Below are 243793 nucleotides of genomic sequence, written 5' to 3'. Positions count from 1 at the left end.
GAAGGCTGACGTTTGGAGACTGATGACGAAAGGGAGACAGGAAGATTCGGACGTGCACTCATTTGATTGACGGAGACGTAAGGACTCCTCGCATTACACTACTACGATTCGACACAGACTGCCACTGCGTATAGTAGGAACACACTGCACGCAGCAGTACGAAGGGGACAGATAGGCACGATAACTTGTTAATTTTAATGGAAGTGGCAAAACCTCTATTCGTCGCTCTGTACCAATAACGCTTGTCTTTGCTTGCTGTAGCTGCGTAATATAGTAATATAGTAAGAATGATAGTGAACTGGCATAACCAAATTGCTACTCTCATCTGTCTCAAAACTTTTGCAACCATTTGTTACAGATTCGAAACTGTTTGTAATGAAGTAGCTTAGCACCTGCTGCTTCACTTGCGTACACTTTAGGTCTTCACAGTTTTTTTTAATCTTTTTTCTTTAATCAAATTTTTATGACATTCACAAATTCCAACATCATATGAACTTTTCATACTAATGAACACTACAAAAGCATAATCTTTTCTGAATTTACTTCTGACCAAATAAGGTTCTGCAAGCTGGAGTTGGAGGTCTTTATTAACCCTGCCTTTTGAAATCTTGTGATGTTTTCTGAAATAACTTCCATTATCTAACACATATTTTATTAGAAGTCAAAATATTTTCATAAAAATTTTCATCCTCTGGTTCGCCCTCTTATGGGTTGAATTTTCAAAAACAATATATATGTACCAACGCTTTCGTTTGGTAAGTTACAGCATCTTTGTTTTTTGATATATTTTTCCCGCATGGAATGTTTCCCTCTATTATATTCATATCATTAATTTGAACCCAACAATTACGTTTGTTATTGTCACTGTTGCATTTCGAAATCTTTTCTGTCATCTTACTTTCTCTTTTTGTCTGTGCAAGTAGTTTCACTTTGTATTCACCTTCTCCTTTTTACCATAATCTACCATACAATTTTATACTGCATATATATACTCAATAATACGTAACTTACTTCCAAACCATAACAAAAAAAAAAAAAAAAAAAAAAAAAAAAATAAAAAAAAAAAAAAAAAAAAAAATAAAAAAAAATAAAAAATAAAAAAAAAATAAAAAAAAAATTCCGCTTTCAACACTACTGCTGCTATAAAATCCACCATTCCCAGTTCACAAACAGTTCCTTTCACCTATTAAACAACCACTGGCTAGTTCTAACAACTTTCGCTACATTTCCATTTCCGTTTTTCCCACAACACCGATCATTTTTCAGCCGCTTCCCACAGGTTTTAACATTATTATTTCTTTGTCAGACAATTGTTAGCCTCATTTTCATAATCTGCCACCACAAAACCACTCCTTTTAATACATTTACACGCAGTTTTTTCGAAATTATCCCGAATTTCTCCACCCTTTAACGTGTTTTGGAGGCAACACAACCACCTAACCTTTGTGCACATCGTTGTTTACCAACCTAAGTTCACCACAGGATCAACATAGCTCAGTTTTAACCAACACTTTTTCGACTTTTTCACACCAGATCTCCAGTTGCTTTCTAGTTCACCTTTATCTCTACCCATATATTTTTATTTTTATTTCCTTTGAGCCTCATGTTACACTTTCCACATTCCAATACCATGTCACCCTCACAACATCCCCACAACGACCCCATTAAGATTTATTTACATTCCCTCCGCAAACATGCCTTCGCCCTAGCCAGATTACGCTCCCATATTTTATTTACTCAGTCTTGTCTGACATTTGGCATTACCCCCAAAGGCCTCACACTTACAAGTTCCCATCTCTGGCTGTAACCATTCTTTCCATCAGTCCCTATATCAGTTCCAAACTGAACAATCCATAGCCCTCACCCGCCTAATCCTTCACCTACACATCAACTCAGCCAATGAACACACCTGTCAACTCCTATCCCAAATCAAAGTCCTCAATCTTTCCTCTCCCACATCCACACCGGCTGTTCAGAGCATTCTCCTACAGACCAACTGCAAATTAGAACAGCATCCCACCCTCCACCTCAAAAAACTATCCCATCTCCTGGTTTCCCACCTCCAGAAAGGCAACTCACTCACCCTCCATGACCTTTCCAAGAAACCTCAACCTCCTCTCGTTGCACACAGACACAGTCTCTCCCGTCTACTCAATCTCCCACTTCCAGCTGCACTCCCCCCAAAACCTCAAAATTCTAGTCAACACAATCTGGAACCACAACACCCCAATTCAGCAGTTAACCTTTCCTCCAAACCTCTCTCCCAATCCGAAACCTCTGTCCTATTCAGAGGCCTCACCTTCAGCCCCACTCCCAGATTCAACCAAACAGCCCCTGTCAAAGATTTACTGTCCTACACTCGTAGTCTCTGCTGGAGATATCACTTTGCCATGAAGAAAAATAATCCTAATCCTATTCCTAATGATCCAACTCCCCAAGACACTATCCAAATTGAACCCTGCCTGGAACAGTTCCGTTCTCCATCACAGCTGGACCCACCTCCTCTTTCTCAAAATCTCCCTCTCCAAACCTTCCAGGAATTTCTCACTTCCAGCCTTGCCTCGCAATCTTTCTTGAAAAACCTTAATCCTACTCCCAACATCACCACAGCTGAAGCCCAGGCTATCCGTGATCTGAAAGCTGACCAATCCATCGTCATTCTTCTAGCCGACAAGGATTCCACGACCGTGGTACTTGATCGTCGGGAGTATGTGGCTGAGGGACTGCGTCAGCTTTCAGACAACAGTACATACAAAGTTTGCCTAGGTAATCCTATTCCTGATGTCTAGGCAGAGCTTCAAGGAATCCTCATAACCTTCGGCCCTCTACAAAACCTTTCACCTGACTCCAGACCCCACCGACACCCCGCACCCCTACCCTCTACCTTCTTCCTAAAATTCACAAACCCAAACATCCCGGCCGCCCCATTGTAGCTGGTTACCAAGCCCCCACAGAATGTATCTCTGCCTACGTAGATCAACACCTTCAGCCCATTACATGCAGTCTCCCATCCTTCATCAAAGACACCAACCACTTTCTTGAATGCCTGGAATCCTTACCCAATGTCACCCCTGGAAACCATCCTTGTAACCATTGATGCCACTTCCCTATACACAAATATCCCACACGTCCAGGGCCTCGCTGCGATGGAGCACTTCCTTTCATGCTGATCACCTGCCACCCTACCTAAAACCCCTTTCCTCATTACCTTAGCCACCTTCATCCTGACTCACAACTTCTTCACTTTCGAAGGCCACACATACCAACAATTAAAGGGAACAGCCATGGGTACCAGGATGGCCCACTTGTATGCCAACCTATTTATGTGTCGCTTAGAGGAAGCCTTCTTGGTTACCCAGGCCTGCCAACCCAAAGTTTGGTACAGGTTTATTGATGATATCTTCATGATCTGGACTCACAGTGAAGAACAAATCCAGAATTTCCTCTCCAACCTCAACTCCTTTGGTTCCATCAGATTCAACGGGTCCTACTCCAGATCCCATGCCACTTTTCTTGACGCTGACCTCCATTTGTCCAGATTTGGCCAGATTCACACATCCGTCCACATCAAACCCACCAACAAGCAACAGTACCTCCATTATGACAGCTGCCACCCATTCCATATCAAACGGTCCCTTGCCTACAGCTTAGGTCTTCGTGGCAAACGAACCTGCTCCAGTCCGGAATCTCTGAACAATTACACCAACAACCTGAAAACAGCTTTCGCATCCCGCAACTACCCTCCTAACCTGGTACAGAAGCAAATAATCAGAGCCACTTCCGCATCCCCTCAAACCCAGAACTTCCCACAGAAGAACCCCAAAAGTGCCCCACTTGTGACAGGATACTTACCGGGACTGGATCAGACTCTGAATTTGGCTCTCCAGCAGGGATACGACTTCCTCAAATCCTGCCCTGAAATGAGATCCACCCTTCATGAAATCCTCCCCACTCCACCAAGAGTGTCTTTCTGCCGTCCACCTAACCTTTGTAACCTCTTGGTTCATCCCTATGAAATCCCCAAACCACCTTCCCTAATCTCTGGCTCCTACCCTTGTAACCGCCCCCGGTGTGAAACCTGTACCATGCACCCTCCCACCACCACCTACTCCAGTCCTGTAACCCGGAAGGTGTACACAATCAAAGGCTGAGCCATGTGTGAAAGCACCCACGTGATTTACCAACTGACCTGCCTACACTGTGAAGCCTTCTATGTGGAAATGACCAGCAACAAACTGTCCATTCGCATGAACGGACACAGGCAGGCAGTGTTTGTTGGTAATGAGGATCTCTTCCAGTTACCCACCAGGCCTCAACCTCCACTAATTTCAAATTGCCACCCCTCGTACATCACTTGTCTCTGAACAACATCTTTGTTTCTGTACTTCCGCCTCGACTGACATCTGTGCACCACCTCTTTGCCTTTACATATGTCTGCCTGTGTCTGTATATGTGCGGATGGATATGTGTGTATGTGTGTGTGTGTGTGGGTGTGTGTGTGTGTGTGTGTGTGTGTGTGTGTGTGTGTGTGGGCGCGCACGAGTGTATACCTGTCCCTTTTTCCCCCTAAGATAAGTCTTTCCACTACCGGGATTGGAATGACTCCTTATCCTCTCCCTTAAAACCTACATCCTTTCGTCTTTCCCTCTCCTTCCCTCTTTCCTGTGAAGCAACCGTAGGTTGCAAAAGCTTGAAATTTGTGATTGTGTGTTTTTTATCGTGTATCTATCAGCGCTTTCTCGTTTGGTAAGTCACAGCATCTTTGTTTTTTTAATATATTTTTCCCCATGTGGAATGTTTCTTTCAATTTTATTTATAAAACTGGGAAGTCAAATATCAGTCTTCATAGATCTAGCTTTATAAATGCTCTAGTCGAACTTTAATAATGATTAATTTCAAAATAAACTAAACTTATACCCCCTATTTTACCCCCCTTAGTGGTCGTATTTCCAAAAATGATGGAGCATATATTTTTTTTATTTCTGACCGAGAAACCAAACACCAATTTTCGTAGTCTTAATAGTGACATATTTTCAAAAAATATTTCATCTGCTACTTCGACTCTTTAGGGATGAAATTTTAAAAAATCACTTACTGAAAGATGCCTACAGTATACCTGGAAGATCAATATCATCTCCAAATATCAAGTTTCTATCCTGTTTGGTCTGTGTGATGGTGAGACAGTGGATCATCCAGGCCTTATCCCCCCCTTTAGAGGTCAAATTCCCAAAAACACTGAAACCTGTAATTTTTTATCTCTCACTGAAAAGCCAAACTCAAATTTTCATTAAACATTTCATCCTCTATTTAACCCCTTAGGGTTTGAATTTCCAAAAACACTAAAACAAATATTTTTTTATTTGTAACTGTCAAATACTAGTTTTGTAGATGTAATTTAAAAATGCTTTGGCAATTCCTTTTTCAAAAAATCTGCCATGAACTCGTTCATCCCCACAGGGAGGAAATTTCCAAAAATTCTGAAATGAGAAGCCAAATATCAATTTTTGTAGTTATAGCTTCATAATTGTTTTAACAGGTAAACATTTTCAAAAAGTCTTTCATCCCCTAATTAACACACTTATGGATGGAACTTTGAAAAATCCCTTCTTAAACAATGCCTACAGTATAAGAGCAACATCCCCAAATTTTAAATTTCTAAGCTCCATGCGCAATTTAATTGATCGACACTGGCTCCTGAGGAAGGCCTGTATCGGTCAGATCAGTCAGGTGGGAAACCGGGCGACATCTTGAACCATTCTGACACATCAAAGGTGGCCACATGGTTGCAATGTCTTTTAAACTGTGTCCCAAATAATTAATCTGTAGGTAGTGAACTGTGGTTTATTTGTCTCATAACGTCCACAATCTAAATCAGGAGACATGTTAAATCATGGTAAAATTTCATCATCTAACACTTAATTACCCCTTGCTCGAATGATCATTTCGTATGGTTAAAATGATTCTCCTCTGACGAATATAATTTCATAAATGTATACGGAGCAAACAGAATTTGCAGTTTCCAAAATAATGGGTAACAAGACTCTGTTCGCTGTGCAGTACACGTGTATTGCAAAAGAAAATTTTGCAGTTTCAGTATTTGAGATTCACTACTTTAACTTCCTCAGAAAATTATCTCTTATGTCATGACAGATTCAAAGTAACTATGATAAGCAATTTTTTGTGTTCTCAAGTCAGTGGAATTTGCTAGTATTTGCATCGCAAATGCAAAACTGCTTAGTTTATTTGACAGGAAGTCAATATGTGTATTCCACCTTAACTTCTTGTCCACATTTAGTCCCAGGAATTTGCCAGTGTCAACTTCTTTGATAACTTGATCGTTATGTTGTATTTTAAATTCCACACATTTTGAAATGTACTGTATGGGATTTTGCAACACACTAAACTGGAACCAGTTTTCTAAGGTATCCAGTGTGCTTATGATGGAGCTCTTTAATTTTTTCTGCATCTTCAATAAAACAAAAGTATCATCTGCAAACAGAACTGATGCTGAATTTATATTTATGGGTAACTCATTTTCACAGAACAGGAAGAGGACTGGCCTCAAAATGGAGCCTTATGATACTGTACTCCATTTGGAATAATCGTTCACTGCACCTGACGTGATAGTTATCCTCTGTTTTCTGTTGTGTAAGTATGATGTTAGCCAATTTAGAGCACTGTCCTTAATCCAGTATTTGTCTAATTTGTAGATAAGCAAGTCACATTTCATAGAGTCAAATGCTTTTGTGCGATCACAGAAGATACCTTGCAACTTTACTCCTTTGATCCAATGTTTTGCCTATCTTTTCAATAAAGTTATCAGTGCATCCAGAGTGTTTATTCCTGGTTGAAATACAAACCGGTTACTTATAATAATATAATTTTTTACAATAAATTTTTTATCTGGTTTGCAGTTAGTTTCTCTAACACTTTTGACAGGACTGGAAGAATAGAAATAGGCCAATAGTATCCCATGTCTTCCCGCGACCCTTTCTCGAACAGAGGTCTGACTTTGATATACTTCAAAACATTGGGAAAGCATCCCTGTTCAAAAGGCTGGTTGAATATTTTAGTTAGGGGAGGTGCTATTATGCCACACACCATTTTAATCACTTCAGTGGGTATCCCATCCCACCCAGCAATTTTTTTTAATTTTTTAATGATAATATAACATTTTCCACATTCTTTATTGTGACTTTTTTTAAATCTGTATGATATTCAGCTTCTTGATGGATTCCAAAGGTATTTACTTTACTCTGGTACTCTGCTACATCAATATCTGACTTTGCTTAAATGAATTCTTCATAAATGTGCCATTCTGATATTTGAGCTGGATTTACAATAAAGCTACCATCTACTTTAATCCTAGATATTCCATTACTACTAACTCTAACACCTAACTCTGATTTGACAACAGACCATATTGCTTTTGTTTTACTTTTATGTTGTACAATGAACTTCCTGTCTGCAAATTGTTTGGCTGCCTTCACAACTTTTATAAATATAGCTTTATAATGACGGACATACTCGGTAAGATGTCTGTTTTTATTATATTTCAGTTCACTGTGGAATTTCCTCTTCCTGGCACTAGAAATTTTTATACCCTGGGTTATAAATTAAAAGTTTATTGGTTGTTTTGTTGCATGTAGTGCTAAGTGGAAAAGTTTAAATAAATATTTCAAGAAACTACTTATAAATTATTTAAGTTACTGTTACTTAAAATACAGCTGTAGTAATGGCATTCAATCTCTCTTAACTTATTTCTAAATGTAAATGATTTTTTTTTCCAGTGAAGTTCCTTTTCATATGGCTTTTGTAACAGGAAATTTCTTTCTTGGTAGTTAAATGAAAATTCAGAGTGGTCAGAGATTCCTAAATCCAAGCAAAATTCATAAACATCTCCAAATACATAATTTGTTAGAATATTATGAATACAGGTACCTGACTGTGCATTTACTCTTGTAGGTTGCATGAGGTTTATTTTGAAGCCAAAGTTTTTTTTATCAAGTCAGTGAATCAGGACATGTCATTGCTTTCAGTTATGACATTAATATCAAAGTCAGCAGCTATTACTATCATTTTCCTTTTTCTTTACTGAGTTTTTCAAGCAGACAATGAAATTTCATCAGAAAAGCTTCAGCTGTAGCTTTCTCTGGTACTCTATAAATAGAAACCACTACGACATTTAGGTCCCTCAACTCGATACAGCAGCTTTCAAATACGCACTCTTCATTCAGATGGTTAAAATCATTTCTTATTTCATATTTTATATCAGAATGAGTAAGTATGAAAGAGCATCCATGTGATTTCTCTCATCTACAATAGCTGTTGGCTAGTTTGAAATTTTCAATTTTATTAAGAATTTTAATGTTATCAGATGTAAGCCGATGTTCACTGAGGAAAATAACTGATATGTCTACATTCAGAATAATAATTTGTAATTCACCCATTCGTTTCAAAAGTCAGCACTTTAGACCATTTATGTTCAAGTGCATTATATAGGGGCATTCTTTTATATTTATGGACTCAAGCATACTCATTCTTTCATACCATTTCAGTCTCACTGCTTTTGTTACCAAACACTGTTTCTCATCCCCATCACTTCTTATAAGTTCCCCTATTTTGCAGAATTTTACACACATCAGTGAATATTTTGCTAAAAATATTTGAACCTAACCTATTTAAATGCAGACTGTCTTTACCTAAACATTTATTACTTAAGAATTTATTCAGATTTTCCCCCATGAGCGAACATGTTACACTATTTTTCCAGCAGGTCATTTTCAGTGATGCACTTGGGTGTAGGGTGTAGTTCCAGAATGCACCATTGACTTGTCACTACGATCCAGACTACAATTTTTGTACAATGCCTAAGGTGTGACAATAACAAACATTTAATGTGACATATTTCCAAAATGAAACGATTGTATCGATCTGCAAGATGTGAAACAGTAAATGGCAATATCCCAGTTCTGCATATAAATTTGAGATTTTATGCAGTAAATGTTCACTATGAAAAAGTTTATTTTGAATCAAACAAACTAACTAACAAATATTATTGGCTTTCATGCCAGAAATCTACGCACTGACATCTCATACAGTAAATACTGGAGTATCCACAAAATGTGCATTAATAAGGCAATCTGCTGCTTTTAGAACTTCTGTAGGCACCTTTGTTAGGTGAAAGGAAAAATAATGGAACTGGCATACAGGCACACAAGTTGCTTTTGACTGGGAAACAGATTTTTTTGCTTCAGTGTTTTCAGGGTGTGGGTGACCAACAGTTCGCAGCCCAAAGCTAGAAAGATACAAATTACCAACAAGACTCTAAAATGGTAACACACTGCCCCAACTCGCATCTGACCACTTCTCTTCAACCACTCAACCCCTCTTAAGTATAGCTGCACTGCAGCAGTAGGCTGCTACAACGTGTGTGTGTGTGTGTGTGTGTGTGTGTGTGTGTGTGTAGGGGGGGGGGGGGGTAGAGGCGGGCAAGCGCGCCCGCTCATGCACTTGTCCAAGACACGGTCCAAAGTTTTTCTAGTAGTGCCTGTTTATCAAACACATTCACAATTTGACAGTAATACAGAACAGAAAGGAGACCTCCGTACCTATTGACGACACCTCCCCACCCCCGCGCTGCAGTTGCTGCTGCTGAGGGTGGTGGTTTGACGGCATCGGTCCTAGCCGGAGGCGCGGCTCCACCCTCTGTACAATGGTCGCCCTGCCAGTGGATGGTGTGCCCACAGAACGTCCCACACCACTGCTGCCAGAGTCCACTTTCGAGACGTCTCGGTCGACAGGACACCCTGGATCTGCCGGCCCCTCGTCATCGTCCGTACCGGCATTCGGAAACATGGAAACGTCCAATCCATCCAATGTAACAACAAACTGCGGATTTGGACGTGCAACAGGCTCCCTGTATGAAAGAAAAACGTAATGTTTCACTTATTTTAGGAACAAGAACTCTAAAGGAGCAATGTATGCAACAGGTCCTGTAAGTTGAGTATTACAAAGAAACTGGAGTGTATTCCTGTGACAGGATGTCAGAAAGGACATAAAAATTATAATATCTAAATAATGTCATTACAGTACAGTCCCAATATAATTACCCTCCCACACAGATGACTGAAAGAAACATTGGCCTCCCATCAGAAATGTCACCTAGTGTAACAATTCAACTCTGGTTGGACCAAACTCTTTCTGCAAAGGTAATGTAACTCTAGCACATACCTTTTTCTTAAAGCCTCAGTTACACTGAAGAGAATGAAAGTAAGTACAAGAGAATGAGCATTCTGAGAACTAATTGCCCAAGAACGAGTACTTAAGTGCGCACTCCCTGAATATGAAGGCCCTTCTCGGCCTTGACCTTGGCATGATTACACACTAATTTACAGACTTTATGTCTTCAACTGATAAATATGAAGTTACTTTAATTCTTCTCGAGAAAGAAAAATAATGAAAAACTACAAGTATGGAATTCAGGGAATTTAATTGTAAATGAATGGTGGTCTCTTACTAAATAACTATGAACTTTTTGTTCTACTGTGGAATGATTAACCTGGGAATAGTCTCCTATTTTCTTCATTGAATTGTCTTAAGAATCAGCTATCAACTACAGAAATTATTTAAAATGAAACGAAAGCTAATATTACTTCTGTTTATTTTACATATGAAGGGATCTGGAAAGGAATGAATGAGCTGAACACAGTTTTGAAATTTAACAGAACATTAACATTTGTATTTAAATCTTTTCCCAGTCTTACAGTTCTGTAACATTTACACTTATTTTGGAAATTGCAAATCTTAAATAATATTACTGCATATTTTTTCAAACTTTTGATGCTACATATTAAGACATTAAGTAAAACTTATTCAATGAAAGCAGTGGCCAAGTCCATGAGAAGTAGCGTAAACATTGCTTTTTCCATCATTATCCGAAATAAGAATCGAACCATATTTAAAAAGCATTACAAGATTGTCTATTCTGAGAACTTCACGCATTAGTAAGACAATCTAATTTTCTTGTGCTTCTAATCCACAAATTTTTTTCAAAACCTAGAGATCCTGGTATTTCTTATGAGAGATGGGTAATATGTCTGAAAATATAAAGTAGATCCCGTCTGAATTTGGAACTATATCAAAGTAACAAATTGATCAAGTTTCGAGATTATTGTACAGTCTTATTGGTATAAGAAAACTCAGGAAATTCAAACCCTAGTCCACGGGATTTGCACCTGGATGAGCTGATTTCAAAGCAGCTGTCTCCAATGCCCCATTGTAAGTTAGTTTGAATTTCACCAGTCTCTAGGGAGTCATGTCTAAGTTGATTTCTCTAACAGGACATATAGGACAAGGACACTTTTGCTTGTAGAAGGGCATCAGGAGTGCTATCCACTGGTAGAAAGTTTCAGGTGTAGCTTCAACAAAATTAAATGGTGAAGGCTTTGGTCGAGCTGATATGAACACCTCCAGCCAATCATAATCAGTGATTTCTGTATGAACTCTCTGGTTCATAAGCCCATGTTTTTATCACATTCCAAATAATATTGCCCTCATTTTGAAAATTTTACCTTCACAGAGTCAAACCTTCTCTCTACCATAACCGAACTCAGCAAAAATTGAATAAATCTTATTTTAACCAGAAAATGAATCACACAATACATCAACATTTTTAACAACCTTGGAATCATAACAAAATGTAAAAACAGACATCAAGACATCACAGCTACTTTATTTGGTAGAACACTCACGATAAAGGAAAACTGAAACTTCTGCATTGGACAAACAGTGGATGTTGAAAGTGTATATATGTAACTGCATTTATATTGTACAGCTTTGTAATGTCAGGCAGAGGCAGTTCTTTGTGCATTCTTTCTTAGCTTTGTTCTTCCTCTCATAAAATGTGTTGACTTGCAATTTGTGAAAATCTTTTAATTTTTTTATATATTTCAAATGGGATGTAATATCTCTTATTTCTGCTAGTTCAGTGCACTTTTCTCTTTTCCATTTCTGTTATTTCACTTTGGCTGCATATCCTCGACAGGTACTACATCAATCTGTGCAGGGATACCTAAAGGAAATACTGAAGTAAACGTTAAATATGTCTCCACATGTCCTACTATTATGAAAATGAAAGTTGCTACTCACCAGATGCTGTGGAGATGCTGAGTCGCAGGTAGGCACAACAAAAGACTGTCACAAATAAAGCTTTCAGCCAGTAAAGCCTTCGTCAAAAATAGACGACACACACACACACACACACTATTTTTGGCAAAGGCCTTACTGCCCGAAAACTTTATTTGTGACAGTCTTTTTGTTATGCCTATCTGCAACTCAGCATCTTCACTATATGGTGAGTCACAACTTCTCATTCGCAATCACTCGGTAAATTGTTACAGTCTCTTGTACCCAAATAAAATGTTTGTCTGGGTTCTGAATCAAGTGTTTTCTGAAGGAAAACATTTTGGTTTTTGAATATTAGCTTTAATTGAAAAGAGGCATTAATTTTTGTATGCAATATCCTACATGTATGAGAATGTTGCAAAACTGTTCAAATAAAACAAAAGTTTGTAAGATGCAGTGGCTAGTTCACAGTTTCTCGTGTATCCCTCTCACTAGCAAGTCACTGTCGCATGACTGTTTGAGCGACGTCAATGTATCGCATGCTTCGGCATATTGGGAAATCTCGGGCCTGGTGGAAAGCGAGTATTGTTTGGGGAGCCCTGGCCTTTTGAATTCTTCAAAATAAATGTGACCTTGACTTTCAAAGCTTCATCTCTAAATGTAGGATGACCTGTATAAATGTAAGACTACCCCCAAATACTCTACCAATACTGTACTTCTTCTTCTTCATGTGCCGTCTCCTCTAAGAAGGTTGGCTGTCATCATGGCAATTTCTGATCTTGATTTGGCTGATCTAAGGAGTTCTGACGTTGAACAGTTGTACCAATTTTTTAAATTGTCAATCCAGGATGTCCGTCTTCTACCCCTCGTTCTCTTCCCACAAATTTTCCCTTCTAGTATTATTTGCAATATTTTGTAATTTACTCCCCTAATAACATGGCCTAAATATTGTAGCTTCCTTACTTTAATAGTTTTAATTAATTCTTTTTCCTTTCCCATTCTTCTTAGGACATCTTGATTAGTAATCCTCGACACCCAACTAATTCTAAGTATTCTTCTAAATGCCCACATTTCAAAAGCTTCTAAACTGTTCATGTCCTTCTTTTTCAATGTCCACACTTCCATTCCGTATAATAATTTTGAGAATACATAGCATCTTAGCAACCTCATTTTTGTGTTTAAACAAATGTCTCTGGAACAGAATGCATTTTTCATCTTATTAAAGATACTTCTGGCCTGTCCTATTCTCGATTTAATTTCTTCTGAGCTTTCAATCTCCTCATTTACAATTGTTCCGAGATATTTAAATTTACGTACTTGATCGACTCTTTCCCTATTGATTGTAAGATTTTCTTGTTGGTGTGTTTTAGTTATCACCATGAACTTAGTCTTGCTTACGTTAAGAGTCAAGCCAAATTCTTCACTTTTTTCTGCGACTTTGTCAAGAAGTAATTGTAGATCTTTGAGGTTTCCAGCTAGTAGTGCACTGTCATCAGCAAACCTAACATTGTTAATGTTTAGCCCATTCACTTTAATGCCAGCTATTTCATCTGATAGAGCTGCCTGGATTATGTCTTCTGAATACATATTAAACAATAAGGGTGAGAGAATGCAACCTTGTCTCACACCCCTCTTTATTTCTATATCATTCGATAACTCATTTTCTACCTTCACAGTTGCGGTTTGATTGTAGTAGAGGTTATATATAATGCGGATGTCTTTCTTATCAAGTGTTTTCTTTTCTAACAATTCTATGAGATGATCATGACGAACTTTGTCAAATGCTTTATTATAATCCAGGAAGCACACATATAGTGGCTGGTTAACCTCCATACATCGTTGTGCTAATATGTTAAAAGCAAACAATGCTTCTCTTGTACCGAGGGAACTTCTAAAACCGAATTGTGTTTCACTTATACCTTCTTCTACTTTTTTGTATATTCGTTGGTGTATAACTTTTAGAAATATCTTTAAGGTGTGACTCATTAAGCTTATTGTACGGTGATCATTACAAGTTTTGGCATTAGCCTTTTTGGGTAATGTAACAAAGGTAGATGTCAACCAATCCCTAGGAATAATTCCCGAATTATAAATATCATTAAACAATTGTACAAATATATCTATATGGTCTATTCCTATGAGTTTCAGGATGTCATTTGGTATCTTATCCGGTCCAGGGGCTTTTCCTGTCTTTGATTTGTTGATAACATGTAATATTTCTTCTTTTGATATGCTTGGTCCTCGTTCTCCGATCATGTTATCATAAAATTTTTGATCTTTTCTTGAATCTTCAAATAGTTCTTTGACATATTCTGTCCACCTGTCCAGTTTACCTTTAACATCAGGAATTATTTTGTCATTTTTATCTAACAATAAACTTGTACTTTTCTTTTTATTAAGTCCAGCTAAATCTTTAACTTTTTTGTGTAAGTTGAAACTATCATGTCTTGTTTCATAACTCTCAATTTCAGAGCATTGTTCCTTGTACCATTCTTCTTTTGCTCGCCGTGTTTCTTTTCGTATTTCTACATGTAATCTTTTATACTCACTTTCATCTCTATTTTTAAGTATTCTTCTTTGTTCCATCAATTGTAATATCTTCTCTGTCATCCACTTCTTTTTCATGTTGTCGTGTTTGGTCACCATTGTGTTTTTACATGCATTATTTAATGTGTCTTTTATAAGTTCCCATTTGCCATCAATGTCTTCTGTTTGATTATTCTTTATCCTAACTAATTCCTTATTAATCTCTTCAGAAGTCTTTTGTTTAGTCAAGGGGTCTCTTAGAATAGTTGTATTTATATAGTCCTCCTTTTGTTTCTTTTGTATGGCTTTCAGTTTCACATGGAACTTTGCTACTAAAAGGTTCTGATCAGAAAATATATCAGCTCCTGGATATGTTTTCACACCATGAATAGAATTTTTGTACCTCTTGTTTATAAGTATGAAATCAATTTGATTTCTGCAAACTTCTTCATTACAGTCTCTTGGTGATTTCCAAGTATAAAGTCTTCGTTTAGGGAGTTTAAAAAATGTGTTTGTAATAGACAGATTGTTTTCCTGGCAAAATTGTGACAGCAAATCTCCTCTTTCATTTCTTGTTCCTAAACCAAAAGGTCCAATAAGATCACCTTCACTTCCTTCACCTATTTTGGCATTAAAATCTCCCATGATGATAATAATGTCTCTGCTTTTTGAGGTTCCTATTGCTTGTGTTAATTCTTCATAAAATTTTCCTATTTCTTCTTGGTCTTTGTCGGCTGTTGGAGCATAGATTTGGATTAAATTAATATTTGTGTGTTTCGTTTGTAAATGTAGACTGATTACTCTATCTGAGATTGGTAAAATGCTTTTGACAGATTTACTAGCATACTCATCTAAAATTATTCCTACCCTATTCCTGTGCTGGCTATCAGAATTTCCCGAGTAATATACTTTCATGTTGTCAATGGTCATTTCTCCTGAGTCAGGCCATCTTGTTTCACTTACACCCAAAATGTTAATTTTTAGGCGTTTCATTTCTTGTATAACATTATTTACTTTGCCTGGTTGGTATAATGATCTTACATTCCAAGTTGCTATTGTTGCATTATTTTTGTATTTACTTGTGGCATTGTTCAAGGCTCTCCCCCCCGGAGATCCGAGTGGGGGAGTTGAAACTCCGGATAATTTGACATTGAACCCTGCCATGATGAGTTTTCCTGGGGATATCCATTGGATCTTTAATGCTGTGGTTTCCCGTTGCCTTCAGCTTCCTATGCCGTTGACCACCAATACTGTACTAAACAATGTAAAAACGTAGACCTCAAAAGTGATATTATAATTTGTGAATATAAGATGAAGCCGAATTTTTTAAATGACAAATTTGGGAAAACACCTCATCTTACAATTAGGTAAATACATTACTAAACCTGTTTTCATTGTTTATATCAGTGTATAGACTATTACAACTTTGATTCATTGTTTAGGGTGTTGTTCTTCCTATCCGTTTCTCAGTCATACAAACGACCTGTACCTTTCTGAGAACAGTAGTGAGGTCCATTCTAGTCAAGTGATTTATCCATTTTTTTCCAGTCCTTTAAGTCAGCTTTTAGGTTTTGTAACTGTTGTTGTACAACAACAACAACAACAACAACAACTATATATTTCTTTTCCTGTTTTCTAGTGTATCTGACTCCTGTTCTCAAAAACATTTCTGCTACCTGTAAGCTCTGTTCTCCTTTTTCCGTCTTTTTACTTACAAATATGAACTGTTTTTATGATTTACCTGTAGTTTTCACACCTTATAGTAGGACTACCGATTTTGTTAACAAAGATCTTCTGTTGTAGCACAGTCCACTGAATACCGTGCATTCTGGCTGTTATATGCACTACATTAACAAAGTCGGAAGTTTCATTATCAAACCAGACATTTGATACAATGCAACAAATAATTTGGCATTTCAATTGTCAGTGAGTTTCTTGTTCGAATGAACAGAACTTAAACCTCGAGTACAGAGTAAATTTCCATTCCACCAGTGCCAAACAAATGCTATACCTAACACACTGGAGACCAAATACGCTCCTTCCCACACGGTGCTGGGGCATCGCGTATTTTATTGAGAATAAGAAAATATGGGAAGCCGGCAGTCGTAAAGCTGGTGACCAGCCGGCACGGCAGAGCTAGCCTCACTGCACTGAAACCGAGAGGCTGCCACCTCAAAATTCTCCAAAGCTGGCTACCTCCAAGTGATGTCCCCCTTTATTCTGTGGGTTTCTGGTCTCTCTATTTTGTTAAGAAAAGGACAGGAAAAGCAATTTATTATAGTCCATGCAAAACAAATTTTATTACTCCAATTTGAAGCAGCCATCTGTTATAAATATTAGCTGTGTTCATGTTTAATTCAAACCCTGCAGTTGTCATAACATGGAGTTCGTATTTTGATAATCTGTTTCCAAAATTAATAACACTAGTAGAAAGAAAAAAAACTCATTTATATTTGTCGTGTCCCAAGTAACATTAATTGGTCAAAGAAGTGGCAAAATACAGAATTTCTGACCACTATATTGGTATATTTCAATTAAAATACAGAATTTCTGACCACTATATTGGTATATTTCAATTTCTCTGTTTCTCTGGAATCTGAAATTCATTCTTTCAATAAAACATAGTTGACACAGAGAATTATCTTATCAATAAAACTGAAGAATTACAATCAGAAGACCATTTACAATAGGAACTGCCGACATTTCTGAGAATTTTTAATTTTTCCATTACGTCTGCACGGGGAAGAATAAATAGTCGCAATGTGATTCGGAAGCACTCTACCCGGAGAAGGAGAGGAGAAGAGGGGAACACATTTGCCAAGAACAACTCGAATTCTCTGACCTCACGTCTTTTGCTCCCCCACTCAATGGCAACTTTCGAAAGCTTCCCTCACTTCACTTCAGCACAGGAACTAGTGCTCCGATACGGACAGATCGAGGGCCGGCACGTCTCGCTTCGAGATGACACACGACAACTCTGAGCTCTGCCATAAGTATTGGCGCCGCTCGCGTGCCTCAGGTCCGCACGTGTGTGGGACGGTGTCAGACACAGTGTGATCAGTAGATGGCAGGAACGTACTGCGTGGTGTCTCTCACTCTTTCCTCAAATTGCAAACATTTCCTTAATGATGGAAGGCGAGTGGTAGACAGCTCAAATATTGGGTGCATTACAGAGCCCCTTCCCAATATAGCATTCGGAGCAGGACAGAAAACCAATACAAACCAGTATGTCTGACAGGGGGCCTCATTCCAGATGTGGAGGCGGCCTCGCTTGCAGGGTGCAATTGGCTGCAAGTTGCTTTCACATCAGCAATGACGATGCTTGCAGCACGAGTTCGGAGACTGTCCTCAGTTCGTATAGGCAGGTGGCAGAAGTGTTAAAGGCTGCTGGCCGCACGCATGGGGTGTGAGCAGAGCTCTTAATTTACAGCATTATTCCCAGAGTCGATCGGGGTCCTTCGATTTTGGAGCCGACTGGTCGGTCTCTACCAAAGGATTTGTCAACTCTGTTACAGTCTCGGCTGCAGATTACTTACATTATTGGTTGGGGATTTGTAGGACTCCCCTTGATAGGTCAGGTGTGCACTAGAAGCAGCTGTTCGGATAGCAGAGTACTTATGTTGTGCACATGAGAGTTTTTTTTTTTTTTTTTAGGCTAGGCGTTAGCTAGAGGTACTCGGAGGAGCATTCGCCAGTCAAAATACAGCAAGGTAAGTCGGACTGTGTTCAGAGTAAAGACACTGACTGTCATAATTTTATCAGCAAATTGTCTCCATATTCATAACAGAGTTCACAAATTTACTGCCCCGGGGAAAGTTCTCATGCTCAAATCAATCCCGGGACCGAGAGCTGGCTGAAACCCAAAGTGGAAAGCTGTGAGATATTGAGCGAGTCACAGAACGTAAATCGGAAAGATGGATTAGAAGTCATTGGATGGGGTGTTCAGTGCGGTTGGAAAAAAAAAAAAAAAAAAAAATTTCCTACTGAGGTTGAAGTTGAGTCTGACAGTGAAGTTATATGGTCATGCATAATAGGCGTAGATGGAAACAAGTTAATAGTTTGATGTTTTTGCTGGCCATCTGATTCTACTTTGACAGTTCTAGAATACCCATTTCATGGATTATTAGTTGGAGGCAACTGTAAGCTAATGATTGTAGACTGACGTGTCTATGGATACATTTCAAGGCATACAGACAGTCATGTGAAGTAGTTTTAAATACATTTTCTGAAAACTGTCTCAAGCAGCTAGTTCGACAGCCCATGTACACTGGAAATATTGTCATGTAGAGGAAGGTGTAAGTAGATGAATGACAAATACTTAACGAAGGTTTACTCAGCACTCGCACATACAAGAGCACAGAGTAACCTGCCTCTGGCCAGAACACACATGGTATATATACAGCTACAGAATATTCCAGTACAATGAGTCCTGCCGTTTGTGTATTCTTTTAGAATGTACTCGAACTGAATATAGAAATTAAAATGTTTTAGTTCTGGTGAGTTTTGAATTCACGACCCTCCATGCAAAAATCTAGTATCATAACCACTACACTACGGTGACTGCGCTACTCGGCTTCTTCTGCGACATTGTTCACTCCTTAAGAGAGGCTCGTCCAAACTGTGCCCCTGGGGCGCTAGCGCCCGCGGCCAGCGCCCCGGGCGAATTCGTATGTTGTCGCATTGGCCGAGCCATGTCGCTCAGCTGGCCGTGCAGACCGCCCGACGAGCCTCGCCATGCCACTGTACGCAAATATTGCAATAGAAAAAAATTTATTTTGCGACCACACATCGCTGTCCTTCTCAGCGGAACTGGGGGAAAACGCATCTAAAACCAATATTTTTTGTTAGTTTTTTATTTGAGTTTCAATGAATGAAACAATTAATTGTTAAAGTGATAAAAGTGTTTTAAAAACAGGATTGTGTATGTTCTTTTTTGGCGTGCTACGAGCAGGAAACAGGTGGGCAAAGTTTGTGCGCACGTTACAAATGATCGCTGAGAACTGGGAAAGCAGGGAAACCCTTTGCTGCTGGGAATCTCATCAAGGATTGCCTGGTCGACTCGGCGGCTTTTATTTGTCCACCAGACCTCATGGGAAAATTTGAAAAAATAGTCCTTTTGCCTCAATCTGTTGCTCACAGAGTCAAAGATATGGTTTCAGATATGGAGCAGCAATTAATGGAGAGTGCGGCAAACTTAATTTCACTTTCTATCGCTCTTGACGAGTCCGCGGACGTTGCGGACAGATCTCATCTCGTCATATTCATTCGAGGTGTCGACGACAATCTGCGTGTCACCTAAGAATTTCTCGATCTTATACCATTAAAAGACACAACCACGGGTTTGGATATTTTTCTAGCGGTGGAAAATGTGTTAGAGTCAATAGGTTTAAAATGGGAACGCCTGACCAGTGTAACAAGGGATGGAGCCCCTGCGCTACGAGGGATACGCACTGGATTCCTGAGTTACGTGAGGTCAAAAATGGCTGAAGTTGGCTGTTCCTTATTCGCAACAGTCCATTATCTGATACACCAGGAGGCACTTTATCCGAAGATTGCCAACATAAAAAAATGTTATGGACAAAGTTCTGTGAACGGTTAATTATCTTCGCTCAAATGGACTCACACATCGCCAATTTAAAGAATTTCTGGCTGAGATGGAAGCGGAATACCCGGATATCCCCTACCACACCGAAGTAAGATGTCTGAGCAGAGGAAAGGTGCTTCATCGGTTTTTCTCATTGAGGGGCGAAATAAATACCTTTTTGGAAATGAAAGGACGTCCACAAGAATTACTTTGTGATCCTAAGTGGGTGGCGAATTTGGTTTTTTGAGTGACCTTACTGGTCATTTAAATACTTTGAACATTTCACTCCAACGTGAAAATCACTATACTAGACAGCGTTAAAGAAGATGTGGATTTTTCAGATTATGTTGCAATCATTTGCGAATTACACGAACGGTTTGAAAAAAGATTTTTGGAAATAAGTGAGCTTCAATCGGCCTTAGATATACTTTTTCACCCGTTTTCCCTTCGGCATAGGACATCTCACGAGTGCTTCAACTAGAGCTGATTGACCCGCAGTGCGATATCCGTCTGAAGGACTGCTTTCTCATGTGTAAAACTTTGGATGACTTTTACAGCTGTCTTCCATGAGAGAAATATCCTCTTTTGCACAAGCACGCGACCTAAGTTCTCTCAATGTTTGGTTCCTCGTATATCTGTGAGTGCTTTTTCTCTCTTTTAAGGCTTGCCGAAACTAACAACCGTTCATTACTCGGCGATAAAAATTTGACTAATTCTTTGAGGTTATCAGTCTCAGGGAATATTGTACCAAACGTTGACAAAACTGTTTCCTCGAAAAAGAAGAAAGTGTAAAATATTAATTGTCTTCTTTAACAATGTTGACTGTAAGAATTAAAGAACTTTATAACCTTAATTCTATTTTAATAAGTTTTCAAACTTGGTCGGTTAAAATTATTACGTACAAAACAGCAAACTAAGGATCTGATTTCTAAACTCTGAAAAGGGATACAAAGAGATGTAGCCCGAAGTACAACAAAAAATATTTACTTGTAACTGCTAACAGTAAGAATGAGTCTCTATATCCCTTACATAAAGTTATTTCTAAAATAGAATATTTATGACTCTAGTTTATTAAAGAAACTGATATAATTTTCAGAAGACGCCTATTGTACATACGACGAGTGTGCACATGCAGTGCTAATAGAATGAACCTGTGGGTCAGAAAACAACTAAGATGTTTTTTGATTCTTGTTTTGGATATTGTTGTCTAAAGCTTTGCGTAGTAATTCTGCCACACGAACACTAGTTGTTACCTAAACGGTAAACGGTTTGCTTGTTTTACCGCTCATCAGCGTCTTTTATGGAGGTGCGCTTCCTCTGTTATTTTGTTTGTGTTGGATCTGACTGCAGGACAGTCCACCGCAGAGCAGTGGTGCACGGTCTCTCTCACGAAGCTTCGCAGCTCTCTCTCTCTCTCTCTCTCTCTCTCTCTCTCTCTCTCTCTCTCTCTCTCTCTCTCTCTCTCGCTCCTATGTCGACACTAGCGACACACGGTCGTGGACGGGTCGCTGAACTACACTGCTGGGCACGGGCGCAATTCTTGGATGAGCCTGCCTTAAGAGAACAGCGTCTCGGTGTTACGTCCTCCTAGTATGGGAATGAGTCGTCGGTTCTGCATACTCCGACTCCCGATGACTAATGTTCGCCCTGGCGTTCTTCGTTACCTTTCTGCTTGTTGCCTGTCACTGGAGCTTCGAATTTACCCTGGGTTGCAGGATCCTTACACGGCTTCATACGAAGGACGTGGACCATATCTTTGATCTTTCGTCGTCTTGTGTCGGGGTCGAAATCTTCAACTTCGTAAGTAACATCAGACAACTATCTTACAACCTTATAAGGTCCAAAGTAGTGCCCGAGGAGCTTCTCTCAGAGAGACCGACCTTCCAAACGGGAGTGAAGATCCAGACGAGGTCACCAGGCTGGTAGACAACAGGGCAGTGGCTCACATCATACGTACGGTGATCGTTTTCTTGAGCCTGCAGGGTGCAGAGTCAAACTAACTACCAAGCTTCCTCCGCTCTGGTTAAAACCTGGCCGATGAGGCCGTCATCCGTGTCATCGTCGCCTCACGCCCATCCACCAGGAAAAATGGCGTAAATCCTGTGGTGTCTTGTTTGGCGGTGTTGTAGGCAAACGTCACGAAAGGTAGCACCTCATCCCAGTTGCTCTTCTCAACATTGACAAACATTGATAGCATGTCAGCCAAGGTCTTATTAAGGCATTCAGTAAGCCCATTAGTTTGCGGGTGGTAGGCAGTCATTATGTGATGAGTAATGATGCACCGACGGTTTATCTCTGTCACAAGATTCAATTGAAAAACTTTCCCTCAACCCTTAATTAATGACCTTGGGGCACTGTGTTTTCATACAATGTCTTCTACGATGAATTTGGCTATCTCGAATGTTTCGGCTCTTTTCACGGCTTTTGTAATGGCATAGCGTGTCAGATAATCAGTGCAAACAATAATCCATCTATTGCCACTAGCAGACATCGGAAATCATCCGAGGAGGTCAATCCCAACACGCTGGAAAGGCGTTTCGACTGGTGGAATTGGTGCGAGTCAGCCAGGTGGTTTCTGAGGAATTACCTTCCTCCTCTGGCACTCCTGACAGTGTGACACATAGTGACGGACGCTCCTAAATAAATCTGGCCAGAAAAATCTCTTGCAGATCCTATCGTATGTCTCAATAAATCCTAAACGTCTGGCCTGAGGTGTGTTATGGAATTTCTGTAGAACATTGAAGCACATGTTTTTAGGAATCACTGGTAACCACCTCTTTCCAAACGGATCAAAGTTTTTCTTGCATTGTAATCCATTAACTACCTTAAATTGTCCTTTCACATCCTCTGACCGATTTAAGGCAAGCATAATTTTAGAAATCTTCGCGTCCTTCTTCTGTTCAGCAGAGAGTTCCTGGAGTGCAGCGAGACAGTCACTATCTTCATCAAAGTGTTGATGGTCTTGCACAGGGTCTTTTGGGAAACAGTCGGCATCTTGGTGTTTTCTTCCACTTTTGTGCACTATGGTAATGTCATATTCTTGAAGACATAGTGTTCATCCAGCGAGTTGTCCCCTTGGATCCTTAAGACCTGTCAACCAACAAAGTGAATGATGGTCGATAACAACTGTGAATGGCCATCCATAGAGATACTGTCTAAATTTGCACATGGCCCAGTTCACAACAAGACATTCTCTTTCTGTAGTTGAGTAGTTTCTCTCGGCTGCACCTGAACAGCACTGATCCCATACCCACTGGCATCCGTGTGTAGTTCTGTAGGTGCTCTCTCATCATACAGACCAAGTACAGGGTCAGTCGTCAGAGCTTTTCGCAGCACACTGAAAGAATCTTGTTGAGTAACACCCCAGATAAATTTAGCATAGGCTTAAACAACTCTTGGAGTGGCCTGGCTTTGATACAAAAGTCTTTGATAAAACGACGGTATTAAGAACACAATCCGAGGAAGCTTCTCACATCTCTAATACTTTCAGGAATAGGAAATTCTGTTATACCTCTCACCTTTTCTGGGTCTGGACGCACACCTTTGTTTGACACAAGGTGGCCAAGTATTTTGATTTCTTTTGCTCCAAAGAGACACTTTCTTGGATTAAGTTTCAGTCCAGCTTGTTAGAGACACTTAAGAATGGCCCTCAGTCTTTTTATATGTTCATCAAATGTCTCTGAGAACACTACAATGTCATCTAAATAACAAAGACACATCGTCCACTTCAAGTGTCTTAGAAGATTATCCATCACTCTTTCAAAAGTTATTGGTGCATTACACAAACAAAACAACATTACCTTAAACTCATACAGGCCCTCGGGTGTGATGAATGTAGTTTTCTCACAATCAGCCTCATCTACTTCGATTTGCCACTATCCCGAGTACAAGTCCATGGTTGAGAAAAACTAAGCCTCCTTTAGACAATCTAGTGTATAATCAATTCGTGGAAGAGGGTAAACGTCCTTTTTAGTTATCTTATTAAGCTTCCTGTAATCAACACAAAAGTACCAACTGCCAGCCTTCTTCCTGATGAGAACCACTGGTGATGACCATGGGCTCTGAGAAGGCTGAATGATGTCATTCTTCATCATTTTCTCTACCTCGTCGTGAATTATTTGATGTTCCTTTGCTGACACACAGTATGCTCTCTGGCTTATTGGTAGATGGCTTCCAGTGCTAATTCAGTGCTTCACCGTCTATTTGTCTAATTTGCTCTTCACCTGTGGATTAAAGCATTCAGAGAAGTCTCGAAGAATGGCAAGTAGCTTCTTCTGTTGTTCCTTAGTGAGATCTGGTGATAGTCAAGCTAGAAGATCTTGTCTCTTAGTGGGAGTGCTCATTTCGCTCACACACTCTGCATGGGAGGTTTCTATGATGCTCAGCTGTTCTGCAATTAACAGCTCAGTGTTTGCTACACACATGCTTCTTGGAAGGATCTGCGGTTTCTGGCAACAGATCCATTCTTAAATGAGATGACAGAGGCTGGGAAGACCAAGTTATTCTTCTGTGGTATGCTTCTTTTACATTCCACTACAAGATCCATGGGTTGATGCATGGAATAACACGACAGTTACCTTCTAGCACTGACCGCAGGAATGATCACTTCATCCAGCACACATAGTTCCCACACACTTTGATGTGCATCTTCCTGTCCACAGTATCTCATCTCGTATAGCATAATCTTCGAGCGACCACAGTCTATAATTGCTTGAGAAGCTTTCAAAAAGTCCCATCCGAGAATGGCGTCATGACTACACTCTTGTAAGACGATGAATTCTAAGGGCTGTGTATGGCCACTTATACCCATATGAATCTTCCTGTGGGTTTTACATATTTCCCAATAGCCACCTTCAGCAGAGATGTTTTGTTGTCGACGAATACAGTTTTCTGCAACTGGCAACGATACTTCTCCGAAATGACTGAATATGATGCTCCAGAGTCCACAAGAGCTTGGGTTGGTCAGCCATCCAGGAGGATATCGATGTAGTTTCCTATCATTTTTGTAGTGATCGATGATGGAGGATTTTTCTCTTCGGCGGCTTCACCTCCAAGGAAGGTCGCACCCTTTAGTTTTCCAGGTTGCGGTGGCTAGGTGACCGGATGGAGCTCCTAAACAGTGATGGAGACCTTGATCGACATGTTGGGGAGCGCCCTCTCCAGTGGCTGGCTTGCGGCAATGGTGACCTACGTCATCCTGCACCCACATCTTCTCGTCCATCTTCATCGTCCCAGATTTGGCGTCGGCTAAGATCGGTCTGCTGTCTTCTGGTGCGGGCTTCATCATCAAATATCCGCCACCTTTCTCGACAATAGTGCACCACATGTCCTGGTCATCCACAGTGGAAACATACTGGTTGGTTATCCTGGGTCCTCCAGACATCAGTCTTCTTTTGTGCCCAAACAGGTTCCTCATGCAGCATTGTAGGAACGTAACATCGCCTGGGACTCGACTTTTTTACCGTTTTAAAGAGAAATGTAGGACGAGAGATTGGGTTCAATGTCTGTTCCACTTCCTCCCTTATGACCTCTTGAAGCGCCTTGGGTTTTTGCTTGCCGTGCAATCCGAGTGCCTTCTGAACTTCCTCTCTCACTATCTGATGAAGAACACCTGTGAAATCAGTTTCGTCCTCCATCACAGACATCGATACAATGTTTGGAAGCTGTCCAATCTTCTTGCGTGTAATTGTTTTTTTGATGCATCGTCTCGATATACTGGCCCATTTTATGAAGTCGTCTGCTGTCGAAACCTCCTTCAGGAGTAGGGCTTGATACATGTCCTCAGCAACACCCTTCATGAGATGTGCAACCTTATCTTCCTCCTCCTTTCGAGGATCCACTGTTTTACGCAGCTCCAAGACGTCTCGAATGTAGGATGCTGTCGTTTCTCTTAGAGGCTGTGTCCTGCACTTTAATTTTTATCTTCAGCCTTGCACTTCTATCGTCATGTGTCACCGAAATACTTGCACAGTTCTGCCTGGAATACTTCCCAGCTTGTGAATTTCTCCTTGTTGTTCTCAAACCATTGCTTGGCAAGTGCCCTCCAAGTAAAAAAATATGTTAGCCAAACACACAGTATCATCTCATTTGTTAAATTTGGCTATGAGCTCACATACCTTCAGCCACTTGTTTGGATCTTAGCTATCGTCACCAGAGAACACGGAAGGATGTCTCATGTGGTGGTACACAGTTGCCGTCATCGTGACGTCTTCTCCTGTCTTGGATAGATTGCGATCTGTTGAATATGGTGCGAACTCGGGTTTCTCGCAATGTAAACGGCGGCTCTGTCATGGCCTGATGGGAAGCCACTGTGTCATCGATAATGTGCGGTGTCACAAGTTCCAAAACCCAGCGCCTCCACCAGCAGAATGTCACGTAGAGGAAGGTGTAAGTAGATGAATGACAAACACTAACTTCACTTAACTAAGGTTTATTCAGCACTTGCACATCCAAGAGCGTGGAGCGAGCTACCTCCGGCCAGAACACATACGGTATATATACATCTACAGAACATTCCAGTACAGTGATTCTTGCTATTTGTGTATACTTCTAGAATGTACTTGAACCAAATGTTGTTGTTGTGGTCTTCAGTCCTGAGACTGGTTTGATGCAGCTCTCCATGCTACTCTATCCCGTGCAAAGCCTCTTAATCCCCCAGTACCCACTGCAGCTTACATCCTTCTGAATCTGCTTAGTGTATTCATCTCTTGATCTCCTCCTACAATTTTTACCCTCCACGCCCCCCTCCAATACTAAATTGGTGATCCCTCAATGTCTCAGAACATGTCCTACCAACTGAGCCCTTCTTCTAGTCAAATTGAGCCACAAGCCCCTCTTCTCCCCAATTCTACTCTAATAACTCCTCATTAGTTATGTGATCCACCCATCTAATCTTCAGCATTCTTCTGTAGCACCACACTTCTGTTCCTGTCTAAACTATTTATCGTCCACGTTTCACTTCCATATATGGCTACACTCCATACAAATACTTTCAGAAACGACTTCCTGACACTTAAATCTATACTCAATGTTAACAAATTTTTCTTCTTCAGAAACGCTTTCCTTGCCATTGCCAGTCTACATTTTATATCCTCTCTACCATCATCAGTTAGTTTGCTCCCCAAATAGTAAAACTCCTTTACTACTTTAAGTGTCTCATTTCCTAATCTAATACCCACAGCATCACCCAATTTAATTCGACTACATTCCATTATCCTCGTTTTGCTTTTGTTGATGTTCATTTTATACCCTCCTTTCAGGACACTGTCCATTCCGTTCAACTGCTCTTCCAAGTCCTTTGCTGTCTCTGACAGAATTACAATGTCATCGGCGAGCCTCAAAGTTTTTATTTCTTCTCCATGGATTTTAATACCTACTCCCAACTTTTCTTTTGTTTCCTTTATTGCTTGCTCAATATAAAGATTGAATAACATCAGGAATAGGCTACAACCTTGTATCACTCCCATCACAACCACTGCTTCCCTTTCATACCCCTCGACTCATATGACTGCCATCTGGTTTCTGTACAAATTGTAAATAGCCTTTTGCTCCCTGTATTTTACCCCTGCCACCTTTAGAATTTGAAAGAGAATATTCCAGTTAACATTGTCAAAAGCTTTCTCTAAGTATACAAATGCTAGAAATGTAGGTTTGCCTTTTCTTAATGTATTTTCTAAGATAAGTCGTAGGGTCAGTATTGCCTCACGTGTTCCAACACTTCTACGGAATCCAAACTGATCTTCCCCAAGGTCGGCTTCTATCACTTTTCCCATTCGTCTGTAAAGAATTCACGTTAGAATTTTGCAGCTGTGACTTATTAAACTGATAGTTCGGTAATTTTCACATCTGTCAATATCTCCTTTCTTTGGGATTGGAATAATTATATTCTTCCTGAAGTCTGAGGGTATTTCGCCTGTCTCATACATCTTGCTCACCAGATGGTAGAGTTTCGTCAGGACTGGCTCTCCAAAGGCTGTCAGTAGCTCTAATGGAATGTTGTCAACTCCGGGGGCCTTGTTTTGACTCAGGTCTTTCAGTGCTCTGTCAAACTCTTCACGCAGTATCATTTCTCCGATTTCATCTTCATCTACATCCTCTTCCATTTCCATAATATTGTCCTTAAGTACAGCGCCCTTGTATAGACCCTCTATATACTCCTTCCACCTTTCTGCTTTCCCTGCTTTGCTTAGAACTGAGTTTCCATCAAAGCTCTTGATATTCATGCAAGTGGTTCTCCTTTCTCCAAAGGACTCTTTAATTTTCCTGTAGGCAGTATCTATCTTACCCCTAGTGAGATAAGCCTCTACATCCTTACATTTGTGCTCTAGCCATCCCTGCTTAGCCATTGTGCAATTCCAGTCGATCTCATTTTTGAGACGTTTGTATTCCTTTTTGCCTGCTTCATTTACCGCATTTTTATATTTTCTCCTTTCATCAATTAAATTCAATCTTTCTTCTGTTACCCAAGGGTTTCTACTAGCCCTCGTCTTTTTGCCTATTTGATCCTCTGCTGCCTTCACTATTTGATCCTCTGCTGCCTTCACTATTTCATCCCTCAAAGCTACCCATTCTTCTTCTACTGTATTTCTTTCCCCCATTCCTGTCAATTGTTCCCTTATGGTCTCCCTGAAACTCTCTACAGCCTCTGTTTCTTTAAGTTTATCCAGGTCCCATCTCCTTAAATTCCCACCTTTTTGCAGTTTCTTCGAACCAAATATAGAAATTAAGGTGTTATAGTTCAGGTGAGTTTTGAACATACAACCCTCCATGCAACAATCTTGTATCATAACCACTACACTACGGCGACTGCGCTGCTCGGCTTCTTCTGCGACAATATCTTAGACCTCATAGCTACAAATAGGCCAGACTCTATCGACAACGCCTGCACTGAAAAGGTGATTGGTGATCGTGATCTCATTATAGCAACTACGGCTACAAAAGTTAATACATCAGTTCAGAAGGTTAGGAGAGTAATTCTGCTAGAAACAGCATATAAGCAGTTGTTAGCATCTTACTTACACAGTGAAGGGCCATCACTTAGTTCCAGTGAGGTGGATGTAGAGGAATTATGCGCAAAGTTTATGCAGATTGTAATTTGTGGTCTGGAGAATTATGTTCCGAGTAAGAGGATTAAGGGTGGGAAAGAGCCACCATGTTCCAATAACGAGATTCAGAAAATACTGAGAAAGCAGAGGGTGTCGCACACTCGACTTAAAAGAGAACGGGCAAACGGTAACAAGCAGAGGTTAGAAGATATTTGTTCGTCTGTCAAAAGACCTATGAGCAAAGCATACAACTATCACCACCACCACACCTTAGCAAAAAATCTGGCAGAGAACCTGAGAAAATGCTGGTCCTACGTAAAATCAGTAAGTGGTTCTAAGGCTTCCATGACGTCACTTGTTGAGTAGTCTGGTGTGGCAGTTGAGGACAGCAAAACTAAAGCCAAAGTTTTTAATTTCACATTCAAGAAATTGTTTACACAGGAGAATTGTACAAACATACTACCATTTGATCATCAAACAGATGCCTGTATGGACGACATAGTAATAAGCATCCCTGGCAAGAGAAACAACTGAAGAAGTTGAAAACACATGTCACCAGGTCCAGATGAAATTCCAATTTGGTTTTCCAAAGAGTACTCTACAGCACTGTCACATACTTGGCTTGCATTTATCATCAATCTCTTACCCAGTGCAAAGTCACAGGTGACTGGAAAAAAGTGTAGAGGACTCCTGTGTTTATGAAGGGCAAAAGAACGAACCCACATTATTACAGACTAATATCTGTAACATCGGTGTGCATGGAATTCTTTAACACATTCTCAGTTTGAGTACAATAAATTTTCTTTGAGACCAAGAAGCTTACATCCATGATCAGCATGGCTTTATAAAACATCACTCGTGCAGAACTCAACTTGCCCTTTCCTCACACAATTAGCTGTGAATTACGGATGAAAGGCAACAGGCAGGTATCATATTTCTAGATTTCCAGAAAGTGTGATACGGTGCCCCATTGAAGGCTTTTAAAGAAGGTAAGAACATATGGAATAGGTTCGAAGATATGTGAGTGGCTCAAAGACATCTAACGTTATAAAACCCAGTTTCTTTTCCTCAAAGGCGAGTGTTAATCAGAGACTTGGGTATCATCAAGAGTGCCCCAGAGAAGTGTGATAGGACTACTATTATTCTCTATATACACAAATGATTTGGCACAGTGTGAGCGGCAGTCTGTGGTTGTTTGCTGACGAGGTGTCAAAATTGAGTGACTGTAGGAGGATACAAGATGACTTTGACAAAATTTCTAGTTGGTGTGATGAATGGCAGCTAGCTCTAAATGTGCAAAAATGTAACTTAATGTGGATGACTAGGAAAAACAAACCCGTAATATTCAGATACAGCATTAGTAGTGTCCTGCTTGACACAGTCACATCATTTAAATACTTGGGCATAATGTTGCAAAGTGACATGAAATGGAACAAGCATGTAAGATCTGTGGTAGGAAAAGTGAATTGTCAACTTCGGTTTGTTGGGAGAATTCTGGGAAACTGTGGTTCCTCTGAAAAAAGGAGACTGTATATAGGATGCTAGTGTGACTTATTTTTGAGTACTGCCCCAGTCTTTGGGATCTGTAACAGGTCAGATTACAGGAAGACATTGAATCAATTCAAAGGCGGACTGCTAGATTATTACTGGCAAGTTTGAAAAACACTCAAGTGTTACGGAGACGATTCAGGAACTCAAATGGGAATCCCCAGAGGGAAGGCGACATTCTTCTTGAGAAACTGAGAAAATTTAGAGAACCGGCATTTGAAGCTGACTGCAGAATGATCCTGTTGCTACCAACATACACTGTGCGTAAGTACCACAAAGATAAGAGTAGGGAGATTAGGGCTCATATTGAGGAATATACACAGTTGTTTTTCCCTCGTTCTATTTGCGAGTGGAACAGGAAAGGAAATGACTTAACAGTATGGGGTACCATCTGCCATGTGCCGTAAGGTGTATCATTGCGCAGTATCAATGTAGATATAGTTGGGGGAAATTATATATATATATATATAAAAAAAACAAAGATGAGGTGACTTACCGAACAAAAGCGCTGGCAGGTCGATAGACACACAAACAAACACAAACATACACACAAAATTCAAGCTTTCACAACAAACTGTTGCCTCATCAGGAAAGAGGGAAGGAGAGGGAAGACGAAAGGAAGTGGGTTTTAAGGGAGAGGGTAAGGAGTCATTCCAATCCCGGGAGCGGAAAGACTTACCTTAGGGGGAAAAAAGGACAGGTATACACTCGCACACACGCACATATCCATCCACACATACAGACACAAGCAGACATATTTAAAGACAAAGAGTTTGGGCAGAGATGTCAGTCGAGGCAGAAGTGTAGAGGCAAAGAAGTTGTTGAAAGACAGGTGAGGTATGAGTGGCGGCAACTTGAAATTAGCGGAGATTGAGGCCTGGCGGATGACGAGAAGAGAGGATATACTGAAGGGCAAGTTCCCATCTCCGGAGTTCGGACAGGTTGGTGTTGGTGGGAAGTATCCAGATAACCCGGACGGTGTAACACTGTGCCAAGATGTGCTGGCTGTGCACCAAGGCATGTTTAGCCACAGGGTGATCCTCATTACCAACAAACACTGTCTGCCTGTGTCCATTCATGCGAATGGACAGTTTGTTGCTGGTCATTCCCACATAGAATGCATCACAGTGTAGGCAGGTCACAAAGGCCTCACACTCAAAGTTCCCATCTCTGGCTGCAACCCTTCCTTCCATCAGTCCCTATACCAGTTCCAAACTGAACAATCCATTGCCCTCACCCACCTAATCCTTCACCTACACATCAACTCAGCCAATGAACACACCCATCAACTCCTATCCTTAATAAAAGTCCTTAATCTTTCCTCTCCCACATCCACACCGGCTGTTCAGAGCATCCTCCTACAGGCCAACCGTAAATTAGAACAGCATGCCACCCTCCACCTCAAAAAACTATCCAATCTCCTGGTTTCCCACCTCCGGAAAGGCAACTCACTCACCCTTCACAACCTTTCCAGCAAACCTCAACCTCCTCTCATTGCACACAAACCCAGTCTCTCCCATCTACTCAATCTCCCACTTCCAGCTCCACTCCCTCCAAAACCTCAAAATTCCGATCAACACAATCTGGAACCACAACACCCTAATTCAGTAGTTAACCTTTCCTCCAAACCTCTCTCCCAATCCGAAACCTCTGTCCTATCCAAAGGCCTCACCTTCAGCCCCACTCCCAGATTCAACCAAACAGCCCTCGTCAAAGATTTACTGTCCTACACTCGTACTCTCTGCTGGAAGTATCACTTTGCCACGAAGAAAAATGATCCTAATCCTACTCCTAACGATCCGACTCCTCAAGACACCATCCAAATTGAACCCTGCCTGGAACAGTTCCGTCCTCCGTCACAGCGGGACCCACCTCCTCTTCCTCAAAATCACCCTCTCCAAACTTTCCAGGAATTTCTGACTTCCAGCCTTGCGTCTCAATCCTTCTTAAAAAACCTTAATCCTACACCCAACATCACCACTGCTGAAGCCCAGGCTATCCGTGATCTGAAGGCTGACCAATCCATCGTCATTCTTCCGGCGGACAAGGGTTCCACGACCGTGGTACTTGATCGTCGGGAGTATGTGGCTGAGGGACTGCGTCAGCTTTCAGACAACACCACATACAAAGTTTGCCAAGGTAACCCCATTCCCGATGTCCAGGCGGAGCTTCAAGGAATCCTCAGAAACTTAGGCCCCCTGCAAAACCTTTCACCTGACTCCATCAACCTCCTGACCCCACCGACTCCCCGCACCCCTACCTTCTACCTTCTTCCTAAAATCCACAAACCCAATCATCCCGGCCGCCCCATTGTAGCTGGTTACCAAGCCCCCACTGAACGTATCTCTGCCTACGTAGATCAACACCTTCAACCCATTACATGCAGTCTCCCATCCTTCATCAAGGACACCAACCACTTCCTTGAACGCCTGGAATCCTTACCCAATCTGTTACCCCCGGAAACCATCCTTGTAACCATTGATGCCACGTCCTTATACACAAATATTCCGCACGTCCAGGGCCTCGCTGCGATGGAGCATTTCCTTTCACGCCGATCACCTGCCACCCTACCTAAAACCTCTTTCCTCATCACCTTAGCCAGCTTCATCCTGACCCACAACTTCTTCACTTTTGAGGGCCAGACATACCAACAATTAAAGGGAACAGCCATGGGCACCAGGATGGCCCCCTCGTACGCCAACCTATTCATGGGTCGCTTAGAGGAAGCCTTCTTGGTTACCCAAGTCTGCCAACCCAAAGTTTGGTACAGATTTATTGATGACATCTTCATGATCTGGACTCACAGTGAAGAAGAACTCCAGAATTTCCTCTCCAACCTCAACTCCTTTGGTTCCATCAGTTTCACCTGGTCCTACTCCAAATCCCATGCCACTTTCCTTGACGTTGACCTCCACCTGTCCAATGGCCAACTTCACACGTCCGTCCACATCAAACCCACCAACAAGCAACAGTACCTCCATTATGACAGCTGCCACCCATTCCACATCAAACGGTCCCTTCCCTACAGCCTAGGTCTTCGTGGCAAACGAATCTGCTCCAGTCCGGAATCCCTGAATCATTACACCAACAACCTGAAAACAGCTTTCGCATCCCGCAACTACCCTCCCGACCTGGTACAGAAGCAAATAACCAGAGCCACTTCCTCGTCCCCTCAAACCCAGAATCCCCCACAGAAGAACCACAAAAGTGCCCCACTTGTGACAGGATACTTTCCGGGACTGGACCAGACTCTGAATGTGGCTCTCCAGCAGGGATACGACTTCCTCAAATCCTGCCCTGAAATGAGATCCATCCTTCATGAAATCCTCCCCACTCCGCCAAGAGTGTCTTTCCGCCGTCCACCTAACCTTCGTAACCTGTTAGTTCATCCCTATGAAATCCCCAAACCACCTTCCCTACCCTCTGGCTCCTATCCTTGTAACCGCCCCCAATGCAAAACCTGTCCCATGCACCCTCCGACCACCACCTACTCCAGTCCTGTAACCCGGAAGGTGTACACGATCAGAGGCAGAGCCACGTGTGAAAGCACCCACGTGATTTACCAACTGACCTGCCTACACTGTGATGCATTCTATGTGGGAATGACCAGCAACAAACTGTCCATTCGCATGAATGGACACAGGCAGACAGTGTTTGTTGGTAATGAGGATCACCCTGTGGCTAAACATGCCTTGGTGCACAGCCAGCACATCTTGGCTCAGTGTTACACCGTCCGGGTTATCTGGATACTTCCCACCAACACCAACCTATCCGAACTCCGGAGATGGGAACCTTCCCTTCAGTATATCCTCTCTTCTCGTCATCCGCCAGGCCTCAATCTCCGCTAATTTCAAGTTGCCGCCACTCATACCTCACCTGTCTTTCAACAACTTCTTTGCCTCTACACTTCTGCCTCGACTGACATCTCTGCCCAAACTCTTTGTCTTTAAATATGTCTGCTTGTGTCTGTATGTGTGGATGGATATGTGCGTGTGGGCGAGTGTATACCTGTCCTTTTTTCCCCCTAAGGTAAGTCTTTCCGCTCCCGGGATTGGAATGACTCCTTACCCTCTCCCTTAAAACCCACTTCCTTTCGTCTTCCCTCTCCTTCCCTCTTTCCTGATGAGGCAACAGTTTGTTGCGAAAGCTTGAATTTTGTGTGTATGTTTGTGTATGTTTGTGTGTTTATCGACCTGCCAGCGCTTTTGTTCGGTAAGTCACCTCATCTTTGTTTTTATATATAATTTTTCCCACGTGGAATGTTTCCTTCCATTATATATATATATATATATATATATATATATATATATATATATATATATATATAAACAAAGATGAGGTGACTTACTGAACAAAAGCGCTGGCAGGTCGATAGACACACAAACAAACACAAACACACACACAAAATTCAAGCTTTCGCAACAAACTGTTGCCTCATCAGGAAAGAGGGAAGGAGAGGGGAAGACGAAAGGAAGTGGGTTTTAAGGGAGAGGGTAAGGAGTCATTCCAATCCCGGGAGCGGAAAGACTTACCTTAGGGGGGAAAAAGGACAGGTATACACTCGCACACACGCACATATCCATCCACACATACAGACACAAGCAGACATATTTAAAGACAAAGAGTTTGGGCAGAGATGTCAGTCGAGGCAGAAGTGTAGAGGCAAAGAAGTTGTTGAAAGACAGGTGAGGTATGAGTGGCGGCAACTTGAAATTAGCGGAGATTGAGGCCTGGCGGATGACGAGAAGAGAGGATATACTGAAGGGCAAGTTCCCATCTCCGGAGTTCGGACAGGTTGGTGTTGGTGGGAAGTATCCAGATAACCCGGACGGTGTAACACTGTGCCAAGATGTGCTGGCTGTGCACCAAGGCATGTTTAGCCACAGGGTGATCCTCATTACCAACAAACACTGTCTGCCTGTGTCCATTCATGCGAATGGACAGTTTGTTGCTGGTCATTCCCACATAGAATGCATCACAGTGTAGGCAGGTCAGTTGGTAAATCACGTGGGTGCTTTCACACGTGGCTCTGCCTCTGATCGTGTACACCTTCCGGGTTACAGGACTGGAGTAGGTGGTGGTGGGAGGGTGCATGGGACAGGTTTTGCATCGGGGGCGGTTACAAGGATAGGAGCCAGAGGGTAGGGAAGGTGGTTTGGGGATTTCATAGGGATGAACTAACAGGTTACGAAGGTTAGGTGGACGGCGGAAAGACACTCTTGGCGGAGTGGGGAGGATTTCATGAAGGATGGATCTCATTTCAGGGCAGGATTTGAGGAAGTCGTATCCCTGCTGGAGAGCCACATTCAGAGTCTGGTCCAGTCCCGGAAAGTATCCTGTCACAAGTGGGGCACTTTTGTGGTTCTTCTGTGGGGGATTCTGGGTTTGAGGGGACGAGGAAGTGGCTCTGGTTATTTGCTTCTGTACCAGGTCGGGAGGGTAGTTGCGGGATGCGAAAGCTGTTTTCAGGTTGTTGGTGTAATGATTCAGGGATTCGAGGCAGAGCCACGTGTGAAAGCACCCACGTGATTTACCCACTGAGCTGCCTACACTGTGATGCATTCTATGTGGGAATGACCAGCAACAAACTGTCCATTCGCATGAATGGACACAGGCAGACAGTGTTTGTTGGTAATGAGGATCACCCTGTGGCTAAACATGCCTTGGTGCACAGCCAGCACATCTTGGCACAGTGTTACACCGTCCGGGTTATCTGGATACTTCCCACCAACACCAACCTATCCGAACTCCGGAGATGGGAACTTTCCCTTCAGTATATCCTCTCTTCTCGTCATCCGCCAGGCCTCAATCTCCGCTAATTTCAAGTTGCCGCCACTCATACCTCACCTGTCTTTCAACAACTTCTTTGCCTCTACACTTCTGCCTCGACTGACATCTCTGCCCAAACTCTTTGTCTTTAAATATGTCTGCTTGTGTCTGTATGTGTGGATGGATATGTGCGTGTGTGCGAGTGTATACCTGTCCTTTTTTCCCCCCTAAGGTAAGTCTTTCCGCTCCCGGGATTGGAATGACTCCTTACCCTCTCCCTTAAAACCCACTTCCTTTCATCTTCCCCTCTCCTTCCCTCTTTCCTGATGAGGCAACAGTTTGTTGCGAAAGCTTGAATTTTGTGTGTGTGTTTGTGTTTGTTTGTGTGTCTATCGACCTGCCAGCGCTTTTGTTCGGTAAGTCACCTCATCTTTGTTTTTATATATAATTTTTCCCACATGGAATGTTTCCTTCCATTTTTTATATATATATATATATATATATATATATATATATATATATATATATATATATATATATATATATATATAAAAATCATTTTATGAAAACCTACTTCCTATTCTTGTCAACTGGGAGCATCTGGACTGCCACCCAGCTTCACACTCCGGGGAAAGAACTGCTCAGGCAAAACGTATGAAAGCAGCAGAGGCTCGGAACAATCCCCCCCTGACAGCATGGGGTCCACAACTCGCAGATACCATGACCAAAATGGGGAAACTGATACGGAATACATCAGTCAGTATTTACTCTATGTTCATACCTGACTTATATTTTTCAAATTTTACCACCGTGCCCGGTCTACAACAGTTAATACTTACTGATTCCTTTTAAAACACAGGTGAGTACTGTGTTGTGCAGCGATTGCATTTTTTTTTATTTTTTTTTATTTTTTTTTTATTTTTTTTATTTTTTTTTTTTTTTTTATTTTTTTTTTTTTTTTTTTTTTTTTTTTTTTTTTTTTTTGCGAATATATGATACCTGTTCTCAGTAGTTTGTCGTTTTCTTTATGACCAAGATGGAAGTTAAAGAGAGATTAACTTGTTATCAACTGGGTGCACTGTGCAGTTTTTCAGTAACTGTTGCACGAAGCTGAAAACAGCATTTATACCTAGTCTGAAGAGGGAGTACTCTTCGGAACTGAGTCACACACTTTGCTATTTGTTACACTGTACCATTCGTATTCTAGGTTCCCAGTCACGCATTTTAGGCTGGTAACTAACATTTACAAGGGGCTTTTACATAAAGCCCCTAATAGTGACGGCTCATTCGAGAAACTCTAATCCTTATTATACGCTCAGGAACTGAAGGTCAAAGTAATTCCAAAATAACTATTACTCCTCATAACAAATGATCCCCACACACTGCAGCAAACTTGGCAAAGGCCAAACTGCTCCACAATCCTGACAGCTAGCTGTTCTGTCAGAACTCAATAACGTATAAAAACAACAGGCCTGCCTCAGTTGTGCTCATACTGAAGTTCTCTGGCAATTAAAGACTGTAATCCTGTGTCATCTGCAACCCGCCCCCCCCCCCCCCCCCCCTTAATAACTGCAATGTGCATCCACCTGCAGCTGCTTACTGTAGTTTAGTCCCGGTTTTCCTATACCATTACACTCTTATCTGTTAACAAATTAAGGATGCCTCAATGCCCGAGTAGATGTCCCACCGTAAGACACCTACTGTTAGTCACTTCCCAATTTGACTCAGAATATCTTCATTAGTTTCTTGATCTACCCATCTAAGCTTCAGCAGCAGCATCACATTTCAAAGATCTTCCATTCTCTTCATGTCTATATGTCCATAATACTTAATTTTCACATAAGGCTACACTCCAGACAAATACATACAGAAAAGAATTCCCCACACTAAGCATCACCACAACAATTTGCCTAGTACTGATAGTTACCTCTACCTCTACAAAATGTGAGAATAGAGAAGCACACATCTCAAGATTAATATGAAGCCACAGGCACAATGACAGGAACTCACATGTCCATGTGGGGCACTGTCGTGACGACTGTCGGTCTGACGGCAGCGACTGTCGCCACGCCCCCCCCCCTCTTCCTCCTCGTCCTCATCCTCGAACACCGGCTGCCCGTCGTAGCTTCTCGTGTCGTCCTTCCCTGCTGACGAGTGTGGCGGTATTTCGGCCACCTCTTCATCTTCGCGCTCCGAAGAGGAGTCACCTGTAGGAGTGGGAAACACTGAACCGCACGTAAATGAACGAGAGACGAGAGCTCTTACACGAAAGTGGCTCCAAACTAGAAACTGTAATTCCGCCACAGTACATCTTTCGAAAGTAAAGGTTGAAGACAGAAATGAGGAGTCGTGGCAGGCACCCCTCGATGCCTCGTAAATGCACACTTTACGTTCCATTTTTCTGTTTACACCCACAATTCTTGAAGTCTGTCAGTAATTCAAAGCACTCTTTATTAAGTCCCCTGCACACAATTTTACCACTCGGCAGTTTCAGTCGGTCTGGAATTCTCGTACTGAGAAGTGAGCCAGTTGTTTATGTACTGAAAGATGGGGTATCCATTGCAGCAGAATGAAGCTGTAAGCTCTTAGTGCAAGATTTCATGTACTACTAAATGTTATATTGACATTATTTTAACTTCCTGAATTACATTGTAGTCTAAAATCACAATTTTTCAGAACAGTCACCAGAAACCATTTCAGCATGCACCACACATAACCATACATAGCAAACTTTGCAAAAGTACTTAGTTTTGCTGTCCTTGCATTTGTAGCACCTTCCACTTTTCGCTGTTGGGGGATCTTCATCTATTCTTTGTTTTTTGGTGCTGGAGAGGTTAGTGGTAAGCCTGGGAATTTTGAGCGGGAGGTTTGGCTGTGTTGCACGCACTGTCAGATATGGTGTTAAGAGAGACTTTAATAGGGTTCTGGGGTATTCTCTTCTAACTGAAACGTTTCTGTTTGCTTTGAATGTAATGTAGCCATTGATAGCTGCAACGTTCAACAACTGAAAAAAGAGAGAGAGGTCACTGTCTTGTCCCTCTAGCAACATGCATCATGACGCATTGACAAAACAAGCAGTATTGATTTGTTTTGTTTTGTTACATATGAGAGTAGTGTGACATCTTCCTGAGATCGAAACACACTTGAGAACTCTTTTAGATTTTTTGGGTAAAAACTCAACTGGAATTTCAGGCTTATTTTTTTTAATGTACCAACAAAAGTAATAGTCTTTTCTTGTAGCACTTTTCTAATGATTCGGTAAGAAGTAAACCAATTATCTATTGTCAGATTTCTTCCAGACCAGTTTACTGAGTCTACGAGACACAAAAAACAGACTGCCTAATTACTGACTTTGAATGCTCCTTGTGGTTGTGCACCTGCATAGATTTCCAAATGTTTTACGTAGGATGTTTTGGAAAATGCCAGGATCAAAATCTTTATCCCATACTCAGTATGTTTATTTGGTATACACATTCTGAACCTGCTCCTGCCTCTGTACGGAATGAGCATTTTGTCCAAAGCAATGTTTTCTGATGGAGCAAAATATGCACTGCAGTTGGAGACAAACATATTGAGAATGGATCTTATGGCAGCAAGATTATCGTGCGCTTTTCTTTCTTGCATCATACTGATGTTGACAAACCTGATACAAAGAGTCAAAAATCTGAATCTTTTCAATAACACTTGCTCGAAAGATTTCTATTCCAGTCCCACCTGTATTCCAAAAATCCTCGATATTCATTTTACTGCCGTGCAATGTTCCACAGCTAAGTAAACTAGGCCAAAATATGCCTTCAGTTCATCAAAACTTACTTTTACGCCTAGCCATATTTGGGTCACTCGTACATTTGTTTCAAACTCAATCAATTCAGATACTGGTCAATTCAAAAACTAAATCAATCAATGCATTGCTAAAAAAATAACTGCCACGATTCTAACGGTGAATGTACATCCATCGCAGCTTGAATGCTTTCGGGCAAATGCACCGTAACTATGTTGTGACATGTTTTTCGAACACTCTGTGGGAAACAAGTTTTTCTCCACTTAGTTGCTCCATTCCTTCCTTTATATAATCGCATAGGTGACATACATGAGTCAGTTATGGGAGATAAACTTGAATTGACAACAGTAGGTGCATCAGTGATGGCAGAAAGCTGAACATCTTCCTCTTCATCACCACTTATTTCACTATTACTGTCACAATCATTGTTTATTTCGAAGTCACGATCACCGTTTATTTCGAAATCTGGGTCCACATCAGAATCATCTACTTCACTCTCTTTGTCATAAATTCTGTTAATTTCACTGTATGAAAGATTCTCTCTTGCCATTTTAAATTTTAAACTACTGACAATCATAATTCAATTTTAGGACATCATAAATAGTTCGCAAAGTAACTCAATGACAGATCTACACCAAAATAAAAATGGGATCGCATTGGCAGAAATTAGTAACAGTCGTGCTGGGTCTAACAGACCCGCGCGCTTTTTGGAAGACTGCCAAACAGTGACTAAACAAAGCAAAACCTCATTCACGATATGAACGCTTTCTCTCTGATGTTACAGGAAGCTAGCAGAGTGCTCGAATCAAATCGGCAACTATAAGAATATAAATTCAGTGAAACAAAAACTAGTGGGTCTCGTACTCCCAGCCCGACCGTTCTAGGGTTTACGATCGTGGAACTTTACCAAAGTTCATTGGGAACATGTCGACTGTTCATACAAAATTCCATCAAAATCAATGACAGTTGTGCAGTAATCTCCAGATCACTTGGCATGGAATGACTCCACTACCAAAATTTGTGTTGAGACAAATGTAAAAAACCAGTACCTTCTTGCTTCTCATATTAAGATAAGTACAGAGCACATTAACTGAAATAAACCTAAGAAGTGTGGATAGGTAATGGTTGTATAGCTACGAAATCATGTGTTTGGCCAAAAGGGAGGATGAGGGTGTGGGGGGCGGGGGGGAGGATGAGGGGGGGGAGGTTGACATGCCTGGAACAGACATTGGAGACTGGACAAGTGAGTGATGGTAGGGCTGACAGCTAAGGCTTAGCAAGTTGTACACAAAACAAGGAGGGAAGGAGGGAGGGAGGGAGGGAGGGAGTAAGGGGGAAGAGAGGGAGGGAGTGGGGAGTAAAGGAGGAAGAGAGGAAGGGGGGGCAAGGGGGAGGGTTGAGTGAGGGAGATGGCCGGGGGTGGGGGTGGGGGGGTTGAGAGAGAGAGAGAGAGAGAGAGAGAGAGAGAGAGAGAGAGAGAGAGAGAGAGAGAGAGAGCACTGTGAGGCCAGAGTACTGAATGACAGTAGCCAGATTTGTTGTAATAATGGTGATGACGAAAGGGTAGATGAAAACAATATATAAGAGAAATTAATGGATGGGCATTAGAGAACACTACAGAGAAATGCAGATTACAGTTTGGGACAGTGACACTGCAATCCCTTCAGAGGTGTCAAAGGTCTCAGAAGATCAGCTGAACGAAAGGACAGTGTCTCAAAAAGGGGTTTTAAGACAAACATTGGCAAAAGTAAAACAATGGAATGCAGCTGAATGACATTAGATGATGTAAGAGAATTACATTAGGAAATGAGATACGGTCTGAGAGATTGCTATTTGGCAACAAAATAATTAATGATGACAGAAATAAAGAGCATGTAAAAGATGCTTTTCTAAAAAAGGGAAATATGTTAACATCTCCAGTACATTTAGGGGTTCGAAATTTTTTTCTGAAGGTATCTGTACAGAGGGTAGCCTCGTACAGAAGTGAAACGTAAAAGATACACAGTTTGCATGAGAAGACAACAGAATCTTTCAAAATGTGGTGTCACAGAAGGATATCGAAGATGAGATATGTAGACCGGACAGTTAATGCTGAGATATAGACAAAAGAAGCGAATGGCAAGACTCCGTACTGCCTGAGGCATCAAAGAATAAAGAGTGTGGTAGGGAGCAAGAGTGGAGGAGAGGGGCAGGGCATTAAAATTGTAGAGAGGGACAGATTTGACTACAGTAAGGAGGTTCAAATGGGTGTACAGTGGAGCAGTTACGTAGAGGCGAAGAGCCTTGCACATGATCGATCATTCTTGAGAGTTGCATTTAAACGGCCTTCAGACTGAAATCTGAAACCAAACAGATAAAAGCAATGCAAATTCAATAGGAAAAGGTGAGCAACACGATTCGTGTAGGTTCAGTAAATAGCCGGGAAATTTGAGCACAGTTGAGGAATGGAGACAGATACAAACTGAGAAGGGCAAAGGCAATAACAGATGGAAAGTCGAGTTGCACAGATTCACAGAAGTGGTGACAGGGTGGGGAAACAGGGTCGGGGGTGGGACAGAAGGTTACAGAGTGTCGGCAAGTACGGGGTGACAAGGGGGGGGGGGGGGGGGGGGGGAGTGGGAGGTTGGAGTGGGGTGCCGAGGCATCACGCGGCGCAGCCGCCCTTCGACCCACTGACCGTCGCGACTGCCCTCGGGAGACAGCTGGATGGTTATTTGCTGTGGTGTGTCAGCGGGCATGAAGGCCTTCGCGGATTTGCCGGCAGTGGTCACTACCGGCCTCTGCCTCGCGGCTCCGCGTAGCTCGCGCAGCGTGCAGTCGCGCCGTCGCCCGTCGTCGAACTGCTCGTCCTCCTCTGAGTCTCCCACGGCTCCTGGACAGTCACAGCAAATCTGTCATCACATGACGCAGTGTGGTGGCCCCCGATCTTAGGCTCCAGATTCCGTACTGCACCTACATGAAACCTCAAGCTAATATGATGCCAAAACTGGTAACTGGTGCAGTATAGGGAAGGGTGAACCCAACGTCCGTGAGCCTCAAGCACTTGCAGTTATATATGAACGATGTGAAATCGTCAATACTTTCAATTTAGGAATGGAGAGGAAAAAGAAAGGTGTGAAATGTGGAATAACTGAAAAATGTGTTTTGTAAGATCAGAGGTAGCACAACTGCTCATCCTGCCTTCACTAGTAAGTGTTTATCACAAAATCCTTTCGAACTCTACTGTGAAGAACCTCCGAAATTCTTTTCTTATCGGTCGACTTACTGCTTACTTTATAGCGTCCTACTGTAACACCACTCTCACACACTTTGCTGCTCCTCTTTTCTGGCATTCCTACAGTCCACAATATTCACTTACGCAACATGCTACAGACGTTCGTTCTCAGAAATTTCTTTCTGAAATTAAGGCACAGGCTTCATACCAGTACACCGATTTTGGTGAAGAATTCTCTTCCTTGTGACAGTTTTGCTTCACCTGTCAAGCACTGTTCTGCTTCCAAGGTAGAATAAATCCTGAACTTCATCTACTACGTACACCTTAATTTTGACATTTACTTTGATACCACTCTGATTTCTGCTGCTTCTCAGGATTTTCATCTTTCTTTAGCTTACTTTCATTCCATATTCTATGATCGGTAGGCTATTTATTCCATTTAACAGATTCTGTAGTTCTTACTCGCTTTCAGAGATAGTAGCAATATTATCAAAAAATCTCATCATCGACATCTGACCGCCCCAAGTGTTATTCCGCTTGTCCACTTAAGGACTCAACTTCATTTTCTTCATTCCTTCTTCAATGTATGTGTAGAATGGTAGATGAAAAGGACTGCACATCCACAATGTTGTCAGCTTTTAATCCCAAAATATTTCTCTTAGTAACCCATTCTTATGGTTTCATCTTGGTGGTGGTTCTGTATGCACCCTGACTCCTCCCACAATTTGATTCAGTACCTCTTCAGCAGTTAATAACATATCTACCCATGCATCTTCAGTCCCTCCTCCAATACTACATTTAAACACTTCTATTCTCATTTTGGCTGTACTGCTTATTGTCCATGTCTCACTTCCACACAAGTGTTATAATGTATTACTGTGTTTAGACCGATACCAAATAATTTCGTTCTTCAAAATATGTTCACAATATAAAAGTCAAATTCAGATGCAATGAAATTCTCCTGTAGTCCAAAGCAGAATATTTGAAAAGCAGGCACAGCCAAGACTGAGCACATTATTTTCACCTGGGTAGAATGCTCAAGGTTTCTGTATGGAAAGCAGTAAATGTTTATTTGGACTAAAAGGAGGTCACACAACTTGCTCACTGGTTTGTGAACAAATTCTAAAAAGTAGTATTTTGATATCCAGAGAAAAGTAAGCTCAGTTTTGTTTTCTATGTAACGATGACTAGAACCACTAAATATTATGACTACAAAATACTCAAATTAGTTCAAATAATTGAAACTGGAAAAAAAATAACTGCTAAAATTCTTGCTACCGACCTGATTCATTTGATACCGTTACAGCAAAGTTCTCCCTGTTTAGGAAGCATCGAGTGAATATGCCTTCTGGATTCTGTAACAAAAAAATTAAAAAGTAAATTCCGAGAACACTTTGTGCAAGTAACAACTTCAAATAATCTGTTATTCTGATAACAGTATCTGGAAATAAAATGTGAAACACACAACATACGAACAATTCCACAGAATGCTAAGTAACGAAAAAAAAATATCTGTTTGGACTGTAAAATGAAACAACACACACAGACTGTCTTTTTTACCATTCTATGTCCCAAGTGGAAAGGCAGTTCTTAGTTATGGATGAAATAGAGGCTGTGTATTGGACGGACAGATGGATGGAGACACACACACACACACACACACACACACACACACACACACACACACACACAATGTGAAAATAAAGGGTAGTTTTTTCTTGATTAGCATCAACAATATCACTCTTTAATATTACCATTAATATACAAAATTACAGAAATACTAAGGAGTGCTTTTCGTTAAACATTTACAGCCACAACAGAACATTTCACCAATTAAATTTTGTTTGATCATTTTATTTTGCATATTTCCTTCACAAAAAATTACCAATTTTTTGTTGACAGCACACATAAAGGAAGAAATTAAAATTGTTAAGAACTGCTGGCATGTTATTGACTAAATAGAATGTTCATTATTTGTCTCAGAGCTTAAGCAAATATTTTCAAACTAACCAACAAATGTTCTCTAAGAGGTGGTTAATCCTACAAGGGGGCACACAATGAATGTGTGTCTCGTGCAGTAGCTTGCAATGCTTATCATTTATATCATACACAAAAATATTCAGTTTAAGCAACTGCTGAAGACCTTTACAAGCATACTATGCTAAAACATTGCTCACATGCTCATGAACATAAAATAGAAACCACAATACCATAATAAATGACTGGTTAACACATTTTATGATTTTGTTAATCACAGTGGGTGCGCTAGTACAGTGGTGTGTGTGTGTGTGTGTGTGTGTGTGTTTTAAGAATTAGAAGATTTTCACATTTTTCACACATAATTAAGAAACAAACTTTTTTCCATATGACAATCCTAAGTTTCATGTACTGAACATTTCTTTAGAAATGACTCCACCTTGGACTGAATGCTGAGAGGACAAATAAGTGTAAGATGACAGTCTTATCAGCTGCTACTGTTCTGTCAGTATGTAACTGTTGATCATACAGAGCAGTGTCAGGTGGAACTTCTGTGGCTGTACCACTTACTGGAGTGGTCCGGTACTCCTACAGCTCCACTTATTTGCAAGTGAAGGTACGAGCAAGACATTATCGTGCCTCCCGAGGTATTGGCCTTCACTGGGGCAGGACAGACAAATATTATGTGACCCGCACTCTCTACCGTTTGAGACACTTGCACTCTCTACCGTTTGAGGCACTTTACCTGTCAGTTACTATCAGATCTTCGGACTATGTTTTCATTCTTCCTCTTTTAAGACAAAGATGCCCCCATACTCTGTCAATATTACAGTCTTCTAGGTGTTTTATGTATTATTATTATTATAATTATATTACATTTGTAATGGAGTGCTTACAAAGTTCACTGTCGATATACAGGGGAACGCCACTTCGGTCTGTCGGGACAGTGTAACCGTCTTCCACTCGAGCACTTCGGATTCGATAGGCATATGAGGGAGACGGGAGTCTGCCAGAGCTGATGACAGGTGCTGAAAAATGGACGGGGTTTGAGAAGCTCTCTATTACCCATCAAACTACAGGAAATGCAAGTGTGCACCCTCATCTGGTAGGTGGAGACTGACACCGACCTGCAGCACCTCTGTACCAGCGCGACGGCGGCGGCTACTTCCGAGGGCCACGCGCATCAGCGGGAGGTAGGTCCCCGACACGGTGCCCACCAGAGCTGCCGGTGCAGCCGGCCGTAGGTAGAGCGGCATTCTCACAGGTGAGAGTGACTGCGGTTACTATCCCGGCCGTAGGCTTGTCGGATTCTGCAGGCGGCCCAGTGGCACGGAACCACAGACCACGAGGAGTGCAGCAGAGGCCGCACAGTGGAGGACGTCCGATCGGACACACGAGCCTTCGGCACTCTGTCGCAGAACTCTCCTCCGGCTCCTCTGCTGCTAAGCCGTAGGGCCTGCCTATTTTTAGGGTTCTTACATCGAATCATTTTGTCATCCGAAGACGGTGGCACGCACAGCCAAATGAAAGAGAGGTGCGTAGCCAGTTTGTTACAGCAGTGTTGCCACACATTGATGTAATGTGTGGGGCCGTATCCACATCAGCTACATCGTTAACTGTGTTATTCTGAGACAGTGTCCCGAAATTTCTCAGTCTCGCAGTACTCCGCACTCGGTATTCTGTGTGCACCGTGAGCACCGGTGTCGTCATCATCATCGTGACCATTATTATTACTACTGCTGTTATCTATGTGAATGCAGAAAAAGAAGTACTGTACAATCAAAACACAACCAGAGGTGGTCAACCAGACACATAAGGACACAAAATAAACGATGCCCACCTGGAGTGCCTCGTCCCTGTAGTTATCCTCTGCCTCCTGTTCTCGCTCATCTTCCTCCTCTTCCCGGTGAGATCCCACTCTGTGCCGGACTGCAACTCGCCGCCCCTCTACCCTGTGCCGTGCAGCCACTGTCGAGACGGCGGACGGGACGGTGCCGGAGGCAGACGCGACGACCGGAGCTGCTGCTGCCGCAGCGACACTGCGCTGGGCCTCTGCGACTGCCTTCAGCAGGAGGTTCTTGTTGGCCTGCATGGAGGCGGGCAGCCGCGGCCGCGGTGTGACGCGAACCACTGACGGCAGTGCTACCGCGGGCACCACCTCGCCCTCCACGTCGCGGTTCTCCGCCGCCGATTCGCGAGCTCCCGTCGGGACCACTTGCGAGTTTACTGACGGCCTGCAGTCCTGCGACAAAAACCGAGAATGTGGTACGACACTAATATTAAAGTTTCAAAATTAAAGTAAATGTAGGTGTCAGACAAACTGCGACGATTCTGGAGAGACCCTCAGTGTCCACACTCTGAGGTGAAACTGTGGCTCCTGCTTAGGTTTCAATATTAGTCAGTGTGAAGAAGAGTCACTCGTCAAACTTTCATCCGCACAGTCTCTCGAACGATCGGAGCAGTGCGGAGGCAGGTCGTACGCATTTGGGTGACGAGTGGTCTGGCTGCAACGGCCCTCTGCTGCCCACGACAGGGGGTCTACATTGGCAGATAACTGGAGGTCGTCGACGAGGGACACAGGTTCGGTGGATCGAGTCGAAGTTTTGCACTCGTCCGTGTAGTCTTAAGGATGGCACGTGCTTATGTCTCATTTTTAGTGGATAGATAGTGCTCCTCATTATTTTCTCTAGGTGAGAGTATTTATTCTGTCATATGAGAATTATTTCGTTATCTGATAATATCTTTATCGGATTTCATTCAATTTGATTCTGTGGAGGTACGGCAGTGGCACTGGCCGAGACTTTCGTGCTGTCGAGAACGGTGTCAGGGGCTCTGTTAAACATAAAATATATCTGTGCCACAGATTGCCTAATTTGTAAACATCTACATTTATGTGACTACAATTCAGACTCAAGTACTCAGCAAATGGTTCACAGAAGCACTTCCAAACTCTTCCGCAACTGTTTCCCTGTCAAATACCATGTGGAAAAAATAAACACCTAAATCTTTTCAGAAGGTTTCTCATTTCTCTTATTTTGCCACAACTGTCCTTCCTCCCAACAAAGGCAGGAACTGACACAATATTTTCGCATTCAAAGGACTTTATTCATTTACTGTCTAATTTTGCAAGTACACAAAAGTATCTGCGACAAATGGAATTATCAAAATATGACAACCAGTCCAGAGCACTCAGAGCTACTCGATGTAGAATCCTGTTACTTTAAAATAGTCGAAGCTGGTACTCCTTAACACTATATTCTATGTTTCGTTCCTACACTCGTAGTCAGCAGATGAACGGAGACCACAGTTCTTCGAGATGTAACCACACCTCCCTCGACCATTCTTAATGTGGTTCAGCCTCTACCAGATTTAGTGTCTCAATTGGCATCCCTGGACCACCTTTGTCGGATCTCAAACCGGGTGAGAGTTATCGAATTGACATTCGTTCTGGCGTTGTCACCAGCCGGAGGTCATTTCAAAAGAGCTGATAGTTTCTGAATTGACCCTGGGTGATTTTTGTGATTTCAGAGTTGTCGGTGGAACTCTTAGGTCATCAAACGAGGAAGATTTCTTACGAGAAGTGATCTTGTCGAGGGAGTTTAGCTTAGCTGCTTTCCTGTTAAGATCTTACGGAGCAGTATCAGTTAGGACAGATAACCACTGAAAGGGAGTAGACCTAACAGTACCAGTAATAATTCTCACAGCTTCATTAAGTTGTACATCAATCACTGTTGTATGGACACTGTTACCACACACGAACACAATATCCACCAGCAGAATACACTAGATTGCAGAAGAGAAAATCGGCGATTGAAATTTTGAGAAAAGATCTTGCCACAACAAAAAAAGCCTATGTTACAATGATTAACCAGACATGACATAGAACAGTGACTGGTTTAATCTACATACTACGCGCTACAAAGGCAAGACAGTTTGACAACTGTGTTCAGTTTATCAGAAGTCTTTATTGCTGTCCCATATTACAACAGAACAATCTACAAATGACTCATCCCAGTTATTCTCAATAACAAGAGGAAAGTGTATGGAGGTCTCGGTATCCACACCACCAAAAACACCAGAGTCAGAAAGAAAAACAGCCGATGATGTACCACTGTCACATCTGCCCTGACAGATTCGTAGAAACAAATGGAGATCACAGTCAACGGATGGACTGAGTTCTGTAGCCCCCTCCTGAAAAAATTGGGTCACGTACTTTAATCTGTTACGGACAAAATTTATATCTTCAGAAATTACTAAGTGACATCTACATCCTTTGTAAACCACTGAAGTTCATAGCAGAGAGCCCTTAGCAGGGTTCCACACATTAGACTTTCTTCCCACTGTAATCACACAGGAGTGCAGAAATAACGACTGTCGAATGTCTCTTCAACTGCCATCTCGAAACTAATCTCGTCTCCACAGTCCCTACAGGAGCAACACGTGAGGGTGCCGTAGAATATCTCTACGTCTTTTACTTAATACCAATTCTCGAAATTTTTTAAGTAGGCTTTCCATACCCAAGTAGCTGTGTATATGCCGATATACTATAACTTATTTCAGTGGATTCTGGGCATCACATTTCTAATGAGATTGGAAGCTGTACAGTGCAACTCTGACAGATATACACAGAGGGTAGCACTGCTGTGTACACCTTACTGCCGGAGCCGACAGTTCGAGCTGCTGGTTTCCTAGAATGGCACCGAGTCTACCACGGAGCCTAACACTTGTGGCTGAAGTGCACTCTCCACCTCTGCACGGCTAACGAGGGATATTTGTAATGTTTTTGTAATTATAGTACTTTAAGTTCAAAACTCGAATATCAGATGCAATGTGCAAAAATCCTTGAGAAAATCGAGTTTTTAAATTTCTCGAGCAGATTTAATAACCTAACATAAGGTCAATTTTTAGACAGGCAGCATACATCTGTGGCACAGTGGTCACCTGATGAAGAGGGGTTAGAAAAAAGGTAGCGTTCGAGAGTAGAAATTGCTGTTTTGAGTCAATACTGCACCGTCACCATTTAAACACAAAATTTATGAGATCTATGCTAATTAACACACATCTCAATGTCTTTTTTATGAAAACTGCACATCTGCTTATGTCTAATTGCATATCATTCAGAGATTGTTGACATTATAAAATAATAATAATAATAATTTTTCCTTCATCTTTATGTACTTTACTCTTCACAGAAATGCTTGCATAATTGATACCTCTGTTTAAATTTTTAAGGACAGGTAGGAATCCAATGTGAACCACCTACATATTAGGCAAGCGTTCTATCGTAGAGCCACACGGGCTGTCGAAAAAACAAACTCTTGTTATGGTATTAAAGATGGTCAAAATACATCGAAGTAGATTTTTTTGAGAATTTTTGAAAGTTGCATAAAATCTCTTTGGCCAACTGATATTCGAGTTCTAACTTCACATTTCATAAATATACAAAATCTGTTTGCCATATGGTCTCTCTGTAAATGTCATAAATATCACATTTTAGACTTTGCATTTTTTTCTCCCTACATCTATATGTAAATTTTGCAGTTAATGCAAGGAACCATTAACACATTAGAAAATAATTTAAACAGCAGATTACGATGTTACATAATGTCCATTTCTAAAGTGTAAAAGTGGTTTCGGATTTAATCTACGGAACAGCACAGCTGCCTCACGAGGGTGTGGGAGCTATCTTGACTACAGAAGCAGACCCGCCTTGTATTTCTGCGAAAGAAATATTCAGAATGTCAGCACTCTGTGGAACCTTTTTGTTCCTTTTGAAGTTTTATTTTAAGATATTCTGTGAGTCTACTGAAAACTCGAGGAGTTTAGGAATATCCTAAGATGACAGGGAAACAAGTTCCAGCTGGGTTGATTGGTTTTGGGGTTTGATGGGGGCTAAACATAGAGGTCATCAATCCCCAGTTAAAAACAGATATACTTGAAAAGGCCTATACAGTAAAAGCGTAACCTCTGCACCCAGAAGGAGGGAACACCAAGGGGTACAGAGCTAAAATGAACACAGCAGTAACACAAAACAGAGGACACTTAAAAGGAGCAGAGCAAATAGTTGCCTAGAGTAAAACAGACTACAGTGGTTGATGGATCAGGTAAAAGGTCAACCACTCAACTACAAACGAAGAACCACCAGCTGGAAAGCGTTGATAGAGGTACCAACACAACTTGAATGTCTAATTCAGAACGGCAGGGAACAACTGAGTCCATACGCGTGCCCCTCAAGGACGAGTTCCATACGGCCGTAGACGACTTGACCATATGGAGCTTATTTGGCGTGTTCAAGATAGACCATTCAGAGCTCCAGACATCGCGAACTTGCGATGAAGGGCTGACCTGAGGTCTCTTTCCACGAGACCAAGCTCCAGGGGTGGCGAAGTGGTGGCCTGCTTAGCCAACCGATCGACACGTTTGTTTCCTGCCTGGAATGCCGATGTGGCCCGGGGACCGCACAAACGTCACTGAACAACCACAATCGATGTGCCTTACGGATAGCTCCCTGCAGCCATCGTTCAGCGACCCTGATGCTTGGGGAACTGTAATAAAGACAAAAGTCATCGGTATGTAGAGAGGAACAGACCGATGAGCCCACCGCAGCCGCAAGATTATTAATCACCACCAAAAAGAGGGGAAGACTGAGAACCGAGCCCTGCGGGACACTGTTCTCCTGAATATGAGCACAGCTAAAATAAGAGCCAACTCTAACCCGAAAGGAGCGATTGGAGAGAAAATTCCATAGAAAAATCGGAAGTGGACCCCGTAAGCCCCATTCGTGCAGCATAGCAAGGATATGATGGTGCCAGGTGGTATCGTACGCCTTCCGAAGATCAAAGAAAACAGCAACAAGATGTTCTCGCCCAGTAAAAGCTGTACGAATAGCCGACTCTAGTGAGACCAAATTGTCAATCGCTGAGCGGCCCTGACGGAAGCCCCCCTGTTGCTGGCTAGGAGGCACCGAGCTTCGAGGATCTGCCGACTCACCATCCGTTCCAGGAGTTTGCACATAACGTTGGTAAGGCTGATAGGGCGATAGCTATCAACCACTGGCGGATCTGCACCAGGTTTCAGCACCGGGATGGAACGCTATTCTGCCAACGAGTTGGGAAAACGCCCTCCATCCAAATGAGGTTAAACGGGGCTAGTAATTCACACTGACAGTGCACCAAGAGATGGCAAAGAAACTGGTTGTGAATTCGGTCTGGACCTGGAGAGGTATCGGGGCAAGCTTTAAGGGCACTTTGGAACTCCCATTCACTAAACGGGGCGTTGTATCATTCCCAACAGTGCATGCGAAATTGACAACTGTGTACGCTCTGCCTGCACTTTAATGGTGTGGAATTCTGCACTGTAGCCTGCTGTCGTGGAAATACGAGTGAAGTACTCTGCCAGATGTTCGGCGATGGCGATTGGGTCAGTACAAAGTGTACCCCAAAGAGAAAGGCACGAGGGCAAAAGGCAAAAATGCGCCAAACCCACAACCACACCTGAGATGGGGAGAACTTATGGTGGCAACATATCGTTCCCAGCAGTCCTGTTTACTCCGCCAGATGAACCGCCGAGCCCAGGCCCGCAGCCGTTTAAAGGCAACCAAATTCTCTAGGGAAGGACGATGCCGGTGTCATTGCAGGGCTCGCCGGCGGTCCCGGATAGCTTCTGCAATCTCTGGTGTCCACCGAGGGACTGACTTACGCCTTAGGGTACTTGAAGAGCAGGGGGCAGTTGCCTCGGCAGCAGAAACGATGGCCATAGTGACCTCGTCCACTGCCAAATCAATGTCACCAGGAAGCGGAGCAAAGGCCATAGTAGCTGAGGTGTAGGCTGCCCAATCAGTTCCACGAACAGACCATCGTGGCAGCTGGTCTCGGCGTTGGGACTGAAGAAGAGAAACCAGGATAGGAAAGTGGTCGCTACCACAGAGGTCGTCATGGACCCTCCAACTGAGGTATGGAAGAAGACCTGGGCTTGTGACAGCCAGAGCGAGAGCACCAGCAGCAGCGAGTACTGTTTGTATAAAGCGTTTATTTTGCATTTTGTTTACGACCTTCCACTAAGGAAGGGATTCTATTTGTGTTTATCTGCTCTGCATAGTAACTAACAGTTCTTGATAAAACTTTACGTAGTTTTCGTGTTAGATTTCTTAGTGTTTTCTTGATCGTTTAGAACAGAAAGCGCCCTAAAACCGTCTTTTGTTTGTTTCGCGGCCGTTAGCCACTAGTCACTTGAATCAGCAGTTGTCTTGTGACAGCCAGAGCGAGAGCACCAGCAGCAGCGAGTACTGTTTGTATAAAGCGTTTTTGTACTTATTTGCTGCGCTTAGCTTTTAAATAGTTTTTCTGGGAAAACCTAGAGTAGTTTTCGCGTCTCGTATTTCAGTGAGTGTTTCTTGATTATCAGAGTAGCTCATCAGAAGATTATCTTGGGAATTTGTCACCGTATAGAGTAGGGTAAACATAGTCATGTGTAGGGACTGTGGTTGTTGTGAGCGGACGCAAGGAGAATTGGCCACTCTTCGGGGGCAGGTGGAGGCTTTGTCTATTAGGCTCATCGAGCTCGAGGCGCAGGCGTCGGCTCGTAGTGGCGTTGGGGCAACTGTGGTGAGACCTATGCCTACTTCGGTGGCCTTGGAATCACATGGAACCCCTGATGTCGCTGCGTCTTCCGGCAGTGAGCATCTTACCGGTCAGCCATCACTCCAGGGTGAATGGCGGACAGTGGTGGGCTTGCGCGTGCCTGGCCGAAAGGCGAAGGTGGGATCTGGCCGCGTGGCAGCTGCCTTACCCCTTTCCAACAGGTACGGGGTGCTTCCTAGTGGTGATGACATCGTTTCCGAGCCACCACAGGATGCCTCGCCTGTTGGGCCAGTGGCCGATTCTCCGGCAAGGTCCCGACAGTCACAGAGGGCGAGCCTATTAGTTATAGGGAGCTCCAACGTTAGGCGGGTTATGGAGCCCCTCAGGAAAATAGCGGGTAGGTCGGGGAAGAATGCCAGTGTGCACTCGGTGTGCTTGCCGGGGGGTCTCGTCCGTAATGTGGAGGAGGCCCTTCCGGCAGCTATTGAACGCACTGGGTGTGACCGGCTGCAGATAGTAGCACATGTCGGAACGAATGACGCCTGCCGCTTGGGTTCTGAGGCCATCCTTGGTTCCTTCCGGCGGCTGGCTGATTTGGTGAAGACAACCAGCATCGCACGCGGAGTGCAAGCTGAGCTTAATATCTGCAGCATAGTGCCCAGAGTCGATCGCGGTCCTCTGGTTTGGAGCCGTGTGGAGGGTCTAAGCCAGAGGCTCAGACGACTCTGCGACTATAATGGTTGCAAATTCATCGACCTCCGTTATTGGGTGGAGAACTGTAGGGCCCCCCTAGACAGGTCAGGCGTGCACTACACACCGGAAGCAGCTACTAGGGTAGCAGAGTACGTGTGGCGTGCACACGGGGGTTTTTTAGGTTAGAGGGACCCCCCCTTGGGCGAAACGATAAAATACCTGACGGCTTACCAGAGAGGACATTATCATCGTTGATAAAGAACGCCCTTCCTCAGAGACCAAAAACAGGAAAAGTTAACGTAATATTGGTAAACTGCAGGAGTATCCAGGGCAAGGTTCCTGAATTAGTATCTCTTATTGAAGGAAATAGTGCGCATATAGTATTAGGAACGGAAAGTTGGTTAAAACCGGAAGTGAACAGTAACGAAATCCTAGACACAGAATGGAATATATACCGCAAGGATAGGATAAACGCCAATGGTGGAGGAGTATTTATAGCAGTAAAGAATTCAATAATATCCAGTGAAGTTATTAGCGAATGCGAATGTGAAATAATCTGGGTTAAGTTAAGTATCAAAGGTGGGTCAGATATGATAGTCGGATGCTTCTATAGACCACCTGCATCAGCAACCGTAGTAGTTGAGTGCCTCAGAGAGAACCTGCAGAACGTCGTGAAGAAGTTTCGTGATCATACTATTGTAATAGGGGGAGACTTCAATCTACCAGGTATAGAATGGGATAGTCACACAATCAGAACTGGAGCCAGGGACAGAGACTCTTGTGACATTATCCTGACTGCCTTGTCCGAGAATTACTTCGAGCAGATAGTTAGAGAACCAACTCATGAAGCTAACGTTTTAGACCTCATAGCAACAAATAGACCGGACCTTTTCGACTCCGTGAATGTAGAAGAGGGTGTCAGTGATCATAAGTCAGTGGTTGCATCAATGACTACAAGTGTAATAAGAAATGCCAAGAAAGGAAGGAAAATATATTTGCTTAACAAGAGTGATAGGGCACAAATCGCAGAATATCTGAGTGACCACCATCAAACGTTCATTTCTGAGGAAGAGGATGTGGAACAAAAATGGAAAAAATTCAGAAACATCGTCCAGTACGCCTTAGATAAGTTCGTACCGACTAAGGTCCAAAGCGAGGGGAAAGATCCACCGTGGTATAACAATCATGTACGAAAGGTACTACGGAAACAAAGAAAGCTTCATCATAGGTTTAAGAGTAGTCGAATCATAGCTGATAAGGAAAAGCTGAACGAAGCGAAAAAGAGCGTAAAGAGAGCAATGAGAGAAGCATTCAACGAATTCGAACATAAAACATTGGCAAACAATCTAAACAAGAACCCTAAAAAGTTTTGGTCATATGTAAAATCGGTAAGCGGATCTAAATCCCCTATTCAGTCACTCGTTGACCACGATGGCACCGAAACAGAGGACGACCGAAGAAAGGCAGAAATACTGAATTCAGTGTTCCGAAACTGTTTCACTGCGGAAAATCGTAACACGGTCCCTGACTTCAGCCGTCGCACGGACGCCAAAATGGAAAATATTGAAATAAACGATATCGGAATTGAAAAACAACTGCTATCACTTAGTAGCGGAAAAGCATCCGGACCAGACGAGATACCCTTAAGATTCTACAGTGATTATGCTAAAGAACTTGCCCCCTTTCTATCAACAATTTATCGCAGATCGCTGGAAGAACGTAAAGTACCTAGCGACTGGAAGAAAGCGCAGGTCGTTCCCATTTTCAAGAAGGGTCATAAATCAGATGCGAATAATTATAGGCCTATTTCGCTTACGTCAATCTGTTGTAGAATAATGGAACATGTTTTGTGTTCTCGTATTATGACGTTCTTAGATAATACAAATCTCCTTCATCATAACCAACATGGATTCCGCAAACAGAGATCATGTGAAACTCAGCTCGCCCTATTTGCCCAAGAAATTCACAGTGCCGTAGACACTGGCGAGCAGATTGATGCCGTATTCCTGGACTTCAGGAAGGCATTTGATACGGTTCCGCACTTACGTTTAGTGAAAAAAATACGAGCTTACGGAATATCGGACCAGGTTTGTGATTGGATTCAGGATTTCCTAGAAGAAAGAACACAACATGTCATTCTTAACGGTTCAAAATCTGCAGATGTAGAGGTAATTTCGGGAGTACCGCAGGGAAGCGTGATAGGACCTTTATTGTTTACAATATACATAAATGACTTAGTTGACAACATCGGTAGCTCCGTGAGGCTATTTGCAGATGACACGGTTGTCTACAAGAAAGTAGCAACATCAGAAGACTCGGACGTACTCCAGGAGGACCTGCAGAGGATTAATGCATGGTGCGACAGCTGGCAGCTTTCCCTAAACGTAGATAAATGTAATATAATGCGCATACATAGGGGCAGAAATCCATTCCAGTACGATTATGCCATAGGTGGTAAATCACTGGAAGCGGTAACGACCGTAAAATACTTAGGAGTTACTATCCGGAGCGATCTGAAGTGGAATGATCACATAAAACAAATAGTGGGAAAAGCAGGCGCCAGGTTGAGATTCATAGGAAGAATTCTAAGAAAATGTGACTCATCGACGAAAGAAGTAGCTTACAAAACGCTTGTTCGTCCGATTCTTGAGTATTGCTCATCAGTATGGGACCCTTACCAGGTTGGATTAATAGAAGAGATAGACATGATCCAGCGAAAAGCAGCGCGATTCGTCATGGGGACATTTAGTCAGCGCGAGAGCGTTACGGAGATGCTGAACAAGCTCCAGTGGCGGACACTTCAAGAAAGGCGTTACGCAATACGGAGAGGTTTATTATCGAAATTACGAGAGAGCACATTCCGGGAAGAGATGGGCAACATATTACTACCGCCCACATATATCTCGCGTAATGATCACAACGAAAAGATCCGAGAAATTAGAGCAAATACGGAGACTTACAAGCAGTCGTTCTTCCCACGCACAATTCGTGAATGGAACAGGGAAGGGGGGGTCAGATAGTGGTACAATAAGTACCCTCCGCCACACACCGTAAGGTGGCTCGCGGAGTATAGATGTAGATGTAGATGTACTAAGAGAGAGGTCAATGGCCGAGTATGTGCCATGAGCCAAGCTAAAATATGTGGGAGCACCAGTGTTAAGGAGGCAAATGTCCTGCTGTGCCAAGAGAGCCTCAACGTTCCTACCCTGGCCCGAGATCTGGGCCCCACACCATAAAGGGTGGTGGGCATTATAGTCGCCCAAAAGGAGGAATGGTGGGGGGAATTGGGCGAACAAGACAGCTAGGTCAGCAAGAGGGACAACCTCATCCGGAGAAAGGTAGAGGGAACAGATGGTAAGCTCCATTCCAGAAGTCACCCGCTAGTAACTGTTCTACCTCAACAGCCACATGTCTCCTTGGCGCGCAGCACACCTTGAGATTGTTTTTTTTATTTTTTTTTACAGAGGTTTATACCATCCTCGCAACCCAGGCAGTTAAGCCAAGATCCCCGGGCTCTGTACTGTCCAATGTTCCACCATCACGCCTTACGGTGGTCGTTGAAGATGCTCAGAGCTTACGGTATTTAGGACTGGTGGCACTTCCCAGTCCCCAGCTCAGGGACCCCGGGGTCGCCGTACCCAGCAACTAAATGCTGAGCCCCCTGAGGGGGTTCCAGCTGGGATCAGTTGTAATACGAGAGATTAAAAAGATGGAGAAGGTCCTTCTGCTAGGAAGCAGTCGAGAGAGGGGAATGTCTGAAAAGTGAAGGTTATTCCAAAAATTAAGTAAACACTGTAAAACTGTGGTTAAAAAAAAAAAAATTAACTACACAAAGCAGAGCAAGCCTTCAGGTAATCTCCATTCTTCTCAATAGTAGCAGGCAAGTGTTTTGTCAAGTGAAAAAAGTTTTCCTCATAGTGGTTTCTCAAGTTTTGGAAACAAACTGAATCTGGTGGGCTCACACCACTGCCATAAGGTTTATGAGAAAGATTTCCCGCCCTTTAATGGAGAGGCAAGTATTCTGTATGCAAGTTTTGAAGTGGCCTTCAGATTACAGAACTCCCTGGCTAGTGAATGCTGGGTGATTAAGCTCAATGATGCCACCTGCACCTGCAATTCAGGCTCTCTGTGGAAAGATCCTGATTCACAGCTGAAAGCAATGGACACACTGGATGAGGCTCTGTGTGCAAAGTACCTGGGAGTCCACTGAGATGGCACCTGCACATAGACAAGTTAACGGAAAATCCCAGTCCTACCCACTTTGCACTTGGGAAGCTCTCTCACAGTGTTGACCTGCAAGCAAGATTTCTAGCATACTTCCACTCAGTTCCGACCTACGGCACAGTTTTGTGGGTCGCTGCCCCTAAGGTGGAAAGAACATTAATGCTACAAAAGTGTACAGTAAGGATATTATCTAAATGGATAAGATAACATTTTGCAAAAGACTCTTCAGGCATCTTAAGATTAAACGGTAATACGAGGAGTGAGCCAGCAGCTACATAAAACATTAATCTGACAAGAAAAACACTTCACTACTCCATTCCGTAACACCATCAGAGCCCAAACTGACAGCCAGTACGTAGGTAAGTTATTCGGCGGCCTAAATTCGTGAGGAGGTGATGTGAATTTATTGCACTGCCGAACAAAAGTGAGCAGCCTGAGGGCCCCGAGTGTGGTGTGACCGAGCCGACTGGAGCAAACATTGCCATTTGGCCAGAGTCTGGGAGTGTCTGGTAGGTAGCCAGAAATGCACAGGAAATGGCAGTGTGTGAAACAGTCTGGAATATGGCTTCTGATAGCCAACAGAAAATCTATAATAAATCACTGCTATGCAATGAAGCAAATCTGAACGCATTAGCAATCTCAGAAAAAAATGAGGCATCCAATACAACCATAATATTTTCATCAATGTCTTAAAAACTATGGAAATCAATACTTTACACTGACTACACATTTTCACCACAAACCTCAGATTTAACCATTTTTAAACACTTCACGCGATTTCAACGAGCGAGATCTCAGATGGCAGCATCGCGCTACACCCCTATCCTCCCTGCAAGCTACTCATCTGTATCTAATTTATTAAGTATTGTATGTTTTTCATTAAGTAAAAGTCTATCAGAAAACTGTATCCCTAACAACAAACAGCAACTGAATGCAGCATAATTACCTTGTCATACTTGGGTATTTATTTAAAGAATATGCTGCTATTTTGCCAATTATTTAAACATAATTGTAATTGATGATACAAAACTGTGCTAATTTAAAAGTGGTCTATCACACGTGTTAGCTGACACTACTATCAAAAAGAATATTTAACGACAATTAGTCGTCACTGAACACGAGCACACTGGCGCAACAATGCTGGCTTATTTATTTATGAACAAACCTTTACCTATGACAACATTATGAAAAGTAGTGAGTGCTACTCACCATATAGTGAAGAAGTTGAGTTGCAGCCAGGCACAACAAAGATACTGCTAAACAAGTAGGTTTTTGGCCAAAATGCTTAATTCTGAAGTAGACATCACACGCACGCAAGCACGCACGCACGCACTCACTCACTACTCGTGCACACGACCACTGTCTCTGGTTGCCAAGGCCGGACTGCGAGCAACTGCACACGAGTTGTTGTCGGTAGAAAGGATCCAGGTGGTGCAGGCTGTGAAGCAGTGTACTCAGCAACTGGGTGATTCAGGTGTTTTTGGTCACCGTCTGCCAACGGCCATTCGTACGGACAGACACCTTGTCGACTGTCATGCACGTGTACAGTGCGGCACAATGGTGGCAGCTCAGCTTGTAGATCACGTGACTGTTTTCACAGGTAGCCCTGCCTTTGACTGCTTGTGACTGGACTGAAGTAGGTGGTGGTGGTGGTGGTGGTGGTGGTGGTGGTGGGAGGATGTATGGGAAAAGTCTTCATCTATGTCTATTGCAGGGATACGAGGCACGAAGCGAGGGGTCGGGAGCAGGGGTGGAGTACGGATGAACGAGGATGTTGTGTAGGTTCAGTGGGTGATGGAATACCTCTGTGAGAGGGGTGTGAAGGACAGTGGGTAGGACATTCCTCGTTTCAGGGCATGACGAGAAAATGTGATTCAGTTGCTCCATTCTCGGGCAGTACTGTGTCACGAGGGGAATTGCTGCTCTGTTGCCGCACGGTGGGGCTTTAGGAGATGACGGGTGACTGGAAAGGTAAGACACGGGAGGTCTATTTCTGTAGGAGGTTGGGGTAATTTCGGTCTGCAATGCCCTCAGTGAGACCCTCGGTATATTTATGGAGGGTTGTTTGTTACGAGAGATGTGATGGGCACGGGTGGCTAGGTTGTAAGGAAAGAAAGTTAAAATCTTCTGGGTTGTTAGGCCACATCCTATTTCCTCTAAAATAATCAACACTTTGACTCCTCTGCTGGGATCTTCTTCAGGATCTTCTGTTGTCCAATACTAGCAGTACTGGACCTGGAAGATTCTAAAGAAGATCCCAGCAGGGAGGTCGAACGTTGATTATTTTAGAGGAAATATGAAACAGCCTAACAACTCAGAAGATTTTAACTTTAGTGACAATGACCACGAAAGCCAGCAGACTTACATGTATTGAAAGGACTTCTTGGTCTGGGATAGGTACTATCTGTCAAAATGGAAGGATTGCTGGTGGTTGTTAAGTTTGATGTGGGTGGAGTTACTGATGTAGCTATCTCCGAGGTGGAGATTAACGTCAAGGAACACAGCTTCTCGGCTTGAGGAGGATCAGATGAAACGAATGGGAGAGAATGTGTCGAGGTTCTGGAAGAATACGGATAGGATGTCCTCATCCTCGATCCAGATCACAGAGGTGTCATCAGTGAATCTGAACTAGGTGAGGGTTTTGGGATTGTAGGTGCTTAGCAAGGATTCCACTAGACAGACAATGAATAGCACAGTATGGTGGCCTGGGAAGTGAAGTAATTGTGGGTGAGGATACAATTGGTCATGGCGACCAGGCCCACAGAATCTCCCCAAATAGCCTTACCATCAAATTACCCTTACCTGGCTGCAACCCCTACTTCCACAATGACATCCATCTGTTCAGATTCACCAGTCCTTAGCTCTCGTCAGCCTAGTCCTGCAAAACCAAGTAAATCGTGCCCAAGCCTCCTTGCTATACCTTCTCTCCATCCCTAAAATTCTCCTGCTCGCAGTCCCAAATTCCTCTGTCCCTTCTATCACAATGAAACTCTTGCCTTCCAGGAACTATAGCTGGATGTGCAATGCCACCAGAAAAAACTCTACAACTTGTTCACCATCTACTCCTGACCTGGACTACTACCAGTATCCACCACCTCTGGAACAGCCTCTAAGCCTCTCGCACATCCCCTCATAGCTTGCAAACCCTGCCTCACAGACCTATTACATTTACCTAAAACTAAACTAAACTCCACCCGAACAGGTCACGAAGGCCAACGGTACTGACTGGCCGACATGTCATCCTCAGCGCACAGGTGTCACTGGATGCGCATATGGAGGGCCATGTGGTCAGCACACCGCTCTCCTGGCCATATGTCAGTTCACATCTACATGGATACTCTGCAAATCACATTTAAGTGCCTTCATTGAAACACCTTCACAATTCTCTATTGTTCCACTCTCGTATAGCGCGCAGAAAGAATGAACACCTATATCTTTCTGTACGAGCACTGATTTCCCTTATTTTATTGTGGTAATTATTCCTCCCTATGTAAGTTGGTGTCAACAAACTATTTTCGCATTCGGAGGAGGAAGTTGGTGATTGGAATTTCGTGAGAAGATTCTGTCGCAATGAAAAACACCTTTCTTTTAATGATGTCCAGAGCAAATCCTGTATCATTTCTGTGGCACACTCTCCCGAATTTCGCGATAATACAAAACGTGCTGCCCTTCTTTGCACTTTTTTGATGTACTCCATCAGTCCTATCTGGTAAGGATCCCACACCGCACAGCAGTATTCTAAAAGAGGACGGACAAGCATAGTGTAGGCAGTCTCCTTAGCAGATCTGTTACATTTTCTAAGTGTCCTGCCAATAAAACTTAGTCTTTGGCTAGCCTTCCCCTCAACATTTTCTGTGTGTTCCTTCCAATTTAAGTTGTTCACAATTGTAATACCTAGGTATTTGTTTGAATTTAAGGCTTTTAGATTAGACTGATTTATCATGTAACGAGTTCCTTTTAGCACTCATGTGGATGACCTCACACTTTTCGTTATTTAGGGTTAACTGCCACTTCTCGCGTTGATTAGTCGATAAATGACAGCATCATCTGCAAACAACCTAAGACGGCTGCTCAGATTGTCTCCCAAATCTTTTATATAGATGAGGAACAGCAAAGGGCCTTCAACATTACCTTGCGGAATGCCAGAAATCACTTCTGTTTTACTCGATGACTTTCCGTCAATTATTACAAACTGTGAGCTCTGACAGGAAATCACAAATCCAGTCACATAACTGAGACGATATTCCATAAGCAGGCAATTTCACTATGAGCCGCTTGTGTCGTATAGTGTCAAAAACCTTTCGGAAATCCAGAAATATGGAATCAATCTGAAATCCCTTGTCAATAGCACTCAACACTTCATGCGAATAAAGAACTAGTTGTGTTTCACAGGAACGATGTTCATGTTGACTGTGTGAATAGACCATTTTCTTCGAGGTAATTCATAATGTTTGAACACGATATATGTTCTAAAATCCTGCTGCATATCGACGTTAATGATATGTGCCTGTAATTTAGTGGATTACTGCTACTACCTTTTCTTGACTATTGGTATGACCTGTGCAACTTTCCAATCTTTAGGTACGGATCTTTCATCGAGTGAACAGTTGTGCATGATTGTTAAGTATGGAGCTAATGCATCAGCATACTCCGAGAGGAACCTAATTGGTATACAAGTCTGGACCAGATGACTTGCTTTTATTAAGTGATTTAAGTTGCTTCACTACTCGGAGGATATTTACTTCTACGTTACTGATGTTGGCAGCATTTCTCGATTCGAATTCTGCAATATTTACTTCATCTTTTTCTGAGAAGGCATTTCAGAAGGCTGTGTTTAGGAACTCTGCTCTGGCAGCACTGTCTTCGATAGTACCTCCATTGCTGTCGCGCAGAGAAGGCACTGATTGTTCCTAGCCACTAACATACTTCACATACGACCAGAATCTCTCTGGATTTTCTGCCAGGTTTCGAGACAAAGTTTCGTTGTGGAAACTGTTATAAGCATCTCACATTGAAGTCCGTGTTAAATTTCGAGCTTCTGTAAAAGATTGCCAATCTTGGGGATTTTGCGCCTCTTTAAATTTGGCATGTTTGTTTTGTTGTTTCTGCAACAGTGTTCTAACCCATTCTGTGTACCAAACAGAATCAGCTCCGTCGTTTGTTAATTTATTTGGTAAAAAACTCTCAACTGCTGCCGATACTATTTCTCTGAATTTAAGCCACATCTGGTCTACACTTGTATTATTAATTTGGAATGAGTGGAGGTTGTCTCTCAGGAAGGTGTCAAGTGAAGTTTTATCTGCTTTTTTGAATAGTACATTTTTTGCTTATTTTTTGAGGATTTGTGGATACAATATTTAATCTCTCTATGACAACACTGTGTTCACTAATCCCTGAATCGGTTTTGATGCTCGTTATTAACTCATGATTATCTGTTGCTAAGAGGCCAGAGCTGCTACTTCTCTACCAAGTAGCTCCTCAGTTTGCCTCACAAGGGCTGAGTGCACCCCACTTGCCAACAGCGTTAGGCAGACTGAATAATCACCCAACCAAGTGCTAGCCCAGCCCAAGAGTGCTTAACTTCGGTGATCCGACGCAAACAGGTGTTACCACTATGGCTACTACTTTTACCACACCCTCAAAAATGCCCTCGGACTCCCATACAGAATCCGGAACCTAGGCAGGTCTGAAACACAGTCATTAACCTTTTCTCCAAAAGCCTTAGTCCCACAGAAGTATCAGTCCTTTTCAAAGGGCTTCTTTTTGCCCCAAACCCAAATTCAGTTATGTTGGACCCGTTAAAGACCTTCTCCCCATTTCCCGCTCCCTACAGTAGAAACACTTTTTTGGCACCAACTACCAATCAGAACCAACCTACCTCTCTGGGGGACACCACCATCGCAAAGCACGGCACATGGGTCTATCTAGATCGCAATGCCCTCATTTTTGTCTGTGAGGCGGTGCATACGGTGGAATAGCTCAAGGACACGGTGCCCATAATATCCCTGTGGGAGGATGCAAAGCTGCTGGTCAAGACAGCAGCTGAGCTTCTTAAGACCACAAAGGTACCAATGTGGGTACCAAAGATCCTTAAGGATGTCTCTACAAAGACTGTTCGAGAAAATATGGTCTAGAACCCAAAAGTCTCAACAGAGGATTGGAGAGTAATCAACCAGAAGGCTGTAAGGGAAGGACGAAACCTGGTGGCGGAGGTCGGAGAGAAGTCCCTGCAGGCGAGGTGAGAGCAAGAACTGAAATTGTTTTCAGAGTTCTTGCAGGTCGCCGTCAGGGTAATCGAAGACCTCAAAAGCAATGATGGCAGCAAGATGGAGGCTTGAGGTGCTGGAGATAAGCTGATTTATGCTAGAAATCTAAGAAACTCTAGAACATTCATTTATGTGAGAAATGGAATTTCTTTCATGCCAATGATGGATTTCTGTTCCACGATGCACCAACATGAGGAAGGTATGACGAGGGAAATTGTATTGGCCTCAACATACCTTCCTCACAAAGACAGTTCTCCTCCTCCTTTGGAGGTGAGGAGACTGACAGAAGCTTGCCATCGGCAAGGTGTTGTATGTGATGCCAACGCCCACAACCTAGTCTGGGGCTGCAAGGACAGCAACAGTAGAGGTACCTTCTTGAATTTCTCTTGTCTAACAACTTGGAGGTCCTGAATAGGGGTGACGAACCTACATTCAGAAACAGCAGAAGAGAAGAAGTAATTGACATAATCTTCGGTTCCACGATGATGGGCAGCTACATCAAACAATGGCATGTGGTGTTAAAGCCATCCTTAACGGACCACATTTATATTAAATTAAAGGTTGAAATGGGAATCAGACAGACCACTGCCTATAGGAATCCCAGGAAAACAAACTGGGAGGTATATAGGAGGGCCCTTGACTTAAGCTTATCAGAAATTAAAACCTTGATAAGGAATCCAGTAGAGTTTGAGGAAGTAGCAGAGGCTGTAACCTCTGCCATAGTGACCTCATACCAGGACACTATCTCAAGCACCAGAAATGCACAAATAGGAGTTGCTTTTGTGGAACAACAACTTGGAAATGCAAAGACCACAAGTACGAAAACAGTTTAACCTTGCGAGCTGTAAAGAACAATGGGCAAAATATTGTGAGGCCCCTGGCAAATAAAACTTTGCAACTAGACAAGCAAAGGAGGCATCCTGGAATGCATTCTTTGAGGAACTGGATGGCACGGCTGCTCAAGACAGACTTCACAAAATCCTCACTAGATTACTAACTAATCCCGGAGTTACATTAAGGAAGGAGGACGGAGAATATACAAAGATGCTGGAATTGCTCCTCAAAATTCACTTCTCTCAATATGCTCTGACACATAACATAGATCAGAATGCAATCCCTGAGAGACAATGGTTCTCAGGCATTCAAAGAGAGGACTAGGAATTGGTCAAGGAGTGTGCTGATTTCGGTAAAATCAAATGGGCGGTGGGAACATACCAACCGTTCAAGTCACCTGGCCCAGATGGAATCTTTCCAGCTCTCCTGCAACAAGCAGGAGAGAATTTTGTACGAGCCCTATGCAGGTTACTCAGCGTTAGCCTAGCATCATGAATCATTCCCAATTCCTGGAGGGCAGTGAATGTTGTCTTTATTCCAAAGCGAGGAAGAATTGATCATATCAAGGCCAAGGCTATGAGGCCAGTCAGTCTGCCCTCATCCATTCTTGAAATATTGGAAAAACTGGTTATGTACATTTTGGGGAGAGGAGGATAACTAGGGCTTCTCTACATTCAAACCAATATGCATATCAACCAGGTAAATCATGTGAAACAGCTCTCCACCAACTTGTTGGGAAGGTAGAGAAAGCACTTCACTTCCAGGAAACAGCACTTTGCATCTTCCTGGACATTGAGGGGATTTTTAGTTACACAACCTTCAATTCCACGGTTAGGCTAGCAGAGGTGCATGGCCTATGGACCATTATATGTAGGGCCATGCTTAGTGGGAGGAAGGTAGAGGCCACCATGATGCACGAAAGGTGGTAATTAATATGACTAGAAGTTTCTCACAAGGAGGAGTTTTGTCCCCTTTATTGTGGAATCTAGTGGGGAACGAACTCATTGAGGAAATAAATTCCAGACAATGCTTTTGCTAAGGATACGCAGATGACATCATAGTAATACATGGCAAATTTACTGACACAGTCAGGAATATGGCACAAGGTGCACTGGACATTGTGCAAGATTGGTGCAGGATACAGGATCTAAGGATTAATCCTAAGGATTAATCCTAAGAAGACAATTTGGGTACAATTCACGAAGAAGCATATCCAATCCAACACTCAAGTTGGAATCTAAAGCTCTTCAATGAAACTCTACCTGTGAAGGGGACAGTGAAATATCTCGGGGTAACCTTAGGTGTGAAACTAACATGGACCCCTCGCATTAAGAGCATCTGCTCCAAGGTGAAAGGTACTCTAGTGGGTACCAGAAGAGCTTGTGGCAAAATCTGGGGCCTAAGCCCCAGAGGTATGCACTGGATGTACACCACAGTGGTTCAACCTAGGATCGCATATAGGGACATAGTGTAGTGGAAGAAGGTAGAAGAGCAGGTTGCAGCTAAGGGGCTTGTTAAGCTGCAGAGACTGGCCTGCTTTGCCGTAAAAGGCGGAATTAGCAACACACCAACCACTGGGATGGAAACCATGCTGGACATGCCTCCACTACACCTTTGGGTAAGATGAAGGCAGCAGCTGGTACATACAGACTCAAAAGTGGTAAAAACTGTATCTCATTGGGATAAAATAGTGAGTGGGGTAGATATAGGAATGGTTGGGAAAATGCCGGACGACAATATAACAACTCCCAACTGTTTCAACAAGCCTTACAATATAATAACTGGAAGCAGGGAGCAGTGGGGAAAAAACAGTTCGACATCATACAGGACACATTGTCTGGCTCACTGATGGGTCGAAATCAGACCATGGCACTGGGGCCAGGGCATACGGGGTCCAGCCAAGACGGTGGGTGGTTGGGTGGGTGGGTGGGGGGGGGGGGGGGGGGGGGGGCATCATCTCTCTAGGAAAACTGGCCTCAGTATTCCAAGCCAAAATCACTGCAATCAGGACATGTGGAGGAGAATATGCGTAAGTGCTACATGGACTGTAGCATCTATACCTATTCAGACAGTCCTGAAATCATTGGCAGCTCCTGCAAGAGGGATCTAAGATTGTTGCAGAATGTCACAGGGTTCTGGTGGAGCTAGGGGGAAGAAATAGGGTAAACCTAGTGTGGGTCCCTGGCCACTCAGGGATTGGTAGCAATTAACAAGCTGACAGATTGGCCAGGATGGGGGCAAAGACTCCATTCCCATTCACTGGACCGGACCCTGTCGTGACAATCACCACGGCTATGATCAAACTAGAACTATGGAACTGGCTCATAAGACAGCAAATAGAATACTGGACCAACGTCTATAAACAAAAACATGGTAAGGTAATGATGCCAAAGCCATGTTTTAAAAGAAGCTCTGCAATCCTGGGCTTGAACAGGAAAGAGATTAAATTCATGGTTGGACTGATGACTACCCATGGGAATTTCAAGAAAACACCTACATACAATGGGTATAACGGAAGAAGACCCCAAATGTAGGATCTGTGATGAGAGTGAAGAAACTGCATCACACCTAATCTTCGAATGCACGGCACTGGAGAGCAAGTGACACAGAATTTTCGGGACAACTAGACCTGAAGAAAGCATTTTTTAAGAAGAACTGGTAGAGAGACTCCTTGCACTATTTTAGAGCATTGGTTGGCTTTACTAGATATACAGGGAGCGATACCGCACAAGAAACTCTGTTTCGGCGCGGGCAGTGGCGGGTTAGCTTCTCTGCTAAAATCAAATCAAATCAACCTAAAGCCACTGTTGAGCCCTGCCTGACCCAGTTCACTCCTCCATCCAACTGTGATCTACCACATTGCTCCCACATCACTCCCAGTTAACTTTCCACAGTTTCTTAGTCTTGTACCTTGTCTCACCATCATCACCAAATCCCTCAACATGGTAGCTAACATTTCATCTGCAGAAAAAAACTGCAGTCCACCACCTAAATAAGCATACTGAACTTATAATCCCACCTGCTGACAAAGGCTACACCACTGTGGTTTTGAACTGTAATAATTACCTTTCTAACTCCACCAGCAGTCAGATCCATCCACCTACAAGCCCCGCCACAGTGACCCCATTCCAGAATCTCTCCACGGAGTCCCCCCCCCCCCCCCCCCCCCCTCTCTCTCTCTCTCTCTCTCTCTCTCTCTCTCTCTCTCTCTCTCTCTCTCTCTCTCTCTCTCTGCCCCCCCTCTCACTCTGCCCCCCCCCCCCATTCTCTCCCTCCCTCCCTACTACTATTCCCTGCACTCCTAACTTCTACATGATTCCTGAAGTCCATAAATCCAACCACCCAGGACACCCTATAGCAGACAGTTACTATGCCCCACCGAAAGAATCAATGCTCTAGTAGACCAACACCTTTAGTCTATTACCCACAACCTATGCACCTATATAAAAGACATCAATTGTTTCCTCCACTGACCCTCCACAGTTCATGTCGCTTTACTACACGATGCCCTGCTCGTCACTATTGATGTCACCACCCTATACAACAACACCCCCAAATGCCCGTGGTCTTGCTACTATCGAACACTACCTTCCGCAACACCCAATGGATTCCAAACCTACCACCTCCTTCCTGGTCACAGTCGCCAACTACATCCTCACCCACAATTACTTCACCTCTGAAGGCATCACCTATGAACAAATCCATGGTACAGCAGTGGGCACCCCCATGGTACCATCCAATGCCAACGTATTCATGGGTAATCTAGAGGAATCCTGTCTAACCACCCTTAATCCCAAACTCTCAGTTCAGAGTCACTGATGACATCTTCGTGGTCTGGATAGAGGGTGAGGAAACCAGGACACCCTATCCACATTCCTCCTGAACCTCAACACCTTCTCCTTCATTCACTTCATCTGGTTCTCCTCGATCCAAAAAGCCTTTCCCTCTATGTTGACCTCTATCTCAAAGATGCCTACATCAGTAACTCTGTCCATACCAAACTTACCAACCACCAGCAATACCTCCACTTCAACAGTACTACCCACTCCACAAAAGAAGTATCTTCCACACAGCCTAGCCATCTGTGGCTGTCACACCTATAGTGACAAACAGGGCCTCTCAAAATATGCTTAGAGTCATATTGAGATCCTCACCGACCAAAATTACCCTACCAATCTTGTACAGAAACAGATCTCCCTTGCCTTATCTTTCCAGTCACCTATGACATACTGAAGCTCCGCAATCTGGCCACAAAGACACATTCTCCTCATGACTCTGTATCACCCAATAATGGAACAACTGAATCACATTCTCCACCAGGGTTTGGACTACCTATTGTAGTTCCCTAAAATGAGGAATGTCCGACTCACCATCCTTCTGACCCCTCCCAAAGTGGAAATAATCATCTACTGAACCTACAAAAATCCTCATTCATCTGTACTCTACCCCTACACCCAACCCCTGGATCCATGGCTCATATCCCTGTAATAAACCTAGATGCAAGACCTGTCCCACACACCCTCCATCACCACCTAATCCAGTTCAGTCACAAGCATCATCTATCCCATCAAAGGCAGGGCTACCTGTGAAAGCAGCCATGTGATGTGCAAGCTAATCTGCAACCACTGTGCTGCATTCTACACAGGCACGACAACTGTCAAGGTGTTTGTCCACACGAATGGCCACGGACAAGCTGTAGCCGAGAAACAGTTTGAACACCCAGTTACCGAGTATGCTGCCTAGCGCAATGCTCTTTACTTCAATGACCATTCACAGCCTGCACCATCTGAATCTTGCCACCAACATCAGTTTATCTGAATTGCTCTCCCTGCAATACACTCTACATTCCCCTAGAACCCCTGGCCTCAGCCTTCATTAGTCACTGTCTTTCACTAACCTACCCCATTTCCTTTTCCCAATCCAGCACTATACAGCCTTCTATTCCACCAATGCTCCCACAGTCTTCTTTACTTCTCCTCTTTCTCACTCCCTTCCCACCTCCCTCCATCCTCTGTCTAACCTCCTGACTGCTCATAGCTGCCTACCCTCTTCCCTGCATGCTCCCACAAGCACTTTACTGCCCCCCCCCCCCCCCCCCCGACAGTCTCCTCCTCAACCCCCCCCCCCCCCCCACTCAGATTGCTTCTCCCATGATGTACAGTGACCAATGACCTCGCTGTCTGGTCTCCTTCCCCAAACCAACCAACAATGATGTACAGTTTGCCCATTTAGGATCAAAGAAACTTAACTCCAAAAAACAGTGTTTTGAGATAATTCAATTTAAAGGTTTCGTCCAAAAAACTGAGTACTTTCTAATAGTTTTTCAGAAACCTTTCTATTGTAAATAAAAAATATACTTAAATGACTGTTGTTTTCTTTTAGATGTTACATATTCTAGTCACTCAGTGGACACTACTGAAATATTTTATGAAATTATGCAAGTATTTATGTTTGTCCGATTCTTAACTTAATGGCTGCTGCTGCATAACATATGAATGTCAAACAACTAATATGCAGCTTTAAGCAAGGTTATCATATTAAAGGTTACTCCAGCTGTGTTAATAATGTCTTCATAAATACAGATTACACGGAACAAGCTATGGGAATGTGTGTCAGTGCTATTCAATGAGTACTATAAGCAAGATAACTGTTTCTCAGGAAGTTTATCATCAGTCATGATGGAGAATACATAAAAGCCATTATTATTTTCACTTTGCATTATTTGTCTACAGTAATATTGAACTTACAATAAATAATTTATAGTAACAGAAATAATATTCTTGTTTTTTAATCTTCATATAACAAACACAGGAAAAAATATTTTAATGAAACACAATGCTCCCTCACACCTGTTTTTCTATTTTTGGATTTCTGTTTCAAAAATAATACAACTCAGATATTTAAACAAGCCAAATTAGTGGTTTACAGGAAACAGCTAAGGTGATGAACTAGCAACAGTAATACAGGAGACAAAAAACAGAAAATAAATATGAAGACTATTCCAGTGACTCTCCCAAGTTTTCCTCATTTTCTAAATCGTTAGCAGTATTGAGTCCTTGATATAATGCACTGAGTCTACTTCCGTTTGTGAATGTCCAGGCTCAAAAAAAGCATTGGTTGATAGTTAAAATGTCCAGTGTATTCACTGCATGCAAACTCTTAGTGCTCATGTTGGTATTCCTGTTCTGGCCCTAACATGTATCAGAAAACAATATTATCGGTTTTCCTTGTGCATGATTTTTCAAAAATCCCACAGACAAGAAGCCACCTCTATGGACCGCCTTTTTGCTGTTATCTCATCCCACATGCAGCAATTGGTTTTGTTTTCTCCTATATTAAGAACTGAGAGATTGTATACAGAGAGCCTTCTTTTATAGAATACTGCCTTCGCATTCACTTTTGGGCAATAAAGCACAGCTTTTAAGTAAAATTCAGCTAGCAAAGAATCACCTTTTCTTGAACTTTCTTTCTTAATGTTCTTAAATTCCCTTGCCATTTCTTTCCTTTTCAAATTCTCTTCCTGTTCCCTTTTAAAATATTTGTCTTCCTTTCCCTCAGCAGAAAAGTGTGAAAAATTTAAACATTTGTCAAGCATATCTTTTTGTGGCCTGTGGAATTTGAGATTAAATTCCTTTGTGAATATCTCCCTATACAGCCACAATTTCTCGACTGTCTTTCCTTCCTCATAGCATTGTTCCCAGTACAATTCATACATTATCTTAATACTCATACCAGCAGGTGAATAATCTGCTGTACATTCTTTCCTCTTGTAATGAGAAGGAAGGCTAGGAAAACAATGTGTTTCCGCCATCTGTTTTTAATAGTATTTCTTACAAAGGTTTCAAAAATGTCAAATGTCTTGAGAAAAAAATGCACACACACTTTAATCTTATCAGATCGCTTTATTAGATAGAATTTCTCGGTTCTCTTCCTTCGTGAGTTATCCAATTTTGTCCCCACACTTTGTTTCCCTTCTTCTTCCACTAACATATTTAGGTACTGTCCTTGTAGCTCAACCGATCCAAGATCCCAGTAGGCTCTATGGATATTTTGTCTGTCTTGCTCAGCAAACTTACTGCTGCACTGTCGTGGACGTTTAGAGCAATCTTTTGGCTTCACAATTCTTCGTAGAAATATATGCCCTACCTTGGTGACGATTGATTTTTCTTTGATTTCTTTTCCATTCCTTTTTAACTGCTAACCTTTTCCATTTTCTTGTTTTGTTACTATTCTCAATACCAGCATTGTCATCTGTAATTTCCCCATCCTGATTGTGATGATTTACTTGTGCACTAGTTGCATCCTCAGAAGTTTTTGTAACATTCTTTACAAGGGACGTTCCATGTTCAACACTGCTGCCTGTAACAATAACGTAGCAGGTATTTGGAGGAAGGGAAAAGAAAATCAACTGGAACAGCTGTAGTGTCAAGTAATTGTTTTGCTACTCTTCAGAATCTGTAGTGTTGTCCGGTTCATAGGAAGGATCATCTGTATCTGAACCAATGAATGTCCTGAGCATCTCCACATAACGTTCTTCATCAGCTATGAATATATACAATAATAATAATTATTATTATTATTACAATAGCAGTAATAGCAACAATAATAATAACTTATTATTATTTCTCTTTCCTGTCTCAGACATCATGTCTGGTTAAAAATGGAAAGTGACGCGGACCTTGATCAAGCGTGACTTCCTTTTAACTGCACGGTATATGTTACATTGCATTTAGGAACTTTCGGGTAACTGAACATGTATCAATAATTACGGATTTCTGTAGTTGTATATATAAGTTTGGATGTAGCTGTATTGCGTTGATGTACTGGTGGATATTGTGTGGTATGACTCCTGTAGTTGATAGTATAATTGGTATAATGTCAACTTTATCCTGATGCCACATGTCCTTGACTTCCTCAGCCAGTTGGATGTATTTTTCAATTTTTTCTCCCGTTCTCTTCTGTATATTTGTTGTATTGGGTATGGATATTTCGATTAGTTGTGTTAATTTCTTCTTTTTATTGGTGAGTATGACGTCAGGTTTGTTATGTGGTGGTGTTTTATCTGTTATAATGGTTCTGTTCCAGTATAATTTGTATTCATCATTCTCCAGTACATTTTGTGGTGCGTACTTGTATGTGGGAACGTGTTGCTTTATTAGTTTATATTGTATGGCAAGTTGTTGATGTATTATTTTTGCTACATTGTAATGTCTTCTGGGGTATTCCGTATTTGCTAGTATTGTACATCCGCTTGTGATGTGATCTGCTGTTTCTATTTGTTGTTTGCAAAGTCTGCATTTATCTGTTGTGGTATTGGGATCTTTAATAATATGCTTGCTGTAATATCTGGGTTTTTTGTTTGATCCTGTATTGCAATCATGAATCCTTCCGTCTCACTGTACATATTGCCTTTTCTTAGACATGTGTTGGATGCGTCTTGATCGATGTATGGCTGTGTTATATGATACGGGTGCTTGCCATTTAGTGTTTTCTTTTTCCAATTTACTTTCTTCGTATCTGTTGATGTTATGTGATCTAAAGGGGTGTAGAAGTGGTTATGAAATTGCAGTGGTGTAGCCGATGTATTTATATGAGTGATTGCTTTGTGTATTTTGCTAGTTTCTGCTCGTTCTAGAAAGAATTTTCTTAAATTGTCTATCTGTCCATAATGTAGGTTTTTTATGTCGATAAATCCCCTTCCTCCTTTCTTTCTGCTTAATGTGAATCTTTCTGTTGCTGAATGTATGTGACGTATTATATATTTGTGGCATTGTAATCATGTAAATGTATTGAGTGCTTCTAGGTCTGTGTTACTCCATTTCACTACTCCAAATGAGTAGGTTAATATTGGTATAGCATAGGTATTTATAGCTTTTGTTTTGTTTCTTGCTGTCAATTATGTTTTCAGTATTTTTGTTAGTCTTTGTCTATATTTTTCTTTTAGTTGTTCTTTAATATTTGTATTATCTATACCTATTTTTTGTCTGTATCCTAGATATTTATAGGCATCTGTTTTTTCCATCGCTTCTATGCAGTCGCTGTGGTTATCCACTATGTAATCATCTTGTTTAGTGTGTGTTCCCTTGACTATCCTATTTTTCTTATATTTGTCTGTTCCAAAAGCCATATTTATATCATTGCTGAATACTTCTGTTATCTTTAGTAATTAGTTGAGTTGCTGATCTGTTGCTGCCAGTAGTTTTAGAACATCCATGTATAGCAAATGTGTGATGGTATGTTCCAGTAATATTGTATCCATAATTTGTATTATTTAGCATGTTGGATAGTGGGTTCAGAGCAAGGCAGAACCAGAAAGGACTTAATGAGTCTCCTTGGTATATTCCACGCTTAATCTGTATTGGCTGTGATGTGATATTATTTGAATTTGTTTGGATATTAAGTGTGGGTTTCCAGTTTTTCATTACTATGTTTAGGAACTGTATCAATTTAGGATCTACTTTGTATATTTCCAATATTTGTAGTAACCATGAGTGGGGTACACTATCAAAAGCTTTTCGATAATCAATGTATGCGTAGTGTAGTGACCTTTGTTTCGTTTTAGCTTGATATGTCACCTCTGCATCATTTTCAGTTGCTCTTTACATCCTCGTGCTCCTTTGCAGCAGCCTTTTTGTTCTTCATTTATAATTTTGTTCTGTGTTGTACGTGTCATTAATTTCTGTGTAATGACTGAAGTTAATATTTTGTATATTGTTGGTAGGCACGTTATGGGGCAATATTTTGCTGGGTTTGCTGTGTCTGCTTGATCTTTAGGTTTCAGATAATTTATTCCATGTGTAATTGTATCAGGGAATGTGTATGGGTCTGCAAAGTAACTGTTAAATAATTTAGTTAGATGTGAATGTGTTGAGTTGAACTTCTTTAGCCAGAAATTTGCTATTTTATCTTTTCCAGGGGCTTTCCAATTATGCTTAGAATTAATTGCTCGGGTGACGTCATGTTGCAAAATTATCACTTCGGGCATTTGTGGTATCATCTTGTATGTGTCTGTTTCTGCTTGTATCCACCGTGCATGTCAGTTACGTTGTACCGGGTTTGACCATATGTTGCTCCAGAAGTGTTCCATGTCTGTTATGTTTGGTGGGTTGTCTATTTTAATGTGTGTGTGTTATCTATTGTCTGATAAAATTTCTTTTGGTTTGTGTTGAATGTTTGGTTTTGTTTCCTTCTATTTTCACTTTTTTTGTATCTTCTAAGTCGTTTGGCCAATGCTTGTAATTTCTGCTTCTTTTCATCTAATTGCTTTATCACTTCTTCTTGTGAGATTGTACCTAACCTTTTTCGTTTTTTGTCTGATATTTCATTTCTTATAAATTGTGTTAGCTGTCTGATGTCTTTTCTCAGTTTTTCTATTCTGATCTGTACCCTGTGTTGCCATGCTGGTTTTATGGGTTTCTTCTGTATGTTGGTTTGTTCTGATCTCTGCCTAGTGTGTATATTTAGTGTAGGGAGTGTTCCTATATAAACCAGTAGTTTTAACTCTTCCATAGTTGTATTTTCATTTATTTTGTTGTGTGTGATTGCGTTGATAGTTGTTATTGTTGGTTTGACTTGTGGGTTATTTGGTGGTCTATGCAAGAATGGTCTAATGTCTGTATTTGTGTCTTTGTATTCTATATATGTTAGCTGAAATTTTTCTTCTATATCTAACATGTGTGTAACTTCATGTTCTATTTGTGCTTGTTCTGGTGACCGTCTTAAGATTTCGTTTTCCTCCGATTGTTTAATTGATCCATGGTGTTCTTTGTTTGTTTGCTCTGGGATGTTTGAGTCCATTACTGTATTTTCTTCTTCTTCTTCTTCTTCTTCTGATTGCACATTATTTTGTTCTAGTATTTGTTGTACTTGTTCTTTGATGTTTTCTAATTCTGACTGGGGTATCCTGTTATTTTTTATTATTACACGGATCTGATCAGCTAGTCATTGTTCTGTTAAAAATTTTAATTCTGGGTATCTGGTAATAAATTTTGTGTATACTTGTGATCTGTATCCAGTTGTGTTGGTTCCTAAGTTTGTTGCTTGGTAATAGCAGAACATGAGGTGTCGGTTAACTTCATCTGACCATCTCATCCTCTGTCTTTGTTTTCCTTCTAGGGTGGTTGCAGGAAGCATATCCTGCAAAACACCTCTATTTGGATTTAAATCAATTTCCAGTTGGCTAGCAGTGTCGTTACCATTGTGGGCGGGCATAGGGTTCAAGCAAAGGTAATCCAACCATTACCTATAGTACTTGATTCAAATGATTTTGTAATAGAGAAATTCAATTTAAGTCCTAAAAAGTAATTAGGACCTGACAATACAGGTAAAGAGGCAATCTTCTTGAGATTTGTTATCTTCTTGCTCGTACCTGGTGCTGGAACAGTACCATAGGTGCCAGTAATATTGACCAATTGTTTATAGACCAGCATTCGTCTGCGACGGCGATATCCAAAACGTCTAGTCCTACAATTAAGTGACAATGGACCATAAGGTACTAGATACGAACCTTCACTTAATATAATAATTTCGGCAAAATGTACAGTACGAAATGCTAAAACTTCACGTGATGTAAAACTTTCCAGACCAGTCCTAGATGCGTCATGACAAACAACAACAGCAAAGGTAATCCAACCATCACCTATAGTACTTGATTCAGATGATTTTGCAATAGAGAAATTCAATTTAAGTCCTAAAAAGTAATTAGGACCTGACAATACAGGTAAAGAGGCAATCTTCTTGAGATTTGTTATCTTCTTGCTCGTACCTGGTGCTGGAACAGTACCATAGGTGCCAGTAATATTGACCAATTGTTTATAGACCAGAATTCGTCTGCGACGGCGATATCCAAAACGGCGACCCATTACCTATAGTACTCGATTCAGATGATTTTGCAATAGAGAAATTCAATTTAAGTCCTAAAAAGTAATTAGGACCTGACAATACAGGTAAAGAGGCAATCTTCTTGAGATTTGTTATCTTCTTGCTCGTACCTGGTGCTGGAACAGTACCATAGGTGCCAGTAATATTGACCAATTGTTTATAGACCAGCATTCGTCTGCGACGGCGATATCCAAAACGGCGACCCATTGTTGAACACTGCTATTCATATAATGAATGCGCGAAGCTGCATCAGCAGCTATTTATAGCTCAAGATACAAGCGCACGCTGCACAGACTGGATAACATGCTGTGGCGGAGTCTGCAGGCCTGTGTGTAAGGCGTTATCTCTATAAACAATTGGTCAATATTACTGGCACCTATGGTACTGTTCCAGCACCAGGTACGAGCAAGAAGATAACAAATCTCAAGAAGATTGCCTCTTTACCTGTATTGTCAGGTCCTAATTACTTTTTAGGACTTAAATTGAATTTCTCTATTGCAAAATCATCTGAATCAAGTACTATAGGTAATGGTTGGATTACCTTTGCTGTTGTTGTTTGTCATGACGCATCTAGGACTGGTCTGGAAAGTTTTACATCACGTGAAGTTTTAGCATTTCGTACTGTACATTTGGCCGAAATTATTATATTAAGTGAAGGTACCTATGGACCATGACAGCGCTTGTTCGAGGCTTCATTAGTTCTGTCCTGAACCAACTAACCACACTAAAAGGGGGGTTAGCCCTATTAGTGGTTTGTTCTTTTCGTCGCCTTTTACGACTGGCAGAACATACCGGAGGCCTATTCTTTTCCCGGGCCTCCATGGGGTTTATTATTATTATTATTATTATTATTATTATTATTATTATTCTTTCTTTCTTTCCTCAGACGTTATGTCTGGTCAAAAATGGAAAGTGACGCGGACCTTGATCAATCGTGACTTCCTTTTAACTGTACAGTATATGTTATATTGCATTTAGGAACTTTCGGGTGATTGAACATGTATCAATAATTACGGATTTCTGTAGTTGTATATATAAGTTTGGATGTAGCTGTATTGCATTGATGTACTGGTGGATATTGTGTGGTATGACTCCTGTAGTTGATAGTATAATTGGTATAATGTCAACTTTATCCTGATGCCACATGTCCTTGACTTCCTCAGCCAGTTGGATGTATTTTTCAATTTTTTCTCCTGTTTTCTTCTGTATATTTGTTGTATTGGGTATGGATATTTCGATTAGTTGTGTTAATTTCTTCTTTTTATTGGTGAGTATGATGTCAGGTTTGTTATGTGGTTGTGTTTTATCTGTTATAATGGTTCTGTTCCAGTATAATTTGTATTCATCATTCTCCAGTACATTTTGTGGTGCATACTTGTATGTGGGAACGTGTTGTTTTATAAGTTTATGTTGTAAGGGAAGTTGTTGATGTATTATTTTTGCTACATTGTAATGTCTTCTGGGGTATTCTGTATTTGCTAGTATTGTACATCCGCTTGTGATGTGATCTACTGATTTTGTGGTATTAGGATCTTTAATAATATGCTTGCTGTAATATCTGGTGTTTATTGTTTGATCCCGTATTGCAATCATGAATCCTTCCGTCTCCCTGTACATATTGCCTTTTCTTAGCCATGTGTTGGATGCGTCTTGATCGATGTGTGGCTGTGTTAGATGATACGGGTGCTTGCCATGTAGTGTTTTCTTTTTCCAATTTACTTTCTTCGTATCTGTTGATGTTATGTGATCTAGAGGGTTGTACAAGTGGTTATGAAATTGCAGTGGTGTAGCCGATGTATTTATATGAGTGATTGCTTTGTGTATTTTGCTAGTTTCTGCTCGGTCTAGAAAGAATTTTCTTAAATTGTCTACCTGTCCATAATGTAGGTTTTTTATGTCGATAAATCCCCTTCCTCTTTCCTTTCTGCTTAATGTGAATCTTATTATTATTATTATTATTATTATTATTATTATTATTATTATTACTACAATACTTACTACCGAAATATATACAGTAACAAACAGGTTCTAATACTTACAAGATACCATTAAATTCTGTTCCTTCTACAGGCACATTTTCACCATCCTCCTTCCTCTGGACTCCATAGCACTCCTACTTGCTTGTAAACCCACTGACAACTTGAACAATACTTATATTCCTTGCCAGGATGTCTCATTTCATTGTTGTCACAGAGCGACGATGATAATGCGTCTAAAGAGAAGTAGCGGGAAAAGCAACTTCTAACAATTCTGTTAGGATCATAAAATGTTAAGAGCTATTCTGTTTCAAAAATTAACACTGGGTCCTGTGGTCTAAAAACCGATCAGCTCTTCCATCTGACTGATCCTTACCAATTTTCGTAAAATGTAGGTAAATTGACAACTAAAATGGAAACCACATAAGACAGTTATGCCTGTTTGATTGTAATGTTGGTCTGGATTCTGTGTATCTTATGTTACTAACAACTCAAAAGTAGCAAAAATGTAGTTATGCCAGTCTGATCCTAAATGGGCGAGTTGTTCTCCATCTGGCCCCTGTGACAAGAGACAGTGGTCTCGTGTGTGTGTGTGTGTGTGTGTGTGTGTGTGTGTGTGTGTGTGTGTTTTGTCCACTACTTCAGAAGAAGGCCGTCTGGCCAAAAGCTTAATTGCTGAGCAGTTTTTGTTGTGCCTGTCTGTGACTAAACGTCTCCACTAAATGTCTACCCTTTTTGTAATATTGTCATTATTTCATCCTGGATTTTCTACTATTCTAACCTAAATTTATACTTATTGTAAGTGGTCTGAATGTGATTGAATATTTGTAACGTTCCCTTATTTAAATATTGTTACAACACATTAGTTTACTGTGGTAAGTTGTCAAGTTGAGCCTAACTCACGCCTTTAGAATGATGTATTTTTGGTGAGGACAGCCCTCAGCCAATGAGAGTTTGACAGTGGCGGAACCCTGCTGGAGCCAAGTGGAGACAGACACGCAAGGGCGCAATTTGGGACACTTATATGTGAGTTCTGGAAGAACCGAGTTAAACTGAGTTACAGTGGAAACTCACATGATGTTGTTGTTGTGGTCTTCAGTCCTGAGACTGGTTTGATGTAGCTCTTCATGCTACTCTATCCTGTGCAAGCTTCTTCATCTCCCAGTACCTACCGCAGCCTACATCCTTCTGAATCTGCTTAGTGTATTCATCTCTTGGTCTCCCTCTATGATTTTTACCCTCCACGCTTCCCTCCAATACTAAAATGGTGATCCCTCGATGTCTCAGAACATGTCCTACCAACCGATCCCTTCTTCTAGTCAAGTTGTGCCCAAGCTCCTCTTCTCCCCAATTCTATTCAATACCTCCTCATTAGTTATGTGATCTACCCATCTAATCTTCAGCATTCTTCTGTAGCACCACATTTCGAAAGATTCTATTCTCTTCTTGTCTAAACTATTTATCGTCCACGTTTCACTTCCATACATGGCTACACTCCATACAAATACTTTCAGAAACGACTTCCTGACACTTAAATCTATACTCAATGTTAACAAATTTCTATTCTTCAGAAACGCTTTCCCTGCCATTGCCATTCTACATTTTATATCCTCTCTACTTTGACCATCATCAGTTATTTTGCTTCCCAAATAGCAAAACTCCTTTACTACTTTAAGTGTCTCATTTACTAATCTAATTCCCTCAGCATCACCCGACTTAATTCGACTACAGTCCATTATCCTCGCTTTGCTTTTGTTTATGTTCATCTTATACCCTCCTTTCAAGACACTGTCCATTCCGTTCAGCTGCTCTTCCAAGTCCTTTCCTGTCTCTGCCAGAATTACAATGTCATCGGCAAACCTCAAAGTTTTTATTTCTTCTCCATGAATTTTAATACCTACTCTGAACTTTTCTTTTGTTTCCTTTATTGCTTGCTCAATATACAGATTGAATAACATCGGGGATAGGCTACAACCTTGTTTCACTCATTTCCCAACCACCACTTGCCTTTCATACCCCTCGACTCTTATAACTGCCATCTGGTTTCTGTACAAATTGTAAATAGCCTTTCGCTCCCTGTATTTTACCCCTGCCACCTTCAGAATTTGGAAGAGAGTATTCCAATCAACATTGTCAAAAGCTTTCTCTACGTCTACAAATGCTAGGAACATAGGTTTGCCTTTCCTTAATCTTTCTTCTAAGGTAAGTCGTAGGGTCAGTATTGCCTCACGTGTTCCAACATTTCTACGGAATCCAAACTGATCTTGCCCGAGGTCGGCTTCTATCAGTTTTTCCATTCGTCTGTAAAGAATTCGCGTTAGTATTTTGCAGCTGTGACTTATTAAACTGATTGTTCGGTAATTTTCAAATCTGTCAACACCCACCTTCTTTGGGATTTGAATAATTATATTCTTCCTGAAGTCTGAGGGTATTTCGCCTGTCTCATACATTTTGCTCACCAGATGGCAGAGTTTTGTCAGGACTGGCTCTCCAAAGGCTATCAGTAGTTCTAATGGAATGTCGTCAACTCCGGGGGCCTTGTTTCGACTCGGGTCTTTCAGTGCTCTGTCAAACTCTTCACGCAGTTTCTTATCTCCCATTTCATCTTCATCTACATCCTTTCATCTTCCATTTCCATAATATTGTCCTCAAGTACATCGCCCTTGTATAGACCCTCTATATACTCCTTCCACCTTTCTGCTTTCCCTTCTTTGCTTAGAACTGGGTTTCCATCAAAGCTCTTGATATTCATGCAAGTGGTTCTCCTTTCTCCAAAGGTCTCTCTAATTTTCCTGTAGGCAGAGTCTATCTTACTCCTAGTGAGATAAGCCTCTACATCCTTACATTTGTCCTCTAGCCATCCCTGCTTAGCCATTTTGCACTTCCTGTCAATCTCATTTTTAAGATGTTTGTATTCCTTTTTGCCTGCTTCATTTACTGCATTTTTATATTTTTCCTTTCATCAATTAAATTCAATATTTCTTCTGTTACCCAAGGTTTTCTACTAGCCCTTGTCTTTTTAACTATTTGATACTCTGCTGCCTTCACTATTTCATCCCTGAAAGCTACCCACTCTTATTCTACTGTATTTCTTTCCCCCATTCCTGTCAATTGTTCCCTTATGCTCTCCCTGAAACTCTGTACAACCTCTGGTTCTTTCAGTTTATCCAGGTCCCATCTGCTTAAATTCCCACCTTTTTGCATTTTCTTCAGTTTTAATATTTCAGTTTTAATCTCACATAGTGAACATAATTCGTTCCAGAATCTTAATCGAAGTGCGAAACACTCATTAAGTGGAACAAATTGTCGCATATAATTTAATGTAAAACATGATAATGCATTCCGTGCAGAGAAAGCACTAAAAAATTATCTTATTCATGCCATTTATTCAAAGAGAATTATACATACAATATTATGTACTTTATTGTTCACAATACACAACTAATCCTTTTTTACTAGGAAGCTGTCTATAGTCATTTGTTTCTGCTGACACTTCAACACTTGGCGAAAATGCGACACAGCATTGTTGTCAAATAAATTTGTAGCGCGCACAGCCACTGCTTTATTGGTGTGATGATTTTCAATGTTCGATGCAACCGATTCCCATGCTTTCAGCATTCCTCTTATTGCACCAGACGATTGCTGCTTTGCCGTTACTGCCTCAGTCTCCTCCTCCGAACTCCTTTCTTGGCTGTGATCTTCTACGAGCTCACGTATATCATTGTTATCTACTCCCATGCTCTCGGCCACAGACACAATCTCGTTAACTACAGGCTCTGCTGGTACTGACTCAAATGCCTTAGAGTCACATCTGACAACGCACTCTGGCCAAAGCTTCTCCCGAGAAGAAGTGAGAGTTCTCTTTGTAGCCCCTTCCCATTTCTTTTGAATCATCTTGACACAGGCAATGATGTTGAAGTGATATTTGCAAAACTCACAGAGAGAGTGGTAGATTCAATCAACACAGAGCAATGCCCAATGAGTGCTTCAGTGAAGAGCTTCTTAAAGTTAGAAATAATCTGCTGGTCACAGGTTGGAGTAAAGGAGTGGTGTCGGAAGGCAGAAACTGGATCCTGATGAACTGAAATTGGTCTCGTAGGCCTGAAGAATGGGCAAGAACGTTGTCCACAACGAGCAAGACATGGAATGGCAGATTCCTCTCAAGCAAATATTTTTTCATCAAAGGACCACACACTTCATTGATCCAATCACAAAAAAAAGATCACACTTCACTCAAACCTTGTTGTTGGACCTCCACACCACATTTAGCCTGCTCTTCTGGACTTGCACTTCTTGAAGGCTAGTAGAGTTTCTGAATGGCAAACAAGCAGCAGTTTTAATTTTCAAATCACCAGTTGCATTGGCACAGAACATCAGTGTGACGGTCTTGTGACCAGGCAATGCCTTCTCTGCCGTTATAAAGGTACGTTTCGGCACCTTTCTCCAGAATAGATCCATCTCATCACAATTAAAAACCCATTGTGGCACACAACCCTCAGAGTCTACAAGCATCTCTAAGTTGCTGATAAAGCTCTCTGCAACCTTCGTGTTGGAGCTGGCTGCTTCACCGTGCCTCACAACGTTGGGGATGCCTGTTGTTCTCTTAAGCTTCTCGAACCACCTGTGGCTTCCCTTAAATACTCCTTCAGCTGCTGCTGATCCTCCTGTCCCTTAAGTAGGTTGACAAAAATCATTCCTGCCTTCTCACAGATGAGTTCTCGTTAATAGTGTTGCCTTGCAATTGCTTTTCGTTTATCTGTGTAAGGAGCAAACTTTTAACATCGTCCATAATACGAAAGCTTTGTTTGGATACTCTTGTCTCTCCCTTTGAAGCACCTATTTCCATAATCTTGTCCCTGTTCTTGAGGATAGTGCAAATAGTTTATATAGACCAATTGGATGTGTGTGCTAAATTAGCAACACTTGTGCCACGTTCAATGATTTTACGCTTCATTTCTAAGGTCATTTTGTTCCTCTTATGGTTGTCTTCTTGCGGCTTTATCTTTGGGGTCATTTCTACGAAGATTATTAAAATTTGAAAAAAAAAAAAAGTGTGTACACAAGTTTACAAAAATGCGATTGTAGCAGAAAGAGCACTTAACCCAGACTGCAGTACATACTAAAGACATTGTTCATATACTGCTGCCGACAACGAAAGGTGTTCATATTGTAGAACATTTCCCCCACTGTGCGCGAACCGTTGGTGAATTCACAGTAAATCGTCATCGCTCGTTATGCGAAACATCACTCGTCAAGAGAGCCATTTTTTAAAAATTTGTTTCATTCGTTATACGGATTGCACATAATGCGACATGCTCATTATGCGAGGTTCCACTGTATTTCATTGTGGGAGTGATACATTCTGGGCACTGAACAGCTGCTAAAATACCTTAACTTTCAATAGGATTTTAACTATTGTGAGGTCTGCACGTGCCCCAGTCAGAACTTTTAACTTTTCCTTTTGCATTAAGAAATTGAGACAGACAGAGTACGAGTTTCCATTCTTTATCTCTTGGGCGTCAGTGTGCAATTTGTCATACTGAACTCTCAAATTACTTTGAGCAGGCAAATATTTCGTAGATTGTGATCACGAAATGGACTCAATTTTGAGGTGTCTTTGACGACTATTTCGGGAATTCTGCTACCATTCTCGTAATGGTCTCGACACAACTTTACTGCATTTAATAAGGTTATTTTTTGTCTGTATTATAATCGGTTACCATAAGACCACTTTCAATATACCTGAGATTTACTTTCTCGAATATCGTTCGACAGGGTTCTCCGATGACATCTACATCAATTACTGACGTCAGAATTGTACCCTTATCATTAGTTATTCATTTGCTTTTTATTTTATATTTCTGTTTATTTTGTTAATTCACCATTCTAGCCAAGGCATAGACTATTTGACTGCAGGATCACAGCTACGGGTTATTATTTGCAACAAATTAGCTACCAGGCACAGGAGCAGACGTGTGCAGCCCGAGCCTCGTGTAGCCCAATTACCTCAATTGCGGGTAACTGCACGTTAAGTCTCAGTCAGATCGCTCACGTGGGATGCCAGAGTGAGAAGCTACTAGTCGGCAGTATACCTGGCAGATGACGTCACTGCTGTCGAGAGACGCCACCCTCCCCTGTCGGTACTCACCGCGTGGCCGGTGCCAGAGCCGGTGCCGGTGCCACCCTGCCGGATGTTGTTGGGAGGCACGTGGGCCACCCTCGCACTGCCGCCGCCGGGGCCCTCGGCCAACTCGCGCAGCCGCCGTGCCAGCCGGCTGCCCGGACCCTCCGCCGCCGGTCTTTTTGCCGCTACCTGGAAGAGGGGAGAGCAGAGGAGGGGGGTGAGGCGCGGCACAGGGCCGGGCTCTTCCAGATGGAAACGGGCCTAGTGTCCGATAGTCCAATTTGTGTATTGCCGGAGACAAGATTTTTTTTTTCCCTTCCGTAACCTCGTCTTTTGTGAATCTGGCATTTTGACGTGTATTTAATCAGATATGTTTGGACAGTATTGAGAGGTTTGGCCTCGCTTCGAAATTTTTTTCTGTATACACACGAGTTAATGACATCAGTTAGAAAGTATGGGGTACTTCAATATTTGTATAACACGAAAGAACAAAAATTAATTAAAGTTTGGCACCATATAAATTCACAAATTTTTCAGCAAATTTTGTGCAAAATTTATTCATAACTTTTACACTAAGTTTGGCTTATTTATAAAACTAAAATTGGTTATGGCTTTTGCTATATGAAAACTATGGTAAAAACGAGGGGTAGTCTTAAAAATTGTGAAACTTAACAGTAATTGCAGGTAAGGACAAAGAAGAGAAAACCGTATTTATATTAGTGACGAAATTCCATAAAATATTATAATGTTACTAATGCAAGGGGGGGGGGGGGGGGGGGGGGGGGGGGGGGGGGGGGGAAAAAACAACCAAAAAACTGATAGTCGGTTGGGAGACGACTGTTACGAAATTACCTGTTTATGATCAAATGAATTTTACGTGAATTTATAGCAAAGTAAAATCAATACAGTCGTTCTTTAAAATATGTAAATGCCATTGCAGCTGTGACGATACGTCTCACTACTGTCAGTCTCGTCTGGTTCACATACAGTTTTGAACTTTGGTTTTGTACTATTTGACAGATGTAATCAAATGGACCACCACCATGGAAAAAGTGTACAATTTTCAAAAGTTAAAAATTCTGTGTGCTATTGGATGTGATTTTATTTTAAAAGATAAGTAACAGTATTTTTGCCAAAGACAGTATAATACTGAAATGTTTGCTCCCATCTATGCAAGTGGGGTAACTAATTTTTCACAATTGAAGTAAAAGATAAGCACCCATCAAAACTGAGGATGAGTTTTGTTTGAATTTGCATTATTTATTAATGGCGGGTAATAAGGACAAACATTTCAATTGGTAGTATCTCGGGGTAGACATCACGTGCCCTTACGTATTTCATACAACACTGGGACATGTAAGACTGGCAACAAAAGACATGTTGTAATTTATTTAATGTGTTCCATTCTTATATCTCACATTTCTATCTGTTTGATATATACTCACAACTAATTTGATGTGTCAATTGCCACAGATTGTTCTACCCACATACTGGAATGTTTCCCTTATCTTTATTTCCCTAATGGAAGTTTTAGGAATAGGCTGTCAACACAGCCCAGTAGCCTATCCGTAACTTCCGTATCTTGCTAGGTTTCGGGCTTCTCTTACTTTTTTTCACGGTCATCACACAATATTAAGTTATGAGGGCCTACTATTCAGTACCCTCGAACCGTGACGCAACTTCTTCTTGCGCACTTCGATCAGTTGCATTGAAGATGCTAAGACACACCAATAAAAGTAAAATGACTGTAATGGTATGTAGATAAGTTTAAGTCAGGTGACACAGTGGAGTTGGGGAGGGGGGGGGGGGGGGGGGGAGTAGAGACGGGGTGGGAGGGAGATAGAAGTGGAACACAGAAAGTAATGCACAAGTTTTGCTACTTGGGGAGTAAAATAAATGATGATTGTTAAAGCAGAGAGGATGCCAAATGTGGACTGGCAATAGAAGAAAAAGCTTTCTGAGGAAGAGAGGTATGTCAAGATATAAAACAAATTTAAATATTAAGAACTCTTTTTCTGAAAGTGTTTGGATTGTAGTAGTAAGGAACTTAAATGTGGATGATAAATAGTACAGCCAATGACAGTCTAGAACTGTCTGAAATAAAGTGGTAAGAGGGTGCAGGGTGCAGACCAGTGCGGAGAGATGCATCGCACCGGTATTTGGTCCGACGACTGGACACCGTAACGTGAGAGGGAAAATTCGACTGGGAGAACTGTTAAACTATAATGAGACAGATGAAACAGAAAGCTGAGCCACTTCTCTCTGGGAGACAAAGTCGCAGCCACTAACGGAGGCAGGCGAGTTTAGGCTGCTCCTGTGCACGTGACGTCACATATTTTCCGACGAGAACGTCGCAGACAGTGTAAGTGCCAAATGTGATTGTAGTGAGGTGTTTAGTGGATTTTTATTCCGTCTGTTTCAAGTTATTGTGGCTGACAATGACAGTAAGGGACAAATTCTACGTAAACTAGTGACAGACAATTTATGGGGGACACCTTTCTTCCCATGCGGAGCAGAAAATGCTGGAACTGACAACAGTGCAGTTCCCTGGCACGCTTCTAGCTGCACGCACTGCTTCTGTAACTACCTCTCCAGTTCCTTCCCGAGGGAAGAGAGGATACAAAGTGGGCACCTAGAAAGGAGGGGCAGATGTAATTAGGACGATGGAGGGAGAGGAGGGAGGGGGAATGGGGGAGGGCAGAAATTCTCTTCATATGGGGTGTGAACAACCTGTTTCTCCTTTCAAACTGACCCTGTCCCCTCTCTCAGGAAGGAAGTAGCTGTGGAGAAACCTAGGAATATTGTTCCCCAGTTTCACTTCTTTCCACAAGTAGTGCTCGAGATTTTGTCTCCCGACCCGAAGGTAATGCTTAAAAAAACTGGTACGTCACGTGCAGTCTGCAGCTGAAGGAACAAAATACAGTTATAGTCACCCTATAAAATATGAGACAATACTTGCCACTGTGATGCAAAAACTGCAGTATTGCCGATAAGACAGTAAACGTGACAGACTATACGGCTTTTGAACTACAGGTCCTCCGCCTGGGAGGAGAGAGTGACAGGTTGCGGAAGGGTGGATACGTCATATCCCGAAGTGAGTGACCCACCTGCAGTGAGTACGAGGACAGACAGAGACCGAGAGGGAGGTGTCCGGAGGAGTAGACTGGAGGCAGTACATCGAAGGGTACCGCCCGGAGGTGTTGGGAACGGAGTGCAAGGTTGGGATAGACTAAAGGGTAAAAAATGAACAGTGCAACTGAGAAAAAGAGGAAACGGAGGGAAACAAAGATGAAAAAATAAAAGCAATACAGAAAATAAATGAGATGTAATAAATAACAAGATGTAATAAAAAATACAGCAAAAAAATTGTTTCAAGATTTCAGGTCAATGCGGTGTATCATACAGGTACTGATGAGTGAGTTTTTGAGTATTAAAGTATGTGTGATAAATGGCCGTATCTTTTGATTGTACTGACTGAGAAGCTTCAATAGTTTACATACCAAGGGGCCATTAGTTTCAACTTGACACATCTACCCATTCCTGGGGAAAATGGGTTTATAACAGTCTGACAGACAACAATGTGATCCTATAAGGGTTCTGTTTTTATCAACTGAGGTATAGAATCCTAGAAAGAGAGAGCGGGTGTAAGGTAAGCCCAGGAGGATGTCAGGATGGGAGGATGAATTGGAGCTCAGGTAAACCAGCAACGTACGGTAGTCTCCGGATAGCTGGGACTCAGTCAGGTACCAGTGGAGCATACTCAGCAACCAGCTACTGCCTACTCACTGTCGGTTGATGGCTACAGGCCACTGGCTACAGTGCACTGGGTACTGACTAGTCTATCAGCTGTCAGGTGTCGGGTACTCTCGAGATAAGCGAGGCACGATCGAAGGAAGGTGTGTTCCTAGGTCTATTTCCGGTAGGTTCGATCGATGCTGGATTATTACGGGTACACTGAGACCTTCGACAGGAATCCCTGACGGTGACAAAAAAGTCCTTTTCGTGTAGCACTATCTAGGAAGTTTACAGAACCGGCATATACGACAGGCTGCAGAACAGTCCTGTTGCCAGTCTCACGTGGCGCCACAAAGACGGGATAAGAGCAACTGTGGTACATATGGGAGCACAGTCAGTCATTTTTCCTTCACTTCATTTGTGAGTGGAATTTGAAAGCGAATTACTGGCAGTGACACGAGGAACCCCTATGCTGTGCATCTCACGATGGCTCGCTGTGTACCTAAATGGAAGTAGACGTAGTTACTGGCCACCAAACGCGCCTCAAACTGGAATGTGCGAAAAAAATCTATCTCCATCAACCTCGTGTGAGGTGACTGTCCTGTGATAGAACCCATAAACAATTTTCAATTTTAATATTAACACTGAAAAGGATAGGTAACCCAGCTCGGTGAGCACATTACGGAACAGTTATCGGTGCGGACGTTCTCCGCCAGCCATTTTCTCTCTCTCGTGGAAGGGGACTGTCCACTCAATCGGCTAATTTCCCGTCTGCCAATGACGCGACAGGATGCGATATACAATATACACCTACTTGTCCCGTGCTTGGAAATGTCACAATGAAACGCGTTTAATAGGAGAGAAGGTAAGCCAGATTGTGCACGTCACTTTACTACTTGTTAATCACTTTTTATTAAACTGCATATTTTATCTCACGATGAATAATTCTGAAGTCTCCTCTCATAAAAATTTAAATAAAAGTGTTCTGAGAAGAAGCCCGAAGCAGTCAATCTACGAAGGCTACACAAGTGAGAATTTGTCACTAAAAATGATCTGTTACATGCCCGTGTGGAAAATGCGGAATTTCGTGCACGGGATTTCGTATCGTAAACACACAGACCGTAGTTACCGTACCGAGTACCAATCGTCTCTTTAAGTACAATTAGCCACCACAGATTAAGTCGCAGTTGCCCCCGTGGTAAGAATGACGGGAGGACGAGATTCCGACACGACAGTTTGACGGCAGCGGGCAGACTCACCTCAGGCAGAGAGTCTCTGCCTCCCTCTGCTGCTCTCTTCCTGGACGTACCGGCCTCCCTTGCCGCGTCACCCCTCCTCGTGCCCAGCCTGTCTGCGACCCTCAGTCTGGTCGGCAGTCCGCCGCTCTCCGCAGTGGCGGTGGACTTCGTGACTGACCCTTCTGGGGCAATGGCAGTCCCACTGCCGGTGGGCCTCGGCCCCAACCTGTCCGTCACCTTGCCACCGCCGGGACGGGGCTCTCTGGCTGCAGCTGTGGGATTCCTCGCGCCCGGCCTGCTCACCGGCTCGTCAGACGCCGATGCGGCAGCAGCGACGGCTACGGCACCTCTCGTACCCAGCCTGTCCTTTATACTCGGGCCTCCACTCGGCCGCACTCCTAGCCTGTAATTGTAAAACGAAAGTAGCGTATGTAATTTGGTACTCGAATCTAAACACTTTCTGTGTACTGCAGAGTAACGAGGAGGCAGTAAGACAGGCCAATACGTACCTGTGGATGACCGAATTCCATTTAGAGCCGACAGACACACCGTAATGCAGCAGAATGGGAACACGTATTTCGAATATGTCAATACCACGTCGATGTGAGATTACAGTGCCCACATCGTGTTCTGCTTCCGTTCTTTACAGATAACTTACAGTTTCATATATCGATACATATTAACATTTATGTTAGTAATAACTGTTATACGATCAAAATTCAATTGGAAAATATGTTAGAGTAATTACTCCGTCCTAAAATTTGTGACCATTGTATGTATGTAAATTACAGCATCTAAATTTCATGATCTTTCTGTACAAAAAGCTTTACCTCTATAAAGTACTGTATTTAATACAGACAGTTATCATTACATCTTTTGAATTAAAGTCATGTAGAAATACATATTTTAATACACAACACGAATAACATAATAAACTTTATGTAACTGTGCATCATAATGATTATCGATTTGTAACATCATTGTTAACATTGGCAAATCCAATGTTTATGTCTTCACTAAATTCATTAAATGAATGAGACTTTGATTGTTACTTCATAAAGAACATAAAACCAACAGTTTAAAAAAAAATTCTACACATTACTGAAAAATTATTTAAAATGCGATATTTAAGTCACTCTGTTGAGTTCAAATTTGACACTTTTTTTAATGAGTGTAAAGTAAGTGTGTGTGAACTGTTTGTCAGTTTCGACCATGCTTTTGTGATGCACAAGTTTTAATGGATACATGGACAAGTTTTATGTAAATCACTTAGTCACATACATTGTTTAGTTAGAGTGTCAATTCACCATTCCAATATTGCCCGTGTACCCAAATTTTGAACTTCGGCTGTGGTTTTTACACTAGCCAACTGAATTAAATTTCAAATTATGTAAATGTACAACACTGGTACATTTCAACATTTAAAAGTAGGTTTTCGAACAGGACTATGTGATAAATCTTCCCACTGAGGTACTTCTTACAAAATAACTTTTTTTGTAATTGTACATTTGTTATTGTGTTCTTTTCTACGGCATATGTTACTCACTGTTGAACATCTGAAAAAATTTATGCCATACAGCAGGAAAGCTCAACATCCTCTTTCTTATGAAAGGCTGCAGCTCTGTTCGAGCTGAAACTTTGTTTATTTGTACTTCCATTCAGTCACTACGTAACATTAAGTCTGCTAAGACAACAATTTACTCATAAAACATAGATTTTGTAAAAAATATGTGAATTCTTAGAAATGGAATATGTGTCAAGATCAGTGATGGTAAGTAATTGAGCCCCGTGTGGAGTTTGCTGGTCTCCCATTGGGCGCCTCCCCAGGTGGCGGATAGGGGAATGCTCACCAGATATGGTGGGTACCGGGGAAATAAAATACCCGGGGTGGACCAAAACTAGCAACTGCTGCCTTGTAGTATGATATTGGCTTATCAAAGGCTAAAGGAAGAAAACCTTGAGTAAAAATTACCTGGTCCTCCAGGTTGGGGGTTGTGCAGTGGGCCAGCTCCTCACTCACATAAAAACATAAAAATGCTAAAAAACCTAATAATATGCCTCGGAAAAATTGGAACTTTGGACGACGAACTGGCAATGAGAAACGGAAAATTATGTTTGGATGCTGGAATGTGCAAGGTATTTCCACTAAAATAAATTTACTCCCCACAGAACTTGACATGTTCAACATGGATGTTGTCGTACTCTCTGAAACAAAGAAGAAAGGCCAAGGAGAAGAAGAACTGGATAATTATGTACATATCTGGAGTGGGGTATCAAAAGCAGTAAGAGCCAAAGCAGGAGTCTCCATTATGATAAAAAAATCATGGAAAGAAAGAATCACAAATTGGACATTCATCAATCAACGTATAATAACTGTTGAAATGACATTATTTGCTAGGGAAGTTGTGATTATTGGCGTATATGCACCCACGAACGACACAAAAGATAAGGAGAAAGATACATTTTGGGACACCCTCAGGGAGACTATTGAAAAAATCCCAAGAAGAAAGGAACTGATTATCATGGGAGATCTGAATGGAAGGGTAGGAATAAGAGAATATTGTAGAATAGTAGGAAAACATGGAGAGGACGAATATAATGACAATGGAGAACGATTGATTGAAATTTGTGAACAATTTGATCTAAAAATTACCAACACATTTTTCAAACATAAGGACATTCATAAATATTCTTGGCAACAGAACACCAAAGAACTTCGTTCTATAATAGATTATATTATCATTAGGCAAACAAGTAGTTTCAAGGCAGTAGACGTCAGATCTTATAGAGGAGCCCAGTGTGGATCAGACCACTATCTAGTTAAAATGAAGTCTTTCTGGCCATGGAAGAATGCAAGGAGTGATACAAGTAACATAAATAAAACGAACCAGACTGAGAAAGATGAAAATTTACCTTTTAATATTGACAGCCTACAAGACGAAAGTATCAGAACACTCTTTGCGGCCAGGATGGAAAGGAAACTGGTTGAATCATTTGAAGGAAGTACAGAGGAAATATATGACTATATAAAAGCTAATGTGAAAATCATAGCAACAGAGGTGTTGGGTAAAAAAGACAGCAACCACAACCGTGCAGCAGAGTGGTGGTCAGAGGAACTAGAGGTCCTCATTAGAGAAAAACGAAATGCGTTCCTTCAGTGGTTGAATGATAAATCAGAAGAAACAAGGTCAATATACAAGGAAAAGAAGAATGAAGTGACGAAAAAAATAAGGATGGCAAAAAATGAAGCATGGGAAAGAACATGTGCCAAGATGAATAGCAAATTAGGATTTGGGAGAGCAAAAGAAGCATGGTCAGTATTGAAAGGGCTTCGACAGGATACAAAAAGCAAAACTAATCTCCAACTGATAACACAAAAGGAATGGGAAGAGTATTTCCAAAAATTATTAAATGAGGACAGAGAAGAATATCTAGAAGAAGGAACAGGGGAAGATGAAGGACATGAAGATGATGAGATCCATATTTTAGAAAGTGAAGTACTTCAGGCATTGAGAACAGGAAAGAATGGTAAATCACCGGGACCAGGCAATATCAATCTGGAGTGTCTGAAATATGGTGGTGACAAAATTGTGAAACTGATAACACAGCTCTTCAACAAAATGATACATGGAGATTCAATACCCAACGAAATGAAGCTAGGTTACATTAATACAATATTTAAGAAAGGGGATCGCAAAATTTGTTCAAACTATCGAGGAATTTGTGTTACAAACACATTAATGAGAATTTTTGCGAAAGTAATTAAAAACAAACTGGAAAAAAATTTTAGAACCCAAGAAGAACATTGTGGATTCACGGCTGGGAGATCATGTGTAGACCATATTTTCACATTACGATAGATTTTGGAGAAACATAGGGAAAAATCAAAAAGTATAGGATTAATTTTCATAGATCTAGAAAAAGCGTATGATACTGTTCCAAGAAAATTACTTTGGAGAGCACTACATATGGCAAACATAAACCCTTCCTTGATTAAAATAATACAACAGATGTATAAAGATAACATTTGCCAAGTGAAAGTTGGTAATAAACTTTCACAGAAATTTAGAACAAGCAAAGGCCTTTTACAGGGCTGTCCCATGTCACCATCATTATTTAAAATCTATATAGATATTAGCCTTAGAACATGGTCTCGTAAATGTAATAGTATGGGATTAGAAATAAGAGATGGAGTTTACCTACATCATTTATTATTTGCTGATGATCAAGTAGTCGTAGCACAAGATGGGGAGGATGCTAACTATATGTGCAATCAACTAGCAGTAGCATACAAAACTTGGGGTTTGAAGATTAATTACCAAAAAACAGAATACTTGACTAATGATTCAGATGAGCTATACATTGAAGGAAAGAAAATCAAAAAGATAAACACTTTCTGTTATTTGGGATCCATTTTAGAAATCGAGGGAAAATCAGAGTCAGAAATCAATAAAAGAATTAGTAGCGGACGGAGGGTCATTGGGATGCTTAACTCAGTCTTATGGAGCAGGAATGTAATGAGCAGAACAAAAAAATTAATATACAAATCCATATTAGAGAGTGTGGTTCTGTATGGAACGGAGACCTGGACAATTAACATGAAGCACATTAAAAAATTACAAGCTCTAGAGATGGACTTTTGGAGAAGATCAGCAAGAATCTCCAGGAAAGAAAAGATAAGGAACACCGAAGTAATAAGGAGAATGGAAATAAAAGAAAGAATATATGACGTAATGGATAGGAAGAAATTACAGTGGTACGGGCATGTACGACGAATGGAGGAAGCCAGAATACCAAAATTGATACTGGAGTGGGAACCGGAGGGGAGAAGAAGAAGAGGACGACCTGTGACCACCTGGCTCCAAAATGTACAGCACACAATGAGGAGAATGGGCGCAGAGGAAGAGGACACGCAAGATCGAAACACATGGAGAAATATTTTGAGAGTATAGTTTAAGAACGTTTATTGTTTGTATTGTCATTTCCAGGTAAATTATTATGTTGGAGATAAGCCTCTGTAATGAGGAAAAGCTCAAAATAATAATAATAATAAGTAATTGAGCAAAAGGAATTGGATTACATGTAACAATTACTTTTCATGTAATTTTTTTTTTTTTGGTGGTTCATGGTGTGGGTTCCTGTAGTCATGTCCTAGTTCATGAACCACGGGCAACGTATGAGTGGCCAAGTAAGTGTTCCCGACAGTCGGGATACCAGTTACTTTGGAATAAGGCTGGGCATCTCGGACATATTCTGAGTCGTGGTCACCTTTGTGCTCATACGGCAAAGACTACCAAATCCACCGGTTAGTCCCTCAGCCGTTAGGGGTAAAACCCAATGGGACTCGGGGCAAGTAAGGCTAGCAACCTGCTTCCCTGGTACTTTAAATATGATGCTGGCAACAATCAGAGCAAAATGCTTCGGACCTTTGGAGGTGACGGAGTCCCACCTCTAACTGACAAACCAGGGACTCCTAAGATACGACTTGGCAAACAAATGGTAATGAGATGGGGAGCTATTAATATCAATGGGGGCTACTCTGGGAAGAAGGTAGAGCTGGCAGAGGCTGCAAGTAAGATGGGGCTGGAAGTTTTAGCTGTTAGTGACATTCGGGTAAGGGGTGAGAAAGAAGAGGAAGTGTGAGAATACAAGGTCTACCTGTCAGGAGTCAAAGCAGGAATAGCACAATGGGGTGTAGGGCTTTACATCAGGAAAGAAATGGAACCCAGCGTAGTTGCAATAAGGTATGTAAACGAACGACTGATGTGGATAGATTTGACAGTGTCTAGCAAGAAAATTAGGATTGTGTCAGTATATTCGCATTGTGAAGGGACAGATCAAGATAAGATGGATAGTTTTTATGAGGCACTCAGTGATGTAGTTGTTAGAGTAAAGGACAAGGACAGTGTTCTGCTCATGGGTGATTTTAACGCCAGGATTGGAAATCGAACAGAAGGGTATGAAAAGGTTATGGGTAAATTTGGAGAGGATACGGAGGCCAACATGAACGGGAAACAACTCTTGGATTTCTGTGCCAGAATGGGCTTAGTAATCACAAACTCCTTTTTTAAACATAAGAACATTCACCGGTATACTTGGGAAGGCAGGGGAACCAGATCTGTCATTGACTATATAATAACAGATCAGGAATTCAGGAAGTCTGTGAGGGACACACGTGTATTCAGGGGATTCTTTGATGACACTGATCATTATTTAATCTGCAGTGAAATTGGGATTGTGAGGCCGAAAGTGCAAGAGGTCAGGGCCATATGTAGGAGGATAAGAGTGGAGAAACTTCAGGGTAAGGAAATCAGGCACAAGTACATAACAGCGATCTCAGAAAGGTACCAGTTAGTTGAATGTAGTCAATTACAGTCATTGGAAAAGGAATGGACAAGGTACAGGGACACAGTACTAGAAGTGGCTAAAGAATGTCTTGGAACAGTAGTGTGTAAAAGTAGGATGAAGCAAACAGCTTGGTGGAATGATACAGTCAAGGCAGCCTGTAAAAGGAAAAAGAAGGCGTATCAAAAATGGCTACATACCTGAACCCAGGTAGACAGAGAAAGTTATGTTGAAGAAAGAAACAAAGCCAAACAGATAATTGCAGCATCCAAGAAGAAATCGTGGGAAGACTTTGGAAACAGGTTGGAGACTATGGGTCAAGCTGCTGGAAAACCATTCTGGAGTGTAATTAGCAGTCTTTGAAAGGGAGGCAAGAAGGAAATGACAAGTATTTGGACGGGTCAGGAAAACTGCTGGTGAATCCTGTGGATGCCTTGGGCAGATGGAGGGAATATTTTGAAGAGTTGCTCAATGTAGGTGAAAATGCTATCAGTAATGTTTCAGATTTCGAGGTAGAATGGGATAGGAATGATGATGGGAATAGGATCACATTTGAGGATGTGGAAAAAATGGTCAATAGATTGCAGTGCAATAAAGCGGCTGGGGTGGATGAAATTAAGTCGGAACTCATCAAATACAGTGGAATGTCAGGTCTTAAATGGCTACACAGGATAATTGAAATGGCCTGGGAGTCGAGACAGGTTCCATCAGACTGGACAAAAGCAGTAATCACACCAATCTTTAAACATGGAAACAGAAAAGATTGTAACAGCTACAGAGGTATCTCTTTAATCAGCGTTGTGGGTAAAATCTTCTCAGGTATTGTTGAAAGGAAAGTGCAAGTATTAGTTGAGGACCAATTGGATGAAAATCAGTGTGGGTTTAGGCCTCTTAGAGGTTGTCAGGACCAGATCTTTAGCTTACGGCAAATAATGGAGAAGTGTTATGAGTGGAACAGGGAATTGTATCTATGCTTTATTGATCTAGAAAAGGCATATGACCGGGTTCCTAGGAGGAAGTTATTGTCTGTTCTACAAGATTATGGCACAGGAGGCAAACTTTTGCAAGCAATTAAAGGTCTTTACATGGATAGTCAGGCAGCAGTTAGAGTTGACGGTAAATTGAGTTCATGGTTCAGAGTAGTTTCAGGGGTAAGACATGGCTGCAACCTGTCTCCACTGTCGTTCATATTATTTATGGATCATATGTTGAAAACAATAGACTGGCTGGGTGAGATTAAGATATGTGAACACAAAATAAGCAGTCTTGCATATGTGGATGACTTAGTTGTGATGGCAGATTCGATTGAAAGTTTGCAAAGTAATATTTCAGAGCTAGATCAGAAATGTAAGGACTATGGTATGAAGATTAGCATCTCCAAAACGAAAGTAAAGTGGGAAAGAAATATAAACGGATTGAGTGCCAAATAGGAGGAACAAAGTTAGAACAGGTGGACGGTTTCAAGTACTTAAGATGCATATTCTCACAGGATGGCAACATAGTGAAAGAACTGGAAGCGAGGTGTAGCAAAGCTAATGCAGTGAGCGCTCAGCTACGATCTACTCTCTTCTGCAAAAAGGAAGTCAGTACCAAGACTAAGTTATCTGTGCACCGTTCAATCTTTCGACCAACTTTGTTGTACGGGAGCGAAAGCTGGGTGGATTCAGGTTACCTTATCAACAAGGTTGAGGTTACGGATATGAAAGTAGCTAGGATGATTGCAGGTACTAGTAGATGGGAACAATGGCAGGAGGGTGTCCACAATGAGGAAATCAAAGAAAAACTGGGAATGAACTCTATAGATGTAGCAGTCAGGGCGAACAGGCTTAGATGGTGGGGTCATGTTACACGCATGGGAGAAGCAAGGTTACCCATGGACTCATGGATTCAGCAGTAGAGGGTAGGAGTAGTCAGGGCAGACCGAGGAGAAGGTACCTGGATTCGGTTAAGAATGATTTTGAAGTAATAGATTTAACATCAGAAGAGGCACCAATGTTAGCACTTAATAGGGGATCATGGAGGAACTGTATAAGGGGGGCTATGCTCCAGACTGAATGCTGAAGGGCATAATCAGTCTTAAATGATGATGATGATGTAATTTTTCCTTGTAAACAATACATTTTAGAAAATGTAATTTGTACCTGTAATTTACATATTCCAATAGAACAGCAGTTGTTACAACATTGGAATCATTACTTTGTAACAGTCATAAGTCACCCTCTTTTGAACATGTCTAGCAGCTGGCGAAAGACATGTCACCTCTATATTCTTGGTGCGATCTTCATTCGTTCATTGTAAAAGCTGTGTGACAGGAGGGAAGTCGAGATATGTTTCTTGCTCTGATATACAGCATGTCCAGTGACGTAGAAAACAGTGAGTGTGAGGTGAGAGTATTGCTGTTTCCTTACGTAAGGAATTATGTTGGGTCAAATGGTGCACAAAGCAAAGAAAATATGACTATAAAATGTAAGCTTTGTCCAAGAAATAAATTTTTGAAGTATGCCTGGATTATGGTGTCAAACTTAAGGAAGCATATACAGGTGAGCAATTACGATCTGAAAATGTATTGTGTAATATTAAAGTTACACATTGAAACACATGTACATTCCATTGCTAAGTGGCACCACAGTTTTCCACAAATACTTCACTAACCTAAGAAAACAATGTAACTGTAAATGGTGCAAATACAACAAATTGCAAAATACAACTATTTTACAAAAAATCGCACAATCTTTGTTTCCATTGCTGAGGATTCATCCAACAAAGTTAACTGAAATGGAAAACTCCTTGCAGCAAGCGAAGAGAAGAGAGCGTGATCTTTGAACTGAAAGTACGGGTGCAAAGGAAAAACAATCTACACTTTCCTTCACAAACAACACTACCAGCCAAAGCACTGTCGAAAAATTTATTTTAGATTTTGTCTGCTATTCTGTTCAGCTCTTTTCAGTGGTAAAAGAAGAGTCGTTCATAATTTTAATAAAAGGTTTGGCAGCAAATAGGACAGTGATGTGTAGAAAGATTGTTTCTGCACAACTGAAGGAAAGGTACAATAACCAAAAAAATGTAACTAATAGAAGGGTTATCAAGAGCTGACAGAGTTACAACCACAGCAGATTGCCAGACACAGTTTAGGACGACTTTTCTCGGGGGTTACCATGCACTTGCTCGACAATCAGACACCAGGTAGACATCTGCTATGCTTGCTATAGAGAGGCTTGTGGGATGCCATTCACACGATGTTCTGGTTGCTGGGATCTAGGGTATATATCACGATTTTAATATTCATAAGAAAGTGGTGCCTTGTGTAACACAAAATGGCAGCAATTTCAACAAAGCTTTCACCTAAGGTAATGTAATGTATTTTTTGTTCGAGTTTTCCAACGTATCAGTTCTGTGTTACTTTTTCAAATATCATCTTTCCAATTATCTCTTTTAAGGTTATATGGAATGAAATTATATGGAATGAAACCTGGTGAAGGTGAAGTTCAGGCATCTGATAAGCCAAACGAGATGGAGCTCATTCAAGTAGCACCATTCTTGATGAAGGTGTGAATGAATTCCAGTATAACTTGCCGTCACATCAGCGGTGTGCTGCGCATACCCTTAACCTATTAGCACTAAAGGTAAACAGGAATTCTCTTCATCATAAATTGTTTCTTTCTTTTTTTGCCAACAGTCTTGTTATGTTTTACATGCTTACATTCATAGTCATTGCAGGATAGCCAAAAAGCAGAGGACAATCCTCATTTTAAGAATGTAGCAAGAGCACACTGCCATGCTTTATGGAATAAACAAAGAATTGTCTATTCCATCCACACAATGATCCATAAGTTGCTTATGACTCCTACTGCTACAAGACGTAACAGCACATAAGACATTTAACACTGTCTGGTGTCTGCAACAGACAAGTGCGGCCTAGATGCACTATATAGATGTCCTCGTGGACAGCATCGGGCTAGTACGCCTTCGACCGGAAGATGTAACATTTCTGAATGAATATATTGCAGTAAGTTTTAAATGTATTACAGTTGTAACATGGAGTAATGTTAGTTTAATAGGATCATTCTTTACATTTTAATTTTTTTGCATTTTTTTTCCCTGACAAGTAAATGTTTATCACGTCACTGATCTGGCTACTGTGTAAGGAACATTTCAAAAATATATTAAGAGCCTAATTTAAATATTAACAAAAACAGAGACCAAAACATAACATAGATGCAAGTGATCCACTTAACCCCATGCAAGAGATTAATGATCATCATCATTAACTGTTACACATTCAGAAACAAGATCACATCAAAGCAGCCAATAGCTGCACCCTACGTAATACAGTATCATGAGATACAAACAATAATTTATACGAGAATCGTAGAAACCCAACAGCCTCTAAATGGTTCATAAATAGCTAAGACTACATCACACTATTTTACAAAACTTCCCTTTACGTGTTTGGTTAAATTTCACTGTTCCAGTCACATATCGAATGTCACTTCTAAGAGGTGTAAGGCAAATTTTCTCTGGTCTTTCAGCATATATTTGCAATTTCATTTTTTGCAATGTGTAGCTGGAGTCAGCCCAAACAAAACAAATGTGGCCCACCAAGTCTTTTACACGATGACCAGTGTCGATGGAAAGTGTCGGATCGATCCCAGTTACAAATAAAATAATTTTTGAAGTTTTCATACGATCGTGTAGTCCCAGATTAGTCTAGTGCCATATTTGTTTTATTGCTACGAATTAATGGGGACAGTAAAACACAAAAGAACAACCAGTAGTCCAGGAGCCACTGAACAGCAGTGCTGTTGCACGGTGCTAGCAGTCAGCATGGGACAATTGATGCCGTTGCTGTTAGAGTACTGGTTATACTTAGTGTTTTACTGTCCCCCCTTAATTTGTATTGATAAAATAAATTTCGCACTAGGCTAATTCGGGACTATTCTATCAAATAAGCACGTGAAATTTCGGCTTAAAAATCATTTTGTTTGTAAGCAGAAATAGACACTTTCGTACAACACTAGGTGATGAAAGGAGGATGTCATGAGCAGTATTTGTTTGGTCTGGCTCCAGCTACACATTACACAAATGAGACTGCAAGTATCTGCTGAACGACCAGAGAAAGGTACCTGATGACTCTTAGGCAAGAGTAAAATAACACATACACCGCATCTTTTAGGATCTGAAAAAAATTTTGCAACATCATGTCAGAAAGTTGGTACATTTTTTGCCACTGACAGTCACAAAATTTCCAGGAGAATACACTACGCTATCTTCATTTGAAGAAAGACTCACTGCTGCAAATAAGATGTCTTAGGTAACAGATCAGACCCTTTAACCTCTTAGGATTCTTCAAAGTCGGATACTTTTCTCTCTAAATTTTTGTTACTTTCACTGTTAGACTATTTTCCTATAAGCCTATTACATGTTATCAGCTTCTTTTTGTTCTGTTAATCTAGCTTCTTCATTAAAACTGCTTTTTATGGGAGTGTATGTCAGAATCAATAATTTAATTTTCATTATTCCTACTATTCCTGGAAGAGAGGCTTTGCGATAAGAACAACTACTTCTGGAGATATTGCCTTACTTCTTTTGCCATTGGCCTTGACATCTTCAAAGGCTGAGGAATGTTCACATCTGCAGTTATGATCTTGTCAAAATCAACAGTGGAAGTAGGCGGCAAATACATTCTTTGCGTAAACAAGTTGGCAAATGTCAATTAGTCAAATGAACTGGCTGATAATCTTCATGTACAACAATATCTGTGTTCAGTTGTTGACTACCACAAGCCTTAAACTGACACATATATTTCTGTTAGTGATGGCAAGGGGTAATGCTCAACCCCGGAAGTCCATCGACATCACAGGCTGTGACAGGTAACTCTGTGCTTGCTATAAGAAAAAGGTGCTGCATTATATAATTTCTTGAAAGAAACAATCTCTAGATCAATATGATGCAGTTTGGCCTGTTTGTAGTATCAGAGTAAGTAAAATAATACCATTGTCTTTTGTGTACGATACTGCTGGTACACTTCTACAGCTTTTGTAATTTTCAGAATTGAGACTTTAGGGTGTCTTTTGTGGTCTTTTGATGTTTGAGTTATGCAGGACTGTCAAAAACAGTTCACTATTCATCCAAAGTGAGACTGTGGCTCCACCTACACACTGGGGGACACTGTGCGAATGTCATCATTAAAGTGTACCTTAGGAAACACTAACAATGTCGGTAGTTATTCCAACCATTGTCACAAGTGAACAACTTCCAGTAGACGTAGATTGTTCAACTATTCTGTAGCCAGACTGATACAACACTTTCAGTAGCCACTGCACAGTAGTTGCTGCTGTCTCATCCAGATGGCACATGTTTTGCAATTAAAACTTGTATTTTTCTTGAAGGAAAACCTTGTTATCTAACACTTTCACATCTGCATCTGTACAGTTAGTAGCCATTCATACACTTCTCTGTTATGAAAGTCTTGTTTAGTTTAATGAATGCCTCGAGCCACCCCAGTAAAGCTACGTTCTCTCTTTCCCAGTTCTTTGGTACAGATTTTCCATTCTCCTTAGCAAATCCAGATTGTAGTGTTATCTTTATCCTCGGGGCTCTGCTGTGAAAAATATAAAATAGAAAATCTGATCGATGTCTTGAATTTTGGTGGTTTCAGTTACGGATAAGGCGGACTTCGTATTATTGATTGAGATCGTGCTGTAATTTGACTGTGCATGGCAGACCGGGTCGGCAACAGTACAAAAAGCGACTGTACGGAAATAGCATCAGAAAACTAATCGAAATTTACCTTATAATCTTGTTAGATACGCAGTATTAATTACAATATAGTCTTCATGGCTGTCCTCCTAATTTCTCTTGTAGGGTGACCCGTCTTTCACTTTTCTCCGTCTGTTGAAAACTTCTTCACTGTCATGATCAATTTACAAATTTGGGGATAACCACCTCGAATCACTATTGAAACAACCTCGCTTTGTAATGTAATTTTAATTTCCACCCAAAAAGCACATTCAACACATCGCCGAAAAATACACGTCTTTCGTATGAAGACAAGAGAGAGTGTCTCATCAATTAGTTGTTAAAAACAAAAAAACCTATGCAAAAGTAAAAAGACGAACAAAATTATTTATAAAAATCGGTCGCTGGCGCAGCGCTCTTCTGCGTGCGCGATCGTAAATTATATCTTTGTATTGGCAGAGGCGCAGAAGTCAAAGTACCTTTACAAGATGCGAGAATTCTTCCAGTTTTTCGGCCATAATGAAAATCATGTGCAGAGGTATTATGGTCAGACACTGTTTTTCCACTTTTCTGAACAATTCTGAATGTTGATTTGACAGCCTAGAATTGTTGTTGCCAACTTCTACAATAAAGGCCTGTTCTGTGTATCACTTAAGCACTGACCTAGGAATGGTCAGCCTTCTTTCTAATTCCCATAAACAAATTTTTGGTGGGTATTGGACTAGCCATGTCTTTCAGTAACTCGATGATTGTCTACCTTAAATTCACAGTATGCCTAATTCTAATGCTTAATAATGCTTCTATTGGTGTGTGTCAGTGAGTATAGGAGTAGAACAATCCATGTTTTTAGTGGCCTTAACAAACACTGACTAGTAAACCCTGAAACATATGGTTCACTTATCATACACATTAATGAAATATGTTTTGCATTATAAAAAGCATAAGAATGTTTGAAAATGAGGTACGCAATGAAACCGGTAAAACATGTTTTTAAAGACCACCATCGTAAACATAACTGATAGTCCCCAAAAAATTAATTTCGAATCTTAGTAACTCTTCAAAGGTTAACAATACAGCAGCTACCTATTTTATCCACAGAAACATGATTTGAAATAATGAAGGTTTGTGAACTTAAGATAACTAAATTTTCTAATACCTAAAACTACTCTGTCAGTTCATTTTTAATAGAGTGATTCAGTTAACTTCCACAGCCAGTTAGTCTCACTTTAATCATAACACATACACAATTTAAACATTGATATGCTAGGATATTAATGAAAATTAATTTAATAATTTTTGTTTCAGGTCACAAAGCCTACTGCAGTGGCACCGATGATTTTGCAAGCTGAAAAGAATATGTACATAGGGTACTTACATCTTACTATCAAATGTTTGCTGCAGGAACACCCAAAAATAAGTAATGACAGGTTAAGGAGGGAGAAGGGCAAAGAGAGGTGGGAAGTGGCAACAGGTAGCAGAAGGAACAGGCCTAGAACTAAGTCTGACAGTTTTGTGGTGAATGTCAAAAATAAGTTTGACCTGTTGCTTCAGTTAGAAACTGATGAGCCTCAAGCAGAGGTAGGTGTAGACAGGACACAACAAACTTTCAATAGGAAATTGAAAAAGAATGTAGGAAAGTCATCGAAAAGGAAGAAAGTTTTGTTGTTAGGCAGTTCTCATGCCAGAGGTGTAGGCCAACTTCTGCAGGAGGAATTAGGACCAGAATACCAGGTCACAAATTTTTTCAAACCAAGTGCTAGTCTGGATCAGGTGACAGAGGATTTAGGTTCACTCTGTAAAGGATTTACCAGGGAAGACACCGTGGTTATTGTGGGAGGGCCAGGGAACAGCATCGACAGAGATCCTGGGTACAGTATAGAGTGTGACCTGGTAAAGATTGCGTCGGCATCGAGACACACCAATGTTGAATTTGTATCTGTCCTGAGACGCCATGACCGGCCTCATTTGAACTCTTCTGTTGGGAGAGTTAATTTGGAGTTGGAACGGCTGCTTGGGTCGGGTGCGGGGGCTCATATTGGTGTGGTTCCTGTTGATTGTCTCAGTAGGTGGGACTATACCAGGCACGGCCTACATCTCAACAGGAAAGGGAAGGGGAAACTGGCTGGGGTAATAGCAGGAAATTTAAGGGGGGGAGGCACTGCCATGAATGGTAAAATACCAGTGGTTACAGGTGTTGGAGCAGCACCTTTTTTAGGATAGGTAAGACAGAAAGATGTCAAGTTCTACGAGAGGTCAGGATTGAAACAAATCTTCAATTTAGGAAAGAAATTAAACAGCACAATTCTAGCACATTGGATCACCAATCACAGCTATCAATTATAAATTTTCACCAATCACCAGAAATTTTATCTCCACCAAGTTTATCTCAGTCCTAGGTAATTGCATTGATGAATTAAAGTCACCCAACCCAATTGACATAATCTGCCTCTCTGAACACCATGTGACCACTGGTATAGGAACTAGGCCTAAGCACAATGAGAAACTCAGACAGGAGAGTACTGCAAATGTTAGAATAAGGAAAGGTTCTCATAAAAGTATAATTAAAAATAATGTAAGTATATTTCATCAAAATATTGGGAGTTTAAAGAATAAAGCAGACGAGCTTCTGGTTTGTTTAGAAGATTTAGAAGCTGAGAATGAAATAGATATACTATGCCTGTCTGAGCATCACATTGTTACTGATATGGATAAGGTAAATGTAAGTGGTTATAAGCTCTCTGCACATGTAATGAGAGAAAATGTGGAGAAAGGAGGAGTTGCCATATATGTCAAAAGTTATCATTGTGCAAAAAGTATAGAAACAAAAAAGTTTTGTGTAGAGAAACATATAGAAGCATGTGCCTGTGAGCTTAAATTAAATAAAGGCACATTTATAATTGTAACTGTATATAGGTCCCCATCAGGAAATTTTCATCTATTTCTGAAAAATTTGGACTCCTTGTTGTGCTATCTGTCAGACAGGGGGAAGCAAATTATTATTTGTGGGGACTTCAATGTAGATTCTCTGAAAGGGGGTAATAGGAAAAATGACCTTGAAGTATTACTCGGTTCTTTCAATTTGACACCCGTTATTGATTTTCCTACTCGGGTGGTAAAGGATAGCAGCTCACTGATAGATAACTTCTTTATAGACCAAGATAAGTTTAACCAGATAAATGCTCAGCCTGTTGAGAATGGTCTTTCTGATCATGGTGCACAGCTAGTTACAATATATGACATAGCTCCATTCAGCAATACTAAACAGTCCTCCAAAGTAGTACGTTCAATCAATGATTTAACAATTGCAAATTTCAGGGAAAGCCTACAGCAGTTAGACTGGGATGAGGTGTACCGTGAACCTGATGCCAATTTAAAATATAATTTATTTCACGACATTTTTGTAAATGCATTTGAAAACTGCTTCCCCAAGAAAATAGTTAAATATACTCGTAAGAAACCTTGTAACAAACCATGGCTTACTAAGGGTATAAAAATATCTTGTAACCGGAAAAGGGAAATGTATCTGACAGCAAGAAAGAGTAGTGACCCAGAAACTATCAAAAATTATAAAAACTACTGTGTTATATTAAGAAAAGTTATTAAAAAATCCAGGAGTATGTGTATCATGTCTGAAATCAGTAACTCTGATAGTAAATTAAAACAATTTGGAATATTATTAAAAGAGAAACAGGTCAATCAAGAGCAGAGGAAGACAATATTACCATCAAATTGAATGAAAACTTTATGAACAAAAAGTCAGAAGTTGAAAATATTTTTAACAATCATTTTCTAAATGTTGTGGATATAGTAGGATCCAGGTGTTCATTAGAAGATGCTAGGCTGTTAATGGAAGAGGCCATACCTATGCAATTTGATACAATTGAAATCTCACCCACTTCTCCCTCTGAAATTAGGAAAATAATAAACTTGCTTAAAAGCAAAAACTCACATGGAATTGATGGCATTTCCAGCAAAATACTAAAAGCTTGTTCTCAACAGATAAGTAAGATTCTCAGCCACCTGTGTAATAGCTCTCTGGAACAGGGCATTTTCCCTCATAGACTGAAATATGCTATTGTTATACCTTTGCATAAAAAGGGGGATAGATCTGATGTCAACAATTACCGTCCAATCTCCCTTCTAACAGCTTTATCCAAAATTTTTGAGAAAGTAATGTATTCAAGAGTAGCTTCACATATCTGTAAAAATGAAGTACTAACAAAATGTCAGTTTGGTTTCCAGAAAGGTTTTTCAACAGAAAATGCCATATATGCTTTCACCAGTCAAATTTTGAATGATCTGAATAACCGAACACCACCCATTGGGATTTTTTGTGATCTCTCAAAGGCTTTTGATTGTGTAAATCATGAAATTCTGCTAGACAAGCTCAAGTATTGTGGCATGAATGGGACAGTGCACAAATGGTTTAATTCGTACCTAACTGGAAGAGTGCAGAAAGTTGAAATAAGTAGTTCTCGTAACATGCAAAGATCAGCACATTCCTCAAACTGGGGAACTATCAAGAATGGGGTTCCACAAGAGTCAGTCTTGGGTCCTTTGTTGTTCTTATTATATATTAATGACTTGCCATTCTATATTCATGAAGAGGCAAAGTTAGTTCTCTTCGCTGATGATACAAGTATAGTAATCACACCTGAGAAACAAGAATTAACTGATGAAATTGTCAATACTGTCTTTCAGAAAATTACTAAGTGGTTCCTTGTAAACGGACTCTCACTGAATTTTGATAAGACACAGTACATACAGTGAATGGTATGACGCCATTAATAAATATAGACCTTAATCAGAAGCATATAGCTAAGGTAGAATATTCCAAATTTTTAGGTATGTCCATTGATGAGAGATTAAATTGGAAGAAACACATTGATGATCTGCTGAAACGTTTGAGTTCAGCTACTTATGCAATAAGGGTCATTGCAAATTTTGGTGATAAACATCTTAGTAAATTAGCTTACTACGCCTATTTTCACTCATTGCTTGCATATGGCATCATATTTTGGGGTAATTCATCACTGAGGAATAAAGTATTTATTGCACAAAAGCGTGTAATCAGAATAATAGCTGGAGTCCACCCAAGATCATCCTGCAGACATTTATTTAAGGATCTAGGGATATTCACAGTAGCTTCTCAGTATATATACTCTCTTATGAAATTTGTTATTAACAACCAAACCCAATTCAAAAGTAATAGCAGTGCGCATAACTACAATACTAGGAGAAAGGACGATCTTCACTATTCAAGATTAAATCTAACTTTGGCACAGAAAGGGGTGAATTATACTGGCACTAAAGTCTTTGGTCACTTACCAAATAGTATCAAAAGTCTGACAGATAACCAACAAGTATTTAAGAAGAAATTAAAAGAATTTCTGAATGACAACTCCTTCTACTCCATAGAGGAATTTTTAGATATAAATTAAGAAAAAAAAGAAAAAAATTAAAAAAATAAAATAAAAAATAAAGAAAAACAAAAAAATACAAAAAAATTAAGTTGTTATATTAACTTAAGTATGTTGTTAAATTAACCTAATTATGTCATGTATTGGAAAATTTGACTCGTTCCACATCGTTACGAAATATCGTATTCATGATCCATGGAACTAGTATTAATCTAATCTAATCTAATCTAATATGGTATGGCAAGCACCTTAACAGAAGGTCAACAAAAAAGACTTGACCCCACCATACTAGATAATAACCTAAGCACAGCAGCAGGTTTGATACTAGCACTAAAATTTTCCTGGTTGGAAGGACATGAGAAGGAAGAAGCTATTTGTTTATTAAAGGAAGAAATGGTGTATGGTGAAACATCATCTCTGAAAAATGAAGAAACTTTTCAAGGAAGTGATAGAGCAGTTTTTTAACGCTGTTTCTTCAGCAACATATTCTGGAGAGTTTGATGAGGCAGCTTCAGCTTCATACATCTCCAGTAGTTCAACTGAAGTGAAACTTCTCATTCAGCATAGTTCAGTAAAATGATTGTTTTTAAAACTAAATGCAGGAATACCCTCTATCACTCCTGTGAAGCACCTCTTGAATGTATGCAAAGAAATTCTTCCAACTGAGAGGAACAGGCCCAGAGATAAAAACTTTGAAATGTAGCTGTTTTCTGAAGGCACGGTAATCTGAAACTGTAAATGAACACTGAATATGTTGGTAACATTTGTATTCATTCTTGTGTCATCCTCTTTTCTTTTTTCTTCAAAATACATATCATTCTATTAACTCTTGTGTTTGGTGTGTTTTTCATGCATGATGATCCTCCCTATGTTCCTCTACCAGTGATGGTTGTCACAATGCCCATTCTAAGATACACGGTGAGCAGCCTCGCTTTTCCTAAAGTTAGGTCATTAATCCACCTGACTGAAAAGTAAAAGTAATTTTAATTGAAGCCAATTACTTTTTTGGGTACTTTTGTCAAAACTGGTAAAGATAATATAAAATGACTTAGTCAAGTGTTCAGAATATAAACTTTCAGTATGATATTTACTTATTGGACAAGTTTAAAGTCAGTTATTTGCCTATGATGATGACTGAAGTAGAAGGAATTTATTTATTGTCCCTGACAGTAGTGACAATGTAAGGGAAAATAAGCAGAAGATATGAAATGAAGTTTGTGTTGGTAGTTAATGCACGAATGTTAAGCATAGTGCTATGGTGATGTAATGTTTGGCATTTTGGCCTAGGAAGCAAGAAGACCCAGGTTCGAATACCGGCTGCAGCACAAGTTCTAATTCATTTCTTCTGCTTCAATTATTACCGTAGATAAAGAAGAGACTTAAATGTCTCAGGGAAAAATATAATTATAAGATCAGTTATTTGCATAGAACAATAAAACTGTAATGTTAAAAGCACTGAAGTTGTAGAGAACAAAACAGGTTTCATCTATTTCAATGACATTGATACATCTTAGTATTAAATGTTAATAATAACTGTACAAAATTTGGTACATTAAACTTTTGTATTTAACAAAATAATTTATTTAAAATGTATTGTTGATATCTGTTAAGCACATTGTCACATTTAAATTTTTTCACACGAACTTTACTTCAATGTAAACTGTGATAAATTATGATTACAATATTTTAAGAATCACCCACTGTCATTTAACTATACGGGCACGCCGAAAAGTAGTATCTCCGAATTTTTTATTCCCATACCAATATTGATCATGGTATTACACATGCTACACATTACTCGATCGATTTTATCATGTCGCCGATGCAAGTGGTGACCCTCTGCCGGGGCTTCAAACCGTAGTGTGTAGCAAGGTGGTATCTAACACGTGTGTGTGTGTGTGTGTGTGTGTGTGTGTGTGTGTGTGTGTGTGTGTGTGTGTGTGTGTGTGAAATGGCACACTATAATCGAGTTATTACAACAGAAAACATGACTCCAAATGAAATGCATAGGAGAATGGAAGCCGTGTACTGCGACGATCGTATTGATATCAGAAAGATGCGATGTCAGGTCGTTCGTGCTCATAATGAAGGAAAGGGGGGAGCTAATCTCTACGCGAGTGACAGTTCAGAGTGGATGACTGCATTTCCAAACCTCACATAACACCTTCGAGGACTTCACTTTGATAGTGGTGAAGTGGTGCAAGCAGTGGTGAGCTCGTGGCTTGGTCGACAAACATTCTACAGTGACGGTATCAACAAACTTGCCTTTTTTTGAGAGAAATGTGTCAGCCGAGAGGGTGACTACTTTGAGAGATAAATATGTAGGTACATAAAGAATGAAGATGCAGAGTGTTAACAAAATTTGGTTTATTTAAAAAGCTTTACAAGTTTTCAGATAAAAAGTTCGGAGGCTTTACCTTTCAGCACACTCTCATACACGTTGGCAGGTGACAGGGCCAGCAATTAGCAGTGCTGTACATAATTAGTAAAATGTCAGTCGTCAGCCATGTCAGAGGTGAATGAAGATGGTTAATACATGGAGAAATTCTGAAGCTCAAATGTTGAAATTTATTTGAAAAATATACAAGCTGTCCTATGTGACATACGTAAAGGTTTTCAGAAATTACCACAACCAGTCACCTTCTAAATAGATGTATTTCAATAAACCATGAGTGGTTTCGAGCTGCCTAGCAGCTCATCATCAGACGGTACATACGTACATTCAGTGCTTTTTGTTGTAGCTTTGTGAGGCTTGTTGTGTACCTGTGGCAAGATAGAAAACAGCAAATAAGCGCAACATGTGGTACAGTTTTATGCAATATTTACAATATAAGTTCTACTTAAAGGTGTTACTTACAGTTAATAGATTCTGCAAATATATATTTGTAATGTGTGACACTTTTTGAAACATTATTCCCACTTTCAAAATGCTTTCACACACTACAATTAACAGATTTTGCCAAACACATGTTTTACAATTTGTAAACAAATCAAAGACTGTGATTAAACGACACGCTCAAAGATTACATGTTGAACCAAAGACATTGACGACACGCTCAAAGATTACATGTTGAACCAAAGACATTGTTGGTCAAAACTCACATTATTGAAGGTTATATCTTACTTAAAAGGAATATATATGCCAAATTAACTTAAACTAGTGAAACTGTATCGTTCTTGCAGGAAATATAAATGCCAAACTAACTTAAATTAGTAAAAATTGAGCTGCAAATTAATATGTGCCTTTTTAAAAGGTGAATGAAACTGCTGTGCTGGTACTGCGAACGGCTGAAAGCAAGGGGAAACTACGGCTGTAATTTTTCCCGAGGGCATGCAGCTTTACTGTATGATTAAATGATGATGGCGTCCTCTTGGGTAAAATATTCCGGAGGTAAAATAGTCCCCCATTCGGATCTCCGGGCGGGGATTACTCAAGAGGATGTCGTTATCAGGAGAAAGAAAACTGGCGTTCTACGGATCGGAGCGTGGAATGTCAGATCCCTTAATCGGGCAGGTAAGTTAGAAAATTTAAAAAGGGAAATGGATAGGTTAAAGTTAGATATAGTGGGAATTAGTGAAGTTCGGTGGCAGGAGGAACAAGACTTCTGGTCAGGTGACTACAGGGTTATAAACACAAAGTCCAATAGGGGTAATGCAGGAGTAGGTTTAATAATGAATAGGAAAATAGGAATGCGGGTAAGCTACTACAAACAGCATAGTGAACGCATTATTGTGGCCAAGATAGATACGAAGCCCACACCTACTACAGTAGTACAAGTTTATATGCCAACTAGCTCTGCAGATGACGAAGAAATTGAAGAAATGTATGATGAAATAAAAGAAATTATTCAGATAGTGAAGGGAGACGAAAATTTAATAGTCATGGGTGACTGGAATTCGAGTGTAGGAAAATGGAGAGAAGGAAACGTAGTAGGTGAATATGGATTGGGGCTAAGAAATGAAAGAGGAAGCCGCCTGATAGAATTTTGCACAGAGCACAACTTAATCATAGCTAACACCTGGTTTAAGAATCATGATAGAAGGTTGTATACATGGAAGAACCCTGGAGATACTAAAAGGTATCAGATAGATTATATAATGGTAAGACAGAGATTTAGGAACCAGGTTTTAAATTGTAAGACATTTCCAGGGGCAGATGTGGACTCTGACCACAATCTATTGGTTATGACCTGTAGATTAAAACTGAAGAAACTGCAAAAAGGTGGGAATTTAAGGAGATGGGACCTGGATAAACTGAAAGAACCCGAGGTTGTACAGAGTTTCAGGGAGAGCATAAGGGAACAATTGATAGGAATGGGGGAAAGAAATACAGTAGAAGAAGAATGGGTAGCTCTGAGGGATGAAGTAGTGAAGGCAGCAGACGATCAAGTAGGTAAAAAGAAGAGGGTTGGTAGAAATCCTTGGGTAACAGAAGAAATATTGAATTTAATTGATGAAAGGAGAAAATATAAAAATGCAGTAAATGAAGCAGGCAAAAAGGAATACAAACGTCTCAAAAATGAGATCGACAGGAAGTGCAAAATGGCTAAGCAGGGATGGCTAGAGGACAAATGTAAGGATGTAGTGGCTTATCTCACTAGGGGTAAGATAGATACTGCCTACAGGAAAATTAAAGAGACCTTTGGAGATAAGAGAACCACATGTATGAACATCAAGAGCTCAGATGGAAACCCAGTTCTAAGCAAAGAAGGGAAAGCAGAAAGGTGGAAGGAATATATAGAGGGTCTATACAAGGGCGATGCACTTGAGGACAATATTATGGAAATGGAAGAGGATGTAGATGAAGATGAAATGGGAGATACGATACTGCGTGAAGAGTTTGACAGAGCACTGAAGGACCTGAGTCGAAACAAGGCCCCTGGAGTAGACAACATTCCATTGGAACTACTGACGGCCTTGGGAGAGCCAGTCCTGACAAAACTCTACCATCTGGTGAGCAAGATGTATGAAACAGGCGAAATACCCTCAGACTTCAAGAAGAATATAATAATTCCAATCCCAAAGAAAGTAGGTGTTGAAAGATGTGAAAATTACCGAACTATCAGTTTAATAAGCCACAGCTGCAAAGTACTAACACGAATTCTTTACAGACGAATGGAAAAACTAGTAGAAGCCGACCTCGGGGAAGATCAGTTTGGATTCCGTAGAAATACTGGAACACGTGAGGCAATGCTGACCTTACGACTTATCTTTGAAGAAAGATTAAGGAAAGGCAAACCTACGTTTCTAGCATTTGTAGACTTAGAGAAAGCTTTTGACAATGTTGACTGGAATACTCTCTTTCAAATTCTAAAGGTGGCAGGGGTAAAATACAGGGAGCGAAAGGCTATTTACAATTTGTACAGAAACCAGGTGGCAGTTATAAGAGTTGAGGGACATGAAAGGGAAGCAGTGGTTGGGAAGGGAGTAAGACAGGGTTGTAGCCTCTCCCCGATGTTATTCAATCTCTATATTGAGCAAGCAGTAAAGGAAACAAAAGAAAAATTCGGAGTAGGTATTAAAATCCATGGAGAAGAAATAAAAACTTTGAGGTTCGCCAATGACATTGTAATTCTGTCAGAGACAGCAAAGGACTTGGAAGAGCAGTTGAACGGAATGGATGGTGTCTTGAAGGAGGATATAAGATGAACATCAACAAAAGCAAGACGAGGATAATGGAATGTAGTCGAGTTAAGTTGGGTGATGCTGAGGGTATTAGATTAGGAAATGAGACACGAAGTAGTAAAGGAGTTTTGCTATTTGGGGAGCAAAATAACTGATGATGGACGAAGTAGAGAGGATATAAAATGTAGACTGGCAATGGCAAGGAAAGCGTTTCTGAAGAAGAGAAATTTGTTAACATCGAGTATAGATTTAAGTGTTAGGAAGTTATTTCTGAAAGTATTTGTATGGAGTGTAGCCATGTATGGAAGTGAAACATGGACGGTAAATAGTTTGGACAAGAAGAGAATAGAAGCTTTTGAAATGTGGTGCTACAGAAGAATGCTGAAGATTAGATGGGTAGATCACATAACTAATGAGGAAGTATTGAATAGGATTGGGGAGAAGAGAAGTTTGTGGCACAACTTGACCAGAAGAAGGGATCGGTTGGTAGGACATGTTCTGAGGCATCAAGGGATCACCAATTTAGTATTGGAGGGCAGTGTGGAGGGTAAAAATCATAGGGGGAGACCAAGAGATGAATACACTAAGCAGATTCAGAAGGATGTAGGTTGCAGTAGGTACTGGGAGATGAAGAAGCTTGCACAGGATAGAGTAGCATGGAGAGCTGCATCAAACCAGTCTCAGGACTGAAGACCACAACAACAACAACAACAACAACAACATGAAACTAGATGTCCAAATTGTATTTCTATTACAATTAAGAGATAATTTTTAACAGCCATTTTCTTCAAACGCCCCGGCAGATTTAAAACGCCCCGGCAGATTTAAAACGCCCCGGCAGACTTAAAACGCCCCGGCAGACTTAAAACGCCCCGGCAGACTTAAAACGCCCCGGCAGACTTGAAACGCCCCGGCAGACTTGAAACGCCCCGGCAGACTTGAAACGCCCCGGCAGACTTGAAACGCCCCGGCAGACTTGAAACGCCCCGGCAGACTTGAAACGCCCCGGCAGACTTAAAACGCCCCGGCAGACTTAAAACGCCCCGGCAGACTTAAAACGCCCCGGCAGACTTAAAACGCCCCGGCAGACTTAAAACGCCCCGGCAGACTTAAAACGCCCCGGCAGACTTAAAACGCCCCGGCAGACTTAAAACGCCCCGGCAGACTTAAAACGCCCCGGCAGACTTAAAACGCCCCGGCAGACTTAAAACGCCCCGGCAGACTTAAAACGCCCCGGCAGACTTAAAACGCCCCGGCAGACTTAAAACGCCCCGGCAGACTTAAAACGCCCCGGCAGACTTAAAACGCCCCGGCAGACTTAAAACGCCCCGGCAGACTTATAACGCCCCGGCAGACTTATAACGCCCCGGCAGACTTAAAACGCCCCGGCAGATTTAAAACGCCCCGGCAGATTTAAAACGCCCCGGCAGATTAAAACTTACTGGCAGATTAAAACTTACTGGCAAATTAAAACTTACTGGCAAATTAAAACTTACTGGCAAATTAAAACTTACTGGCAAATTAAAACTTACTGGCAAATTAAAACTTACTGGCAAATTAAAACTTACTGGCAGATTAAAACTGTGTGCCGGACTGAGACTCGAACTCTGGACCTTTGCCTTTCACGGGCAAGTGCTCTACCAACTGAGCTACCCAAGCACGACTATCGGAATTAAAGCTGTGAGGACGTGGTGTGAGTCGTGCTCGGGTAGCTCAGTCAGCAGAGCACTTGACCGCGAAAGGCAAAGGTCCCGAGTTCAAGTCTCGGTCCGGCACACAGTTTTAATCTGCCAGGAAGTTTCGTATCAGCGCACACTCTGCTGTAGAGTGAAAATTTCATTCTCGAGCCATTTTCTTCCTCGATATATTGGTTGAACTGGGCATACAACATCTGAGACCGACAAGTTAGTGGTTAATCTGCAGCTGTTTTTACTAATTTACATTAATTTGGCATTTATATTTCCTGCGAGAAAGACACAATTATGCTAATTTAAGTTAATTTTGCATATATATTCCCTGTAACTAAGATATAATATTCTTCACTGTGAGTGTTAATCAACAACATCTTTAGTTCAACATGAACTCTTTGAGCCTTTAGTTCAGTAACAGTCTTCCGTTTGTTTACGATTTATAAAATGCGAAAGTCGGTGTCTGCGGCAAAGTCTGTTAATGGTAGAGAGTGAAAACAATCTGTAAATGTAAATAATGTTTTCCAAAGTGTCTGTTAATAGTAGAGAGTGAAAACAATCTGTAAATGTAAATAAAGTTTTCCAAAGTGCTACACGTAACAAATATGTATCTGCAGAATCTAATAACTTCAAGTAACATCTACAAGTAGAACTTATACCGTAAATATTTAGTGAAACTGTGCCACGTGTCGTGCTTATTTGCTCTCATTTTCTATCTTGCCACAGATTGAATCCAGTCCTAATTTACTGAAACACGTCTAATTAAAAAGGCGACCGGTTGTTGTAATTTCTGAAAACCTTTTCATGTTATAGTCACAGTGTTCACATCCACAACGGATAAAAGTTTTATTTTGCTGCAAAGATCAGTAATAATTATAACTAACATTCTACACCGCCGTTTCTTCTGCCAGTACCGGGCATTTCGTTCACATAATAGCAGAACTTTTCTGCAGTTGTGAATTCTGCTGGCACCCACCTGTCGGTCACGCCCACGGTGCTGGCCAGGCTCCTCTTCGACACAGCCTCCTCGCTGATGCATACGGCGGCCCTCTTTGCCGGGCCTCTGCCGTCCTCTTCGCCCGCAGACCTCTTTGTCGCCACGGCGACAACCGAGGCCGGCGCAGTCACAACCCGGCGCACTGTCGGCCGGACCTTCCGCGCACCGCTCGTACTGTGTGCTGCGTGAGGAAGAGGGAGGTCACAGGGTGAGCAAACCAAATGTGTGTGAGACCTGGAACAACTCCTTACCTTCACCCCTCACGATGAACAAGTACACATTCCGGCACATCAACATCACGTACGGTAACGGTAACCACTCGCCCTACAGTCGAGGATCCGAGTGGTCTACAAGGCATGGATGAGACACTGAAAATGTTGCAGGGCCTTTGGACAGTCCATTCTCAGAGCTGAAAAAACAGGAACTGCGACCCGACTACAAGTTTCGTGTGTGTGCATTTTCATTCCTAAGGAGGACACAGTCAGAATTCTTAGCAATATTTTCCATCTAATCTGTGTACCTGTCAACCACTTGGCACCTCAACTACAGTATCTGAAATCGCCTTAACTGCTGCCATTACCTGTACTCCATTTGCTACTTTCCAGTTCCTCATTCAAACTGCAGTAAGGTGTTTGGGAGTTGACACGCCTGACACGAGAAAAAGGGGCTGAAGAAATACTAACGCCAAGTGAAAAAATTTTAGCACTACTGCACCGGAGGATTTTGGTACGAATCTGGATCAAAAAGGTAATAAAAATACATGTTATGTATGTAATACTTACAGATTAAAGCAAAGCAAAATGCAAATTGTCACTCCAGTATTAAAACCTGGATAATTTATTAACTTCCGTATATCCCGCGGCAAATGAAAATCTTTAGGGAAGTGCCACAAGCTGACAGAGAGAATTAATGTGAGAAACTAACTCTGAATGCTACATTAATAGACAGCCAGAGGCGATTAACCTGTGGTGTAATGGTACTGAGGATAAAATGTAAGGGTCAGCGAATACAGCCCCAGTGGATCTCGGCATCTGTTCTTATTATTTCTTAGATCCTCAGAAGAGTCGACGTGGAAGTGTAGGACCCTCTCACAACTCACCGGGTCGAGGAAGGACGGGCCGTTCCACCTCCGGTGTGGCTGAGCCCAGTTGTGCACTACAGTGCCGAATCTACCTCTCGGCTGATGCAGTTTTCCCTTATTTACATTAATCTGCTACAGTGTATACGAGTTCATACAGGCACATAAAATTGGTGAGAAAACTTGCAACTTTTTTGGAAGAGTTGTTAACACATTGTCAGCAGGCCTGTAACTGTGGAAGCATTTTCTCCGGTTATTACCAGATTACACACTCACAGTATTTTATTTTTACATTTAAGCCCAATGTGTTCAGGAGCTATAGCAACAGTTACGAACACTATATCGAGATTTTTATTTGTTACATTTGCCTCAGTTCATCATCTGAGAGTATATTTAAAACCAAAGTTTCTCGTAAGAGATTAACATGAAAGTATTATTAATTATTACAAATTTCTCAATAAGTTGACAACTGTTCAAACACTTACGGCTACATGGTAAATTGAAGCAGATGATAAGGTCAAAATCTTAAATAAAGATTTTGAAATGAAATCGCAGTCATCAAAAATAAAGTTGAGCAACTGAAGGCAGTATATCAGCAGCAAAAAACGTGCTTCACCTAAAGTAGTAAATACCGGGCCTAGGGTTTAATATTGCGGAGTGTCAAACCTAGATAGGTGTACCACTCGCAACCTCATAACACAGAGTAAGATTGGCGGTTGTGAAATGACAAACAGGATCGGAAGGGAGACGAGTGTCGCACCTCGTCGATGACAATTGTTTCAAACCAGACAGGAACTGCTGCTATCGGCAAATGCCGGGCAGCATCAAATCGTTTCAGAGAGAATGTCACGGAGACAGACATCGAGGGTCAGCTACCTCAGAAAAGGACGACCCTCACTGCACCACGTAAAGCTGTCGGTGGTCCGAATGACACACAAACTGGGCGGTGGTCGAATGCAGGCATTTGGTACAATCTGACAAGTCGCAATATTGCCTCTTCGCAATCAACGTGATGCATCACATCTACCTACAATCAGACGAATCACGTATTCCGAACGATGTGTAGTCGAGGCTAGAGGTGGTTCAGTGGCTGTTCACGTACTGCGGCTCGAGCCTGTTCATTCGGGTCACTACGAATGCCACACAGGATGACTGTTTCCAGTGTTTTACCTAGTGAGCAAGCTGTTCCATGCTCCTACCTGTATAGTCTCCTGTTTAACCAGTTGTAAATAATAACCTCATAGGCAAGGGTAGCAAGGGTCGAGAGAAGTATCTGAACATACAGAAATGTCACTGCGACCGTACGATGCTCGGAGGTGGTTTCATCTGTATAACCCACCACCAGTCGTACAGAAAGTTATTGATACCTTCTGGTTCCAGATGTAAAAGGAAAGTGACAACATAACCCCAATAAAGGCTAACCTGTTGATTCAATACTGTTTGTACCACCCCAATTTGAATGACTGTACAGAAGAGAGTATATATTAACCTCCCGACTCCTTAAAATATGTTTAGGTCCTCTGAAACAGCGTCTATCAGTATCATAATTGTAATGTGGTATTCGGTGACGTAATTGAAACTACTGTTTGTTAATCCTGTTATGTTTATCTTCCATTTCTGAAGCACTTATCAGCATCAATCATTTGTTAACTCTGTTCTCTATTCCGAAATGTTATCGTATCTCGCAGTGTTTTCAAATCAGAGGAAGCGAAAGACCCAGTGCAGTGCAGCCACCTCACCCACAGCTGCAGTCACGTCCCGTGCAGAGACTGCGTTCACGACAGGTGCGGCGGCACCGAGCTGCCGCTGCCGCGGCTCCGCTCTCGCCGCAGCCTCTGGCGACGTGCAGCTCTGCCTCTGAGCAGTCTCCGCACCCCTAACTGTCACCGCCACCGCCACCGTCTGCAGTCGCTTAGCAGATGCGGGCAGTTCTGCTTTCAACAAGGCCTCTATAAAATAGACAGATCACTCAAAATCTGGCACCCACAAAACATTCCATTAGCCAGTATAACACGTAAGCTCAGTAAAAGGAGTGTGCAGCACAAAAATGGTAACCTAACCCACTTGCAACTGCGTGTTCCTTCTCTGGAAGTGTGAAACTGTGACAGGAACTACGGGTGAAATGTCTCGCGAGCCACTACGTTTCTGTTAATGCAGTTATCGAACTACAAGAATCTATTAACCTCACCCACAAAACTATATAATCTCAGTTTCCGTTCCACTTTATTCTTTTGTGCACTGCTTTAATTACCGTAATAACATCGGTAATTCGAGCCCCAGTAATTACTGCTGTTTCGTGCACCACAGTCAGTCGGTGTCTGTTAAGGTTCAGCATAGTATGCACCTGTAGTTGGGTCACGTTACGTATTATTTTTCCTGAAAACACATGTCAGTTCCTGTAGAACCAAAACAATCAAGCTCTGAGCTTAATTGATTTCTCGTCTATCCTGTGCCCCCTATACCTCCTCAGAGCGTGAGAGCCGAGTTCAGAAATGCAGTGAATTACTCAGTCACAACAACTGGTGTTCGTACACGGCACTCCTGGGAAGAGGACTCACGATAATGTTTGTGCTTCCGCCGTCACAGAATCCATTCTTCCGTGTCAGTATTTAAGGCCTCGGTAAATTCAATTGTGCGGGCATCGGGTACAGACTGCAATATATTTGTGTACCAAACATTTCACCACCTAATGTCGCACACAACCTCAGAGGCTGTACCGACTTCAACAGTCGGTTTCTGAACTAAAACTAGCTCGGAAAGCTGAACATTCTATACGTAATCGTGTGACAGTAGAGTCGTGGCGTCAGCGGATTGCTGCCCAAGACGTGGAGTTGTGCCGACACGTACAGTGGAGGTCATAGTACAGAAGATTTGGTGCCATTTGCAGTCTTTAGCATTAAGGACAACAACTCGTCTAAGTTGTGCTAAGCAACACACACACACACACACACACACACACACACACACACACACAATGCAGGAAAAACTGACACTGTCAGCAGCACAATGTGGCAGACAGAAAGGAGTTCCCTACGTAATGAGAAACGACATATGGCACATTCTGTGAATACACGCTTTGAGAAACGAATTCAAAAAATTGCATCGCGCAAAAGCTGACTGTTGTCATGGATTACAAGCAGGAATTGGGACACGTGGATAGACTTGATTCCTAGTTTGCAAAGCTAAGGCAAACCTGCCAGGACAGAGAAGTGGGGGCAAAAAACACTTAAAGTGTTAATTACTCTTCTTTTCTGCTTGGAACAGTCATGAAGCAGGCTGTTCCCTGCTGTATTTAATTAACGTACAATGGGAGACGTCTCTTAATAATCCCAATACTGATAAGTACAGATCAGAAATTACCGCCTCGCTTATCTGGAGTATATCTCCCCCCTCGATATCTTCTTTCTTCCTTTCGTGGACTTCATCTCTCATACTGTTTGGCCTGTGCCAGAGGTGGAAATTGCGCATGTCTATTTCCAATAAGCTAACGACCGAAACAGTTATATTCTTCCAACTCCTACAACTTGTGAACATCCCATATAACAACTGTCTGCAATTTTTGTCTGCAGTATTACAAATTGACGGACAGTTAAGAGACAGCTCCCTCTCAAATTTAAGAGCAAACTAGAGCCAAAATGGCTCTTCTTTCTTTTCACGACACCATCCACTCTCACGGTGCGCACTATTTCGTGGAGCGCAGTTTGTCTCCGACAAAGGATGCAGCTGTGAGGAGTAATAACCAAACCAGCAAGTGCCACAGTGTGACCAACATCGCTCCTCCTCGCAGAAATGCTGCATCCATCGTGCTGGTTAATGTGTGCAAATGGTACAAATTCTCCACACAATACGTTTTCCCCAACTCATTAAACCTACTAATAAAATTTAACAGGACAGTTCACGACTGTTGTTCATAAATATAATAAATGTGTAGAGTAAGTCATTTCATCGAAGTGATATAATACCTCAGTTGGTATCTGTCCATATGAGTGGAATTCTGTAGATTTTGTGCCTCTAAGTTCTGTCAGGTTTTCTAGGTAATTAACATCAAAAAATAAATTCTAGCAACTTTCCTCTCCCTATTGTGAACTTTATATTAGAACTAACATAATTCACAAAATTTAGGAATTCTCAGACATGACACTGTTTCCTCCACAAGGCTAAGAAACGAAAATGTCATCGACTTCTGTTCTGCTTCTTCCAGCTCTTCCATGCAGAAATTTGCTACAACTGTACTAGGTCGGCTCCCTGTAGTCTTGTCATTAGTTCATTCATAGAATTTGTTGTCCCACTGAAAGCAAGTTCACGTGTGACAGTGTTTACAGAGATTTTCCATATCCTTTGCAAAAATTACATTCCAAATATGTCCTCACTTTTTAAGGATCCATGGCGAGCAGCGACAAAACATCAAAACTAGCCGCAATCTCTCTCAGATTCAGCTTGGGAGATTAATTTTTCAATGAAATGAGCAAAATTTTTAATTTTAAATCAGTTATTCCAAAGAATGGTTATAGTAGAGATGCCAAGTGTTTGGCAGTGCCATAGGTCGGGCAACCAATATCGCTAACAGTAGGTCTTAGCAGAAAACCTAGTTTGTGAATTTTGGGTAAACCATACAATCTTGGTGGCAACACTTGTGATCTGATGAGACACTTCCTGTCAATGGGAGAAATCAAAGAGACTTCTCGGTTTCCCTAATGTCCCTAATGACAGAACTTGTGGAATGCTTAAGCTCTACATATCTTCCTACTTTGAAAAGTCCCAGATTTTACTTCGGTAGTCTTATTCCCTCTGTCATCCAGATCTACACGATTATTCTACAATTTAGACTCTAATGTTTGGCATATGCTTCACTGAACCACCTTCAGATTATTTCTCTACCGTCCCATACTCTCACAGCATCCAGGAAAAATGAACACTTAAATCTTTCCCTGCAAGTTCTGATTCCTATTATTTTATTTAATTATGATCATGAATAAAATATTTTTGAATTCAGAGGAGAAAATTAGTGATCTGAATTTCACAAAAGATCTTGTTGCAACAAAAAATGCCTTTATTTTAATAACTGCCACACCAACTCGTGTATTGTACCTGTGACACACACACCCAAAATCATGATAACACAAAACGAGGTGCCCTTTGACTTTTTCGACATCCTCTGTCAATCACCATTCCATACCACACAGCAGTATTCCAAAAGAGAAAAGACGAGAGTAGTGTAGTAGATCTATTGCACCTTCTAAGTGTTCTGCCTATAAAACAGTGTATGGTTCACTTGTCACACATTTTCTACGTTATACGTTACCATTACAGTTTAAGTTGTTTGTATCTGTAATTCTTAGACACATAGCCAAATTCACAGCCTTTAGATTTGTGTGATTTACCTGAAACAGTGTCCCTACTTGCTGTAAGAGTAAAAATGTGTTTATAAGTACTTAAATCTTGGTGAACTTTCTTCCCACCTTCTGTTTCATTGCTGTTATCAAAGCTGGAAGCCACCTTTTACTTAAACCAGTTGGGGACATAATACACATCAAAGTGCCAGGATAATGATTAGTGGCAAACTACACAGTAGTAACTTAACAAATGTCGAGAAGAAAGCTCACGGTGATACACACTCCGTAACACGTGCCGGCACAACTAAGCGATCTCAGGCCGCAGTCGGATGACGACGTGACCTGACCATCGCACGGTTACATATAAATTGTTCGGTCCATCGAGCTCATTTGTGTTCAAAAATCAACTAAGACTCTTCTACACCATTAGACGTCAAAACATTAGGCACAGCAACATGTCAGACCACAGCATAATAGCCATAAAAATAAAATAACTGAGGACATTAAGGCTTCCTCAGAAAGTACGTCCAGTTTTTAAGGCTAGGGCCAGTGTGAATCTTCAGTCTCAAAACTTTCACCCCAATAGCTCAATCGACCGGGCACAACTTGCGAATGCAGCATCCACGTTTAAGTCGCTACAACATTTCTATTTGTCGATGGATTTTCAGTCCCTCAATTGCTGAGCTGAGAGCAAAAAGTTTTTGCCATTAGTTTCTTGTCTACAGCCAATGCACAATGCAGTATGCTCGAACTTAATAGAAGTAGTGTGGGAAATACACCTACTCATCAACAGATTAAAAATGGTATCTGAAGAGAAAAATGTAAGAAAGTGAGTCACAATTCAGTAGCTATAAATGTTAAAAATGACTTGTATATTGCAGAAAATTTCCCCCCATTTCCCACTACTGGTTAGTGATGTATTTACTCTCAGCTGCTTCCCTCCGCATTTTTAAAATGTGGCAGAAATAAGGAGGATTTTTTCCAAAATGGAACTTCTTCGGAATTTAGACACTTATATCTATATTGGTCACCTTTCTGATTGTGACAGGAGACTTAAACTGGGGCAGTATTCCTGGATTTTCTTTTGCAAAAAACCATTTGAAAGTGAAGCTCAGCATTTCTGCTTTTGCTTTCCTGCTGGCAATTTCAGTTCCTATGTCATCCATACACCTGGAAACCAACTTCGATACCACTGCTGCCTTCAGGAAATAGAGCTGTATTGCGACCTCCACCATGTGATGCAGATGCCGACATAAAACGCAAAGAACTATCCCGCTGATGATGCCTTAAAGTGAAAAAGGTACAGCGCATCTGAGAGAAATAAAATACAGCACAGCAAGAAAAGGCAGTTTTTATTTACAAAACAAATATTTCTGTGCTCACTGCAGAGGACAACCACACAAACAAACTCACTGAGCAACAAATCATTTCTTATTACTAGATACACTATTTCTAAAACGACCGTGAAGAAACTGAACTGATCAAATAATCTGAACATATAGAAATAAATGTGTATATAGCAAATAATATGTTCATGTAACAAACTAGCCCTACAAATTAGAAAAGGAGATTGGATAAAGCCATACAACTTACAGTTTGCAAACACGAAATGAAAAAAATTGAAATGGCTTTTAAAACATTAAATATTCATACCTGCTTCAGCATCAGCTTTGATGTTAATGAAGTCTTCCTCATCATCGTCACTGTTCATCAGAACAATCTTTGTTTTTGCTGAGGCTGTGCCATTGCAACAAAAGAAAAAAAAAGAAACAAATAAATAACTGTCCCAAAATATACTGGTCCACTCAGTTAGGAAAATAATGACAAAATGTAGAGTGATAAATATAACAATTTTAAAAAAATTACATCACAAAAATACTCTGTGAAATTTGCATTTGGCAAATTTCCTGGGCTCGATAAGTTAAGATCTCTGTTGAATGAAAACAAAAGAGAAATAGAATAAATATTGCTCGATTTTTGGTAAGAGGGATAAAAATATCTCTGAAGGCTTCCCAATTATTCGAGAAATTATCCAACCGGAGATGTCGAGATAAATACGAATTCTGCAACGGCAGGCATCGTGGAATTTGGAGTGAGTACTAACTGGTGCATAAGGATGCCGAAGAGGGCAGAGCTTACATTACGACACGCGATGACACTAGCTCAGTGGGTTCCCGCAGTGTCTGACGAAACACTACTCACGTACCGGCATACATAATCCATCTGACAAAAGGGCATGACTTTTTGTTATGTCAGATGGGCAACACCGATGAGACGCCTATTTATTTTGATATGGCATCAAATGTCAATACTGAATTGAAAAGTGTTAGAAGTTATCCTATAAGAATGTCAGATAATGAAAAGGAAACAATAACACTAATGCCCGAAGCTGCTCCCACACATTATTCTTTGCAAGATGACAATACTGACAGTAAAACTACCTGCAGGGCTTGTCTTCAACAAAAGGGACGAGTGACAAATGACCTGATGTTAGAAGGGCTGAGGGCGGAACTTACCCGCGAAAGGCAAAGTCTCAGTAAGGCACACAGTTTTAATCTGCCAGTAAGTTTCATATACGTGCACCCTGCGCTGCAGAGTGAAAATCTCATACTGGCTGAGGTCGTTTGGAAGAGAGTGCCAAGCTCCATGCTTAACAGAAAGAAAATGTTGGTGTTGGTTTTTTTTTTTTCTGGGGACGTCACCCAGGAAGTTGAGCATCTGATATCAAAAGACAACTGAGACTCTGTAATAATTCCTGGAGGCATGACGCCACAGTTTCAGGTAACAGACATTTTTGTGAACAGACCATTTAAGGCTCGCTTGCGACAGTTTTATGGCGTATGGCTTCTTTGAGGTGATTGTGCCCTCACTCCGAGAGGAAGGTTTAAGTAACCCTCAATATCTGTGCTGGGCCAGTGAATGCTGGCTCCCTGGAGTGGAATGTCTAGTGAGTTGACAATGAAAGGATTCGAAAAGCGCCGCATATTTAGCGCTACAGACATAACGATGGAGGAGTGCCATTAGCGCAAAAATTTCAGTAGGATTACAAATGAATATCATTCTATCAGGGATGTTGGTGACTGAAAAGTAGTGTTGGTACTACAGATTATTCAATTAAATATCAAGTGAAAAAAAGGAAGCAAAGAAACAAATTAATCTATATCATTTCTTTCTTACTTTATTTCCTTTTGTATAAATAAAATGTGGAGACACAACGAGTGCCATAAGTTAATAAGTATAATGTTAACCGTTTTAGACAGATACTTTATATCGGTATATCTGTTTGTAATTTTGACAAGTCAGAATACGTAAAAGAATAAAAATTTCTCGAGGAGCCTCTCAAAAAAGAGGAGCTTGACTTATATTTGGGATTATCATATAGTTCGATAAACACAGTACCTCACAGGCTACTATTTCCAAATTATCATGACATAGACAGTAATTTGTGTGTTGCCGATTAGCACAGTATAGTCAACTGTGGAACCTGTATTTCACTGAAGAACTCAATATTTACAATTTTGTAGTACCTCTCTAAAAGGACTGCAGATTCTAAGAAATGTCATTAACGTCTAGAAAATCCTAACACCAGACTCCTTGCAGTAGAGAGAGAGAGAGAGAGAGAGAGAGAGAGAGAGAGAGAGAGAGAGAGAGAGAGCAGAAGTTTGCAAGGCAAGCGGCAAAAAGGGTGCAGGGTCAAAACGTCGGCCAGATGGGGATGACGGACCCCTATAAGAAGTGAAGACAGCTTACCAGGTGGGCGACAAAGCAGGTGTAGGGTCAGTTTTTCCTTGAGAAGCTGCTCCTGAAGGTGGACTGACTGAAAGAGCAGAGAAAGCCACCCGACATTCTCACTTCGCAGCAATGATGGTGGGCCTCATAACGAAACATTCCAGAGGTAAACCAGACCCGAATTTGTATTTCATGCTGGGATTGATAAGTGTGCTAGGCATGAAAGACGCGTTACGACAGTAACTCTTAATGGAAGATTTATCAGTATGGGTGGGAAGCGAGAAAATGTAAAACAGGAGACCTCTAAACACGACATTCTCTTACTAGGACTTTGTGCAATAAAATGAATAAAATGGCCCGAGAAGCGAGACAGTTTCAGAAACACGCACTCCAGAAGTTATGCAAGTATAGGGGCAGTACTAAGTAAAAGCCCCAGTATACGAGCTGAGAGCACAGTGTGATGAGAACAGAGAATGAATACAGTCAGTCAGTACAATATCAGTGGAGAAATGCCACAGGATAACACAAATGGACTTTAATAAAGTGAAAAGTCTCATAATTACACACACTTTGTTCCGACTACTCAAAAGAAGACTGTAAACCTGGACTGTAGCCGGAAATACAGCAAGATACTGAATAGATTATAATTTAGCAAAGTGATGATACTGTTACTGGGTCGAGAAATGCAAAAGTTACCTGGAAGTTGATGTAACGAATGGCAGTAACCTGGTACTGTTGAAAGCTAGGCTGAGAAGGAAGAAGAACAACTCGAGGCTATTGTACTATAATATTGTACACAAGGGAGATGAGGAAAGCTATCAAAACTGCTGTAGAGGAAGGTTAAAAGCAACATCCAACTACACAACAAATGAGAAATGGGTGGTGCATTTAGGACTATCCTACAAGCTGCAACTCATGAAATACAGTAAAACTTCATTTAACATTTTTCTCACTACTTTTCTCCTGGCGAAATATCTAGTCTGTACACAAGTTACAATGTCCGGTTTTGGAGGCGGTCACAAGGAAAGGATCGGTGGGCTCTGCCTATTGACATGGCACTAGCTAGGGGGTGGGGGGTGGGGGGTTGCAATGGGTCCGGGAGGGGGGGGGGGGGGTAGTAGCAGTTGCTGACTAGAAAATCACTCTAAAGAATACATGTCAAATTGTAGACAGGCAAAATGAAGGGACTGTTACATGTAAGCATTTGGCCAAAGCCTTCTTCAGAAAAGAAACACACACACACATTCATACAAGCACACATGCACGGCCAGCATCTTTGGCCACTCCGATCAGATTATTGTCGATATTCCAACCTGACCGTACCACTGTCCAACTAGAAAATCAAGTTGCTGCAAGCACTTGCAGCCAAGTAATGGTTAATTTTTAATGTAAGGGACCCAAGACTGTTTCACAGATTGACAAATTTGTAACATCAAGGTCCTTTCACAATATGCGCATGTGAGCAAGTAATACGTTTCCACTGTCCTGGAAGGTCTGAAATGGAAGCGAGGTGAGAAATGACGTGTGTGGGGAGTAAGATAGTTAAATTTTGGAAGCACAATGAGGGAGAACTGAGAACGGCGCGACGTGCAAATCTCCTCCGTAACGTACCACACCTCTTCCCCCGTGTTCGCGACCGGAGCTGTCGAGCATATCTGTAACCCTCGCACACGTACTGGACAGTCCCGTAAATAAACGGTGCTGCTCTTCGTCCGATCTTCTCAATTTTCCCAGACCAACAAGTGATACTTGAGAATCAACGGACTGTTTTCTACACCATTCGTTTTGTGCAGTGATTAAATTTCGTTAACATTCTTGCGATGAATCTCAATTTGCCATCTGCTTTTCATACAATTTGTCGTACACGGTCACTTCCACTTTAGAATCGCTAACGATTCTCTTCACCTATTTATGCAGTGTACATTCCAGTTGTTCTTGTTCGCTGTCCACTGCCAGCCGCCATACCGACAAACCAACCTCTGCAAGTGTTCCTGAACAGCAGTGCAGTCTTCTGGCATTGCAACTTTTCTATATGAGGTGCTACTCAAAATATCTGAGAATTTCACCGTACCGGTCAAACCGGCAGCAGTACAAGATTTTGCCATTAGATGTCTCGAGGTACACTTCTTAGCTACTGCAGCGCAAAGTTGGGTATGCGCAATGGTGCGTGTCACAACGTATTTCAGCGCTTCTGCAAACTGTGAATGGATAATGTGAAGGAGCAATGGATTTGCATCAAATTCTGTTTCGAGGTGAAGAAAACAGCAGCTGAAACCCACTGCATGCTGACAAACTCTTTTGGTGAGAGTGCAGTGAATCAAGCAAGAACATTTGCACTGTCCACACACTTCGAGTAAGGCCGAGAATATGTGGAAGATGACAAACATTCCAGTCGACTGTCAACACGCTCGACACCAGAAATAATCACGAAAGTGCACAATGTGATTTACAAAAACCGAAGGCATACAATTCACGATGTTTGTAAAAGACTCGAGCTGCGGTATGTGTTGACGAATTCTGGTCAACCAACTGAGCACGAGAAGAATTTCAGTGAAATTTGTCCCTCGCCTTCTCAGCACCGACCAACGGAACACCTCTGGATTCGGATGTGCACAGAGCTACAACAGAAAGTTTGAGAGGGTCCAAAATTCTTATCCAGAGGCATACTAGGTGACGGATCTTGGGTCTACAGTTATGACCCTGAAATGAACCAGCAAACATCACAATGGAAAACGCCACCTTCTCCGTGGCTGAAAAAAGTTCGACAAGTTTGTAGCAACATGAAGTCAATGCTGATGATTTTTTTTTTCAATATTCGGAGAATAGTACACAAAGAGTTTGTTCCATTTTGTCAGGCTGTCAACAGGCAAATTTACTGCGAGGCTTTGAGGCAACCGAGAGGAAAATGTTTGGTGCAAACAGCCAGAGTTGTGGAAAAAGAAAGACCGGTCAGTGTACTGTGACAATGCACCCTTGCGCACCTTGCTCGTTGTGAAGAAATTTCTGGCAAAAACAGCACCGCAATAGTCCCCCACCCTCCCTAGTTGCCAGGCTTAGCTGCGTGCGACTTCTACCACTGAAGACATCTGAGCAGAATCGCAACGGGTCCCGAGAACTTCCGGGAGTGCCTCCAAAAATGGGAACACCACTGAGGTCATTGCATACAAGCCTGAGGTGACTACTCTGAAGGTGACGGAGCACATTAGGATGTTAAGTATAGTGTTCTGATTTTTACACTGAAATTCTTAGATATTTTAGGTTGCACCTCATACTTACACAACAGCAGCATTTAGACAGAGCCACACAGAATTTCCTATATTTCTCACTGAACTGTCTGTATGTACATATGTATGTATCTTTAACAGTAATGGCTCTGTAACACTTGAAACTACTAACAGTCCTTCCACATCTCCTGCGATATCCTGGATCCAGTCAAAGATTTAATAAGATCGCATTTTGTTGTCTAAGCGGCTGTGGAAGTGAAAGGAATGTGGCATTGGCCTGGGTGATGCTTCCGGACCACACAACAAACACGCTGATCCGAGTTTTGTGAGATATCGAGTTTTATGGAATCCGTGTCAATTACTACTGAGGAGATTTTTGTTCTACAAACTACTTATAATTTGTGAGAATTAAATGTGTCCTACAATTTTACGACATATTTGTGTCGTCAACTTGGGACTGCAGTATAAACGTCTGCCCAAAGACAGCTATTGAAAACAGGAGTTACCTCTGCCATTCTGTATCCACTCAGTCTTTTTTTTTCTCTTCTTTTCTTTTTTTTCACTTTAATGAACTATGGTAACATCTACAAGTTTTTTAGGATGAACTGTACAGAAATGCTTGAGTACCAATTTAGTGTCCTTTGCCAAGTGGTTTTATCTACGTATCTGGCCACTGTCACCACTTTCCTGGAATTTTTTGTGCAAATACGCTCAAGTATTCAGAGTCACACAATCCAAATAGTATCCACTTTGTCAATCGAGAAACTGGTGCCACAGTTGACTCGAAGAATTCAGTGTAAGTAATAGCGTAACGCAGCATCGCCTCAACGTAAATCTTCAATACGGTGGAACCCTTAAAAAGTGTCAATCGTGTGAGCTCACCCGGTTCAGGTGCCTTGCCGTCGGCCACCCTCTTGCTCTTCTCTGTGGCAGCCCCACTGCCACTACTGCCATTTCTGCGGTCTTTTTTGGTGCCGCTGCTGCTGCTGCTGCCACCACCACCGCCACCACCACCACCACCACCACCACCACCACCACTGATGGCAACTCCAGTGTGCTTCTTCTCGGAGCGGTGGCTGCCGGCTCTGTCTTGAGGGTGCTCCGGTTTGGGCTTGGTCACCTGTTCACATTTGAGCTTAGAGGCAGACTTCACCTTGTGGGCAGCCTCGTCTGATGAAATCCGACTCTGAACTTTCTTAGTATCTGCAAACATGACGAGACATTGTTGACAGCATAAACAACAAGTATACAGATATTTCAGAACAGAGTAAATTGGAGATATAAATGGGATAGCAACATCTTGCTTCTGAAAAATCAGTAAACATGAATTCTTTAAAGAATCTAACTCCTATGTATAAATCAGCTTCAAACTTTTGATTACTTCACAAATGAGTTAATGCGTTAAATACTGGATGTTAAGCATGTACGTCAGAACAAGTTTACAAAAGGTTTGGAATTACATTTAAAACTCGTTGGAAGCCACAACTACCTATTGGGACTGTAAACCACTGAACCAGGGCAATCGTTCAACAGCCTACATGAACACGATCAAAAGTGATCGTATTACTCGAATCTTATCCTCACATTCGATGTGTAAATTCCGTGTGGCATTTCACAGAACAAATGAAAAATCCCATTTACACTACACATGCTGGCAAATAGGGACGGTTCAGGACAACGAGGCTGACCACCGAGCCTGGCCAAAGAGTATTTCGGACTGCCCACTGCCCGTACTATTGGATTATGTATCAAAGATACTGACAAAGAGCATTGTCAAAGTGCTGTGTCCTGTCATCAGGATGTAACATTGAGTATCACACAGTTATCTACTTTTGCTACATAAACTCTGTCCTCCACTATCCTGCCATTTTATGGAGATCAAGTGTACAAAATATTACTATGATATTCAAACTACAGAACAGACCCATAAGGAAAATAACTAAAAATTATCATCAGATGCATTGCAAAAAACTGCTTACTTATTTGAAGATTCTATTCACACTATTTGACTATACACAAAACTCCAAGATATGTGCATATCAAGAAAAGAAAAAGCTCAGAAAAGTAATCTCTACCAAGGAATCAAACTGTACGAGGTGCGAGCAAAACGTAACAGGAATTTTTGTTTTTCTTACCGATTCTTATATTTATTCATCAACTCTGTCCGCTTGACAATAATAATCCTTAAATATAAAACACTTGTGCCACCAATTTTTTCTATCTTGGAAGTACTTCTAGAACCCACTTTTCGTTCTGGTGTACAGTTCCTTCAACGATTCTGTTTCTGTATCATTGACGGTGGCAAAATGATAATCTTTCTTGGTTCTATTCAGTCTCAGTAATAGAAAGAAGTTGTAGGGGGCCACTCCCGTGAATATGGTGGCTGAGGCAACACGATGGTTTTCTTTTTTTTGTAAAAAACATGAACAGGCAATTGAGATGTATGTAGGAACATTATCACGATGCAATTTCCAGGAGTTGTTCTGCCACAATTCTGGTTTTTTCTTCGGAACGCTTCATGCAAATGGCACACAACTTCCATGTAGTGACTGTATGACTATTAGAGAGGAACTCATGATGTGGTACCCCATTGTAATTGAAGAGCCAGTCGGAGTGGCCGAGCGGTTCTTGAGAATCTACTATGAATAAAACAGGAGATGGAAACTGTCAGAAGAGCCAAGACCAATAAAAGCCAAGAAGTTCTATCCCATGTGAAAGATTCTTCTCACTGTTTTCTTCGATTACAAAAATGGTTCAAATGGCCCTGAGCACTATGGGACTTAACTTCTGAGGTCATCAGTCCCCTAGAACTTAGAACTACTTAAATCTGACTAAACTAAGGACATCACACACACATCCATGCCTGAGGCAGGATTCGAACCTACGATTGTTGCGGTCACGCGGTTCCAGACTGTCAGTATTTTCAATGTGGTGCTGCACATTATTCCTCTTAACAAGCAAAATCTAATGCAAATTCTTTTATCCATCTTTTCCAAAAGTAAAAATTCACAGAGCACTCGAAAAGCTGTATAACTTTTTCGACTGACGATAATTAAATATACAAAACAGCAAAAAAAAAATGCACATATAGCCAGGAATGGACCAAGAGATGAATACGCTACGCAGATTCAGAAGGATGTCAGTCGAGGCAGAAGTACAGAGGCAAAGATGTTGTTGAGTGACAAGTGATGTACGAAGGGTGGCAACTTGAAGTTAGTGGAGGTTGAGGCTTGGTGGGTAACGGGAAGGGAGGATATATTGAAGGGCAAGTTCTCATCTCCGGAGTTCTGATAGGTTGGTGTCAGTGGGAAGTAACCAGATAACCCGGACGGTTTAACACTGTGCCGAGACGTGCTGGCCGTGCACCAAGGCATGTTTAGCCACAGGGTGATCCTCATTACCAACAAACACTGTCTGCCTGTGTCCGTTGATGCGAACGGACAGTTTGTTGCTGGTCATTCCCACATAGAAGGCTTCACAGTGTAGGCAGGTCAGTTGGTAAATCACGTGGGTGCTTTCACACGTGGCTCAGCCTTTGATCGTGTACATCTTCCGGGTTACAGGACTGGAGTAGGTGGTGGTGGTGGGAGGGTGCATGGGACATGTTTTACACCGTGGGCAGTTACAAGGGTAGGAGCCAGAGGGTAGGGAAGGTGGTTTGGGGATTTCATAGGGTGAACCAAGAGGTTACGAGGGATAGGTGGACGGCGGGAAGACACTCTTGGTAGAGCGGGGAGGATTTCATGAAGGATGGATCTCATTTCGGGTCAGGATTTGAGGAAGTCGTATCCCTGCTGGAGAGCCAAATTCAGAGTCTGATCCAGTCCTGGAAAGTATCCTGTTACAAGTGGGGCACTTTTGGCGTTAAGGGGATGAGGAAGTGGCTCTGCTTATTTGCTTCTGTATCACGTTGGGAGGGTAGTTGCGGGATGCAAAAGCTGTTTTCAGGTTGTTGGTGTAATGGTTCAGGGATTTGGGACTGGAGCAGATTCGTTTGCCACGAAGACTTAAGCTGTAGCGAAGGGGCCGTTTGATATGGAATGGGTGGCAGCTGTCATAATGGAGGTACTGTTGCTTGTTGGGTTTGATGTGGACAGATGTGTGAAGCTGGCCATTGGACAGATGGAAGTCAACGTCGAGGAAAGTGGCATGGGATCTGGAGTAGGACCTGGTGAATCTGATGGAACCAAAGGAGTTGAGGTTGGAGACGAAATTCTGGAGTTGTTCTTCACTGTGAGTCCAGATCATGAAGATGTCATCAATAAATCTGTACCAAACTTTGGGTTGGCAGGCCTGGGTAACCAAGAAGGCTTCCTCTAAGCGACCCATAAATAGGTTGGCATACAAGGGGGCCATCCTGGTACCCATGGCTGTTCCCTTTAATTGTTGGTATGTCTGGCCTTCGAAAGTGAAGAAGTTGTGAGTCAGGATGAAGCTGGCTAAGGTAATGAGGAAAGGGGTTTTAGGTAGGGTGGCAGGTGATCAGCGTGAAAGGAAGTGCTCCATCGCAGCGAGGCCCTGGACATGTGGGATATTTGTGTATAGGGAAGTGGCATCAATGGTTACAAGGATGGTTTCTGAGGGTAACAGATTGGGTAAGGATTCCAGATGTTCGAGAAAGTGGTTGGTGTCTTTGATGAAGGGTGGGAGACTGCATGTAATGGGTTGAAGGTGTTGATCCACGTAGGCAGAGATATGTTCTGTGGGGACTTGGTAACCAGCTACAATGGGGCGGCCGGGATGTTTGGGTTTGTGAATTTTAGGAAGTAGGTAGAGGATAGGGGTGCGGGGTGTCGGTGGGGTCTGGAGTCAGGTGAAAGGTTTTGTAGGGGGCCGAAGGTTATGAGGATTCCTTGAAGATCTGCCTGGACATCAGGAATAGGATTACGTAGGCAAACTTTGTATGTACTGTTGTCTGAAAGCTGACGCAGTCCCTCAGCCACATACTCCCGATGATCAAGTACCACGGTCGTGGAATCCTTGTCGGCCGGAAGAATGACGATGGATTGGTCAGCTTTCAGATCACGGATAGCCTGGGCTTCAGCTGTGGTGATGTTGGGAGTAGGATTAAGGTTTTTTAAGAAAGATTGAGAGGCAAGGCTGGAAGTGAGAAATTCCTGGAAGGTTTGGAGAGGGTGATTTTGAGAAAGAGGAGGTGGGTCCAGCTGTGATGGAGAACGGAACTGTTCCAGGCAGGGTTCAATTTGGATAGTGTCTTGGGGAGTTGGATCATTAGGAATAGGATTAGGATTATTTTTCTTCATGGCAAAGTGATATCTCCAGCAGAGACTACAAGTGTAGGACAGTAAATCTTTGACAAGGGCTGTTTGGTTGAATCTGGGAGTGGGGCTGAAGGTGAGGCCTTTGGTCAAGACAGAGGTTTCGGATTGGGAAAGAGGTTTGGAGGGAAGGTTAACTACTGAATTGGGGTGTTGTGGTTCCAGATTGTGTTGACTAGAATTTTGAGGTTTTGGGGGGAGTGCAACTGGAAGTGGGAGATTGAGTAGACGAGACAGACACTGTCTGTGTGCAATGAGAGGAGGTTGAGGTTCGTTGGAAAGGTCGTGGAGGGTGAGTGAGTTGTCTTTCTGGAGGTGGGAAACCAGGAGATTGGATAGTTTTTTGAGGTGGAGGGTGGGATGCTGTTCTAATTTGCAGTTGGCCTGTAGGAGAATGCTCTGAACAGCCGGTGTGGATGTGGGAGAGGAAAGATTGAGGACTTTGATTAGGGATAGGAGTTGACAGGTGTGTTCATTGGCTGAGTTGATGTGTAGGTGAAGGATTAGGCGGGTGAGGGCTATGGATTGTTCAGTTTGGAACTGGTATAGGGACTGATGGAAAGAATGGTTACAGCCAGAGATGGGAACTTGTAAGTGTGAGGCCTTTGGGGGTAATGCCAAATGTCAGACAAGCCTGAGTAAATAAAATATGGGAGCGTAATCTGGCTAGGGCGAAGGCATGTTTGCGGAGGGAATGTAAATAAAACTTCAGGGGTCGTTGTGGGGATGTTGTGAGGATGACACGTTACTGGAATGTGGAAAGTGTAACATGACGCTCAAAGGAAATAAAAATAAAAATATATGGGTAGAGATAAAGGTGAACCAGAAAGCAGCTGGAGTTCTGGTGTGAAAAAAGTCGAAAAAGTGTTGGTTTAAGCTGAGCTATGTTGATCCTGTGGTGAACTTAAGTTGGTAAACAATGATGTGTACAAAGGTTAGGTAGATGTGTTGCCTCCAAAACACGTTAAAGGGTGGAGAAATACGGGAAAATTTCGAAAAGACTGCATGTAAATGTATTAAAAGGACTGGTTATGTGGTGGCAGATTATGAAAATGAGGCTAACAATTATCTGACGAAGAAATAATAATGTTAAAACCTGTCGGAAGATGCTAAAAAATGATCGGTTATGTGGGAAAAACGGGAATGGAAATAAAACGAAAGTTGTTAGAACTAGCTGAAATGGTTGTTTAATAGGTGAAAGGAACTGAAGCTGTGGAATAGTATTCACGAGGTAACACACGAAATGTTTGTAAACTGGAGATGGTGGATTTTATAGCAGCGATAGTGCTGAAAGCATTAAAAATTTTTTGGTTATGGTTTGGAAGTAAATTACGTATTATTGAGTATATATAGACAGGATAAATTGTATGGTAGATTACAGAAAAAAGGGAAGGTGAATACAAAGTGAAACTGCTTGCACAAACCAAAAGAGAAAGTAAGATGGCAGAAAAGATTTCGAAATGCAACAGTGACAATAACAAACTTAATTGTTGGGTTCAAATTAATGACATGAATATAATAGAAAGAAACATTCTACATGGGAAAAATATATTTAAAAAAGATGCTGTGACTTACCAAACGAGAAAGCGCTGGTAGATAGACAATAAAAAACACACAAACACACACACAAATTTCAAGCTTTCGCAACCCACGGTTGCTTCATCAGGAAAGAGGTAAGGAGAGGGAAAGATGAAAGGATATGGGTTTTAAGGGAGAGGGTAAGGGCAAAGAGTTTGGGCAGAGATGTCAGTCGAGGCGGAAGTACAGAGGCAAAGATGTTGTTAAGTACAAGTGATGTACAAGGGGCGGGAACTTGAAATTAGCGGAGAGTGAGGCCTGGTGGGTAACGGGAAGGGAGGATATATTGAAGGGCAAGTTCCCATCTCCGGAGTTCTGATAGGTTGGTGTCAGTGGGAAGTATCCAGATAACCCGGACGGTTTAACACTGTGCCGAGATGTGCTGGCCGTGCACCAAGGCATGTTTAGCCACAGGGTGATCCTCATTCCCAACAAACACTGTCTGCCTGTGTCCGTTAATGTGAATGGACAGTTTGTTGCTGGTCATTCCCACACAGAAGGCTTCACAGTGTAGGCAGGTCAGTTGGTAAATCACGTGGGTGCTTCCACACGTGGCTCTGCTTTGATCGTGTACACCTTCTGGGTGATAGGACTGGAGTAGGTGGTGGTGGGAGGGTGCATGGGACAGGTTTTACACTGGGGACGGTTACAAGGGTAGGAGCCAGAGGGTAGGGAGGGTGGTTTGGGTATTTCATGGGGATGAACCAAGAGGTTATGAAGGTTAGGTGGACGGCTTACATCTTCGTGACAAACCAATCTGCTCCAGTTCCGAATCCCTGAACCATTACACCAACAACCTGAAAACAGCTTTTGCATCCCACAACTACCCTCCCAACCTGATACAGAAGCAAATAACTAGAGCCACTTCCTCATCCCCTCAACCCCAAAAATGCCCCACTTGTGACAGGATACTTTCCGGGACTGGATCAGACTCTGAATGTGGCTCTCCAGCAGTGATAAGACTTCCTCAAATCCTGCCCCAAAATGAGATCCATCCTTCATGAAATCCTCCCCACTCCACCAAGAGTGTCTTTCCTTACTGTCATTTCTTGTTAACAGTGTTAGCTTATTCACAAGAATAAGTAACTTTCACTCAGTTAATACCCGGCAGAAATCAAACCTGCATTTGGATCGAACTTCCTTAACTCTTGAGCAGAAAAGTGTGCATCTATTTTCAATAAGCTACCACTTGAATTCAAAAATTTTAGCAGTAATCCATGAGCTTTCAAATCTAAACTGAAGAGTTTCCTCATAGGTCACTCCTTTTATTTTGTAGAGGAGTTCCTTGAAAAATTAAGCTGATCCTTGTTGTATTGTTGATTGCGTTTTACTTAAACTTGTGGACTGACTTCTTTCGGGTTTTATTTTTATCTGTTATTACTTTTGTTATAATTTCATGTACTGACATGTTCCATGACCTTGGAGATTTGCTCCTCAATTTCGTTCTACGGAACTTGACGTGTAAATAAATAATAAATAAAATAATGAAATTACTGCAAAACAGTTCAAGATATATAGTATTTGATCACGTGCCCTGTAAGCTCGATGCCTATAACTTTATAAATGGTGCAATAAGCACGGACACCAATTTCAGGAGAACACATGTACCATCCACAAAGCACTGTAAAGTTGCTTGCAAGTACATTGGTAGATGTCGATCACACCTAAGACTGATTGCCTGCACAGAAGTGACACTTTTCCTCACTGGTGGACAAACTGACAACACTTTGCCCACTGAAGGAGAGTTACTCATACAACACCTTTCCGGAAACTCCAGCCACAGTTGGTGATGAGGGACCACAAAGTCATCAAGTGGCACACCAGAAACGTGTGGTGGGCATTAGAACCTCATTAGCGACAGACAGTGTTTCCACTATCAGCTCTGTCTCCTGTGCTCTGAGTCGAACTGGTGTGTCTCGTATTTGTTCACATTTTTAATACCTGGCAGGCTTGTGATCAGCGTGATATAGCTGCAGCAACATGGATGCTACTTTTGTACTTGCATGGCTTATGCAGGGCCTGCTGGGCGAAGGCACTGTTACTGCTGACCCTCGACAAAAGTGAAAAATGGTCTGGCTCAAAACCTCTTCCCTTCTTTCTCTCTCAAGGTCTTTTTGGTTGCTGAGATGGTTGTAGGTAAATTGCCAGGGAGAGTGTTAAAGGGCATTCTCACAGTAACATAGGCAACACCAACGCTTTAATACTCATTATCTGGAATCTGGTAAAACATCAAGTTTCTTATACCATTGTGGCTAGAAAAACATCCTGCAAGAATGGGACCAATGATGATCGAAGAGAATCATTCAACATGACAGGAGTGCAACCTTCCACAAATTGCTACAGATTTCAATGCTAGATCATCAATAAGTGTCAACATGCAAACCTTTCAATGAAACATCATCGTTATGGGCTTTCGGAGCCGAAGGCCCACTCGTGTACCCTCGATGATTGCACAATACAAACCTTTACGCCTTGCCTGTCAACAGCGACATTGGACTGTTCATGACTGGAAACGTATTGCCTGGTTGGACGAGTCTCGTTTCAAATTGTATCGAGCAGATGGACATGTACAGTTATGGAGACAACCTCACAAATCCATGGACTCTGCATGTCAGCATGGGACTGTTCAAGCTGGTGGGGGCTCAGTAATGGTGTCAGATGTGTGCAGTTGCAGTGACATGGGACCCTTGATATGTCTCGATACAACTCTGTGAGGTGACACGTATGTAAGCATCCTGCCTGAACACCTGCATCCATTCGTGTCCATTGTGCATTCAAACAAACTTGCGCAATTCCAGCAGGACAATGCAACACCGCACACGTCCAGAATTGTTACAGATTGGCTCCAGGAACTCTCTTCTGAGTTTAAACACTTCCGCTGGCGACTAAACTCCGCAGACATGAAGATTATTGAGCATATCTGGGATGCCTTGCAACATGCTGCTCAGAAGAGATCTCCACCCCTCGTACTATTATGGATTTATGGACAGCCCTGCAGGATTCACGGTGTCAATTCCCACCAGCACTAATTCAGACATTAGTGGAGTCCATGCCATGCAATGGTGCGGCACTTCTGCATGCTCAGGGGGCCCTACACAATATTAGACAGGTGCCCCAGTTTTTTTTTTTTTTTTTGGCTTTTCAGTGCATAATGTTACTTTTAAAAAGCACAAAACTAAACAGATTGCATTATTTCACAGCTGGGAGAGGTGTGGTACTGAAATGAGGCACTTCCCTTCTGAATGCGGTATACTGCCAACTCATATATTCATTCATACATCTTTTCTGTCAGTCCCACTTTGAAGAACAATTGTGAGGGACATAGGATGAGTACAGCCACAAGTGGCCACTGCGGCTACTTCTACATAGTATACTAACAACAAATTACAACTACCATTAATTTCGGCAAGCTGTTAATTAAGGTGATTACTTCTGCGTAACTTAACACATGTGCGCTAGGAGAAAAACATCTACCATAATACGCAGCTGCTGTTTTTTATCTGACACTTCAAACAAAGCATTTGTGTAGCTCTTTTGCTCAGACCACCATCCACTATCTGAATACTGGTAAAGCTAGGATATATCTAATGCAAATATTAAAGATACCCACAATTTATGTTCTCAAAACCAAGTATTCTGCTAAATTGTAAGAAGGAATGGCTAATGAGATATTCTAGTAATCTACCAAGTGAGGTGGCTCAGTGGTTAGCACACTGGACTCACATTCGGGAGGACGACGGTTCAATCCCGCGTCTGGCCATCCTGATTTAGGTTTTCCGTGATTTCCCTAAATCCCTCCAGGCAAATGCCGGGATGGTTCCCTCGAAAGGGCACGGCCGACTTCCTCCCCGAGACTGATGACCTCGCTGTTTGGTCTCCTCCCACAAACAACTGAACTCAACTCATTCTAGTACTCTGTTTTTAAATATTTGGGAATGTCCAAATTCCTCTCTGATGTCCACCAACAAACTGTTACAGACTTTTGCACCAGAACATAAAACTCCATTCTCAAGCCTAGAGAGGGACACACGGTGCCACGACTTGGCGAGACACAGTACATGGCATTACACTTTAGATGGCACCACACACAGTACAGTCGGTTGCCTCCCAGATGGCACATGTACTGGAAACTACTTTATGCTTCCACTGAAGGACATTCAGTTAGTCCATTCTTGCACCAACAGTTTTGAATGCCACCACAAAGTGCACTGAAACCAGTTCCAATCATCGGTTAGCTCCAGTTGCCTCCAGTTATCTTAGAGTTCTCGACAGTAGTCATCAGTTGCAAAGCAATTCCAGTCGTCAGATAGTTCACACTGAGTGTCAAATATAAGGTGAAGTGATAGCCACAGTATTTATCTATTGAGATTCTCAGCTTATAAACTCTCTAACTGCAGTTCAAACTAAACTTCAATTAGATCAGATAGTTAAAATCTATTCTGTTAAGTTAGAACAGCTCAAGCCCTTTCTGCTCTGCAAGCAAAAGCTGAGTATTTTTTGGTCTACATTAGCTTAATAAATGATTGTTCTTATTACTTGTGTGTAATTACAGTCATTTTTTTAACACATACAGTACACCATCATTATTTCAAAACTGAATAAAACAACAACTCACTCAAACCAGTCCTGCCAACTGCATCAAAAAAATCTACCACTTAAACCCGACTTCAGATAATTTGCACGACCTTATTCTTCACTTAAAGCAAATGTGCACTACGATATTTTCCACTGTGCATTTCTCAAAGTATTTCTCAGTAATGTACTGTACTCTTTAATGTCACAGCAATGACCGGATCACTTCCTTGCTGATCAAGTGTCACTTCCACAGCATAGGACATGAGTGTGGGGGTGAAGGGGCATCAGTCAGCAGACTACACACAGCACGCAACATGCAACAACTTGAGATCTCTCCCCCATCTCTGTTCGTTTGTGACAGTGAACATAGCTTTCTTTCTTTCACTCCACCTTTTGCAATATGCCACCACAACAAAAATTAGAACATAATACTCTGATGCTAAAATAAAACATATGTGTTTGAAAGTGAAGAGGAGACTAAAACGCACACCTGCAGAGCCCTTTCAGATCCCAAAATCTACTCTCTCATCAGTAACAACTTCAAGACAAAAAATATTGGCAAGTCTGGCAAACTGTTCATTAAGCAGCAATAGCAAGCACAACAGGACAGTCAAACATTAAGTGGAGGATTCGCTGTTTGAATGGTTCCAACACACACACACACACACACACACACACACACACACACACACACACACACACACAGCAAATTCCATTGTCCAGCCCAACGCTTCAAGAAATGGCTCGTGAAATTTCCCAGAAAAAGGCAATTTCTGGGTTTGTGTTCTGAGAGCTGGTTGTAGCATTTTCAGAAAAGCTATAAAATCTATGCTTTTTGTGTCTGTGGGGAGACACAGAGTAAGATGGATGTACAGGAATTAAGGGCAAAGTTTAAACAGACTGTAATTCATGTTCTGGACAACTATGTGCTTAGTAAGTGGATTAAGAGCAGAAGAGACACACCATGTTTAACGACGAAATTCGGAAAATGCTAAGGAAGCAAAGGCTGTTGCACTCTCAGTTCGAAAGAGAATGTGCAAATGACGACAGGCAAAGGCCAGTAGAGATTTGTGAATCTGTAAAAAGATCTATGCGCAAAGCATAGAACTACCATTGTCATACATCAGCAAAAGGTCTGCCTGAGAAAATTTTGGTCCTACATAAAACGCTAAGCAGGTTAAAGGGTGCCACTGAGTCACTCACTGACCAGTCTGGTGTGGCAATTGAAGATAGCAAAACGAAGACACAAGTTTTAAATTTCATGTTTGAGAAATCGTTCATGCAGGAGAATCATACAAATGTACCATCATTTGACCATCGAACAGACTCCCATATGGCCGACATAGTTATGAACATCCCCTGGCATACAGAAACAACTGAAAACAAATAAGTCACCAGGTCCAGATGGAATCCCACTTCAGTTTTGCAAAGAGTACTCCATGGCATTGGTCCCTTACTTAGCTTGCATTTATCATGGATATCTCATTCAGCACAAAGTCACAAGCGACTGGAAAAAAGCACGGGTGACTCCTGTATATAAGAAGGGTAAAATAATGGACTTGCAATATTGCAGAGCAATATCCTTAAGATCAGTTTGCTGCAAAATCCTTGAACATGTTCTCAGTGTGAATACAATAAATCATCTTTAGACTGAGAAGCTTATGTCTGGGAATTACCTCAGTTTTAGAAAGCATCACTTGCGCGAAACTTAGCTTGCCCTTTTCTCAAATGATATACTGTGAACTATAGATGAAAGGCAACAGCACATTCCATATTTCTAGATTTCTGGAAAATATCTGACACTGCAGACAGTTGACAACAGTACAACCATATGGAATAGGTTCTCAGATATGTGAATGACTCACCAGTATGTTGTCCTCAACAGCAAGTGTTCAACAAAGACAAGGACATCGTCAGGAGTGCCCCGTGGAACTGTGAAATGGACCATTATTATTTTCTATATACATAAATAAACTGAAAGACAGGGTGGGCAGCAATCTGCGTCGTTGATGGGGATGATGTGGTGTATGGTAAGTTCTCGAAGTTGAATGACTTTAGGCGGATACAAGATGACCTTAACAAAATTTATAAATTATAGAGTTCAGCAATCAGTTGTCCTTTTTTAGATTTTATAACGCAAATCCAGATTTCGGCTAGTAGCTAGCCATTCTCAATGCACTATTTTTTATTCTCAATGCATGTAAGTCCCCGTTGTTCAGGCGTCAGTCACAGTTCTTTGAGTATTCAAAGAACGTCACTCAAAGAACTGTGACTGACGTCTGAACAACAGGGACTTACATGCATTGAGAATAAAAAATAGTGCATTGAAAATGGCTTGCTACTAACCGAGATCTGGATTTGCATAATAAAACCTAAAAAAAGGATGACTGATTGCTGCACTCTATAATTTATAAGTCACGTAACAGTCGCTGAGTGCACCCACATTCCGAATGGAAGGTAACCTGCTAAACAAAATTTCTATTTGGTGTGATGGATGGCAGCTAGCTCTAAATGTGGAAAAATGTAAGTTTATGTGGATGATTAGAAGAAACAAACCCATGACGTTAAGATACAGCATTATTAGTGTCCTGCTTGACACAGTCAAGTCTTTTAAATATATGGGTGTAGCGTTCCAAAGCAATATGAAACAGAATGAGCATGTCTGATTGTGCTAGGGAAGGTGAATGATCAACTTCGAGTTATTGGGAGAATTTTTGTAAAGTTTGGTTTATCTGTAAAGGAGACTGCAACAGGATTCTAGTGTGACCTATTCTCGAGTACTGCTCTAGTCTTTAGGATCTGTACCAGGTTTGAATAAGGGAAGACATGAAAGCAATTCAAAGGCAGACTGCCAGATTTTTAACTGGTAGGTTTGAACAATAAGCAAGTATTACTAAGCTGTTTCAGGAACTCAAATGGGAAATCCTGGAGGGAAGGTGACATTCTCTTCAAGGTACACTATTGAGAAGACTTAGAGCACCAGCATTGGTAGCTGACTGCAGAACGATTCCACTGCCGCCAACATACATTTTGGGAAAGGACCACAAAGCTACAAAAAAATAGGGCTCTTACAGAGGCATATAGACCATTGTTTTCCCTCAATCTGTGAGTGGAACAGGAAAGGAAACGACCAGATGTGGTACAGGGTACCCCCCCCCCCCCCCCACCACAAACCATATGGTGGCTTGCAGAGTATGTATGTAGCTGTAGTAAACAAGGTATGTGCCAATAAGCGTGTGCAGAAATTTCAACCCCAACTCTCATTTGCATCACTCAACAGTCACATTTAATGTTGATTATGTGGCATTTCATACAACTTGTTATCTCAAAAACTCTTATGTCAAAGGCAAAAAATCTCATGGAGCAAAATGCAGCAAGGGGACACTGACAGTGAACTTGTGTTGTACTTCACGTGGTTCTGAGAAGTTCAAGCCATTAGGAACTGAAAATATAAAAATCCACATTGTGTTAAAAATGTCAACCTACTCAATTTGTCATGCTACTATGAGAACAACAATAAAGCTTAACTGGCCAAATCTCTCTTCCACAGCTGGCTCTTGCAGTTCAACAACAAATGTCAGAGGAAGAGAAATTTCTGTTAACTCCGGACCACTGCTCAGCGCATCAGTTCGATGACCTGGAACTTCTGAACAAAGAAGTTGTATTGTTACCAACCAACACCACAAGATGTCTGCAACCATCGGATCACGGAATAATCAACTCAATGAAGTCCAATTACAGATGCCAACTTGTCACAGTTGCCATCAGTGTGATAGAACAACAGGAAACAGTTCCACATTGGAATGTATTGCAAGCTGTCGGCAACATATCTGCGGCTTGTGATGAAGTTACAAGAGACACCACAACCGACTGTTTTAAGAGGGCCTGGACAATGCTGCTGAAACTGAAGAGGAAACCTACGATCCACCATCCAAACTTACTTGTAATGCAGATACAACTTTGTACTCTGACACTGCTCTTCTACATGCTCACACCTGGTCACTGTCTACAGGGAATAGTGGTCGCAGACAGACAGCAACATCTGTGATGCCAACGAACCAGTCATCAGTTCTTCTGACAATGTGGAAAAGAATGGTAATGTGTTACCATCATCTTCTGAGGAGGAACACAAAGATAGGACAACAACATCCCATGCTGCTGTTCTCCAGAGATTTGCTGCCACTTCTGACACCTCCACGGCATTTCAGGTTGCTCTGGATGTGGTATCTTCACAGAGTGACTTAATATTACAACCAACAACCCAACGAACAACAACCAGTGTTTTTTTTACAGTTTAATGTACAAAAGAAAATTAATATAACGGATAAGAATTGTTGTAAGCTACAACATGGGTTCTCCTTAAAACATAATGTGTTAAAGGAGAGTACAGTAAAGTATTTCTTCAGATTATCACTTGATTACATGATGCACTAATTCAATGGGTACAATATTGTTCCACAATACACATGTCATTGGATTGTAAAAAAAAAAAAAAGGGGGGGGGGGGGGGGGGGAGAAAGAAAGAAAGAAAAGGATAAGCCTCTGACAGTACGTCACGTACTTCCTCAATTAAATAAACATCAGATACACTGTTTTACACACACAGCGCAGTTATTTTTATTTTTTCTTAGAGGTGAAGGAAATAGAGGGCCATCATATGTTGGTACCCACAACAAGGAAAAGTGAACTTGACAGGCATACATGTTTGCAAAACGAAAATCTTTTAATTAAAACTTCTTTAAATCGAACTGGCTGTAATTCGTTGCCTCAAAATTTAGTTAAACAAGGCTATTTTGTGTTGCCCTGTGACATGGTCACAGTAAGTGTGCATGTACACCACTTTTATACAGCTGTGGAACTCTATAACTGAGGTTTCACTTTCTGCTACCTTCATGTTGAGCACCTAAGTTACTGGTGAATACAACACCTAGTCTACAAGGATTTTTTCTACTTGTAGTATTGTGGTTGCAAACTGCTGAGTACACTATAAATTCACTCTCATTAACTACAAACATCATTAGGACATATGTGTATTAGCACTTAAGCGTAAGAATTCTTAGCTCCAAGAAGAGGCTTCTACGAGACGTTTGGTTAATAACTTTACTCACTATTCTTATTGTACACTTCTGAAACATAAATACTTTTTCTACCTTATGGGCAATGACCTACATGGAAATGACAAAGTATGCCAGAAATCTTACTTGCAGGCCAACACAGGAGAGAGATTTCTGAGTACAAAACATGCAGAGCCATGCTTTCTGGCTAAATTCTCCAAATACTGTTGGCATCGAAGTTTGTTGTCCACCTGGGTGCCCAGGAACTTCATACATGAAGCCACATCCAGTGGGTGTCTTCATCTTTACTTCTTGCATAAGTAAGTCAATTATTTGTTTGGAAATGCATAATTTGAGAATTTACAACGCTAAAGTTTAAGCTGGTGATTGTGAACCAGTTGTAAACCTGTTCCATTACTTTCCTAGCTGTGTCTGGTATGGCCGAGTACAGGCCCTAAAAACATGTATCACCAGCAAATACTAAAATTTTTGAAGTCTTCCAGTGTCACTTTTACACTGTTATACGTAAATAAGAACAGGAATAGGTCAACCACTGAACCTCACTCTCTATTTAAATTCATTCCTGCCACATCGTGTGCCGACACGGCCCTCTGTTAACCGTTGTTAAGGTACAACTACATCTATGCGAGGGGATGACCTTAAATGTTGTGCTATTTTAATTTCCCTAGCTTACCTGTAGTACATACAGAACAATGAGGTCACGAACTCTAGTATCACTTTGGGGGTTAGGGAGGGAGTAGGAGATAAGGATTGGGTGGCGGGAGGGACATGGAGCAGGATTAGAATCATTTGCAGAGGAAGGCCATCTGAACTGTGCAGAAACAACACCAAAAAGGCTTTACCTGGACCTGAATAACAAAGTGACTGTCAGCTAGTCATTTACATGATAACAAGCATAGTGACAACCGATGCGAGGACAAGTTTAATCACATCCCTGTGTAGTGCAGTTCTCACATCACTCTTCTATCTCAGATGCTGGCTACCAGTCAACTGTGGACAAGAACTGTCACCTTTAACATAAATGCTGTGATTTGTTCTTATACGGTTTATTTTTCAGATGGTATGTTTCTTTGATACTGTGTGTGAAAGTACAAGGGGAGGCAAAAAGTAATAGGACTTTTGCAATCTCTCGCCACAGAGCTCAGTAACATTGCTAATATCATTCTGTACAATGCATTAGTCGTCGTATTGCAGCTCCAGTGTCGATCTGCACCAAGCAGGAAATGAGGACAGTGATTCGTTTTTTGTCTGCGGATGATATTAAGCCTGCATAAATTATTTGTCAGATACAAGCATAGTATGGTAACAGCTGTTTATCGCGAAGCAAGATCTATGAACGGATAGAGTGCTTCAAACAGGCAAGAACTTCTCTACGTGACAAGGAAAGATAGGGGCAGGGCATCGATGTCAACAAGGCTAAGGACAATTCGGAAGTTGTTGAGGGTATGGTGATGGAAAACAGTGGACAAAATCACCAACACCTTATATATCAGTCACGGTTCAGCTTATTCCATCTTACAAGACAGGCAACATTTTCAGAAAGTGTGTGCAAGGTGTTGGCAAAAGAATTGTGAGCTTAGCATAAGGCACAAAGGATAGACCTCTCTCGTAACTATTTGTGCATCATAACGAGCTGGAAAGTGAGACTGTGAGTGTGGTTTAGAAACGCCCATCATCACCAGAAGTTATGAAATTCAAAGTTCAACCATCAGCTGGTAAGATTATGCTAATGCTATCCTGAGACATGGAAGGTTAGATAGTCATTCACTCCACTGCAAGAAGTGAAACTGCACACAGTGACAACTAGTGTGATGTGTTGCGGACTAAACTGAAACTTACAATCAGATCCAAACATCACAGAAAGCTGCAAAAAGGTGTCATTCTGCAGCTAGATAATGCTTAGACATATTCTGACAAAGGCATTTCCATGTTTGGACCATGGGAGGAAGCACTCATGGGTAGAAGATTTGCATCCGGTGCAGAAGTCACTAATGTGGTGCATTTAAAAAACTTGTGAAATGTTGGACAAAGTGTGTTGATGTGAAGGGAGGTTAGGTAAAAAAATAATGTGTGTTTCAGTTTCTCATCAGAACAAAATTCCTTTACTCAAAAGTCACTTTACTTTTTGACCACCACTCATAATCGTGCAGTTTCTCAGGAAAGTGGTAAGACTATTACAGTCCTGCAAAGTAAACTCAATACTGCATGTTAACATGCAATATATGTACTCATAACAGAACTGCACAGCTACTGCAATCAGAGCCATATTGCACTTCTGTGCAATGACACTGGGTCAATGGAAGTGTCCGATTCCACCCGTTTGCTTTGACTCATGACGTAAGGGTGTTGTGGAGTGTGACGTCATTACGGTGCGGAGTTTGAGTTGGTTGTGTTTGTAGACGTATTGTTGTGTTTGATTGCATCGTGTGTGTGTGTGTGTGTGTGTGTGTGTGTGTGTGTGTGTGTGTGTGTGTGTGTGTGTGTGGACAGGGTGGGAGAGTACCTAATGTGTCATCCTGCACTTGACTCTGAATGGTAAGTTTTATCCTCCATACCATTATATATGAACAAAAGAATTTTTTCTAATTTACAGCTTAGTGGCTATTACATCATTGATGACACACACGTGTGCCCCCCGCCCCCCCAACACAGAGAGAGAGAGAGAGAGAGAGAGAGAGAGAGAGAGAGAGATACCTGTTAATGTTTTACTGTTTACGGCCGCTACCTCCTGTAGCCTGCTCAGTACTTGCTGTAGCCAGTTTGTGAACTGTTCAGTACTTTTTCCTAGGAAAAGCTGCAAGTCGTCGGCCATCTGAGACTTGCTGCGCTTGTTTGCCACCATCACCATAACATAATCTGGTAGCTCTTCATCTGGAACGAACCACATGTGTTACTTGTAATGCTTTTCATGATGTAGTGAAAAAAATGAGTAGATGTTCATTTAAAATTACTGCCACAATTATGACCTTTAGGGTCAATCAATACCAAGTGGTCCAGCCAGCACTGGTCGCTTGATTATCTCAGAAAAATTTTATATTTGCTGGGTGCATTCCCCTATGTTTAGTAGTCACAAAAGTATTCTTTTTTTAATTTATTCTTTATTATTTTGAAATGGTGGCCATATTTGTCCCAGGCCGCATGCATTTTTGCGTGTCTGCAAGAATCTACATTTTTTACAATTATTCAGTAGTGGATTGTCCTAAGCCTTTCAGATAAAATGCATTTAGTTCAACACACTCTGGGCTACAAATTAACATCATTATCACTTAGCTGAATGTATTCTTTAATATATTTTTAATAGTTCAAAGTTATCAGCCACAAACTAAAAGAAACTCAATTTTTGAACAGTAGTTTTCCAAAGAAAGATTAATTTTGCAGCTGCAATATTTTTTCTGCGATTACACTGTATAGTATAGCTACTTTTTATAGAGTATCAATGGTGAGCAGCTTGCTCTTAAAAAACACCCAAAACACTTTTTTAATCTTTCCATTTTGTGGCCTGCAATATCTTTGTTGGGGGACCAGATAAAAATCTGAAAACTTCACAGGTAATAGACCTTTATGATATCAAACTTCAGCCTAAATTTCAACTTTGAGATTCAATTGGAGGTCATGAAAGAAAGGGAAAGAAAATGCAAACCCGAGTCAAAAATACATTTAACTTCTGTGATATCTAGGCTTTTGGAATAAAATGTATCAGTTACAGCACATAATTTAATCATATCTATGATTACTTTTTTTATTGAAAATAAGTCTACTAATTACATTATATTGTTCTCTTGTTATTTGTTTTTAGTACATCACTCATTGAACACTTGAGAAATTTGTTCACTCAGTTTGAATGTTACATTACAAGTTCACCAAGTCACAGTTGTAAATTCCATGGGAGACAGCTTCCTTAGTACTATTTTAAGTGGCATCCAAACTTGATCCTTCTCAATTTTTACAAAGATTTTGACAGTGAATATTATCAAATTCGCCGATCCACCAATGTTCATTGTAAACACAAGCCACTATGCCTTTATTTTTAAGAACCAGTTGTACAAGTTTTCCACACCGATGAAGTTCACTATCAGGTGAAGTTGATGTGATCTTACACTTCATTAAGTTGTGTGACTGGGGTACAAAGTAGATACAATTTGTGAAATCCTGGGTATATCACCTGCTAGTAAAATTAGAAAACTAAGTCAAGATAAAAGACCAAGTGCCTTGAACACAAAAATTGAGAAAGTGGCAGCTAGAGTCAAAAAGAATTTGGAATTTTCATTTCAAAATACAATTTGTACTAAAACAGATGGAAGTTCTAAAACTTCACCAACCAAATATGATGATTTGATAGAAAAACTAAATGCAGTACTCCAAACGATAAAATTAACATTATCAGTTTACTGCCGAATTTTTGGAGTCGATCAAAAGTTAGTGATGAATTTAATGTGTCAGAACGTCTTGTTAAGTTAACAAGGCAATTAGTAAAAGAACAGGGAATTTTACCAGCATTACAAAAGAAAGGTGCATCTAATTTGGTAGATGAAAACACAATCAATAAAGTTATTAAGTATTATGACGATGACAATAACAGCCATTTGATGCCTAGCAAAAAATACTGTGTTTCTGTGAAAGAAAATGGTTCTAAGATTCAAAGACAAAAAAGGTTAATATTGTGTAATTTATATTGACAGTTACAATTGTATAATCAAGGGAAAATGTGAAGATTGTCCAGGCAAACAAGCCTTACTTGACATGTTTGAAGAATACAAAGATGATGATTTGATACCTGACAATATTAAATACAAACTGTGGATGACACAAGACTGAACTGAAATAGTGACAGTCATAAAATCATGAGAAGAGTTTTTTGAAGTGTTGGTGGCTAACCTTGAACATCTGAAAATGCCTCATTTTATTGCAAAAGCTCCAAGTAAATTTTTGAAAGACAAAAAGCAAACCTTGGCAGCTGATGAACGCTTAGCTCTTGCTGACTTTTCGGAAAATTCCTTTGCTGTTCAAGATGAAGTACAAGGGCACCACTGGGTAAACAAACAGGCCACAGTTGATCCATTTGTATTCTATTATAAAGATGAAGATAAACTAATCAGCCACAGCTTTTGTGTCACAAGTGACTACCTTGAACACAACACTACAGCAGTGCACATTTTTCAACTAAAATTAACAAACTACATTAAACAGGACTACCCTTCCATAAAAATACTGATTTACTTTTCAGATGGGGCAGCAAGTCAATACAAAAACAAAAAAAATTATTAACATCTCCTTTCATAAAGAAGATTTTGGGTTTGGTGTAAAATGGCACTTTTTCGCTTCATGCTATGGAAGAATGCTTGTGATGGTGTCAGGGGGACAACAAAGCGAGCTGTCACAAAAGCAAGTTTGCAGCTGACCGATGACAATCTTATCATAACATCTCAAGAAATGTTTGAATTCTGTAAAAAACATATCAAAGGAATTACCTACGTTTTTGTACAATGTGAGGAAATACAAGAAGTCTATGACAGTGTCTTGAAGGATAGGTACAACACTTGTCAGAAGATTAAAGGCACTCGATCTTTTCATCATTTTGTACTCCATTCACACAACTTACTGAAGTGTAAGATCACATCAACTTCGCCTGATAGTGAACTTCATCAGTGCGGAAAACTTTTACAACTGGTTCTTCAAAATAAAAACATAGTGACTTGTGTTTACAATGAACATTGGTGGATTGGCGAAGTTGATAATATTCACTGTCAAAACCAAGATTTACATATTTTATTTTATCACCCTCCAGGACCAAGGACATCTTTTTAAAAATTGAACTGGATCAAGTTTGGATGCCACTTAAAATTGTACTAAGGAAGCTGTCTCCCATGGAATTTACAACTGTGACTTGGCGAACTTTTAACATCCAAACTGAGTGAACAAATTTATCAAATGTTCAATGAGTGATGTACTAAAAAACAAATAACAAGAGAAAAATATGATGTAATTAGTAGGCTTATTTCCAATAAAAAAAGTAAGTAATCATAGATATGATTAAATTATATACTGCAACTGATATATTTTATTACAAAAACTTAGATATCACAGATGTTAGAAAACATATCTTTGACTCGAGTTCATAATTTTTTTCCATAACTTCCAATTGAATCTCAAAGTTGAAATTTATACTTAAGTTTGATATCATAAAGGTCTATTAACTGTGAAATTTTCAGATTTTTATTTGGTGCCCCAACAAAGATATTGCAGGCCACAAAACGGAAAGATTAAAAAATCCATTTTTTATATGGTGTATTATTTAAGTGTAAGCTGCTCACCATTAATACTCTATAAAAAGTAACTATACTATACAGTGTAATAGCAGAAAAAATATTAAAGCTGTGAAATCAATCTTTCTTTGGAATACTACTATCCAAAAATTGAGTTTTTTTTTTATTTTGTGGCTGATAACTTTGAACTAGGCCTATTAAAAATATATTAAAGAATACCTTCAGCTAACTGATAATGATGTTAATTTGCAGCCCAGAGTGTGTTGAACAAAATGTATTTTATCTGAAAGGCCTAGGACAATCCACTACTGAATAATTGTAAAAATGTAGATACTTGCAAATATGAAAAAACACATGCGGCCTGGAACGAATATGGCCACCATTTCAAAATAATAAACATTTTTTTTAAACAAATTCTTTTGTGACTATTAAACATTGGGGAATTCATCCAGCAAATATAAAATTTTTCTGAGATGGTCAAGCAACCAATTTCTTTTCTTTTTTCTTTTTTTGTTCTTCGACGACTTGGTATGGATTGGCCCTTTACTGTCAACGAAACATTTTCTGGACTAAGATAATAACTTGTGGCAGCAGTTCAGCAAAAAATTTGACCTTCCTTTCATATTTAACACACTCAACGAAATATAAATAAACAATTCTTTTTAACTCACTGACTTTCAAGCTTCCATATCCCATTTTGTAACTGTACGTACTATTTAATGGTTACAGAAATTGTTTTTCCAAGCATATTAAACTGATAAATTATGACATAAACTTAAAACGAATACATCAAGATACACACTAGGTTTTACATACTCTGCAGTGTTGAATTTTAGTTGATTTCCTCAAAATTTACAAATCTTTGATTTGTTTAAAACTAGACTTTAGCAACAGAGTTTTCAAAAAAACATCCTTCTCTGCCTCCGCATGTGGCTATTATTAACTCTAGGGCACAGTCAGAAAACAAATACAACTGTAATACAATAGCTGTTAGTCAAATAACATATGTTCATTTGTACAGTCATCTGTTAACTGTTTTCTCAATAAGATAACATACTATAGTATTATAACTATATGTCCTGCAGCATGCAGGAATTACATTAGAGCCTACAGTAAAATAAAAACTGTATGTGCCATCGATTAGGCAATGAAACACGCAACGGGCAGAAAAAAGGGCAGTTTTTACCTATTTTGTCTTTAACTGCTTCATTCACATAAAGCTAATGCAAGGAAATTTTATAAAGAGGCCAGAAATCCACAGCTACAAGGCTTGAAACAGGGCAGCATTGACACATCTACTAGATAATAACTAGCTAAAACGTAAGGTAGCATTAGTATTTGTAACATGATTCTTTCATATAGCGTTCATTAAAAAATGACGACCATGCCACTTGGGACCTGTGGAATGGTACATTAGCTTATTTGTTTGAGTTTTAAATATTTGTCATGTAGTGTGACATGTTCTACATCCTGGAGGACCTCCTCACTACGGATCAATTGGAATGAAAGTAAATCTAATCCATCCAAGAATCGTTTTTGATAAGTTTAAATGTCTAGAATACAGCATAATAGGCTGTACAAATAGGGCTACTTCCGATAGAATTGTTTGGAGACAAATTTTCTTTACCATGGGCTAGTTAGCTATACAAACTAAGCTACTGTGTGCCACAAACTGTTAGGAGCGTTTAATATAATGGAGCATCATTATTTTGCAATATTGAAGTTCCTGAATTCAAATAGCAATTCTGGTAGGTTACGTTTAGTCATGATTGTCGCATGACATAAGCCTGGTACTAAAGCTACTAAACTTGAAGTAGTTACCAGCGCTAATGTGTCTTTCAAATTAGATTAGATTAATATTATTCCACAGATCACAAGTGCGACACTTCGTAATGATGTGCAAAGTTTCAGTTTAACTGAAAGTGTCTTGAAGTTTCATAATTGTCTTTTTTCTAAATTCGTGTGGTTACTAATTTACATGTAAACGATCGATTATGTACACTAGTAACCAAAAAGTAATGTTCATAACTTATTCTTTCCGTCATTCGTTGTTCAAGTTAATCAGTATATCGTACCTAAATGCATGCGACTTTCGAAAATCAACACTCTTATCATTACTTACCTACATACGCTCCCATTTCCATCAGCTTCGATTTTATGGCAGCCTATGGGAAAGTAAGAGCTAGATCAGTATTTTCCTACTTTGACAACACAGTCATAACATTTGAGTACCGGAAAGGTCTTACTGTAGTATTAATTCGTATACAAATTTTTTTTTAAACACTTACTCGAATTTTTGAACTAATTTCTCCTCCGATTCCTTCCATAATTAAAATGATTCTGTACTATATAAGCCAACCAATGAACTACGAAACGTGTTTTATGTGATCATAATGAAACAAACCCTAATTGATTTTCACCGACTTGTTCGCCGACCCGTGTAACACACACACCAACAACACTGTCCAGAAGGAGTATGACCAACAGAACAACGGGATGTAAATCGGTTTCATGCGGTTGCAGTGTCTCAACTGGTAGTTTCTCTTATTGTTCTAACATTGTACTACGACCAGTCAGATACTATATCAAGCACAATGTTTATGCCACACTAAGTTAAGGAAACAGGTATCAGTTCGTGCTTAATGAAAAAGAGTTTATTTGCTGTAGTGGTACTACAGCTCACCGCCTATCGTTATTCTCCTGTTACCTACTTGCGGGCGCATGGTTTAAATTGTTCTCCCTGACTATTTGAATCAGTGGCCTCGGATAAGAATATAACAAATGTAATCAATGTCTAGGGCAGAAACAGTAATATGGTATGTATAAAACAGAGAAAATTTTTACGGTGTATAAATCAAAGAAAAATCTAACCTGAAAAATGGAGCATTCCTGCAAGGTATAATAGCACCCATGTATTATCTGAAAACCCATAAGAATATTAGCAATAATGTCAAATGGAAAAAAGTACAAGTATTGCGTAATTCCATATATGGCAAACTAATAAAAATATACTTAAATTATAGTATAAAATCTTAGTACTCGTACGTAAAGATATAATGGTTTTAGTGTTCTTGCAGTTGTGAAATTATTTTGTATTACATAGCTTGTGAAATGAAATGGGACTGTATGGACTACAAACTGGCAACTCTGTGATTATTTAAATAAAGAATTAGTCCTACGCTCTGTCGTCATCAGGTAATCAAAATTATCTTTCGGGTCTGAATGCTATCGGAGGCATATTCAGATAAGTGGTCAGTCATGACTAATATTAATGTGGGTCTAATCCACAAAATTTTCAACCATTGTTTTGAAATTGTTTTAATTGCGTAAAAAGATGAATAATTTTTTCCCGGAATTCTTGATGATAACTGAGGAATTTTTTCCCCATGGAATGCACTGCAAGTGCACTTAATCTTTCTAAATTCATAGTGCTTCTTAAAAATGTTTTTTTTTTCTTTTCATTGTTGAAAAGCAGTGTTCTGCCTGTGATGTAATCATAGGATTTTTATCAGACTTGTAATTTCACTAAGAACAGCACCTCCATTATTACATTGTCTTACTTAAAACTAGTTAAGCATTTTTTATTGAATAATTAGCAGCCGGTAAGTATTTATTAGAATAATATCTTTCATTATATCATCACACATACAGTCTCACACTTTCTTAGTTTCTGGCATGAGGTCTTTGAAGGATTCTCAATTGTAAAAGAACAATTTTGAAATATTTGGTAACAGCCAACCAGTTGCAAAATACAGGTTTGTTGAACCTTGACCATAGTTTCGACAGTTTTAAAATGGTATCCTTCAGAAGGTACTGTACATAGTATCAGATTGTCTATTCCAATGTACTGACTCTGTGTATTATATGTACATGTCATTCACTTAATCACTATTTAAAATACATGATTTAAAAGTAGTAGCTCTCTACTGTAGAGCTTTGTCTTGAAATTTTTAAAATATCACATATTAAAATTTTTAAACTAGCAGACATTAAAAATTTTAAGCCAAATCTCTACAGTAGGAAGCTACTGATTTTAATCTTGTATTTTAAATGGTGATTAAGTGGATGAGAATATTACGAAAGAGATAGATTGCTACTGACCATATAGTGGAGATGTTGAATCACAGACGGGTACAACAAAAAGACTATGAAGCACATAAGCTTTCAGTAAAAAGGCCTTTATTGGAATTTAGACAAAAAACACACACACACACACACACACACACACACACACACACACACACATGACCACAGACTCTGGCTGGCAAGACCTCCCCCTCCCTCCCCCCCCCTCCCCCCACCTTTTACACATTGCAATAATAGAAATTCTTCTACGAAATTCAAGGAGTTGTCAAGGCGAAGCATTCTCTGTTTGTTTTCAAATTTTATTTTGCTGTGTGTCGGAATTTTATATCACTGGGTAAGTGATGAAAATTTTTGTTGCTGCATTGTGCATCCCTTTTTGTGCTAAGGGGTCATTCCATCTCAAATCAACTAACAGTCTGAACCTTGATATCTCAGATTTGGATGATTTTTTTTTTCAGGTAATGTACCCACAACACTAGTTTAAATTTGAAATTTTTATGACCTTTGGTTTTTGAGTTTCAAGGGTTTAAAAATAAAAAAAAAAGCCTCGGTTTTTGATCAATCAATGATTGTTTTAAAATGCTGTAGCTCAAAAACTATACAACCTAGAGAGCTCAAACTTGCACCATTGTTTTTCTCTAAAAATTCCCTTCAAATTGCTATGTAACATGACTATGGTACCTAAATCTGAAAATTTTAAACTATGCAAAAAAAAACCATTTTTTGAAATTTCCAAATTGTGTAGCCTCAGATTTTTTTATAAAAATTATATGTGTTGTCCAATCTGACTGACTACATGCATCCGAAATTTCAAGATGGGGTCTCAATGGGTTCTTGAATAAAATAATATTTTACTACCGCAATACACACTAGTGAGGTGAAAAGCAGACTACTTCTAGGCTACGAATACTAAGGTAGGCCTGTGTAATTCTAACAAACTTAAATTATTATGTGAGCCTTTTTATGCAACATTACCCTCTTATTGTTTGTTAATTCATTAAATGATATTTTAATGCGAGAATAAAATATATAAAAAAATAATGGGTCGACAGAAGCGTCCAATCCTACGCGTTGGCTTTGACCCATGATGTAAGGGTGTTGTCATGTGTGACGTCATGACGGCGCGGAGTTTGGTCTGAGTGTGGCTGTCTCCAGTTCTGTTTTATCTTATTTTATTTACTTTCAATGTCTGCTTGTGTCTGTATATGTGTGGATGGATATGTGTGTGTGTGTGTGTGAGTGTATACCTGTCCTTTTTTCCCCCTAAGGTAAGTCTTTCCGCTCCCGGGATTGGAATGACTCCTTATCCTCTCCCTTAAAACCCACTTCCTTTCGTCTTTCCCTCTCCTTCCCTCTTCCCTGATGAGGCAACAGTTTGTTGCGAAAGCTTGAATTTTGTGTGTATGTTTGTGTTTGTTTGTGTGTCTGTCGACCTGCCAGCACTTTCATTTGGTAAGTCACATCATCTTTGTTTTTAGATATATATTTCCTACGTGGAATGTTTCCCTCTATTATAAGTATAATTGGTTGATTTGACATGGAATGACCCTAAGGACAACCTTAATGTGGAGGTAATGAATGACATTTTTTCTTGTGATATTGTAATTATGTACCTCATTGTTCCTTTAGAACTGTAGGGGATTATTTACAAGAAACTTCATGAGGGAATAAATATACTGTGAATCAGTAGTCAGAATGCCCAACTCCCTAAACAGATGTTTACAAGATTATCTTGGGTGAGCAACATACATTATTCGTACAGCATGTTTTTGCACAATGAGGACTTTTTTTCTTAAAGATGAATTACCCCAGAACATATTCCAAGTGACATTATTGAAAGAAATTATGCAAAATATGTCAACCTATTGATTTATCTCTCCCCAAGATTTGCAGTGATAGCTATGTGCAAATATGGCTGAACTAAGTTGTTTTAGGGGCTCTAAAATGTGTTTTTCCAATTTAAATTATTATGTATCTGTATGTCTAAGAATTCTGAAGTTTTCATCCTATTTATTTTTCTTCACTATGTGTTACATTTATCATTGATGAAGTACCTCAAGATATGCAGAACTGAATATTTTGTGTCTTTTTAAAATCGAGAGTGATACCATTTGCAGAAAACCATTTCTTCTGGTTATGTATGCATGCTTGGACTGATTACAATACTTGTGTCATCTAGGGAAAAAAAAAAGAAACAAAACCTAATTCTCCTTGCTGTCTATTAAATGGAAGCTCATTTACACGTATAAGGATGAATTGTAGACCTAATATTGAACCTTTGGGAGCCCCATACATTATTTCTCCACTATCAGAATTATGTTCTATTATTATGTTGGTTGAATTACTAATTACAGCTTTATGCATTCGTTTGGTTAAATATGACATTGTCCATTTGTCAGTTATGCCATTAATCCTATAAAACTTAAGTTTACCTAGGAAAATACTGTAATTCACACATTCAAGTGCTTTACATATGTCACAGAAAATGCCAACCAGTGCCATTTCATTATTTAATGGTTATAAAATCTGGCGAGTGAACACGTAAATGGCATTCTCAGTATAGCAACCCTTCTCAAACCCAAACTTTAATTGGCCGATATTTTTGTTACTGAGGTGAGATGCTATTCTAAAATACATCACCTTCTCAAAAATTTTGGTAAATGATGCCAGCAGTGAAACAGTTTGGTATTTATTGACATCTCTCAATCACTTTTCTTAAAGAGTCGTTTAACAATGGCATGTTTCAGTTTCTTTGGAAAAATGCCTTGAGTTAGTGATTTTGTACATATTTCAAGTAAGACCAGGCTTATGATATGGGAATAAATCTTTACTATTCCATTGGAAACACCATCAAAACTGGATGAACATTGATTTTTGAGAGAATATATAATTTTCTTACTTTCAAAAGAAGAAGTTGGTGATACATTCATTTTATTGAATTTTATGAAAGTTACATTTTTGACATGCTGCTGTAATTTTGCTTTTGAAGTGTTTGTCCCTATGATTTGTACTGTATTTTAGAAATGATTTTTAAATGCATTTACTACCTGTTGACTCATGATTTATAGCCCTTCCATTCAGTTCAATAGTGATGTTGTATTGTTCTGCAGCTGGTTGTCCTACAATAGTTATAATAATAATAATAATAATAATAATAATAATAATAATAACAATAACAATAATATTGCTTTAGTCAACATTGAATCATTCATTGCCTATGTATAAAAACAGGTTACAATTCTTGATACATAACACAATAATACCTTCTTCTGAATACATAATTTATTAACAAAATGATTAACTTACAAATAAAATTATTTGCTTACCACTACTTACATATTTTCTCAAAGCATTTCTTATTCTGCATTTAAGTGTAGTATTCTTCTAATGGGTAAAAGGAACTTTGTAACAGGAATATCTTTAGCAGAAATGTAAGCTTCATTGTGGGTACAGTCATAACTTTACTGGGCAGTGCATTGGCTAACTTTAAACCTGCATATTGTGGACCCTTTTCATAGAGTGCTGTTGTGCAGCTGCTGATGTAAAATTTTTCTTTATTTCTGGCATTGCACTACTGCAAATCAGTGTGGATGTTGGACTGCAGTCTTTTAACAAGGTAATGAGGCTTTTAGGATGTACATATTTGCTATGTTTAGCACACTAGTTTGTGGAAAGAAGCTGTGGCTTGATTTCCTCTATTTTGCTCCTTAGATGATTCTTATAACCCTTGGCAGTAGCTTTTAGATTTGGTTTGATTGTTGCTCCCCAAATTTTTATTCCATAATTCAGGTAAAAGGATAGCAGAGCATGGTACGCAGTCTTTAGGACAATAGTGTCCTTGCAGAACTTGGTAATCATATTAACCACACATATATTCTTAGACAACTAACATGCTAGAGTGTCACCACATATGTCCCACTTTAGACCATGTTGAATTGTTAAACCAAGGAATCTTACACTAAACTCTTTACTGACTCATTGCCTGGAGATACTAAAAGGTATCAGATAGATTATATAATGGTAAGACAGAGATTTAGGAACCAGGTTTTAAATTGTAAGACATTTCCAAGGGCAGATGTGGACTCTGACCACAATCTATTGGTTATGAACTGTAGATTAAAACTGAAGAAACTGCAAAAAAGTGGGAATTTAAGGAGATGGGACCTGGATAAACTGAATAAACCAGAGGTTTTACAGAGTTTCAGGGAGAGCATAAGGGAACAATTGACAGGAATGGGGGAAAGAAATACAGTAGAAGAAGAATGGGTAGCTTTGAGGAATGAAATAGTGAAGGCAGCAGAGGATCAGGTAGGTAAAAAGACGAGGGCTAGCAGAAATCCTTGGGTAACAGAAGAGATACTGTATTTAATTGATGAAAGGAGAAAATACAAAAATGCAGCAAGTGAAGCAGGCAAAAAGGAATACAAACGTCTCAAAAATGAGATCGACAGGAAGTGCAAAATGGCTAAGCAGGGATGGCTAGAGGACAAATGTAAGGATGTAGAGGCTTATCTCATGAGGGGTAAGATATACTGACTACAGGAAAATTAAAGAGACCTTTGGAATAAAGAGAACCACTTGCATGAATATCAAGAGCTCAGATGGAAACCCAGTTCTAAGCAAAGAAATGAAAGCAGGAAGGTGGAAGGAGTATATAGAGGGTCTATACAGGGGCAATGTTCTTGAGGACAATATTATGGAAATGGAAGAGGATGTACATGAAGATGAAATGGGAGATATGATACTGTGTGAAGAGTTTGACAGAGCACTGAATGATTTAAGTCAAAACAAGGCCCCTGGAGTAGACAACATTCCATTAGAACTACTGACAGCCTTGGGAGAGCCAGTCCTGACAGAACTCTACCATCTGGTGAGCAAGATGTATGAGACAGGCGAAATTCCCTCAGACTTCAAGAAGAATATAATAATTCCAATCCCAAAGAAAGCAGGTGTTGACAGATGTGAAAATTACCGAACTATCAGTTTAATAAGTCAAAGCTGCAAAATACTGACGCGAAATCTTTACAGAGATGAATGGAAAAACTTGTAGAAGCCGACCTTGGGGAAGATCAGTTTGGATTCTGTAGAAATGTTGGAACACTGAGGCAATACTGACCCTATGACTTATCTTAGAAGAAAGATTAAGGAAAGGCAAACCTACGTTTCTAGCATTTGTAGACTTAGAGTAAGCTTTTGACAATGTTGACTGGAATACTGTCTTTCAAATTCTGAAGGTGGCAGGGGTAAAATACAGAGCTATTTACAATTTATACAGAAAGCAGATGACAGTTATAAGAGTCGAGGGACATGAAAGGGAAGCAGTGGTTGGGAAGGGAGTGAGACAGGGTTGTAGCCTCTCCCGGATGCTATTCAATCTGTATATTGAACAAGCAGTAAAGGGAACAAAAGAAAAGTTCGGAGTAGGTATTAAAATCCATGGAGAAGAAATAAAAACTTTGAGGTTCGCCGATGACATTGTAATTCTGTCAGAGACAGCAAAGGACCTGGAAGAGCAGTTGAACGGAATAGACAGTGTCTTGAAAGGAGGATATAAGATGAACATCAACAAAAGTAAAACGAGGATAATGGAATGTAGTCGAATTAAGTCGGGTGATGCTGAGGGAATTAGATTAGGAAATGAGACACTTAAAGTAGTAAAGGAGTTTTGCTATTTGGGGAGCAAAATAACTGATGATGGTAGAGAGGATATAAAATGTAGACTGGCAATGGCAAGGAAAGCGTTTCTGAAGAAGAGAAATGTGTTAACATTGAGTATTGATTTAAGTGTCAGGAAGTCATTTCTGAAAGTATTTGTATGGAGTGTAGCCATGTACAGAAGTGAAACATGGACGATAAATAGTTTAGACAAGAAGAGAATAGAAGCTTTCGAAATGTGGTGCTAAAGAAGAATGCTGAAGATTAGATGGGTAGATCACATAACTAATGAGGAGGTATTGAATAGAATTGGGGAGAAGAGGAGTTTGTGGCACAACTTGACTAGAAGAAGGGATCGGTTGGTAGGACATGTTCTGAGGCATCAAGGGATCACCAATTTAGTATTGGAGGGCAGCGTGGAGGGTAAAAATCGTAGATGGAGACCAAGAGAGGAATACACTAAGCAGATTTAGAAGGATGTAGGCTGCAGTAGGTACTGGGAGATGAAGAGGCTTGCACAGGATAGAGTAGCATGGAGAGCTGCATCAACTCAGTCTCAGGACTGAAGACCACAACAACAACAACAACAACAACAATGACTTTTTCAAGTATTTTGGAAAAGACAGGAAGGATTTAGATTGGTCTGTAGTTTTCAGTTTTGTGTTTGTCAACTTTTTTAAGACTGTTATTAACTGGGCTATTTTTAGTCTGAGAAGGTGCCTGATTCTGTTTTATTCTTTACTTCTACAGACAGAGGTACAGAGACATTTTGTCTACTTGCTATTAATACTGATGCCCTCATGCTCTGCGAAACTGGAAGATTTTAGAGAGCTAATGATGTTAATTATTTCTGTGCAATTTTTGGGGGCTAGATATATGCTATGCCCAGGTGGATTGCCTTTAAAATTATACTGCAGGTTATTATGTTTGTCATTGATAGCTTCCCTTACTGAAGAAAAATATTAATTAAAAATATAAGCAATTTCAAGTTCGTCTTTTACAACCATCCAACAGTGGTCAATAATAAAGTTCACACAGGATTTGTCTCTGCCTGTTCTAAAACTGTTTATCACTCCCCAGACACCAGTAGTAACATTTTATGAAGACTCAAGCTTGTTTGCAACATAGTTGCTCCTAGTCTGTATTAATAAATCCTTACAGTATTCTTGATAAATTTTGAAGGCCTCCTTTAGCTTGGGTTTTGTTTATTACTCAACATTGCACTAAGGAATAACTTTAATGTTTCCCTTGCTTCAGTGACATCATTATTTATCCAGATACTTTTGTTTACATTTTTTGTTTGTTTAACTTTATCTACAACTGGACGTATGGTAACAAAACAGTAGTAGAAGTCAGTAGCAAAGCTATCATAGTCGAGGTATCATTCTCAAACCATGGCATGTGTGCTAACAAGCAGTTCAGGCTATTGTGTTAACATTAGACACAATACTTTTGCCTACATATAGTTTCTTTTTAGTGACAACTTATGATCAACAGAGTATTGTTTTCAAGAAATTAGTCTGATTAATCCAAACATACATCTGATGGCTTTCTTCTGCCAGACAAAGATATCTTTTGCCCGAGCTGAGTTTCCCCAAAGGAGTATTCCAGAATGTTAGTGCATATGGAAAAAGGTGTAGTATGCCATAAGCATGAGCTCTTTACTCACACAACCCCTCAGTTTCCTTAAGAGGTACAAAACTCTTGGCAATTTACTGCAGAGCTTTTCTGTGTGGGTGTTCCAATGTAATTTACTATCAAGGTAGATGCCTAACAACTTTGCTGAGTGATTTTGTCCATTATTAATAAGAAAAAAGAGAGTATATTCAGTTTTGCTATTATGTAATGTTAGCCTATTTTTCTGGAACTGCTGAGCTACTTATTCCATCATGGTGTTGTTCATTTGTTTGACGGCATTCACAGCATTATGTGATGTGATAAAAGTTGTATCATCAGCATACATGAAAGATTTATAGAGTAGTAAATTAGGGAGTTCATTCACATATACAATAAATAAGAAAGGTCCTAGCACAGATCCTTGTGGGACTCCATATTTCACGGTCAGAAGCTCTGATTTATTATTTAGATTTACAACAACCATCTGGTTTCTATTTGCCAAATCTGATTTCAGTAATGCTAGATCTATTTTGGCTATTCCACATGTTTCAAGTTTCTTAATCAAAATGCTGTGTGAGACAGTGTCAAAGGCTTAGTGAGCTCTATTAGAATAACATGAGGAGGAAGTTCGGGTTGGTTACACCAAACAACTCCCATTTTGCAATAAGTCATGTACTCACCTAAACACATCATCAGCTCACAAAGAACTGACATTGCGGAACAGCCCAAAGACAATGCTCAGTGTCCAAAGACGATGCTCGGAGTCTAGAGACAAACGTATATCGATGCTGGTGTCGACCTCATCAGCGCCACATAGCCCCCGCCCCCCACAGTACGAAGTACCCTTGAGAGGCCGGGGGGGTCAGCGGGAGTCGGACCACGGTCTGCTCGACAGCGTCATCAGGGATCTGCATGGGTAGATGTCATGAAGGAAGGTTCGGCCACTGAACCCGGAAGTCGTTGAAGCAAGCCGGGCGTCGTACTGGGCGTGCTGGTTGTGCGGCGACAGGTGGGCCAGCAGTTTGCGAGTGGAGCGGAGCGATGATGACGATGTCTCCGGTGGGCGTGGCGAACATACGAAGCATGTCTAGGTCGACGTCGGGCGGAAGGGGAACACATTTCACCAGATGGCAGGGAATGGTGGAGTTTGTGTCATGAGCACTGGATGAAGAGAAACACACGACGAACAGTGAAGCATCGTGCATTATTATTGAGATGTCGTGGATTATGTCCGGGGGGACAGGCACAAACACCTCAAGTGAGGGCATGTTCAAGGTGGTGGGGGAGGGGGTGGTGACAGGGCGAGGCAGGCGACGTTGGAGAGGTCGAAGGGACCGGCGAAGGGCCTGGTGGCAAGGTCGTGATCGTAGGTAAGCTCGACGTGGGGAGCATGTGGTCACTTGACGGAGTGCGTGAGACTGGAGTAGAGGGTAAGGTCGGAGGAGAGCTCGACCATTGGAGCTGGAAGTCATTCGATCGAGTGTGTAAGTCCGACGTGGAGGGAGTGGTGGGAGCGTCGTGAGCCACGACAGCTAGTGGCGTGGTTGTGGCCTGAAGGGGGTAGAAGAAGGCTCGACATGAGCAGGCTTAAGTCTGTTGAGAGAGACTGTAACAGCTGAATCTTTCATCTGAATATCATAGGTGTTGGCTGAGCACCGGAGAACTCGGTACGGGCCATTATATGGAGGTTGGAAGGGAGCATGGACAGTGTCATCTCGGAGCATGACGTACTCACAATTGTCCAGAGATTTCGGGACGTGAGCCTTAGGGCGCGAATGGCTGGCGGGTGGAGGGATATGGAGGTTGATGAAGTGGCGTCTGATGCGGTCCATGAAGGAAGATACATCAGACTGAGGTAGAGAAGCGGAAGGGCTCACAAGTTCGCCAGGGAGAACAATGTTCTGGCCGTATACAAACCCGGCTATTGTGCCTTTGAGGTCTTCCTTATAGATCGCACGAATGCCAAGTAGTACAAGGGGAAGGGCGTCCATCTATAGAGAGTCGTGGCATCGAAGAGCCGCCTTGAAAGTGCGGTGCCAACGCTCGACTAGCCCGTTACTTTGCAGGTGATATGCTGTGGTATGGATGCGCCGGATGCCGCAAATGTTACAAATCTCGTTGAACAGGGCCAACTCAAATTGTCTGCCCTGGTCAGTCATGATGATAGCTGGACATCTGAAACGCAATACCCATGACTCGACGAAAGCTCGAGCAACAGTTTCTACCGTAATATTGGGGAGGGGGACAGCCTCGACCCAGCGAGTTGTTCGATCGCTAGACGAGAGAACATAACAAGAGCCATTAGAGGGGGAGAGAGGGCCGACGATGTCAATATGAATATACTGGAAACGCCCAGGAGGGATCGAAAAGGAGCCGAGGGGTGAATGAAGTGTGCTCACGTACTTTGCAGCGTTGGCACGTGACGCAGGAGCGTGCCCATTGCTAGCAGTCCTTGTTGAAATTTCTCCAGACAAAACGCTCCGCTACGGGGCGGGCGTACGCACGAACACCGGGGTGGGTTAATGAGCTAAATTATGCAATGAGTTGAAGACAGCTCGATGGAGCGTGGTTGGGATGAGGGGCGTAACGTGCCCGTACTGTCGTCGCACCAGAGATGCCAGGGAAGGTGGTGTGGATGAAGTGTAGTGAAGAAGTAGAGTCTGAAATCAGGTTTTGTGTTTCCTCGATGGCGGGTTGGAGGTTAGGCAGTTCAGAGAGGTCTAACAGCGAATGGACGGCGTCGACTTGTGAAAGGAAATCAGCAACTATGCTGTCACCACCCTTTATGTGTCTGACATCAGTGGTGAACTGTGATATGAAGTCCATGTATCTGAAGCGGCGAGGAGACGGGTCAGCTGGCAGGTTTGTAATGGCTGCAGCCAGGCGTTTGTGGTCTGTTAAAACATAGAAAGGGCGTCCCTCAACATGTGTCTTAAAATGATTGATCGCTTTGTAGACCGCAAGCAACTCCCTGTCAAACGCGGACTATTTCCATTGTGCATGGTGAGCTTGCGCGAGAAGAACTGCAGAGGCGAAGTTTGGCTGTCGATTGTCTGGCTAAGGACCTTGCCGATGGTAGTATCACTCATGTCTGTGGTGATGAAAAGCTGCGCGTTGGGATGAGGACGTGCGATGGTGCATGCCTCGGCAAGAAGATTTTTGAGGGCAGTGAAAGAGTCGGTCATTGCAGGGGTCCATGGAACGGGCAAAGATCCAGAAGTGTTGGTCCCTGCCAAGGCATCCGTCAGTGGAGCCTGAATCTCCGCTGCCCGAGGCAGATGTCGATGATAATAATTAACCGTCCCCAGAAAGTGGCGGAGCTCTTTGAATGACGAAGGTCTGGGTAGGTTTAGTATTGTTTGTACTTTCTCAGGGGGCGCTGAAATGCCGTCGGCAGAGACCCGAAAACCAAGAAAAGTGACAGCGAATATATTTAGCTACAAATTGTCCTGGTTGGTCGCGATGCCTGCTGCCACGAGTGTGTTTATAACAATTTGCACATGTCGAATGTTGTCCTCGACGGTGGAGCTGAACACAAGAATGTCGTCAATATATGCAAAGCAGAATTTTAGGTCGAATAGCACTTTGTTGATGAAGCGTTGTCAGGTCTGGGTTGCGTTTTTCAGACCGAAGGGCATGAATCGAAACTGAAATAACCCGATCGGGGTGGTGATTGCTGTCTTCTCGATGTCTTCAGGTGCCATGGGGATCTGGTGGTAGGCCCTTTTGCAATCAATGACAGAGAACGTGGTCGCACCTGCGAGGGAACTGTTAAAGATGGCAACGTTGGGTATGGGGTAGGTGTCCATAATTGTTCGTGCGTTTAGAAGACGATAGCCTCCGCACATGCGCCAGGACCCGTCTTTCTTGGGTGTCATATGTATGGGCGTGGACCAGCTACTGGCAGGGGGTTCAATGACGCCGGAGCTTAGTAGTTCAGAAATCTGATTTTTAAGGTCGGAGAGGCGCTCGGGACAAAGTCGACGTGCTTTACTGGAGATCGGGGGACCTGGCGTGAGGTGAAGCTTGTGAACCATGCCATTGGTGATGACGTAAATGATGCCTGCGGCACGGGAGGCGGTTTGTTTACAATGTGTGGCGTGTGGGGCAGGCGAGGCGTGCTCGTGGTGTTCGGAGCCACTCGGCATATCAGACGGGAGCCGATGCAGCGAACTGTACCAGGAGTCAACGCGACAAGATGGCCGCCGGTCCGAAGCAGTGGCACCGTGGTCGGGTGAGCTCGGTAGAGCTCGTGAGCTGCTAGTGAGCCCATTGTCCGAGGGCATGGCCTGTGGCAGCACTTAAATTGGTGTGCGGATAAGGTGAATGTCGTGACACAAAACACTGAGGCGTAGCAGCGGGACGGAGGTGGAGGTCAGGCACAGATAACAAATTATTGTTCCTGTTGCAGGTCGCAGTATCGAAGTAGGAAAGCATGTGCTGGTGCAGGCACGGGCCTGGTCAGATGCTGAGGAGGTAGACCTGTGAACAAAGCAGTTCTGGCCATATGGCAGGTATTCGCATGGTACCGCATGGATTGCGGCGTGGCAAATCGTTGTCCTGGCGGTAGTGGGTTGTCCGATGAAGTATTTGCAGAAATCGGCATTGGTCCCGCACTGCACAGAGATCCCGTAAGAGGTAACTGCACAGTCGATGAGGGAGGGCACACGTGGCGGGAACAAAGGTGTTTGATAGCCAGAGTCATGCGCACTCCTAACCTCACTTATTGTTGCAGGCTCGAAAACGTCCGGCGAAATCGGCAGAATCATCGAGTGAGAGGCATTTTGTTGCAGTCCTAGCGGGTGTACATCGCCCGCAACACGATGCATGTCGATCACAAAATCCGGCGTTAGGCGCTGGGCCGAAGTCATTGTTCGAATGCTGTGTCGATGTAATACGCGAAAATAACCGACGCGGAGGTTGCGGACACAGTAAAACGGCGAAAACAGAAGATGTAACAACTCGGGGTCACCAGTGAGGAGGAAGTTCGGGTGGGTTACATCAAAAACTCCCATTTTGCAATAGTTCATTTAATCACCTAAATACATCAAAGGCTCACAAAGAACTGACATGGCAGAACAGCCCAAAGACAATGCTCAGTGTCCAAAGATGATGCTCGGAGTCTAGAGACAAACGTATATCGATGCTGATGTTGACCTCATCGGCGCCACAAAATATGTGTCGTGCCTGTGGTATCACCGCCAGACACCACACTTGTTAGGTGGTAGCCTTTAAATCGGCCGCGGTCCGTTAGTATACGTCGGACCCGCGTGTCGCCACGATCAGTGATTGCAGACCGAGTGCCGCCACACTGCGGGTCTAGTCAAGAGAGACTCTCTAGCACTCGTCCCAGTTGTACAGCCGACTTTGCTAGCGATGGTTCACTGCCTACGTACGCTCTCATTTGCTGAGACGACAGTTTAACATAGCCTTCAGCTACGTCATTTGCTACGACCCAGCAAGGCGCCATATTCTTCAAGAATGTATTCTGAACTGATAATATTGTGAATCATGTACCGTCAAAAGCGACGTTCATCATTAATGGATTAAAGTTAAGTATCAAACTAATTACGTCCGCTTTCTGAATTCTAATTCCTTGTCATGTTCCAGACCTCACGTCAGTATAGTCCTTCCCTCCTCACGCCAGCCTGCGTGAGCTAAAACGCGTGCATTTCGGCCTCCTCTAGTAACACGGTGTTGGCACTTCTGCCAACACAACGTGCCTATTTTCAGATCCATGCAGTACTGATAATACAGGTCCTTGTACTGTCCTATTTCTCGATAGCCCACTTTGTAACCCATATTGGACTGTGTTGAGGATGTTGTTACACTCAAAAAAGTCTTACATTAATCTTTCAATAATTTTCGACATTATTGGTATTTTTGCTATAAGTCTGTAATTTTGCGGTGAATTTTTTCTCCTTTTTTGTATGTGGGCAAGACATTTGTCAGTTTGAGACAATCTGGAAATGTTCCCTCTCTAAACATCCTATTTATGAGTTGAGACAGTGGAATCTATTATTCTTTTTATGATAAAGTTAGAGAAACCTTGTACGCCTTGAGTTCTGCAGTTTTCAGTGATCTAGTAACACTCAGTGTCTTAAGATAAATAGTCCACCAGCAGAATTTTGGAAAGTCTACCTTAAGCTCTGCTTCTTGTGAACTGGGAGCTCTATCCACATTGTCACCTAAATTACTTTCATTTAACATTGCTAATTTCCCAGAATATATAATACTAATAATATTTAGTTCGTCTGCAGTCAAACAGATAGATTTTCTGTAGTGTGTCCTGTTTCTGTTTTAACTGTTTTCCATGTAGCTTTATATTTGCTACTGGACTAAGAAACTAGGTATCACTGGCTGTTTTCTTTGCAGAAATGATATCTTTTGTGAATATCTCTTTTAATTTATCATATTAATGTCTATACTCATTAATAGTATGGGATTTGTCATAGCAGATTTTTAACAGAATTCTTAAATTATTCAAGTAAGGTGGGTATCAGGTAGCTACATTTTTGTTTTGTCTTGTCCTTGCGTTTAGAGTGTTGTGCTTAATAATGAAGTGACAGCATTCACTAAATATAGTTATAACGGTAAGCAAGAAATAATCAAAAGCATCATTCAGTGAGTCATTCTTCATGACAGTGGTACACCAGTCAATTGTTAAAAGTCTTTGTGTGAAATCTGGACAGTTAGCAGTTTTTACTCTCTCTCAGGTCTAGGTTCTATTGGCTGAACATGATCTTTTTTTGGACCCCAATAATTTTAGGAATATTCCATTGTGGTCAGATAACAGCCATTTAACAACATTTAAAATTACATCATCTCTGCAAATGTTTGGTATAACGTTATCTAGACAGGCACTGTATTGTATTGTATTTATTTGGTCCAGTAAATGTTACATTTACAGAACACACACAAGTTCATAAACATTGAGACAAGTAGATATTGTAGTGATCAGCACATAGGAGTTTGTGCTTGTGAATTAATGCCGAAAATAGTTCATTTTTAATTGTAATGGCATACAGATACCCAGTGGGAAATTTTGAACTATTTACAAGGAATCTGGATTCCTTACTGTGCTATCTGTCAGACAGCAGCAAGCAATAGTCTGCAGTGACTTCAGTGTTGATTTTCTAAGGGATTCTGATAGGAAAAATTATCTGGAAACCTTATTTGTATCCTACAATATGACCTCACTAATTAACTTTCCAATAAGGGGGGACAAAGACAGTAGGACACTAATTGATGATGTTTTCTTTGATGAAGCTCAGATGAAGAAAATAACTGTTTACCCAGAAACAAATTCTCTCTCTGATCATGATGCACAGTTAAGATAAATAACACAGTGCTTTACAATATGGATACTTCTCAGTAGAACTCAGTTAGAACAATGAGCGACCCCAAGACAAATGTCTTTAAGTATAGTTCATAGGAAAAGACATCAGATGTAATTTATGCTAACATAAATTTTAATCTATTCCATGACAAATACATATTATCTGAAAATAGCTTTCTGCATAAGCTAATCAGACGGGACAGTAAAGAGCTATGTAAACAATCATGGATCACTAGATGGATTAAAGTATGTATGTATGTATGTATTATCGTTATTATATACTTACAGTCACTAGCCTCTTAATATTCAAAGTACTTATGAATGCTAACCAGAATCTCTATGAGTTTCAAAGTAGGTCAGATATGCCTCCACCACGCACCGTATGGTGGATTGCGGAGTATGTATGTAGATGTAGATGAACATGATACAAGAAATGGGATCTTACTAGACATTCCTTGGTAAAGTGAAAAATAATTTTTTACATGCTGGCAAAATATTTTTAAACAGTGCAGCCTACCTTATAGCACTAGGAAATTACATGAAAGTAAATTTAAATGTTGGTAGAGACTTTGCTGAAAGAAAAAGCATTTTATAACACAAATGAATTTACATGCACTGAAAACAGTGATGAATTTTTATTAATGTGACTGTGAATACAATCTTATATGTAGCCTACATAATCTATGTAACGAAACATATAATTTAAATCTAAAGCAATATCCATCTAATACTATTTATATATTTTACTCTTTGTATAATTATGTATGTACTGACGATGCTTTACACAACATACCAATTGTTCACAGACAAATAAATCACTTTCAGTTATATTACAGAAAACGCCATCTGAATGTGTTTTGAAACATCTGTTGTGTCCTCAGCCATGACAGTTACAAGGGAAGCTATTCTAATTTCTGTCCATATCTCCTCATATCATATTTGTAGCACGCAGTCAAGTCTCTTATTCTGAATAACCTTAGAAACATGTTTGAAGTCTGCAAAGGTTTCTAAGTGATTTTTGAAATCTCAATGTAAGTTAGATACAAAACTTACTAATCCCCTGAATATATATGAATTTACTGAAATGTCGTTTTCACAATGCCAATGTCAGGGAATTTTGAAGTTTTTTCAAAAAGAATGCAGCCCATTTTGGACAAAATTTCGTCGTTATTTTTAATCTTTATATTATGCTGATTGATTGAAAGTCTATGTGCCACACTAAGTTTTCCCTTAATACTTCCAGTTCCTAAAAGCGACAGTGAAACAACATTACCAATATGTTTCTTGCTCATCATCCTTTTCAATTTTTTTCTTCAACAGTGCATTTTTTACTTCAAAGCTGCAAAGTCAACTTTTCTTTTGGTACCAATTTTATTTATTTATGTATTATCCATATCAACCTACTAATTATACTGGACTCATCATACATTGAACTTAAAAACATGACATGTGCAAAATGATATTGCCTACAACATACACCAGAAAATGTACAATTTCCTTGCATATTAATGGTGTATAATAATCTGTTTCTCAGTAAAAACCTACATTTAGAATAAATAGCGATATAGTAGTATACTGAAACATACAGAGATAGAAATTTATCACAGTATTTATCACACAACTGCTTTACAGACATTGGAGATTAGTTTATAAAATTATTTTCTTGATCTTCAAGATATTCAGTCACTGAGTAGCATCCTTTATCAGTCTTTAAATGTATTGAGGCTATGGGAATCAGGTCGCTTAGCTGCCGTAATAACCTGAACACCACTTGTATGAAACTCGTATTTATTCTAACTGCACAATTACACATATACACACATAAACAAGCTTTGCGAGCATCACCGGTCGAAACATAAACACACATTGCACAAAGGCGCGCACCAAGACCCCGTGTCCTAAGAGTGTGTCAGTGCGCAGAGATACCACTCTGCTCTATTGTGGTGGTCGATGACCGCCACAGAGCCCCTCCCTTCCAGTGCGTAGCATGGTGAGAGGAGGTGATGCAGGTTGGCGTGGTGATTGGTCCGCTGTGATGAAGTCGCGGTGCCACTCTGGTGGGCGTAGCGAGCGACCGAAATGGGAAACTGGGATCAAGCGGCCTGGCGATGCGGGGGTGTGGTGTGGCGTGAGTGGTATGCGAATGCAGAGGTGGCCGTCCTCGTCGATCGAAACGTGCGTAGGAGTGTAACCTGGGCAGCTGAATCGCCCAATGTGCAGGGGGGAACATGCAGGACGAACAGTGTCCCATCTCGTAGCTGGGGAGACAGGTCCTCGACCGAAAAAGGTGACACGGCGACGTGGAAAACGGCGACGCTGACATCGTCGGTCTGCAGGGCCGGTCTATGGAAACACTAAGGTGACGGGAGGGAGGGGTGTAACCTTCACACGCGACCTTTCCTGCAGCCTCTGAGCACTCATCATCACACGCATCGTCACACGCGTCACGGTTACCGGAGGGGGGTTTTGGCGCTTTTGAGGTATTAGAGATGCAAGGTGGCACAAGAGTGCGGTCAGGGTGGAAGTTGTATTCTGAAGTTGCCTCGTCGTTGAGGCGCCAAGCTGGTTTGAGGTGCGAGACGGACGCGCAGCATCACGTAACTGCAAACGTGTGCGTCTTTGTGCAGGAAGACTCGAGGGACCATCTGTGCTGGTGGGGGTGTGGGGCGAACATTCGCGGCGAAGTGTCGGACGCGTTCTATAAGCGCTGGAAGTTCTGACTGCAGGGGAGGATGCAGGCTGAGTTGGCATCCCTTCTCTCCCAGCTTCAGGCAGTGTTGGCTTCAGTCACACAGCTTGAGGCTGTTGCCAATGGGCATCACTGTGGGGTTCCGGATGGGGGTTTGTCGGGGACGGCCAGCTCATCCCACACATCCCCCGATCGGACTACGACTGTGGTTGCCCGGGATACTGCCCGCATTGAGGCTGATCCCTCACCTGTGGTAGAGTGGGAGGTCGTCTCAAGGTGTGGCAGGGGGTGAAAGACATTCCGGAGGGCTGAACGGAAGGCCTCTCCAGTTTGTCTGACGAACCGGTTTCAGGCTCTGTCTCAGGCTGATACCGATCTTCGGCCTGACATGGCTGCTTGTCCTGTTCCAGAGGTTGCCCCTCAGTCTGCAAGATCCGGGCGGTCGCAGAGGGTGGGCTTACTGGTAGTTGGGAGCTCCAACGTCAGGCGCGTAATGGGGCCCCTTAGGGATATGGCAGCAAGAGAGGGGAAGAAAACCAATGTGCACTCCGTGTGCATACCGGGGGGAGTCATTCCAGATGTGGAAAGGGTCCTTCCGGATGCCATGAAGGGTACAGGGTGCACCCATCTGCAGGTGGTCGCTCATGTCGGCACCAATGATGTGTGTCACTATGGATCCGAGGAAATCCTCTCTGGCTTCCGGCGGCTATCTGAATTGGTGAAGACTGCCAGTCTCACTAGCGGGATGAAAGCAGAGCTCACCATCTGCAGCATCGTCGACAGGACTGACTGCGGACCTTTGGTACTGAGCCGAGTTGAGGGTCTGAATCACAGGCTGAGACGGTTCTGCGACCGTGTGGGCTGCAGAGTCCTCGACTTGCGCCATAGGGTGGTGGGGTTTCAGGTTCCGTTGGATAGGTCAGGAGTCCACTACATGCAAGAAGCGGCTACACGGATAGCAGGGGTTGTGTGGCGTGGGCTGGGCGGTTTTTTAGGTTAGATGGCCTTGGGCAAGTACAGAAAGGGCAACAGCCTCAACGGGTGCAGGGCAAAGTCAGGACATGCGGGGAACAAGCAGCAATCGGTATTGTAATTGTAAACTGTCGAAGCTGCATTGGTAAAGTACCGGAACTTCAAGCGCTGATAGAAAGCACCGAAGCCGAAATCGTTATAGGTACAGAAAGCTGGTTGAAGCCAGAGATAAATTCTGCCGAAATTTTTACAAAGGTACAGACGGTGTTTAGAAAGGATAGATTGCATGCAACGGGTGGTGGAGTGTTCGTCGCTGTTAGTAGTAGTTTATCCTGTAGTGAAATAGAAGTGGATAGTTCCTGTGAATTATTATGGGTGGAGGTTACACTCAACAACCGAGCTAGGTTAATAATTGGCTCCTTTTACCGACCTCCCGACTCAGCAGCATTAGTGGCAGAACAACTGAGAGAAAATTTGGAATACATTTCACATAAATTTTCTCAGCATGTTATAGTCTTAAGTGGAGATTTCAATTTACCAGATAAAGACTGGGACACTCAGATGTTTAGGACGGGTGGTAGAGACAGAGCATCGAGTGACATTATACTGAGTGCACTATCCGAAAATTACCTCGAGCAATTAAACAGAGAACCGACTCGTGGAGATAACATCTTGGACCTACTGATAACAAACAGACCCTAACTTTTCGACTCTGTATGTACAGAACAGGGAATCAGTGATCATAAGGCCATTGCAGCATCCCTGAATATGGAAGTTAGTAGGAATATAAAAAAAACGGAGGAAGGTTTATCTGTTTAGCAAGAGTAATAGAAGGCAGATTTCACACTACCTAACAGATCAAAACGAAAATTTCTGTTCCGACACTGACAATGTTGAGTGTTTATGGAAAAAGTTCAAGGCAATCGTAAAATGCGTTTTAGACAGGTACGTGCCGAGTAAAACTGTGAGCGACGGGAAAAACCCACCGTGGTACAACAACAAAGTTAGGAAACTACTGCGAAAGCAAAGAGAGCTTCACTCTAAGTTTAAACGCAGCCAAAACCTCTCAGACAAACAGAAGCTAAACGATGTCAAAGTTAGCGTAAAGAGGGCTATGCGTGAAGCGTTCAGTGAATTCGAAAGCAAAATTCTATGTACCGACTTGACAGAAAATCCTAGGAAGTTCTGGTCTTGCGTTAAATCAGTAAGTGGCTCGAAACAGCATATCCAGACACTCCGGGATGATGATGGCATTGAAACAGAAGATGACACGCGTAAAGCTGAAATACTAAACACCTTTTTCCAAAGCTGTTTCACAGAGGAAGACCGCACTGCAGTTCCTTCTCTAAATCCTCGCACAAACGAAAAAATGGCTGACATCGAAATAAGTGTCCAAGGAATAGAAAAGCAACTGGAATCACTCAACAGAGGAAAGTCCACTGGACCTGACGGGATACCAATTCGATTCTACACAGAGTACGCGAAAGAACTTGCCCCCCTTCTAACAGCCGTGTACCGCAAGTCTCTAGAGGAACGGAAGGTTCCAAATGATTGGAAAAGAGCACAGGTAGTCCCAGTCTTCAAGAAGGGTCGTCGAGCATATGCGCAAAACTATAGACCTATATCTCTGACGTCGATCTGTTGTAGACTTTTAGAACATGTTTTTTGCTCGAGTATCATGTCGTTTTTGGAAACCCAGAATCTACTATGTAGGAATCAACATGGATTCCGGAAACAGCGATCGTGTGAGACCCAACTCGCTTTATTTGTTCATGAGACGCAGAAAATATTAGATACAGGCTCCCAGGTAGATGCTATTTTTCTTGACTTCCGGAAGGCGTTCGATACAGTTCCGCACTGTCGCCTGATAAACAAAGTAAGAGCCTACGGAATATCAGACCAGCTGTGTGGCTGGATTGAAGAGTTTTTAGCAAACAGAACACAGCATGTTGTTATCAATGGAGAGACGTCTACAGACGTTAAAGTATCCTCTGGCGTGCCACAGGGGAGTGTTATGGGACCATTGCTTTTCACAATATATATAAATGACCTAGTAGATAGTGTCGGAAGTCCCATGCGGCTTTTCGCGGATGATGCTGTAGTATACATAGAAGTTGCAGCATTAGAAAATTGTAGCGAAATGCAGGAAGATCTGCAGCGGATAGGCACTTGGTGCAGGGAGTGGCAACTGACCCTTAAGATAGACAAATGTAATGTATTGCGAATACATAGAAAGAAGGATCCTTTATTGTATGATTATATGATAGCGGAACAAACACTGGTAGCAGTTACTTCTGTAAAATATCTGGGAGTATGCGTGCGGAACGATTTGAAGTGGAATGATCATATAAAATTAATTGTTGGTAAGGCGGGTACCAGGTTGAGATTCATTGGGAGAGTGCTTAGAAAATGTAGTCCATCAACAAAGGAGGTGGCTTACAAAACACTCGTTCGACCTATACTTGAGTATTGCTCATCAGTGTGGGATCCGTACCAGATCGGGTTGACGGAGGAGATAGAGAAGATCCAAAGACGAGCGGCGCGTTTCGTGACAGGGTTATTTGGTAACCGTGATAGCGTTACGGAGATGTTTAACAAACTCAAGTGGCAGACTCTGCAAGAGAGGCGCTCTGCATCGCGGTGTAGCTTGCTCGCCAGGTTTCGAGAGGGTGCGTTTCTGGATGAGGTATCGAGTATATTGCTTCCCCCTACTTATACCTCCCGAGGAGATCACGAATGTAAAATTAGAGAGATTAGAGTGCGCACGGAGGCTTTCAGACAGTCGTTCTTCCCGCGAACCATACGCGACTGGAACAGGAAAGGGAGGTGATGACAGTGGCACGTAAAGTGCCCTCCGCCACACGCCGTTGGGTGGCTTGCGGAATATAAATGTAGATGTAGATCCTCGACGAATTGTCCTGGGAGGACGAGGGGTTCCCCGTACAACAATTCCGCTAGGGAGGATTGAAAATCGTCTTTGTAAGCCGAACGGACACCTAGTAATACCCAGGGGAGGGCTTCGGACCAAGATCTGTTGTGGCACATCAGCGCTGCTTTTAATGTGTGATGCCAGCGCTCGACCGACCCATTGCTTTGTGGGTGGTAGGCGGTTGTACGTAATTTGTTTGCACCGAATAGATCGCATAATTTGCCAAAGAGCACAGCTTCAAATTGTCGTCCTCAGTCCATCGTGACCGAAGATGGGCAACCGAACCGCGCGATTCAGGAGGTGATGAAGGCCCGTGCGACAGTCGGCGGTAATGTCTGTTATTGGTATCGCCTCCACCCACCGACTAACACAGCGGATGATAGATAAAATGTATCGGAAACCCTCGGAAGGAGGGAGCGGTCCGACCAGGTCGAGATGGACGTGACGGAACTTGCCTTTCTGTACCTCAAACGAGCCCAACGGTGGGTATGCGTGACGGCCGACCTTAGCGCGTTGGCAAGGTATGCATGCCCGTGCCCAGTTTTTGCAGTCTGCTCTAATCCCAGTCCATACAAATCGCTGTGTGGTGAGGCGTGTGGTAGCTCGAATACTGGGGTGTGGTAGGTCGTGGATAGTGGCACAAGGCGGCCGGTACTAGGGGGCGGCCAGTACCTGTAGAGGCGTCACAGAGGACTGGTAAGGCCGAACCTGGAATCCGGCGGGGCTCAATTGAGAGCGAGGTGGATACGCAACTCAGTAACTGTTGAATGTCGTCATCCGCTTGTTGTTGGGCAGCTAGGTCGTCGAAGTCCCAAGAAAACGAGATCGTACCGACCCCTGACATGTAGTCAGCTACGACGTTGTCTGCACCCTCGATATAATGGACGTCTGTTGTGAATTGACATATTAGGTCCATGTGTCTGAAACGGCGGGGGGGAAGGTCGGTTGTGGGATTACACACAGCGTCCGCCAACGGTTTGTGGTCTCCATATATGGTCACTGACCTACCCTCAATGTCCTCTCGGAAATGCCGAACTGCCTCGTAAATAGCAAAGAGTCCTCGGTGGAAAGTGGACCACTTACGCTAGGAGGCTGACAACTTCCGCAAGAAGAAACGTAGTGGTTGTGCGGAGCCTGCCATCTGCTGCAGGAGCACAGCGCCGATAGCAGCGTCGCTTGCGTCAGCTGTGATTGAAATTGGGGCGTCAGATACCGGGTGCGTGAGCGTGACAGCGTTCGCTAGTGCCGTTTTTAGTGCGTCGAACGCGCGTCGCATGTCGTCGCCCCACGGGACCTTGCGGAGCCCTGAAGTATTCTTTCTGGTGAGTGCGTCGGTGAACGGAGCCTGTAGGGATGTGGCGTGTGGGATGTGCCGCCGGAAAAAAATTTATCATCCCTAAAAAACGACGTAGGTCGCGGTAAGTCTCGGGCAGGGGGAGGTCGCGTATAAAGGCGACTCTGTCTGACGTGGGGCGGGACCCTTCTGCGGAGTCAGTATAGCCCAAAAATGTCACACTAGCAGACCGCAACTGAGATTTATCGTCGTTGATTTGGATTCCATTCTCGGCGAGAATACTCAGAACTGTTGATAAGTGCTGTTCGTGTTCCTCGAGGGAAGTTGATGAAATGAGGATAGCGTCCAAATACGAGTAACAGTATGGGAGTGAGTAAAGGATGGAGTCGATAAACAGTTGCCGAGACTGTGCGTCGTTTTTGAGGCTGTACGGCATGTAACAGTATTCGTACAGTCCAATGGTGATAATTGCTGTTTTAGGGATGTCGTACTGGTACATGGGGATCTGTTGGTACGCTTTTCGGCAGTCAAGTACACTAAAAACGCGTGCGCCATGGAGTTGTTGGGCGAAATCTTGTATGTTTGGTATAAGGTAGTTGTCTAAAATCGCTCTGGCATTCCACTGTCGGTAGTCGCCACACAAACGAAATAAACCGTTCTTCTTGGGCACTAGATGGATAGGCGAGGACCAATTGCTGTTGGATGGACGGACAGTACCCGAATCTAAGAGTTCCTGTACAGCGGTTTTTGCATGCTGTAATTTGGTGGCATTAAGGAGTCGAGCCTGTTGCGTACTGGGGGGCCTTCCGTGGTGTTCAAACGGTGACAGGTACCGTTAGTAATCGCGCCTATCACCTGTGGGATACCCTGGGGAACCACACTGGGACTAGGTGGGGTAACGCGCACTACATCATAGGTAGGAATGTCACTGACCTGCAGGAAAATGCATCGTTGCGGAGGTATCTGTGCCTCGGTGGAGTTCTCGTGGATGTATCCCCGCGGTGCGGAAGCGTCCGCTGCTGCCTCCCGTGCGTGTGACAGTTCGGCTGACGTGATGGTGATGAGCTGTTGCAGGCGCGCGTTTTCGGCTCGAAGGTCGCAGATCTCGAGGCGCTGGATTGTCAGGCGCGACCAGGCGGAGGAGAGCTCTGTCGTGAGATGGACGCGTTCGGATGTCACGGTGGACAAGGTATCACAGTGTGTGGCAGGGGGCGGGGGGAAGGTGGCGAAAATCCCCGGTATCCTGTTGCCGGAAGCGTGATGCAGGAGGGCTGCTGCCTCGAGGTCTGGCGAGAGCCCAAAGTTATGCAGGAAATCAATACCGATAACGGAGCAGTCGACATCCGCGACGCAAAATGTCCAGGTGCAGCGTAAATCAGACGAGAGATTTAGTTGGAGTCCGGCTGAACCGTTGACTCGAACTGCGGAATTGTTAGCTGCTCGCAATGGCACGGCGGGTGTCAATGTCGAAGATGGGGTGCTCGACTTACGAATGACGCTAGCATCGGCGTCCGTGTCCACGAAGAAATGGAGTGTGCTCGTCCTGTCGTGGATGTACAGTCTGCCGGCGCGGTGAGCAGCGGGGATGGTCAGTCGATAATGATTTGGCGCACTAAACTGCCGGTGCGAGCCGTGGCACCTATTCTGACAAGGGGAGGCCGCCAATTGTGAAATTCAGATTCGTTTCATACTGCGCATAATAAAAGCTCATGGCCAGAGGTGTAATGTGGCAAAGCACCAAGATGCACTTCTCAGCCGTTGTCTAGGGAATCGACAGTTAGAAGAAACCGTTGTGGTGAAATACTCTCTACGATTAATAATTTTCTACAGCGCCGTGGCGCAGCGGTAAGCGCTCGCGTTCGTAATTCGAAGGTCGCCGGATCGAATCTCGCGCAATGCAACTTTTTTATTATTTGTTTTTTCTAATTCAAATACACACACACACACACACACACACACACACACACACACACATATATATATATATATATATATATAATTCCCGCAATCAGTTGCAACAATTATGCATATAATAAGTTGTTGAAAGTCGTTTGTCGTGGAAAAATAATACTTGAAATAAAACACAATATCACAAATAATATTCAAGTGGATACAATATATATATTAATCGTAGAGAGTATTTCACTGCAGCGGTTTCTTTTAACTGTCGATTTTCTCGACAACGGCTGAGAAGTGCATCTTGGTGCTTTGCCACATTACACCTCTGGCCATGAGCTTTCATTATGCGCAGTATGAAACGAATCTGAATTTCACAATTGGCGGCCTCCCCTTGTGAGTCGCGCTTCCCGTTTGTGTAGTTGCAGGGTGCGCGACAAGAACGCGCAGCGTCGCCGAACGCGATATGATACCAGCATAGTGGGTATGCTGGGTGTTGTGCCGAGCCGGCAACGTCACGTGGTGTGTTCTGTTGCGCCCGCATGGAGGTGGGCGGGCAATCGGTCGAGGAACCGTAACAAGTGCGGCCGTCTGGCCACCAGGGGGCTCCATCGGCTGTTGCTGTGAGCTGCGCGCCCGGCCTCTGCCGGCCGGCCGGTGACACGTAGTAGATGTGACGGCAGTGTCGCCAACATTCGGAGTGTCGGAAAAGCAGGAGGACGCGACCTGGCGATGTTTGATGATGGAATATGCCTGGTCCGCCAGTCGTAGTTTTTCCTCCAGAGTGGCGTTTTGGTAAGCCAACAGGTGTAGTTGGAGGTCTGGCGGTAATTTCGCAAGCCACAACGCCCAGAGTGCGAGGTCGGCGAGTTGCTCCTTGCCCACCTGTGCCCTTAAATGGCGCCAAAGTTGTGAAGGCGTACGGTCCCCTATTGGCACGTCGTGAATTATGTAGTGGATGGCTTCTGCTGGAGGGCGCGATAAGCGCTCGATGATGCGAGCTCTTGCGATGGCATATTTGTGCTCGCTTGGTGGCGAGAGCAATAGGACGCTGACCAAGTCCGGGTCGTCATGGAGGTGGGTAATTAAACAAATGAAACGTGCGTCGTCTCCCCACACTCCGTGAATGTCCAGAATATTGTCCACTAACACAAACCACAATATAAATATAGCGTTGTCCTTCTGTAGTTGTGGCAGCTTCGGAAACCGCCCTACAGGTGGCTGCTGTGGCGTTTTGGGAAGATGGCGATGGGGGGGGGGGGGCAGTGGAGGCCCGGAAACTGGTATAGGGTCGAGTGTCTGTACTATAGCGCAATTAGGCCTCTGACCACACGACACACACGGCGTGGGAAGAAATGCGGTAGGCGCGGGCGTCGCGGCTGCTGCAAGTGCGGTCGCATGCTGTTGGTATGTCGGGAACGCAGCGGTATGCGCTTCGGGCGAAAGTACCTGGTCGTGTGTCGGGCTGGTATGTAACATATTCATACGGGATGTTGTTGAGCACTGTGGTGAGGGAAGTTCTTGTTTCACCTGCAGTACGAAGTCCGGAAACTGCCACGCGTTTGGATGCACTGCAACATGTGTGGACCACGGTGCGTGGACTGTGCTAGTGGGGTTATTTTGTGCACACGGGTTTAACACTGTAGTCGGAGCCATCGATGGCTGAATTACCGGCAATTCGGCCATGAATGAAATTGTAGGCAACTCATGAAGAGCTCCGGCTCACAAATCACATGGTGGTTCATCGGTGCGTAACGGTGGCAAGAGGAAAGATGAGAAACGCGCGTACTGTGGTCGTATCGAAAACGTCTGGGGTCACCACTATGGGAATCTGGTCGCTTAGCTGCCGTAATAACCTGAACACCACTTGTATGAAACTCGTATTTATTCTAACTGTATAATTACACATATACACACATAAACAAGCCTCGCGAGCGTCACCGGTCGAAACGTAAACACACACTGCACAAAGGCTGAGTTAATTAAATGAAACAACAAGTTTACTGTTACCAGTCACCATTTTATTTATTTCCACAACGCGTTTCGAAGGTTTAAACGTCCATCATTGGGTGGATTTACATTAGTTAGTATGACATTTGCGCGTGTGTTGTGTTACGATTTTTGGAGGAACTAATTGTGGCACTGTCTAGTGGAGAAACAAGACACTATTTCAGAACATGGTTTTGTCGGAAGAAACCCAAAACCATGTTCTGAAATAGTGTCTTGTTTCTCCACTAGACAGTGGACGTATCACCTGCTACATTGATAACGAGCCTATCAACAACAGAATCTACGAAGACAACCAGACGCAGCATTTTCTCTTCTTCTTTTATGACGAGCCGTTCAATATCCCGCGAGCGCTCGGCAGTGACGTGTGTACAAGCTGCGTGCGTTAGTTCCAGTACGTCCGGCAGCTTAACATTCTTGTTTCTTCTGGGGCCAAATCCTGCAGTTTGGCTCCAGATCAGTTGTGTTGGATTCATATCGTAATGGTACATTGGAAAATGTAAAAATGCAGCGTTTGTATGATGTGCACGATGCTATGAAAATGATTGTTCTTCATGTTTCTACGACACTTACCTATCTCTGTGGTATAAAACGATGGACATAGTCCAAATAAAGAGGGTTTGGTTATTAATTTTTGCCTTAAAAATTAAATTGTTATGTTTTCTTAATTTAAACAACTTGGGGATACTGGGGATATTTGAACAAACGCACGAACAGCCGCATTTGGTTCACATTCCATTACGCTAATGGATACGTGTAATGTGTCTTTCTGTATAAGTTACATGAGGATTCTATTAAGTTCGTGAAGTTAAATTTCGTAAAGCTATATTTCATAAAACCTCGTAAGAAACAAATACAAATAAGCAATATTATATTTGCTAGTTGCCAAATTAAACTTTAAATTCTGATTGAAAACGAGCGCCAGGCTCCCTACAAATAATATCAGATGCGTTAGCGTACTAAAATTTATGAAAAGAGGCACCGGACCTATAATAAATTGTATCACTGAAAATGGTTACTTTATGATAAAATAAATCTTGTGATTTGATGCTAATTAATTTTGATAGTATTTTTAAATAAGTTCTTCTGCTCCAGCTTCGTCGTATTTCCTGTGGGAATAAAAAGTTTAAATGCGCCGCGTAATGGCGGCCAACTTTTTCTCAGTCAAAGATGATCGCAGCTAGCTCCGCAGCAGCTGCAAAAACTCTTGCGTTATAACAAACGTGGCGTGGGTTCCTTAAATGATTCCTCTGCATTCCAGATTAGCTTATTATATTTTCGTAACTCTTTTACACATCAATTATGTTCTAGTAATTAAACGAGAGCAAGACAAAAGCTATCGCAATACAATCGTACCTTCTGCACTCAAACAATAGCTAAGACACAAGAAAACATCAGAAGACGACTAAGTTCATTGTCTCCCAGCCTTTTTATAACAAAGATTATAGTGTTCAGTTCTTTAGTTTACACATGTGATCTTATATCACAGAGAATAATGTCTTTTTCCTATTATCAGAATCGATAATTGTCTTTAAAGTTATTTCGTCACTTTGTCCGTATCACAATTAGGCATTAAAGTTCACACAACATTACGCGTGTATTGTTCTTTTGTCGTTATTTATATTGTTCATGTCAAATATATGGAAAGGGACACTATATGCGCTCAACGTAGGTACGTTTACTAATTGCAATATATAGAACGCTAGGAAAACTTCAAAGCCGATCATCTCCGTAAATTTATGAAAAACATTAAGAACAGCGTATTTCTCGGCACTTTTTAAGCGTGTTCCATGCGCGTGTTTCACTACGGAACAGAAAGCAGCCTCGGCCATTTCCAGAATGTGCGTTAACAGCGCGACAATCAGAGCATAACGCTGTAGCGACTGTGACTGTACACGATTTTTGAAATAGAAACTACGTAGCTAAGGCGTGATTAAGAAAAACCTTGATGACTGTTAATACATTTGAATATCTTAAAGTTTCATTGAACGTAACTTAGTCATAAATATCAAATACATACATGAGACCTACTTCCAAGAGCATAACAACACTAGCGTACGCGTGCAACGACTTCTGACCAGTCATCAGGTTTGTGTTTGTTTACATCTGGTTTATTATGATGATGAACGGATTCGCTTCAGAACTGTTCCAGAGATTCGACAGGAAGTAGACCGCTCCATTCGTACCATCAACAGAACAAGCTCTCCTAACGGTATACTACGCCTTCCACATCACTGGCAACGGGTTCTACACAATGCTGGTGACTACTTTGAAGGACAGCAACAGGTGCAAACATGTAACACTTTTGTGTCGGTTGTGAATAAATAGTTGCCACTATTTAAGTTCCTACCCTCGTATAAGGGAAGTGTGCCAGTTTTTTGGGTCTTCAGTGTATATACCTATGTTAAACAACCTGTTTACAATTTTGCTGTTGAATACTTTTCAGAATCGCCTAAGTTTATTCAAAATATTCCGAGTTCGTTGTTTGGGGGGGGGGGGGGGAGGGGGAAGAGAGAGAGTCAAGAAAAATTATAGGGCCCATGGGTGTAACATTACCTAAATATGCCCTGTCAGTCCTACCTGGTAGGGATCCCACACACTTGAGCAATATTCCAGGATAGGTCACAGACTGATTTGTAAGCGATCTCCTTTGTAGACTTACTGAATTGCTGTAGTATTCTGTCAATAAACCGTAATCTTCCGCCTGCTTTACCCATGACTGAGCTTCTGTGATCGTTCCATTTCATGTCCGTAGTAAATGTCACAACCACGTATTTTTATGAGTTTACCGTTCCAGCCGTTAGTCACTAACATTACATTCGTAGGATGCTATGTGTTTTTCTTTTGGGAAGTGCGCAATTTTATTTTTGTGAACATTACATTGCCAGTCTTTGTACCACTTTGGAAATCCTATCGAGGTCTGACTGAAAATTTGAACAGCTTCGTTCAGACTGAACTTTGTTGTAGATAACTGCAGCATATACGTGAAATCTGAGGTTCCATTAATATTGCCCGCAGGATCAATCTAAACGGCACGGACAGCAAGTGACCCAACACACTTCCCTGGGGCACACCCAAAGTTACATCTGTCGATGACTCTCCACCCGTGATAACCTGCTGCGTCCTCCCTATCCACATCAGTCACAATTTCCGCCCGATTCCCTATACGATCGAACTTTTGATAATAAGTGTAGGGTCGAAAGCTTTCCGGAAAGCGAGACTTCCTCGATCTGTCGATCGAAGGGTATTGTAAGAGAAAAGAGCAAGTTGGGTTTCACGCTATTTGCGTTTTCGAAATCCGCGCCAGTTGGCGTGGAGGACGTCGTTCTGTTCGAGATACCTCATCATGTTAGAGATCAGAATATGTTGCAAGAGTTTACAACAAATGGATGTTAAGGATAACGCACGGTAGTTTTGTGGATCGCTTCTGCTCCCCTTTTTGTAGACGGTTGTAACTTGCTCTGTCTTCTGTAACGCACCGACCACATTTGGTCATAAATGTGAGAAGTTAGAACGGGGGTCCAGGCCGTCCCGGTATTGCGGTACTGCATGGAGATACCGTAATAAGTAGCAGAGCATAGCAACCTGTGTGTCATCCCACGCTCCATAACTGGCAAATTTATTCAAGATGGCGGCGATGACGTCATCTAAGATGGCAGCATGCAGACTTGGCAACAGTGCATGACGTCATCCAAGATGGCGGCTTTTGGCGGGAAAATAGGCCATATGTGCAATGTCCACTAACCTAACCTCCAGAAAAAATGGCGGGAATTTTGAATTTTCGCGTGAAAATAGACCAATTGGGCTACGTCCACTAACCTAAGCCTCCAGAAAAAATAGGCGCGAAATTCAATTTCCAACAGGATAATGCATGCAAAACCGTACTTGTCTTAATTATTATTCATTATTATTGATTATCATTTATTAATATTCATTATCATTTATTATTATTTATATCATGCACGTGTGTATGCAGTCCAACTGTGTTAGTTCATACCCCTGCCACCAGACAGCGCTGCCATGACGTCATTCAATATGGTTGATTTTGGCGGGAAGAAAGGCAATTGTGCTACCTCCACTGAACTACTGTTACCGTTCTGCTGCACATTCAGTCTTTGCTGAGCTGTCGTCGTCAAACCGTCACTATGTGTTCGATCATAGAGATGAATGTGGGTGATAGAGCAGCCTTCAATAACTGCATTTCATGTAGACATTCGAGGGAGGACTGTAGCCACAGTTCACTACATGAGGTGTGGAAGCGTATGATAATGGAGGAGTGTTGGAGCAATAAGTACAAGGATTCTGTTCAGCAGATTTCGGCAATGCAGAGGGATGGAGCCAGGATGCATCCCGTAACCAGCATATGCGCATGCGCATGTGCAAACTGCAGACATATTTACCATCAAGCATCCACTCTTCCAAAGTGCAAGAGTCGTTCAGTTGACACCAATCCACTTCGGCATAAGTATATTCGTATACAACGTATATACCATTGAAGACTATCCTGCAGAATGTGTTCAATCTATGAGTTATTGGTGTTTGACCATGATGACTTTAACAGCAGTGTAGTTTGCAAGCATACATGTGAGGACTACCCCCATAGCCTCCTACATGCTGAATGGAAACGTGCATTAATCCTGGAACATATGAATAAGAACAAGAACACAGTTCTCCAAATAACTTCCAAGACTTTCTCCATATATAAACGTACGAAAATAGCTTATCCCATCAACACTTCACCATGGACAAATTCGCACGCATGGCGGACGCTCAGTCTGAGAGATTAGGTATGCAAAGACAGAATGCCCGAATGTACACCGATATCAAATTTAAAAATCTTGAGTCCAGACTAGTTAAAGTTGCAAGGGAATTAAAGGACACCCAGAAACTTCTTGCCATTAACCAAAACCGGATAGAGAACAGAATTAGCGTAAATGAGGGCAAGATAGAAGCCGAGGCCGTTGTTATTGAAGAAGGTGGTGTAAGGAGAAGAAGAAGTACAACAAAGCATATATAAAACCACGTGATAATCAGAGCTCTGATTAGTATCCTTCGAGATGTCGACAAAGCATAAAGTCATTCAGGCGCGCAAAGCAGTTCGAGAGAAATAACGTTTGCTGAACTTGGGACATATAGATCGTGAGCAAACACTAAACGAAACTTTTACACCTGTTACCGAATCTATCACCAAGATAGCTTTGCATAATAATGACCCAATAGCAGAATTCACCAACCAATATCTGACCGTTAAGATAGATAGAACATTTGGTGTCAGCAGGGTGAGACCGTATATGCTAGGCTCTCAAACTATAACTTTATTTGATAGCACAATATGCATCGGGGATACAGAGTTTAAAAGAACACTGGCGTAATGAACCTAATCTTCCTAAGGCCATCAAAAAACTTAAAATACTCTGCCGGTGATCGCAAAGGCTATCGGGAAATGCTTAACTTGACTGATCTGTATAAAAATCCTGACGGAACACTGTAAAACCCTGAAAACTCTAAATACACTACTATTATACAACCTTCACTGAATGAGCAAGCTAAAAGCGGCGGTGAGGGTGTAGACTTTCAGCATAAAGGAGAGAGCAATCAAGTCCCGCAGTATATATATTACGATGACCCAGGTGATCTAATAGACAGACTTCGACTGTTGATGGCTTCGGCTGCTGCAGGCAATACAGCTCATTCGAATGAGGTTTTATCCATAATCTCCGAGCTTCCAGAGAGACGAATCATCGAATAAGTATGGAGACCGTGGTTCGAGAACTACACAAGCCAGCACGCGAAACATACCCTCGTAGGCATGCCATGATTAAAGGGCTGGATGACTTGTGCCAAGCTGATCTTGTAGATATGAATCGATATTCACCTCATAATAATGGATTCAAATACATTTTAATGGTTATTGATACATACTCTAAATTCGCATGGGCATTACCTGTGAAAACGAAAACCGGTAGAGATGTTGCTGTGGTGTTTGGGCGTTTGCTGCAGACAGGAACGAATCGATGCCTAGCCAATCTTCAAACCGATCACGATGGAGATTTTACAATGAACATTTCAAAACTGTGATGGAGCGGTATGGCATACACCACTACTCCACGTTTACCCACCTTAAAGTTAGTATCGTCGAGCGGTTGAACAGAACAGTCAAAGCTCAAATGTGGATGCATTTTAATCTTCGCGGTTCGTACAAGTGGGTAGATATCCTCCCATAGATGATTGCAAAGTATAATCGAACCAAACATAGTACAGTAAAAATGAGGCCGATCGATGTTCGCGAGAATTCACTCATGGACACAGTATATTTCCGGATTAAAATGCTGGACCCTCGCAAACAGAGGTTCAATATAGGCGACTTAGTACGTATTTCAAAACACAAGACAGCGTTCGAGAAATCGTACTTTCCAAATTGGTCCGCCGAGATATTCACAGTATTCAAAGTGCAGAGAACGAAGTTGCAGGATGCTTTTACACTGAAGAATTGCAGAAGAGTTTTGAACCAGATGTATTTCTCATCGAACACGTCATAAGACGTCGCGGGAATAGAGCGCTAGTTAAATGGTTAGGATTTTGATCATCAGAAAACAGTTGGATTAACGCTGACAATTTGGTGTGTAACAGAGCGCCTAGATATCTTACCATGCACGATAGGAGGTGGTGTTCTCGACAAATTACCTGTTGAATTGCACATTCCCGGATATAACTTCTGTGGGCCTGGAACAAAGCTTCAGAAACGCCTGGCACGCGGTGATAAAGGTATTAACCTACTAGACGAAGCCTGCGTTGAGCACGACCTCGCATACGCCGCAAATAAGGATCTCCCAGCAAGTCACGTCGCTGACCGAATATTAGCAGACGAAGCCGAGCAAATAAGGCTAAGAAAAGATCTAGGAATAGGTCAACGCGTTGCCGCATACGTAGTTGATAAAACAATGCCTGGAAAAATTAAGTTGGGCTTGGGGGTGATGAATTTCAAACGAATTAAGAAAGCAGCTCGAACAGCTTTGCGTGCGAAGAACAAACCCGGTTGTTTGAAAAACTGTATTCTCACTTCGATGTGTGCGGCAAAACGTGTGTTGAACGGTGGGAACAAGAAGAACAAGAACAAGACTTGAATTAATCCACCTAGGGTCCTACTACTACCAAAGACTTCAGGTGGAACTATCCCGTTCCTCGTTACAGCCCTTGCAGCCTTGTCCGCTGTAAGGTCGCTTACAGGCGGGGGTGCAGCTGTCGCCAAAACGGTCAAAAACGCCCAGAATGCACAAGCCCAACTAGAGGAAGCCAAAAGACATAATCGCACTATGGAGGCAGCGGCTATCAGGAAAGGTCTCTACTTGAAACCATACAGGAAAGGACTAGGTCTTTTCATAAAAAAAAAAAAGAGGTCCCTTGGTTATCTTACCTGACCGAGCGCTCACGAGTAAAGATCTAGTTAAAATTGTTAAAGAAAAACTTGGCATTCGCGCATTCCGAGGGGATACATTACCAAAGATCATGTGGAGGGCTAATGAGTGCGGAGTTGTTAACTTAGATGTTGCTGGGGGTCCAGGGACCCATTGGGTCGCGTATGTTAAGAAACGTCCAAATACAGTTCAGTATTTCGATTCATTCGGCGATTTACAGCCGCCCAAAGAATTACGCTACTTCACCAGCAAAAGACGCATCTTCTACAATTTCCGGCGATATCAGGACTTTAACACATATCTGTGTGACATCTCTGCGTTATGTTCCTCATCACAGCGACGGCGAACCCCCCCCCCCCTCCCCCCTCTAGAATGCGTCATCGTCAGATCATGTGCGCGATATGTAGAAGAGCTGTCATTGAACACATGACCATCATTTGACGTTTAGATGCAATGTCGTACACTCTGAATTAGAAAGAGCGAGGATCAGTATTACGCGCAAATTACTTTCCGCCGATTGATTTAAGTGCAGGGGACTGGAGTATTGCACTGATTGGTCTAGAGACGTATAACCGCATTCCAAATATTACACAGAGCAACAATAAACTACATCTTGAAATTGACGGCCGGAAGGAGATTCTACAAATACAACCTGGTGCCTATGATATTGATGATTTAAACGAACTCTTAAAACAGTCAGGAAAAGGTATTGAACTATGGGCATACATTAATACCCTTAAATCTGAAATACGGTCAGAGACATTCAATTGGTCCACTGCTAGGTTTTGCGAAGGATCGTGTTTTGGTGAAGGACGTGAGTAAATTTTACGCATCAGATCATGCTGTAGATATACTTCCAGCGAGTACAATCCACGTTGAGTGTAATATTTCCACAAACTCATTCCTGAACGATAAATTGATTCACTCAATTTACGGATTTTTTCCTACAGTCGGCACAGGGTATAAAATAGTTCAAGCCCCCACAAACGCTATATATCTCCCGGTGACTGTTCAGACACTGGACTACCTTGAACTGCATATTGTCGACCAGAATCATCAGCTTGTTAACTTTAGAGGAGAAGAGATCATTTTACGCCTGCATCTACGGCGAGATGGGAATAAGGTATAAAGCTAGCACACCAATCCCCGTCAGTGCAGCGCGGAAGGGCAAGGTGATAACACGCCTTAATTACGAATTCCTCATTTCAGCAGGTTTAAAACCGCAGAATGACGTCGCTCAACGTAACTCAGTCAGCAGAGTATGATGACCGAATTATTCGTCACACAAACCCTACGCTTCAAGCACATTTAACAAAAATGATGAAATTAGGATTGTTATCCAGCGTCAGGACGTGGTAACACTGTCTAGCAAGAGCTTCCTCTATTGACTACGCATTTAAAAAGCTGATGGGGCTGCTGTAGCGCTCTCGAAGCTCACTCGAAATGCCGTAGCATTCCTGTTTCAAGAGATACGCTATGAACTCAACGGAATTGAAATAGACCGAACTAGAAATGTCGGTATTACATCGGCCCTTAAGACGTACGTTTCAGCCTCACCCTCTGATTAAAACAGTTCGGAAAATGCTGGGTGGTTCATAGATGCAGCGGATGGGGAGGGTGGACAAAGCCGATTTACTGTGTGCGTGCCACTAAAAATGCGAATAATTATCAACGCTAAGCAGGAACTTATTTTGGTGAGAAGTGCAAGTGACGCGAATTCGTTCTCTCAAACAGCTGCAGAGAATGTTCAAATCAAGATTAATAGCCTATCACGGAAAATGCCTCACATCACCATTGCCGACGAGGACCGCTTGAAGCTCTTAAAAGTTCTGAATGCTGGCACCTACCTACCATTAACTTTCCGATCATGGGAGATTTTTGAATACTCAGTCCTACCTACGGCGTACACACATACTTGGGCTATTAAAACATCAGTGCAGTTGGAAGCACCTCGATTCATCATACTCGCATTTCAAACTCAAAGGCGTGCTAATGTATTAAAGGACTCAACTGAATCTGACCACTGCAAGTAACGCCAGAGTCTACTTGAATTCAGAAAACTACCCATATGAGAATCTACATCTACAGTGGGACAGCAATGAATACAGTCTAGCATTTGACATGTATGCGAGATTCCGAGCATCTTACTACGAAGGTGTTGAAAATGAAGGATGCCTACTCAGCCCACAGGGTTTCAAGAAGCTAGCGCCAATAATCGTGATTGACTGTTCAAAACAGAATGAGATAATTAAATGAGGACCTATAGATGTACGGATTGAATTTGAATCTTCAGCAAACTTCCCTGATCAGACTTCGGCATATGCTCTCGTTCTGCATGATCGTCTCGTTAACTACTGTCCGCTCACTGGCGCAGTGCAACGAGTTGTATAAACTAATACGCACTCTGCTAGCCCTAGGGTAGATCACGATGTTACCTGAAGGTGTGACGTTCAAGGATGTTACTGTGATGAGTACAGGTGTTTCATAATTAAAGACTGTGCATTAATAGCATTCACGCAAAGTGATGGAGTAATAGGAACATTTTCATCAAGAGTTGAATCGCCGAAACTATTGAAAGACGTCAAGTGCAATAAGACAGTCAGAAACGCGATGTGGCTAACATAAGTATATCATGGGATTAAGTGGGATGACCCTGGCATCTCTCATAAACATTTGCTGCAAGTGCTGAGAGTATTTGATCACAGGGAGACAATAATCTACGTTAAAGGCGATGAGAAGAGTAGCTGGCTGCGTCGAATCTACAAATTTGCGGCTATCCAGAACTTGGAATACTACGATTGTCCACCTATCTATCAACTTAGACAGCGAACGTGTGAAGAAGAAAAAAATAGTTTTCGTCTGCATGTGAAAATGTAAAATTACTTTTAAAATGGTTCACAAATAAATAAATAATTCTTTTCTCCATAAGAAATCTTGTTGTTTTCTTTCTGTGACACCTACATCCATAGAAGTAAGTTTATTGGTGATACTGTGCGTGAAGCGCATTCCACTGGAGCTGTCTGAGCCAGTTTACCTGCTTCCACCTCGCCTGCTCGGCGATGAAAGTGACAGGACCTAAAAGAGGAAAAGTGGTAGGGTGCACTTCGTCAGACGTCTGCTGTTTAAGGTGACAGGGCAACAAAGAGAGTGCTGTTGTCTGTTTGCGACCAGCGGACAAAGACCAGGAATCGTTATTCAGAATTCATTTCTGTCTTTAAAGCAGTAAAAACATTATACCTCTCTCTCTCTGCAGTGCACTGTGGCTCTATCAGCGTTTTGTATATATTTATCATTTTTTTAAATAAAAAAGAATGACCATGATTGAGGGTGAAATAATAAGAACATTACAAATTTTGTTTTACAATAAAATAAGTTAGTTTATTTTCGAATTAAGAATTTTTTTACAGTGTTTGCGAAATATCAGTTTTTTTCACATTATATGAGTTTAAAGATACATTATTTCTGTTCACGTAAAAAATGAAATTTCTGCTCTTTTGCAGATACGTGTTTTACATTATTCATAAGCAGTGTACTGAGATAACTATATATATTAATTACAACTAAAGCAGAGGTATTACAAGCTAATTACAGTATCTTACAAGGTAAATAATAGTATAGCTAGTGACGTTCCATGGGAAAGACTTTTTTTTAACTAATGGCAAATGTATTTTTACTTCAAGTTAGTGGCTCTAAAACGTTTTCCACTACAAAGACCAATTGAAAATACAATTTCATTCAAGTAAGTTCATCTAAACATTCTTTTTTTTCCCACTATAACAACCGGGTGAACATATATGCGTCGTTATAAACATTTGATCCAATAAAATGTATATACATATATAATAAAATTAATTTGTGGAACTCATATACCTAAAACTAGTTCTGACTGGATGGCTAGTGGCAGATGAAACTTACAAACTAAAATCTATAACTACTCAGATTGAAGCAGATATGAACTGCATAAAATTGTATTTTCTTCTTCTTCATTATAAAAGGATGAATTGAAGGTTTAAAATTTTATCTTTTTGCTCATATATACATTAACTAGTAATACTCGTCAAGAAATATATACAAATATATATAAATACTTTTTAATAATTTTATTTTTAGTTTTCTGTTTTTTAATTTTTGTGTTTTTTATGATTTTTTTTCTTTTGTAGAATAAATAATATTTATATTTACACACAGACACACTTAACACAGGCTCACACACATTCACACAATCAGACATACACGGAAGTACGCAGGCTGAGACACACTACAAAACACTCTCATCCAGTATTTGCACTATGATAAAAGGGTCATACTACTACTCTGCAGACACTCTCGCCATCTCTCTCTCCCTCTCTCTCTCTCTCTCTCTCTCTCTCCCTCTCAATCAGAGTCCCCCACCCCTTCTCTCACTACAAGTGAGTAGTGTGAGTATGGGCGAGTTTCAATGCCATTGAAACCGATAATAGTGCATTTTCTTACGCCATAACGCCCATCCCATTGCGTTCTAATAAAAATTTCTCGTTGTTCCCTCAAATTCTCCTAGTTTTACTGAAAATTGAATTATTCATTAATTTATAAAAATCTTTCTCAGTCACATGTCGCGGAAGTTCTCTGTCTCTTATTCAGATCAATATACTCCTTCAACCAGGGGGACCGCTTGAAGGAGATGGCCTGGGTGATTTTAACCAGCTCCATACCCAAGCTGAGGCATTGCTGGAGGTTACGATAGAGAATGATATACCTCTGCTTGTCCCCCCGCGTTGTCATCAGTTTCGGTGTGGAACCTCCTCGCGGAACTAGTTGCTCTGGACACAGCGGCAAATCAGCATGCACGTCATGCAAACTAATAGGGTATGTGAGTTCTGCCTCCACAACATACCCTACGTCAGAATCCGCAGCCATACCCCCCTGATTTTTCCACCTAATCCTTTGCATTCATCTTCGGACAGCCACGTAAACTCGCCAATCGGCAGCCATTGCATCATAGCATGCCTGTATAAGTTATTCATATCGAGATACAATATATAACTTGAATCAAGGGATGTGTTGAACCTGTCGCCCATCTGTGGGTTATTTGCTTTCGCATGTCTATGAATACATTGGCAGAGCCCCCCACGGATCCCCCGCTCAAAGAAAAGAAGCATGTCAGGATCGGTCAATAATTCGATACTGCACTTCGATTTCTTGGGCATCACGTCCCAAGACGACCCAGGTGCTGTGTAATAAAAGGCAGGGTCCAGAGAATATGTGGTCATACATAGACTCCGGAACTTGTCGAAAACGTCCGCAAGCAAGCGCACGTCTGTGTCCTAAATTAGAAATATGGAATTCCCGCCAGACATTCACGGCATGCTCATACTCTGCATTCGTCATGGTGTCGCCTGTGAGGTTGCTCGAGAATGCAGTTGTGTCGGGTAGCCTATTCACATACTCGTATTGGAAAACCCTTTTCCTAGTCACAAGTTGAAACTTTTCTTCGTCGGGAAATGCAGCTCGAGTGATATGCATATTCACCGGAGGTAGAGTTTCAACAAGTTTCTGAAGTGATGCCTGCATAAAACGTAGGGTATCGAGGAAGCGGAGCGTAATTCTTGGCGTCATTCCATCGGAGAATGAAATATACTTCTTGACGCTCTCGGGTAGGACACTCACCTGATTTCTTTCCCAACCGAAATCTGCCAAGCGTTCAACTAGAAAATGAGTGTCATACCCACTTAAATTATGAAAGAAAACAGTTATGTGCCTAGGTAATTGGTACTTCAAATTGCACGCATTGTGAGCTGCGCCGCGGAATTTCCCCGCAAGATGACAGTGATCCCCACGGGGAGTTTCTGCTTTTCTGTCTAACGGCAGCCCAAAAATATGACCCTCGGTAGCGTTATTACACAAATCTTCATTTTCCTTCTGTTTGGTCATGGGGGCGTTGCCGCTGTACAGCTTATTAACTTCCAGTGAAAATTTTTCAAGCTCAGAGAGCAACCAAATCAATGGATTAGCCGCGATGTAAGATTTGTATCGGTTAAGATTGGAGTCATATGACGATACAATTTGGTACGATTCCGCTTGTGGTACGTGTTTCTCTGTAAAGGTAGTGTGTGAGGTCGTAGGGTCGCCTTCACAGCGGGTCACAGGAGCGAGGAGGCATTCAAAGTCGGCATACACTACAAACGGACACCGCTCCTGGTGGTGAGCATTGCTAAACTTAATGAATTTGTTTTCCTGGGTAGGCGTGATAACACATACCGCATCCTTGGAGGTACAGTCTACTAGATGCGTAGCTATTAACTGTTCAGATGATAAATAATTGAGGCACCTTAAACAAATATGTTTTACACTACAATCAGTTGATAGTTGGGAGGAAAGGAGTCGGGACATGTCCTTGATCCAGACATAGTGATAATTGTCACCTTCAGACAAGAGAAGCATACTTACATGCAGCTCTCACTCACCGGCAAATTTAGAGAAATGGAGGGGGCTGACTATGACATGCTTGTCTTGCTCGTCTGACTTGCTTTTCTTCTCCAGGCCATAAACGTGTACCGATATTCCGGTATTTTGTGCCTCGAATTTAAGTATGTCCTGGATCTTGACAGGGAACTCAATACCATTGAAGTTATAACAGGAATGAATATTATCACTTACGTGGTATGTACTCGGACGTTCAGGATGATCTCTGTAATTGTAGTTTCCTTGGCAAGCCAGGATTGACCATGCAAAACAAGCGTGATCGTTTCTATTTTGAACATTAATGCATGCCCTCTTGTTAGCTATATCTTTAGGGAGCTTCATATAGCTAGACCCTCCATTTAACGGATCGTGGACATGTATTGGATGTCCAGGTGTAGATTTCTGCTGAGTGCCTTAGCTGAGCCGTTGACCTCCATCTCAGAAAACTGGCCCAATATGACACTCAAGGTGGATTTACGAAACCACTCGGCGATCGATGTGCTCCGCGTTATCACGCCATTATCCCCCCAAAGGTAATGAATGTTGGTCTCTCCATCACCAGACTGAACTTTGTGGGGGGGATGCGATAACTCAATGCAGAGCACTGCACTGCACTTAACGGCGGGATAACGCGGATTTTGGACAACCTCGAGGAGTTCTGTTTCCAGGACAGGGAGGCACGCATTTAAAAATCCAACAGAATCGTGCTACCCCCCTGCCGAGTTTTCGATCCTAGTGATTGAGTTCTGCTGCTCGAAGGCGTCGGCAATCGCCGAGTACTGTAACTGCGGTATGGTGTCACCAACCTGATCTACTTCACTAAAAGGGCAGGAGAGAGAACTGCCACTAGCCACAGGATCACTAATACTAGAGCTATAACTAGATGAGGTGTGCTGTACCTTGCACGAAGCAGGTGATGTATGTGCTGGCCGCTGTGAGGGACCAGCGGGCGTGCCCCAGTGAGAGCAGCCGGGAGTGGGCACTGTATAACCTCGATAGCGACTGCGGCGGCCGCTTCCCGTGCGGCGGTGACGCACGTGGTGGACTGGGGGGAGCCCAGCGCGGCAGCGGTCGGGCACGACTTGGCTGGCCTCGGCAGTGGCGGCAGCTTCGCGTGCGGCGGCCAGGGGCGCTCTGGCCGGCGGTTACTTGCACCGTCTCTGGGGGCGCTGCTGGGCTGCCGGTGTAGGTGCCACGACACGACAGGCACGCACGCGACAGCGCACTGAGAGTCGAGCTCTGTAGAGGTAAGGTAAATAAGTACATTGTATACGTACGTGAATTCTAACGGTCACACACATGGTTATAAGGAGAGGGACTAGTTATCTTTTTGGCACTGACTCCACGGCGTGAACAATTCATCGGGCCAGTCTACTGCCCCCTCAAAAAACTCATCGAGCCCATCATCCATGAATTGTGTATAATCATCTAGAACAAATAAGATATTTTATAAATAGAATTGTTAGAGGAAAAGAAATAAGTATATTAATATTATCATTAGAGATAGGTATTTAAAAAAAAAACTTACAAGTGGGCTGTTGTTGTTGTTGCTCTAATTGCAATTGAATTGGCAACGGCCATAAGATCATCAATCGGGTTTCCTGTAACAGAACGAGATAAAAATTTTAGTTATTTTAGAAAAAAAGGATAGCTAGAGTGAAAGAAGATTTATTTTTCAGTATATTCACGTCAGTGGCGGTGTTCTGGAGCTGGGGGCTGAACATAATTATGTAGGGGGCTATGTGGGACAGCCCCGAGCTCTGCTTCTAACTCGAGCTGGAATTGCCTTAAGTGATCTAGAAACAAAGAAAAAATAACAAGTACGAAATAAGAAAGCAAATTTTTAAGTGGTTAATATAAACGATGAACAGGTTAGAATTAAAATTATACTCATAAGGCAAGTCAGGCTGTCCGTCGAGCACAGGAGGCTGGGGCTGGGGAGCCTCGCAATCGAGGATAAAATGTGTGAGGTCCACTATAACAACGAGATATAGAAGGTGTTACAAAAAGGTACCGCCAAACTTTCAGGAAACATTCCTCACACACAAAGAAAGAAAATATGTTATGTGGACATGTGTCTGGAAACGCTTACTTTCCATGTTAGAGCTCATTTTATTACTTCTCTTCAAATCACATTAATCATGGAATGGAAACACACAGCAACAGAACGTACCATCGTGACTTCAAACACTTTGTTACAGGAAATGTTCAAAATGTCCTCCGTTAGCGAGGATACATGCATCCACCCTCCATCACATGGAATCTCTGATGCGCTGATGCAGCCCTCGAGAATGGCGTATTGTATTACAGCCGTCCACAATACAAGCACGAAGACTCTCTATATTTCGTACCGGGGTTGCGTAGACAAGAACTTTCAAATGCCCCCATAAATGAAAGTCAAGAGGATTGAGGTCAGGAGAGCGTGGAGGCCACGGAATTGGTCCACCTCCACCAATCCATCGGTCACCGAATCTGTTGTTGAGAAGCGTACGAACACTTCGACTGAAATGTGCAGGAGCTCCATTGTCCATGAACCACATGTTGTGTCATACTTGTAAAGGCACATGTTCTAGCAGCACAGGTAGAGTATCCCGTATGAAATCATGATAACGTGCTCCATTGAGCGTAGGTGGAAGAACACGGGCCCCAATCGAGACATCACCAATAATGCCTGCCCAAACGTTCACAGAAAATCTGTGTTGATGACGTGATTGCACAATTGCGTGCGGATTCTCGTCACCCCACACAAGTTGATTGTGAAAATTTACAATTTGATCACGTTGGAATGAAGCCTCATCCGTAAAGAGAACATTTACACTGAAATGAGGATTGACACGTTATTGGATGAACCATTCGCAGAAGTGTACCTGTGGAGGCCAATCAGCTGCCGATAGTGCCTGTACACGCTGTACATGGTACGGAAACAACTGGTTCTCCCGTAGCGCTCTCCATACAGTGACGTGGTCAACGTTACCTTGTACAGCAGCAACTTCCCCGACGCTGACATTAGGGTTATCGTCAACTGCACGAAGAATTGCCTCGTCCATTGCAGGTGTCCTCGTCGTTCTAGGTCTTCCCCAGTCGCAAGTCATAGGCTGGAATGTTCCGTGCTCCCTAAGACGCCGATCAATTGCTTCGAACGTCTTCCTGTCGGGATACCTTCGTTCTGGAAATCTGTCTCGATACAAACGTACCGCGCCATGGCTATTGCCCCATGCTAATCCATACATCAAATGGGCATCTGCCAACTCCGCATTTGTAAACATTGCACTGACTGCAAAACCACGTTCGTGATGAACACTAACCTGTTGATGCTAAGTACTGATGTGCTTGATGCTAGTACTGTAGAGCAATGAGTCGCATGTCAACACAAGCACCGAAGTCAACATTACCTTCCTTCAATTGGGCCAACTGGCGGTGAATCGAGGAAGTACAGTTCATACTGACGAAACTAAAATGAGCTCTAACATGGAAATTAAGTGTTTCCGGACACATGTCTACATAACATCTTTTCTTTGTTTGTGTGTGAGGAATGTTTCCTGAAAGTTTGGCCGTACCTTTTTGTAACACCCTGTACAATTAATATGGAGAATAGATAAGATATACAGGAAAATGGATAATGGAAAAATATAAATTATTTACTTACTCAGCAATGGCGTATCGTGGACCCCGGACCTCTTGGCTGATGAGGGAATGCTGGTTGAGATAGTTCTCTTCATCTTATTCAGCAGCAAAAACAAAACAAAAAAACAAACGAACGATGCGGGGGACAATGGACGAGTGAGAAAGATGAGCAGGGGGTGACTCCTTATATAAGTGTGATGACGTAGTATCAAGTGATCTTAGGGTAAACGAATGGGGGTTGAGGATTCTGTGGGGGTGGTGAATGAGTTCACTAGCAACTCTGGTGGCTGAAAGCTTAACTACGCAGATGCTTCCAGGACATGGAGGAAAGCTGAGCATTTTATAAAATTATTGAAAAATAATTGATCGTATTTAGAATGGAGAGTGAATTGAGGATTTGAGATCATAAAGTGTGTTAGGATGGGTGATTTATTATTAAAAGTATGTTATATAGGTGTAACTGGATGTTGATGATATTAAGAATGGCGCTGAAGGAAATGTTTTTGGAGATGAATATTGTTAGCTATTTGTTTTCTTGGTAAAGAGAAGGTTAGGTATTTGTGAGCAGATATATAGAATTTGGTTAAGTTCTTATCTTGTGTAGATGTGGATTTGAGTTGTGAACTTCACGTTGGATCAACTTGCAGAGGGGAGCAGCTACGAGCGCACGATGGATTGCCGTATTTCACGGTTAACTACATGTGAGGCGAGCGATGTTCTCGGTTTAGGTACTGGAAGGAGTGCTCTGGCCATGTCCTAGATGGCGTGGATTGAACAACAGTATTCGGTTCATTGTTAGAATATTTACAGAGGAGTATGTCGGACGAGAGTATAAAGGTGGAGACTGTGACGTGGGCAGGCTCGCGCTCGTGGCACGAGAGAGAGAGAGAGAGAGAGAGAGAGAGAGAGAGAGAGAGAGAGAGAGAGGCAAAGGTGACTTAGGTTAGTGGCTTTGTTTGCTAGAAGTGCAGTACACATTAGTACATGTTAGCGAATGAACACGGATCGGTAAGGGGACGTAGTGGTCAGTAGAGAGTTTAACTATTTCATTCGAAGTCCAGGTGGACGGAAATTGATTCGAGTTCGATTTAATTAAGTAGTGATGGGCAATTTGTGTTAAATTAAATTGATTGTGCACGCGACTAGGGACGTGCGATCACTCACATATACAGGAGTGTGTTGGTAATGGAAGGATATTGTTTGGATAATGAGAATAGGGTGATCAGTTAAATTAGGGCCGAACACACGTGCTGTTGTGGAAGCTTGCAGTCTTAAGGAAATAGCTTTTGGCGCGAAAACCGTGGCAGTGCGTTCATTGTCCGAGAAATACACATGGTAGGTGGTGAACGGTTGGTCTCGGCAGGTACTAACTTGTTAGGGAAAAGAATTTTGGCGGGAAACGTGTAGACAGCATCTGTGAGCAAAACAAGTTCTTACAAGGGCGGTTGTGAGGTAGGTACGGACAGGGTGCAACGTGTTCTGCAAAAAGAAAATTGGCGGGAAACGTGCGGCACGGCTATCTTTCTTTCGTAGACATCTGCAGGTTTCAATGTGCTGCTTTGGGCAGGGGGTAGACCCCCCTGTCCGGTAAAATATGTTGTCGTTGTCGACGAGAACGCCAGACCGGCCGTGGTGGGAGGTCACGCGGTCGCTCCCTTACCTGCGGCGACCGTGGCGGGTAGGAGTAGGTCCCTCTGACGGTGACGATTTGAACTAAACCAGTTCTTGTGTGAACGCCGTGGTGAGCGCACTGGGTGCAGCTGCCATCTCCGAGACGTATGTACTGAGTGAGGTGGAGAACGAGTGATGACCGTACTTATTGAAGTAAAGACTTCGATCCTCTTTTCCCGCCAATTCACAGGAGGTGACTTACGTCAGTACAAGTGCAATTTATTATTATTATTATTATTATTGTTATTATTATTTGAGGTGATTTTTGATAGGTTAGCAGTGAAATATAAGTGAGTGCGAATGTGGGCTATTTCATATGTGTGATAGATTATGGTGTCGGAATTTGAAGTTGGGACAGATTTTTGTTGTGGGTGTAAAGTAAAAGGTTTTCTGACTGTGGAAATTGGACATCTCGATTCTATGTTAGTGGAGGCATGCGAATAATGATAATAATAATAATAATAATAATAATAATAATAAAACCGTCTGAGAAAAGAAAGAATAATAATAATAATTGATAAATAATAATAAAAGACAAGTACGGTTTTGCATGCGTTATTCTGTTGGAATTTGATTTTCGCGCCTATTTTTTCTGGAGGCTTAGGTGTGGACATAGCCCAATTGGTCTATTTTCCCACCAAAATTCCCGCCATTTTTTCTGGAGGGTAGGCTAGTGGGCATAGCACAATTGGCCTATTTTCTCGCCAAAAGCCGCCAAACGGATGATGTGATGCGCTGTTGCCAAGTCTACATGCCGCCATCTTGGATGACGTCATCGCCGCCATCTTGAATAAATTTGGCAACAATGGAGAGTGGGGTGACACACGGGTGGCTCTGCTACTACCGTAGTTAACGCAGCAGTTCTCGAGCAGCGAGGTGTCACAATCCTTTGCACGTAGGCGGCCGACCGAGTGTTTAATGCACGTGACAAACGGCGTAACAGCGGGTCGAGCGTGAGCATCTCGGAAGGGTACGCGCACCCGAGCCATTTTTACTGAAATCACTTCTCTTAGTGCCACAGCTGCATCACCACGGAGTCCGTGTCGCCGCAGCTGGCACCTGAAGCTGTTTGTCCCGCAGCCTGGCTAGGGTGGCAGGTGGGAACCGGCGCCGCACCCCGCCGCCAGTCTCGAGCGTCTACAGCGGCCGAGTCGCGACCAGGTGCATTAATAAAGAATACCGAGTATTTCCAGGCTGTTTCTCTTTAGCTCCTGCTGCCCTGCTACCGACACCTCCACAGGTGACGACGTAACTCGCCGTCTTTAACACTTCCAACTACTGGGCACAAATGGTTCAAATGGCTCTGAGCACTATGGGACTTAACATCTATGGTCATCAGTCCCCTAGAACTTAGAACTACTTAAACCTAACTAACCTAAGGACATCACACAACACCCAGCCATCACGAGGCAGAGAAAATCCCTGACCCCGCCGGGAATCGAACCCGGGAACCCGAGCGTGGGAAGCGAGAACGCTACCGCACGACCACGAGATGCGGGCTACTGGGCACAGTTTTCTGTTTGAGCGTTCTGTAATACATTACATTTGACGGAGGAGGTAATTCAGCCGCAAATTGCGTATATAACCTGTTACGGAGTCCATCGTGTCCTGGGGCTGCGTTAAATTTTAACGTCTTCAGCAGTTTCTCAATGCGACTGACACTAATCTTACTCATCTTTTCAGTTGTACGAATATTAAACTTGGACAATACGCTCGGGTTTTCCTTTGTAAAGGAACATTTTGAAAAGAAAAGAGTGAAGCAGTTCTGCTTTCGCTTAGCTACTCTGAGTTCCAGTCGCTATACTGTCCACAAATGGCCGGACACTAACTTTGATGCCACTTACTGGCTTTTCATACGGCCAGAAATTCTTTGGGTTTTTTAAAAGATCTTTCCACAATATTCTTCTGCGGTAAAGGCTTAACACATTGCTCCCTCGACAGCCAAACGCGTTTCATTCGGCACGTCCCTTCCCACAGTCCCATACTTTATTTTATAGCTATTATGTAATAGCGTCTGTTTCTTTAGAAGTTTGTCTACATCGGCTTTACGAGTGTATCACGGAGGGTCTCTCTCGTGGCGAGCAATACCGTAAAACTGCCTAATCTCACACAGAAAACTGCCACTCTCTACAAATTAGCAATAATGGAGAACCGCATACTGTTCACGTCACAGTTTCTCGTGCTGAAGTCTGCTCTTCCCTAGTATACCAGGCACGGGATTTACGCTGTACTCGCTTCCAGCTAGCTTTCACACTTTGGAATTGGAACAGGACGTGAAGCAAATCGTAACGTGTTTCACCGTATCATTCAGTTCGCGCTCTCTTAGGCGCACTCAAACACCAGTGTTCTCAAACAAAATCAAATACCACCTCACACCCATCTCGTAACAGACACGAATACATTTTAGGAGTCGGGAAGGACACGACCTCCATCGAAACTTTACTTTCGTTCTTACCCGAACAATATTCGAAAATTACCCTGAATGTGTTCGACAGACAGAGCCACAACAGTCGCTATTTCAGTTGTTCCTCCCTCAGAAGCCCCGCTCGCTGCTGCTGGTCTCCTGATCAGTTGCCCTCCAGGTGTCAACCCGAGCTCCATTCGAGGCACTCGGGGTCGGCTTCTGGAGGGTACTGATAGGGTTTCGACTCTTAATGTTTTCGCTTCGGTGTTTGAATTCAATCGAGACTGGCACCGTGTGGATTTTAGAAACGTCACAATAATGTTAGATGATACTTATTTCCTGTCGCTCATTTCTGTTACTTCAGTTCTTTCGCAATTCGGGAGTGGATGTCGATTACAGTAGCTCTTGGGCTACCACTTCTTGCTCTCGGTCGTTACCTTGCGAAGTGCACCCATTAGTCGCTGGGCGTGTCCGAATAGCATTACTCCTCGTACGGTGGCTAAAACAATTATTTCTTCCACGTCGTGTAAAAAAATGATACGGACGAGATCTCTGGAGGCAACAGCTTTTTTATGCCGTATTTCCCAGTATCTTGCTGACCAGTCGTGCGTGTATTATGTGTAACTGAGACAATGCTTTATGTGAATTTTGTTATTTCTGAACGCTATGCTCAGTTTTGCGCTCCTGTGTGTACATTATTGTGAAAGAAATGTGCAGTACTTGTGTAACCTGTGTCACTCTTTGATTGTGGGTTAATAAGAGACATCAGCCACACTCGTATAAAAGGGACATTTTCTCTCGACAGTTCCATTGTGCAAAACTTTCTGCAAATGGCATACAGCATTTCAGATGGCTAACCGTACCGAAATAATTGTCTTCTGTGCGATCTCCTATTTGTAGGAACGTATCAGTTATCTTAGCCTGCCGGGATTTATAATTTACCATTGACAGGTTCGTTTCAGCTTGCACACATATCTGCGAGAACGGTGGCACCGCCTAAGACGATTCCAGATGTACGAGTCCTCCTGCAAAGCCGAGTTCGTAACAACTGGTGCGGCCGCCGGCTGCGTTCCTGGACGGACGAGGACGAAGCTCTGCGGACCCCCGGGTGCGGCCGTCTGACCGTGTCCTTGTTACGGTGCTCGCACTCCACATAGCCAGTATTTTCCCGTTTCTCGTTTCACAGATCACTACTTTCGGCCGTCGGCCATTATCGCGTGTGTTGGGAGGAAACGGAAGTCGGTACCTGAGTGCGTGCCGCTATCGTGACGTGCAGTGTGGCGACGCTGATCTGCCTCCTGCCCGCTTCCGCGCAGCTGCTGAGGACTCGATTTGTGTGAACCAATCAGCTCGCTATAGTCGAGCCCAGGCCGCCCCCTACTGTTTTTATCCCCACGCGGAGTTACGATGTAGTTCCGAAAAATTTCGCCCATTGATTACACCGTACTCTAGATGATATATTCCAGCAGAGCGTAAGCCACTTTAATCTTCCTGGTTTAGAGTCGAATATACATCTTTTGTGAAGCCTCACATTGTCAGGCAGGACACTGCGGTCTTAATGTAATTTTTAAATAAAAAAATGAATGTAAAAAAAGCTTTTCATACCTAGACCCTGCAATGTTCAGTGCACAATTAAAGCACAATGACTAGTTTCGGTTGTTTTCTACAACCATCTTCAGATATGTAAACAAATGGAGGAGAAGTAGCCTAGGAAGATACTGTACAGTAAAGAAGGATACAAAAAATGTAAAGCAACTGAACGAATTATATAAGGACCCCAACTTTAATGGTAAAAGTGAACACGTAGCATGTAACACATCTAGCAGCTAGATCAGTTGAAGACTTGCACTTTACTCTTTTTTTATTCGTCAGTAAATTATTTTTCATAACATCGGGGCGCTCTCCTATCGGAATGTTGGTATCTCGTCTATAATCGCCACTGAAGGACATACGGTGTAGGACATTGATCGAGGGCTAGAAACATTGCAATATACTCCAAAGAAAACTTGGTTGCTCTAAGAATTGGAGGTTTATTCCAGTCCGATAAGGTTCTGAATGAACAGAAAGAGTTCAGCTACAATTATTTCTTAAATATTTTCGACGAAACGTAGTAGAGAATTGTACCGCTACTGATCTGCGAGCGTACGCCTTCCGGCCCGGGCTGTGGGTTCGTCGCGTCGCCTGCTGCTTCACGCGGGCTCACTGGAAGACTGCGTGAAGAATAACACTGCAATTCCCGCCAGTATATAGCCTTACGACTATTTGAGCACTTTACTTTTCATACATATCTGTATTTTATTAATGATGATTCGACCTCCGCTTGTCTTTTACAGTTAACTGTAATGTACGAAAAGTGAAATGCTCAGATAGTCGTAAGGCTATACATTGGCGGGAATTGCAATGTTATTCTTCACGCAGTCTCCCAGTGAGCCCGCGTGAAGCAGCAGGCGACGCGACGAACCCACAGCCCGGGCCGGAAGGCGTACGCTCGCAGATCAGTAGCGATGGTACTGTATTACGTGTTTATTTAAATATTACCATCATTTTTATTCCTCATTAAAATATTCTTTTGTATAACCATTACACGTACGACACACTGTGCTATTTCTTGTGTCAGTCTTCGTAAACGCAAGATCTCTCACGCCACCTACCATGCTTACTTCCGTCCGTCAACAGGAGCACCTGAATCATTCACTTACTTCTGACGTGTCTTACCGGACAGGTTGTACTTGTGGCATTTCACTTTTACTTTTCAACTTTCCCGCAATTTGTAAAGATGACTACTTTATATTCTATGCTGGATCACTCCTTTGTAAGCCACAGTATGGCACATCTTACTCATGTTACGAACGTCGATCACATAGCTTTTTCCACAAAATCACTAGTACTGCTAGGTGTGTATGTTTACACCTATGGAACATCCGATACTTCTTGATCGTTGCATATATTGTTCTCACTGTAACACCTACTGGACAGCTGCAAATCACAGGCTGATGATGCAAGTGTTGCTAATACAACTGGCAGTTTTCCTTCTTTATTACCGTCATCTTCCGAGGTTATGGAATGTTACTCATATTTTTAGCGCTACGCTGTACTTTGATGTTTTCATCATTTGAGGTTACGTAGGATTTGTCTTTTACGTATGACACGATTGCCAGTTACCTACATAAGGCAGCTTCCCTGTCTTCTAATTTTAACTTCTTTGCCTTGCTACTTTTATAGTTTCAAAGGTAATTGGACCTAGGAGCAAACTTTCTAGTTTTTTTGTCTTGGGTTATTGATAGTTACGTACGATTTGTGTCCTACATTCGGGATGTTGCCAATTAACTTGGCCCATTATACGAATGCATTTCATTGCATGACTACAGCTAATGGTGTTTCCCAATGCATGTTCACCGCTTTTTTACGATTTGAACGGTATGTCGTCTTAAAAACAGTAATATATTACTTATACACTGCTGTTAAGTGGATCTATTACATGTTCACTTTTACCACTGAAGTTTGCTCTCGTTATAGAATTCGTGCAGCTGCTTTGCATTGTTTTATATCCTTCTTTTATTATACAATATTTTCTTAGGCTACTTTTGCTCCATTTGTGCACAGATATGAAGATGGTTGTAGAAAACAACGGGAACTAGGCATCGTACGTTAATTGTATAATGAAAATTGCGATCGAGTCAGAAAAAGTTTTTTTGGCATTAAAATTTTGTTATTTAATAAAGTATAAATCTTTCGCTTTTTATGTTTCAGGTTTTCTAGTCGTAATTTGAATCACTGCAGATTTCTATAAATTAGCTACGTGTATTACAGCGTTTCTTTCTTTTTCTTTTTTTTCAGAGAATGAAATTTTGTTAGATACTGCAAAGATAATATTGTGCTTTTCGAGAAAAAAATATCTTGTTTTTCTTTACTTTTCAGTACTTCAACTTTATTCCGTTGATTAAACGGGTAACGTGGGTAAATCATTCACTATGAAATCACAAAATTTCTTAAATATATATCTTCATTGCAGGCAAATAACTCTCCATTCAATGTATTTTATTGTCGTCGAAGATTCGCAAATACATGGACATATACAACGGAGCACGCAATTGCAGAAGTGTATACTTTCTAAAGGTTCAGGTGTACCGTGCATTACCGGTAAGCTGTTACATTACAGCGACACAAACCCTTCAATTAACTTTGCTTTTCATAATGGAATATTCTCATTTATAGTGGAATCAGAGGTGAGCGACAGGAAACGGCGACACCTTCTTCAGGTCACAGGCTCAGCGGCTTCTTCTCTCGGCGTGTCGCGTCGCTTGTGCTCTCCACATGAAGTCTTATTAACACATACTGAAGTACTATAACATCGTCTCGCCCGCGTTCGCTTGGACGGGAAGTACAGCACAGTGTGAAGGTTTCATTATCGTCGCACACTACACCCTACACTTTCCTCGATATCGGTTCGACAGTTCCTTGATGCCTCAGAATCTACCAAGTACCCGCTTCTTTCAGTCAGATTTCGTCATAGATTCGATAACTTCACATTAGTAACGTCATCTACCCATTTAATCTTCGACACTGTCGCACCATATTTCAAAAGCTTTTATTCTCGTTTTGTCCGAGCTGTTTATTCACAATGTTTCATTTCCACACAAGACTACATTCCAGATCTTCAGGAAATTTATAACATTTAAATTTGTGCTCGTCGTTAGCAAATTTGTCTTTTTCAGAAATGTTTTTCGTGCTAGAGGCAGTCTACGCTTTATATCCTCTGTTACTTTGCTGCTCAAATAGCAAATCTCGTCGACAACTTTTAGTGTCTGATTTCCTAAATTAATTCCCTCAGCAACACCTGATTCGATTCAATTACATCCCAAAACTATTGTTTTACTTTCGTTAATCGATTTTTAAATTCTCTTCGAGACATTATCCATTCCGTTCAACTGCTCTACAAAGTCCCTTGCATCTCTGACACAATTACAACGTCATCGGGAAACATCAAAGTTTTATTTCTTCTCCCTGAGCTTTAATTCAGTTTCCAAATTTGTCTTGGGTTTCCTTTACTGCTTGCTCGGTACACTTATTAAATAACACCAAGATTTGGCTGCAACTGTGTCCCACTTCTAATCGACTGCTACTTCCCTTTCATTTCTTTTGACTCTTAAAACGACAATCTGGCTGTGTACAAGTTGTAAATAATCTTTTGGTTCCTGTGTTTTATCGGTGCTACTTTCAAAATTTCAAAGGTTGTATTCCAGTGAAAATAGTCAAACACTTTCCCAAATGCTACAAACGTAGGTTTGCCTTACTTCAACGTTTCTTCTAAGATAAATCGTAGGCTCAGTATTGCCTCGAGTGTTGCTATATTTCTCCGGAGCCCAAAATGATCTTCAAATGGTTCAAATGGCTCTAAGTACTATGGGACTTAACATCTGAGGTCATCAGTCCCCTAGATTTTAGTTATGTGATCTACCCATCTAATCTTCAGCATTCTTCTGTAGCACCACATTTCGAAAGCTTCTATTCTCTTTTTGTCTAAACTATTTATTGTCCATTGTCCATACATGGCTACACGCCATACAAATACTTACAGAAACGACTTCCTGACACTTAAATCTATACTCGATATTAACAAATTTGTCTTCTTCAGAAATGCTTTCCTTGCCATTGCCAGTCTACATTTTATATCCTCTCTACTTCGACCATCATCAGTTATTTTGCTCCCCAAATAGCAAAACCCCTTTACTACTTTACGTGTCTCATTTCATAATCTAATACCCTCAGCATCACCCTCCTTTCAAGACACTGTCTATTCCGTTCAACTGCTCTTCCAAGTTCTTTGCTGTCTCTGACAGAATTACAATGCCATCGGTGAACCTCAAAGTTTTTATTTCTTCACCATGGATTTTAATACCTACTCCAAATTTTTCTTTTGCTTCCTTTACTGCTTGTTCAATATACAGATTGAATAACATCGGGGATAGGCTACAACCCTGTCTCACTCCCTTCCCAACCACTGCTTCCCTTCCATGCCCCTCAACTCTTATAACTGCCATCTGGTTTCTGTAAAAATTGTAAGTAGCCTTTCGCTCCCTGTATTTTACCCCTGCCACCTTTAGAATTTGAAAGAGAGTATTCCAGTCAACATTGTCATAAGCTTTCTCTAAGTCTACAAATGCTAGAAACGTAGGTTTGCCTTTCCTTAATCTTTCTTCTAAGATAAGTCGTAAGGTCAGTATTGCCTCACGTGTTCCAGTGTTTCTACGGAATCCAAACTGATCTTCCCCGAGGTTGGCTTCTACTAGTTTTTCCATTCGTCTGTAAAGAATTCGCGTTAGTATTTTGCAGCTGTGACTTATTAAACTGATAGTTCGGTAATTTTCACATCTGTCAACACCTGCTTTCTTTGGGATTGAAATTATTATTTTCTTCTTGAAGTCTGAGGGTATTTCACCTGTCTCATACATCTTGCTCACCAGATGGTAGAGTTTTGTTAGGACTGGCACTCCCAAGGCTATCAGTAGTTCTAATGGAATGTTGTCTACTCCAGGGGCCTTGTTTCGACTCAGGTCTTTCAGTGCTCTGTCAAACTCTTCACGCAGTATCGTATGTCCCATTTCATCTTCATCTACATCCTCTTCCATTTCCATAATATTGTCCTCAAGTACATCGCCCTTGTATAGACCCTCTATGTACTCCTTCCACCTTTCTGCTTTCCCTTCTTTGCTTTGAACTGGGTTTCCATCTGAGCTCTTGATATTCATACAAGTGGCTCTCTTTTCTCCAAAGGTCTAATTTTCCTGTAGGCAGTATCTAACTTACCCCTAGTGAAATAACATTTGTCCTCTAGCCATCCCTGCTTAGCCATTTTGCACTTCCTGTCGATCTCATTTTTGAGACGTTTGTATTCCTTTTTGCCTGCTTCATTTCATATTATTTTATTTTCTCCTTTCATCAATTAAGTTCAATATTTCTTGTGTTACCCAAGGATTTCTACTAGCCCTCGTCTTTTTACCTACTTGATCCTCTGCTGCCTTCACTACTTCATCCCTCAGAGCTACCCATTCTTCTTCTACTGTATTTCTTTCCCCCATTCCTGTCAATTGCTCCCTTATGCTCTCTCTGAAACTCTGTACAACCTCTGGTTTAGTCAGTTTATCCAGGTCCCATCTCCTTAAATTCTCACCTGTTTACAGTTTCTTCAGTTTTAATCTACAGTTCATAACCAATAGATTGTGGTCAGCGTCCACATCTGCCCCTGGAAATGTCTTACTATTTAAAACCTGGTTCCTAAATCTCTGTCTTACCATTATATAATCTATCTGATACCTTTTAGTATCTCCAGGGTTCTTCCATGTATACAACCTTCTTTCATGATTCTTAAACCAAGTGTTAGTTATGATTATGTTGTGCTCTGTGCAAAATTCTACCACACGGCTTCCTCTTTCATTTCTTAACCCCAATCCATATTCACCTACTATGTTTCCTTCTCTCCCTTTTCGTGCTCTCGAATTCCAGCCACCCACGTCTATTAAATTTTCGTCTCCCTTCACTATCTGAATAATTTCTTTCATCTCATCGTACATTTCATCAATCTCTTCATCATCTGCAGAGCTAGGTGGCATATAAACTTGCACTACTGTAGTAGGCATGCACTTCGCGTCTATCTTGGTCACAATAATGTGTTCTCTGTGGTGTTTGTAGTAGCTTACCCACACTCCTATTTTTTAGTCATTATTAAACCTACTCCTGCATTACGCCTATTTGATTTTGTATTTATCACCCTGCATTCACCTGACCAAAAGTCTTGTTCCTCCTGCCACCGAACTTTACTAATTCTCAATGTATCTAACTTCAACCAATGCATTTACTTTTTTGAATTTTCTAACCTACCTGCCTGATTAAGGGATCTGACATTCCATGCACTGATCCGTAGAACGCCAGTCTTCTTTCTCCTCATAACGACGTCCTCTTGAGTAGTCCCCGCCCAGAGATCCGAATGGGGTACTATTTTACCTCCAGAATATTTTACCCAAGAGGATGCCGTCATCATTTAACCGTACAGTAAGGCTGCAAACCCTCGGGAAAAATTATGGCTGTAGTTTCCCCTTGCTTCCAGCCGTTTGCAGTACCAGTACAGCAATACCGTTTTGGTTCGTGTTACAAGGCCAGATCAGTCAATCATTCAGACTGTTGCCCCTGCAACTACTGAAAAGGCAGCTGCTCCTCTTCAGGAACCACACGTTTGTCTGGCCTCTCAACAGATACCCCTCCATTGTGGTTGCACCTACGGTACAGCCATCTGAGGCACACTAGCCTCCCCACCAACGGCAAGGTCCATGGTTCATGGGGGGGAGGGGATGGTGAGAGTAAATGGCGGAAAAACGACTGTGCCTGCGCTGAACAAGAGCTTCTATTTTGCAATCCCTGTCTCCACCATGAGATCTATACTACAACTGACCTAGTAGACCATACTGCCGCCAGAGGGTGCTGTCAGCCCTTCTGTGACGTAATCCAAGATGGCGGTGTGGGGTGGGGGAAAATGGCGTCAAAGCGACTCTGCCTGTGATGGACCTAAGTCTTTATATTGCAGGCAGTCTCTCCACCACGAGATATAGAGTCCAATTGACCTAGTACACAGTAGTGCCACCAGATGGTGCTATCATCCCTCCGGTGGCATAATCCAAGATGGTGGTCCATAGGGGGATAATGGCGCGAAAATGACTCAGCCTGCTCTTGGCTGTTGGCGAGAGTAAGGAAGGAGTGCACTCTATACCCCTCCATTGTGGTTGCACCTACGGTACAGCCAATAATTGTGGAACATGTATTTTCGAATGGAGTATATTTATCACACTGACACAAAACACTAGCCCTGATGTGCTTGGGGTCACAATACACAGTCTCCAGACGCGAAAACAACTTCCAATTTTCCGAAATAATTTCACTACAGACCTGCAAACTGCTCCTATATAATGCAGCACAGTGATGTGTAGACATGCTCAGTGCTCGTAAACTGTCCAAATAGCCCATGGCACAGCCAAGATACCCGCTCGCAAAATCATTCAACAGACACGCAATAAATGCACGCATGCACTGCCCCCCACAGCCTGTCCGCTAGACAGCACAGGAGGTTAACAGCAATCCCCGCAAAGTGACATGGGCACCAGCTGTCAAAGTACACACAGGTGCCCTCAGGCACGAGGCGGCGACAACCCTTTCATACTTGACACCAGAGAAATTACGAGCCAAATACGTGTTCACCTAGACACAGGTGCTGACGTGATCGGGAGGGACCACAGCCGCGATCTGCCGCTGGACACAGGTGAAAGTTGCCTCTAATTCCATGTATACATTCACGATTATACTGACCTCACAGCACTCCAAGACACACCCCCCTTATGTAAGACACCTCCACGCAGCACTTGTCTTTACCATTGATGACAGAATAACACAGGCTGCTATCCCCCATAATGGAACATATGAGCTGCATTCAGCAGTGAGTACCCGCCCGTGTGACTGACACCTCGCCACGAAATGTCCTTGTGGCGACTCGCCATCTAAAATGTTCTTAATGTTATTCTCACATTACATGGCTTTGTAAAAAGTAACAGCCAAGTCGACCTCTCGAGCATTGTATAGTGTCCCAGAAATAGTTGACGCTCGCTTTCTTGATGTCTCAGCTTGTATGCGCAAAAATTCTTGCTCTAACACAACCTGTTTACAAAAATAGCGCAGAATAACATCGAATGCACTCTTCCCAGCGCTCCTAACGTGATAGCCTTGCTGCTCTCAACATAAGCAAATGTTCTCACCGCTATGTAGTGGCTCCTATATCCCAGCACAAAGGATGTGAATGAACCGAGCATTAGCATTGGCTCTTATCGAATTTACCCGCCGAATTACTGATCCGGCCGGTATCGAAACAACGTCCACCTTTTTTCCTTCTGCAGACGAGACTTTCAGCGGTTATTTTACACTGATCACCATACTGCACCGACAACTAATCCTCGCAAAGTGCCATACATATCGTTAAATGTGGAATGCCTCTTACTCAGTTACCCTGCTCTCACACTGAGGACAGGAGATTGAATACCGAACTACAACGGCTACACGATAGAATGAACTCCAAGTGGTATATTGCAATGGAAGAGTGTTACATACATTAACATACATAAACGTCTACAAACGTCTACTAACGTGCACACATTTCCCCTCGGCACAAACGAGTTACTGTTTCTGTTTCGAACCTACTTCCTTGCTTGCTATCTTTTCTACGCACGTCTCCAGACTCGGGTATTACAAGAAAACACGTATTTTCGCATGGTTCACCATAATATTATACCATTTTCGCGGTACCTCTCGATATCAAGCACTAGGCAACAGCCTACCGATCGCTAGCGCAACATAATTCCGAAGATATAGACTGGAAATTATTTCTCTACAAACCCCAAATTTTAGCCAGGTGCAGCGTGCTGTAAACCACTGAGTAACTAAAAGCAAATAGGGGAAACTGATATTTCCACTCTAGAATACCGAAGTCGGTGATGAAACAGATCCAAAATCATCCCTACAATTTACAACCCAACTAAGGTGTTTCCCATGTCTAGAGAACAGGCGAACGTGTCTTCCACATGCCAGATGCAAACACCACAATCGATCTTCTCTCAACTAAATAAAGGCGGGAAATGTGCGGAAGCAGTGAACCAAACAATTTACATGGAAGGGCAGAACAGTGCAGTGCAAACGCACGTCCATACACAGTGGTCTCAAATTTCCACTTGATCACTAAAGCTGCCAAACACATACTAAGTATTAGTTCGCTATTCAGTCGTCTAGAGGACGGCAAAGTTAACTCAAATACATTCCTACACTACAACAGGCCTCTCCATTCGGACAGCTGCTGCAGGCCATGCATACACGAGATCATTCCAGAAAACCGGTCAAATATATGTTTTATCATTATACTTATAATGAAATGTTGCTATCACAGCCTTAACTGAACGGCGTTCGACAGTGAGCAAAGTATTGGAAATACACCCTGATGTCAGCAGTGGCTCTGGAAATAGAAATATCACTACCTTTCTTATGACTAGACATACTTTTCCCTTTGCTATCACAGTATTCCAAGTCAAATCCATATGCTCCTTACGACTTGACATAGTCATTTTCTTTCCACAAACACATACTTTGTAAACCTAATGCTCAAATGCGAACATATCACTCACCGACTACTACTACTAAGTACAATACTTGGTCAATAACTGATTGCCTATGATACGATATAATACTGAACGAAAATAAACTTAAGTGCACATGTCTCTTATATTTTTCTTGCCGGTGCTACCTCTGTGTCTTAGAAAGAGACACGTAATCGACCAGATGTTAAAAAAAAAACTTGATCGCAACAACTAGTGCAAGTTTCTGTCACAAGCGATCCTAGTTCTACAGGTGCACGCAAGTATCCATGTTAAAAGCTAGGCTGGCCTTATGAATCGAGGTACGATGCTACCTCTGAATGAGGTGGTTGTTTTCCAGACAAACAGTGTAACAGTGATCATAGGAGTGTGTGTTATCAGCCCAAGATGCAACCTCGTGATAAAATTACCGCATTTTGAAAGTGATTTGGTTAAGGAACGTGGTACGTAAGTGAACATATGAGAGGTTGCACGATATATCCACTGAGTTATGATAGATGGCTGCTTGAGGAGGAACACAAACAATGGTAGTAGATGAAGTGCCGATTGAGGTCGTAAGAAAATGTACACTAGCTTCCCAGGTCTCTAGTGTTACGCCACCCGCTAGAAATGATGCCCATGATTTGGAATCGGGTCTTTCCATTCAAGCACATACCAGCGTTGGATCCTATTGACAATTCCTTTAATGATTATAACCACTACTCAATCATATTTATAGCTCTCTCATATCTCTAAACGGGCCACCTTTCCCAAACCTAGGTGCTACAGTGAAATTCCAACGTGGTTTTAGTCGCCCCCTACGCATCTCGCAACTGCTCCCATTTCTACAGCTTTTCTCATGTGATGGTTCCAATTTAAGTCTGAACTGAGCAGAAGTCAGAGAAAGACATATCCAACACATTCTGCAATCTATATAGAATCAGAACGACAGGAGTTACTGCGGCAGGACCGTGTTTTGACCATTCGGTGGAAATGCACGCATTGTGGTACATCTCCAAACTAGATACAGATACTACAGTCTGAAAGAGATCCACGTCCATTCAAACCATTCAGTCCAACATGCTATCATCGTTATTCTCTACCCTCCCCCCCCCCCCCACCCCCACCCCGAAGGGAAAAAAGTTACGAACTATAAAACCTCATCCGATTTAAAAGTTACCTAGGCACCGATGCTGGCGCAATGACGCATAGCTGTGGTGCGGTCCAGCATGGAGAAAGACATTTTACAATGCTGTCTAGAATAGCGCAGCGCGCAGCCGTCCAAGCATTCCTAATGGTATACCCAGTCCCTCACCCAATTTACACTTCAAACTGCTGCTGCTACTGCTTCTGCCTGTATGGCGCAATCCTATTAAATAAACAGACACCACAGAGGTCACTTTAAAGTTTGATCACCTATACTCTAGCCGAATGGTCGTATCCCACAGACTATACTACATCGCATGAGACACTCCCTCTGTTCCTGTTTAGTTGTTTGAAACAATTTTTCTAATACACTTTTGTACAGTGCCAAACATTTCCTTTTTTCTGCCACGACTTCGAGACCTGTGCCAGGTTCTAATCTGACATTAAGAAGTTCTGATCCACAGACTTTCACTGGAAACTAAACTTTGCACAGTGTAAATCGTATTCTTATGGTGGAGAGCATAACACGCCACACATTGGCTGATTTTAAATAAAAATTTACAACATAAGCAAACTGGAAAGTTTTACGTCGTTGGCATAGGTTTGCAAACTACGGTCCGAATGTAATTCACAAGCTCTAGATTTAGACTCGTGTCTCACACTGACGGAATAGCCGATAGCTCTGCATACCCTTCGACTGATTTCTCATATTGCACTCATGTACGCGATCAGTGTTTCGGTGCTATCCACCCCAGAAGGTGCTGTCCATCCACCAAAACTTTTTCCCCAACTCAAACAAGCGATATCAGTCAGTCATTATGTGGTAACCAAAGCGTGCCGATGCACAGATGGGATGGAAAAGACACCATCGATATACTTTAAGAAGGAGCATCACAGTTGATAGTGCGAACAATTTTAGCAATTTTACAGTAAATTCATGACCGGCCAATGATGTGATAGCATGTTTCCCCAATTTCAGTATCATAGCTGAACCACCCGCTCTCCACTTTGCGAATATCATTGCGAACATGGATAGATGACTGTGCAGTACGTCTGTTCAGTGTTAATTCTCAAACACATTAATCATCGAAGTATACCAGACAGTGCTCCACATATTTCTATCACCTCGAGCAAACTGTTTAATTTAGGATCTATTTCTCTGCGTATGGCAGTCACAGAACATTCTCGCTGCCTTAGGGTAAAGATAGAGGGTGAAAGACACTCCTCACACTGCCGTTGACCAACCCGCGCTGCAGTACCATTAACGCATTAATCTGCAACCGTCCAGAAGAAGACCGCTCGTAAAAACGAAGGAACTACTCCCGTAAAACAATTGCTTTGTGTGATACGAGCACAATATACCTTCCTGGAGACGTATAGTGTCCACTGTTCACATCCGATCACTGTTCAGAAATTATATACGCATAGCAGCAGCGTGCAACACGTGAAAATTACAACTAATTTCGTCACTAACTGTGTAAACAGCACATCTGTCGGGCAAATGTGTACACGAGGATTGCAGCGCCTCACAAGCTCCTCAGATGCGACAGGGGGGATGGAGTACATTCATGTAGAGGAATGTGTCAAGTTTCATCACACATGAGACGAAAGTCTTCTGATGACTGACAGGTTTACCGTTAACGATCTCAAGTAGACAGTGCTTTAAACCACATCCAGAAGACTTGGCTGTGTGCGAGTAGAACGCAGGCTGTGTTACACAACTGGTGCATATGTACAGAACACTGGAAAAAACTGGCCTGCAGCAACCTTCTCTTTGTCTAGAATGCATCAGTCACGCATTAAATCGTACCTCATTACAGCTCTATCTCACTCGATCACCCTGCCCACTCTCTGTTGTCCTTTATCGCAGATGCAAGTAAGTTTAGAGGTGACTGGTTCTCTGTCCTCCTGAAAAGCATCAAATACAGTAGTAAACTCGCGTGTATCACTGGTACGTCAATAGACATACAGTATAATGCTGCCTCGACGGAAAAGAATTGACTGCGTCCATGATTCCCTTCGTTTCGATGTTGACGTTTTCTCGGATTCCTTCTGTTGCCGCATACTTGTTCCCAAGTACAAATTGTTTGCCGTGAACCAGAAGATACGCAAGTACGTCATCAATTTACTCGAAGTTCGGTGTATATTCGGTCAACTTATACCTATTCCCACCTAATAAATAAATATATTTACAGTATTAAATTTGTGTTTCTGTTTTTATTTCTCTACACAAAATGGCACATATATTAACGTACATAAACGTGTACTAACGCACATAAACGTGTACTAGCGTGCACTAACGTGCACTAATGTGTACTAACGTGCACTAATGTGTACTAACGTGCACTAACGAACCAGAAGATATGCAAGTACTTACTCAAGTATAAGATTTACACCATGTAACGTCTAGTTGCCTGCGAAAGGCTGTGGATTAGAACTTCTTAATGTCAGTTTAGAACCTGGCACAGGTCTCGAAGTCATAGCATAAAAAAGAAAATGTTTGGCACTGTACCAGAGCGTGTTAGAAAACAGTGTTTCAAACAACTAAAGAGAAACAGAGGGAGCGTCTCATGTGATGTAGAATAGTCTGCGCGATACGACCATTCGGCTAGAGTATAGGTGATCAAACTTTAAAGTGACCTCTGCGGTGTCTGTTTATTTAATAGGATTGTGCCATACAGGCAGTAGCAGCAACAGTTTGAAGTGTAAATTGGGTGAGAGACGGGGTATGCCATTAGGAATGCTTGGACGGCTGCACGCTGCACTGTTCTGGAGAGCATTGTAAAATGTCTTTCTCCATGCTGGACTGCACCGCAACTATGTGTCATTGCGCCAGCATCTATGCATAGGTGACTTCTAAATCGGATGAGCTTTTAGAGTTCGTAATTTTTTTGTCTCTTTTGGGGGGTAGAGAATAATGATTATAGGATGTTGGACTGATTGGTCTGAATGGATGTGGACCTGTGTCTAGTTTGGATCTGTATCTAGTTTGGAGATGTACCACAATGCGTGCATTTCCACCGAATGGTCAAAACACGGTCCTGCCGCAGTAACTCGTGTCGTTCTGATTCTATATACACTCCTGGAAATTGAAATAAGAACACCGTGAATTCATTGTCCCAGGAAGGGGAAACTTTATTGACACATTCCTGGAGTCAGATACATCACATGATCACACTGACAGAACCACAGGCACATAGACACAGGCAACAGAGCATGCACAATGTCGGCACTAGTACAGTGTATATCCACCTTTCGCAGCAATGCAGGCTGCTATTCTCCCATGGAGACGATCGTAGAGATGCTGGATGTAGTCCTGTGGAACGGCTTGCCATGCCATTTCCACCTGGCGCCTCAGTTGGACCAGCGTTCGTGCTGGACGTGCAGACCGCGTGAGACGACGCTTCATCCAGTCCCAAACATGCTCAATGGGGGACAGATCCGGAGATCTTGCTGGCCAGGGTAGTTGACGTACACCTTCTAGAGCACGTTGGGTGGCACGGGATACATGCGGACGTGCATTGTCCTGTTGGAACAGCAAGTTCCCTTGCCGGTCTAGGAATGGTAGAACGATGGGTTCGATGACGGTTTGGATGTACCGTGCACTATTCAGTGTCCCCTCGACGATCACCAGTGGTGTACGGCCAGTGTAGGAGATCGCTCCCCACACCATGACGCCGTGTGTTGGCCCTGTGTGCCTCGGTCGTATGCAGTCCTGATTGTGGCGCTTACCTGCACGGCGCCAAACACGCATACGACCATCATTGGCACCAAGGCAGAAGCGACTCTCATCGCTGAAGACGACACGTCTCCATTCGTCCCTCCATTCACGCCTGTCGCGACACCACTGGAGGCGGGCTGCACGATGTTGGGGCGTGAGCGGAAGACGGCCTAACGGTGTGCGGGACCGTAGCCCAGCTTCATGGAGACGGTTGCGAATGGTCCTCGCCGATACCCCAGGAGCAACAGTGTCCCTAATTTGCTGGGAAGTGGCGGTGCGGTCCCCTACGGCACTGCGTAGGATCCTACGGTCTTGGCGTGCATCCGTGCGTCGCTGCGGTCCGGTCCCAGGTCGACGGGCACGTGCACCTTCCGCCGACCACTGGCGACAACATCGATGTACTGTGGAGACCTCACGCCCCACGTGTTGAGCAATTCGGCGGTACGTCCACCCGGCCTCCCACATGCCCACTATACGCCCTCGCTCAAAGTCCGTCAACTGCACATACGGTTCACGTCCACGCTGTCGCGGCATGCTACCAGTGTTAAAGACTGCGATGGAGCTCCGTATGCCACGGCAAACTGGCTGACACTGACGGCGGCGGTGCACAAATGCTGCGCAGCTAGCGCCATTCGACGGCCAACACCGCGGTTCCTAGTGTGTCCGCTGTGCCGTGCGTGTGATCATTGCTTGTACAGCCCTCTCGCAGTGTCCGGAGCAAGTATGGTGGGTCTGACACACCGGTGTCAATGTGTTCTTTTTTCCATTTCCAGGAGTGTAGATTGCAGAATGTGTTGAATATGTCTTTCTCTGACTTCTGCTCAGTTCAGACTTAAATTGGAACCATCACATGAGAAAAGCTGTAGAAATGGGAGCAGTTGCGAGATGCGTAGGGGGCGACTAAAACCACGTTGGAATTTTACTGTAGCACCTAGGTTTGGGAAAGGTGACCCGTTTAGAGATATGAGAGAGCTATAAATATGATTGAGTAGTGGTTATAATCATTAAAGGAATTGTCAATAGGATCCAACGTTGGTATGTGCTTGAATGGAAAGACCCGATTCCAAATCATGGGCATCATTTCTAGCGGGTGGCGTAACACTAGAGACCTGGGAAGCTAGTGTACATTTTCTTACGACCTCAATCGGCACTTCATCTACTACCATTGTTTGTGTTCCTCCTCAAGCAGCCATCTATCATAACTCAGTGGATATATCGTGCAACCTCTCATATGTTCACTTACGTACCACGTTCCTTAACCAAATCACTTTCAAAATGCGGTAATTTTATCACGAGGTTGCATCTTGGGCTGATAACACACACTCCTATGATCACTGTTACACTGTTTGTCTGGAAAACAACCACCTCATTCAGAGGTAGCATCGTACCTCGATTCATAAGGCCAGCCTAGCTTTTAACATGGATACTTGTGTGCACCTGTAGAACCAGGATCGCTTGTGACAGAAACTTGCACTAGTTGTTGCGATCAATTTTTTTTTTTAACATCTGGTCGATTACGTGTCTCTTTCTAAGACACAGAGGTAGCACCGGCAAGAAAAATATAAGAGACATGTGCACTTAAGTTTATTTTCGTTCAGTGTTATATCGTATCATAGGCAATCAGTTATTGACCAAGTATTGTACTTAGTAGTAGTAGTCGGTGAGTGATATGTTCGCATTTGAGCATTAGGTTTACAAAGTATGTGTTGTTGTTGTTGTTGTGGTCTTCAGTCCTGAGACTGGTTTGATGCAGCTCTCCATGCTACTCTATCCTGTGCAAGCTTTTTCATCTCCCAGTACCTACTGCAACCTACATCCTTCTGAATCTGCTTAGTGTATTCATCTCTTGGTCTCCCTCTACGATTTTTACCCTCCACGCTGCCCACCAATACTAAACTGGTGATCCCTTGATGCCTCAGAACATGTCCTACCAACCGATCCCTTCTTCTGGTCAAGTTGTGCCACAAACTTCTCTTCTCCCCAATCCTATTCAATACTTCCTCATTAGTTATGTGATCTACCCATCTAATCTTCAGCATTCTTCTGTAGCACCACATTTCGAAAGCTTCTATTCTCTTCTTGTCCAAACTATTTATCGTCCATGTTTCACTTCCATACATGGCTACACTCCATACGAATACTTTCAGAAATGACTTCCTGACACTTAAATCGATACTGGATGTTAACAAATTTCTCTTGTTCAGAAACGCTTTCCTTCCCATTGCCAGCCTACATTTTATATCCTCTCTACTTCGACCATCATCAGTTATTTTGCTCCCCAAATAGCAAAACTCCTTTACTACTTTAAGTGCCTCATTTCCTAATCTAATTCCCTCAGCATCACCCGACTTAATTAGACTACATTCCATTATCCTTGTTTTGCTTTTGTTGATGTTCATCTTATATCCTCCTTTCAAGACACTGTCCATTCCATTCAACTGCTCTTCCAAGTCCTTTGCTGTCTCTGACAGAATTACAATGTCATCGGCGAACCTCAAAGTTTTTATTTCTTCTCCATGAATTTTAATACCTACTCCGAATTTTTCTTTTGTTTCCTTTACTGCTTGCTCAATATACAGATTGAACAACATCGGGGAGAGGCTACAACCCTGTCTTACTCCCTTCCCAACCACTGCTTCCCTTTCATGTCCCTCGACTCTTGTAACTGCCATCTGGTTTCTGTACAAATTGTAAATAGCCTTTCGCTCCCTGTAATTTAACCCTGCCACCTTTAGAATTTGAAAGAGAGTATTCCAGTCAACATTGTCAAAAGCTTTCTCTAAGTCTACAAATGCTAGAAACGTAGGTTTGCCTTTCCTTAATCTTTCTTCTAAGATAAGTCGTAAGGTCAGTATTGCCTCACGTGTTCCAGTGTTTCTACGGAATCCAAACTGATCTTCCCCGAGGTTGGCTTCTACTAGTTTTTCCATTCGTCTGTAAAGAATTCGTGTTAGTATTTTGCAGCTGTGACTTATTAAGCTGATAGTTCGGTAATTTTCACATCTGTCAACACCTGCTTTCTTTGGGATTGGAATTATTATATTCTTCTTGAAGTCTGAGGGTATTTCGCCTGTTTCATACATCTTGCTCATCAGATGGTAGAGTTTTGTCAGGACTGGCTCTCCCACGGCCGTCAGTAGTTCCAATGGAATATTGTCTACTCCGGGGGCCTTTTTTCGACTCAGGTCTTTCAGTGCTCTGTCAAACTCTTCGCGCAGTATCATATCTCCCATTTCATCTTCATCTACATCCTCTGCCATTTCCATAATATTGTCCTCAAGTACATCGCCCTTGTATAGACCCTCTATATACTCCTTCCACCTTTCTGCTTTCCCTTCTTTGCTTAGAACTGGGTTTCCATCTGAGCTCTTGATATTCATACAAGTCGTTCTCTTATCTCCAAAGGTCTCTTTAATTTTCCTGTAGGCGGTATCTATCTTACCCCTAGTGAGATAGGCCTCTACATCCTTACATTTGTCCTCTACCCATCCCTGCTTAGCCATTTTGCACTTCCTGTCGATCTCATTTTTGAGACGTTTGTATTCCTTTTTGCCTGCTTCATGTACTGCATTTTTATATTTTCTCCTTGCATCAATTAAATTCAATATTTCTTCTGTTACCCAAGGATTTCTACTAGCCCTCGTCTTTTTACATACTTGATCCTCTGCTGCCTTCACTACTTCATCCCTCAAAGCTACCCATTCTTCTTCTACTGTATTTATTTCCCCCATTCCTGTCAATTGCTCCCTTATGCTCTCCCTGAATCTCTGTACAACCTCTGGTTCTTTTAGTTTATCCAGGTCCCATCTCCTTAAATTCCCACCTTTTTGCAGTTTCTTCAGTTTTAATCTACAGGTCATAACCAATAGATTGTGGTCAGAGTCCACATCTGCCCCTGGAAATGTCTTACAATTTAAAACCTGGTTCCTAAATCTCTGTCTTACCATTATATAATCTATCTGATACCTTTTAGTATCTCCAGGGTTCTTCCATGTATACAACCTTCTTTCATGATTCTTAAACCAAGTGTTAGTTATGATTATGTTGTGCTCTGTGCAAAATTCGACCAGGCGGCTTCCTCTTTCATTTCTGTCCCCCAATCCATATTCACCTACTATGTTTCCTTCTCTCCCTTTTCCTACACTCGAATTCCAGTCACCCATGACTATTAAATTTTCGTCTCCTTTCACAATCTGAATAATTTCTTTTATTTCATCATACATTTCTTCAATTTCTTCGTCATCTGCAGAGCTAGTTGGCATATAAACTTGTACTACTGTAGTAGGCGTGGGCTTCGTATCTATCTTGGCCACAATAATGCGTTCACTATGCTGTTTGTAGTAGCTTACCCGCATTCCTATTTTCCTATTCATTATTAAACCTACTCCTGCATTACCCCTATTTGATTTTGTGTTTATAACCCTGTAGTCACCTGACCAGAAGTCTTGTTCCTCCTGCCACCGAACTTCACTAATTCCCACTATATCTAACTTTAACCTATCCATTTCCCTTTTTAAATTTTCTAACCTACCTGCCCGATTAAGGGATCTGACATTCCACGCTCCGATCCGTAGAACGCCAGTTTTCTTTCTCCTGATAACGACATCCTCTTGAGTAGTCCCCGCCCGGAGATCCGAATGGGGGATTATTTTACCTCCGGAATATTTTACCCAAGAGGACGCCATCATCATGTAATCATACAGTAAAGTATGTGTTTGTGGAAAGAAAATGACTATGTCAAGTCGTAAGGAGCATATGGATTTGACTTGGAATACTGTGATAGCAAAGGGAAAAGTATGTCTAGTCATAAGAAAGGTAGTGATATTTCTATTTCCAGAGCCACTGCTGACATCAGGGTGTATTTCCAATACTTTGCTCACTGTCGAACGCCGTTCAGTTAAGGCTGTGATAGCAACATTTCATTATAAGTATAATGATAAAACATATATTTGACCGGTTTTCTGGAATGATCTCGTGTATGCATGGCCTGCAGCAGCTGTCCGAATGGAGAGGCCTGTTGTAGTGTAGGAATGTATTTGAGTTAACTTTGCCGTCCTCTAGACGACTGAATAGCGAACTAATACTTAGTATGTGTTTGGCAGCTTTAGTGATCAAGTGGAAATTTGAGACCACTGTGTATGGACGTGCGTTTGCACTGCACTGTTCTGCCCTTCCATGTAAATTGTTTGGTTCACTGCTTCCGCACATTTCCCGCCTTTATTTAGTTGAGAGAAGATCGATTGTGCAGTTTGCATCTGGCATGTGGAAGACACGTTTGCCCGTTCTCTAGACATGGGAAAGACCTTAGTTGGGTTGTAAATTGTAGGGATGATTTTGGATCTGTTACATCATCGACTTCGGTATTCTAGAGTGGAAATATCAGTTTCCCCTATTTGCTTTCAGTTACTCAGTGGTTTACAGCACGCTGCACCTGGCTAAAATTTGGGGTTTGTAGAGAAATAATTTCCAGTCTATATCTTCGGAATTATGTTGCGCTAGCGATCGGTAGGCTGTTGCCTAGTGCTTGATATCGAGAGGTACCGCGAAAATGGTATAATATTATGGTGAACCATGCGAAAATACGTGTTTTCTTGTAATACCCGAGTCTGGAGACGTGCGTAGAAAAGATAGCAAGCAAGGAAGTAGGTTCGAAACGGAAACAGTAACGCGTTTGTGCCGAGGGGAAATGTGTGCACGTTAGTAGACGTTTATGTATGTTAATGTATGTAACACTCTTCCATTGCAATATACCACTTGGAGTTCATTCTATCGTGTAGCCGTTGTAGTTCGGTATTCAATCTCCTGTCCTCAGTGTGAGAGCAGGGTAACTGAGTAAGAGGCATTCCACATTTAACGATATGTATGGCACTTTGCGAGGATTAGTTGTCGGTGCAGTATGGTGATCAGTGTAAAATAACCGCTGAACGTCTCGTCTGCAGAAGAAAAAAAGGTGGACGTTGTTTCGATACTGGCCGGATCAGTAATTCGGCGGGTAAATTCGATAAGAGCCAATGCTAATGCTCGGTTCATTCACATCCTTTGTGCTGGGATATAGGAGCTGTTGTGTCGGTAGCTGGGCCGACACCGTGAAGTTGAGATGGCTGAAAATGAACTCTTAGACTAACGCTGTAGCCGATAGGGCACGCACGGCTAAAGCAGACGGGCGTGAAGTCTGGAACATGAGAACTTATAAATGAATAAGAAGAAAAGTAGGTAGATGCTTATTACTGATCTTTTATTTAGTCCTTGGAATACATCTCTCTTGAATACTCGTAAGCTATAGGCACTGATACAACTGGCGCCTTGCTAGTTCGTAGCCATTAACTTAGCTGATGGCTATTCTGTCTCTCGGCTATTGAGAGAGAAAGGCTTCGTACATCTGGTCGGTAGCTAGGTTCTCGTACAACTGGGCGATAGCTAGGTTCGCGTACAACTGGGCGATAGCTAGGTTCGCGTACAACTGGGCGATAGCTAGGTTCGCGTACAACTGGGCGGTAGCTAGGTTCTCGTACAACTGGGCGGTAGCTAGGTTCTCGTACAACTGGGGTGAGTGCTCTCTCGTATCACGAGACCTGCCTTGGTGGTGGCGCTAGGTCTGCGATCACAGTGGCGACACGCGGGTCCGACATGTACTACATGGACCGCGGCCGATTTAAGCTACCACCTAGCAAGTGTGGTGTCTGGCGGTGACACCACAGGAGCCACTACATAGCGGTGAGAACATTTGCTTATGTTGAGAGCAGCAAGGCTATCACGTTAGGAGCGCTGGGAAGAGTGCATTCGATGTTATTCTGCGCTATTTTTGTAAACAGGTTGTGTTAGAGCAAGAATTTTTGCGCATACAAGCTGAGACATCAAGAAAGCGAGCGTTAACTATTTCTGGGGCACTATACAATGCTCGAGAGGTCGACTTGGCTGTTACTTTTTACAAAGCCATGTGATGTGAGAATAACATTAAGAACATTTTAGATGGCGAGTCGCCACAAGGACATTTCGTGGCGAGGTGTCAGTCACACGGGCGGGTACTCACTGCTGAATGCAGCTCATATGTTCCATTATGGGGGATAGCAGCCTGTGTTATTCTGTCATCAATGGTAAAGACAAGTGCTGCGTGGAGGTGTCTTACATAAGGGGGGTGTGTCTTGGAGTGCTGTGAGGTCAGTATAATCGTGAATGTATAAATGGAATTAGAGGCAACTTTCACCTGTGTCCAGCGGCAGATCGCGGCTGTGGTCCCTCCCGATCACGTCAGCACCTGTGTCTAAGTGAACACGTATTTGGCTCGTAATTTCTCTGGTGTCAAGTATGAAAGGGTTGTCGCCGCCTCGTGCCTGAGGGCACCTGTGTGTACTTTGACAGCTGGTGCCCATGTCACTTTGCGGGGATTGCTGTTAACCTCCTGTGCTGTCTAGCGGACAGGCTGTGGGGGGCAGTGCATGCGTGCATTTATTGCGTGTCTGTTGAATGATTTTGCGAGCGAGTATCTTGGCTGTGCCATGGGCTATTTGGACAGTTTACGAGCACTGAGCATGTCTACACATCACTGTGCTGCATTATATAGGAGCAGTTTGCAGGTCTGTAGTGAAATTATTTCGGAAAATTGGAAGTTGTTTTCGCGTCTGGAGACTGTGTATTGTGACCCCAAGCACATCAGGGCTAGTGTTTTGTGTCAGTGTGATAAATATACTCCATTCGAAAATACATGTTCCACAATAAATAGAATGCACTCCGTCCTTACTCTCCCCAGCTGCATAGAGCAGCATGAGTCCTTTTCGCGCCATTTTCCTTCTACAGACCATCAAAAAAAATGTTCAACTGTGTGTGAAATCTTAGGGGACTTATGGTCATCAGTCTCAAAGCTTACACACTACTTAACCTAAATTATCCTATGGACAAACACACCCACCCATGTGTGTGTGAAATCTTATGGGACTTAACTGCTAAGGTCATCAGTCCCAAAGCTTAGACACTACTTAACCTAAATTATCCTAAGGACAAACACACACACACCTATGCCTGAGGGAGGACTCGAGCCTCCACCGAGACCAGCCGCAAAGTCCATGACTGCAGCGCCTCAGACCGCTCTTGGATTATGTCACAGGAGGGATGACAGCATCATCTTGTGGCAGTACTGTGTACTAGGTCAGTTGGACTCTAGATCTCGTGGTGGAGAGACTGCCTGCAAAATAAAGACTCATGTCCAGCACAGGCAAAGTGTTTTTCCGCCATTTACTCCCACCACGAAACGGACGACAGCGCTCTCTGGTGGTAGTACTGAGTACTGGGTCTAGACCTTGTGGTGAACACGCTGTTTGTCGCCATCTTGGATAACGGTCCTTGCGTCATCACCTGACGTCATGACCGCCATCTTGGATGACAGTGCCCTCTAGTGGTGGTGCTGTGTAGTAGGTCAGATGGAGTGTGGACCTCCTGGCGGACACTCTGGATGGTGGTGCTGTCTATAATTGTTTAAATTAAGACTGGTGCATGATTTTGATAGCTGACAATTAGCAAGCATGTTTGCAGAATCTTTTAGATGAATTATTATTTTGACAATTTATGAGTTGTTTGCCTCTTGGACGTAAATGTATTGTATTATTTACGAGTGGTTTGCATGTCTTTAGGCAGTGCAATGCGTTATTTTGACAGTTTACAATGGAGCAGGTGCGTATGTAGAGCATTATACATGAGTTATTTAGGTGTAGTTTGCAGGTCTGTATGCTGTGTGGCATGTCAGAGTGTGTGTTCCGTATCACTGTGATAAATATACTCCATCCCTAAATAAATTGTTCTAAAATAAATAAAGTACACTCCTTCCTCTCTCCAGCAGCCCAGTGCAGGCTGAGTCCATTTCTCGCCAGTCCCTAGGAAGAGGTGGCAGCTGGGTGACTTAGGTTAGTGGAGGTGAACTTTGTTTCCTGCAATTTTCTTAGGTTGGGTGTGAAAACAGAAGTGACCTTTCTTTACAACCAAAATTCAAACTTGGCACCAGTTCCTAGGAGGAGGTGGCGGTGGTCAGGTGAGTTAGGTTAGTCCAAGTGTTCTTTCTTTTGCGCCATTTTCTTAGCTTAGTAGAGATATGCGAATTGAACTTTCTTTATGACCAAAATTCAAACTTGGCGCCAGTTCATAGGAAGAAGTGGCAGTTGGGTGACTTAGGTTAGTGGAAGTGAGCTATGTTTCCCGTAACTTTGTTAGGTTGGTAGCAAAACCCCAAGCGACGTTCCTTTACGGCCAAAATTCAAACTTATCTCCAGTTCCTAGGAGAAGGTGGCGGTCGGTTGGCTGAGGTTAGTCCAAGCGTCCTTTTTTTCGCGCCATTTTCTTAGCTTCGTAGAGATACGCAAACTGACCTATGTTTACCCCCAAAATTCAAACTTGGCGCCGTGTCATAGGATGAAATGGCCATCAGGTGACTTAGGGTAATGTGGGTAGCCCATGTGACCTATCTTCGCGTGATTTTCTTAGGTTAGTAGAGAAAACGGTGGTGTGATGCATTATGATGTTGAAATGTGAACTTTGCGTCATTTTTTCTCTGGGGGAGGGTGGGGTAGGACGGCGTGGCACTATCCCCCAAAAAGCAGCCTTATTGGATAACGGTACTTGCATCATCAACTGACGTCATGGTCGCCATATTGGATGACGTCATCACCGCCATCTTGGATACATCTGGCAACAACGAAAAGTGGGACGATACTGCCCTTGTCCCAATACTCACATCCCGTATCTAGCTACTGTCGATTCCATCTGCGAATGTGCCACCCATTTGGAGGATCAATTTGGTACCTCAATCTGAAACATCTTTGCACTGTAATCATGGAATTGCACTTCGCAAACTGGGGAACACAAAATGATTTCTGTTGCAGAGTAGCCATTATAAACATGACGGTTACCAAGCAAAACAAAAGCAACTGACACCTAGTGGCTATTAATATAAACTAGACTATGTATTCGTTTCTCCAAGAGCTGGGCTGAGGCACAGCAATCGATAGTTTGGACAAAATAATACTTTCTAATACGTGTATTGTACTTGAAACACCCTGTATTTTACAAGTGAACATCTGAAATTAACAATGAAGGAAAACCTGTTTCATATTCTGGAGAAATGTTTATTTTTTTACTCAGTACATGAGATTTGGCCTTTTACACCACCCTCAGGCGACAGCACGAGAGGGATGTCCGTTAGATCGGCGCCCTGTTTCCACCACATTCTGGTGGAGATTCCCGCTGATCCCTCAGTAAAGCAGCTGTATTGTCCTTAAAGATCTCAGGAGCAGAATCACACTTCGTCGTTACCATTCTCACTAAAACAAAAGACAGCTAGTCTTCCCCAGTGAAAATCTAATACACTATTAGGAAATCATAGCTCGACTTGATTAAGCAGTGCATAAGACAGTAGACCATATGTTTGATACATTGTGGTTTTTAACAAATTGTTAGTCAACTGAAACATATTATATTCGTATATTCACATTTTAGACAGTGTAAAATTCTTTAGAAGGAATCGTTGGTCCGTCTGGCTCAGAAAAGACATTTTTTGCGAATGTGCAGCGCTTTGTATGTGTTGGCCCTCTCACACATTAGTCAGACAGCTATGTACGTGGCAGTCCGATGTTCCGGCACCACAGTCAAGCCGGAAGACTGGGTCCGGTACGAAAGCGGGCGGCGTACAGCCCGGCGGCGGCAGCCCATGTCTGTTTCAGACATTTGGACTTGGCAGTGTACAGCTGAAGCTACTCACTGTCTGATGACAGTGCATACAGGACGAGTTAAAGTGGAACAGCCACATAATAATAACTGTAGGAAAAGCTGATGCCAGACTTGGATTCAATGAAAGAATCCTCAGCAGGTCCAGGCAGAGAGTAAGTAGGTTAAAGGGCAGTATGGGACCTTCACCAGAAAGGATCGAAACACGAAACAAAGGAGATCCAAAGAACGGCATCTCTTCACAGGTTCTCTTCTAACCACGAAAGCGTCCAGAAGGCGCTGATCCAACTCCAGTGGGACATGCTGCAAGAGGGGCGTTGTAGCTCACCGTGTAGAGCACATGTCTCTAGAAAATTCAGCCAGTATACTGCATCCCCCTCTGTACACCTCGTGACAAGTCCGGCAAGGCGAGATTACAGAGATTCCAGCTCACACAGAGGCTTACCAAAACCGTTCTTCCAGCGGACCATTAGTGAGTGGAGCAAGAAAGGGTTGGTACACAAAACTACTCTCTGCGATACACTGTAGGGACGCTTGTGGAGTGTAGGCACAGAAGTGATGTAGGTGTATGACAAGCAGTAAACTGAAAATGGGGTGGATGGAAAAAAGGTAAGTAAACTGTTTATTATTTGAACAGTAACCGCTACAAATAAAATGTTCTAGGGATCCCAGGCACGTCAAGCGATTAAAACTACTCGAGCTTTTTGCCAAGCACTCCGTGGCCATTGTCAAGTAGTATGACTGCCAGTGGGCTGCTGGTACACCCCTCATAAACATTAGCTCCCGACTGTGACCCTCTTCTCCTCCCCCCCCCCCCCCCCCCCCGTCCATTGAGGCTCACATCTCTTCCGTATGTGCTTGGCTACCATGGTGCCCCAGCCTTTGCAGCATTACTTTCTTTCTGTGCACCAAGCTTATGCTTCCTCTAGCCCTTTCCCCCTCTGTCTTTCCATCAGATGGTTTTCATAGTGCAGACCCTGCTTGGACCTGGTTTATAACTGGGACACGAGTTTCCACCTCTGGCATTTTATACTACCTTTCATTAAATAAACACAGTGTGCCCATTATTGGGTTTGACGTGCCACTTATCTTCAAAATTCTCCAGAAGTTTGGATCGTGCAGGAGAGGTCACTCAATGTGATGTAAGCTCCACTTTGCGACTTTCCATCTTTGCACCCTTCACTTTATTTAGGTAATATACCCTAAACCCAGCATGGTAGCCATCCCACTGTGGGAGGGTCGTCAAGTAGTAGCCCTCTGACCACAAATGGATCGCGCTGTTGGTGCCCAGCCGGCCGGAGTGGCCGAGCGGTTTGGTGCCTGAGTTGAAAATACCCCATGTATGCCAAGGAGTATATGTCCATCGTGACTGTGGCATAGCGACTACGACTGACAGGTTGCTAGTCACGTAGCCATTTCTGAGGCTGGGTGGCAACCGTGGGGAGAGCCTCTGCTCGGAGTGGGCAGCACTGTGGTGGATGAGCTGCAAAAGTGGAGAAAGTTACCTCCTGCTGGTGGCCACACAGCCCTAGCAGTCTCTTTTAATTCAGAGAGATACGACACTAAAATGTCCCCTTCCCTGAGGAACATAGATCTAAGTGGCAAGCAGAGCAATACTTCTTGGTTTGCAGGAGGACTGATTGTGATTCCTTCTTCGACGCAAAGCCCTTTTTCTTGTGGGGAACTTAGAAGACAAGTTTGGGGGAGTGACTGCCATCTCTAAAATGTAATGTTTGTCAGTTTTGATCGAAACGGCACCCACTGCCAAGTCACGGGCGCTATTCCCTTGTATCGGGCTGGGTGACACACTGATGACTGTCGCTCCTAGTACAAATATGGTCAATGACATCATTCTCCACAGAGATCTGCCTTTACAATCTGATGCTGAGTTATGTGTCAACTTTAAGAGATGGGGCATACACTTTATGCATCATGTGCATAGGGGCCAAACGACAATAGGATCACTACTGGTACCTTCATATTGGCCTTTGAGGGTAATCCATTGCCTGAAAAGGTCACTGAGCCGTGGTAAAATTTGCTGTTTTGAAGAGCGCGCCGCAGCGCGTAGTGTGAAGCAGTCGCCCTCCGTTTCTGGCGGTGGCGACGCTGTGGCAATCGCAGCTTTGATGTTTCCCTCTGGTGGGAAAGGGGAAAGGTAGCCTGTTCGCGTGCATTTGAGGGGCGCTATGAGCTCGATAGGAGTAGTCTGGTCAGTTGGTCAGCCGGGTCAGTGTGGGGCAGTCAGTGTCTGTCTGTCGTCCGGAGTGCTAGTCTGCTCGAGTTTGTTCAGGCATTGGTCATTGGCGGTTGGATCGATCGGTTGGTCGGTCGCGCACTGGGACACAAGATGACTTGTCCATATGAGGTCGCCACATCAGTCCAGTGGGCCGCGCCGTATAGCGAGGGGTAGTGGCTTCGCGGCCGACACGAGAGCAACAGGAGCCAACCTATGACATCGGTCTGGCCGGTGCGAGCTGCGACGCCGTGAGACGGCGTCTGTTGAAGCGCCTGCCAGCGGATGGTTTGGGAGAGCGTTTTGGGGGTGCTGCGCCAGGTCTTTGCCAGACATCGCAGTTTATTAGAAGTTAAGTGATTCGTGATATGTTGTTTTTTTCACTTGTTAAATCCTACTTGTTTTCGTGGTCAGCCCCTCGTCCCCAGCTTGCTCGTCTGTCTCCCGTCCGCATTAGTTAGGCAGTTAGTGTCTGTCTGTCTGTCTGTCGGTCTGCCGTACGTTAATAGCTGCCTCTTTCATGTTTGTCGGATTCAGTGTTAACGAATTTATTGCTTAAGGTGTAAAGGCCGAATTCCTGAAATATGTTTTTATCTTGCCTATCATCTTGAGAGGCGGTATATGTGTAAGGTAGAGCATGTTTGTCTATTTTATGTAAGACTGCATTTCATGGGTTTTTATTTAAATGCCGGCCGGTGTGGCCGTGCGGTTCTAGGCGCTTCAGTCTGGAACCGCGTGACCGCTACGGTCGCAGATTCGAATCCTGCCTCGGGCATGGATGTGTGTGATGTCCTTAGGTTAGTTAGGTTTAATTAGTTCTAAGTTCTAGGGGACTGATGACCACAGATGTTAGGTCCCATAGTGCTCAGAGCCATTTGAACCATTTTTTTTATTTAAATGGTCATTTTAGTATATAAAGTTGCCACCCTTCCACCGTAAGAGTTTTCCTTTAAAAACAAGTTGCACTTTCGGTGGCAAGTAATTTTTTTTAATGTGAGTGTTTTGTACCATTTCCATCCCTCCCACGGGGTGCGTAGTTTATGTGTTTGTGTGAGTTGTTAAAATTTTAAGTTTAAAGTAATCTGGTGTGTTGCAGATTTGCACCAGTCTTTCAGAGGTTGTTGTTGTCGGTCGTGACTAAGGCCGTGTTAAAAAGGGAGCGGCAAGCTTCTCAGCCCGAAAGCTCATACTGTCAGAAAAAAATGTTATTTCTGCCTATGAATAAATTGTAATTTGATATTTAGAGGGTGCTTTCTGATTATAAATTTTAAATCTGTCCTCTTTTTTTTTTTTTTTTTTTTTAATGAAAGGGCTTTTAGGAATAAAATTTCCATTGGTTGAAAGAAATTTGTTTTCATCAGTTACCCACTGGCAACTGCTTCCACGCTCACATAGTGTGATTAAATGTGTTAAAGTTCTTGATGAATCGCTAGTAAATAAAGTAAATTCTTTAAGAAAAGATTCTGAAGGTAAATTCACGGTTCAGTCACAGTGGTGGTATATCGAACCAAAGTGAAGCCGTATGTCTTTCTCCCCTTCCCCCCCCCCTTCCCCCCCCCCTCTCCTTGATGCTTCACGTGACTGAAATTTAGGCACTTTTCTTCATGTTGCAACGCTAGCCACATCTGTAGTGACTGTGGATGGGTGTTGCTGTGAACACTGCTCATGCTTGTCCCCCATCTGTGTCATCTGTGGAGAGAACCATTCTCCCTGCTCACTAGAGAGAGAAACTACAACTCTGGAGAAACTGACTTACCAAGAGGCCAAGAAAAATACGAGCAGTTGCTTCCAGCATGTAAAGCAATGTCGTATGCTACAGCTACTACGGCGTCCTACAACCGTGCTTGCTCCCCTGGTGGTTGGGGGCTCCCCTTTTGCTGCTCCCCCACACCTGTTTTCGGATCGATGATTTCTCACCCGCTTGGGACGTTGGTCACCATCTCCCAGCTGGAGATAAGTCACTTTCCTCCTGCTTCTCTCTCCACCAAGGGTCCCTCAGGACACTTTCTCCAAAGATTTCCTGCAGTCTGCAACTGGACGCCAGCTAGCGGTTGAAGGAACCACAGGCTACAGGTCGCAGGGCTTCATGATCATCATCTTTACCTGAAGCTGATTCAGAGAAGCCCTCGCAATCATCGAAATTCTTTAATGAGAGGAAAGACAAAAAGTATCTTCCGAGAAGGACATTCCAGTGGCCCCCACGCCACCAGATGCTGCCTCTTCCACTCCTGTGGCCAAGGTGGAGGTTCCGGCAGCCCCTGTGGCCCCAGTTTGAACCACACAACGGAACCCAGAATCTATGGATACCATACCCGCAACCAGTGGCAGCAGGTGACCCTAAGACATAAGTTGCTTCTGCAGTCCCTTCATGGCTTCACTGTACATCGACAATTCCAGTGGAATTGTAGCGGTTTTTTTCTCCACCTGGCTGAGCTATGAGATCTTTCAAGCACTTCCTCTGTCTTCTGCACTGCCCATCTGGAAACTTTGTTGCCAGCAACACGAGCCCAGGGGGATATTATAAAAATCGTGCTACCTATGACACGCTGTCGGGTGGAGTCTGCACATATGTTGTGGACACTCCATGTGGCGAACTTGTGCCTCTTAATACAGCATTGGAGGTGTTACGGTGCTCGCTTATTTTCAGGTCCGTATCGATCTTAGTGCTGAGTTTTCACTCAGATGGCGCTTTGGCGTTAGGCGGTTGTTTCCGTGAGTGATCGCTGGCCGGGGTTAGCTGGAGGCGTGTGAGGAGGGCAGAGGTGGCTGCCTTGGCGTGGAGACAGTTCGGCTCGGCTGGCGTTGTTTGCGTCTGGACGCCGAGTGGGGCCCGATGGGAAGGCCGGACTGTGATTTTACGGTTAATAATGTGGACAGCGGCGTGGTGTGCCGTTTAACTTGATTCGCAAGGGGAGCAAAATCTCGCCTGTTGTAGTTTGTCGAGCCTCAGTTTGAAATACCTTCTATGTGCGGCGGGATGTCATTTCGTCCTCCTGTATCTCCGTCGCTGGGATTGCAATCCTCGTTTACCGTCCCATGGATGTCTATCGATGGGCTACGCTGCTCTCCGTACTCTACTAGACGCTGGTGATGGAAGTGCGTCGTTCAGCGGCACGTTAGTCCGGGTGCTTTATGTTTGATCTTCAAGTGCATAGTCTTCGAGTGGCGCTCCTTAGAGTTTGCCTTGTGCAGTTAGATTGGAGTTTATTTTGTCTTGTGGTGCTCTCACTTTACGTTAACGAAGGTTAAGCTTGATACGGCACTCCGCACGACGCTTGGCACCTCAGCACGCGCGTCGGAGCCACCTTCGCGACTAAACGGAAGCCTTTGGACTGAGAGGTCTCGGGTTTTGCATATTGTTCATAAATTGTTGTTTTGGTATTAAGTCGGCTGAGGTTTCTTATGGATTTCCCGGCATTTGCTCTGTTGTCCGGCCCGGGCTAGGTCTTGTAATTTTAAAAATCTTTCCTTGTTTTGGCTTAGTACGATTTTGGTTTACTGCCTGGTGGTTGTGGTAGTACGCCGGGTCGCTGTGGTTGTGTTGCATTTTGTATGGGGTTGTGTGCTCGGAGCCGTGGAGTACCGTTTGTGTGAACTGCTTCACTGGGGAGTACTGATCGGGCCATTCTTGGTTTTCTTTGTATGAAATAATTTTATTATTATTTTAAAGTAACATTATCACTTAAATGATTTAATTCTTGTTGCGTTAATTGCAGCTAGGGTACTGAAAAATTTAGTAGTGTAACTACGCAAGATTTAATAGTGGCACATGCCCCTTTACCTTTCGTAATCGGTCAATTACCGAAAGACCTTAAGCTCATTCTCATATGATGTGCTTTTCTTAAATTATTGTATTTTTATGTAATGTTATTTTTTAAATTTGCTGATCACTGGTGTACTGTTCCAAGTATTAAAATGTTTCAGGTAGCTAATACTTGGGCGGAACGCGCGGAACCGCAACGGAGAGAGTAATTGCGTGCCTTACGTGTCCGATGTTGGCGCGGCCCGGTGTCCGTTGTTTGTTTTGGTGCACCTGAGTTAAGTATTGTGTTGCCTCCTCCCTTGCCGCCCGTCGTGTTCTTCTCATAAACATTTCCTTCAAGACACTTTAGTTAATTTTATGCTAGTATTATTTTAATTTCTTACATTGGTAAAACTGTGCGGCCTTCATTATGCACACTGTTTGTCATAATGTCTCATATATCACGATGCGCGTGTGTAACGGTGCAATAAATGGATGATTTTATTTCTGTTAGCGCCCTTCATGCCTCCTTTCTTGTCCCTATTGGTACGCTATCCTTGTACTTGCATTGGTAATCCACTTCAGGAGGCTGTGGCTGTTAGGGTAAGATTTCGGCATAATAACATCTATGACGTTTACCTCCCTCCTGATCGTGAAGTGTCTCAGAACATACATATGTATTATTTGAATGCATGGTGTTTTTTTCTCCGGAAGAACAGACACCACGGAGATCCCACACCTGTGGAACACTATATGTAAATTGAAGGGGGATCGCTGCCATCAGCTGCAACAGGACATTTAGCGGAATCAGCGGCGACGAGCGAAATGTGTACCGGACCGGGCTTCGAACCCAGGATCTCCTGCTTACTAGGCAGTTGCAGTATGCACTGCACCATCCGGGACACAGCGTCATCCCAACTGCACGTACTATGTCGGTATGCCTCACGGACGATCCACACCCCCACCAACCACCACTTATCAGCAGTCCCTCTCCATTATGCTCCTGTTGGCTACTTAGAGATTCCCACAGACGATCGGACGTATTCGTGCTATCGCAGTGAAGAAAGTGGATCCACTGCCCAGCTAGGCTGCGGGTAGGTGGCGCTGGGTCATTTGACCCCACGGTCGTGAGAAACTTAACGAGTTCTTGGAACACGTCAATAGCGTTGACAGTAACATCCAATTCACCAACGAGGTCGAAAAAGACAACGTATTGCCTTTCCTCTACGTCCTCGTCTGCCGCAAACGAAATGGACGCGTCTATAGAAAAACCACCCACACCGATTGGTACTTGCATGCAGTCAGCGGTCGTCACCCGGCACAGGAGCAAACTGTTCTACAAACATTGCTGCATCGTGCAAGAATGATATCAAACGCCGATAAGCTGCTCCGTGAGCTGAGCCACCTACTCGAGGTCTTCAGGAACTCCTGCTATAACGTCCATCAAATAAATGAAGTGATTTCAAGCAAGAAGCACAACAAGTTTTGCGGGTAACAACTCTCTCGCAGTTCACTAACAGTCACTGCAACATCGTGGAACTGCAATGTCCCATGGGAGTAATTACTCTCGTAAATACACTCCTGGAAATGGAAAAAAGAACACATTGACACCGGTGTGTCAGACCCACCATACTTGCTCCGGACACTGCGAGAGGGCTGTACAAGCAATGATCACACGCACGGCACAGCGGACACACCAGGAACCGCGGTGTTGGCTGTCGAATGGCGCTAGCTGCGCAGCATTTGTGCACCTCCGCCGTCAGTGTCAGCCAGTTTGCCGTGGCATACGGAGCTCCATCGCAGTCTTTAACACTGGTAGCATGCTGCGACAGCGTGGACGTGAACCGTATTTGCAGTTGACGGACTTTGAGCGAGGGCGTATAGTGGGCATGCGGGAGGCCGGGTGGGCGTACCGCCGAATTGCTCAACACGTGGGGCGTGAGGTCTCCACAGTACATCGATGTTGTCGCCAGTGGTCGGCGGAAGGTGCACGTGCCCGTCGACCTGGGACCGGACCGCAGCGACGCACGGATGCACGCCAAGACCGTAGGATCCTACTCAGTGCCGTAGGGGACTGCACCGCCACTTCCCAGCAAATTAGGGACACTGTTGCTCCTGGGGTATCGGCGAGGACCATTCGCAACCGTCTCCATGAAGCTGGGCTACGGTCCCGCACACCGTTAGGCCGTCTTCCGCTCACGCCCCAACATCGTGCAGCCCGCCTCCAGTGGTGTCGCGACATGCGTGAATGGAGGGACGTATGGAGACGTGTCGTCTTCAGCGATGAGAGTCGCTTCTGCCTTGGTGCCAATGATGGTCGTATGCGTGTTTGGCGCCGTGCAGGTGAGTGCCACAATCAGGACTGCATACGACCAAGGCACACAGGACCAACACCCGGCATCATGGTGTGGGGAGCGATCTCCTACACTGGCCGTACACCACTGGTGATCGTCGAGGGGACACTGAATAGTGCACGGTACATCCAAATCGTCATCGAACCCATCGTTCTACCATTCTTAGACGGCAAGGGAACTTGCTGTTCCAACAGGACAATGCACGTCCGCATGTATCCCGTGCCACCCAACGTGCTCTAGATGGTGTAAGTCAACTACCCTGGCCAGCAAGATCTCCGGATCTGTCCCCCATTGAGCATGTTTGGGACTGGATGAAGCGTCGTCTCACGCGGTCTGCACGTCCAGCACGAACGCTCGTCCAACTGAGGCGCCAGGTGGAAATGGCATGGCAAGCCGTTCCACAGGACTACATCCAGCATCTCTACGATCGTCTCCATGGGAGAATAGCAGCCTGCATTGCTGCGAAAGGTGGATATACACTGTACTAGTGCCGACATTGTGCATGCTCTGTTGCCTGTGTCTATGTGCCTGTGGTTCTGTCAGTGTGATCATGTGATGTATCTGACCCCAGGAATGTGTCAATAAAGTTTCCCCTTCCTGGGACAATGAATTCACGGTGTTCTTATTTCAACTTCCAGGAGTGTATGTACTTTCAATATGGAGATAACATCGAGCAACATCTAGACCATCTGACAAGAGTAATCACGGCGTTGCGGGGGCGAAAAGTGATCATAACTGCCGACATTAATGCAAAATCCCCCCTATGGTACAGTGGCACAAGAGATGCAAATGGGGAAAAAGCAGAAGAGTCAAACATGGCTTTGTAACTTGTGGTGGCCAACAAGCCTGGCAACGCTCCTACCTATACAGCTGAAAGGGGACAAGGCACAAATATAGACTTGACCTTAGTCACACCAAACGCCGTCAACATCATACAAAATTTGAAGGTTGAAGATAATGCCACCACAAGTGATTATAATCTTACAACTTTCACCTTAGGTGATAGAGTGTATCACTGGGCCATGGGGTGGGAGTCACAGATGAATTACAAAAGAGCAGACTGGTGGAAGGTGCACGTGCCCGTCGACCTGGGACCGGACCGCAGCGACGCACGGATGCACGCCAAGACCGTAGGATCCTACGCAGTCAACGCGGGAGCGAGGGAGTGCGACATTCCTGCATTGCCAGAAGGAGACACACACCAAGATATAGACGTGGAGGAGACAGCCGAGGAGCTGGTGAGTGCGACAACCAGAGCAGTGAAGGCAGCTGTACCAACCAGGAGGAAGGCCATGGCGGACTCTCCGTCACCATGGTCAGCCGAACTGGAGGGTATGTGTCAGTCTGTTACAAGGCTAAGGAGGCATTACCAGCGCAGTGTCATCTGGTGTGAATGGCAAAGATGGTTGCTGCAGTATCGGGAGACAAAGCAGAGGTTCCTTACTATGGGCGCTAAGGAGAAGAAGCTGGGAGAGCTATGTTCTGAATCAACTAGCTACAGACCCATGGGGAGTACCTTATAAGTTAGTTTGGGAAAAAACCCGCTCTCCTGTGGAGCTGTCAACAGTCAGGCATGGGGACAGGATGAGGGAATCTCGGCAGGAGACTGCTGAGGTCCTCCTCCGGTCCCTGCTGCCTGACGACAGAGCGGGTGTGGAGACTGAAGCACAGCGCCAATTAAGAAACGAAGCCCTTGGAAGATACATCAATGATACGGCAGTCTACCCCTTTTCTGAAGAGGAGGTGGCTGCCCACATCAAGTCGTTGAAGAGAGGGAAGGCTCCCAAACCAGATTGAATTGTGGTGGAGGTGGCGCAGTTCTTGGCCTTCCCCCAGCTAATACAACCACTCATCTATTCAATGAGTGCCCATGCAGAAAAAGTTCCCAAAGATGTGGAAAATTGCAAATGTCATGATCATTAAGAAAGGACCTGACAAAGGCCCAGCTAAAACTAAATCTTACAGACACATCTCCTTTTTGGACTTGTTTGGGAAGATACTAGAGAAATTGCTGGCTGATAGACTGGCAGCACACTGAGTGCTGTGCGGGATGAATAGCAGGTAGTTCGGCTTCAGGCCTGGGTGGTCGGTATCTGATACGATCACCCTGGCGGCTGAGGTCTGTGGCTCAACCCCATACAAATATGCAGTTGGCATCATGGTGGACATCAGTGGTGCCTTTGACCACCTGTGGTGTTCAGGGCCACTGTACGGTTGTCTAAGAAGCTATTGCGAGAAGCAGGAGGTCTGGCTATCATCCGCTAGCGGAAGAGTGGGAAAAACAAAGACAAAGGGATGTCCCCAGGGTTCCGTACTAGTCCCCCTATTCTGGGACATCCACATAGAGCCACTGTTAGACAATCTACAACGAAGTGAAGAAGTGCTAGAGGTGATAGCCTACGCAGATGACCTCCTCTTGTTGGTTGGCGGCCGAAGCCGAGAATACATAGAGCCCAAAATCGAATATTACAACTATGGTGCCAAAATACAAAGATGACCATTTCACTGAGCAGGTCTACAAATCTTTTGCTGAAAGGACAGCTGATAGGGAATCCCATTGTGAGAATTGAAGGCACACCAGTTCTTCAGCGATGCGAGACGCACTACCTGGGATCATCATTGACAAA

The 243793-nt window shown here is 42.3% G+C and overlaps 1 protein-coding gene across 3 annotated transcripts; it reads right to left on the bottom strand.

Moving 5' to 3' along the window:
* Positions 1-9686: 9686 nt before the first annotated feature.
* LOC126424791 (uncharacterized) lies at positions 9687-156691 on the bottom strand. 3 transcript variants are annotated; one of them, XM_050087563.1, is made up of 15 exons: positions 156354-156691; positions 156188-156230; positions 150497-150673; positions 132310-132498; positions 132178-132279; positions 125996-126079; positions 120749-120958; positions 117911-118112; positions 91140-91521; positions 86170-86334; positions 47410-47811; positions 44875-44947; positions 43056-43250; positions 38608-38804; positions 9687-9919 (listed from the first exon to the last, which is right to left on the bottom strand). In XM_050087563.1, the coding sequence occupies exons 1-15, from the start codon at positions 156390-156392 to the stop codon at positions 9830-9832; spliced, it is 2550 nt and encodes an 849-aa protein (XP_049943520.1). In that variant the 5' UTR covers positions 156393-156691; the 3' UTR covers positions 9687-9829. The 3 variants fall into 3 exon arrangements, with proteins under 3 accessions (XP_049943520.1, XP_049943521.1, XP_049943522.1); XM_050087564.1 differs by lacking the exon at positions 43056-43250; XM_050087565.1 differs by lacking the exon at positions 120749-120958.
* Between the last annotated feature and the right edge of the window lie 87102 nt (positions 156692-243793).

The sequence above is a fragment of the Schistocerca serialis genome, chromosome 10, assembly GCF_023864345.2.
Source record: "Schistocerca serialis cubense isolate TAMUIC-IGC-003099 chromosome 10, iqSchSeri2.2, whole genome shotgun sequence".
In the NCBI taxonomy this organism is placed as follows: domain Eukaryota; kingdom Metazoa; phylum Arthropoda; class Insecta; order Orthoptera; family Acrididae; genus Schistocerca; species Schistocerca serialis.
This window is presented reverse-complemented; position numbering and strand designations above follow the sequence as displayed.

Bases quoted from the DNA above. Each gene is read 5' to 3' on its own strand.
- LOC126424791 (XM_050087563.1), bottom strand. From the start codon at position 156,392: ATGGAAGGAATCGGAGGAGAAATTAGTTCAAAAATTCGA. The intron at 118,113-120,748 runs GTGAGGTGGCTG...TTCCTCACGCAG, and splicing joins GGACGTGACTGCAGCTGTGG to CACACAGTACGAGCGGTGCG. The intron at 47,812-86,169 runs GTGAGTACCGAC...TTTTTGTCGCAG, and splicing joins GCTCTGGCACCGGCCACGCG to GACTGCAGGCCGTCAGTAAA.